The sequence below is a fragment of the Sarcophilus harrisii genome, chromosome 1 (genome assembly GCF_902635505.1).
Source record: "Sarcophilus harrisii chromosome 1, mSarHar1.11, whole genome shotgun sequence".
In the NCBI taxonomy this organism is placed as follows: Eukaryota; Metazoa; Chordata; class Mammalia; order Dasyuromorphia; family Dasyuridae; genus Sarcophilus; species Sarcophilus harrisii.
Window position 1 is genome coordinate 569408220 of NC_045426.1, and position 288358 is coordinate 569696577.

At 34.0% G+C, this 288358-nt stretch overlaps 4 protein-coding genes and 1 pseudogene across 10 annotated transcripts; 3 read left to right on the plus strand and 2 right to left on the minus strand.

Annotated features, from left to right (window-relative positions):
* The first annotated feature begins 51642 nt into the window (after window positions 1-51642).
* OSGIN2 (oxidative stress induced growth inhibitor family member 2) lies at window positions 51643-82607 on the plus strand. 3 transcript variants are annotated; one of them, XM_031946958.1, is made up of 6 exons: window positions 51643-52038; window positions 59966-60120; window positions 63333-63469; window positions 63749-63940; window positions 66450-66541; window positions 80505-82607. In XM_031946958.1, exons 1-6 carry the CDS (start codon window positions 51995-51997, stop codon window positions 81532-81534), a joined length of 1650 nt encoding a protein of 549 aa, XP_031802818.1. In that variant the 5' UTR covers window positions 51643-51994; the 3' UTR covers window positions 81535-82607. The 3 variants fall into 3 exon arrangements, with proteins under 3 accessions (XP_031802818.1, XP_031802816.1, XP_031802817.1); XM_031946956.1 differs by lacking the exon at window positions 51643-52038 and adding an exon at window positions 56700-57400; XM_031946957.1 differs by lacking the exon at window positions 51643-52038 and adding an exon at window positions 60876-60997 and having other exon boundaries at window positions 60036-60120.
* A 7845-nt stretch (window positions 82608-90452) lies between these two features.
* On the minus strand, window positions 90453-130702 carry NBN (nibrin). Of its 3 annotated transcripts, XR_004231044.1 has the most exons (17): window positions 130630-130702; window positions 124355-124488; window positions 123056-123204; window positions 121887-122046; window positions 120250-120353; window positions 116696-116813; window positions 115072-115265; window positions 114211-114296; window positions 112602-112716; window positions 110954-111232; window positions 108104-108542; window positions 103447-103512; window positions 97674-97826; window positions 96362-96475; window positions 95352-95442; window positions 92885-92934; window positions 91287-91320 (listed from the first exon to the last, which is right to left on the minus strand). XR_004231044.1 is itself a non-coding variant. In XM_012550029.3 (16 exons), exons 1-16 carry the CDS (start codon window positions 130664-130666, stop codon window positions 91290-91292), a joined length of 2229 nt encoding a protein of 742 aa, XP_012405483.1. In that variant the 5' UTR covers window positions 130667-130702; the 3' UTR covers window positions 90453-91289. The 3 variants fall into 3 exon arrangements, 2 of the variants coding, with proteins under 2 accessions (XP_012405483.1, XP_023359622.1); XM_012550029.3 differs by lacking the exon at window positions 95352-95442 and having other exon boundaries at window positions 90453-91320; XM_023503854.2 differs by lacking the exons at window positions 91287-91320; window positions 92885-92934; window positions 95352-95442; ... (1 more) ...; window positions 97674-97826; window positions 103447-103512 and adding an exon at window positions 105956-107369.
* A 5310-nt stretch (window positions 130703-136012) lies between these two features.
* On the plus strand, window positions 136013-196536 carry DECR1 (2,4-dienoyl-CoA reductase 1). Of its 3 annotated transcripts, none has more exons than XM_031946959.1 (11): window positions 136013-136649; window positions 155276-155478; window positions 156072-156131; window positions 156669-156726; window positions 157095-157181; window positions 169275-169422; window positions 186501-186600; window positions 187874-187946; window positions 195205-195351; window positions 196175-196237; window positions 196339-196536. In XM_031946959.1, exons 1-11 carry the CDS (start codon window positions 136581-136583, stop codon window positions 196396-196398), a joined length of 1068 nt encoding a protein of 355 aa, XP_031802819.1. In that variant the 5' UTR covers window positions 136013-136580; the 3' UTR covers window positions 196399-196536. The 3 variants fall into 3 exon arrangements, with proteins under 3 accessions (XP_031802819.1, XP_003770357.1, XP_031802820.1); XM_031946960.1 differs by lacking the exon at window positions 136013-136649 and adding an exon at window positions 136702-137268; XM_003770309.4 differs by lacking the exon at window positions 156072-156131 and having other exon boundaries at window positions 136015-136649.
* On the plus strand, window positions 157188-161282 carry LOC116420659 (annotated as a pseudogene).
* A 6616-nt stretch (window positions 196537-203152) lies between the features above and the next one.
* Window positions 203153-242284, minus strand: CALB1 (calbindin 1). Its single transcript, XM_003770310.3, has 11 exons — window positions 241927-242284; window positions 241273-241349; window positions 236605-236679; window positions 219097-219180; window positions 218676-218732; window positions 211124-211201; window positions 206472-206527; window positions 206326-206365; window positions 206159-206212; window positions 205708-205779; window positions 203153-205189 (listed from the first exon to the last, which is right to left on the minus strand). Exons 1-11 carry the CDS (start codon window positions 242003-242005, stop codon window positions 205076-205078), a joined length of 786 nt encoding a protein of 261 aa, XP_003770358.1. The 5' UTR covers window positions 242006-242284; the 3' UTR covers window positions 203153-205075.
* Between the last annotated feature and the right edge of the window lie 46074 nt (window positions 242285-288358).

Below are 288358 nucleotides of genomic sequence, written 5' to 3' on the forward strand. Positions count from 1 at the left end.
CAAGAAGAAATAGACAGCAAAACTATAATAGTGGGAGATCTCAAATTTGCACTCTCAGAATTAGACAAATCAAACCACAAAATAAATAAGAAAGAAGTCAAAGAGGTAAATAGAATACTAGAAAAGTTAGATATGATAGATCTCTGGAGAAAACAAAATGGAGACAGAAAGGAGTACACTTTCTTTTTAGAAGTTCATGGAACCTATACAAAAATAGACCATATATTAGGACATAAAAACCTCAAACCCAAATGCGGTAAGGCAGAAATAGTAAATGCATCCTTTTCAGACTATGATGCAATAAAAATTACATTCAACAAAAGGCCAGGGGAAAATAGACCAAAAAATAATTGGAAACTAAATAATCTCATACTAAAGAATGATTGGGTGAAACAGCAAATCATAGACAAAATTAATAACTTCACCCAAGAAAATGACAATAATGAGACATCATGCCAAAATGTGTGGGATGCAGCCAAGCAGTAATAAGGGGAAATTTCATATTTCTAGAGGCCTACTTGCATAAAATAGAGAAAGAGAAAGTCAATGAATTGGGCTTGCAACTAAAAATGCTAGAAAAGGAACAAATTAAAAATCCCCAGTCAAACGCTAAACTTGAAATTCTAAAAATAAAAGGAGAGATCAATAAAATTGAAAGTAAAAAAACTATTGAATTAATTAATAAAACTAAGAGTTGGTTCTATGAAAAAAACCAACAAAATAGACAAACCCTTAGTAAATCTGATTTAAAAAAAAAGGAAAATCAAATTGTTAGTCTTAAAAATGAAAAGGGAGATCTCACCACTAACAAAGAGGAAATTAGAGCAATAATAAGGAATTACTTTGCCTAACTTTATGCCAATAACTTGGACAACTTAAATGAAATGGAAGAATACCTTCAAAAATATAGCTTGCCCAGATTAACAGAGGAAGAAGTAAATATCCTAAACAGTCCCATCTTAGAAAAAGAAATAGAACAAGCTATTAACCAACTCCCTAAGAAAAAATTCCCAGGACCAGATGGATTTGCATGTGAATTCTACCAAACATTTAAGGAACAATTAACTCCAATGCTATATAAACTATTTGAAAAAATAGGAATTGAAGGAGTCCTACCAAACTCCTTCTACAGCACAGACATGGTACTGATACCTAAACCAGGTAGGCTGAAAACAGAGAAAGAAAATTATAGACCAATCTCCCAAATGAATATTGATGCTAAAATCTTAAATAAACTATTAGCAAAAAGATTACAGAAAATCATCCCCAGAATAATACACTATGACCAAGTAGGATTTATACCAGGAATACAGAGCTGGTTCAATATTAGGAAAACTATTAGCATAATCGACTATATCAATAACCAAACTAACAAAAAACATATGATCATCTCAACAGACGCAGAAAAAGCATTTGATACAATCCAACATCTATTCCTAATAAAAACACTCGAGAGTATAGGAATAAATAGACTTTTTCTTAAAATAGTCAGGAGCATATATTTAAAACCATCAGTAAGCATCATATGCAATGGGGAAAAACTGGAACCTTTCCCAGTAAGATCTGGAGTGAAGCAAGGTTGCCCATTATCACCATTATTATTCAATATTGTATTAGAAACACTAGCCTCGGCAATAAGAGTCAAGAAAGAGATTAAAGGAATTAGAGTAGGCAATGAGGAAACCAAACTATCACTCTTTGCAGATGATATGATGGTATACTTAGAGAACCCTAGAGATTCTACTAAGAAGCTATTAGAAATAATTCATAATTTTAGCGAAGTTGCAGGATATAAAATAAATCCCCATAATTCCTCAGCATTTTTATTCATCACCAACAAAATCCAACAGCAAGAAAAACAAAGAGAAATTCCATTCAAAATAACTGTCGAAAACATAAAATATTTGGGAATCCATCTACCAAAGGAAAGTCAGGAATTATATGAGCTAAATTACAAAAAACTTTCCACACAAATAAAGTCAGACTTAAATAATTGGAAAAATATTAAGTGCTCTTGGACAGGCCGAGTGAATATAATAAAGATGACAATACTCCCTAAACTAATCTATTTATTTAGTGCTATACCAATCAGACTTCCAAGAAAAATATTTTAATGATCTAGAAAAAATAACAACAAAATTTATATGGAATAATAAAAGGTTGAGAATCTCAAGGGAATTAATGAAAAAAAAAATCAAATGAAGGTGGCCTAGCTGTACCTGATCTAAAACTATATTATAAAGCAGCAGTTACCAAAACCATTTGGTATTGACTAAGAAATAGATTAGTTGATTAGTGGAACAGGTTAGGTTCACAAGACAGAATAATCAACTATAGCAATCTAGTGTTTGACAAACCCAAAGATCCTAACTTTTGGGATAAGAATTCATTATTTGACAAAAACTACTGATAACTGGAAATTAGTATGGCAGAAATTAGGCATGGACCCCCACTTAACAATCGTGATACCAAGATAAGATCAAAATAGTCCATGATTTAGGCATAAAGAACGAGATTATAAATAAATTAGAGGAACATAGGATAGTTTATCTCTCAGACCTATGGAGGAGGAAGAAATTTGTGACCAAAGATGAACTAGAGACCATTATTGATCACAAAATAGAAAATTTTTATTACTTCAAATTAAAAAGCCTTTGTACAAATAAAACTAATGCAAACAAGATTAGAAGGGAAACAACAAACTGGAAAACATCTTCACAGTTAAAGGTTCTGATAAAGTCCATTTCCAAAATATATAGAGAATTGACTTAATTTATAAGAAATCAAGCCATTCTCCAATTGATAAATGGTCAAAGGATATGAACAGACAATTTTCAGATGATGAAATTGAAACTATTACCACTCATATGAAAGAATGTTCCAAATCACTATTGATCAGAGAAATGCAAATTAAGACAACTCTGAGATACCACTACACACCTGTCAGATTGGCTAAGATGACAGGAAAAAATACTGATGAATGTTGGAGGAGATGCAGGAAAACTGGGACACTGATACATTGTTGTTGGAGTTGTGAATGAATCCAACCATTCTGGAGAGCAATCTGGAATTATGCCCAAAAAACTATCAAATTGTGCATACCCTTTGACCCAGCAGTGCTACTACTGGGCTTATACCCCAAAGAGACACTAAAGAAGGGAAAGGGACCTGTATGCACCAAAATGTTTGTGGTAGCCCTATACAAACTGGAAAATGAATGGATGCCCATCAATTGGAGAATGGTTGGGTAAACTGTGGTATATAAATGTTATGGAATATTATTGTTCTGTAAGAAATGACCAGCAGGATGAATACAGAGAGGCTTGGAGAGACTTACACGAACTGATGCTAAGAACCAGAGAGATCATTAAATACCTCAACAACGATACTGTATGAAGATGTGTTCTGATGGAAGTGGATTTCTTTGACAAAGAGACTTAATTCAGTTTCAACTGATCAATGATGTACAGAAGCAGCTACACCCAAAGAAAGAACACTGGGAAATGAATGTAAACTGTTTGTATTTTTGTTTTTCTTCCCGGTTATTTTTCCTTCTTGAATCCACCTCCCTGTGCAACAAGAGAGCTGTTTGGTTCTGCACACATATATTCTATCTAGGATATACTGCGACATATTTAACATATATAGGACTGCTTGCCATCTAGGGGAGGAGGTGGAGGGAGAGAGGGGAAAAATCGGAACAGAAGTGAGTGCAATGGATAATGTTGTAAAAAATTACCCTGGCATGGGTTCTGTCAATAAAAAGTTATTGTAATAATAATAATAATAAAAAAAGACAAAGAAAAAAAAACTCTGGCAGCAAACAGCCTTTCTTAGTTTACAAAGAGAAGGAAAAGGATTGGAAGATATGGAAGCAATAAATGAAGGATATTGACAGTTATCTGATGAGAGGAGAATGTTAAATAAGGCCATGACTAGGAAAATTTTAGTGGTATTGCATTAAGGGAGGCGTTATGGTGTTCAAGCAATGTGTGATGTCTTTTTAAGAAAATTTGGGAATATGGAGCCAAAATGGCAGAATAAAGGCAGGGGCTCACCTGACCTCTTCCCTGGATTTGATACAATCCAACATCCATTCCTCAGATTCTTAAGAAACTGATTACTATGCTAGAGACTAAATTGCTTTGGATCAAATGTTTGCCTATTTCTTTGTTAAAGAATTAAAACTGTCCCCAGAAGTGATCTGGAACTTTCCCCATATGAGATGCTATTTGGTTTACTTTATTTGGAAGGAGAAAGAGAAATACTCTCTTTTGAAACAAAAATAAGTTTTAAAGGAATTAGATATTAGCATTAATTGCATCCCTTTCAGCCCTTAGGAAGCAATTATTGCTTACCCAGATACTATCTTTGGAGTTTGCACTTAGGAGACTGGATGCTTACTAAGTCCTGGAAGGAGCAGAGTGGGAAGGACCTTACCAGATGTGACTGATGACTGAGACTGCTCCAGACTTAGAAAGGATGGATTCATTACACTAGGGTTAAAGTACCTGTGGAGGAATCTAAAGAATGAATTGTTAAGGACAATTTATAACCTTTAAAACTGACTTTGTACCTGGGCAATTAATGTTTTGATGGGAGGGGAGAGTATTTGTGCTTGGATGAATTTTAACAATATTGGTGTTGTTTATATTTCCAGAAAAGTTTATAGAGACTCTTTGATTGGAGGATGTTGAATTAACATTTTTTAGGATGAAGAAATCATTAATATTAATTCTGATAGGGTTCTTTAATGTGAAATTAGGACAATATATTCTATATTTTATATAAGTTCCAATTAGTTATATTGAGTCATCTGAAAACTATTCCCATTGTTTAGGGGGATTCTGAGAACAGTGGTCTATGTCTTTGTCCCTTTGAACATGGTTAATACCTGAATAGGTTTAGCTATAGATTGCTTATTGAACATCTTAAAGTACAATGATTTGTGTAATGTTGAATTTAAACCCATCTACTTAGGTGTGAAGATAAGCTGTGAATTTTCTAAAATGAATCTCTTACTGTTATCAATATAAGATTATAGTCAATACTTATTTAGAATATGTGATCCTGGAGAGCTAAATTCACCTGAATCTTTGATTAATGAGACTTGCTATTTCAGATAAAATCTCTTAAGACTGTAACTGATATTATTTGGAGTTTTGAATTCAGGTGTGATTACTGATTTCAATTAGTATCCCACCCTCTGAAAGGAATATGCCACAAGTCATTCAAAGGAATATGATCCTGAATTGTTACAGGTTAATATCTGGACAAGAGTTGGGAGGACAACCTTGGCCTCTGTTAAGGTGGAATCCTTCTGACTCAGTTTCCCTACTGTGTCCCTTGGAATAAGAACCCACCTGATTATTTCTGAGTCTGGCTATAAAGTGGAATTGTTACTGCATGATTGATTGTCAACTGTGAAACTGAGCTAAGGATGTTTTATCCTGTCATGTATATGTTCTAAGGCTGAGGCTTGAAGGACCAGTTTTGATGCTATTATAATCACATCCCTGATTTTCCCCTTATAGCAAATTTCCATTAGCAGAGCAAGTGGTCAGTAGAAGCCATCAACATAATTCAAGTAAGGGTTTATATAATCCTGTGTTTGCATTCTGTGTTTTGCACTCCTTATCTGTTGGAAGTTGCCCTTTCTCATGAGATTGTAATAAATGCTTTTTGCTTTTTACTTAAGAGTCTCTGATTTTAATTTGGGTAAGGATCCACAGATTACTTTCTTAATAGTCTGAAATTTTATAGTTTACATTAAACACTCTTTATTCCTCATTCAAAGTTTCTGTTTATTCTGTTTTTCTTTCCTATTCTTCTGGTATTAAAATATTTTACTTATTTTCTAAACCAAAACATATATACACATATGTATGTGTATGTATATACATTTATATACATACACACATATAAAACTTCAGAAATAATTTATTTTTATTTGTACTAACTTTTTTGTATTTACAATTATTCATCCATGTTCTTTCTGGTTAGAAAAATGGGTAATCAAAAACATGGAAATATTAATTTTTAAAGACAGCAAGTTGGTTCAGTGGATAGAATACAGGTTCTGGAGCTGGAAAGATATAAGAATAAATCCAGATTCAAGCACTCATTATTGTGTTATCCTGGCAAATCAATAAACCTCTGACTGTCTCAATTTTCTTGGTTCTAAAAATAGTAATCATAGCACCTACATCACAGAGACATTGGGAAGACCTAATGAGGTCCTATTTGTAAAATGCTTAGTGCAGTGCCTGGGACTATGTAGGTGTTTAATAAATACTTGTTTTCTTCCCTTTTAGCCCTCAAATAAATATTAGTCTTCAGATGAGCACTATCCAGTTTGAATGTAGATTCTTTGAAAACTCTCACTTATTTTTCTCCTATCTCCAGAACATAGCACATACATACATACATAGTGTATGTTTAATAAATACATGTTGACTCATATTTTGAATGATTAATGAAATTTTCTTTTGTCAAAATACCAATGATGGTTAACTATTTTTGTCTAACTTCTAGGAACTATACAATATAAAGGAACATAACTTCCTTTTCATGAATTCCTTTTCCCACTGCTACAAATATTTGTAGTCCAAATTCCACTTAATTTGGAGATAAATACACAAAATTAGTCTCACATAACTTGAGGGTGGTCAAAAGCTTTGTCACAATTTTTCTAGTATTTAACCAGCTTGTTCTTATTTTCATAGGACACAGATGTGAAAATACAGCAGAGTATCAAATTTGTTCATAGGAACTTTTGGGAATTATATAATAAAACTTGTACTTTTTCATGTCAAAGCCTCCATTGGAAAGCTTTTTCAGAGATTTTTCTTAGTATAAGAAACTGAGGTACAGAGAAATAAATTTCATTATTCACTACTTTTCAATTTTATGTTGACAAATATAATAAGATAACTACATTTAGTACTCATTACCCTCATCAGGCAATGGGAAGATACTGATAAGGGCTTCAAATATAAGTTAAGTGATACAAGTAGATTGTTAGGTCTCTTACACCATTATTTAGAAGTATAATAGCACTATCCCAACACCAAGTAAGCAGAAATAGCTAGAATGACTTGTGGAATCATTTTAATTATGAGTTACTTGGTTGTAGTTGTGTGACCCCATTTTGGGTTTTCTTGGCAAAGATAATGGAGTAAATTGCCATTTCATGCTCATTTATTTGTTAAGTGATTTGCTCAGGGTCCTACAGCTGACAACTGTCTCAGGCCAGATTTGAACCCAGGAGGATAAGCCTTCCTGACTTCAAACCCAGCACTCTAATCTACTGCATCATTTAGCTGCCCCAGCCATTGTAGGAATCCATCAAGTGAATTTTCTGAAGCCAGACTTATGGATCACCCTCTGTTTATCATTACTTGGCCTAATCATGACTATCATACTCAGAGGTAGCTGGAGTGTGCTTAATCTACCTTGGTGGATTTGGTAAAGGATTTAGCTCATTTTGTCCTCTTTAATGTAAAACAGAGGAATGACAATACTTTTAATATTCTGTACTGAATGTTCAGTACTATTCATAAATAAAATAGGATACAACAGTTTCTGGAGCAATTTTATTTCTGTTGGTAGGTATTCAAGTGTTTTCAGTTATATCCAGTTCTTTGTTTTGGAGTTTTCTTGGCAAATATATTGTTTGCCATTTTCTTCTTCAGCTCATTTTACAGATGAGAAAACTGAGGTAAATAGGATTAAGTGAGTTTCCTAGGGTCGCACAGTTAGTAAATATATGAGGCCAGGTTTAAATTTTCAAAGGAGAGTCTTCCTGATTCCAGGCCTAATACTCTATCTGCCACACCATCTAGCTGTGCTTAGATATCAACTACCTTTTTGGATTTTGCCCCAAATATTTCATATCTGAAAATATCTATAACATAATCTCATTCACTAAAAGGATAAAGAGACATCTTCAGATTCCTCAATGAAATGTTGCCAGGAAAAAAATTCTAAATAATTCAAAACCAATTCAATATGGGTTTTATTCATAAATGTTCATGGCAAATAATTTCAGCTAGCATATATAACAATATTTTCATGGCATTTATAGTATAATAGCTAGCATTTATATTTATATAGTGTGCACCGGACACTGTGCTAAGTACTTTACAAATATCTCATTTGATTCTCACAACAACACTGAGAAGTAGGTGCTTTTATTATCACCATTATAAATAACTGAGGCAAACATGTTAAATGACTTGCCCAAGATAACAAAAGTTACCTTGTATCTAAGGCTGAATTTTAAATAAGAAAGGAAGGAGGATAGGGAAGGTATAAGAAAGGTCAGGTTGGTTGATTCTCACTGAATATCAGTTGATTCATTATGTTTAATATGTCAGAGGTAAATTTGTATATTATAAGTCTATTTTAAATTTCAAATTTGCATTATGTGACTCCATTTTCTTGACAATGGATGTTTTTTAATGATTATTTGTACAATGGAGAAATTGACACATTTCTTTACATATACTCATACATCCATTAGAGTCTCATAATACATTCTTTGCTTTAAGGTAAAATGAGTCACCTGAAGAAAGATAAATATAAAGTTTTATGGTTAGATACAGAAAAGCAGCTTCACAAGCACAAAATGAGGGATGTATGGTTAGACAGCAATTGTTCTATTTTTAAAAATCTGTTAAGTGTTAGTGGGCTACAAATTCCATATTAACCAGCAGTTTGACCTGGCAGCCAAAAAAATATGTGATCTTCGATTTCACTTAAAAAGACTTAGCTGACTGGAATAAAGTCCCATGGGATTCTGTCCTCATCAGATATCATCTAGAGTACTATGTTCAATTCCAAATAGAACAATTTAAGGAAATCATTGATAATTTTGAAAGGGTCCAGAAGAAGACAACTATAATTATCTCTCCTAGAAGTGATTAAAGAAACTGCAGATATTTAACCCAGAGAAAAGAAGGTGTGGGAGAGGAGGAAGGAGAGATGGGTCTGAGTGGATATAGCAGCCTTCAAATATTTAAGAGATAGTAATATGGAGGAGAGAATGGATTTGTTCTGTTTGATCCCAGAAGGATAAACTAGGATAAGATCAATGCGTGAAAATGGCAAAGAAAAAAATTTAACCTGAAAGTTGGACGAAAACCTTCCTAACAAGAGCTATCCACAAGTCAAATGGGCTGCCTTAAATGAGGGTGGCTTCTGCATCTTTGGAAGTCTTCAAGATGCTGATGGATGACTACAAGCCAGGTATGTTGTGGTAGGAATTCCTTTTGGACCAGATTGCTGCTGAGGTCCTTCCAACTTTCAAATTCTGTGACTCTGTGATCTGGGTACAGGCGGGGGGACACACAGACACCAACACAGAGTAAACACATGGTGCCTTGATCTACTGCCCTCCTTAGGAACTCAGGCTGTAAGTAAGGTCTTCTTATGAGGTTCTTTTGTTATTTCAGTATCTAGTATCCCTGTATTCAGAAATTAATTTTATCTATGGAAAAGATTTTACAGACTATTTACCCCAAAGAAAAGAATTGTAATAATGAGAGGGAAAAGGAGAGGGGCAAATGAGGAGAGAGGTAGAAGGAGAGAGGGAGAGAGGGGGAGAGGGGAAAAGGAGAAGAAGAAGGAGAGGGGGAGAGGGGGAAAGGGAGAAGGAGAGGGAGAGGGAGTTCCTAAACTGGTTTAGAAACATATGTATGCATATATATGTGTGTGTGTGTGTGTTTGTGTGTGTGTGTGTGTGTGTGTGTATGCATGCATGCTTTATGTGGGGAATACATAAGGTGAAGAACTTACAGGAATGTATGAATTCTTTTTCTGTATTTTATTATTTCTGTGTTTCCCCTATGACCTATATAATATGTGCAGGCTCAACCTACTTGAGCCTTGGCCAGCTAGAAACATATTTACTTAACTTGAGCTGATGACATTTATTGGTATTTGACATTTATCGATATTTAGTCTATTGACTGGACCACTGTCTGCTTGATTAAGCCTGAAGGCCTGACTTTCTGTTTCCTTGAAATCAGGAGATTTCAGGGAAATAGAAACCTTCCATTCCAATCTCCCCAAATAATAACAACCAATTAGATGCCTCCCCCTCCCCTTCTCAGCACTCTCTTACTTGTGATGTAATTTCTTGTATAAAAGCCATGTATCTTTACTACTTCTTTAGCCCTCCTACTGCCAGCTTTCTTTTTCTTATCTCGCGTTGGGACGGCTCATCGGCTCATCCTCCAGAGGTTTTCAATAAACAATTTTTCTGCCTTCTACTGAGTGATCTCTGAGTAGTCATTTTGGGTAAGGGTCTTCTACATCCCTCACAGTTGGGGGCTTGTCCGGGATGGGGTCTTTGGGGGAGACAGCTATGTGCACCCCCAACAGGGACAGGCGCCCATGGAATAGTTTTCTCCATGGTCTCTGGCTCTGGGTGAGCAGCCTCCCTCCCCTCTTAGACAACGACCCGAGGCAAGGGTACTCAGTGGGACACAGAATTGAAGATTAAAGGAAGTAGAGTCCTGATGGCCGGCATTTGCAGCCTGAAAAGAAACATATGTTCTTGAGGTAAAGCTCTTGGGAAGTCTAGGGGTTTATTGGCTGGGTTGAGGGAGACCCTGAGGGATTAGCCCTCTTAAATTTATTTTTGGTGTGGACTGCTGTTGACCCCAACGATAAAGGACTTTTCCTAAGGAAGCTCTTGGGTGACTGTGAGGATGTGAGGGTAACGTAGGGCCTCCACCAACACCTGGATTGGGTCCAGGGTGGTACAGAAGCAGTCCAAAAATTTGTATCAGGACGTTAGCTAGGGAATTCAAGACTGGAATGAACTTCCAAGATATAAAAGGGAAGAAAACTGGGAAGATGTATATCCCAGGATTATTTGGGTATATCAGACTTAAATCTGTATGTAAAAGGTGAAAATGGAGTTTTGTAATGTCTATGTGTATGTCTGCTTTGCATTGCCTTTGTTCTGTGTTAAAAGTTAGAAAGCTTGTACAAGATAAGAATTCAGCGTCTGTGTAACAGGCTTAGAAAAATATCAGACTGAATTATTGGGAATTGGAATTCACTCAGAGTAGTAATTCTTCCAGAGTGGCTCAGAATGTATTGGTCTTAGAATTTGGGAACTAGTTTTGGGCTTCTCAAGAAAAGAAAATCTTTTTTTGTCTTTCTCTTCCTCTGTCTCTGGCAGTGGCTTTGCAGGATGGGGGAAAGAAGGGGAAAAAAAAAAAAAAAAAAACATAGATTGAAAGTTTGGAAAGTTTTGAGAAAATAGAAGAACAGTGGCTATCACTCCTGTAAACAAGGAGCGTGTTATCAGGACTCAGCCAGAAAAAAGAATTCTTAAGGTAATGCAAGGATTGGTGCTTAACTCTTTGCTGGTTACTAAAGAAAAGACGTTTGAATAAAATATCTAGGTAGATTTTAGGAAATTTCACAAACTAAAGTACTGATTAATTTTAAAATAACTTTAAATTGGTGTGTGTGTTAAGATTGGAAAATTTAAGATTGGAAATAAGAAACTGCAGATATTGAAAGGGAGGAATAAAAATAGAGTAAGAGAGGTAAATAGTTGAACACAGGGGCGTTCTGATCTGTTGGACCTGTGGGAAAACTAGGCATACTTCTAAAAAGAAAATTTTCCAGAAAAAGAAAGAAAACAACATTATTAGTAAGTTTTCCTTCATGGAATTAGAGAAGACTAAATTAAGTAATTGTTTGTCTGCAAAATTTGATTAAGAGTTTTGGGAATTTACTATATTTTAAAGAGGTACTATAATTTGAAATTGAAATAAAATTAAAATTGGGGGAAATAATTTTACTGTTATCTTGCACATGTTAGATTTATTAAGAGGATAAAAATCTTAAGAATTTTTTGAATCTTGTGGCCTTTACAACTAAAGAGAAAAACTTTTTTATTATTATTATTATTATTTGGTTAGACTTCAAATTGAAATATAGGTTATTAAACAAAATGCCAGTGGCTTACCTTGCGGGGGGGCGGGGGGGGAGGGAGGAGAGGTCGTGTTTGTATCTCCCTACTTAAATGGTATGTTGCTTTTTAAAAGTATTGGGTAATTTGTAAACTATATTATGAGTTTTATGAAATTTGGTTCAAAATTAATTGTGAATCTTGAAGTTTAAAGTTTAAAAAAAAAGTGATTTAAAGATAAGGGAAAAGAGATTGATTTACAAAAGCAGTTAATAGTTTAAATAGAGCATTTAGTCAGAAGTATTTCAGAGAAAGTTTGAGCAAGTAGGCATTGGGAAGAGAGACACAGAGAGATGGGACAGGAGAATGAAGGTGATTTAAGAAGGATTGATTAGTAGAAGCAAATGATTTCAAGAAGAAATCAGTGGGAAAAAGAAGGAACTGGCTGAAAAGGGTAGTCACAGAGAGACAGCTATGAGATGGGATGTGTTTTTGAGGGGGGAGAGCTGCAGAGCGGCAGTGGAAAGCAGCAGCCTCTTGGTTCCTTTGGCTGAAGAAAACAAACGATTATTTAAAAGGGCAAGCTACTCTTACAAGATGTTAATTGATTGAATATTTGTTTCTTTAGATAAATAATGGTTATGAATATTAAAGAATATGATCAGAAATGTGATCTATAGTTTGAAAGGGTTATTTCAAAAAGCTTAATTGATGTTTTTAAGAACTTTTCAGATTCTTTTTATGTGAAAATAGAAAGTTTTAATTAACTGTATTGATGCCAATTATCTGAAAGGGACTCCAAGGATAATAGTTTTTGCCTTCTACCTTTTGAAAATGTTTTTGTTGTGAACAATATGTAATTTGGGATTTTTCTGTGTATTGGGTATTTTAAAAGCAAAATGATTGGTATAATATTCAATTTATTCAAGATGCAACATCTACTTGGGTATATAAGAATTGTGTGAATTTTCTGGGATAAATTTCTTACTGTTACTGATATAAGGTCATGGTAAATAACTGCTTGGGATTTATCTGAAACTTTGGAGATGAAATTCTTTGGGCTTATAATTAATGCTATTTGGAAGTTTTAAAGCTCTACTCTCTGATGTGCTGAAGATTGAGTTTTAACTGCTTATATTATGTTATAGTTATGGTCTTGCATTTTTTCCTCCTGTGACTGATTTCTATGATCAGAACAATAGTTAATAAGAACTGTTAATGCAATTCAAATATGTCATACCTTGTTGTTTCCAATTTGGTTATATGTAATCATTATATCCTAAATACTTAGGCAAATAAATATTTAGCCTGGTCATTTGTCTGTTACTGGATATTTGTGTTTTATTTTTAAAATGTTTTTTTTAAATGATAAGAGGACAATTAACAATGGTCTGTGAAACCTAACTGCTATTTATTGGGACTATAGCCGTCTGCTTGTCCCATGAAGCAAACTTGTTCCTTCACATAGGTAATGCTGGCCAGTCTATACTGGCCTCTCCACATGTTGTTGAAGTTCCAGACTGTTCTAACCTTGTTAGATTTGGTTTTTTGTTGTTCTAGATTTTGGTCAAATTATAGATTATTGAACCTCTTCTGAGACATGGATCGGCTCATCTGAAGCTTAGATTGACACCATACCCATCCCCCTGCTTGGACTGAGAGCCAGTTCTTCGCCCATTTATCAGCCCGAAGTAGCTAAGATGGAGACCATCACCCATGCTCCTGATGTAATTTAAACTGATATGGGGGACTTGGGAATGGTTGATGAATGACTGTTAAACCCTGACTTGGTCATCTATGCCTATATGGTTGGAAATTGTTAAAATTGGTAACTGTTGCTGTTAAGGAAGTTATAATATGTTTATAATATCTATGTTCACTTCAGAATATATAATTGTTTGAGGGATTTGATTTGATTTTTTTTTTTTTTTTTTTTTTTTTTAGGAAACTCTTCCTGTACTAGTCTGTTATGTATAGGAACTTTAATTCACTTTTAGGATTTATATGTGGATGATTATTTGACTATTTACTTTTTTTTTTGGATGATTCCTTTCCATGAGGAAAAAAAGAGAGGAAGAGATAGGGAACTAGGGAAACTGGTGGATTTTTCTCAAAATACCTAAAAGAGTGGAAACCCTTAGTTTTTTTTGTTTTTGTTTTTTTTTTTGTTCACTTTGCCTTAGATACTTCTGCCCCACTCCCTATACCACCAGTTCAGATTGAATTGGAAGTCCTTAAGCAGTCCTTTTTGTTTTTACTATGTTTTTAGCTTTGAAACCCCTTATTCTGTGGAATTGCCCTGGCAGACTCAGCTTTTGGGACTATTTTGTTTTGTTTTGTTTTTTTTAAGGAAATCTCCAAGATAAAGACACCTGTCTTGGGACTGGAGGTCTCCAACCCTGTAACCCCAGTTTCTTAATTGATATCTCAGCATTTTTAATAACATTACAATTTTGAGATCAAGCCTCTAAAGTTTGGGGTTTACCTGCCTTCATGGTCTAACTGTGCATGCTCTGATAGCTCTGCTCAGAAATCTGTATTCTAGTAGCAGCCTTGTCTGTCCCTCTGGGTGGGGAAAGGTGGAGCTACTCCAAGCCTCACCCTTCTCCCCTGGAGTGAGATGCCCCTCTGAATGGGCAGCATGACTGTCTTGAGCCTTGCTACTCCCTATATAAGCAGAAGCTGAGTTAAGTGCACAAATGACTGCAGACCACCTAACTCACAGTGAACTGTCCATCTCAAACTGGATTCTCTGGCTGAGATGAGGGCCTTTGTACTGCTGATAACTCTGGGGTTGTCAGGAAGAGACTTGCCCTTGCCATAAGTCCTTGCATTTTCTAGTTTCATTTTGATTTATTTGCCTCACATTGGATTAGTCAAAATTATGGTGCTGAGACCTCCCAGGTATCTAGGGGAGTCAATTCAATAATTCAAATATTCAGAAGGAGAGTGTAATGTTGTGCCTCAGTTTCCCTCGATTCTCATCTTTGTTTATTTATCTTTGTATTTTTATGTTTGCCAAATGCCAATCTGTTCTGTGATAACTGTTTCTAAGATAATTGGTGGAAGCAATTTTTATGGTATGAACTTATTGCAATCAGTGGTATTATCCTGTTGCCACTATGTCTACCCTGTATAATTACATTAATAACCAGAATAGTTCAATGGTCCCTATCAAAATATGGCATATAAAAGATGCTATTAAAATGATGATTCTTCAGAGAAAAGACTGGAATGTATTAGAGAGGGACGATCTTGATTGTGAACTTGATAAACAATGTATAGATATATGAACTGATTTTGAACAGTGTGTAAGTTCTTCATAGAAATATGATAAAATCATTTACATATTAGAAGGGGGAGTTGTGGGGAATAGATAAGGTGAAGAACTTACAGGAATGTATGAATTCTTTTTCTGTATTTTATTATTTCTGTGTTTCCCCTCTGACCTGTATAATATGTGCAGGCTCAAACCTACTTGAGCCTTGGCCAGCTAGAAACATATTTACTTAACTTGAGCTGAGGACATTTATTGGTATTTGACATTTATCGATATTTAGTCTATTGGCTGGACCACTGTCTGCTTGATTAAGCCTGAAGGCCTGACTTTCTGTTTCCTTCCATTCCAATCTCCCCAAATAGCAACAACCAATTAGATGCCTCCCCCTTCCCTTCTCAGTGCTCTCTTACTTGTGATGTAATTTCTTGTATAAAAGCTATGTATCTTTACTACTTCTTTAGCCCTCCTACCACCAGCTTTCTCTTTCTTATGAGAAGGCTCATCCTCCAGAGGTTTTCAATAAACAACTTTTCTGCTTTCTACTGAGTGATCTCTGAATAGTCATTTTGGGTAAAGGTCTTCTACATCCCTCACATTTAGGAACTATTAAAAACTGTTCCTTATCTGAGGTAGAGCTGATAACTAGTACCGACAGCAGGTAGCCTTGAGTGATTTGAATAATTTTATTTAAATGCTTTAGGTCAACAAATAGGAAAACAATAGAACTGGGTGGTGGAACCCCATAAGTGAGATATGTTGCCTCAAGCAGAGAATATTCCTGATGTCATAGTTTCTGAAGACAATGAATGAGGATTCCTTCAAGACTTTGTGCCAAAGATTTTCTTCTTATGTTTGTGGGATGAGAAATAAGAACTTGAAAGGCTAAGTTTAAAGGATGTCACTTTGGGCTGTAGGAGATGTGTGGTTGCTTAAATCATTCTCTCTCCTGAGAAGATCTACAAACTCTGTTGGGACAGGAGGGGGTCACTTAATCTCACCAAGGCCAGAGCCAGGTTAACCATAGAGAGTAAGTAACCATTGAAGGATGGCTTTCAGAAGACATTTTATGAGAAGATACTTCAAGAAGATTCCTGGGAAAGGAGTCGCTAGCTGAGCTACAGAGAACCACAGTTGGATCATTAGTCATGGGAACAATGACTTACCACAATTTACCACTTACCAATTACCCAGAGTCCTAGACTGTCTAGTTAGGAGATTTTTTTCAGGGATTTTGGAAGGTAAAATTATAAGAAATAAATGTGGTACTGTCCAAATTTTAACTGATACTGTGCTTTAAAAAAAAAAAGTGTGTATACACAGGCAAATATACATATATAATATGTTAAATAGATTTACACTGAGAATCTGAGCTGCTAAGTATATGATATGTAATGGCTAGGATAGATATTGTATACAGAATGAATGAGAAAATCAAATACTCTATCCTAGTCTATCTACATTTTGTGTTTTGATCTGGACACTGAAGTTTAGTAGGGATCAATGGATAGGAAAGATTGCGTTCAAAAGAGGGCAAACAAAATGCTGATGAAACCATGCCATACAAGGGCCAATTGTATGATATGGACATGTTTATTAATTTGGAGAAGGATTGGGGAGACTATCTTCAAATATTTGAATGGATGTCATTAAGAAAAAAAATTAGGCCTATTTTTCTTGACTACAAAGGGTAGAACTAAGACCAACTAGTGGAAGTTACATGAAGGACAATTTAAGTTTAATAAAGGGAAAACTTCCCTAACTAAAACTATACAGAAATGGAACAGGCTGACCCATGAGATTGTGAGCTCATCCATCACAGAAATCATAAATGCTTGATTTTAACTGAATCTGTTAGCTATGGGAGAGGTTTGGGGTTTGACTCTATGACTTCTCAGATTCCTTTGAACCCAGATACTCTATAATTACACTATCCAAAATTCTTCAGTGTAATATAAGAACCAGCATTAATTTTTTTCTAAATCATAAATCCAGGTTTTTAAAAAGCTCTCAAATAATCCAATAGCAAGGTATCAAAGTAGCTAATAGTGACAACTCTTGACTTTTTAGATACTTCTTTAATATAGATTCTGAGGAGAGGAATAGAAAAGTTTTTTTTTTTTTTTTTAATATAAACTTCCAAGCTATCATGTGTTCTTAACTGGGGTGTATGGTGGGGTCGGGGAATGAAATTAGTTTAAAAGATAATTTTATTTCAATATGATTAATTTCCTTCTTAATCCTATGTGTTTTATTTTATTTTATGCATTTAAAAACATTATTATTGAGTGTAACAAGAAACTGAGTTCATCTCAGATAATTTCAGACCCAATTTCAAAGTTGGTTCTGGAAAGAAGAACAAAAGAATTGCTCTTCTAGTAGAAATATCTGATCTCCTGAACCTTTACTTTTTTTTTTTTTTTTAAATTATTATAGCTTTTTATTTACGAGTTATATGCATGGGTAATTTTACAGCATTGACAATTGCCAAACATTTTGTTCCTATTTTTCCCCTCCTTCCTCTCATCCCCTCCCCCAGATGGCAGGTTGACCAATATATGTTAAATATGTTAAAGTATAAATGAAATACAATATAAGTATACATTCCTGGACTTTTACTTAACTGTTTAGAGAAGAATCTAACAATTTAAGGGCCTGGAGATATTCTAAGAAGTCTATAAATTGGCTAATCTCTATTTGCTGAGGAAGCCTGAGGTAAACTAAATCTCCTTGGTTTTTCTAGTTTAATGAACTACTTAACTCTAAACAAATCTCCTCTTTGTGGGGGATTATATGGTTTCTTATAAAATCATTAACTAAGGTAGACTGAATTTATAACATATTCAGTTTATCTGGGGAATTTGGGAAAATGAAATAGGGTAAACAGTTATAAGCAGTTGCAAAACTGACCACCATAAAACATACCTGCAAATAGTTGTAAACCTTGTGAAACTGACCATCATAAAATTCAGGTCAAAATTTTACAAATTCATGTTACTTCCAAGCATTTTTCTTGTGGTGACAACTATGTAACTCATTTCATTCTCGGTGGAAATAAATGAACCTCTTTCTACTGGCTGAACCCCAGTTTAGAGAAGTTCCCTTCTTGCAAGATTCTAGAATAAACATTTCTATTCTTTACTTGAGATATCTCTGAGTATTTGTAAATTGGATTTGCCTTACCACACATTCTGATAAGGAGTCTCTGGACTTCCAATAAAAGAGATCCTTGACATACACAAAAAGATTAAGAACCCCTCCTCTGAGCACAGTTTATGTACCCTGTCAATAAGTTTTTTTTTTTTTTTTAAACTGAGACAACTGTAATGCAAATTTTGGTAAATGACTAGCTACCTTGAGGATGGATTAAAATTTGTGGTGTGCTGATATATGTTTAATAATAGGCAGGATGCTATAGGCAAGACCCACTTTTAAGTTTTATCTGCATTATTAAGTTTTTTTCCCATCACTTTCTTAAGTTTAGATAAACAATGATGGACAGAAATTCAAGCCCTAGAATTTGTCAAATTCTAGGAGTAAATACTTATATTTAAAGTTTAACAACTGACTTTCCCAGTACAAGCTGAATCTATCACATACTTGTAAAATGGTTTATCAATAGAGCCCAAAACAGCGGAGGAGGGTATAGAAGTACCCAAGGTTTGAGTAGTATGGGGCCTCCATTGCCCCATTGATTCATGCAATAATGTACTGGATGTTGGCTTACACCACCAACCTAAGGGGCCTGAATGTAAGTGGGGTATTTAGACAAAGGATCTACGGTAGCATCTGTTTGATAGCCTATGAGTAAAGGGATCAGTTGTCATATACCAACTGCAAAGGGGGAATTTCTAAAAATTAACTAGGAAGGCCTACACAGGAGGAAGAAGGTGGAATGGCCTTTGTGCCTTATGGGTAAGTAAGCTTACTGAAGAATTTCAACAGTCAGCTTTAACTAAAACTATTTAGGTATGATTTAAACTTTAAGGGTACCAGAGCTATATAACCAGACAGTCCTAGGAGAGTAGGATCATGGTCTCCTCCAGGTATTCAGCAATGTGAAAAAAAATTATTTTTTATTTACATGCCTACCATTCCATTATAAGTCACACTTAAAATCAAAGACTTGTAGAACTGGAAGGTACCTTAAGGATAAGCTTTTCAATTCATTTTCTATATTAGTCAGCTGAATAACACTGTGATCATAAAAATTGAAAATTCTTTAATTATATCAGACTTGTTATAGTTTCAACTCATAAAACATTTCACAGATTATACATTGTTTGCATGTTGAATTGAATATCATAAACATGAAGAAATCACTAGGTTGTTTCTTTATTTATATCCCTATTCCCTGGCCCAGCAGGAATTTAGTAATGTTTATTGATTGATTGTTCTTTCTGGTAGAAGCATTGCCTGAGTGGAACTGAAAAATGTTTCTGTTTTAAAGATTAGCATATATTCATATGTTGATAGACTTAGGATCTAAGATTCACAGTTAAGAAGGATCTAAGATATCATCTAGACCTGGGATTCTTAATTTCTTGTGTTATGGAACCCTCTGGCAATCTGGTGATTCTTATTCACCCCTTCTCAAAATAACATTTTAAATGAATAAAATTTAAATTTAAATGATAACAAATGTAACCTGCAATATATAGGACTGCAAATGAAAACAAAAAGATGTTATTTTTATCCCATCCAAATTTATGCACTCCCTGAAATCTATCTATGGATTCTAGATAAAGAATCCTTGATACAGAGACGCTCCTTGATTTTACAGATGAGGGACTGCTACTGCATTTTTTCCCCCTGTATTTTAGCTAATTTATTGCTTTTTTACAAAATATAACAATTCACAAAACTCAAGCAACTTGAAATTTTGAAATGTTTACCTACATTTTTGTTATTCAGTTGTTTCAATCATGTCCAACTCTTTGTGATTCCATTGAGGTTTTCTTGGAATGGTTTGGTTTTCTTTTCTAGTTCATTTTACAGATGAGAAAACTGAGGCAAATAGAGTTAAGTGATTTACATGGGGTTACATAGCAAAAAAATGTCTGAGGCTGGATTTGAACTCAGGTCTTCCTGACTCTAGGCCTGACACTCTATCCACTGACCCACCTAGCCTGCCTCTTCTACCCACATAAAACCTTATAATTCAATCCATATGCTTTCTGTCTAATTCATTACCAGATGATTAAGTTCACTCTTTTTCGCAAAGAATTTTCCAAACACAATAATGGAGATAATATATGATTCTATTGTATCATCAAGTAACAATAATAATGTAAGTCTTCTTTCTTAAATGAAAGATATTCCATGTATTCCAATGTATTGTTGTAAAAAATGTTAATTACATCTTTACAAATTCAGAACTTTCTCTATATTATACAATAGCCTCTTGCTATTTATTAATCATTCCAAAAGTTTGCCTCATAACTAAAGACAGAAGGATGTCCTAAAAAAGAGTACTAGATTTGAACATAAGAGACATGGTTCATGTGTATCAATTTGATAGTTTTTTTTTTTTTTTAATCTTGTCTGATTTTCAGAATTTCAAATTTGGTGTTAACTTTTTGGGATTTGATTTGTTGCTTTTCCAGCTTTTTAGATTGCACATCCAATTCATTGATTTGGTTTTTTTTTCCCTCTCTTTTGTTAATGAAAGCATTCAGAGATATAAAATGTTCCCTAAAGAATTCTTTTACTGCATCCCACAAATTTTGGTATATTGTTTGATTGTTGTCATTTTCCTTGATGAAATTTTCTATTTTTCTGTGATTTATTCTTTGAGATATCAATTCTTTAAGATTGTTAGTTTTCAGTTAATTGTTAATCCTTTATTTAATAGAAGTTTATAAAATTTATTTTTTTGCTGTTATATTAAGTAAATATTCAGAATTTTGACTTTTCTGCATTTGGCTTCTTTTTGTGGTTTAGTCAATTTTCATAAAGATATCTTGCACAACTTAGAAATATGTAAACTCCTTTTCTGTTCCTATTCAATAATTGCTATAGATGTCATCTTTAATTTTTCTTAAGTACTACTCAGGTCCTTAAATTATTTGTTTTATCTCTTCATTAGATTTGTCTAAATCTGAGAAGAGTACATTAGGTCCTCCCTTATTTATTGGTTATTTTCTTCTGATTGAAATTTCTAATTGAAAATTTCAATTTAATTTTGTTTATTTAGATGCTACATCAATTCTCTACACATGTCTGCATATGTGTATATATACATATATAACTGATAATTATTCATTATCTATAGTGCTATTACAAAACAATAGTTTCACTAGCTCTTTAACTTGCATATTTTTATTGTAGCAGTGTATGAAATCATGATTGCTATAACTTTTTTTTTTTTTAGTTTTATATAACTAAAAGCATAATACAGCTAGGTGGCACAATGGATAAATTGCTGGACCTGGAGTCAGGACAGACGTTACTTAAAATACAGCCTGAGACACATAGTAGCACTGTGACCCTAAGTTAGCCACTTATAATCTTTATGCCTCAGTTTTCTCATCTATAAAATGAATAAATAATAATAGTACTTACCTACCAGAGTTGTTGTGATAAAGTAAAATATTTGTAAATCACTTGCAAATCTTAAATTATTATATAAATGCTAAGTATTATTATAAACTATCACTTTTATTATAGCTTGACCTGTAGTCAATTCCTTGAACCAACCCAAATTTTGGTGTGTCTTGTGTGTGTAGTATAGGATTAGATACTTAGTTTCTGTAAGCTTCAGTTTCTTTATCTGGAAAATAAGAGAGTTGGGCGAGAAGACTTCTGCGGTCCTTTTCAGCTCTAAATCTATGATTCTATCTCTTTAAGTGTTTTTTTCTTCATTAGTAAAGTGAGACAAGTAATAGTTCAAGTGTAGTAGGTATCCAATACTGTGATGCCAAATTCAATATTCTTTCTAATAATAATAGCTAACATTTATGTAGTGCTTTAAGATTTGTAAAAGTAGTTTATAAATATTGTTTTATTTTATATCACAATAACTCTAGGAGGTATGTATTATCTTCATTTTACAGATGAGGAATCTGAGGCAGAAGTTAGAAGACTTGGCTGGGATCACTAGTAAACTGGCATTTGAAGATGGATTTGAAGTCAGGCCTTCCTAACTTTAGATCTAGCTTGCTTTCTATTGTGCAACCTAACAGCCTCAGTCTCCCTCTAAGTGCTTAAAAGTATTTGTTGAATAAAGTTGAATACTTCTATTTCTTCTCCCAATCTCACTACCTCCCCCCAATTTCTACAACATGTGCAAAATGTGCCATATATAGACTGAAAAGTGAAGTGTATTTGTCCTATATCTTTTATCTGCTAGTAACAAGTACTTTCAGGTCAGGCAAATGCCAGAACAAAAACTGTAGGCAAAGATGTATTTTGTAATGTGATATAATAAAGAGTAATAATCTTAGGCTGATATGACTTGGAATATGAAGAATTCTGGCTATTGAACCTGACTTCCTTTTGGATAGCTATTGTTTTTAAAGATCATGTTGCAGAAAGGACCTAGGATAATCAGAATTCACTGTATTATGTATTGATAAAGTAAAGAATGGACCTTAAAGGTTTTGCCTGTGGTCACACAGAATCACAGCTGACAAGTACTGAAGGAAAGCATGGAGTCCAAGTCTACTTACTGATTCAAAGTACAGTGGATTTTAATGACCACACTACACTGTTTCCTTCATAAGAACTTCTGTAGGTGAATAAAATATGGTTGTTTGTAAAGGGCTGAAACTCTTAAAAGGTGTGCTTGAATCAGACAACTGAGCACTTAAGGCTAATTACCTATTGGACAATAACTCTAGTAGTATATGCTTGGAAAAATGACCCTTCTCACTATTCTATGCTGGCTCAATCTTTTGGTGTATACAAATAATCGTAGGAGGGATTAGGGGATGGAGTGAGACAAGCCAGAGTCACTTAGTAGCAGGACCAGGAGAGGGGAGATTGATGGAGAGCTTGTGGCAGTTTTGATCATTCCCTTCACTTCTCCCCCTAATGACCAAGGACTTTTGCTTATCCTGACTCTGGCTGATCCTGAGATCTCCAGGGAGCTAGCCTGGACTTTACAGTTGTTAAATAGCATCTTAAATATTGTCAGTTTAATACAAGCAATACCACTGGGAAATCTTCATTCCCCTGTTGCCCCCCCACCTTTTTTTTTTTTTTTACAACATTTTAGTAGGTAAGGAAGAAAACATTTGGTAATTAACTTGAAGTTTTATATAAAATTACTGAAGTCAAAGAATTCTAAAACTAGGTTTATTGATCACTAAGTTCTTATTACATATACTAGACTCCACTCCTTCACTGCATCAATATTGATAACTAGGCTTCCAACTGAGTGTGTTTCATTTTATATATAGTCTTATATGTGAAGAGGTGATTTCTAATTGGTGCAGAGAATGTAAAAGTGGCTATGTACATATAGAAGGAGTAAAGTTAGTTTTAGGGATGTTTAGGAAAAAAATATGAATAGGTTAAAAAAATTCTTTGAGAGAGAGAGACAAAGAGACACACAGAGACACAGAGAGACAGAAAGTCAGAGAGGGAGACAAAGACAGAGACAGAGAAAGAAAGACAGAGAGAGAGAGAGAAAATTTCTTTGGGAAAGATAGGTCCAATTTTCTTGGTCTGAGCTGAAATCTTCTTTTGCTTTCAAATAAAGAGCTTCACTCATCTATTTTCCGGTACATCCTGGTCTATGGAATTTTTCCAACGTCAACTTGCTATTTTCTATTTGAACATTAGGTGGTACAGTGGATAGAATACCCCAGACTTGAATTATAGAAGATTCCTTTTATTGAGTTTAAATCTGGTTCCAGATACTTACTAGCTGTGTGACCTTAGGGAAGTTACTTAATTTTGCCTCAGCTTCCTCGTCTGTAAAATGAACTAGAGAAAGAAATGGTAGTAAATCATTATAAGTATCTTTGCCAAGAAAACCATCAGAAAGGGCAGCTAGATGGCACAGTGGATAGAGCACCACCCCTGAAGTCAGGAGGACCCGAGTTCAAATCTGGTCTCAGACACTTAATACTTCTTAGCTGTGTGACCCTGGGCAAGTCACTTAATCTCAATTGCCTCGGAGGAAAAAAAAAAAGAAAACCATCAGATAGGGGGACTACATCATTGAAACAATTGAATCACAACAAAAATGTGATGTTTGCTTAGATAAATTAATATACTTCCTATTCTCTAAATGTAACCACTATCTTTTGTGTAACCAGTGTTTAGTAGAAAGGAATTAAGCAGGTGACTACAAGTTAAAGGGCTACACTACTCTTAAATAACCAAGGAAACAGCCTTTTAAAAATTCTATTATGCCCTTAGACCAGCAAAAAGATTATGACTTGCTAAAGATCTAAGTGATGGTTGACATTTTTAAGCAATACAACATTTTAAATTTTTAAAATGTCAGCATTCTTTGGATTATGAAGTTCCAGAAAAGCCTCTACTTCTGTTTCATTGTCTACACTAAAGTCTTTGCCTGTGGATTACAACAAAAACTGTAGACAAAATGTGACGTCCTCTAAGAGATGGGAACACTAGATCATCTTATTTGTCGCCTAAGGAACCTATATGTGAGCCAAGAAACAACAGTTATGGTTTGAGATTGGAAAAGAAGTATGACAAGGCTGTATATTGTCACCTTTATTTGATGTAAATGCACAGAATATCATGTAAAATGACAGCGTGGAGAATCAAGAGATGGAATTAAGCTTATTGGGAGAAATATCAGCAATCTTAGATATGCAAATGATACCATTTTGAAGGCAGAAAGTGAAGAGGAATTAAGAAGCCTCTTAATGACTTAAAATGTAACATCAAAAAACTAAGATCTTGGTAATTTGGTTCATCACTTCATGATAAATGGTAGAAGAAATGAAAGCAGTGTCAGATTTTATATTCCTGGGCTCAAAGCATATGGCACAGCAATCATAAAACTAAAAGACATTTGTTCCTTGGAAGGAAAGGTATGGTAAATCTAAACAGCATACTAAAAAGCAGAGACATCACCTTGCCCATAAAAGTCATATAGTGAAAATTATGTATTTTTTCCAGTAGCAACATAAGCTATCAAAGCTAAACTATAGGGAAAGCTGAATGCTGCAGAAGTGATACTTTCTAGTTGTAGTGCTAGAGCAGACTCTTGAGAGTTCCTTGAACAACAAGAAGATCAAATTAATCAATATTTAAAGAAATTAAGACAGGGTATTCATTGGAACATCAAATACTTAAGCTGAAGTTTAAATACATTGGCCACATAATGAGAAGATAGGAATCAATGAAAAAGACCTTAATGTTGGAAAAGATAAAAGCAAAAGAAAAGGGGTTAACAGAGAATAAAATGGATAGAAAGTGTCACAAAAACAATAAATATGAACACGAACAGATTTTTGAGAGATAGAGGAGAATAGAAAGGCCTGATGTGCTTTGCTATGACATTCAATAAAATATTAGTTCCTAGACATAGCATGTATAAGAACCCTGTTAGCCTAAAAGCTTATTAAAATTAGGGGTATCTAGTCAACAAGTTAACTTTTAATTTACATTTCATCACTGAAAACACTAATGAGTCCTTTTGACCTTAGGTAACATACTTCAGTACTGTTGTTTGTGGACTGGTTATCGCCTAGGGGAAAAAAAAAGACCTTGGAAATAGACCTTGGAAAATAGATGAGATGCAATAGAAATTGTTTCATCCAAACTCATATCTTGTTTGGCCCACAAACAAGAAAGATGAGAACATGTTATTGTATTTCAAGATTGATTCAAAATATTCCTGCCCTCAGTCTTTCACTGTTCTATGTTGTGTCCTTTCTTTATCCTATTAGGATGATTTTATGCTTCATCTACTAAACCTGAACAAGAAAACTACTTGGATTAAAGGCAATATCTTTTGTTTTTATTTTCCTTGTATTCATATGGATAGAGAAACTTTTTTTTTTTTTGGTCATTTTTAAAAGGGAAAAGTTAATGAGAAAAATGCATCTTATAGTTGCAAGTCAAGAAGCATTTATCAAGTACCTTCTATGTATCAGGCACTGTGCCAAGCACTGAGAATACCCCGCCCAACCAAAAAAAAAGAAGATAAAAAAGTCCAGTTCCTGCTCTCAAACATTTGATAGTCTAATGGGGGAGACGACATGGCCAACAACTATGTATAAACAAGATATAGACAAGATAAAGAAGAGATAAGCTTAGAAGGAAAACACTAATTTTAAGGGGGTTTGGTAAAGGTTTCTTGATAATGTTGGTATTTTAACTAGGATGTGAAGGCAACGGGGGAAGTAAAAAGATGTTGAGATGATGAAAGAAAGCATTCCAGGCATGGGGGATAATCGTCAAAATGTCTAGAATTTGAGCTAATATCACTGGATTACAGAGGAAATGGACAAAAGTTAAGCATAAGGAGACTGGAAAGACTGGAAGAGGCCAGGTTATGAAGGACTTTAAAAGCTAAACAAAAAATTTTATATTTGATCCTAAAAATAATAGGGAATCACCAGAACTTAGGGTGGGATTGGAGGTGACATGATCAGAGTTGTACTTTAAGAAAATCAGTTTGACATTTGACTGGAAGACTTAAGGTAGGGCTGTTGCAATAGTCCTGATATGAAGTGATATGGGGGCCAGCACCAGGGTGGTAGCAGTATTAGCAACTCATATTATTTGATATAATACAATGAAATAATATGATATTAATATTTTCCTATAATTGATACAAATATAATAAAAAGCATTATGTAAAGTGGCAATACATATTAGGAAAGTCAATACAAAAATTAAGAACAGTCAATAAGTCTTTTCAGATGATCAAGGTCAATATGTTCTTACTCAATATACTTTCCATTTATTTGTTTAAATATCTCCATTACTACATCCAGAAAGTAACATTTTTTTATATTACCAAAGCAGTTCCACTGGTTCTAAAAAATTAAATTGTTAGCTCATGCACTCTTACAAACTAATAGATAAGACAGTGTATAAACTGAAGCGAAACAGTTACTTTTAAGAGAAAGAAGAAAATATTTTTTGAACTCTAGATTTGGTAAATTGAGTAGCAATGAAAAATTAAAATGAATTTTTATGGCGTGTCAAGGTAGTACAATGAATAGAGTCCTAGAACTGCAGTCAGAAAGACTTGAGTTCAAATCCAGCCTCAGACATTTAGTGGGTATATGACCTTAGGCAAGTTACTTTAACTCTGTCTGCCTTAGTTTCCTCATCTGTAAAGTGAGCTGGAGAAGGAAGAAGCAAGCCACTCTAGTGCCAAGAAAACCCCAAAAAGGAATCACAAAGAGTCAAACAAGACTAAAACATTAAATAACAATTAGTTTTTAATAGCAAAATTTTTTTGTCATATCCATCCTTTTATTCACATTATGAGTCAGAAAGTTGTGGAGAATAATTAGATGACAAATTCATTTTTAAAATTATTAAGCACTTATATGCAGCGTACTATTCTAGGAGTTGGGGCAGATACAAAAATAAGACTTTGCACTCATGGAAGTTACATTTTTTTTTATTAGGAGGTTAAATACACAAATAATGAAAATATGCACTATCATATAAGTACACTAGAAAGTTACAAATCCAAGTTTTTTATTAAGTCCAAAGAGGGAGGCTCTTAGTAAAAGGAAGAATCAGGAAAGATTTCACAGATGTCTTTTCTTAGTAGTCCTCATCCTTCTTGACAGGTACACTGCATTTGATACTACTGGCCATTTTCTCTTCCAAGATATTCTCTCCTGACTGGGCAATCATGACTACTTTTTCTGAGTTCTCTTCCTACCTGTCTAATCACTCCTTTTCAATCTACTTGTCTGGCTCATCATCAATACCAGAGCTTCAAATTATGGGTGTTCTCTAAGGTTTTGTTTTATGTTCCCTTCTCTAAACTATCTGTCAGCTATGTCTTGAACATATTCATTCCTCACTTCTGCCTCATAGAATCCCTTTGTTCCTCTAAGACACAGCTCAAGCATCACTTTGTACATTAAAGCCAACCTTATATCCTGCCATTCAGGGGAGGGGGGGGGGGGGAAGAGGTGAAAAATTGGAACAAGAGGTTTGGCAATTGTTAATGCTGTAAAGTTACCCATGCATATATCCTGTAAATAAAAGGCTATTAAATAAAACAAAACAAAACAAAACAAAACAAAACAAAAAAGCCAACCTTATTTCCCCAACTTTGGTGCCATTCATCCTAAATTATATTGTACCAAACTAGCATATCTATAGCTATATCTATATGTGTGTTTATTTGTACTTATTCTCTATCTTGTATAAATTTATAATAGGTACTTTTTTCTTTACCATTACAATATAACCTACTTGTAAATAGGGTATATTTTATTCTTTGCATTTGTACATCTAATTCCTAGTACAGTACCAAACACATAAATGCTTGTTCATTGATTGAGAGGAAAATTCAACTTGAATTTGATTTTAAAGATAGGAATTCTTAGATCATAGATTTAGAGTTTTAAGGGACCTAAGAAGACATCAAGTGTAATACCTTCATTATACATATGAAAAAACAAAGGCAGAGATACTAAGTGATTTGCCCAGGATGACACACCTAGTAAATGCCTAAGGTGGAATTTAAACCCAGGTCTTCCTGACTCCAACTCAAGAACTCTATTCTACAGTATCCATTCATACATTCAGAAAGCACTTATGAAAAACCTACTTTTGCCAGGCACTATGCTAAGCTCTGGGGTTACAAAGACAAAAATGAAATATTAACAGAGGAGGAGCATTCTAAGCACAAGAAACAGCATAAATAAAGGCACTGGAAAGAAGAACACTGGGCATATTTAGTAAACAGGATGTATTTTAATTGCAGCATAGAGTACATGATGGCAGAAATGGGGAAAGGGTTAGTAATATAAGGCTGAAATGCGAAGAAAGCACCAGACTGGGGAAGGAATTCTTAGAATGTTTAAGTTTTAATCATTACCCATTAGAAAGTCAATGAAGAATTTTGTCACTGAATAGGAGTGACATGATAAGATCTCCAGCAAAAATGAGAAAATTCATCTGGAACAAGGAAAAAATAGTAGGGCAAGAAATATTAGGAGACCATTAGAGGAGTTCACGTTCTTCAACAGTACTATTAATAACTGACCAACTGCCATTGAGAGGTAAGCTGAATAACTCCAGGAGAAGTGATCCCTCTACCCCCAGATAACCACTACAGCTTCCTGCCTAGCCCCAAAGTCATGATGCCAGGTAGCAACCCCATAAATATGTAACCTAGAAACTACTTCTAAAGCTCCTGCCTTCTCAATCACCATAGCTATTGAAGACCCAGAAAAGAAGGTTCTTGACATCAAAGTCCTTGGCACTATCAAATGGATTGTATCTGTGGAAATGACAAGAAAGAAGATGCATTACTCTTTGCCATTATACCCTAAGGCCCTTTAAATCTGACTAGCAGGTAGAATCTCTGATAAATGTCTTACCCATTAGATTGAGTTCCTTGTGAGTTGGACTATCTATATCTGCTTTTCTATTTGAATCCACAGCACTTAGCACAATCTTTTGCACCTTGTAAGCACTTAATAGTGAGCTCCCTTTAGTACTGATTGTTTTTCAGCAGACTGATTGGATTTGTTGTAGAAGGGAGCTTTCCCCCCTCCTTTCCCCCCCCCCCCCCCCCCCCCCCCCCCCCCCCCCCCCCCCCCCCCCCCCCCCAGGCAACTGGGATTAGTGACTTGCCCAGGGTTACACAGCTAGGATGTGTTAAGTGTCTGAGACCAGGTTTGAACTCAGGACCTCCTGACTTCAAGACTGGTGCTCTATTCACTGCATCCCTGTAAGCACTTAATAAATGCTTTATCATCTATCCATTTATTGAAATTGTCTCATCCACTCATTAAAATTATCTAGACAGATGGTACTATCTAGAAAATCAAGAAATTTTATTTTCTAAGAGGGGGAGTCAATGGTGGCAAAAGCTGCCAAAGAAGCCGTACAGAATAGGAACTGAAAAAAAAGTCTCTTTAGCAATTAGGTCTTTCCTGACCTTTAAGAGAACTATTTCATTAGACTAGTGGGAATAGAATTCAGATTATAAGAGGTTCAAAAAAGAGTGGTAGTAAAGTAGAGACACTAGTCAAAGACAAACTTTTCAAGAGGTTTAGCTTGGAAGGAAGGGGATGGAATATTTAGTTTGGATATATTAAAAAGGTAAAGGGAAAGTTTCTTATTTTCTTTTTAGAACTGGGGAGACCTGAACACATTTGTAGGAATATAAGTAAAGAACCTAGAGGAAAGAATGTGATTGAAACTGCACACTGTACTCTTAGTTCCCAGCTCATGGGTTGTAAAGGAACAACTCAATTTATCTAAACCTGGATTTTTTGGACACTGGATATCACACAGGAGTATAGACAGTATCCCTATTTTTCAATTCCACCAATATGATATAATGTCAAGTTCGATCCTAATAAGGCTGAGATGCAGTGGTATGAAGTTGGCATCCCCTCGTGTTGGCCCCCAAAAATTAGACCCTTAGATAATCACCAACCCAAAAATCACCTGTCTCTTTAGATTGGTAAATATCTTTCCATGACAACTAGTGAGTAGAAAGCTCTAAGGCACAATGAAACATACAAATAGATACACACTGAGGTTGTATCCTCTGCTTCAGACTTATTCCCAAACTCTGAAAGACTCTCCCTAGGACAGAAAGAAACCTAAAATTATCAAGCAGAGTGGAAATGCAAGTCCTGATGAGTTCACTTATCAACATTCCTAGAGATCAAGTGAAAATCCCTGTCAAGAGACCCTGCTTGGACCCATTAAAGTTTGGAATAATTTAGTTTGTGGTAAGCAAATCTGACAGCAGGCATCCTTATGATGTCATTGCTGACATCAATAGCAGTGTTGTTGAATACCCAGCAAATTCAGAGTCACAAAGGAGACTATTGTAATAAATGAACACTTGACAACAACAACAACAATGAGCCCCGTGATAAGGATTAGTACTATAGCAGTGACGCCTTTAAGAGCCAGGAAGAATCAAAACAAGACCAACGGCAGAGGGACTAACCATAGTGAGGAGCAGGGATATTTCTTTGGGAAATGGAATGGAAAAGGAAAATGTGGTGACAGAAAAATGGCAGTAGTGGGGCTAAAATAACTCTTATTCACTATCAATTTCTTCAGTGAAGTGGGAAGGAGGAAAGGGGGAAAGGAGGAAGGAGGAAGCTGGGTATAATTGGAGGTGAGAGGAAAGAAGGGAATTATGAAAAAGTATCCTTGAGAGATGAGATTAAACATTGATAAGTAAAGAATATCAAATTGTTGAATAGAAGCAAGAACCTACATTTAGGAGACAAGATATGGAGGTAAAGAAGACTAAGAAGTGATCAGACATATAGTGGAAAATTAGCATAGAATATCGAAGGTGAGAGAATGATCAGTAGTGTCAATGAACCTGATAGGTCAAGTAGGATGAGGAATGCAGGGGAAAAAATAGCAATTAAAAGATCATTGGAAACTCTGAATAAGAAGTTTTGTTTGAGGGATAAAGGCAGATGGCAAAAAGTAACCAAGTAAATGAGAGGAGAAGAAATGGAGGCAATAAATGTAGATAGAATATAGAATGAGGGAGGTACAAATGATGAGGTAGGAGAATTGGGGTGGGAGATCCCCTCTGGGAGCAAGCAGGTCCTATGCAAAAGAATTTGCAAACGTAAAATCTGTGTAGCAAAAAGGGATTTATTGGCACTGAGAAGTCAGCTTTCTAGGAAGACAGACTTCTTAGTGGGAAAGGAATATAGCAAAGATGGGTTACATGAGAAGATATCTTCAACAGTGGGCAAGGTTCTGTTTAGGACATCTACAAATTGGGATTCAGAGTTGTCTTTTATTAGCCATCAGAGGCTTGGGGCTTCAATTCAAAATGAATGAGATTCACTCAATGTTGACAATGTCCCAGGCCTAGATCTCCAATTGAAAAGAGATTCTTGAGAATTTGAGCTTCTGGGAGCAATTCCAGACTAATCTTCCACTCAATAGAGGGTGCGACCAAATCCCTGGCCCTGATCTAACAACTGAATGAGATCACCCAACTGGGCTCCCTGAAGGACAGGTCTCCCCCAAAGGAGAATCCGAGATCCAGGAACCTCCCCTGAGAAGGGAGACAGCCCCAAGACTCACCCCAAAGAATATTTCTCCCCAAAACACCTCAGTCCACATCAGCTTTTACTAAGTTTGGCTAATAAGGGAAGGAGAGAGATCTATAGATTAACATTATGAAAGGATGAAAGGGTCTAGGGAAGGTTTTTTGAAAGATTAAAGAAAAAACATGTGTGAAGTCACTAAAGAAATACAACAACATATCCTACTAAATACTTTTTTCCCTGGGTTTTTGAAATACAATTTCTCCTGGTGGTTCTTCCTGTATAATCATTCCTCAACCTCCTTTGCTGGAAATTTTTTATGTTCCTCTCTGCATAAGCCATCATAATTAACTGTATCTCTCTAAAGACGACTCCTAGATCTATCTATTCAGCCTTCCTCCAGTCCTGTCTCTTTCCAGTTCCAAAGGCATCTCAAAATTCAACAAGGAAGGTAAAAGCAAGATCCCTTATTTCAAAGAACTGCTATTATAAAAAGAAAGATAAAATGGGAAAAAAAAAAAACTTACCATACGAGACATTCAATATACAAGAGGAAAGTATTCTCAGAAGGAAGACACAAGCAAGGAGGGAAAAGGGTAGAATTAGAAAGACTTTCTGCAGAAGGCAAGATTTGGTCTGAGTCTTCAAGAAAGTCTAGGAGGCAGAGATGAGAGAACATAGCATTTTTGACCAATAAAAAAGCTTGAAATTAGAAGATGGAAACTAGAACAGCAGGATAGCCTGTGTCACTATTTTTAGAGTACTTGAAAACAATTGTCTCATATCTCTTTCTCTCTCCAATCCATCCTCCACATAAATATCATGTTAATATTCTGAAAGCTTTTGTGTGTCCCTATCACTCTTCTGTTCAGCAAACTTCAATGGTTCCCTCTAGGATTTAATATAAATCCTCTCTTAATTCCAGCCAAACTCCCCTAATTTAGTTATTTCTCAGACATAACTATCCACCCCCTATTTTGGTGCCTGTCTCCCTCCCTATATCTGAAATGTAATCTTTCTTTACCATCATAAAGTCCTTAACTTCTTTCAAGGATAAGACAGTTTGAATGCTGCCTCCTACAAAAAGGCTTAACCTTAAATCCTCATAGTTGCCATTACACTCCCCAGTTCATATCTGGCCATATGCCCCTGGAAATTACTTTGTATTTACTCTGAATATACTTTGAACTAATTTTTCTGTTTCCATGTACAAAAGTACCCAAGTGGCATAGTAGATAGAGTACTGGGTCAGGAAGATCTGAAATCAAATCCAGTCTCAATCATTTATTAGCTTTGTGACCCTGACAAGGCTAAATTTCTCAACTTTAATCTATTTCAGTTTCCTTAACTTTAAAGTAAGGATAATAATAGTATCTACCATAGATGATTGTTGTGAAGATGAAATCACTTAATATTTATAAAGCCCTTAGTAGGTACTTTAAAAAATTTTAAATAGCATTTTATTTTTTCCCAAATATCTGCAAAGATAGTTTTTCAACATTCACCTTTGCAAAACTTTCTGTTCCAAATTTTTCTCCTCTCTTTCCCCCTCCCACCCCCCTCAAGACAGCAAACAATTCGATATAGGTTAAATATATATGCAAATTTTCTAAACATATTTCCATATTCATCATGCTGTGCAAGAAAAAAACAGAACAAAAGAGGGAAAACAAGAAAAAAGCCAGCAAACAACAAAAAGATAAAAATATTGTGTTTTGATACACATTCAATCTCTATATTTCTCTCTTTGGATGCAGATGGCATGTTCCATCACACAAGTCTGTTGAAATTGCCTTTGAATCACCTCATTGTTGAAAAAAAGAAAAGTCCATCACAGATGAGCATTATATAATAATCTTTTTACTGTGTACGATGTTCTCTTGGTTCTGCTCATTTCACTCAGCATCAGTTCATGGATGTCTTTCCACACTTTTCTGAAATCAGTCTGCTCAGTATTTCTTTTATAGAACAATAATATTCCATTACATTGATGTACTTAACTTATTCAGTCATCCCCCAACTGATAGGCATCCACTTAATTTCCAGTTTCTTGCCACTACAAAAAGGACTGCTACAAATATTTTTGTAAATGTGGGTCCTTTTACCTTTTTATGATCTCTTTGGGAGCTTTTTTTTCTTCACATTTCTAGCACCTGGTTGTTGTCCTTTGTTTTCAAAGAGAACCAAAAAGATATCATTATGTTAGAGTTGAGTTACAACATATCCAATCAACATGAGCTTAGAATGTTCTGTCACAGGTTGGGCACAAATAGTCCATATCAAGATTCGGGATAGCTTCTCTAATTTTGTACATTTTGTGCTTCCTTTGAGCTAATTCAATTCTGCTTTGCTTATAGAACATAGCATTTTATTTGATAAAGGCATGCCATAGTGGGAGATTCTGTGACTGTTTCATGTCATACAATCAATTCTAAAGGTCTAGGTTTATGTCTATCACAAAGCATATCTTTCTAATAAATGTTTATTGAGAAAATGCTTATTTTTGTTACTGCATACATACATACATGTTATATCCTATGCCTTCCCCCTGCTTCACCACAATATAGAATATTAGATCATTGAGAAAGAGATTATTTTGCTTGTTTTATCTTTGTTTGCCCAGAGCTTTATATGGGTTTTATATAGGGTTGGTACTCTATATTTATACAATTTGATATATCGCATGAATTTATGAAGTAAATTATATTGGGGACCTACCACTTGAAACTCTATTTTCTACAAGAAAATGTCTTTTAATTTCTAATTAGCTGACTGACAAATGAACATTTGAAACACCTTCACAAACTGGTGTCAGACTGTGTAAACAGAGGAATGTGTCATTGTGAGTTCTTCCAGATAACATAGGCTACTCTCTATGCAGTTATCCTCTAAAGTTAGCATGACTGCCATATAATTGTAAACATTTGTTTGAACTTTATATGAATAACTGATTTCCCTTTTATAAAAGAGAATTTCGTTAATGATTACAAAACTAAAATTGAGAATTTCCTTAGCAATGACCTCTTTATTTCAATTCTTCATTTGTTTATTTATGGCTACCTAATTGCAGATTTTGTTGAAAGCAGTTACAATGAGTCACTAAGCTTGACTCAACTCAGGGTGGAAAGTAATTCCCAGAAGGTATTCTTCTCTGTCCTATCCCTATTGGCCAAAAAAAAATTTCTGTTTATTTCAGAGTTGATTCTGACTTAAATGTAATAATATTAACATTTGTGAGCTTTAGAAAGAAAAGAACATTTCTAAATTTATCATTTACATTCTGTTGTGTATTAGGTTTGTTTTTGTTTTTATAATATTGGCACTTGCTTGGAACAATATTAAGCAGTATAAGAACAGATGTTCTCAAAATTTTTCATACTACAAACTTCATATATCCTAACTCCTGTCTCCCCCTCTTTTAAGCTGACTTGATTCATAGACATAAGCAGCTCCCAGGCAGGAAACTCCTACTACTGCAGATCTGCATTTGCTTTGCAATATAAGCTTTGCTTATAGTTTCAGAGATTTGTCTGGGCACTGAGAGACTAAGTGATACACACAGGGTTACATCCAGAGTCAGGAAGACCTGTATTCAAATCCAGCTTCAAACACTTTCCTGGCTGGGTGACCCCAGGAAAATCATTTAAACTCTGTTTCCCTCCGTTTCATTATTTACAAAATGAAGATCATAACGTACCTATTTCTTAGGGTTGTTGTAAAGATCAAATGAGATAGTAATTGTAAAGTCCTTAGCACAGTGTGTGGTACATAGTAAATGCTATGTAAGTATTGCAACTATTATTATTGAGTCAGGACTTGAACCTAGTTCCTCTTAATTTCCATGGTTTTCTCTATATTCATGCTACCATTCCTCCTCCTATTCTTAATATTTACTGTCTTCTAAATGTTTCATTTTCATACAAGGGAAAGCAGACATTTATTCATTTTTTAATAGTCATTTTTTGATGTGTTTTAAAGACAAAGCACTCAAGTTAGGTATTTCAGGTGGTATTTCAGGTGATACAAAAATAAAGACATTATTTCTACCCTCAAAAAGTTTATGAGGCAGAATATGGTACACACAAATGAATAGTATTATAGTGATGTAATATATATATGTGTGTGTGTATACATATATATACATGTGTGGATATAAAACATATATGAAGTGCTTTGTTGTGGTTCTTATGAAAAAGGAGAGAAAGGAAAGACAATTTCTGACTGGGAGTAAGGTAAAACTTCATGAAACTTCATGCAAGAGGTAGCCTTTGATTTGGTCTTAAAATATGGACAAAGACTTAAAAGGTATTAGTAGGCAAATTAAGGCAACTCTGAGATACCACTACACACCTGTCAGATTGGCTAGAATGACAGGGAAAGATAATGCGGAATGTTGGAGAGGATGTGGGAAAACAGGGACACTGATACATTGTTGGTGGAATTGTGAATACATCCAGCCCTGAAGAGCAATTTGGAACTGTGCTCCAAAAGTTATCAAACTGTGCGTACCCTTTGATCCAGCAGTGTTACTAATGAGCTTATATCCCAAAGAGATTTTAAAGAAGGGAAAGGCACCTGTATGTGCAAGAATGTTTGTGGCAGCCCTCTTTGTAGTGGCCAGAAACTGGAAACTGAGAGGATGCCCATCAATTGGAGAATGGCTGAATAAATTGTGGTATATGAATATTATGGAATAATATTATTCTGTAAGAAATGACCAGCAGGATGATTTCAGAAAGGCCTGGAGAGACTTACATGAACTGATGCTGAGTGAAATGAACAGGACCAGAAGATCATTATATACTTCAACAACAATACTATATGATGATCACTTCTGATGGACATAGCTCTCTTCAACAATGAGATGAACCAAATCAGTTCTAATAGAGCAGTAATGAACTGAACCAGCTACACCCAGCAAAAGAACTCTGGGAGATGATCATGAACCACTACATAGAATTCCCAATCCCTCTATTTTTCTCTGCCTGCATTTTTGATTTCCTTCACAGGCTAATTGTACACTATTTCAAAGTCCGACTCTTTTTATACAGTAAAATAACTGTTTGGACATGTATACATATATTGTATTTCACTTATACTTTAACATATTTAACATATATTGGTCAACCTGCCATCTGGGGGAAGGGGTGGGGAGAAGGAGGGAAAAAATTGGAACAAAAAGATTTGCAACTGTCAATGCTGAAAAATTACCTATGCATATATCTTGTAAATTAAAAGCTATAATAATAAAAAACCATTGAAAAGAAATAAAAAAGGTATTAGTAGGACAGAAAACATTTTAAGGAATAAGAAATAGCATAAGTTAGGAGTGTGGAAGAGAATGGTGTTAGATAAGACTGGGAAAATTTCTTTCTCCTTCTACTCATGAAGCTAAGATTATGAACTTCAGGCAAAGAAGAGATGATTTCAACTGAAATGGAGAAGTTTAGAAGGGAAGATTTAGGGCAGAAAATAATGAGTTTAAATTTATATATGTTGAGTTTAAGTTGTCTATGGAACATTAGGCAATTGGTGACAATAAAGTTCAGCAAAAGAATTCTTTATTATGGAGAGTATCATCTAGAAAAAATTCCCTTTTGTTCAATTCCTTCATTTTTTGAAGAATAAGTAAGTCAAGAAGTTATTAGATACTCTGCTTTTGACAGAGTTCCAAGAGATGTTTAAATAACTGTGTTTTCTCATATTTCTATATCATGTCTCTATGTCATATTTATGATTTGTTTCCCAAATTCACCTAGTTCTTTCTGTCCAACTGGTTTATGGTATATGTCAAGCAACAAAGTCACTTTTCTTTTTTCCCCTCCACTGGTCTTTACGTAAGTGCTCTTCATCATGCTCTATTCCTCGCTCCTGAATTTTCTCATTTAAGTACACTTTCTTAATATGTAATAACTCTTTAATATACAATAACTCCTTTTAATGACCACTTCTTAGGAATAAAGCATACCCATTGAGAATCATATTCTTTGAGTGATACATATGAGACCTTGAAATGGGACTTTGCTTGATGTCTCAATTTGAGGAATTCAAGGCCAGGTGGTTTTTTTTTTGTTTTGTTTTGTTTTTTTGTATTTTTTACTATTGGCTACTTACTTGGGTTTTATCTAATTTGAACTAGGTGTTTCAACTGCTATTTTCCTTCCTTCACAGTAGCTATTCTTCATGCTGTCTATGTTAAGGGATTTATATAGGTAATCTCTCTCCCACAATCCTTTGTAGTTTAACTACAAAAAACAAAAATCCTTTTATTTAAATTTTCAAGACTCCAAATACATGCATTCTTATAAGCCTTTGTTAGGTGTACTTTTAAAAGTATTTATAAGTATCACAAAATGATAATGTAATTGATCTGGAAGGGAAAAGGTAAACTATCTCAAGGGAAATGAGGAAATTGATCTGGAAGGAAAAAAAGGTCAAGAATTTAAGAAAAATAATGGGAAGAAAGAGGTTTTCTAGTACAAATCTTAAACAATACTACAAAACAGTAATCATCAAAAAGATTTGTTACTTCTCAAAAATTAAAGAACTTGATCAGTGGAACAGATGAGGTATATAGTATGTAGGACTGAACGAATTTAGGAGCTTAGTGTTCAATAAACCTAAAGATCCTACTTACAAGGGTGCACTATATGATAAAAACTTATGGAAAAACTGGATAACAGTATGACAGAAAAAGGCTTAGATCAACATTTCACACCATCACATACCAGGAAAAGCTCCAAAGTAGATACATCACCTAGAGAAAAAGGTACAACATAAAGATCAAGAAATTTATTTTTTAGATCTATGTATAGAGAAACAATTCATGACCAAACAAGTGATAGGATCACAAAAGATAAAATGGTCAATTTTAATTACATAAAAAAATTTAAAGGTTTTCACAAACAAACTTAGCAAAGATTAGAAGGGATGTAGTTAAACGGGAAAAATCTTTGCAACAAGGTTTGCTGGTAAAGGTCTCTTTCCAAATTACATAAGAAATGATGCAAATTTATTAGAAAAAAATTATTCCTCAATTGATAGTCAGAGAATGTGAAGTAGTTCTCAATGGACTACTATCAGACTATGTATATAGCCATATAAAAAAGTTGCAACTAATAATTAGGGAAATTTATTAATAGAGAAATGCAAATTAAAGTAAATCTGAGGTTCTATTATATATCCATCAGATTAGAAAAGTTTACAAAAGAGGATAAATTATGGGAAATATGTGCCTGTGGGAAAACAGGCATAGTAATGTATTATTTGTGGAACTATAAACTGGTCTAACCATTTTGTAGAGTAATTTAGAACTACATCCTCAAATCATTAAACCATGTATACCTTTTGAACCACCACTAAGCCTACACCCTAAAGAGTTCCAAGAAACAGGAAAAGGTCCTATGTGTACAAAAACATCTATAATATCTCTTTTTGTAGTAACCAAGAACTAGAACTTAATGAGATTCTGATCATATTCATCAGGCATTCATAGCTGAACAAATTGTGGTACATGAATACAATAGAATGCTATTGTTCCATAAGAAATGACTAAGTAGATAACTTCTCCTTTGGAAAGATTTTTTTATTCTTTCTCTGTGGGGAGATTTATATGAACTGATGCCAAGCAAAGTGAGTAGAACAAGGAGAAAAATTCCTATTATAATAGCATTGCATATTATATATTGTATATTTATTGTATATTAATATATTTCTATTTAAATATATATTTATAACAGCATTATAAAAATGAACATCTCAAGAACTCCCTAAATAAAGTGATCAGTGATTACAGAGGACCAATGATGAAAAAATGCTACCTATCTCCTGACAAAGATATCATGGACTAAATATGATAAATGGTACACACATTTTTGGCCAATAAGAGAATTTGTTTAGCTTGACTAGGTATATTTTATCTAAAAGTTTGATTTTTCCTTATCCTTAGTGGAACACAAAAAATAGAAGTAGGAGGGGGAAATGCTTGATAATTGAAAAAAAGACCATACCCACCAAGACAAAGACAGACAGAAAGAGAAAAGGACGGAGGGAAGGAAAAAAGAAGAAAGAGACAGAAAGAGAAAGAGAGAGACAGAGACAGAGAGAGACAGAGAGAGAGAGAGAGAGAGAGAGAGAGAGAGAGAGAGAGAGAGAAAGAGAGAGAGAGAGAGACAGAATGAGAATTTGAATTTGATAGGGTCATAGACCTGTGATTTCATTAATATAGAGAATTCCCAAATAAGGAAATCCCCTCTACCAATGCAAATTGTCAACTTCTCTAAAACTTGGTTTTTTGAGGCTCTTATATTTCAGAAAATTAAACAAGAAAATTTATTATAATTATTTTAAAATTAATTATGAGTAATAGAAAGAAAACAACATAGCCCCAACAAAGGAGAACTTCAAAAGTCAATTGACTCAGGCTACAGAATTAATTGAGAGAAAGACTTGAGCTATAAAGATATTTAGAACTCATACAATAGTTCCAGAGGTACAGCATTATGGGAAATCTATTTGTGTTTCTAAGTTCAGTTTAGTACTAGAAATAAAAGCATAAGAAGTTTGTGTCCTTTTCTGAAAGGAAGGTTACTAAAGAAAGTTAGTACAATTGGAGGAGCAGTCAGTTGAAAACTATTCGCAAAAGTGCTGCCAAAAATAATTTTGAAAATAATTTCAAAAATATTTTGATAGATAGGTGGATAGGTAGGTAAATAGTAGGTAAATAGATAAAATCATAACCATTATGAAATAAAAGTCCCTTGACCCTTTCAAACAGTGATATTCTAATGCCATAAGAAATTCTGCAAAATATTGTCTCAGTTGTTTTTTTTTTTTTAAACTGAATACCAGATGTTAGAAGTTCTATAAAAACCTGGAAATGCTTCTCTTTTGTTAAGTTCAATTTAAAATTAAAATTGGAATATCAAAGCTCCTGAAGGGTATTCTGTTTATTCATAAATATCAGTCATGTTTGAATTATTTCTTACAAGTTTCTATCTCAGTCTTGGTGATTATAGCATTATTTCTACATTTTCTAATGGATCTAGCAACCATATCTGGAAACTCCATGTCCATAACAACATAATGACACTGCTATGATCAACAGTTCCTGTTAATACTATAGGTACACAAAAGGATTTAGATGCCAAACATCAAAATGTAATTGAGGGTTCATTTAATAAGTTTTCTTATCATAATGTTTTTGAGGAAATTGCAGTTATTTCATGACTCGAAACTTCTCTCCAAAACAAAGACCCATCTTCTTTAATATTGATATTCTTCCAGGAATATTATTTAGCTTCAAATCATGAAATACAGTAGACTCCAAAGAACTGAAATCAAGAGTAACTCAAAGGCCAATGGAGGCACATATAATATTGTAAAAAAGTTATAACATATTACAAAAAAAAAAAGGATGGGGAAGGTGATCAGAACTCAATATGGACTAGCAGTGACTTTCTGGTTCCTACAGGTCTTCAAGCAAAGGTTGGCGGGCCACTTGCCAGGACTGTTGTAGAGGGAATCTCTATTCAGGTACAAAAATAAATGATAATCTGTCTAAAAAACAATGGGAGTTTTTTGAGATCCTTTAGTTATATATTTTTTTCTGTCATCTGTAAAGTACTTTATGAAGCATTGCAAAACCTGAAGAGTAGAGTGTATGAAGTGGCTAAGCAGTTAGGGTTATGTTGGACAGGAACCACAGTTTCTGGCTTGTGAAGACTGGAGTAAAAGAGAGAGGGAAAAAGGAGACTAGCAACTCTTCTGAAATTTATAGTCTCAGAAAGTTGATCAGGATATTGAAAGGCTAGATCCTTACAATTAGTATATGTCATAGGCGGGTCTTAACATAGACTTTCCTGATACAATACTATGATAACCCCATTAAAAACTGATGTGTGCTATTTATTAAAATGTCTAACCTTTATAATATTTTAATTTAATATTCAGAGACTCCAGACACTAGAAATGAAAAGCAAACTCATCATCTTTACTCAAAAGTCTCCTAACTTGTTCTTCTTCTTGACTTCCTTCTTATCCTAATATTACCATCTATTTCCAAGTTGTTATGAGCCAGAACGTGAAACAAGGTGTTAAGTCAATAGAATTGATAGAAACAATGATTATGTTCACACCTTTGAGAGGTCACACATTAGTTCACAAGTTTGGGAGATTCACAAAGTTACACCTCCCATAATCCCACTCTTGGAGGAGGAGTCATCCTTTAAGTTTACACCTTTAAAAGAGCATAAAAAGAGCTTCAGTCAGTCAGTCAGTCAGTCAGTTCAGAAGATTGCCAGGAGTCGGAGTTGAGCTAGAGGAAGAAGCTGGCAGAGGCAAAAGACTAGTAATGAGAGCTCTTGGAACCAAAGAAAGCTAACTGGGCTATTTTGGATGAGACAATAAAAGATTTGAACTTTTATCAACTGGCTGTTTTTGGCGTAATTATTACTTTGAACTGAAACTAAGGCTGCCTCCAGAAACCTCCCTAAGAAACCTGCTCCCAGAGGACCATCATCTATTATAAAAAAGAAGAGAACATTACACCAAGTCATTTACATTTCAAAAACATTTTTGAACTCTTCCTATCCCCATATCTAATAATTAGTAGCTCTGTTCTTATTCTGTCAATTCCTCCAAAAAATATCTTTTTCCTTTGCCCCTTCCCTTTTTCATTTCCTTAGATCCTCATAAAATATCCTTCTAACCAGTCTTCCCATTTCCAGTATTTATTTGCTCATTTTTAGCATTCATTTAAAGTTGTTTTGATTTCTTAATTTTCTCCCTCCTTCCCATCTTTCCTTCATTCATTGAGAAGTAATATGGATATCAGTTATACATGTAAAATCACACAAAATTTATTTCCATATTAGCCATGTTGCCAAAAAAAAAAAAAAAGCAAGAAAAAGAAAGTGGAAAAAGTTCACTGTGCACTGAGAATTCATCAATTTTTTTCTCTGGATTACATTTTTAATCATGCATCCTATGTCTTGGGTCATTTTATTAATCAAAGCAGCTAAGTCTTCCACAGTTGGTCATCATTACAAAATTGCTGATATTTTGAACAATGTTCTTCTAGTTCTACTAACTTCATTTTACTAAGTTCATATAAGCCTTCCTGGGTTTTTATGAAACCAACCCATTGTCATTTCTTATAGCACAAAAATATTCCATCACAATCATATATTGCAATTCTTCTGTCATTCTTCAACTAATGGACATCCTCTCAATTTCCAAATTCTTTGCCACTATTTAAAAAAAGAATTGTTATAAATGTTTTTATACATATAGGTCTTTACCCCTTTTATTTGATTTCTCTGGGATACAGGTCTACTACCCACCTCCTGTTTTTCCCTTTTCTCTTCTATCCTATACACCACTGTTAGATGATTCTTCTAAATGCATGGATCTGACAATGTAACATTTCTGCTCAAAAAACTTCAATGGATCACCAATGCCTGGTGAATAAATGTTAAACTTACATTCTAGACTTTCTACATCCTGACTCCATCCTCCTGTTGTAGTCTGTTCAACATTTCAACCAAATGCTATGCTTGAAGATTATTGAGCAGAATTCTTTTTGCTTTATGCCTTTACCATATTCTGGAATTCAGATCTAGCCTCAGACACTTATTATGTCATCCTGGGCAAATTACTATTGCCTCAATTTCTTTATTTTTTAAATAAGCTGAAGAAGGAAATGGTAAACCAATACAGCATCTTTACCAAGAAAACTCTAAAAGGGATCATGAAGGAAGTCAGATAAGACTGAAATTATCAAACAATAACAACAACAATTTTATCTTAGTTCCTTGAGTACTAAAGTAGAGAAGTACTTTACTTTATTATATAACCCTGAAGGAGAGGAACTTTGTATTATCCTCCTTCTTATCTCTCCACAATTTGAGAGTTTTAGGTACACAAATGTGTAAATGATAGATGATTCTTTTTACAACAAATCTAAGATGTAGAAAGCCCTAGAAAATTGCCAAAAGTAATAAAGGTTAAGTGACTTGCTCAGAGTCACAGAGTATGGGATTTGAACTGTTTGTTTTTGAATCAGAAATCCAGCACTCTATTCATTGTTGTTTAAATTTATTGTTGTTTAGTCAGTTTTGAATCTTTGTGTCTGTCATTTGAAGTTTTCTTGGCAAAGATATTGGAGTGATTTTCCATTTCCTTCTCTAGCTTATTTTACAAATGAGGAAACTGATACAAAGAGGAATAAGTGACATAAGTCACATGGCTAATATGTTAGGCTGGAGTTGAACTAATGAAGATGAGTTTTCCTGATTCAAAGCCCATTGCTTTATCCATTATGTCATCTAACTGTCCCTGCTTAAATGTTCATCCTAAATATTTAAGGTGATGTTTAAATTTCATTGATTTTCATGCTGTTATGTAAACATTTTATTTTTCCAAATCTGTAGATGAAATGGTGTGTTGGTATGAAATCAATTTTAAATTTTATTAAAATTTTGAGGAAAATATTTACTAAATGACTAAATGGTATATTGGATTTGAGTCTATTAGTTTATCTACTGCCTGCCTGAGTAATTCATGAAAGGTTTCTGTAACAATGTAATATGAGTGAATTTTAACTCCATATCACACAAAATAATTAAAAAACAATGCTACCTAATAGGATTATGAAATAAAGGTTCTTTTTAAGTTCACTGCAAACAATTTTGGAAATGAAATAAAATTCCTAATTATAAAGTTATATGCTGGTAGTATAAGCATCAAAATGCTATAAAATATTCTTAGTGAAATCTTAACACGAAAAGAGCTTGACCTAGACATTCAAACTGGAAAAAAGCAAACTTACAAACCTCAGTGAAATGGATGAAAAACACATAATGCTCAAACTATGACATTGCTGATTGGTAGTCCATCATTTGTGTCTTTGGAATTTGCTACAAATAGGTAAAAGGAATATCTGAAGATTGACTGATTGAATTGGATAATATTTAAGAAATTGTTATATATCAGACTTTCACTGACTCCAGATTGATTGCTGCTGCAAATAGCCATTTCTTTACTCCTTACATTCTGGCAACAAAGATAAATGGCTATAAAACATGGACGACAACAATCCTGGAAGAATTAAAATTAGAAATAAGTCAAAGGAACCATTCATAGTGGTGCATAAGTAGGCTCTACCATAATGCCAACGATTTTTTGCAAAAACAACTGGCAAAAAAAGATTTCTAATGAGGATATATGTAGCTGGAAAAGGAAGTGCATTGATTCAGTAAAAATGAGACAGATGATTAGCGGGTAATATCAATATGCTAAAAAGTGCTCAAAAAGGAGCAAATAGAATGATGAAGAACCTGAAGATTATGCCATGTGAGAATCACTTAGAGAAGATAGGGATGATTGACTTAGAAAAAAGACTATGTAGGGAACATGATAGCTTTCTTTGAGTACACAAAGGGCTGCCAAGTGGGAGACACATTGGATTTATTCTTCCTGAGCCCAAAGATCTGAACTGGTATGAAAGAAGTTACACAAAAAGTTACACATATTTGTGCTCAAGGTAAGGAAAAACTTCCTTAATGATTAGAATTAACTAGAAACAGAATGCAGGCAACTGGGTGTCTTAGTGGATAGAGATCTGGGCCTGGACCTCAGAAGCTGAGTTCAAATCCAACCTTAGATGCTTTTTAGCTGTGTGACCCTGAACTAGTCACTTAATTGCTATTTGTCTTAATCCCCTGGAGAAGGAAACAGCAAACCACTGCTGTAGTTCTGCCAAGAAGACCTTGTGGACAGCATTGATGAGGTATGGTCTACTGTGTCACCAACAGTTGAATATGATTGAATGACTGAATAACAAAGAAGTAGAATGGGCTGGCTCAAGACATAAGTTTTCTCTAGATAAATTTTCTGGATAGTATTTTTAACATTCAGTAAAAAAATTGAATTAAAAAATCCTTTTTTGCTTCCTCCCTTTGCCTTTCCTAAAACTGTAAGCAATTTGATATAGGTTATTTATATATATATATATATATATATATATATATATATAATCATGTAAAGATATTTCCATATTTGTCATGTTGTGAGAGAAGAAACAAACCAACATGAAAAAAAGTTGAAAAATAAAAATAATATACTTCCATTTGCATTCAGATTACATCAGTTCTTTCCCTGGATTTGGTTAGCATCTTCCATCATGAGTTCTGTGGAATTGTCTTGTATCTTTGTATTACTGAAGAAAGCTAAGTTATTCATAGTTGTTCATCATAGAATGTTGTTACTATGTATAATGTTCTCCTGGTTCTGCTCACTTCATTCAGCATCAGTTCATGAAAGTCTTTCCAAGTTTTTTAAAAATCTGCCTGCTCATCATTTCTTATAGCACAATAGTATTCCATTATGTTCATATATTATAACCTGTTCAGTTATTCATCAACTGATGAACATCTCCTAATTTTCAATTAATTTCCAATTCTTTGCCACCACAAAAAGAGTTGCCATAAATATTTTTGAGTATTTAAATTGTTTTCCTTTTTTATGATCTCTTTGCCATACAGTCCTAGTAGTCTAACTAGATGATAACTAACTAGCTGAGTATGTTGGATAGGGAATTTTTATTCCTTGTTTACATTGGATTATATGGCTCATGAGATTCAGTGATTTATAGGTGGGAAGGACACTAAGTTAAGCCCTTTTATTTTACATACATACATATTTGCATATTTTACATAGGGGAGTTGAGTTAGGAGACCCATGACAAATTAAATCTCTTCCAGCCCAGTTGATGTAATCACAGAAAGTAATGATCAAAGTAACAAAAATGCAAAAGTGTTAATGTGTTAAAAGAAGTACAAATAGTGTTTCTCCCTTTATGGAATATGAACACGTTTTCCCTGAAGGAATAAGCAAGACTCTTACCATTGACATTTTTCCTGATAATCTTTAATCCCTAAACTCTGGAAATAGAGTTGAGTCAAAAAGCAGCTTCAAAGAATGTGATCTCTAGCAATTTCGAGAAGGCCTAGCTCTTGAGAATTTCTAGAAGACACTTTGGGTTGGGGGAGAGGGGAGAGGTAGGGTAGAAGAGAGGGGGGAAAATGGTTTTCTATCTTTCTCTCCCTTTCACTGACTATGATGCCTTGCGCTGGAGATGTTTTGTTCTCATTAGGAGACAATGTAATCATCACAGAGTAGAACCAAAGAGAGTTAGGATATTTATAGAAAAAGAAAGGAAAAGGAATGTTTTATAACTATTCTACTTACTATGACATTTTAGAATATATCTTTGTTTTGAATCATTTGTGACTATTGTCAGAAAGGCAGAGGCTAGTGATAATGTAAAGTATTAAGGCTGAGGAGATCTTGCAGGATGATGAGGTTTTCCCCAAAATAAGCTTCTTGGAACATGGTAGAGAAATCAAAGAAGTCCCATAGCAGTGCAGCCATTAATTTAATCCTCAGAATAATGTTATTCATACAAAATGTGGAATATGTTTATAATACAAAAGAATTATAAAAGAAAATACAGATATTAATTTTTAAAAATTCTTAGAATCCAGATTAAGAACCCTTGTTTTACAAGTTTACTTTTCTTCTTTTATATATTTGGATACTATACTTCTCCATGTTAGATAAAATTTATATTTATAAAAGTATATAATTCCCCATTGTCTACTTAGAAATGAATTAATACTGACTGATATTTATACAGTTCTTTAAAGTTTGCAAATCTTTATAGGCCCTATCTCCTCACAATGATGCTATAAGATATGTAATAAAGGGATTATTATCTTCATTTCACAGATTAAAAAACTGAGAGATTAAATGATTTCCCTTTAGTCAAATATCCAAATAAAGATGAAAGACTAATCTATTCCTTACTTGACATTCAATACCTTTTTCATTTTATCATGTTTCTTTATGAACATTGCTTAGGGATACACATTTATTTACTTTGCTTAACTCAAATGGATAAGAAAAGCACATAATTAGAATTCTATTAATTGAAAGAAATTATTTTTGGCATAATAAATAGTATTTTGTTTTGATTTGTTTTGAAATCCAACTTTATAATTATAACTGAGGAAATAGATTAGAATGCCTAAATTAAGGAAATTGAAGTTGGGAAATTCTACATGTAAATTTTTCTGTTCCTCTAATTAAAATCTGTATTTGATAAACAATTAAATTTAATTATATTTATTATGTTTACACAAAGGAACTGTACTTAATATAAATATACTGTTAGGATGAATAAATTTTATATAAGAAATTTAATGCAGTAATTATACTTTTGTATCAGGGTTGGGCAGAGTGTCATTATGACTGATGCAAGCAAACACCTCTCAAGGCAGAAATGACAACGCTCTTGCCAACTCTATTAACTCTGCCATTTTTGTACATGCATATATGTACACACAGAGTGAACAAAACAGGTTATTTTCACTATTGTATCCCTTGATAAATAATGTTTTTAATGGCATTCACTGTTGCATTCCAGTGTGGCCAGAGAATAAGCTTAAATCATGTAGTATTAAGTTTATATAAACAAAAATGGGGACCCCAATTATAAATGTGACATAAACACTAAAAGAAACATTTTGTTCCTTCAGAGAACTCTCACTGTGAGCTTGTTACGTCAGAGGGTCATATGATTTTGAACAGAAATAATACATTAATAGAGGGTTTTGTTTGCAAAGGAATTTATTTATTTACATTATCTCAATAGATTACAACAATTACCTGGGGAATTAAATACTATTTAGCAATTATTATTACCCCTATTTTAAAGATGAGGAAATGAACAGAGGCAAAAAGACTTTTCCAGAATTCCTGAGGTAGTATTTAAATCCAAACTTGAACCCAGGTCTACCCTATTCAAAGTCCAACACTAATACAGTAGAAGTCATTTTAGTTCTCCCAGTGGCTCCCCAGGGCCCTCTCTTAAGTTGACTTGGATCATTGAGACATTTTTTCCCCTTCTGAATCTGTGATTCCATCTACCCAATTCTTTGGGTAGAAACTCAGAAATCCAGTAGCTGTTACTTATCTGTAATATTTCATTTTAAAGATTTGCCTGAGGGGTTAAATAGTTTGCTAAATAGGATTTGAACTGAAGTATCCCAATCTCCAGTCTACTCCTTACTGACTTAAAACTTAAATCTTCTGCCCTTCCTAAGGGTATCTGGGTTAACACAAAGGAAAAACCCTAATGAATTAATTTTCAATCAGGGAAATCAAGGTTCTCCTGGGGAAAATATTTAGCAAAGGGGATGCCCTTTGTGAACTAGACTTCCTTTCCACAGGATTAATCAAGTGAGATTTTAATTCACATCTGAGTGAATTCAAAAGTCTGTTATATGACTCTAGAAGTACTTCCTTGTTTGAGGGAAAAGAGGTATCATTTGAATTTTTTTTTAAATGATACTTAAATATATTAGAACTAGCGCTGGAAGAAAATTTAGAAATCATTTAATCTAATTCCTTCATTTTACAATTGAAAATTCAGTGAAGAGAAGCGGTTACTTGCCTAGTCATATAGCAATTGGCAAGAGCTAACCAGTTCTGGTTCCAAAAACTCCAAGTTCATAGCGCTTTCCATTGCACAATGACACTTGAAAACCACAAAAATAAAAGTACACACAAAATTCCCACAAATAAAGTTATCCTACATTTCTAGATTTTTAAAATACACAATCTTGTGAAGTGGCCTTAAGATTCCTGAATTTGGTTCCTTAAAGGTAACTAAATGTGAATACCAAACATGTGACCGAGATGAGGCGAGATCTTTCAAGACAGTTGTGAAAATCGAGTAAGCTTCATCTATTTCAGAGTGTGAGGAGGCCTGAAGGACTTTGAAGATTGAGTCAAGGGCATACCTAAGTCCCCTTCCTGCTATCCTCCCATGACATCAGTGTCTCCTTATTTCAGTCAAATATGTACTTATTGGTCAAGTTCAATTTCTTGGGTAGTTCCCCAGTTTAGAATGTAAGCGCCTCAGCCAATAAGGATGAGGGTCAGTGGTGGGAGGAGTATTTGTGTTAGGGCAAATAAATAAATGAATGAATGAATGAATTAAAAAAAAAAAAAAAAAGTGTTGACCCTGCCCCTGATGGTGCTTCCTCCCCATTCCTGGAAGGGTGGGAGGCCCTTCTGGCGAGAATATATATTAAACTTTGCTTTGCTTCTGGAGATCTCTCCAGCTTTTTTTTTTTTTTTGTTAAATGGTGACCCCTCCCCATTTCTGAACCACACACACGCTTCTGGAGCAAATGAAAACAAACATAAGCTGTCAAGATTCGTGAGGGGCCTAAAAGTGAAAACAATTTGGCGTATTTAAAAATTATATTGTAAACTTCCTGTTATTATCTTCTAACCGTAAAACAGAAATCTGGCACTTAATGGTTTGTTTGAAGTCACAGAATTGGAAATCTGGAAGGGATGAGGCTGTTGATATTAAGCCTAACCCTTTCACTTCACAGGGAGACAAATGAAAGGGGGAAGAAGTTAGCGTGTACTCAGACAAGGTCGGGGGCAAAGGCCAGAGTAAAACTCGCATCTCATTCAGTCTTGGGCTCTGCAAGACCCCACTTGGCTCATCTTTAGGCCGAAAAGATTTCGGGGCCCATTCTGGGCGGGAAGCGTAAAGCGAGAGTTTTAAACGCCAGTGTCTGAGATTATTTACAAAGTGCCTTTTGGATGCTGTGTGGGGTCAGCATCGGCGTCACAAATCGAAACAAGTGGGCCGGCAGCAGGACGGTGCCGGGTGGGGCTCGTTGAATTACTTATTTAGTAACTTCAGCTCGCAGCGTATACCGGCGAGGCGAGCTCCTCTTGCTCCCTTCGAAGCTCCATCACTAGCTGGCTAGGTCCCTAAAGAACCAGAGCCTCAAAGGGAGATTCCAACGGGATGATGTCGAAGGAGTGCATCCCAGGAGCAAGGCGCTTTTCCCCAGCACCTCTCACTCAATCCAGGGGAAAAGTAACGCCTTTCATTTATTTCGCTTCTGGTTACCTCGACCCGCCCCTCGCGGCCCCCAGCGGCGCAGCGTGACCCAGCCGCAAGGGCGTGCGCCCAGCCCTCGTCGCCCTCAGCACGAGCCCACACGTCGCGGTTCGCGCCTCCTCGCGACCCCGGGCACCGTCCCCGGGAGGTGCGGAGGGCGGAAGTCGCCTCCCGCTGAGCCCCTCCGCCCGTCGCGGCCTCCTTCTTCCGTCAGTCCCCGCCCCCACCAGCCGGTCTCTTCTCCGCCAATCCCCATCTAGTGCCGCCAACACCGCACCTGCGAGGAGGAGCCCCGGCGGCCCAGCCGTCTTGTCGGCGTCCCCCTCCCGCCCCGCGCAACCCCGGCGCCCCGAGATCATCCCCGCCCCCGCCGTCCCCTCACCCGCTGCTGCCGCCTCAGTCTCGGATGCCCTGTCCCTAACCGGCGGCGGGAGCGGAAGCGCCTGCTCCGGCTGCGGGGAGACGGCGCCGCGGCGGCTCGAGTCCGCCGGCCGGCACGAGGGGCGCCCCTGCCGCGGCGCCGAGGCGGAGAGCCGAGGCTGCGAGGGAGCGGGCAGCGGCGAAGACCGGGCCGGCGGGGGAGCGGCGGCGTGTCCCCGCTCCAGAGCCGCTCGATGCCGGTGTGGTGCTGCCGGTGCTCCCTGGCCGGTCATTTCAGGTGAGCGTGGGGGGGTGAGGCGGGGATGTGAGAGAAGCGGAAGAGCAGCCCCAGAGAGCCGGCAGCCAGGGTCCCCATCCCGGGGCCGCAGGACGAGGCGCTTCCCCCTCCGGTGCGGCGCTTTGGGCGGGGACTCCGGGGCAGTCGCTGCGTGGGGCCAGAGATGGGTCGCAGAACGGGAAGGCCGCGTAGGGGGGTCGTCCTGCCCTGGGAGTTTCAGGATAAAGTTTTAAAGGCGAGGGCAGAGGGGGCGGAGGCAGGGCCCTTTCCAGGCCCTCTTCTCCCTTTGAATGATTTCAGATGTTCCGAAGGCAACTTGGCCATCTGTGAAAGGGCCCGGGGTTAGCTTCGAACCGCGCTATCAAGCCCCCTAATTAAAAATATGACTAGTTAACTTGGAACACTTAACTCTGCTCCCCGGAAGCTTCTTTCATCTTAGACATTCCTTTTGGAAGGAGATTTTAGAGTTGATAGATTTTATTCTTCTAGAAGATTTTTATTTTCAAACAAGCGATTTTTTATTCTAAAAAAATTTCTTTTTGATATCTCTGCTTACTTTGCAACTTGAAATTTAAACCCATTCAAAATTTAGTGAACAGTTACTTTTAGGAAGAAAAAGGACACCTTTAATTCTGATAGTAAATTTGATAGTAAACTTGAAAAGAATTCAGCTAGTTAGCACGAAAAAAATGTGACTTTAGAAGAGCAATAATTTTAACTTTGTGAAGGCAAAGTTTATATTTAAACTAAGAATCTATCTTCAGGTGAATTTTATAGCTCTCCATATTTTCCAATATTCAACTTCATATATATTTTGTGCCTTTTTCATACCCACAACCTGTAATGGAGGTAGGATAAGTATTATTATTCCCATTGCCCAGAGATTTAGAAAAGGTGATCAGAGCCTCTCACCCATCTTATTTTACAAATGAGGAAACAAGCCTAGAGCTGTTAAATGACTTGGCTAATCACATGGGCGTTAGTAGGTAATAGTCACTCCACCAACTCCCTCTTCCTATACTTGAAACTTGAGACCCAGAAAAGTTAACTTGAGACCCAGAAAAGTTAACGGACTTGGTCATAGTCATATCACATAGGCATTAAGTAGTAGGGTTGTTAGTAAGCTCAGGCAGAGTGGAGATTCAAACCCAGGTCCTTGCACAGTAAATGCACTACACCACTAACTAGCCTTGGTTTAAAGATACTAACCCAGGTCCATTGGCTGTAGATATTTGCTTTCCTACCGCTGCCTTCCATATAAGTAAGATATAAACACCATTTGTGTCAAATAAAAATAGTGTTTTATTTTCAGAAACTCAACAAATCTATCTACAGATAAAACTCCAGGCTATTATTGAGAGAATAGTAGTATATTTGAGGACATAGTCTGTGCCAGGGAGGCCTAGAAAGCAACTTCTAAGTCATATCAAAAATTTTGAAACTTAACTTTGAAACTTCCTGAACACCCGGACAGCTTTCAGATAAAACTTGCTTTTCTTCAGGCATTACATTTCTGCATACCTCATAATTTGAGCTTACACCCATTTAATTCCATTTTTCAGGATAGATAGTCTTTTCAAAGAAATTAGAAATATTTGAAAATTAAACTGTCAGGAAATTCCTTGACTTTTTACTGCAGTTTTGTTAGAGAAAACAGAAATAAACATGGAACTACCCCCCCCCCCCAAAAAAAAAAAGGACAAAAAAAAAACCAAATTATTTTTATCGCTAGACCAAGTGGGAAGGAAAGGGGAGTGAACATAAACTAAACCCTTTTCTCCCTATAATTTGGGGGAAAAGCACTGCTTTTGTGAAATCAGTTCTAGTTTAGAAACCTGGGTAAAAAATTTCAGAGATTTTTGGGGATTGTTTTAAGAATTAAAAGGATTCATTTCTCTTAAAAGTTTGGATGAGGGGGGCAGCTAGGTGGCGCAGTAGATAGAGCACCAGTCCTGAAGTTAGGAGGACCTGAGTTCAAATTTGATCTCAGACACTTAGCTCTTTCTCTAGCTGTGTTACTATGAGCAAGTCACTTAACCCCAATTGCCTCAGCAAAAAAAATAAAAACTTTAGATGTGCATGGCACTTTGGAAGAGGAATACTATTTTATATATTGATTTTTCAAAGGAGAAAAACTCTTATCCTGAAAATGAGAAATTTTTATTTTTCATTTTACTGAAAGGGTCTCTTTTTCGTGTAGTGATATATATATATGTACTTCTGAAGTCTGAGGATTGCCTCACATAATAATACAGGCAACAAAATATAACTGTGATTACTTTTTCAAAAGCTAGTACATCTATATTTGCTATCAAAGTTGACTTTTTAACAAAGACGTGCTCTTTTTTCTGTCAATATTCTTAGGGTATGATACATGATTGTAAATTAGCAAATTCCCAAAATTGAATGAAAGAGAAGAATTGATTTAATATTGGTAAGTCAAATGTAGCCCTTTATCTTAAATGGAGAAAGCATAGTTAACCCAGATACAAAATGGAAAGTAATCTTCTATTTTTTTAAAATTAACATTTTTGATGTCTTTTGCTTTTACATCACATTCATTTCTAGATAATATACTTTTTTTCTTCTACTCATGAGAGACATTCTTTGATACAAAGATTAAGAGAAAAGGGAGGAAAAGACCGTACAGTAAAATCAGCCAACATCTATGGGTTAGATTGGAAGAGGCATTTTCCTATATACCCAGTTTTCAACCTCTGTAGTGAAAGCATTAAAAATATTTTTTAATATCTTCTCCAGTTTCAAGTTTGGTCTTTATAGGTCATTGTAACCAGCTTTAGGTTTCTTTCCTCTTACTGTTCTTTCTTGTTATTTACATTGTTGCCATTATACACATTGTTTTCCTGCTTCTGCTTTTTCCTATCTTGTTTACTATTATAATAGGATATTTAGGAACATTTTTATGTTGAAAAATTAACTCGTTTGTTAATTTATAAAGAATAATCAAACAGTACTGTTTTATTCGTTTTATTTTGTTCTTTTCTTGTCAAATTTATAGATCTCTGTATATTTAGCAAGCATCCCACTTAAATTGAACAGAATCCTGGTGTTTTATAATATGTTACTACAAAACTGATTAACAGTCAACAATACTTCTGATTTCAGAATATTTCAACTCTCCTTGAAATTCAGAATTAGATGTCCTTCATGATGTTCTGTAACCAAGTTTAATTTGTAGTTAGGTAAGGCAAAATTTTTATTTAAAAATGGAAAGTAAAAACTTGGAGCTGCTCTCAGTACTTCAATATATTTGACTTTGAATAAAAGGAAAAGTATTTTGAAGAATTTTTATTTACACTGATGAGCCACGAGGGAGAAACATTTTTGCTGGTAACTAGACTATGCTTTGGAACTTGTTAGAATGCTAGCATGATCAAGCAGATTATAACCTTAGGCTTAAAAGCATAAGTTGTGTTCTCAGCCTTTATGTTTACAGGGACAGAATTCTCATGAAAAAGGTAATACTTGTATTAGAACTTTATTCTTGTATTCTGTTAGAAACTCAAATCTAAGAATGGCTTCAACTAGAAAACAATCTTATGAACTCTTCTGTTACTCACCATTTTCAAAGATATGATATATTTGAATATCTGTCATGTTGGGGTTCTGCAGTGCACTTAGAAGATGAATATCTTAAATATTTCATGGCTTATACCTTTAGATTTTTCCAATGTTGGAGCATTCCAAGAGTTTTGAATGTTGTTGGTCTTTAAACAGAATTAATTATTTTTAAAAGATGTCACTCATTTATATTAACTCTAATTATTTTCCTGTTAATATTTTTAGTTTTTTGATACTATGCAAAATATCCATGAATTCATCCAACAATTTATTAAATATCTTAAATTTTGTCTTTTACCCCCCCCTCCCCACTAGTGATAGTTATGTGTAAACAAGAAAAAAAAATTTTTCCTGTTGTACTTCCACATCTGGCAGAAAATAAGGGCCATTTAAAATATTTTTTTTTTAAAATTATTTAGGGGCAGCTAGATGGCTCGGTGGATAGAGCACCAGCCCTAAAGTCAGGAGGACCTGAGTTCAAATCTGCCCTCAGACACTTAACTGTGTGACCCTGGGCAAGTCACTTAACTCCATTTGCCTCAGCAAAATAAAATAAAATAACATTATTTAACATTTTACTTCCTCCCCTAATTATGTATAAAAGCAAATTTCAATATCCATTTTTTTTTTTTATTTTGAGTTCCAAATTCCCTCCTCCTATGTTAAGCAGAGAGAGAGTTTGATATAGTTTATGTGTGCAGAAGGACCGTGTAAAAAAGTAAATTGATCAACTTTGTAAAGGTATATATTAATAAATGTTTTAATATTGCTTTTACGTAAATTTAGAGACAGCTAGATGGCAAGTGATAAAGGACCAGGCCTGGAGTTTAGAAGACCTTAGCTTCTAAACTAAGAAGTTTAGTGGTTTAGCTTATTATGAAAAATTAGCTATTTGATCCTAAGTGTAAGATATTTTACCTTTGCCGCAATTTCCTCAACTGTAGATGGAGGTCATGATTAGTACTTATCTTGTAGCATTGTGAAAAACAAATGAAATAATAATTGTAAAGTACTTAGCATAGAGTTCCTGACACATAGTAGGCACTTTATAAATGCTTGTTCCCTTTTCTTTCCCTAAATGTATTTCTTTTTGCAAGTGATTTTTAAAATAAATCATGGAATAGAGATACAAAATGGTATAGATAATAAATAAGCATTATGCTAACAAGGCAGTAACATTTACTTCCTCTCTACAAAGCAGAAATAACAAAAGTAGCAATTGATTATATAAAGCTATTATCCAAAAATATTAGCAGTACAAAGAAATATTCTGTCCTTTAGAATACTGCTTACTATAGTTGAACATTTAACTAATTGTTAATAAAAAAAAAAAATTAGAAGGAAGTGTTGTTATAGCTATATGACTTGGTTAGAACTGACCTTGGAGTCAGAATGACCTGGTTTTAAGTCCTGGCTTTGGCACATACTGGTTATTTGACCATGGGCAAAAAATCACTTTTAACCTCTCATTGTTCTAGCAACTCTCTTAGATGTCACTCCTCAAACTTCTTGTTCTCTATATTTTTAAAAGTTATTGTAGCTTATATCTATTGATAGTTAGCATAAGAAATCAAAATGTCTTTGTATCTTAAGGAAAATATTTTTGATCTTACAAATATTCTGAAAGATTCTTTAAGAATACCAGGTCCCCTGACCACACTTTGAGCACCATTATGTCTCCAAGACTTTTCAGTTACAGATATGCTGTAGCTCTACATTGGTAGAGGTCATTTCTACACTGGTTTCTTTCCAATGAGGAAGTCTCAAGTTAAGATTCAAGGTGTGTATGTGTGTGTGTTGGGGGGGGGGGGGAGATATTGTTATTGAAAGAACAGTAGTCCTAAGAAGGACTTAGAGTGAGAGGTTTCTAGTTTTGACTCTTCAGCTTAGCTCTGGGAAAGTCACTTAAATCAGCAAACATTTATTAATTGTCTAAGTACCCTGTCAAATGCTAAGTATATAAGGATGGAAAAGAAAATATAATCTCTGACCCTCAAGAAGCTTAAATCCAATAGGAAGAATAACACACATAAATAACAAATAAGGTAGTAGAATTCAACAAAGAAATCTAGTGCTGTAATAAAATTTGAGGAGGGATTCCACATTTCACTTGTGGAAAATTAGAGGAGACTTCACGAAATGAGCCAGAATCTGAATGTAGGCTTGAAGGAAGAGAGATTTCTGTATATAGAGGCAAGGTGGGGAGGAGATAAATTGGGAAATAGCCAATTCAAGTGAGCAAAGAAGAGCAGTGTGGAAGAAATCTGGATGTGGAGGGCCTGACATATCAGTCTAAGGCATTTGTCTTTTATCCCATAAACAGTAGGAAAGCTTTCTTGCAGGAGAATGACATGGCCACATCTACTCTTTAGTTAAAGGATGGATTAGAGAAAGTGAGGACTGAAAGGAACTGGTCATATGTTATTGTAATAGGTCAAGTTACAAGGAAGAGGGTAGTAAAGAACAGGGATGGAACAAAAGAGATACTTTACATAAAGATTGATAGGACTTTAAATGAACAGAAGTGATGACTAAGGAGAGGAAAAGTTAAAATGATTCCAGAGGTTTTGAGCCTTGGGAATGTACAATATATATACATTGATAAAATCGTCAGAAAAATAGAACATTTAAAGAGGGTCAGATTTTGGTGGATAGATTTTCCATGGATTCCACTTTTGATATGTAAGCTTAGGTGCAAGTGGGAATGTTCAACAGATAATTAGAGGAGATAGATTTGGATATTTAAAGATATAGAAGTCATCTCTGTACAGGTGATACATTGAAACCATAGCAATGGGTAATATATACTGGAAAGAGTCTCTGCATTTTAAGAAATCATAAAGGAAACTACATGGAGTTAATGGGCCCAGTTTTTTCAGGAAAAAAAAATCATGATATCACCTCTCTGATGTTTTAGTCCTTTTGAAAACAAAGAAGAGTTTAGTCCTCGTGAGAATGAAGAACAAATAACAATTGGAAAGAGACTACAAATAGAGAAGAGGCCCAGGAGAGTCTTGGGAGATTACCTAACTGTTTTGAAATTTAACTTCCTTATTTTTTTCTTTCCTAAAACACTCCCTTTCTGAACTTCCCCATTTCTGTTGAGGACACCATCATTTTTCCAGTTACCCAGCTTTAGAACCTTCAGTGCCATTTTTGACATCTCCTTGTCTCCTTCATTCTATATAACCAGTCATTTTGGCACATGTTGATTCTACTTCTGTAGCATCTCTCATTTTTGCCCTAATCTCTTTACTCACACAGTCACCACATTAAGTTCATCAAATCTTGCCTGGTAGTCTCCTACTTTGCTTCTGCTTCATTTCTTCTAAATCCAAGGTCTGACTGGGTAATCTTTCATAGAGGCCCCTACTCTTTCACACATTCTGCAGTCAATCCAAACAAGCCTTCTTACTATTCTCACACATGATACTCCATTTTCTTTATTTGTGTCTTTGTTTAGGTTATCTCCTCACTACCTTCTTTTAGAACCTCAAATTCCCCCCAAAACTCAACTCTTCTCCATGAGGCCTTTCCTATCTCCTCTCAGCTACTAGTGCCTTCCTCCTCAAACATTACTTTGTATATAATTCTTTGTGTACATGTTGTCTTCCCACTGTACTGTGTAAGCTTCTTGATGTCACAGACTGGTTTCTGTCTTTGTAACCTTGGTGCTTAATACATAATGAATGGTTAATAAATTCTTTTGGTTGATCTTAAGATTCCTTTACTTCCATTTTACATATGAATCTAGGTTTTAAATTTCAGGAGACCCTGTTCTAGATGATGATCCCTGGGTACAGTGACATTTGCTAGAACCAAAATACAAGATGTTAGATTAGCTCTTGAGTTGTGTGTTCAGCAGGGATCGGTTGCCTACATTAGTATATTAGCAGGGAGTACAACGAGTATTTTAAACTCAACCAGGTTTTATGCATACCTGTATAAAGTTAGCAAATTATCTTATTGCATAATTTTTAAGTTGTATGTTTCTAAATTATTTTAAAATATGATGCAGATATATTTGCATTTCAGAAATAATCAAAAATGTCTTGCCTCTGAGACATATTTATAAACCCAATGAAAGTTACTTTACTGCTCAGTGCTCTAGACAGCTCTCTAAGAGTATAAATTGTAGAGAAAGTGCTGACCTGTGTTGTTAGAAGTTTGCTCAGTAGAGAGTCCATGTATTGTTAAAATCATAGGACAACCTCCTATCCTAGTTAATTTAACAGTGATAGAATAAATGATAGAAAAACCTGAGGGGTTTTTCAGAGTATAAGTAACTGCATGAAGATTGTATTAATTGTAATTTTTGTTCTTTTTTTTTTTTTTCTTCTTAAAGAAACTATAGCGATCCTGAAACTGAAGGGCAGATTTTGAATTCCTTAGTACAATATTTTGGTGACAGTTTCAGCAGAAAAGTTAAAGCGATGCCATTAGTTGAAGAAATTTCTTTACCTGAAGACTCATCACTGACTTTGCCTGTGGTGATAGTAGGTAAGTTATTTCAGTTTTCTTGTTTTAAAGCCACTGGCTTTTGGTAAAACCCCTATCTGTTTAAAGGTAGCTCAAACTCCTGTTGACTAGAGAGTATTATATGAAATTTTAAACTGGAAACTTAAGTTTCTTAGTCTAAAATACAGTTCCCTTAATGTATTTAATATTTGTGAAATCACAATTAAGTTGGTGAGAAATTATGATTGACTTTTATAATGTTTTAGTTAAAGAATCATGTATAAAAGAAAGTATTAGTATCATGATATAAAAAGAAGTACTCTTCTTAAAAAAACTTCTTGCCAGATATAAACTAGTAAATTTGAGGAGTGATTGTATAACTGTTGGAATACCGATAGTTAATGTAACCTCAAAGCTATCCGGACCTGCACCCTCAATTAAGCAAAAGAGCCATGTAAATATTATATATGCCAACCTTACTTAATGATATTAAACATAGCAATTAACAAGTATTTATTAAGCACCTACTGTGTGCCAAGTACTGGGAATACAAGTAACAGTGAATGAAACCTTTCTTCTCTACCTTATGCTTATAGTTTTAATCTACTATTTTCAGTTTTCACTGAGTACATTTTCTGTATGATAGTCTTTCCTTAAATGCATGGATTTAATAACTTGGCTGTCAGTTTGAGATTTAATCCTCTCTTTTTGTGGCACAAATCTAGTGAAACTGGATATAGAATTAGACAGGGACAGGAAGGTTTGGTGAGGTGAATAAACTGTCTTTTGGTCTCAAGGTCAAACAGCTTAAGGACCTTTGCATTCCCTGGGCTGGCAGAGGATATTATAAAGAAGAAGGGAATATCTGCCTGCTCTTTAGAGCTGGATGTGGGTGATTATTAAAGAAGAAGAAAAGAAAGTGAGTTTATAAACCTACTCTGGCAGTCTCTGCCAACTGTAGTAGTCATGGAGTTAGCAGTGGTAGAACCTAAGTCAAAAAATTTCCTTCTGATTTCTACTTCTACACAGGCAGGTGTCCTAACTTTTGATTACAGAGGTGGGTGAAATGCAAAGCTATTACTCATTATGTAGTTCAATAGAAATTCAGCAGGAAGTATCCTTTTTTTCTTTTTTATCACTTAAGAACTCTTCTGTGCCAGCCAAAATGTGGGGGACATTTTTACATTGCCTCTAAGCTGAAGGCTGTGGCTTTTTCTAATATCATTCCATTATAGAAATTGGAGATCTTAAAAAGATACTCTTTGCATGTGAAGACCATTTGCCAGTTTAAGAGCTGTAATCCAATACCACTATGATAATTTGAGTATGATTTTAGATTCTGGGATGTATGGTAGGCTTTCCAGTAATTATACATTGCAGTTCTGTGCTTTGATTTACTGTTATCCCATATTACATTCTTTGAGATTGAAGTTTTAGAGTAACACATTTAGACTTGATGTAAAAACAAATACCCCAAAGTCTAACAATAAGTACTATCCCAGAAAGGAATGGATTATCTTGGGAAGAATATGTTCCCTCAAAAGTTTGGTCGGAGGCACTCTAGCCCTAGATTAGATGACTATTTCTGATGATGTAATTGAAGTAATTATTTTTTATGTACAGGTGAGTACATATAGTTTCTGAGATCCTTTCCAAATGAAGTGGTGATTCTGTGATTCTTCTAAAATTTCAATACTAATATAGATAAAATTTGGTTTAATATCAGTCAGTCAATTATTAAGTGCCTATGTTCCAGGTAGTATATATCTATTAATATAGATTTAAGTGCTTTGATGCATCATATTGCCTTCACTCACTATTTTTATATTTCAGGGTCATAATGTATTATTCCCCCCCCCCCCAGCGTGTAACACGGTACCTACTATATATAGCAGATGTTTCTTTCTCGCTTTCTTTTTATTTTGGTAGCTACATTAGAATATAGTACAGTATATAGTATGGTCAGTCAAAATCCTGCCTTTATCCTGTTGTTTCATGCCTTCAGATTATACTAATTTATGTAGTGCTATAATATTTTCCATGGTCTGTGAATATGAGAAAGGCAGTATGGTATAGTAGAAAGAACATTAGATTAGAAACAGAATGATTTCAAATTTTGTCTCTGCTGCTTTTATAATCTGTATGACTTTGGGTAAGTCACTAATTCTTTATGAGCCTAGAAAATGAGATGGTAGAATTAAATGACTTTTTAGGTCTCTGACAACTCCAGAGCCCATTAATCATAGGTGTATTTAATATTCCATGCATTTTGAATCATATAGTTTGAAGTATGTTCTCAGCTATCTAAATACAGATTAGTTCATTTTGCTGTAAATGAAAGGACTTTTTTTAAAAAAGAAAGATGAATACTCTGTGAGTCTGAACTTGCTGAATTTGGTGTAGTTTATTCTTTCAGAGATAGTTTGACAACCTATGCTTAGGAGTATTTGGAAATTGGGGTTAAAAGACTACTTCACCATTTTGCTTTTTACTAGCAATACCAAGAGACTCTTCAGTGTAATAAATATGATTAATATATTAAATTTCCAGCAATAAATACCTCTCCAGCTGAAAACTTTATAAAGGAAGGACAGAACAAGTTAATGGAACTGTTTTGACTTTTCTCTCTTAGATGGGGTAATGGAAAGAATAAGAGTTTAGTAAGTGCCTCCTTAAACTGAGCCAATAATTTTTTCAACTATCTCATGTGATCCTTCTCATTTTATAGTCAAGGAAACTGAGGCAGACACAGATAGAAATTTGAGGTTGGATTTGAAATCTAGTCTTCCTCACTCAAAGCTCTATGCACTATCTACTGCACCACTCCTCTGACCTTGGTACTCTTCAAGTTGTCATTAATGATATTAAGGTGTTTCAAGTACAGTTTGAGTATTTGTGTATCCTGGAAGGCTATTTAAGATTTGTTCTATATTTAGATTGAAAGTTGGTTTGAGAAGAAATATTTTATTTTTTAAACTTGTTTATACTGTCATAATATCTTGAGGCAATTTGACTGAATAATCTGTGCTTTTTATATCGAGATGGGTCACATCCTATTTCTGAACAAAAAATTATGTCTTCATATTCTGAATGTATTTTCCAAGTTGCAGCTAAATTTCATTTCATAAAATTGGTATTCAATGACTGTTAACTAACAAAATATTTTGGAACAACTCTTTGAAGGGCTAGGATTTGACCTCTAATAGAGACTTCCATTGCTAATGTACAATATGATGAACTATTGCTTTTTATAGGAAATGGACCCTCAGGCATTTGCCTTTCTTACATGTTGTCAGGATACAGACCATATTTATCTTCAGAAGCTGTACATCCAAATCCAATTTTGCATAGTAAATTAGAAGAAGCAAGGCATCTTTCCATTATTGATCAGGTATGGTTTCCTAAGCATAAATAATTTTTCATTAAAATGTGCAAGTGACATGATTCACATTCTAGTTTTGGATTATTTTATTAGTATATTATTTCTAAGTTGAAGATCCATTGTACAGAAGGGCATCACAATTAATAAATTTTTTATATTAACTTTATGTATTAAATGCTAAGTATTTCCTATACATTGTCTTGAATTCTCAAAAGGAAATGAACAGTGACTCTTTCAGTTCAACTCTGCTATCTTTCTTTTTTTAAAAAAAAAAAAAAACTCATTTAGGATTTAGAGTACTTGTCTGAAGGTCTTGAAGGCCGATCCTCCAATCCAGTTGCAATACTACTTGACACACTTCTTCATCCAGATGCTGACTTTGGTTATGATTATCCATCAGTTTTGCATTGGAAATTAGAACAGCATCATTATATTCCTCACTTGGTTTTTGGTAAAGGACCACCTGGTGGGGCTTGGCATGTAAGTAATATTTTACTTTATATATAATCTCTTAAATGTCTTAAAGGAATATCTAGTTTTTTGCATGTGATCCTGCTGTGGATATACCTGCTTGACTTTTAAAACTGAAACACAAAATCTCAAAAATTGGAAATCTCAGTGGCCATCTTCTTTCAACCTTTCTGAATTGGAATCTCTTCTATAGTATCCTACAGTATCCTTCTACAGAATACAGTATATTCAGTCTGGCCCATTATGTGAGAATTAAATGAATAATATTTCAGAAATTTGTTTCATAGTAAAAGATTTAAATTTTTCATTTTGGATTTTGTCACAACTCAGATAAATATATATTTATCAAATAAGATCAAAGTTGGGATAATTTCTTGCTCTGTTTTTGCAAGTAAGAAGAATCCAGTTTAAAATCTGTAACTGAGTACCTGTGAAGTATGGTAGTTCTCAGAAAAAGATAGCATATATAAACATAGCTAAATGTTACAAGTTTAAAAGATTAGTGGGAGAGGGAAGCCAGTATAACAATGAAAGTTGGGAATTACAGAGTATATTAAGTGAAGGTTTACTTTTAGTACATTTAGGAATGCTTTCTTCCTTCCAGAGCTTTTATTGTTTTAATTGAATTGAATCTGTTTATTGATAAATCTTTATTTATAGAACTAATAGTAATGATTGAAAATAATAATCATTGGCATTTTATTTGTAAAGCACTATTCCAGAGCTTTTCTAGGTCTAAAATAATTAACAAATTTTTGATTGTTAAGTTAAAAAAAATTTTTTTTGGAATGTGAATTATTTTCATTACTTTAGCCGTTTGAATATTAATCTATTTTATATATGATTTTAGTAATAGCTTTTTTTTTTGGTATATATCAGTGTTTCTGAGATGCTTTTACTTTAACCTGGCTTCAGGTTCTATTTTTGACACACACTAGCTTTATAACAATGGACAAGTCACTTAACAAGTCAAGGGAATAGGCATTTATTAACCCTCTACTTAATAACTTTTACTGTACTAATTATGGAGATTCAAAGAAAGGTAAACATCTCATTCTCAAGGATCTCACAGTCTGGCAAGGGAAAGACAATACATGCAAAAAACTGTACAAACAAGATGTACAGAATATTTTGAAGATAATCTTGAGACATGCTTCTTGGAGAAGGTGGCATTTTAGATGGAATCTGAAGGAATTCTTGAGATAGAAATGAAGAATGAGAGAATTCCAGGTTTTGGGGATATTGAAAATGTATGTATGCTTAGTTTCTGTTTTTTAAGTAGTATTTCTTATGTATCACAATAGGTCTGTTTCTAAAACAATTCTTTTATAAATGGAAAATCTTCTCAAGTAATCAGTATGCCTTGGTATGGGTTTTATAAATTCCGACTTTTATATAATGGGCTTTCTTAAAGGGAATAACATGTGTTATATATAGTATAATATTTATTGAAAACTTTTTTAGAGCTTGTACTTTTCATTATCATACTGATATTACTCTGGCCCAGAAATTTTTTAAGTTTTACTGTGTTTATGTAGTCTTATTTTTTCTGTTGAGAACCTAAAACTCTGTAGGCAATAATTGATCAGATCTTATATTTTATGTACAGATTAATTTCCCACTTTCATATTGAGGTTAAAGTATGGCTATGCCTTAATTGTATTGAACAAACTTATGGATCATTGGTAGAATTTATTTTGTTTCACAAACTTTGACTTTCAAGCAACTACATTATACACTAGACTAGGAATTAAAACATTGCATAAAGCCTGACTCCAAGCTATGAAAGACTATTCATTCTGTGAAAATCAATGCTTAAAAAATTATAGCAGCTCCAAATCTGGCAAATCCAGTACTCCAGCCTCTTGGTTCTGGCTTCAGTTCTAGTAGGCCTAGAAGAGTACACCAAAACAGCAAATGTGACTACTACTTTGATAGACCCTCCCTCCACTATTTTTCAGTCATGAATTTCATCAGTTGTGCTCCCACTTTTGAGCCATTTTGAGGACCATGGTGGAGTGATTTGAAAGGCATGAAGTTGCAGTTCTTGATTACCAAAGGGAAGTAATGGCCATAAAGACAGCACAGAAATTGTGGCATGATAACCTTGTTTTATTAAAATTTTCAGATAACTTGAAACCAAGATTGATTTATGTTACAAGGTATTAGACAGTTATTAAAACTTATTCTATTTAAAAGAAAAAATAATTTTTCTTATTTCCCAAAAATGAGTATAAGAATTATGTATTGATCAGGAACAACTTATAATTGAGACCAAAACATTATCTGGAATATTAACAATAACATAATTTTTTAAAATGTGTGATTTAGGGACATATGTGGGTCATATCATATGGGGCTATGCATATAAAATTTTACTAGGCAAACTGGGAATTTTTCATACATATTGGAATACTTTTGAGTCTAAACTAGTCAGTTCAAGGTGTTTTAATCAGTCTGAAGAAAGGCAAGGTAGTTGTTCAAATACGTAATGTCTCACTTTTTTTTTTCCAAATAGCATATGGAAGGTTCCATGTTGACAATCAGCTTTGGAAACTGGATGGAGTTGCCTGGACTGAAGTTTAAGGATTGGGTGGCTACCAAGCGAAGGTAAGCTTCATTTGAAGTTGCTCAATACTTTGTGTCATCTTATAGGTAGAAGTGACTTTTGAGATCATATTGTCTAGCCATATCATTTGATGCATGAAGAAACAGACTCAAAGCTATTGGATGACATGCCCAAAGTCACACAACCGTGCCTTTGTCAGAAGTTTTTCTGTGGGAGACACTTTCTCACCTGTCCCAACTTCTGCCTGTCCTTCAGGGATACTGTTCCCTTTGAGGAGCCTTACATGATCCTCTAGGAACTCTTCTAAGTTCTAAACCAACATGACACTTTATATGTACTCTGAGAGAAAGTACTTTAATTGTGTACTGAAACACTTGAGGTAATCTCTTTTATAGGCCCTTCTTCAGTCATGCAAATCATAAACTATCCCATGCTATTCTTTGTCCATATCTTCCTGTAAATCTTAAGGAGAGGATTATGGGAGAAAGGAGGCAGAGCTTGATCTAGATTTTTTGCTGTTGCATAAGTAGCAGTGCAATATATGCTTGCCCATTTATCATCTCATTCTCATTACGTGACTAATCCCTTTTTTTTTTCAGGTATTATAAGAATAGTTAGTATTTATATAGTGTTTGAAGGTTTGCAAAGTACTTTACAATATTATCTAATTTTGAGCTTCACAGCAATTCTGAGATGTAGATGCTTCTCTTTCAATTTTATAATCCAGAGAATTGAGGCAGAGTTTAGTGATTTGCCAGGGTCACACAGCTAGTAAATATCTGAGATTGGATTTGAACTCAGGTCTTCCTTACTCTAATCATAGGACTCTATCCACTGTGCCACCAGCTGCCTCTTGATAGCTTTTATTATGCTTCTTAAATATAGTTTATCACTAGTAATATACTCAAGTCTGCTGATGCCCATCATCTCTCCACTGTTCTTAGAATGATCAACATTTTTGATTGATTGAAGAATTTGGTACTCGACATATATTCTTGGAAATATTGCTGAAAAGGCAGAATTTTACTTCAGGGCCAAACTTGGGTTTTTTGAAAGTATGACAGTTTTTTCATATGTAATTTCTCCTGTTCTTTTCCTCCTTAACTAATATGGTCTGTTTGTTGTTTATCTACAGTATCTGACATGATATATAAGCTAATGGATAACCCTCTGGGCTGTCCATCTATCTGCATATCATAATATAGATAAATAAATAATATAAATAAATAAAGGTACTGTATAAAGTCTTTCCTTGGTGGACAAGTCAACTTACTGAGTAATTTTTAAAAAAATTCTTATTTAGGAAGCTATGTAAATGCTCCAAGACTTAAAACAGTCATTATTATTTGCAACTAAAAAGTTATCTTTATAGAATTAATTCATATAGGCTGATTTATATTACATGACATTATGAAAACTTGAATAGCGAAACAAAATGATACAGGGGATTATGTGGGGTTTTTTATTGATCACTGATAATATCTTTCCTACCAGTTTTCTCTGCATCTGCGTAAATTCTCCTAAAAACCTTATTTTTTCCATCTCTCTGGCTAGACTCATCCTTTCCCCAATAGCTACCTTCACCTTTCTATTCACTTGGATTACTATATGTGTGTATCTGACTGTAAGAATATGGGTGTCTCTCTGGCTAAGAAGGAAGTGTATAAATACTTTATGACTGAGAAGTGTAGAACAGGAATGTGATCTGAGGAAAGAATGAAATGTAATTGGCTAAATGAGAATGCTGGCAGAATTCTTAGGACAAATGATAGTGAGCCTTTAGCTGAGTTAAATACTTAGGCAAGAAAGATAAGAGAAGATGCTGAAAAGCTGAAATTTTAACTTAAAATAGTGAAAGGTTAGAATCCATACTTGGGAGGGTGCAGAAAAAAACAAAATATGATCAGAGAAGAAATATAGGAAACCATTAGGGACAGTATTTAGTAGTGAATGCTTGGGTGCATATAAATTCCTAATGCCTAGAAATTTGTAATTTGAGATTGCAAATGCAGAAACAATAGCAATAGTAGTCCATGAAGCAGAAGGTTGATCAACTAATATTTAAGTTTACAAAAATGCTGTTTCTAGTGCTATCATCACATTAGCAGCTTGAGACCAAGTAAAATAATTTATACTTTTGTCTAGTTTGGAAAAAAATGTGTGTCCTTAATAGGTACAAGCACTGTAGTAGATGCAAATGTGAATAATATTTAATCCTCATCTTTATGAGGTTTATTTCACCTTGAGTCTAAGTATTTTGTTTTAATGAGTTATGAAAATATAGGGTAATTTGTGACATTATAAGCTTTAAAAATATTGTTCTTTAGAAAATCCAGAAATTTGTTATGCAAGTAGCTTTAAGTCAGTGAAACTGTACAGTATGTTGATTCTCTTAGTTGCCTGAGGTATAAGAATAAAAGAGCTTAGAGTTGAATTTTAGAAGTTTTCATCCTCATATTTATGGATCTAGGATAATTTAAGAAAATTATTATTTTCTAGATAGCAAGTAGATTTATAACTTAGTTTTTTGAATTTTAAAATCTAATACTAGATTTCTAAACCTAAATCAGATGACATTTTAGATGTAAATAGATCCCTATTTAAAATATACATTAGGCTAACGTCATAAAAGTATATTAATATAATGTCATAAAGAGTCATTTTAAAATATTTCCATTGCTATTTGCTCCAGTGGGTTTTAACATGGCTAAGAAATGAAAGAAGTTAAGTGATATGTGTTTGAATTCTATATTAGATATTTAACAGGCAAGACACATTTTTGAGCTTTAGTTGTTTTTTTTTTTTAAATCTGTAAAATGGGAGAGTGTGTGTGTGTATATATATGTATAAAGAGAGTTTTATTTTACAAGGTAGTTGTAAGGATCTGGCTGAACATTAAATGAAAAGTGCTTCACACAAATCTTTAAAAGATCACGAAAATGTTAGGTTATTACTACAAATTAGAGATATTTATGTTTCCAAGTAGAAAATAAAATATTTCTTTTACTTTGAATGTTTGTGGTAAATAAAAGAGAATACTTTTTGTTTCAAAGAGGAGCATATTGTAAGGTGCTTTTGCTTAAAATTTATCTGAATGAAATTTCAGGGGAAAAAATGTTAGATTTTATAGCAATGAGACATTGATGAATTGGAGGTGGAGCCAAGATGGCAGAGTAGCCAGGAAGTTGCCTGAGCTCTCCCCAGTTTCTCTCAGAAACCACATTCAGTCAAGCTTTTAAATGGATTTGACAGAAGCCATAAAAAGAGAAGTGAAACAATTTTCTAGCATATGTTAAGTTAGAAGAACTTCAGGAAAGATCTATTTTATTTGGGTAATACAGGAGCACAACCCCAGCTTAGTATAAAGCTGTCTTTCTGAAAAGAAAGTGGGAAAGCCGGTGGGAAGCTCTTACCCACAACACAGAAGCTCAAGAGGCTTTGAGAGAGGTTGAATTGGCTTTAAGTTGAAAGAGTTACTCAGAAACCCTTGGAAATAGCAGTTTTTGCTATAAAAGAGGCACCCACAGCAGTATCCTTGGTCTTAGTGGAGAAATGATGAAGGCAGGAGAGCCACCAGAGGCTGGTCAAAGATGGAATGTCTCATTTCCAGTTCTTGTCAGCCCTTATATACCATATTACAATTACATCATTACAGCATACTGAATATATGTGAATTAGAGCACCATTACATCACCATGCTAAGTACTAAGTATATATGTGAACTAAAGAACCATCATCTCATTAGTTCCACTGAGTTAATACCTTATTTCAAGTATACTTCTCCTGAGTTCAGGCCCTCTACAGGTAAATCTTTTAGCATAACAGGCCAGCTGTGAGTCCTCCAGCCCCAGCAGTAAGGCATACTGCCAATATTGAAACCCAGCGCACAACAAGTGCAACTAGACCAGGCTATTCCAGTGTAGTGAGCAAACAGACAGCAACTGAAGTAACACCATGGAAAGCTAATGATCAGGTTCCTGACCCCACAGCAAAAGAAGCTTGGGATAGTGCTCCCTGTGCCCTAGGAGCAGAGCTCAACTTGTAAAAGTGAGCAAAAAACAACAACAAAAAAAGAGCTCCAACCATAGAAAACTACTCTGGCAACAGGAAAGCTCAAAACACAAATTCAAAAGAGTATAACACTGTCAAATGCCTACATGTGAGACTTCAAAGAGGAATGTGAATTAGTTTCAAGCCAAAAAGTTCTCTTGGAAGAGTTCAAAAAGAATTTTTAAAAAGTAAGAGTTAGAAGAAAAACTGGGAAAAGAAATGAGTTATACATAATTATGAAAAAGAGTCAACAGCTAGGAAAAGGAAACACACACATTGGCTGAAGAAAACTATATGACTATTTTATCCTATGGTTCATTGAAAGAATCTATCAATCACTTCCCGAAATTTCCAAAATGAAAATTCCAAGGAATGTTGTAGATAAATTCTAGAATTAGCAGGTCAAAGAGAAAATACTGCAAGCAGCTAAAAAGGAACACAGGATTACATAGGACTTAGCAGCTTCTGCATTAAATGATCAGCGGGCTTGGAATATGCTATTTTAGAAGACGAAGGTGCTTAGGTTTACAAACAAGAATCAACTACCCAAGAAATTTAGCATAAACGAAGAAGAGATGAACATTCAATGAAATAAGAGATTCTCAAACTTAAATGATGGAAAGACCATATCTGAACAGAAAATTTGATCTTCAGATATAAGACTCAAGAGAACAGAAGAAAAAATAAAAACATGTTTTGCAATAAAATTAAATTATTTTACATCCCTACAAGGGAAGAAGATCCCTATAACTCTTGAGAATTGTTCTTGAGAATTGAGAGGGGATTGTAAGAAGAAAAGGTCAAAATAAAAGGAGAAAGACTGATAGAAGGGAGGCCAGATTGAGGGAGGTTGGGGTCAGAAGTAAAATAATTGGTAAGGAGAGACAGGGTAAAAGGAGAAAGGAAAGTGTAAATAATGAGGAAAAATAGGATGGATGGAAATGCACAGTAATCATAATTGTAAATGTGAATGAGACAAACTTCCATAAAACAGAAGCAGATAGCAGAGTGGATTAAAAAACAGAATCCTACAATATGTTGTTTACAAGAAACACATTTGAAGCAGAGAAATACACACAGAGAAAGGTAAACAACTACAACAAAATACATTATGCTTCAGCTGAAGTAAAAAAAAAAAAAAAGCAGAAGTAGCAATCCTGATCTCAGTCAAAGCATAAGTAAAAATTGATCTAATTAAGAGATAAGAAAGGAAATTACATCTTACTATAAGGTACCATTGACATTGAAGTAATAGCAATAGTAAATATATGCATCAAGGCATTCTAACAGAATTCTTAGACAAGTGAGTTAATAGAAGAATTAGATAGCATTAAACTAATGGGGGGGGACCTCAACCTTTCCCTCTCAGAATTAGATAAATAACCAGAAAATAAACAAGAAAGAAGTTTAAGAGGTAAATAGAATTTTAGAAGAGATATGAGAAGACTTCTGGAGAAAATTGAATGGAGATAGAAAGAAATACACTTTCTCACTGTTACATGGTTCTTATACAAAATACTGATCATATATTAAGATATAAAATCTTACAACTAAATGCAGAAAGGCATACATATATGAAAAATATTTCTGCTCCCCCCAAATCAGAAGAATGGCATTACTTTATATATATTTGCAAATCTCTTTAATATCTGGTTTAGTAGATCTCATTCATATCTTTTGCATTCAATCTGTTGTATGTTGTTTTGGTTAAAAGAAAATTAGGCTTCAGATATATGGTGGAAAAAGCAAATTACATTATCTTAATATTGTTATGAAAACAGTTTTGACTTTATGGACCCCTTGAAAGGATCTTGGGAACTTCCAGGGATCTGCAGAAAACAGTTGAGAACCATATTTATACTATCTAATCTAAACTGTCCCTCAATAAGCAATCCCCTCTTTAACAGACCCAACAAAAAGCTATCCAGCCTTCATGTAAAGACTTCAAGTGAAGAAAACAATTCATCATCCTCCCTTATTCTGCCTTTAGCAAGCGCTTATAGTTTTTACTTACTAATTATTAAATTTCAAGACTAAATTTCTTTCTTTAAATCCTTGGCTCTCCCTTTGGATCATAGTGGAACAAATTTCATTCTCTTTTCATATGAATACATTTGAATACAATCAAGTTCTTCCTAAATATGGACTGCCTTTAGTTGAATTTTCAATAACTTGATCTTGAGGCTCTTGATCATTTCCATTCATCTTACTCAGGATGCTTTCCAGCTTATCAGTGTTTTTATAAATGTGCCCGAAATTCCATTCTCTAGGTGTGGTCTGACAAATGAAATTCTCATTTCCATAAACAAGAGACCTCCGGAAGCCTCTCTTCTCAAAGGCATAAGTCCTAGACAGGGGGGCTGTCATATTAGAATGTTGATTCCTATGAAACTCTTAGTCCATCAAAACCCAAGACTTTTTTCAGACTAATTTCCAAAGGACAAAACATATTAAAGTAGAAAAAATATTGATTGTGGAGTCATAGGAATTGAGTTCAGATCCTATTGCAGATCCTTACTGCCTGTGACCTCAAATATAAAAGTAAAGGGAGCTTGACTTGCTTGCCTCTGAGAGATCCCTTCCAGATCTAGATAATCTTAAACCTTTTCATTTCTCACTCTTTCCTTCTGCTTACTCTGATTGAGACCTGTCCTGTCCCATTAACAATAGCATTCTTTAGATTCTGCTTCTACTGAGTAAATGAGTGCCCTTGCTGGGCAGAAGAATTCTTTTGGTCTTCAAAAATCACAATTAGAAGGGTTGAAAAAGGAAATTCATGTATATTCTATAGTTTGATTGATAGTATGACCATAGCATATACTGTACAGAAAAACTGTAGGGTTTTGAGGTTCATATACAACATCCAGTCTAGAGCTTTTGTTTCTTGATCCCTCCAGGATACTTTTCTTTCTTTTTCAGTGAATTCAAAGCCTATCTCCCAGTCTTTTTGATTTAATGCTTACTCTCATCCTAGAGGATTTTTACATATACATCCATCTTCTCTCAAACCCACTTTCTTCCCATGCCTTAAATATACTTAGCTCACATGATCTACTTCTCCACTCTTAAACACAGAGATGATCATACCCTTGATGTCGCCATCATCATTGTTTCACTTTTATGTTCATGAATTCCAAAATTCCTTTATCTGTTCATATTCTTCTGTCTTTCCATTTATCCCTCTGCCTTATAATTCTTAACCCGTTATGACTTCCAAATTCTTCCCCAACTTTGCCATTATAGCCTTGTACACACTTAACTTTATAATTCTCTCTTCACTATATCTCTCCTCACTTTCTCAAAGCAAACTTATATCTGTATTTAGTGTCTTAATTCTTTTTATTCATTTCTTCTGTATCCCCTCCAAAGTTACCTGTGATCCCTCAGTGACCAAAGTTTATGACTTCTTCCAAATCCTCATAATTTTTGACCTCACTGTAACATTTGATACTGTTGACCACACCCTCGTCCTAGGTATTCTCTCCTGGGCTCTTCTTATCTATTGACCATATGTTCTCAATCTCTCTTTGCATATTTAGCATCCACTAATTGTAGTTATATACTAACACTTGGGCCTGTGACTTCTCTTTTGTCTCCATATTCTTTCAGTATTATCATCAGGTCTTCTCCACTCTCACAGCCATCACTCTAGCTTTTGTCTAGCTTCTTTAACTGTGTTGTGACCCATATGGGGCCATGTAACTGAATGTGGGAGGTCACAAAATTATGATTTATTAATTGGAAAATGTTTGATTTGTATACCTATTTTATATATTTATAATCCCAGGATTGTATTAAAATATCTCGGGTGAAAAGGTTTTGTGAGTGGAAAAAAGTTTAAGAAGCCCTGCACTAGACCATGCCTTCTTCATCTCTTGCCTGGTTTACTTCAGTAGCTTGCTGTTTGGTTTCCCTAGCTTCATTCCATCTTTTATATAGCTACCAGAACAATTTTTTCTAAAGTGAAGATCTGTTCATGAGATACACATATACCTCCATCCAGCTCAGTAAAATCCAGTGATTTTTTTATTGACACTAGGATCAAATATAAATTTTTCCATTTGACATTTAAATCTCTTCACAGCTGGTCCCTTCCGACCTTCCTAATTTCGTCTACATTTCTTTCTTCCTTGAGCCCTGTGATCTAGTCAAGACAGTCAAACTCCCTTTGTACTGGAATGTCTCTCTTCCCCTTCCCTTTGCTTCTTAGAATCCTTGGTCTTCTGTTGAAGCACCTGTTGAAGCACCCCTTGAAGCCTTCCTTTGATTTCCTCTAATTCTTAGTGAACTTCTTTTAAAAACTACCTTGTATTCATTTGTATGGGTTAAATATATATATGTATTATTATGGATATACGTATGCATATGTATGTATGGATATTTATGCTGTTTCCTCCAGTAGGATATAATTTCCTTGAGGACCAGGACTGTTTTACTTTAAACCTTGTATCCCCAGTGCTTTAAATTGGCATCTAAAACCCAATAAATGTTTATTGATCTAGATAAATGATAAAAATGTTCAATTGTATAGAGCCAAGAGCAGATCCTTAGGATAATTCGCTGTAACCCTTCCTGTAAATCAACATTGAGACTGCTTTGAGAGATTGACTTATTTTTGGATCCAATCATTCAAATACTTTTTTTTAATATTTATATTTTATTTTTTCCACTTATACATAAAATAATTTTTTACATTTATTTTTAAAACTTGAGTTCCATATTCTTTCCCTTTCTCTCCACTCACAATACATGTGAAGTTATGCAAAATATTTTTTTTTTTTTTGTTGATTTTTAAAATTATTATTATAGCTTTTTATATACAAAATACATGCATGGGTAATTTTTCAACATTGACCCTTGAAAAAACTTTTGTTTCAACTTTTCCCCTCCTTCCCTCCACCCCCTTCCCTAGATGCCAGGTAGTCCCATACATATTAAATATGTTAAATCATATGTTAAATTGTTAAATACAATATATGTATACATATTTATGCAGTTATCTTGTTGCACAAGAAAGATCGGATTTAGGAAGAAGATAAAAATAACCTGAGAGGAAAAAAAAATGCAAGCAAACAACAGAAAGAGTGGAAATGTTATATTGTGGTCTATACTCATTTCCCAGTGTTCTTTCTCTGGGTATAGCTGGTTCTGTTCATTACAGATCAGTTGGAACCGATTTGGATCCTCTCATTGTTGAAGAGAACCACGTCCATCAGAATTGATCATCATGAAGTATTGTTGTTGAAGTGTATAATGATCTCCTAGTTCTGCTCATTTCACTTAGCATCAGTTCATGTAAGTCTCTCCAAGCCTCTCTGTATTATCTTGATGGTCATTTCTTATAGAACAGTAATATTCCATAACATTCCTATACCACAATTTATTCAACCATTCTCCAATTGTTGGACATCCCTTCAATTTCCAGTTCCTAGCTACTACGAAAAGGGCTGCCACAAACATTTTTGCCCATGTGGGTCCTTTTCCCTTCTTTAATATCTCTTGGGGATATAAGTTTAGTAGTAACACTGCTGGATCAAAGGATATGCACAGTTTGATAACTTTTATGCAAAATGTTTTCATAAGAATTATAGAGAAAAACATAGAGAAACATTAACCTAGAGAAAACATAGATTCTCCTCCTCCCCCCCCCCCCCCCCCGAAAAAAAACCTTCAAGGAAAATTTTTAAAAATAGTATGCTTCAGTTTATATTTACACATAATCAGTTCTTTCTCTGGGTATGGATAACATTTTTCATCATAAGTCTTTCAGAATAGTCATCCCATGACATTGCTATTTCACTTTGCTTGAGTTCATGAAGGACTTCCCGGGTTTTTCTGAGAATATTCTGTTCATCATTTCTCACAGAAAATAACATTCCATTATAATCATATATCAAAATTGATGAGCATCCCCTCGATTTCCAATTCTTTACCCTGAGAAGAGAGCTCTTATCAATATTTTTGTATATATAGGTCCTTTTCCTTTTATTTTTAAAAATCTCTTTAGGCATTTATGCCTTGTAGTGATATTGTTAGGTCAAAGGATACACATGATTTTATAGCCTTTTGGGTATATAGTTCATATCTTTTAATCATTTATCCATTGGGGAATGGCTTTTTTTCCTTACAAATTTGACTCAGTTCCCATTATATTTGAGAAATGAGGCTTTCAATAGGGAAACTTGATTCAAAATTCTTTTCCCAGTTAGAATCGCTAATTATATTTTCCCATTTATTCTATTCTCTGTCTCTCCTTTTACACTGACTTTCCTCAAAAGCATTTTGCTACTGGCCACCTCCTACCCCAATATGCTTCGTTATCTTCTGTAATGTTTGGGCTAGCTTTCTGGAGGTCCTGCAGATGGGCTTTGATCTTTTGGTGGAGAAGTGCTGAAGGGCAGGAGAGGCACCAGGAGGATGGTCAAAAATGGATGTCTCATTTCCAGTTCTCCCAGCCCTTATATACCATACTGCAATTACATCATTACAGCGTACTAATTATGTGTGAACTAGAGAACCATTACATTACTATGCTAAGTACTAAGTATATGTATACCAAAGAATTATCATCTTATCAATTCCACTGAGTTAACACTTTGTTATAAGTATCCTTGTTTCAAGTATACTTCTCCAGAGTTTCGTGGCCCTCTACAGTCTTCCCCTTTTCCTATCCTTCTTTCTTGCAGGGTAAGATAGATTTTTTTTTCTTTCTTTTTTTGATCACTGAGGCAGTTGGGATTAAGTGACTTGCCTAGGGTCACACAGCTAGGAATTGTTAAGTGTATGAGGCCATATTTGAACTCAGGTCTTCCTGACTTCAGGGCTGCTGCTGTAACCACTGCGCCACCTAGTTGCTTTGTAAGAGATTTCTAAACACATATTGAGTATAAATGTTATTTCCTCTTTGAGCCAATTCTTATGGGAGTTAGCTCACTCTCTTCTCCCTTCCTCCCTTCTACTGTAAAAGCTTTATCTTGCCTCTTTTATGGCAGATGGTTTATACCATTCTTCCTCTTCCTTTCCTATTCTCCCCTTACATTCCTGTCACCCCTTAATTTTATTGTTTTTAGATACTATCCATTAATGATTATATTCAACTCCTATCTGTGCCTTTCATCTATATATACTTCTAATTGCCATAATAATGAGAAAGTTATTATGAGTTACAAGTATCATCCTCCCATGTAGGAATGTAAATAGATAAACCTTAAGTCCCTTATGATATATTCCTTTCCTGATTATCTCCTTATGCTTCTTCCTGAATCCTGTATTTGAAAATCAGGTTTTCTATTCAGCTCTGATCTTTTCATCATGAATGCTTGAAAATCCTCAATTTCATTGAATGTCTACCTTTTACCCTGAAAGATTATGCTCAGTTTTGGGTGACTCTTGGTTGTAATCTTAATTCCATTGTTCTCTGGAGTATTATATTCCAAGCCCTCCAGTCCTTTAATGTAATGTGTTATTCTGTCTGTGGCTCTACTATACTTGAATGGTTTCTTTTTGGATACTTGTGATATTTTCTTCTTGACATGGGAGTTCTGGAATTTGGTTTAATATTTCTAGGAGTTTTAGGATCTCTTTCAGGAGGTGATTGGTGGATCCTTTGAATTTCTATTTTACCCTTTGGCTCTAGACCTATCAGGACAGTTTTCTTTGATAATTTCTTGAAATAATCATTTCCAGTGGAGCAGTAATGAACTGAACCAGCTACGCCCAGAGAAAGAACTCTGGGAGATGACTAAAAACCATTACATTGAATTCCCAATCCCTATATTTATGCCCACCTGCATTTTTGATTTCCTTCACAAGCTAATTGTACAATATTTCAGAGTCTGATTCTTTTTGTACAGCAAAATAACGTTTTGGTCATGTATACTTATTGTGTATCTAATTTATATTTTAATATATTTAACATCTACTGGTCATCCTGCCATCTAGGGGAGGGGGTGGGGGGTAAGAGGTGAAAAATTGGAACAAGAGGTTTGGCAATTATTAATGCTGTAAAGTTACCCATGCATATAACCTGTAAATAAAAGGCTATTAAAAAAAAAAAAAAAGATAATTTCCTGAAAGATTTTGTCTAGGCTCTTTTTTTGATCATGATTTTCAAGTAGAAAATTATTTTCCTCAGCTTTTGTACCTCCTTGTCAACTTTGATTTTTAAGGCATTCTTTTCTTCATTAGCTTTTTTGTGTTTCCTTTTGTACTACTCTCATTTCTCTTCCCACTTTTTTTTCTCTTCTCTCTTTTTTGGTTTTCAAAATCCTTTTGAGTTTGTCAATGGCTTGAGACTAATTCTTTAAAAATACTTGAAGACTTTGGATATAGAAGCTTTGATTTATCTTCTGTTTTGATCTTCCTTTTTAACTATAGCAAATTTCTATGGTCAGATTATCTGCTGTCTGCTCATTTTCCCAGTCTATTACTTGGCTTTTAATTCTTTGTTAAGTAGGGTTCTGTTTCCATGGTGGAGGGTTTGCTTTCCAAGCTGTTTTCATAGATCCTTCTAGGGACCTGGCACTCTTTTCTGCCCTGGAACTATGAGGATTGTCCCTGTTCTACTGTGACTATAACTTCTAGTGTGCTAAAGTAACAGAGTGCTTCCTAATGTTAGAGATTTCCTGTTAGCTAAGGCCTTCAGAGGTGCCACTACTACTGCTGCCCACACTCACTCCAGGTTTTCTAGTTTCTTAAGGCCTTTCTCATCCTACTGATAAACTTTTTCTGCTGACCTTTCAAGTTGTCTTTGGTATCTCTGGGCTTGAGAAGTCTAGAAACCAACAATACGGCTGCTGATTTAGAGATCCAAGACTCATTCTTGCTTCGCTGGCACCAGGGCCAGGTTTGGGGCCAGGGATAGGCCTACACTGGCATGACCTGCAATGGGACTGCACTGACTGCCACCTGGATGCCACAGACCTCTCCTGTTGACTTTCTAACGTCTTAAAACTGGAAAATGTTCCACTCCTGTCGTTTTGTGTTGGGTGAGAGTTCAGCAAGTCTTTGCCTTTACTCTGCCATCTTGACTGTGCCTCCCATTCAAAACTATATAGCTCATATCTCACAAGGATGGCTTGAAAGAGTCTTTCTTGAAATCTGGATAAGTTTTAAGCTCTTGCTCTGTCAGTCTAGTAAGGTTTTTGTTTTTTGAAGTGAATTTTGTCTAAGATGACTTGTTCTTCATGCAAGCATTTTGGTTATTTATCTTTTTTTTTCCTAGATGTTCATTAAGTATTTCCTTAATACAATGTTCCAGAATTATGTCACATCCCACTGGGATACATTTAGTTCTTAGACATCACCTTTCAGGAGAGTCAGTGAAATTGTTCTAGTGGGGAGAGGGGGAGTGCCCAGAGTAGCTAAAAGTCTGGAAGTCATGTCGTACAGCCAGTAGATGCTAATAGTTTTCACATATGTGCATAATTGTTGTAATCAGGTTGTGAAAGGGCTTTAAATGGCCTACACAGAAGTTTGTATTTGACATTAATTTAACAGATGATTTTATATTATATGATATGTCCTATATTATATATATATTATATTCTCATGGGAATGATGTGAATATTCTCTTAATTTATTTTAGGGGATTTAATGCTTCAGGGAGCTAAGAGTTAGAAAGGGCTTCTGAAATAAATCATTGTAAGATTGTGTGGTTCCATTATTTTTGAGGAGTCAGCAGTCATTAAAAAAATGGTTTGGGGTTTTTGTTTTCAGGTTGCCTTTTTTTTTTTTAAGCCAAAATACTAGTAATTATAGTTGTTTGAAGGACTTTTCCTGAAGTAATTTTTTTTAACATACTATAATGCTACAATAATATATGAAAAGTATTAGCTAAATTCAAGAATAATTGAAAATTACACCATATGGAAGCAGCATGTTTAGGCCCTATTAAATATAAAGAAGTTGTTTATAGTAATAAAAGGATTCATTCTCTCTCCCCCTTTCTTACAGGAACATAAAGAGTGATCGAGTTACACCAGAGGAGATAGCTTGCTACTACAAGCACTATGTGAAAGTTATGGGTCTTCAGAAGAATTTCCGAGAAAATACCTATATAACCTCTATATCAAGACTTTACAGAGGTCAGGATGATGATCAGGACAGTGATGATATTTCAACACAACAATTACAAATGGAGAAGTCAACATTTATCAAGAGAAACTGGGAGATAAGAGGCTATCAAAGAATAGGTGATGGCTCACATGTTCCTTTTTGTCTCTTTGCTGAGAATGTAGCTTTAGCAACTGGAACTTTGGATTCTCCTACTTATTTGCAAGTTGAAGGGGAAGATTTTCCCTTTGTATTCCATTCAATGCCAGAATTTGGAGCTGCCATTAGCAAAGGAAAGTTACATGGCAAAGTGGACCCAGTTTTAATTGTAGGTTCTGGACTTACTGCAGCTGATGCTGTGCTATGTGCTTACAACAATAATATTCCTGTAATCCATGTGTTTCGGAAACGGGTTACTGATCCAAGTTTAATTTTCAAACAACTTCCCAAAAAGCTTTATCCTGAATACCATAAAGTCTACCATATGATGTGTACTCAGTCATATTCTATTGACTCTAATCTTTTATCAGCTTATACCAGTTTTCCTGAGCACCATGTGCTTTCATTTAAGACGGACATGAAATGTGTTCTTCAGAGTGTCTCTGGATTGAAGAAAATCTTCAAATTATCTGCAGCAGTGGTATTAATAGGTTCCCATCCTAATCTATCCTTTTTGAAGGAACAAGGGTATGACTTGGGCCATAATTCAAACCAGCCAATTACATGTAAAGGTAATCCTGTGGAAATTGATCCATACACATATGAGTGTACTAAAGAAACTAACCTTTTTGCTTTGGGGCCTTTGGTTGGAGACAATTTTGTACGGTTTTTAAAAGGTGGAGCACTGGGTGTTGTTCGCTGCCTAGTTACTAGACAGAAGAGGAAACAACATTTAATTGTTGAAAGAGGAGGTGGGGATGGTGTAGCATAAAGCTTTTATGTTTACAAGTAATGATTTATAAGTAATTCATATGGACAGCTTGCCATCAGCATTTTTATAGTGATCTGCAGTCCCAATTTGTTGGGGTTATATTACTTGACAAGGAGGTATACAACTGTACTCATTTTTGAAATGTTGTAAGAACTTGTTTTCTTTATTTAAAAGTACCTTACACCACCAGGTAATTTTCAGATGAATAGAAACCACTTGTCAGTTTGTCTGGCCAGCTTGAGGCCTTCATTTTAACTGAAGCACTGTAATGTCATTTCAACAAGACTTGGTTTCGATTAATTTTTTTTTTCTGTTGCTTATGTTTAATTTTCAAAATGTTACTGCTTTGAAGCTATAAAATTAGATGATTAACCCAGGAAGTTGACTTTATATAATTTCAAGTCTCAAGGAGAATGTTATATGGGAAAAACACTTCCTAAAAAAGGTTTTATTTATTTTGTCACATCATCATTTTGTAAATCAGTTTGTCACTTAAGATTAAGATGGTCTTTAAACAAATAATGTTTAATTCTTACGACGACTTAATCTTAGATTCTAATAATAATCTGACAGTTGATTAATGTTGGAATATTTGAAAATTTGGCCATTTCAAAACAAATCAAAGTATTTTGTGGAGGTTTGTTCTCTACCAGACTTCTATAAAGCTTTCCAGTAATACTTTGATCGAAGTACAACAATAAATTGCTTATAAAAGTGCTCTTATTACCGTGTGAATAGTTAATAATTTTAATAGCTCACATTTATATAATATACTTTTTTAAGCAAAGTTTACAAAGTGCTACAAATCCATTATTTATTTCATTTGAACCGTACAATACTGTGAAATAGGTAATAGTACATAAAATATTACACGTTGAGTACACAAACTTTGAAGTTGTAACGTGGTCACATAGTGTCAATAGTTTATAGCCCTTCAGCTTTGGTTTCCCTGACTTGTAGTCCAGTGTACACCCCACTACACAGTGCTGTCTTTCAGTAACTGAGTTGTGCTGAGAGAGGGAACTTGGGACAAAAATGCTTTCTACAAGCCTGTGTAATAAAGCTGTTTTTAATAACCTTGTTATAAATCATTTTTGGCTTTTGGTCTGCTAGACATATTTAAGAAATTATAATTGCTAGATGGAGAGATGTAAGAGCTTTCCCATTTCTAAGGTAACTTAATATCAAATATCCAGTACCTACCTTCTTTCTCCACTTGAGAGATCTTCAAATATGTCAAATTCTTAAAATCATTTAAATTTGTTAACTGGCCTAATATTTTCAATGATTGGTAATAATTAGAAATGCCATGGAAAACAATTAAAATTTTGGAGTTGGGAAAGGATCTCAAAGACTAGGTTTTTCCCAGAAAAAATCTCCTTTCCCTTCTCTTCAGTGATAATCCAGTCATGTTACTTTAAAAACTTCAGGCAGTATTGTCCTTCTATTAGCAACCTAAAAAACTTTGGGACAGCTTTACTTGTTAAGAAATTTTTTTCTTGTTAATTTAATTCCAAATAAATGTGTTAAGTACTTGCTACATACTAGTCACTGTGCTAAGTAGTAGGAATACAAAAAGTACAGCTCCTGCCCCAATCTAATGTTAACAAATCATATATAATCTGTTTTCTTCTTTGTTCCTAACGCTGCCAGCTGGGGACCAAAAAAAATTTTTTTTTGTTTTTTACAAGATCTACGACTTCATCTGGCTAAGGAGCTCCTGATATATTAACATCTTATTTGTAATCTAGAGTTGGCTGCAGTGCCTGAACCACTGAGAGTTATAACTTGCCCAGGATACTGGTCTTGACCACCATCCATATGATAGTATGTCATATATTCAATGACTATTATAATGTCCCTTTCATATTTCCTCCAGACCAAATATTTTAGATTCTTTTAATTGCTTATTCTGTGACATGTTGAGTTCTCTCATCATTTTGGCTTGATCTAGATTCATTTCCATTTGTCAGTTCCCTTCCCAATATGTAACACTTTAAATAGAATGGATTGATATTCCAGATGTGCTATGGCTTAGCACCATTCTTCTTTGCATAATTATTACATAATTATTAGACAGCTTGATCCTCAAGTCATTTTCATAAGAACTTTCTAGTCACCCATTTGATTCAGTGACCCAAAGATTAATGCCGTATTTACTTTTAATAAATTCAGTTTAAAGATTTCATTAAACTTCCAGCCTCTCAGGATCCTTTTGGATTATAACATTTGTTGTCTAATCCTTTCACCCTGATTCCTACATTGTCATCTGGTCTCTCCCTCTTAATCAGATAGTCATCAGGATCCTCTGCTGAAAGAGGTATACTAAGTGTATAACATTTCTCACATTCCCTGTGTAGTACTCCTTTAAAAAATGAATTTATTCAACATTACCTGCTTTTAATGAATCCATATAGTAGGCAACATTTTGGCATAGTGGATGAAAACTGGCAGCTGGCTTTGAACCGTTGAGCAGATGCCTTATACTTTTTAAAGAATGTGCTGGGAAACTTAAACTAAGAAGCAGAAAGAGTTTTTTGTTGTTTTTTTTTTTTTTTTTTAAGTAGAGGAAGTTCCTCAATTGTTATTTAAAATAAAATCACAGATTTTTTTAAAAAGAAAAGTGAAGCTTGCTTGTTCTTAGCAATGGCCGATTTGTTTCCTAACTGTTCAGAAACCATTTTTTTTGTTTTTCAGTTATAGCCAACTTTTTATGATCCTAGTTGGGGTTTTCTTGGCAAACACATTGGAGGGTTTACCATTTTCTTCTGCAGCTCGTTTTACAGATAAGGAAACTGAGGCAAATAGCTTAAGTGACTTGCCCAGTATCATCATATAACTAACAAGTATCTTAAGTTGGATTTGAACTCAGAAAGAGGATTCTAATTGACCAGATCCATCACTATTGCATCAGTTGGTTGCCCTCTTTTTTGTTCTATACACTAGAATTCACCCAGAATTGAAGTCAAACACATTAGCAAATTGGAAATGGTGTCATACTTAAATAGAAACAGATCCCTGCAGCTGCATGTTGACATAGAAAAACATGCTCTGATAATCTGGCAAATAGGCTTACAGCCCTTTTACATCTATTTTAGTCTCTTAACTACTTGAAACTTATGATAAACTTTCTAGTCATCCCCTCCCCCAAATTGGTCATCTGCATCATTGCCATATTAATAACACCAAGGCTCTGATCTGACCATTACTGTTGTTCAGGGAGCTTCAATAACTCCCTATTGCTTCTTAAGATAAAACACAAATTTCTCTGGCATTTAAAACTCTTCACACACTAGGTCTGAGTTACCTTTTTGGACTGAGAGCATAGCATTCTATTTTACTTATTCTAAACTTCCTCCAAACTTTACTGTATATTATAATCTTGACATCTCTTTCTACTTTTACAAGATAATGTTACTGGGGAGACATGCTGTGGCTAAGTAAATCTTTTGTCAATAGTTGGGATGAACTTGAGTGTCTCATTTTGTTCCAATATTAGACAAACTACAAGGGGATTGGTCTGCATCAAATTCAGCCTATTAAAGAAATTATTTCAAATCATACTTTCTCTCCTTAAACTTCCCTCAAATTAATTCTTTCCATAGAGCACTTTGCCTCCTACTTTAATGGGAGAGTAAGAGGGGGAGGGAATAAGGGACAAGATAAGCATTTAAATATTCTGTTTTTGTTTATCCTGCCTTCTATAAGAAGATCATGATAGCTGGGAGGTGATGTTGTGACAAACAAGTGAGTTGGATTTAAGTGAAGATGGGCTGTGCAAAGTTACCAGCTTCCTTTCTCCTTCAGAGGCAAGACCAGTAGCAAGATACAGAACTAGAGATGGCTATGGATACTGTGGGAAACCTTGGTCTTATTTTTAAGCTATGGTCTTTAACAAAGTGATTAATGCTAGCTAAGAAATAATGAGGCAAAAAATGGCCTCTCTTACCAAGTCCCTCCCCCCCCCCCAAAAAAAAAATCCAATCTGAGAGGGGGGAAATCCTTAGGGTTCCTGCCTGAAACAAAAACAATTGCTATTTACATTCACTGAGAGTTGGGTCCAAATTATTGACCAATGGGGATTTGCCTGGGATCTATAATTGGTCAATCAATGAGTGATTTGGGTTTAAGGCATGATCCTTAAGAAAGGGATTTAGCTGGTACACACCAAGGGATCTTGGAAGGTTTCAGTGACCTAAATTAATGAATAAATTTATATTCCTTTGGGCAGAGCTTTTTCTTAGTATTGGATACCATGGTTCTGGCTGTAGCCTAAAATAGTATTAGCTTTTTGTCTGCTGAATCATACCACTGATTCATATTGCATGTTATATACTAGATCGCCAAGATTTTGTTTTGAAGTATTTCCATGCTTCTCTAATTTTATCCTTGAAGCTTTTTTAAAAAATTGAAATCAAAGATCTTACAGTTTTCCTATTCAATTTACTCTTACTAGTTTTAGTCCAACATTCTGCTCTTGAAAGAACTTTTGGGGGCTGGACTGTGTCACTTAACCTATTAGCTATTTCTTTAGCTTTCAGTCACCTGAAAATTGGACAAGAAAGCCACCTCTGCCTTTACCTACATCACCCATAAAAAAGCAGTCACCAGCATAGAATCAAGAACATAGGACCTTCCACGTTTACAGGAAACTAAAAACTACTTTTGGTTTTGGTGATTCAATTAGTACTGAAATCATCTGATTGTACTACTCTGGTAGGGACAATTCCTTAAAATATATTTATTGATGTAAAATAAATCTTACATGAAATCGAACTTTAATCAGCGAAAATGTGGAACTGGAATTCTAGAAACTGTAGGTAAGAATATCAATTTTGGAACCATTTTAAGAGAGCTGCTGATGTGTTGAACTTATAGCAAGAGTCTCTCTGAAATTGTTCTCCCAATAGAATATAATATTGGACTTTGGGGAAGTTTCTTCTGTAAATTTGATGTATAATAATTGACTTACATGACACTTTAAAGTTTCCAGAACATTTCCTTTATGGTATTTTAAAGGATCCTTACAACAAATCTGTGAAGTAGGTCCCATTTTACAGATGGGGATTCTGAAATGCAAAGAATTTTAGTGATTTGTCCATGTTTACACAGCTGACACAAGATTTGCCTAGTACTCTATCCAGTAGACCACACTGAAACTCCATCCTCCAAGTATTGGCAAACTCATTATATTAGTTCTTATCACCCTACAAATAGGTTACTGTATCAAAACTAAAATAAAACCTTGCAATTCCTTCAGGTAATCATCTTGCTAACATAGAAAAAAAACTTTCCATTCACTTTTTAAGCCCTTTGCAAGTTGGCTTTCCCTCCTGTCAATTAACCTAAACCATGCTCTTCACAAATACTTTAATTTCTTTAACACATCTAATGGTCATTCTTTCATGGTACTTTCTGACACAACATCCTGGAACACATCCTCATTCTTAATATCCTAGGTTCCCATGCTTCTGTAACCATTCCACTTGGATGATTTTTCAATCTACTCTTTTTCTGGCTCTTCATTTTCAGCTTTTAATTACCAGTGTTCTATCCTAAACATCTTAATATTCTCTTTTACACATATGTTCTTTTGACTTTTATACCTATATAAATCACTCCTAAATTTACTATCTTCACTTCCTTCTTCCATGAACTCTAATCCTATATACTTAATGACAGTCTACTTTATGTCTAAAATGAAACTCATCTTTTCTGTTTTTCACCCTAACTTCTTTCAATGAGATCAACATCTTAGGATAAAAACTTTGGTGTCATCTTGTATATATCACCCAATTAGATGTGAATTCCTATCACTTCTACCTTAACACTTCTCTCTCACATCAGGTCTCTCCTATCTACTACACTACAATCACCAGAGTTCATATCCTATGCAGGAAAGCGGAACAGCAGATGGCATGCCAGGCTTTGGGTCAGGAAAACTCATCTCGAGTCCAAATCTGGCTTCAGATATTAGTAGTGTAATCCTGCAGAAGTCACTTAACCCTGTTTGCCACAATTTCTTCTGTAAAAGGAGCTGCAGATGAAATGGCAAACCACTTCAGTATCTTTGCCAAGAAAAACCTAAATGGAGCAAAAATGACAACCACTAAACTGTTTTTGCCTTGTCTATACACATTCTTCACACTTATTGCCTATATAATTGTTTCATCACCACCGTGATGTGTCACTTCTGTATTTAGAACCCTTCAGTGGATTCCAAAACTGCTCTCACCTAATTTTAGTCTTTTCTAACAGTACTCCCCACTCACATTTTCTACATTGGGACCCATTTTAATGCCTGTTATTCTGACTATGCTCATGAAGTTACCCATATATGGAACAGACTTCTTACCTGTTATATCTTTATTATATTGACATTACTTTAAGGTTCAAACAATGAATCTTCTCCACAAAGCATTCACTCACTTTCTATTTCAGATTTTTTTTTTCAAATTTCTTATAGCACTTTCTTCAAACCTGTTATCATACCTTCTTGCAGACCTGTCTTTACTTTCCCTCATTCCCATGAATTTATATGCTCCTTAAAAACAAAGCTGTCACAGTTGTAATATTGTCTATATTTTACTTCCAAATTACATTTTAATCTTGTTCCTGTGTTCGACACATCTGCTTAAGAGGACCTTTGTTGTATTTGTATAGTAGAATGCCCAGAACCTAATATTTTGTTGAATATAGACAGTGTTGTATTTACAATCTGACAATTAATTTTTGACTCCCAACTCTGCCACTAACTAGCAATGAAACTAAATAATTCACTTAAATTGAGGTTTATCTTCATCTATAAATTAGATATCCTACAGTTTACACTAGCTTATTTTGTAAGTAGCAAAATATTAAATGTCTGTAAGCTATTACACATGCAAACAGATCTGTGATCTGATGTATTACTTTGAACAGTGCAGACCCATCCATACCTACTCGTGATATAAAGATAATTTGTTATGATCCAAACAGTATTTAACTGGATTATTTCTTAAGGATGCTAATATCAAAGTCAGCCTAGTGAGACACAACTAGCTCTCAATTTCTCAAAAGATACAAAACTTTCAGTTATATGGGAAGCTGACTGAAAACAAGGGAAGTTTGATACAAAAAGGAAAAAATCTGTCTTTCCTACAATTAATCCCCCCTCCTCCACTTCCCCAGTGAAAAATATAAAACAAAAGGTTTTGTAATATAAGATGGGATTTTTTTATTACATTTGCAAGGATATGTGAAAAAACATGTTTTATAAAAGTTATTAATAATGAATTGCATGTTATAATAGCTTTTCTTTTCCCCAGCAGGATCCAATTTAAGCAATTACAGTGTATGCTTTTTAACACTGTTCAGACAAATGTAAATTAGTCACAAAATCATGTAACAAGCCCCCCATGGTGAACACAAGAGATAAAAGTTGAGGTTTCATAAGAAAAGTTAAGGACAAATAACTTACCCTTATTAATAGAGTAAATAAATTAGAATAAATTTACTTATGTCCTTCCATGTTAGAATTTTTCTTTGGCTAATTTACTATAGGCCAAAGTTTGGTGTATTTTTTCAATCCCCACTTAGATCAGCCAAAACTTAAGCTTCAAATAAATGATTGTACCATTACAGGTAGTTAAGATTATAAAATACAGGTTTATATTTGTGAATGTTGAGTTTTGGGAAATGACTTCAAAGTTCAACTAAGTAAATTCTGGTTACTAGTATAAGACAACTTAAAAAGGGACATTCTAAAAGCCCACTCAAATCCTTTTACTTTCTGCATTCATATGCAGAATCTGATTTTCCTAACAGTCATAAATAAATGACTCTGTATACAACTGATAATCAGCTTTAAAAAAAATTAAAATTAAACCAATTTATTTGTGTACAGCTATTTTATCTCTAAAACTGTGATGCACAATGGTCATTAATGAAGACGTTAGAGTATCAAGACTGCAATTAGCATCAATTCTATTTGAATGTAATACCTGTTGTTAATAATCTCCATCCTCCCTGCATCCTCTTTTCCTTAAGTCAATTGGAGCTGAGACATTTTAAATTTATTTTTATATATGTATATAATTAATAATAAATTTATTAATTTAAAAATATATTTTTTAAAAAAGTCTCATTCTTCTCTTTTTTAGTATAACTTTCAGTCTTTTCTAGGGCTCATTATAGAAAAGGCAGTGGGTCCCTTAACTATAAGTTGATGCTGAAAATTGAAAAAAAAAAATTTGTAACTCAAAATCTTGTAAAAATGAATGCTAAAAATTTCCTTGACATGTAACTGGGGAAAAAAAATAGAATAGTATTTATTAAAAAAAAAAAAAAAAAAAAAAAAAAAAAAACTTCAACAAAAGCTAGTATTGTTTTATTTAAGGGTAACTTCTTGAATTTAAATGATCTATTAGAGAAACTATAAAGTATCAAAAATTGCTTCTCTGAGGACAAATTTAAAGTTTATGAATGAAAAATAATGCACTTAACCAGAATTGATTTGCTCATATGATCAGCTCATATGTAATTTGATAAAGGTAAAGATCCTCAAAGTTTATAAACTGGTACTACCTAACTAGCAAATAATTGCAAAGGAATGATGTAAAGGATGTTATCAAAGTATGAGTTTAAAAATGAGCCATTCCCCTATGGAGAATAGGATATCTAATAGAATATATACATGCTCTGCTAATATTCTTGCCATGTCAAAAGAACCTTAGGAAGATCTCTAGCACACTGGATAAAAAATTCACTGTAGTGAATTTATCGAAAGTCATGGATAAGAGCTACAGAAGATGAAGAGGCATAAATCATATCACTGGAAGAAAAACTCACAGTAATAAGATCAAATATCCAGTCAAACATTAGAGAATTATTTGTAGAGGAAACCAAATTCTAAATACCCCTATAAACATGAAATGATCATTATAGTAGGGTCATATTTAGACTTTAATAAGTCAATTCACAAGCAGACTCTCTAAACACATACACACCACATTCTTTTTCGTTTCCTTCAGGGGATTTTATAAGGCAGTGGTAAGTGATTAGAGACAATAAAAACAAAGATTCACAACAAATAAGTCTTAAGTATCTGGGAAAGCTAACTAGATAGAAGTGGTATAATAAAAGCTTAAATGTGGAAAGTACATGACTAAATCATTAACTAGGGGTTAACTGAATTAAAGTTTAAAAAAAATTAGTAAAGAACAATGGACTTGAAGTTAGGATCCCTGAATTGTGTAACTAATTCTGTCAGTTTCTTCATTTTTAAAATTAAGAGACCTGATTACAAAATATATGTATTCCTTTGTTCTAAAATTTAATTCTATCATCAATAAGCCTCTTATTCAATTTAAATGAAACACATAATATACCACTAATATGAATTTTATCTTTCTCAGTTTTGGCATGCAAGAAATTTAATAAGATAGGCAAAGTAGGAGAGCTTACATCTTGAAGACAGGAATCTGTGAAAAGCTTACCTTTCTAAGGTTGGCCCCCATAGCTGATCAAAGAGATCACCATAATTGATGAATTTATATCTGTAACCTTTGTGGGGGGTGGGGTGGGGAAGTTCCTGGAAGATTTGAAACTAAAACTATTTCACATGAATAAAAAAACTGCATTTTTTTGTATTTTATTTAATGATGAAGGTAAATTATAAAACTTCTATTGTAATCTCTTCTGTATATTACACGATAACCTTATAACCATTCAAGTAAATGCTTGCCATATAATTGCTTCATTATTTAACTCTTCAGTTATCTTCTCTTTTTTACATTAGGATTGTATCTGTAAAAAAAGAAAGTCAAAATAACCTAAAAATCCATTTCTATTACTATGAAATATACAAGTGATGGAAGTTTTTCAATAGGTAAGCAAGGAAGGAGTTCTAATTTTGCTTTTGTCATGGAGGGAGAGAGAGGGAGAGAGAAAGAGAAGGAGAGGGAGGAATAGGGAGGGAAAGAGAAAAAGAGAAAGGGGGAGGAATGGGGAGAGAGAAAGAGAGAGAGCGAGAGAGAGAGAGAGAGAGAAGGAGAAGGGGAGAGGGAGAAGAGGAAGAAGAGGGGAGAGAAAGGCCAGTCTAAGTTAGTCCCCTTTCTGAGAGTTCTCAATATAAAATAAATCCCAGGACCAGTCCCTATTCCTATGCCTTGCCTACTAACTAAACATAGTCATCTATCTGTCCACTTTTCTGTGTTTCCACTGCTTGTAAATTGTAACAATCACTATTAAACCCTTCTCCCCACCATCAGATATCCCTTTATACATTCCTTTAGGTAAAAAAAAAAAAAAACCCAAATCCACAAAATCTCCACAGATAATTTACATGGAAATGAATTAAAATCAGAAGTATGTTTTCTTTTTTCAAGTTTTACATACTTTTTAAATAAAAGTATTTTTTCCTATATTTTTTATACTCTCCCTGCATAGTCTTCTATCATTGTCTACTTTAAATATGTACTATGCCCATTGAAATGTGTTGAATAGGAATTAAATCACAGTCAACCTTAAATCCCTCCCCACCAAAAGCTAATTCTAATATAGCTTTTTCTTTTCATGCATGAGCAACTTAAGACTAAACAAAGGATCTGGCATTTAACTTGCCTTAAGTCAGAACTCATTCATTAATGGTTTTGCTTAGGCATGAAAATGTCACAACTCATCAGCCAAATTACATTACTAGTAGACTAAATGTGTTAGCTTGTGACATTTATTTTATTTTTTGGGGCTCTACATTACACAAAGATTTAAAGTATGTTGTGGCAGAGATAATTTATATATCTCAAGTTGAGATATATCAAAGATGTGACATATACCAAGCTCCAAAATCTAAAAGATGCTTGCTTTTATTTTAAACTTGGGCTAAGCAGAAAAAGAGAAGAATGGATAAATTTATCCAGAATTTCAGAAAGGGAAAACAGACCAGAATGGTGAATTCTTGAAACTGTGCACAAAAATATCTTCTTAAAAAAAAGCTTGTGTATAAGATATTGGGTATATATTTTAGAAAATATATGTGAATATATTTTATAAATGTATAATGTAAAAATATGCATAAACATATGTATATATGTCAAATGTATGTGTATATATTTTAGAAAACCTTGTAAAATAATACTCCCTCTGCATATTCTTTTACAATTCTATTTTAATGATAGTTAAGAGAAAATTTGTGTATGTATATGTGTCTACATACACATACATACACACACATATTTGTAAACTATTATTACTTTTGTGATCTGCACACAACACTTTACTTAAAGGTAACTAATTGGGAGCTCATATGCATTAAGTATTTGCTTTAAAATAATATATAAGAAAGCACTAGAAATCTGAAATAAAATTTTACCTAAAGAGATCATCAGCAAGTGATTCTTCTTTTGCATGTTTGTTCTGTACCTATCAAAAAAATAAAAAATAAAAAATTTTGCCCTTTGTTGAATATTCAGTTTATTAATTCTTATCAATATTCCTTCCTGTTTATCATATCTTTCCACCATTTCCTAATGTACATTCAAAAGAACATTAATAAATTATTTCATAATGTACTGAACACAAACATCATCAGAAATGTTTTCTTTTTATATACTACAACAGAACTCATGTAATGGCAATTCTCTAGTAACTGCTTTTTATTTTAGGGGGAAGACAAACGCTAGTGCTTTGGCTACCATAAAATATTCAAAACTGAAATCAATCATTATCTAAGTAACAAGAATTATTACATTTGATTGTGTAGAGAATAAAATGGCCCTAAATTCATTAAAGCTGTGAACCAGTCAAGTAGCTAAAAAGTCTAGAGTGTAAAAAGATCAATGGAAGGAGGTGAGAAGTGGGGAACAGATAAACCATAATAGGATATACAACAGCAAGAATAGCTAGGGATAACGACACAAACTGAGAAAGGTGGTAAGATATTAAGATAATTACACTATATTCAAAGTTAAAGAAAAAATGGCAGAAGGATGCTAGGTATATTAGGTATGTCAAGTCTATAGTTCTAGCATCCAAAATATCTACAATGAAAAACAAAAAAAATTATAATACAGTTGTATAACATTTGAGAAATTTGTATTTATATACATGTAATGGAAAAAGACAAGGATCTGATGTTCAAATGCAAGAATACAATAGTAGTTCATCAATATATATGGCATTAAGATTCAGAAAGGATAACTGGCTTAAATAGTTGGCTAGTTTTGATTTTAAAAACTTCTACACAAGAACTAAACAGATATATTAGAGCACCTATATTTATTTTAAAATAATGTATTTCAATGATGATTGTTGGAGGGGATGTGGGAAAACTGGCACACTGATCATTGTTGGTGGAGTTGTGAACGAATCCAACCATTCTGGAGAGCAATCTGGAATTATGCCCAAAAAGTTATCAAACTGTGCATACCCTTTGATCCAGCAGTGTTTCTACTGGGCTTATACCCCAAGGAGATACTAAAGAAGGGAAAGGGACCAGTTTGTGCCAAAATGTTTATGGCAGCCCTTTTTGTAGTGGCTAGAAGCTGGAAACTGAGTGGATGCCCATCAATCGGAGAATGGTTGGGTAAATTGTGGTATATGAATGTTATGGAATATTATTGTTCTGTAAGAAATGACCAGCAGGATGAATACAGAGAGGCTTGGAGAGACTTACATGAACTGATGCTAAGTGAAATGAGCAGAACCAAGAGATCATTATATACGTCAACAATGATACTGTATGAAGATGTAATCTGATGGAAGTGGATTTCTTTGACAAAGAGACCTAATTCAGTTTCAATTGATCAATGATGGACAGAAGCAGCTACACCCAAAGAAAAAACACTGGGAAATGAATGTAAACTGTTTGCATTTTTGTTTTTCTTTCCGGGTTATTTTTACCTTCTGAATCCAATTCTCCTCGTGCAACAAGAGAACTGTTTGGTTCTTCACACATATATTGTATCTAGGATATACTACGACATATTAAACATATATAGGATTGCTTGCCATCTGGGGAGGAGGTGGAGGGTGGGAGGGAAAAACTGGAACAGAAATGAGTGCAAGGGATAATGTTGTAAAAAAAAAAATTTCCCTGGCATGGGTTCTGTCAATAAAAAGTTACTATAATAAAAAATAATAATAATAATAAATAAATAACATAATGTATTTCAGTGAAATGGTCAGAGGTACAAAGAGGTACAAAGAGTTATGGATCATAAAAGAATCTTTGATGTCAGCTCATTTGTCAAAATATAAATGTGATCTTATTTTAATAGGAATAAATTCTATTCTCTTATACTTCCTGAAACACTGGGGCCAGAAATAGTACATATACTTCTTTCTCCACAGTGCCACTTCCAGATCTTCCAATTTTGCCATCATTCATCTCTCTATCCCCTAACGGAAATAATATGGTTATATATTTTCTAAAGAATGGAATCTTTTCCTTATAAATTGAAGAATGGCAAATGAGTGGTGAAAAGACAATTGCTTAATCACAAAGCTGTAAATCACTTTTATGTATTTTTAGGAAATATAATCACAAAACATTTATTTTGTCAATAACTGTCAAGTTTTATTCTAAATAGGCAGGAATAAAATGCCCCTCAATTTAAGAAGAATAAAAACTGTTTACACTGTAGATAAAAAATATAACATTGCTCCTGCTCTGTTTCAAAGGTGTGTCACATTAACTTGCTTGACTCAATGGGGTTGGAAGTTTCATAGTTTTATTTAAACAATTAAACTATAACTTCCTCTAAATATAAATAAAGCTTAGACTTTATGCTACAAGGTAACTTTTCAATCATAAAAACTAAATAACTGAAGCAAATTACCTGGAATTTAAGTATACAAAACAGCTCTCAGTACAATCATCACAGGAAATGCCACTCCAAAATTGGGAAATAATGACCCAGAAAAATAGAGCTTGTAACATAGGAATAAAACATATCAAAATACCACTTCAGAAGACATAAGAAAGATAAATAACAGCAAGGAGAATAGAGGAAGAAAGATGGTTGTTAAGGATGCCAAGGAAAGTCAGAACTTGGTGGATCAGACTGCTGAGAGGATATAGGGTACTGTGCCTTATATGTTTGGTCTAACAGTTCTTAGACTATATCACACTACATCAAAATCTGTAAATTAACAGAATGACTCGGTAACTCACGAATAGGATGCTACTGACTTGCTTTTATATCATCTTCCTTATATGTAATAAATACTGATGAAAAGTTGCTATGAAAATCAGCTTACGTGCTAGGATAAGCGTGTTTGGTATCTCTATACTTCAGGCAATATTAGCTTTTATTTACTTGTTTTGCTGTAGTTTTCTTAACTTAAATGGCTTACAGCTGTAAATATTGTCTAAATAAAATGACAGATCATAGTTTTGACATTTTTTTTAATCTGGTGAGCATTAATAAGTACTTTTAAAGGTCTCCCAATCTCACCCAGCCTGGAACTGTGGGGGCTATTGATAGGGCTTGATTCTACCAATGATCACCATGGGAGGTGTTTCTTACCTACAATGGTCTGTGTCCCTGAGGCAACCTAGTGGCCTCTTACTTCTCAGGGCTCACTATATTGATGCCAACCAAACCCCTTGATTGGCACAGCCCACTGTAACTCAGGAGAGATCTGACAGCTCAAGAGTTAGGATTATAAATATGTGCCACCACTCCAGCATATGCATTAATTTTATTGAATTAAAATTTACGTCATTTTCCTGAAAATAATATAGATCACTTAATTTTAGTTTTTTTTTTTTTTAAATCTCAAAGAATACCTCAGGAACAAAATGAAAATAAATATATATATATATATAACATGATTTACTACTGACCTCTATTTCTTGTCTTAACCATTCTTCTAATTCTGCATTCTTTTTAGCATGATGAGCTATTAGGTCAGATCCTCCAATGATACATGGAAGTTTTCCTGCCCCAGGGTAAGCTACCTATTAGGTAGAAAAGGTTAAAAATATCACAATATTTTCATAATAATAATAATAACATGCATTATCAAAGTGAGATTGATATTTTCAAAAGAACTAGATATTAACTTTACAAAGAGCCATGTACATGAAGTTATTTCAGTTATTTTGAAAAACTGTAGATTAAGATTCTTTACCCAGACAGAACCATTTGAAATCAATGGCAAAATACTAATTCTCCAGTAGTCAAAAAAGTTTTTGAGTATTTTATAACACTCTGATATCTGTATGAATTTTTTTTATTAGTGTTTTCAAAGAGCTTCTAATTTTTACAACTACTGACTATCACTGTGGGACTTCTGTAAAGTAATTCAGAACATATAGTTTCTGATAAGCTTAGGGAGAAACAATTTTTTCTTGTGCATCTACTATTGTAAAAATTTACATCATCTGTTCATTTTTATTAAATTAGTATTACTAGATGTTTTTAATCTGTGATATATGATATGTGGTACAACTAAATATGTGATTTTCAACTAAAATTTTTTTCAATGTTTTAACTTGTTGAAATTTGATCTGCAATTACTCTTTAAAGGTACCTTCAGAGATTACATGATGGAACATGAAGCATTCAAGAATAAAAAGTACAATATATTCACTTGAAAATGAAATTTCAAGTGCTGATTCTACTCTAAAGTCTAAAACATCTCAGCTTTGATTCTCAAAATGTTCGTATTCCCTGAAATGAGTACTAGGAGAATAATATTTCATAAAGTTATAAGTAACTCCAAAACATTAAGTGACTTTTAGTATTTTACATACTAGAACAGATGCTATTATAGGCAAAATAGAAATACAATTCAAGCATACAACTGAGAGCATAACTAAGCAATAACACATAAATCCGTAATGCTTATAAAACATCTATCTATTCTATACCCAACAGCTCTATCTCCACCCCACCCCCCCCAAAAAAAAAAAAAAAAACCCTACCCAAACACTGAGTTTATGGATTGGCTGACTGGAAGAAGAAAAGCTATAATCAATCATAAGTAACAATTCTGAAACACTCAAATTAGCAGTAGATATACAGAACAAGTTAGACATTAAATTACAATGCAGATCAATGTAAAAGCATAACATTGCTTTTATTCATTAGCAATGGCTTACTAAGGCATTTCAAACAGTGCCCTCTCGTGATAAAATTAAACTAAGTACCTACCTTTTTAAATTTTTTAAAGTTGTTTGGCTCTCCATAATCATTTCTTATAATGGATGTATTTCTGGATCTAGAATGACTAACCACCAGTGATCTAAATTCAGTCAATAAAAGCTTCTTGGGAAGTATCTCACAACCATCTTGAAGTTTATCATTCTTAAGTGGGATTTTAAAAAAAGACACATAAAGAAAGAATTTATGTAATTACTTTTAAAGTTTCTTATAGACATGAAAACATAAACTTAGGGGTTTTTAATAAATATGTTGAGAAACATCTAAATATATAACTATGAATCAAAATCAGCAGAATTCAATTTTTCATTAGATTTAAGAACCAATTTGATTTATTCATGCCTTTATACTTATTTGGCATTACTTTAGAGATGGATGGATGAGGACAGAAAATGACACTCAGATAAGGAGCTTGAAGGTTTTTAACTTTGACAAAATTCTTCTTATTTTTCCCTTTTGTGAGTATGTTCTTTCCTTATTATAACACAGACCTATTAGTAATACCCATAGTTACTAAGAAATTGATCATTTAAACATCTACTATTCAGGTTAAGTTCTGATAAATAACACACAACGGATAAATAAAACAAATTCCTTAACTTCAATAGCTTAAAAAACAACATTAATTTGAATTATTAGTTTAACTAATCACTACTAAATATCTACTTGAATAACTGGAAAATTAGTGACTAAGGATTATGCCTCTAGAAGACAGAAAAAACTTTCAGTGACTATCTCAGAGAGTGATTGCTCTCTTCTATCAACATAGATCTACAGTCTAATAATATCCAAGATGTATTAGGGGCAAAAGTTGTACTCAGATCTTCCTGGCTTTAAAGTTGGCTTTCTACACACCATACTATCATAGAGCACACAATGTTTATCTTTCTGCCATAGCTAAATAACTGCTATCTAAATTCAAAGTGTAGATTTGTCTCCCTGGTAGAAGGAGAGGATTAAAGATGCTTGGAAAATTCAAATTATTTAGAAAGATTTTAACATTCCTTAAATGTGGAAGAAAAACTTCAAAATAAAAGCAACGAAAAATTGTATAACTTAATCAAAAGTAATGAAAAAGTGGAAAAGGAAGAGGAAACTCTCTGGACCAGAGATTGTATTGTTAGGCAAATAATTAAAGGAAGCAAATCATAAAAAAAGTAGGATTTATACCAGAAATGCAGGGTTGGTTCAATATTAGGAAAATATTAGCGTAATTGACTATATCAATAACCAACCAAACAAAAATCATATGAGTATCTCAATAGATGCAAAGAAAACATTTGACAAAATCCAACACCCTACCTGTTAAAAACACTAGAGTATAGGAATAAATGGAGTTTTCCTTAAAATTATAAATGGCATCTATTTAAAACCATCAGCAAAGCATCATATGTAATAGGGAAAACTACAACCATTCCCAATAAGATCAGGAGAGAAAAAAAAGTTGCCCACTGTCATCATTACAATTCAATATTGTATGAGAAATGTTAGCTTTGGCAGTAAGAGAAGAAAAAGAAATTAAAAGAATTAGAGTAGGTAATGAGGAAATCAAAGATGATATGATGATATACTAAGAGAACCCTAGAGAATCAAATAAAAACTACTAGAAACAATTTACAACTTCAGCAAAGTTGCAGGATACAAAATAAATCCATATAAATCATCAGCATTTTTATATATTACCACCAAAGTCCAGCAGCAAGAGACACAAAAAAGAAATTCAATTTAAAATAAATGTAGATAATATAAAATATTTGGGAGTCTATTTGCCAAGACAAAGTCAGAATTATATGGACACAATTACAAAACACTTTCCACACAAATAAAATCAGATCTAATCATATCAAGTGCTCATGGACAGGCCAAGCAAATATAATAAAAATGATAATACTACATTCAGTGCCATCCCAATCAAACTCCCAAGAAATTACAGAACCAGAAAAAAAAATAATAAAGTTCATCTGGAAGAACAAAAAAGTAAAAGATTTCAAGGGAATTAATGAAAAAGAAATGCAAATGAAGGTGGCCTAGCTGTACCAGATCTAAAACTATATTATAAAGCAGCAATCATCAAAACCCTTTGGTACTGGCTAAGAAATACAGTATTCAATCAGTGGAATAGGTTAGGTTCACAGGACAAAATAGTCAATAACTATAGTAACCTAGTGTTTGACAAACCCAAAGACCCCCAGCCTTGGGGATAAGAATTCACTATTTGACAAAAACTTTTGGGAAAATTGGAAATTAGTATGGCAGAAACTAGGCACTGACCCACACCTAATGACCCTAATAAAAGATAAGGTCAAAAGGGGCTCGTGATTTAGACATAGTGATATAAGTAAATTACAAGAACAAAGGATAGTCTCTCAGATCTGTGGAGAAGGAAAGAATCTGTGGCCAAAGAAGGACTGGAGTACATTACTGAATACAAAATGGGTAATTTTCATTATATTAAGTTAAAAAGATTTTATATAAACCAATGCAGATAAGATTAGAATGGAAGCAATAAAGTGGGAAAAATTTTACATTCAAGAGTTCTGATAAAGGTCTCATTTCTAAAATATATAGAGAATTGACTCAAATTTATAAGAATTCAAGCCATTCTCCAGTTGATAAATGGTGAAGAATATGAACACTTTTCAGATGAAGAAACTGAAACCATTTCTAGTCATATGAAAAGATGCTCTAAATCACTATTGATCAGCAAATGCAAATTAAGACAATTCTGAAGTACCACTCCACACCTCTCAGACTGGTTAAGATGATAGGAAAAGAAAATGATGAATGTCGTTGGTGGAGCTGTGAACTGATTGAACCATTCTGGAGAACAATTTGCAACTACTCCCAAAGGGTTATCAAACTGTGCATAATCTTTGATTCAGCAATGTTTTTAATGGACCCATTTTAATGGACCCTTTATGATCCCAAAAAGATCATAAAGGAGGGAAAGGGACCCACATGTACAAAAATGTTTGTGGCAGAAACTAGAAACTGAATTGATACCCATCAGTTGGAGAATGGAAGAATAAATTATGGTATATGAATGTTACGAAATATTATCATTCTATAAGAAATGATCAGCAGGATGATTTCAGAGAAGCCTGGAGAAACTTACATAAACTGATGCTAAGTAAAATGAGCAGAATCAGGAGATCATTATACATGGCAACGGCAAGATCATACGATGATCAATTCTGATGGACGTGGCTCTCTTCAACAATGAGATGATTCAGGATAGTTTCAATGGTCTTGTGATGAAGAGAGCCATCTGCACCCAAGAGAGAGGACTGTGGCAACTGAGTGTGGATCACAACTAGTATTTTCACTCTTTTGTTGTTATTTATTTGAATTTTGTTTTCTTTCTCATTTTTTTCCCTTTTTGATCTGATTTTTCTTGTGCAGCATGAATTTGTGGAAATATATACAAAAGAACTGCACATGTTTAACATATTTTGGATTACTTGCCATCTAGGAGAGGAGGTGGGGATAAAGGAAAGAAAACATTTAGATTATGAGGTTTTGCAAAAGTGAATGTTGAGAATTATCCATGAATATATTTTGAAAATAAAAAGCCTTAATTAAAAAAAAAAATTGTTTATTTTCCATGGGTAGAAAAAGATATTTTATCAGCGATAAATAGTCTTATACATGGGCTCAAATTTTAAATGTAAACTATCAATAAATATGTGAAAAAAAATGGATCAAACAAAAAAATGAGACAGAATTAAAACAATTCTGAGGTATAACCTTTGGCAAAGATGATAGAACACAGAAATAATGTTGATATAGCTACAGTTAGAGAGTAATAGTTATCAGAACTATGAATTGATCCAAACCTTCTGGAAGCAACATGAAACTATGCAAGAAAAAAAATCATTAAATTGTCCATTCCCTCTAACTAGAGATCTAGCTCAATGCTGAGCAAGTACTCCAAAATGGTCCCAGAAATTTATTAAAAATATTTGTAAGCAGCATTTTTGTGGTAGCAAAAAACTGGAAAAAAGTAGGTGTCAATTTATTGGGGAATGGTTAAACAAATTGCGGTGGTCCGTGCATAAATAATTACTGACATTTATAAAGTACTTTAACGTTTGCAAAATGATTTATGTATATTATTTCATTTCTTTCTTAACAACTAGCCCTGAGAAAGATTAAGTAATAAGTATCTAGTTATAAAATTAGTATTAGAAGGAGAATTTGAATCCAGATCTCCAGGTCCAGTATTACTGTTATACTGTCTAGATACAGGGGTCCTCAAACTTTTTAAATAGGGGGCCAGTTCACTGTCCCTCAGATTGTTGAAGGGCCGGACTATAGTAAAAACAAAAACTTTGTTTTGTGGGCTTTTAAATAAAGAAACTTCATAGCCCTGGGTGAGAGGGATAAACGTCCTCAACTGCTGCATCTGGCCTGTGGGCTGTAGTTTGAGGACCCCTGGACTCTAGAACACTGCACCCTGAGAAACAATGGTTGTGAGAAATCTTGAGAAACATGAGAAGACTTGATCTGAGGCAAAGAGAAGCAAGCAGGGCAAGAGAAAAATGATTGCAATAATCTAAAAGAAACAATGTTAAAAGGAAGCCCACTTCAGATTAAGGGTAACAAATAGTCTCGGTTCCATGAAAACAGGATGAAATATAGCTTTTTTTCATGGTAGGTAAGTGGGAAGCTGCAGGTGCAAAATATTACATACACTGTCAGACTTAAGGGTTTTATTTTGCTATTTTTTTTTCATGAAACAATTTATCAGGAAATGATTGTGGCATAAAAATCAAAATATAGAAATAATTTTTTAAAAATCAACTTCATAAATATAAGACAGAGAAAGTGGCTGGGAAGAAGTTCATATACAATTTAGATCTGGAGCATTTTAGGGAATGTATATTAAAAGAGGAAGAGTATACAGAACTAGGGTGATCACAGTCCTACTTGTCTCTGCATTTGTTAGACCACATCTACTATGGTAAAACGGAAAATCTTAATTAGATGGTTTCTATCGTGGCTCACAATTCTGCAAGTCTGTGAACACTAGGCAGAGGAGGCTGAATTTTACTTGAAAGATATATGTCTGAATACACTAGTGACATGTGCACATTTCTGCCTCCTTTCCTCCCCTCCCCCCAGGGAGTGGTATGAAAACATTTACAATTTAATTCACTCTGACTAGTAGTTAAAAGATCTTAAACCATTTCTGGCTCTCATTCTAGGGAGTTTTGGGCTAAGCAGCACAATTACTCTGGCATAAAAGTGATTATCGTAAGTTACAGTAGGAAGTGATTTATTAGCATCACCCAGAGCCTCAATGTTGAACTATGCAAATACATGAAGTGATATTATGAATAGATTAATGGATAATAACCTATAATTTTATACACTATACATCTGAAATGGAAAAATCTATAAAATATGCTTAAGGGAGCAAAAACTAGGAACTTGAACATAGAGAAAAATTTAATTCTGAATGATCAAAATCTATTATGGGAATGGTTAATCAAAAAGTCAGCTGCAACTCAACCCCAAAACCATAAAAAAACTATGAAAAATTTTTGGAAGTTTTATATATCTGATTGAATGAGCACTACAATACTGTTAAGTTATTTGTTTCATAAAATATTCAAAAGCTATCATATGCATAACTATAAAATTATGACTTGGAAGATTTAAGAAACCGTCTTTTTGTTGTTATTCTTGGCACCAGAAGTTATCAAATATTAATTTTATTTTATAAAATTAACTGAAATTATTGGATATTTCTTTTAGTTACCTGTTCTTTTACAGAAGACAGTGTTTCTTGCTTTATTTCCCATTTTTCCCCCAGATTATTTTCTTGCTGTTAAAACAAAAGCAGATTTGCATATTATTTTACACAAAACATTTTATCTTTTTGCACTTAATACATGGAAAAGTAGCTCTAATCCATATACTTTCTTAAACAATTCTGACTAACAAAGTGGAACACTGCCTTAGTTATCCTTTTAAACTACAGCCTCCTTCTAATACTAGCCTTAATGCCCAGACCACTTCACCTATTCTATCCAAAAAAATGATAAATTTTCTTCTGATCCTTTGATTCAATTTGACAAGCATAAGCATCTATTACATGCCAACTACTGTACTAAGTGATGGAAATACAGAAACAAAAAATAGTCCCTGCTCTCAAGGAACTTATAGGAACATTAAATTCCCTTATAAATGGTCCATAAAAACTGAATTAATGGTGACATTACAATAAAAATTCCAATGAATTTATATACTTAAAATGGAATTCAGAAGTAATCCTGAATAGAGAAAAAGGAGCATGAGTAAATAGTTTTTATTTTTGGTATCTGCTTCAAGCACAGAAGATTCAGTATAGGTAGTAGAAAAGCTGATGGAGTTGCCCACACCCACAAAGAATGAAAAATGAGAAAAGGTAAAAATAGAAAGGAAAGCCAACTATAAGGATTCAGTATCACTGGGGCATGTCACAAGGAGTGTAGCACTGATTGCAAAGGGAAATGGAGAGTATTTACTTCATTTAATAAGACATGAAGAGAAACAGGCTGCTCAAGCATTAATTAGAGGATCATTGTCACTTAACAGCAGCCATTTGGAGACTGAAAAGTACCATTTAGCTGGTTTTAACATGAAAAAATATAAGCAGAATAAACTAATTTTTTAGTTCCCAAAATACATGAAGATACAGCTTCATCTATTCTAGGTACTGCCTTTCCAAAAAAGTGTATTTTAGGGACCATAGCATGAAAAGCAGGAAATCATTTTCATTAAGTTAAAACTGCAATTTAATTTTTTTAAGGAGAAATTTTATTTGCTCATAGACATAAGAAGTTTGTGAAACTGAGTGTGATTCCATTGGTTGTATAAAACTGACTAGGGTTTTGAATTCACAAATTCAAATGATAAGAATTTCAAATTAATTAAAAATTACAATTAACCCTTTAAAGTTTAAAAACTGATTTTATCTCATTTTATCTTCCAAATGACTCTGTGATATTGTAGTACAAAAATTATATTCTATAAAATAGTGATAAAGAGATGTAGAGAGGTTATGTAATGTGTCCAAGGACACAAAATTTCAAACCTAAGAATCCTAACTCTAATTAACTTTTTAGCATTATATCAGATTCCCATCTTGGGACAAAAATGACAATGAATCTTTTTTGATTTTAATATTTGCCATCTTAAGACAAATCAATTCAATTTAATATATAATAAACACTCTCCTATAGTAATGTCACTAATTCATAATCAAAGTGAACATTCTCTCCAAAGGCATACTAGTTTTGCTTTCAGTTACACTGCTTAAGAGATTATGAGTGCTGAAATATAAAAGTAAAGTTAGAAAAAAAAAGTTAAAAATCACAGAAATCATAATTTAAGAGTTTTTTAAAAGACAATTTTAAATCGCTAAGATTTATAACTGGTGTCCTCATTTGTTCCATGAAACATCTTAGAATAGTTTATATGCTGCTTTCTCAGCCTTGTTCCTGTTCTCTGCATGCTCACTGATCATTTACTTTTTTACCAACTCCTTGTAATTTGCCTCCCAATCTATCAAAAATGTTCTTTCCTAACTACTATAGCTGATACCACCTCAATGTTACCAACTCCTGTCCTTTATGTTAGTCTTTTCTTGCAGGAAGTATCATCTCATTTACTCCTTCATTTAAAAGGCACTGAGCTCCTACAGTGTACAAAGCATTGGTTAAATCTCAGGGACAATAAAGACAAAAATGAAACAGTCCTGCCCTTCAAGAAGCTTATATTCTCAGGCAGGTAGGGAAGGGAGTTGCAATTGGAGTAGCAATAATATTTATAAAGATAAGTGAAAACTAAATAACTTGAGGAGGAAGAAAGCCCACGATTGCCTACTTTATGTTTCTTTCTTCTCAGTTTTCCAGCCTTCTGGAAATAATATGTATTAGTGTTCCCCAAATCTATGTTTAAGGCTCTCTTTTCTACTCTCCTATATGGAACCAAACCACTCCTAAAGTTCCACAAGTTGTTTGTTATGCTTTAATCCTTTTATCCCTTTTTATCCCTTTAATCTTAGGATTGATAAATGTAAGGCAAAGTTTTTGTTAAGTTATACAGATTACTGGATGGTTTTTCAACTATTTAAGATTCAAGTACCTGTTGCCAGCAGAATAGTGGTTTCTTATTAGATGTTTTAAGATAAGGAAAAGTCAGGGAAAAATTAAAGGAAGAAAAATAAAATATCATGAGAGAGGAAAATAGGAGAGTAATACAAAAAAAAATTAGAGAAAGCAGAATGTGAACATAGAAAGAATAGAAGAAAAATTTAAACCTATTCCAAAAGGCCTAGTTCTGAAAAGCAAAAGGAAGGGAAATAAAGTATCACAGGTGAGGAAGGTAAGAGAGAAGTTAAAAAAAAAGTTAAGAGAAAGCAGAATAAGAACATAGAATGAATAAAGAAACAAATTCAAACCTGTTATAAAAGGCCTAGTTCTGATAACATAGTATTTTCCATATTATGGCCCACTCCCAAGACATTGATGACAACTGATTAACCAGTTTCACCCTTAGAAAATATCAAATTCAAAAATGGACCTGACATTCTTAATCCCTTGTAATGCAAGGCAAACAGAATTTGTTTCTTTTTTCATTGGTGGGATACAGAAGATTCTCACATCCTATGCATAGGTAACTCCAACTGGAAAAACCTCAGTAAAGAAGATCAGCAGCTTCTGTAATTTTCAGCATTTCCCAGGGCACTTGAAGGTTAAATGACTTAACAAAGGTTACAAAACTCAGATCTCTTTGACTAAAAGGGCAGTACTTAATCCATTGTACCCTTTCATATCTCAAGTACACAGAAACATAGTTTTGTTTTGTTCACTTACGGGGAATTATTACCAAAGTTTCAAAGAGAAGACAAAAGTCACAGAATCTCAGAGCAGGGAAAGCTCTTAGAATCTTCTGGTGCAACTAGTCATTGACAGAATACCTCATTAGGTATTCTTAGGTATTGGTTATATAGACTTCATTTAAAAGTCTCCACAAAGAGTCAACTGTATTCCAAGGCAGTCCACACTCTATTTCTATAAAGCTCTATTTATTGGAGAGAGAGAGGAATGGGAAATTGGATTAGACGACTTGCCCAGGGTCACATAGTTTGTAATTGCCTGAGCTGGAATTGAATTCTGGTGCTCCTCACTCCAGGACCAATACTCTATCCACTGTGCCACCTAGCTGCCTCTCTGAAGTTTTATTAAGGAATATTCTACTAACGTAGAGATAAAATCTTCCTCTTATCAATTTTAAATCACTGACTTCCATTCTTTGTTCTGGGACCATACAAAAAACAATTTAATTAAAATAACTGGTTCCCATTACCCTTCTTCTATAAAACTGTAGAAATCAAAATTTCCGTTATCAAAAGTGCTACATGTTAAAATAATGTGCTGCTTTTTTTTTTACAAGGATACCCTTTGCAGCATTTTACAAGCAGTAGTTCAAGACTCCAAAATAATTATTTTTAGCTGATTAGTCATTCTGATTCATCCACTTTAAGTTAACTCCTGTGGTTCTACTATCATGAGTCAATTTGGCAGAATAGAAGAAATACTGTCTTTCAGGTCCAAGATGGATTAGATGGTTACTGAGATCCATTTTAACCCTGAGATTCTGCCTTCTCTTTGAAGAAGCTGGCTTCAGTAATAATTCCTAAAGAGAACAGAACAAAACAAATCATTTTCATTATTCATATATTCTTAAAGGAGAGGGCATGGAACAGCAGGGAGAGATTGGGCCTTGGAGTAAGTAAGAGCCCCATATATAATAAACAGTCTTGAGCTTTGCTAAAAAGAATACTAGTTACTCCTATGAAGAACAGAATTATTCATCTTAGCTTTGCCAGTATTAACTAAGATAAAAAGCCAGATTTCTGCATGTGACAGACTCATTCCCATCTTAAGCATGCCATGGTCTCTTGGAAGCCTTGAAAATCCATTCCTTAATATGGAATTTGAACAAAGACCATTTGCTATTTTAACTAAATGAAATTGTGGGGAGCTTCTGAGAAACCAATGAAACCACGTCTTTTTCTTTAAAGGTAACATAATACAACTTGCTGTTTAATCTATCTTTACTTTGTTTATTCCTTGGTTAATGGCTGGTTAAGATGAACAATGGGGTACAATGGAAATAGCCCTAGATTTAACCTTATAAAACCTGGGTTTCAATTCCAGTTTTGGCACTTTATTAGCTATATGGCCCCAGCTGGGCAAGTTACTTTTCCTATGGACTTTCAGCTTTTCTTAGACTATAAAATAAATGGATTGGAATCCACTAGTCCTAGAAAAGAGGTAGTGGGCAAAATTTTTTAAATAAACACAAAATTTCATCAAATTCTTTTTTCCTAAGAAATTTAAGATAAATATCAAACAAATATTACTTACAGCTACTTTGCAACTGTTTTGAATTGATTCATTATTATCAGAACTATTTTTTTTAATATCCATTCTCAATTTTTTTGCTAAACTGAATCCAGTCATTGGCTCTTGAACTTCAATTTCAATCTCTTGTTCTTGTTCAGTCCCTTGACATGAATGTTCTAAAATCTTTTTTTCCACAATTAAATCATCCATTTCTTTTCTCTTTCTCAGATTGGGCTTAAGTTCATCAACAAGACTGTTTACATTAGGTTTTAGATGAACATTTCTATATGCTTCATCTGTTTTTCTGTCCAAAGTACATGGTCCTTTCTGAGATTGGTGCTGTTCTTGGTTTCTCCACACTGAGGAAGTAGTAGGTTCTGTTTGGTCTAAAAGAGAACAAGATAGCTCTATCCTTGCAGATTTGGAAATAGATTCCTCTTGCTCTTCTTCTTTCCTTTCCCTGAGATAAAAAGAAAAACAAAATAAAATCTTGCATCTGCCACATCTCAACCTACTTTTAATAGTTAAGAACATTTTAAACAATAGCAAAGTAGATTTTTATATTTAAGGTAAAAACTGCACAGGTAATTCAGTTACTCAGATATATAATACTATAGATCTTTCATATAATATTATTGGTTCCTGCATAGGATTCTGTAGAAACTCAGCATCAAAGTCACTTTCTTTTTCCTATCAAGAAGATGAAAAGGTCAAATCAGTAGAGGAAAGAGACAGAAGCAAATACCTTCAATGTAGTAAGACATAGTGAGAAGAATAGCCAAAGGGCTTAAAAACAAGACAGATCTAGAATGGAAAAAAAAGATTGTGAAATAGCAGATAAAAATTGGCATTTTTATGTTAAAGAATTAAAGTTTTCCAAATGTGTTATATTTTTTTTTTTCTAATGTGACCCTCACAACCCTAAGGTAGTTATTAGAAGCATCACAGTCCTTATTTTATGGATATTGGAGTACCAGATATGAAGTGATTTGCTCATCATGTCACAGACAGTTAAGTTGTAAGGCAAAATGTAAATTTGTGTCTGTCTATTAATCTAGTACTTTATTCACAATGCCAATTGGCTTCTTTTAGGTAAAGTATACACTGTATGTAATCCATAGCCATTTCCTTTTAAGTAGTATCATTGCACATGAGGAACCTTTGAGGACATTTTGTCTGACTTCCTCCTCAAAGAAGAAACTCCTTCTACCAGACCTCTGAAAGAATCTTCCAAATCCAGAAAACATTTTCCTTTCATTTTGCTTTGACCATCATGGAAAGGAACTGCAAAATAATGGATCCAGGAGTTAGAATAACTTTTGCTAATGATGAGGTAGCTGCATACCCTGCTAACGGGATGGCTGAGATAAAGTGAAGATAAGTAACAGTAACTGAAACAGTGGATGAATTGAGAGAACAATGGGAAAGAATTATCAACAGATGGATTTGATTTCAAGGAAGATTTAAGACTATGAAACAGGTGTGGTAGAAACTGAAGGAAGAAGTGTATCCTGGAGTTTAATAGATGAATGAATCAGGATCTAGGTTGTATGACAATTTGAAGGTATGGATTTAAAAAGAAGTCCTTGATTAACCATAGCAGAGAAAGAATTTAGAGGCAATACTGGAAAACAAAGAATATGTCAACTCCCCCCTTCCCTTCTAAAAGGAAAAAATAGTCTTATTTAAAGCCCAACCCTTGTGAAGCTATCATGGAAGGGAGAAATCATTGTGATTGAGGGAATCTACTTTTCTAATGTGTGCTGGCAACAATTGTTGAGTAACTCTGCATCAATAGCAGGGAAGCACAAGAACCCTGAGCACAGCAGCATCCCTCCCCACCAAAGACCACGGGTCCTGCTTCCAGCCCAACTCTCACATACATAATCTGAAGAAGCAACACTGTGAATAGAGGCCAGCTTTTCTTACCAACTGCCAACTGTCACCCACAGGGCAGACACTATGAAGAAGAGATAGGAGGCAATGTATGCCGGATATGTCAAACCAATAAAAACCACCACTACTTTGACTACCATTTATCTAAAGACCCCATTAGAAAAAACTCCCATTGCCATCATCCTGGGAAACAATTCATTTGCAGATATAGCCTGCCAACTATAATTACTGAAGACTCAGAAAAACACTTGCCCATGAAGTCTTCAGCATTGTAAAATGGCTCAACATAAGAAACTGGACTTTAAAGAGACATTATCATTTGCTTCTCTGCAACCCCCAAGGGCTAATAGATCTTTTCACCTGACTTAAAACTAAAACCTTCCATATGTGTTGTCTCTCCTATTGGAATGTGAATTTCTTGAGAGCGTAGTTAATCTTATTCTTCTATTTGAATTCCCTAGTCCTTTGCATACAGTGTTTTACTCACAGTAAGCATTTTTAAAATTCAATCAAGAGAGACCACTATTGGAAAAGTATTTAAAGGTACAGAGACTTCAATTCCAATGCTCTATGCACTCTATTCTAATCACCAATTCTTTATTCATTTGGGTTTAACAGTGAATAGAAGGAAAGATAGTAGCTAAAAGCAAAAGGCAATCAAAATGGTAGGGAGAGACTAAAGTTACCGGAGAATGAGTACAAATTAAGTAAAAATGACTTAGAGAAAAGGTAAGAGTAAATGACTTCAAGGGTACAAATGGAAAGGTTAGCTCAGAATAGAAACACCTCTTCCTTTGAGGTGGAAGAAAATAGAATGTCTTTTATTTTTTCAGGCAAGTAGTTGGTAAAGACAACTTAAATCTTAAATGGTGAGCAAGCACAATACATTAACTATAACAGATCAACATATATTTATTCCAAATAATGACTAAAAGATCATGTTGAGCCTCATAAGCAGAATTATTGGAAATATACCTTTTCTTTGTAACTGATTGGAAATAGTTTTTAATGGAGTTAGTTTGTTGTTGTTGTTGTTGAGAAGCTTGTTCTTTCCTTGTACACGAAATCTGAGTTGGGGAAAGTTGATTCTTTGAAGTTTTTACTATAGTATGATTAAGTGGATTTGTCCCCAAATTAACACTGCAATTCATGTTAGGAGTTTCTTTTATAGTGAATATTTCTTGTGAAGACACTTTGGATCTTTGTTCCATTTGGGGAGTTTCATTCTCTTTTGGACTTTCAGTTAAATCCATGCTGAAAAAAAGACACCCTAGATTAGGATGAGTTTAACAGGAATAACTCAATACAAAGAAAACTAGCTTTAAACAGAATTGTGTACGTCATTTCTCTTCAGAAATTGTTAAAAACTTTGAGCAGGTAATGATCCAATAATACAAAATAATTTTTCGATTTCAAAGGACACTATCAATTCAACATCACAAAAAGGTATTACTCTTGTTCATCAATGCTCTTTGATAACATACATTGTGTCTAACAGGAAATTTAAAAAATAAATTTCTTTGGTATTTTTTACATATACTTTTGTTGTATGGTTGTACTCTGTGGGACTAAAAACATAACAGATGCTTAATAAATATATATATCATAATAAATACTTTCCTTCAGAAATATGTGGCACTAGGATTTGCCAGATATACACTGGCTAATAGGAATCAATTTTAAGGTATAAATAGTATAAAATATTAATCCATGTGACAAAATTTCAAATAGGCAAGTTTAGAATGGGAACAGGAGAGGGAAGTCTGATGCAAACATGTGACCTTTGTTTGGGAACTCATGGTGAGAAAAACTCTCTCTTCCAATATAATTAAGTAATTACGCTGCAACTTGTCTTTCAGGTGCAGGTAGCACTGAAAAATTAATGATTTGCCCTGAATCATGCAGACAGGGTATGTCAGAGGCAAGCCCTGAATCCAGTTTTTCCTGACTCTAAGGCTGTTTTTCAATCCATTATTTCATACTGCTTCTCTATTTCAGGTTTTTCAAAGTTCAAACAGTACCTAAAACACTATTCCATCCCAATACTAAAGCTGCCAAATCAGTATCTGTCAAAATATCAAATCAACGGATGAAAGAAAAAAATTAAAACAAAATTTAATGGAAATAAAAATCAACTAACGAGAATTAAAATTTGCCCATCCACTGTTTCAGAGTTAGTCATAAATTCCCTCTTTCTGAATACTTTAAAATAAAATGCATTAGTATCTACTAAAGAAAATATTAATTGCAAAAATAAAAGTACAGTTATAAACCTGGCATTAATATATTCAACACTATATACAGATATATCAAGAAACATTCTACAAGTTATTCATAAAAAAACAATTTTATCACTTTATAGCTTTAATGAAATACACATATTTTCAAATAATAAGAAATAATTTTCTCTTCATCAGTTTCTCTAGCTGTTGTGTGTCTTCCTAGAGTTTATTTTCTGAAAGACAAAGTTACTAGGTTAAAAGAGATTAGAATATTTACATAGTAGTATTAGCAACTTAGTTATTCTGGGTGGTTAGAAGATTCTTGCACATGACATTAATTTGTTAATAAAATAGCAACTTAGAGAAGGGGGGAGAGGAAATCTAGTACAAAGAAAATTTACCAAGTATCTGCATTTTCTAATTCTGTGTCAGGTATATATATTGTGGCACCTGGAATCAAGGTTTCATTTACCATTTTGTTCTGAGAAAGACTTGGTCTTGGAGTTGGAGTCAATCCTATAAATTACATGTGAAAAGAAACAGAATAATGAATACCTCTACCTCATTTCCTCATAACTTCACAGTTCCTTTATTGTAACAAACTGACAGACAACACACTCATGGAGTTAACACCAGGGCTACAGACAAATGCATAAGCTAATGACACTGGTTTTGCTTCTTACTTGTTGGTAATAAGAATGGATTTATTTTAACCAAATAGGAGAAAACAAATCAATACTTAGTTCATTCCAGTAATAATCTGTTTAACATGGTTAACTAATTTCTTGGTGGATTATATCCTAAAACTTGGTGAAAACAGGTCAGATTGCCCAGAGTGACAGTAAGTTTTGGGAAGAACTCAAAAACAGAAGAAATAAGCAAAGGCATTATAGAGAAGGGATTGTTTAATAATTTAAATCTATATAAAGCTAATCTGAGATTATACTTATAATGTATATCCTGGTATTCTTTCATAAATGTAGTGAAGTTCATTTGCATTTCAATAAATAGTATTTGCTGGGCTGCAATGAACAAATAGGAGAAAAAAGCAAAAGAAAAAAAAGGGGGAAACTAATAGGATATTGGGGCAGGGGAGAGTTGTAACCCAGACTTTGATAAGAATTTGCTTTAAGTAGAGCAACAAAAAGTTAATGAAAGAGTCTCCCCTTTTGTAATATACCATTTACAAGTAGATAAATTATCAATTAGCAAGTTTCATATACTCATTAAAAACAGGTCAAAATATCTGCTTTGCAAAATATTCTAGTAAAAGCACTGTTAACCTGTTCAAATTACTAACATGAACCTAAGTAATAAAACAATATTTAAAAATATAGTCTACAATGAACTTGTTCAATTATTTAGGCTGGTATATCCCCCTTCATTTAGTCCAATTTTATGAGATTTTTCTGGTATATCTCAATTCTAATCTTAAAAATGTGGGTGCAATTCAACTTTCAAACCTGCCCTGAGAGGTAGTATCTAATACAAGGTAGGTGACAGCAGTGATATATTGTTTATGGTCAGACTACATTTGAAACACTGCATTCTGGGCATGATATTCTAGTAATGACACTGAAAAGGTGAAGCACATTCCAAAAGGATGAAATCATATCACATAAGAATAAACTGAAAGAAAAGAAGACATTTGAGAGAGAGCTTTCATCAAATATTTGAAGGCTGTTATACAGAGAAAGACTTATTCTAGTTAGGACCTAAGGGCAATACTAATAAGTGCAAGATGCAGACAATAAAATGCTTATTGTCCAAAACTAGAATCGATTGCCTTGTAAGTACTACAATGATTACTGTACAAACAGTTACCAAATGAGTTTGTAAAAAAGCTAACAATATAGTTCTATGCTATCTTAAAAAACAAAACCAGGAAAACAAAAAATGCAGGAAGACTAAATTATCTTAGCTTGTCAAGTAGAGGAATAATGTATCAAACTCAAAAGAATTTACTTCACAAACAAGATTTTTAAAAAATTTAAATAATGATTCAATTACCTGTACCAGGATTACAGTAAGTCTCTGTGGACATGAAAATAACTGCTAATCCAATTTCTGCTTCAGGGATGGCTCTAAGATGCTGGCTATTAAAGATAAGAATAATAATAGTAATGATATTTTATAAGTATCAGTGATTTTAATTAAGGTGTATGACTATGGAAGTGGATTGATCTCCCTAAACTTTCAATTGCCTCATTTGACAAAATAGGAGGTTACACCTGTACTACCTCAGGTAGTTCTGAGGAAAAAGCTTTCTAAAACTTAAAGAGAATTACCTAGGAGGGATTTATCATGGGTGATCTTCTTTCCATTCTGATAGGATCTCCCACAATTTCCAACACTAACCACTTAGTGTCTACAGCTTACTTTTCCTCACAGTGATGATAAACACTATTTGAAGATATCAACTTCATTCATCATGCTTCTCATTTCTGTCTATACTGATTATAAGTTAAGAATTTTTTTCCCAATGAATAATGACAACTGAGAAACAAATTTACAATATATTGATAAGGAAATTCAGGTAAAATTTTGCCTCCAATTTGGGGCTTTTAATAGAATAACTTTCCTCGATTGTTATATATTCTACCCTAAAACTTAAAAAGTTTTAAGTTCCTCTAAAATTCATCTACTTTATGGATTCATGCCAGAGTTTATAAAGAACATTACAATACAAAAGAAAAAATGCTTGTGATATTAAAATATGCCAATGTTTGCAGATTAACTGCTTAAATTGCTAGTTCTGAGGCCCTTCATTGTATCTCATGTTTCTTTCTAAATTTCTATTGAGAAATGAAGCAAATGTGCAATGATCTTGTATATGTCTATTGTTCTATTATCAAAGAGCATTTTTTATACCTTTGAAGCATATCCATAACTGAATGAATCCATTTTTTCACAGAATCAGGAATTAAAACCTGTGAATTTGTTAATCCTACATCAACAATACATGTTCCAGGAGTTAGAAAAGAAGTAGCTGCTTCTTTATCTTCCTCTGTTGACAATTTAGCTTCTCCACCTCCAAGAAGAATTGCTGGACTCAATTTCTTATGCTGAAATTTATATTTTTTGAGGAAAAAAAAAAGTTAATTTTAGTTCATTCCTGTTCAATATTTTTACATTACTTACACCAAAATGTCTATTTTTGGCATTAAAATAATGACAATCTAATAGGAAATCTTTATTCTGCTCATATTCCATAGAAATATGGCCAATATTCATCTGATAACCACTGTTCAATTGATATGACTATCACTTAGGTTATATTTACCTCTAAATTTAATTAAAGGTACTTTCTGTTGCATTTGTATTTTACTTTAGGATATATATATTACACTTATAGTTCTCATCAAGAACAATAAGACCAACATGACTTAAAGGTTTGAAGGCTGGCCTTAAATGCTCAGGAGACCTGAAAGTGTTTTCTTTGATTCGTTTTAGCTGTTCTAACCTTAGGCAAGTCACTTAACCTCTCAATGTTTAAGGCAAATTTTAGCGTTGCCTTAAAAAAATAAATTTGCAGTGGTGAAGAGAGCTTCTACCACACGTTTAGACTAAAAAAACCCCCCAAAAAAATACCACCAACAAAAAGGCTTTTAGGAAATTAGAATTTCTCTTAGGGCCCCAAACTATAATTATAATTCTTGCAGAATTCTGAAAAACCATCTGGCAACCCTTAATGATAATCTTAAAAAAAAAAAAAAAAAAAAAAAAATTAGAGAAGCTTAATTAAGAGTTAAGTAGTATTTTGTACTGGTATAGAATTTCATAATACTATTAAACATATTAATATCCATTACCCAATCTGACCTCACAATAACCTTTCAAAGTTGGTACAACAAATAATTACTTATTAAAATAAATATTTTGGCTACCTACCCCCCCCCCCTTCATTAGCTACACAGTCTGCCAAATACTACTTTCAATTTTATTTTACAGATTAGTAACTAAAATGATGAGAACTCAAATTTCCTGACATCTAATTGTTATTTTTTTCTATACCATAAAGCTCCCATTATCAATACTTTTCTTTTATAGAGTCTGTTTAAAAACAGGTATTAATAAACATGACTTTTTGTATAAAGGCTCAAAATGGAGCAGCACTAATAATTATCAAAAATTTGATTTAGTGATTAGGCCAAAAACAATTCTTATCAAGTCTTATAAAATGTCAAATTCATGCATAACATGCATAAAAATTATTAATACCAATATATGGAAATGAACCTTATTATTTTGTTTTTATCCCCCCAATAAGCTAACAGATATAGGCAACATAGCATTATACAACCCCTGGGACAGAAATACCAGGGTTCAAGTCCTGTTTCTCCCATATCATAAGCCTGGGCAAGTCACTTAACCTATTAATGTCTCAGATGATTCCAAGTTGCCGAACAACTCCCCAACTATCTGAGTAAAGGAAGTTTCCTATGCCACTAAAATCAAAGGCCAGACCTCTTGCTCAAAAGTTCATTGGTATTACCTGTTTGGCATTTAAAAATATAAAAGTTTTCCCACTGAATATTTGTTTTCTTTCCTTACGTGCTGATAGATCAAGATTTTCATTATTAATAGCAGGTTCATCAATGGGAGGATAAAAACTGTAAGAACAAGAAAACTGTATTAAAATAATATATTGTTATTATATTAAATTAATTAAATTAGTATATTAAATAATAGACTGTTACTGCTAAATAATTATGACTATCTAAACAATAAGATGGCTTTACTTCTAACAGGGCCATGATCACCAAGAACATGGTGTAAAAAAATATCATAATAACTTACATATGTGTGATAGATGCTAGATATAGATTTTGCATATCATGTGATAGATGTTACATGTAAGTAAAAGTACTTCCTCCAAAGAGATATAAGTTTGAACTAAAAGAAAAATGATCAGAGAATATTAAGGAAAAATAGTAAACCAATATAGCTGGAAACACATAAATGAGCTGCCTTTTTACCAATTTGTTTGTTTGTTTATGCTGTTCCCTGGAATTCTTCTTGCCTCTGCTATCTTTCTTTGTATTCTTTTCCCCCATTCTATCATCATTTCTGCAAACTTCCACCTTCCCAATAACTTGTTCTTTTTTTCCCAGAATAGGAAAAGTAGCAAAATCAGTATTTTAAAAACCACATAAATCTCTTCTCCTATTTCTTTGAGTTCAGAGAATGTCTTAATGGCTTTTCTAAGTTGAGATGTAAAGAGTTTGTTTGTTCTTAATGCTGTTACAGTATTTTTAATCATGTCCTGATTATATGCAACCTAAGTTAGTGAAGTTTAAGTTAAAAAACTGCCCAAGAAGCTTATTCTCTATAATAAACAAAACACTTATGTTAAAAATATACATTCATTTATTCATTCAATAAGTACTTGTAAGTATAAAGGAGCAATACATTGTTTCATATGTTTGAAGGGGAGGGAATATAAGAATAAGAAAAGCAAGGGCCCTGCCATCAAGCTCATACCTTTTTAAAGAAGTATAAACACTAAGCAAATTATTTGGAGTACGTGAAAGTATTTAATGTTTAACATTGACTCAGTATATAATGATCAAATTCTATTAATGCTTGGTAGTTGCTTAGCAACTACCATTACTGAATCAGTCATGAATCCTGTTGTTTGCCTTTCAAACTATCAAAATGGAATTTTTTATTAGCTTGTCTAGTTACCTCACCTCCTCATTTATCTCCAGGCTGCACTATTCTGGGACTTCTCAGATCACTTCTCTATCTGCAGCTCTGCTTAATTCCAAATCCAGGGAAAATTATGCTCTAGGAATCAAATAGGACCCCCACCCCTCATATCCCTATCAGCAGCCTTTTGTGTTTCATTCCCTCCCCCCCCCCCCCCCCCCCCCCCCCCCCCCTTTTTCTTCTCTCCCCCCCCCCCCCCCCCCCCCCCACACACACACACACCTTAGATTGTAAGCTACTAGAAGGCAAGGTCTTTTTTCTTTTACATATTTTATATCTTCAGCTCTAAGCACAGTGCCTGGTATCTAGTAGGTACTTAATAAATGTTTAATGAATTGAACTGAATTTTTCACTGTCTGAGGAAGCTCATGACTAGAAAAAACTTCATCTCGTAAGATCACTAACTTTAGAATTCGACTTCATCACTAACTTCTTATCCCTCAGTTTGGAGGGTAGAGCCATGAACTCCAAAATCTCTATTTAAGGATGAAACCCAGGCCAGAAAAATCTCATTTATCATCTGGCTGGAACTATTCTACCATTCTTCCCTTGGTCCCCCTTCTCTTAACCCCCATTTTTTTTTTCATCTTTCTTCTGGGTGTTATCTTGCCTATTAGACTATAACCTCTTTAAGGGGAGCAGGAACTCTCTTTGTTTTTTTGTATTTGTATCCCCAACATTTAGCACGGTGCCTAATCATAGTGGGCACTTAATTTACTGATTCACTGATTGGGGGAGAGGGGGGGAGGAGGGGAAGAATATGTATAATACATATTAAAGCTTTAATGGAGTATCTCAACTCCCTCATTTTACAGATGAGGAAATTGTGGCTCAGAGTGGTTAAATGACTTCCTGAAGAATATAAAAACAGTAATATCATCTGGATTCAAATCCAAGTGCTCTGATCCCAACCCCAGAACCTATTCTACTATACTAAACTACCTATCAAAAAAATGTTCATCTCCCTATCAGAGAATCAAATCCTTTTTTCTATTTGATAATCAGTAAATTATTTACTATGTAAATTTATTACAGTAAATTATTTACTATGAGTCGGGCACTGTGCTGAATGCTTAAAAAAAAAAAAAAAGGAAAAAAAAAAGTCTTTGCCCTCAAAAATGGAAAGACAATAAGCAAACAAATACATTCAAACTATCTACACAAAGGATAAACAGGAAATAAACAAGCAAAGGAAGATTCTAGAATTAAGAGGGGTTAGAAAGATTTCCTGTAGAATAGATTTTAGTTGAGAGTTAAGGAGCAGGTTGGAATAATCGCCATTTTATACTAAAAAGCAGCACACTGGAGATAAAATTTTCTATATAATAAATGTGGCTATTTCATCTGATAGACTGAAATTTAATTTGCAGACAAATTTTTAAAGACATCTATATGTATGTATATTACATTTACATGTGTACATACACACATACATGCACCACACAAGTATCAAAAGCACACATACATGCACAGATTTATTTATATAGGCTACACCTTGCCTCCTGGGATTTAGGTGGGAGAACAACAAAAAAAATTACAATTATAGTTTGTAAGCCTGCCTAGGCCAGAAACAAATTATGAAGTGCTACAAATTGCTTTGTAAAATACAAATATACAATTAAACTAAGTTGATCATATGTTAGTTCAAGAAAATAATTCCTAGTTCTCAAGCAATCTGCTACTAAATAAGATCTTGAGATTCCCAGAATAGAACTTATAGTATTTCAAAGTTGTTTTTCCTCTAAGGTAATTGGAATTGAATCAGTCAAAAACATTTAAACATATAGCCAAATAAGACTAGAATCCAAGTCCAAATTGGACTCCGTTCTACTGTCTACTGTTTCACTACCTCACTATACAAATCCCATGCAAATTCTGTTAAAAGTGTAGGGTTTTGAAAAAGCCCATGTAACTGTCTCAGGTAATACTTTTGTAATTAACATATCTCCTTATGCATCCCTTAACTTATTTTTTCCAACTTACCAAGTATTTACTATTTATTTTATGGAAATGTTTTAAAACCACAAGAAAAACAAGACAAGAAACTCCTGTATATTGTGGTAAACCTGGTTCTGCTATATGGCAGAGTACAGGTTTCAGAGTTAAAGAGCCTGGGCTCAAATCTTAATTGTCAATTAGTATCTTGTATAACTTTATTCATGCTACAGAACTTCTTTGAACCTATTGAACTAGATGATTTTTAAAGTCCCTACTTGCTCCAAATTCTAGGAAGGTATAAATATATCAATTTTTATATCTTCATTCATTAAGAATTAAATCTGAGATTATATTTTAGGCCAACCTTTCTTTGAATGTGATGATGAAAATATACTTTACCTTTCAAGTTTTGGAGGCTGTTTCTTTGTCTGAATGGCTTTAAGAAATTCAGTAAAATAATCTGGTTTTACAATGGGACAACCACAAATCAGTGCACATATTGTCTAAAATGAAACAAATAAATTTATTAGCTATAATCACACACACAAAAATAATGGTGGCTAGTGAGCATTAATGCCCCCCAAATTTGTATATAACAAAGATAAGATTTATCTGAGGAAAAAGATCTTCAATTTCATGTTCCTCAATAGCAACAATAGAGAAGAGGCTATTCCCAAGATAACCATATAGCCTACTTTTCTTCATTAATGAGAGTAGTAAAAATCAATGAAATGTCTCATTTTAGGATATAATTTTTTATTAGAATATTTTTAATAAATATACTAACTCTTAATTTATTATCTGTAAAGGCTTCAAGATATCACGATAAAGAAGGGCTCTATCTTAGATAATGCATATGTAACTTTCTTTAGATAATTTTAGAAAGCATCAAATATGAAAAAAGGCTTAACTGTATGGTTCCTTTAGATTATTTAGGGGGGAAAAGGAGAAAATCAACTTAACTGGAATCAATTTCTGCTGTTTATTTCCAGTATTCATACTGTGGAAAATTCCATGTATAATTTGATGCAAAGATATGGTGCAGTGGAAAGAGAATTAGAATTGATGTCTAAAAACGTTCAACTCCCAGCACTGTGATACTACTTATCTATGTGACCTTGGCCAAGTCAATTACCCTCTGAGTTTCAATTTTTAAAGTATTAACTGTGTCACCCTGGACAAATTAGTCAATCCTGACTGCCTTACAAAAAAAGCAGCAAAACAAAATAAAATAATGGGATTGGTCTCAGTACCAACTTCTCAAACTGTCAAGACCTCATATGGGGTCTCGTAACTGAATGAGAGGGTCACGAAATTATGTTTTACTATCAGTAAATATTTGATTTGAATACCTACTTTATGTAACTATATGCCTAAGATCATGTAAAAATTTCTTGAGCAAAAAAAAAGTGATGAGTGGAAAAAGTTTAAGAAGCTCCAATGTCTACTGATATCTAGGTAACCTAGGATGATCCTTCCAGCTTGCTAAATCTATGATACTGCAATTCTAAGATCAGAGTTACAGACACAGCAGTCTGTCTTTCAAAAAACCTATACACAAGACCCCCACTCTTCCAAACAACCTTATCTGTCTCCAAATAAAATTTCTAAGAGGTAAAAGAATATATAGTGAGTGATATTCCCAGAGATTTGTTTCTACCTAAAAACATAAGCATGTGGGTATCATCTGGCAATTATGAAGGTCATTGCTTCACTCATGGTTTTTCTTCCTTTGATGTCTCCTTGTTTCTGAAAAGGTGCATTTTATTTATACTATATCCTAGTCAAGATACTAGTACAATTCTTATAGATCAATGTAATTTTAATTCTTCTTTATAATCTAGAGCTTGATAAAATTTTCATTTAAAAAAAAAAGCGATACCCTAAAACAGTACTTTATTTGGACAAACTTTCAAACTCCAAAGTCACATCAGAAAACTTCATGATGACTTTGACTTTGCACAGCAAAGAAAAATGTTGGAAACTAGAAGTTTAAGCTTTACTGAATTTTTAACACTAAAGTATATTCAACTTACTTTAATAGTAACTTTAACTGACATCATGACAAGGTGAGTACATTCTTCCCTCCAGTTGTTTACAACAAGTCCTCCAAGTTGTAAAACAGTTTGATTTAAAAGAGTTTTTCCAGACACATCTAGACAAGAGGGACATACAACCAATGGTTCATATTCCACTCTGTAGGGAGTAAAAAGTTACACAAGTTTTATTATGGACTTAATAAGGATATAGTAGACCAATTGGAAAATTTGGTTATTTGTTTAATAAAGACTAAACAAGATCTATTTCTAATCAACCAGGAAACATTAATTCAAAGAAAAGCTCTTTCCCTCTCATTTAATTCAAATGCATTAATTACAGTTCAAAGAGAGTCAAGTTATTTTAAATCTCACCATATATAAAACCAAAAACCACTACAATGAACAGTCTAAATGCCACTTTTATTTTTACGAGTGTAATCAATGATGAACAATGATTCCAGAGGATCAGTAAGGAAGCATGCTCCCTATGTCTTAACATAGATGTGTAGGACTAAGGGTATAAAAGGAGATTATGGGGGGGAGGATACAATGGTCATGATCAGTGTGGGAATTTATGGGGGGAGAGGGGAAGAAGGAAAAAGATAGGAAGGAGATAAAATAGAGTTTTGTTCATTGGGGAGGGAAATTCATTAAATTTAACCAAAAAAGAAAAAACCCAAAACATAAAACAATATAGGAAGTGATACTTCAACAGCTTAAAAAATATACTTCAATATCAATGCTACTTCAAGTAGGAAACAAACAACTTATCCTCCAATTTTTCATTCTTGAATATACCATACTACCTTTAAAATTTGAGAGCAATGATCCCTTCTATGAGACATTTTGAAAAGTGCTCATCTTTTTTTTTCTATTGGTGCAATACAAACACAATCCTTATGATTTGCTTGTTGTAGCTCTCTAACTGTTAGCATTGTCTTTGAGTTAGAGATGGATTCAGAGATCCCTTCAAAATGAGATTCTATGATTTTGATTCATATTGCATTGTATAATTCTGCTCTGTTTTGACAAACTGTATGCACGTTCCTACAGGCTCTGGGGATCAAAAACAAAATAAACAGCAACTCAGGTTTAAAAGAAAACAACAAAACTTGGTTACAGGGAGAAAATTTGTCCACTTAAATATGCATCCAAAAAAGACTCACTTAAATTTGCTTTCAAAAACTCCAAAGGTAATTCTGTCTCCTGTCTTTAAAAGCAGTGGAATGCCATTCTGCATTTTTTCTTCATTAATAAACGTGCCATATTTAGAATTATCTTTTATTGTCAAGATAGGGATTTCAGAAGCTTGACTCTGTAAATGAACACATGCATTAATGTTTCTTGCCCCTAAGAAAATGTGTTTTAAAATGTTACTAATTTTTTTTTAACGTATGAAGTTATAAATACATGTCTGTAATAGCAATAGCTAACATTATGAAAACAAAGATTAATTTTCATGGAAAAGGGATATCAAATAAACTTTGTTGAGAAAGATGCTAAGATGATAGCCAACCTCATAACAAACCAGATAGTGCAATCATCATTACTAATTCCTCTTGGGAAATACTGTCTTTAGTCAGCAATTTATTTTTTCTTTAGAGCACTTTTATAACTCTCTCCCACCCAACCATCAATTCTCAGACTACCTCCTATCCATCAGCTTTGGCTCTTCTTTAATCAGGAGAATTTTCAGCATTCCTTCCTAGTCTCAGATCTTAGTACTTTGTAATTCTGGTATATTATCTTTTCTACCTTTCCAAGTTTTTCTATACTTTCTATACCCACTCTCCAATCCTTATCAATCACCATTTCCCCAAACACATTTGCTTTACTTTACAAGTAGCTCTAATTTGTCCATGTTCTATTATCCCCTCACCTCACTCCCACCATTTAAGTGTTGGACTCTCTTTTCTCTCAGGACAATAATTATCTCTAAATCTATGTTCCTATGTTTATATTTTCCCACAATACTGTGCTCTACTTCATGTAGTTCTAAGCTATCACAGAACTGGATTTATTTTTTTTTTTAATACAAAGAAACCAAAATAGTATAAATCTTGAATCTTAAGGATAATTCTGTAATTGTCCATTGACTCAGCATTTTAATTCCTATGAAGGAAGGTACACAAAGTGACTGATGTCATGATGGAACATAAAAAAAAAAAAAAATTCTTAAATTGCTTTGACAGACATTACATTTTTGCAAAATTACAATAATTCCAGTATATATACACATGTTGTTTATTTGTATAATTTCTGAACGCTTAATAAAGATATGGAGTAGAATATAATTAGTCACTTCTGACAAGGCATAATTACTTATTTCTATCATTAAGAAAGGAGACCACTTTGTCTTAAAAAAGCCCCACAAAATCTTTTCTTCCAATTTCAAAACAGTCTTATGTAGTCACAAACAAATGGCTCAACTAACAAAAACTATGATAATAAAGGAAGAAGCATACCAGGTTTGTCACAGAATGTCTCACAGTCAACAAAGCATGATTTCTACTGATTGACTGATCATCTTCAATTAGAATTCCACAATTTTTTCTTCCAACGATATAATCAACATCAACTAAAAGTCGATAAGGGTCTCCTAAGGAAATCATAAAGCATATTGATTTAATGACAAAGATTTGTACCTCTAATGCAATGATTTTAAAGAAACAACTTTATTTTTGCTTACTAAAACTGCTAAAATTCTCTGATTTGAGTAATCAGTTTTTTTAAGGTATTGGGATTTTTGGTCAGGACCTGTAGGGAACTTCAGAGAAGGAGAATCTGATTAGGTGATTAAGAGGTTAAGAAGTTAATAATCAAAAAATCATTGAGAGGTTAAGAAATTAATAATAAAAAAAGTTAATGATCAATTAAAAATTACTAAGAATATATACTGCTAAGTAGTATTTCTTTATCAAATACTCCAATCAATCTGTGATCTTATCAATATGGATGTTTCTTCCAAAGATGAGGATCATAATCCATGCACACCTGATGTGGTGACAATTTTGTCCATAAATTCAACATTTTGACATGAAGAGTACATCCCTGGAATACTAAGACTGTCCAATTGTCATCCTTTGCCACTTTGAGTCATTTTCTTTGATCAATAAAAATATATATTCTAAAAGAATTCATCATACCAAAAAAAGCTAGTTTATAAAATTTAAATATAGGAAAGAAAGAAGTTATTTACACTAAAAAACTTTTTTCCACTTCTCTCATTACAAAGTTCTCTTAAATAGCTTTCTCAGAAATTAAAGCCATCTTTAGTTATATGAAAAAATGCTCTAATTCATTACTAATTAAAGAAATGTAAAAACAACCCTGAGGTTCCACCTCATACCTCTCAGATTGGCTAAGATGAAAAAAAATAATGATAAATGTTGAAGGGATATAGGAAAATTGGGACACTAATACAGTTGGTGGAATTGTGAAACAATTTAACTATTCTGGAAAGCAATTTGGAACTCTGCCCAAAGGGCTATAAAACTGTGCATACCCTTTGATCCAGCAATGTCAGTACTGGGTCAACATCCCAAAGAAATTATAAAAGAGGGAAAAGGACCTAAATGTGCAAAATTGTAGCAGCTGTTTCTGTGATAGCAAAGAATTAGAAAATGAGTAGATACTCATCAAATGGGGAATGGCTATATAAGTTATGGCATATGAAAATAATGGAATATAACTCCTCTATAAAAAAATGATAAACAGGTTGATTTTTAGAAAGGCTTGGTAAGACGTACATAAACTAATGCTGAAAAAGACAAGCAGAACTAGGAAAACATACACAGCAACAAGACTGTTTGATGATCAGCTATGACAGACTTGGTTCTTCTCTCAGTGATTCAAGGCAATACAAATAAACTTTAGAAGGAAACCATCTTCATCCAGAAAGACAACTATAGAGACTGGATGAATGTAAATCAACACATGCTATATTCACTTTTTTTCTTGTTTTTTTTTTCTTATGATTTTTTTCTTTTTTTGTTCTCATTTTTCTCTTCCAACATGATTCATAAAGAAATGTTTTTTTAAAATGTAGATATATAACCATTAAAAAAGAATGTAATTAGGAAAAATAAAAATAAAAAAAAAATCCAGCTTTGTTGAGTTTAAATGATTCAACTTATAAACCAGTTTCTAAATTTGGCATAAAATATTCTTTCAAATGTTGGCAGATTTTAGCTACTGTCAATCAAGTATACAGTTAATACAAGTAATTTTTTTTAAAAGAAAAACACAGACTAAATTAACATCTCAAAATGAATATTAAAATGTTAATATTATTGACTGGTAACATTTGGTTTATAAAATAGTAACCTGGTGCTGGAAGATTCAGCATGAACCCTTTATTTTGTGTAGATTAGGGAAAAAAAACTAAACCATTTGCTAACTGTGCTTAACTAATTAACTTAATCTGACTGCCATTAACATTTTCCTGTAAATACAATAAAATGAATAATAATAAACTTTTATATAATGCTATAAGTTTTGCAAAACATTTTATTGTTGTTCAGTTATTTTTCAGTCCTGTCTGTCTCTTCATATCTTCAATTGGGATTTTCTTGGTAAAGATACTTGAGTAATTTGTCATTTCTTACTCCAGCTCATTTTACAAATAAGGGTTAATAAATGATTTGCCTAGGACAACACAAAAGGTAAGTGTCTGAAGCCAAATTTGCACTCAGTGCAGACTTATTTAGCTTTTTTCTGATTCTAAGCCTGGCACTCTACTCTATACTACTTAAAGTACTATATATATATGTGTGTGAATGCACATTTATAGGGGATACATATACATGTACATAATAAGTTGTATTTAATACTCAGCAATTAAATGATGTATGTTTTAGTATTACCTACATTTTAAAGAGGAGAAAACTGAGAATCCCAGAGGTCAAGTGACTTACTAGCCTAAAGTAAATGTCTGAAGGAAGATTAGAACTCAAGTGGTCCCCTAAGCACCTTGGTCTTCAAACATTACCTCATGTTACCTTATGTTTTTAACTTTCCAAAGCACTTTTACATCTGTTATTGAATTATATGAAATTCTCAGTTATAAATACTTGACATTGACAAGCCCCAAGAACCATAACATACCAAAACCCTTAAATTAAGGAACTGAAAAATAGTAGCTTAGTTGTCATCATTCCTATTTCTCTTCTTTCTATATTACCAGAAACCTTTCCTGCCTTCCTATTTCCAAGTTAAATCTGGAGCAATGTGAGAGAGAATCATTTAGTATAAGAATGTGTATGTGTAAAAGGAGAATTATGAGATCTTGTATGACTTGGAAGCATTTATGAAAATGGTCTCCCTCACAATTAGATCATCTGTCACATCAGATTAATTCTCCTAAAACATTGATTTCCTCATGTCAGTTCAAATTCTTCTGTATTCAAGGACCTGTACCTGTCAGAACCTGGTACTTTATTTTTCCAACCTTTCCATTCACCCATCGAAATCCTATATAGATTGTTCATTATAACATGGAGATGAGAGTATGATGTCACAAGACCAAACTTTGGCATCCCTCTTACAAAGTTGCAAATGTTTCAAGTTTCTTCCCAATGATAGTATGCAACATTTAGATACCTTAAGTCCAAATATCAGTCTATTTGGTTTGAAGAAACATTACCAGGCTGGTCACAGGGAGATTTTTTTTTTTAGCCAAAGAAACTCATTAACACCATCTCATATCTAATATAGAGATGTACTCATTTCCCAGTATTTTCCAATGCTCTGCTTGGTTTTTACTACACTATCATCATATCCCCATATCAGGTAATGGAAACTGTTTTCACTTCCTTACATGTAATCTTTTCCCTAGTTAGTACCTCCAAGAGGTGAGGGACTCTTTCTTTTTCTTATTTGCACCTACAGTGCTTAGCACAATCAATGTGTCATTTATATAATGCTTCATACAGGAGCTTAATTAATACTTATGACAGAAAGCAAGTGGAAGGAATATGCTTATCAAAAAAAAAAATCAAAGACCCTTCTTAAAGTACTTCCTAAGTACTTCTAAGGAGGGTGTGCAACCTATAGTGTTAGGTACTTGTACCTCATGACTCTCTAAAACTTTATTCATTCTTCAAGGTCCAACTCAAGTCACAGTTCCTTCAACAAGTCTTTAATGACAACTTTATCATTTAACTGCTGCTTAAACTTCCCATCCAAAAAAAACTAATGCTTATGCCTTCTGCCTGTCCTGGTATTTCTCTTCCTGAGAATAGATGGTTTCAGTATTGGATGTTGAAGACTCAGGCTGTAGCTTTTCCTTTACTATATCCAGTCTTCCAGTATATCTTAATCTTTTCTTTATATAAATTCAAATGCACAACAACCAAGACCTTCTATTGCCTTAAGTATTTAATGGCATATCCAACATTTTTATGCAACTATATTCAAAGCTCCAAATATTTACTGGGTCAGGGAGATAAAAAGATAAGACAAAGTCTTAGGTCTTAATGAACTCAGTTAAGTGATTATCACAGCACCATAACCTAAGGTTAGATCTAACCTTCAAGTTAGAAAGACTAGGCTTCAAGCTTCTATGAACACAGGCAATTAAAAAATCAATGGGGAGATGTTGTACTTTGTGGGGTGAGAGCTTCTCACAATAACTAAAATCACAAATGTGGTGGACACAAATTAAAAGCTATTCTCATAAAGCTGTTTAAACAAAGACATGAAATAACTGCCCTCATCCCCAAATTGGCAATGGATGGAATACCTGCTAAAGTTTTCTCATAGATGATCTTCTGTTGCCACCTTGTGGTCAATTGTGGAAATGGTTATATTATTGTAATACACAGAAGATTACTTTTTAAAGACATATTTGGAATGTGCTGGTATTCAGTATCAAGCCAGTCCTTAATATAGGCAGAAAACAAGTTAAAGCAAATAAGGCATCAAACAACTGACAACAAACAAGTTGCACCAGAAGAGCTAAAAGGACTAAGGAGCTAGTCAAGGAAATTTATCCTTGACATTGCCACTGAAGAAAAACTAGTGTAAAAAATGAACAGGGAAGAGCTCTTGAATCAATCATTTCACTATTTAAACTTTCATTTTCGCTATTTAAACACCACTATCTTCATTAATATAGTTCTGAAGTAAGGATGAAGTACTGAACTAATTAAAATTCAGATTAAAACACAATGGGATAGGGAATCAAAGGTACTAAGTTCTAATCTCAAATGCTACAAATTTGAGGTATGACCTAAATTTAAGTAAAATTACCCACAGCTACTGTTTTCTCAAGTGTGAAACTAAAGGGATAAGACTAAGTCCTAAATACCCAATATGAGTCTTAACCTACTTGATAGTGAAATGCAAACTATTTGAAATCTTTAACAAAATCAATTTGTGCTTTAACTAGTATACATGAACTATAGAATCTAGTAAACTGAAAGTTCTGGCTATGTGGCCAAACCCTAAATGAGGAAAGTACAATTATCTTTTACCATACTGATTAGAATAAAGCTGTAATAAGACCTGGAGTCAGAATGAGATATGCCCTCACAACAGCTTAGTTAAATGCAAAGATTATCACCGATTTGATGGAAATTAATAAAAAATTAGCATTAGGCCTAATAAAATATACAATGTTGTATGAATAAAGATTATTCTTTCTTTTTAAGGTGGAAGCTACTTTGTTACTTTTAAACAATTTATCAATAGAAGATAGGCTGACAGAAGAATAACAGAAGGAACAACAGAATTTGCTAAGCAGGTATCCATAAAAGAATAGAAAGTCTTGAAGAACAATCCCAGGATGAAAAGGTAAGAATGCACTGTGATCCGCACCGGTGGAAGACCAACAGTGATGAGATCACAAATAATCCGTCCCAGGATCAGAATATATAGACCTGAGTGCTCTTCATTACACTGCCGTCATAGAGTACAAAATCACTCTTGGAGGAGATAGAAAAATAGATTTAAAGCTGGGAAGACCCTTAGAGACCACTGAGTCCAATGCACTCATTTTAGAAGGAGGTGGAGCTAGGGAGGCTTAGTGACCTGCTCAGTCACACTGACTGTAGATGTTCCAACTCAGCGCTTCCTGAATTTCAAGTCCAGCTCTCTCCATTCATTGCACCGTATAGTTAGTTGCCTAAGCAAGTAAGATATGATACGCTTATATAGTTTCTCTCCCCGCTGAAACATTTCTTACAAGACCGGAAGTAAAAGGACTTATTCTCAGTTTTCCCATTTGTAAAATAGGATTACCAATAACACCTGCCTCCTAGGGTTGTTGTCAAGATCAAAAGATCTGATAATTGTAACGTGTTTTGCAAACCATAAAGCTCCGCGGAAAACCTATCTAATTCATCATTGTTCTCGCTAGGAAAAAGTTGTCCCCGGTAAAGCCACCAGCCCACTCACCAAGCCAATCGGGGATTTCCCTAGAGGGGACCACGCCCCCCTCCCGCAAGTGCTTTCAGGAGCACTAAGGAAGGTTACGGACAAGTCACCACGCCCACTCGCCCAGGGGCTGAGCTTCCGGCCATCTGGCCAATCGGGTAAGTCGGCAGGACAGGCTCTGAAGAGAGCGACTAACATTTTTTGGAGGAAATTTTTTCCTAAGGACTGGGGAGGCGTTTGGATCATGTTAGAGTCGCAGCCGCTCCCCTAACTTCCAGCTTCCCCGGTTTTCCCCTTGGGCTGGTGGGGGCAGAACTGTGGGCCTACGTGTGGACTACGGCGCCATTGCTCCCGCCGTCCTTACCTCGAGCCGGGCTCGCGGCGGAGAGCAGCGTCCACATGAGCCCGGTCGCTCCCCCCCCCCTCCGGGAGCTCCCGGAGAGACACTTCACGCGCGGGAACTGCGAGGACGACGAGCGAGTGACGTTGCTCCCGGCCGCTGACGTGTGCGCGTTGCTCTGGCGTGCGCGCTCCCGAGAACGAGGCCCCCTATGGGCGCGGAGAGGGAAGGAAAACGAGCTGCGGAGGGCGGGAGCCTGGAGAGAAGGGAAGAAAGGCGAGGGAGGGAAAGGAAAGGTTGAGGATTGCTCTGCCACCTCGTGGTTGGAGAAAGGAAAATAGCCTATCCTGCGAGAGCTATTTTTTTTTTATAGGATTTAGAACCAGAGGAGACTTTAAAAGGCGAATTACCAATATCTCTTCAATTTACGCATTAGAGTCTTGGTGCCCAGCGAGGGAGAGTGACTTTTCAAAGATCACACAGTAACAGGGCATTGGTAAATCGTATACAGAAATCGATTCCGTGCTCCACTAGTTACTTCTTCACTAACGAGCACTTCAGCGCAGTGCCTGACGCGGAGGATGCTCCCGGCTCCTAAATGTGTTTTGGATTGAGCTGAAGCTACAACTAAGATCTGGTGAAGTGCCATTTAGTTCAGCGATTGAATTAAAGCTTACTATCTTCTGAAGAGGAGTCTGATGATGAATTAATGGCAAATACAAATTCGGATGAAAATTGGGAGAAGAATGAAGAAAGGAAAGAAAGTGAGAAGTGTGAAGTTGAAGATGATGATGGTGATGAACAAGAAATAGATTAGGACACAGAAAATGGTGAGGAGAAAGGCCTGGCTCTTGAAAAAGAAATAAATGGAGATTCTGATTTGGACCTAGAAAACGAACGTGAAGAAGAAAGGGAAAATAGGCCATAGAACTCTAAACTTTGGCTCGCATTGTTGAATGCTGCCATGTTCTCCTGGAGAGGGCACAGTCTCTGTGGCATTCAAAATTCAAAATGGTAGTCTCATCATGCTAGCTCCCATTGTCCTTCCCACCTCAAACTTAACTGTAAATAAGAATGCTCTACAGTAAATATTAGCAAATACGAGATAATAGAAAAATCTCTACGAGTTTATATTTTATCTCAACAAAAATTTCTCTACTTTTTCTTGTAGACGGAGAAAGAAGTCAGAAATGTACCTCTAAGTAGGATGGAAGACAGAAGTGATGGTTCAAAATAAAACAAAATCTTTTACAAAAACATTGCTATTCTGGGTACTATATATTTTCAGCTTTAAAAAGAATTCATTTTCATTAATTTACGTTGCATTATGATGTTTTTTAATTTATAAAATCAGGGGACTTTGGAGTATGTGTTTTCTGAGGACAATCCCTGCTGTTGATGTCTAGTCCTATGATAAATGACTCCAAAAAAGAGTCAATGTTGCTACCTCTGCTTTTTATATTGGGATAAATCCTGGAGGAGTGATATGTGTGACCAACAACAGTACAAGATACTATGGCAGAGTTGAGATGAAAAGTGAAATTGTGTCTATCTATTGCTTAGCAACTGTGGAGCCCTCTGCTGCTCTTAAGCTCAGAGAAGAGAGAGAGAGAGAGGAAGGAGAGAAGAAAGAAAGAAAGGAAAGTGAACTCAAAAACTGTTAATATAATTGATATCAGTAACAAAAACAACAAAAATCATATGATTATAAGCAATAGATGCAGAAGCTTCTGAGAAAACATAACACCCCTTTCCATTCATAATGCTACCAAGTATAGGGATAAATATAGACTTTCTTAAAATGCTGAGTGCCCCAGCTGACTAAAATCAAGAGCCAACATCTCTAGTGGAGATAAACTTACAAAAAAGACTAATAAAATCAGGAATGAAGTAAGGATGTTCATTATCACCATTATTATTCAATAGTGTATTAGAAATACTAGCTATAGCAATAAGGCAAAGAAATTGAAGGAGTAAAAATAGGTAAGTAGGTAAACATAATTCTTTGCAGATGATATGATGGTACATTTAGAGAACCCTAATTTTTCAGCTTCAGGGTTTCCCTCCCTCTTTATGGTTTTTTTTCTCCCTTAGAATATAGATTTTTTTAAAAAACAGACACCATTTTGTTTTCTCAGTACTTAGGTCTTGGCATATGGTAAATATTTAATGAATGTTTTATCTTTCTATTTTTCCCCATCTTCTTCCAATACCTGCCCATACATAGATACTATTACACTCAGATATTTTCACTAAGATGAATTTTGCCTCAATAATGAAGAGGCCAGGTATTAAAATAGTCCTGCAAAAATGTTGGGAATTCCTAACTGGAAGCTCACATCAATTTGGTTGAATTCCTACATTTGTCCCCTCTCAGCTATACTTCTGGGTCTCTGAACTTAGCAACCTTGCCCCAACTGGTACTTTCCCTCATCTTTCCATCTTTTCAGTTCTATTAATGTGTTTGTTCCTCTATTAGAATAAAGTTCCATTAGTGCAGGAACTGTCTTTTTGCTTACATTTGTATTTTCAGTGCTTAGCACAGTGCCTGGCAATAGCAAATGCTTAATAAAGGTTTGTTGCCTTCTTAGCCTGTCTTAAAAAAAACCCAGCTCTCTAAAAATCAAAAAATTGGGAGCTTTAGAGAGCTTAGGAGTCACCATATTGCTTTCTAGGCTTAAAATGAGTTAATTGTTAAATAATGTCAATTAATCAAAACCTGGAGGTACAACCACAAAAAAGAAAGTTACTGCCTTAAGAAGTTTATAATCTTTTGGGGGAAGAAAACACACAAAAGGAAGCTAAAAAGAAGGGTAAGAGAAGGCAGCCAATAGGAATGTTTATGTTTTTTGTGTCCAAAAACAAATAAATGCAACTTGGTGGGAAAGGAAGGAATAAACACTGGGAAAGATAAATGCTTAGTTTTGTTTTTAAAAAGCAATGTGTTAGAATGCCATGGTTACTTCAAGCTCTGGAAAGGACGCTTAAACCCTTTCTTTTTGTGGTTCTAAGGAAATTTAGGTCATGATCCAATTTCTCATGAGAGCTTTGATTGTTTCTGGGAGGTAGAAGCCATCTTTTCATTTGTTTGATTCTATCAGGCTGACAAAAGTGGCTTTATATGAGATGGGATAAACAAGGAAGGCCCCACCCGTATATATGTATAATGAACATCAGAAGAAGATCTATTGGAAAAACTAAAAAGTATGTGATATTTCTTCAGATACACATGATTATAAATATTGGATTAATTTAGCAAGCTACAGCAGTATTGTAATTACTTAAAACCAAACGGAGTTATTTATATTTAAAGTGAAATTCCATTTCAAATAAATTATATCACTTTTGAATTTAGACCCCAGATCTTTCACATTAATAGTTTTACGACTGACTCTGAGCTTTAAGATCTTCATCTAAAAAAACAAAGGGATTGAATTAAAATGACCTCTAAGCTTTTTAAAACTTTAAATCTTTGATCCTAATTGTACTAGCTCTACAACATGGTATGATATTTGGAATCTTTTTATTACCATATCTAGTTTAATGATCATTGTAGGGTTTTTTTTTAGTGTTTAAAAATATTTAATGTTATAACTCAAGACAAGTTTTCTTATGAGTGATTTGTATGTACTATATTTTGCAGCCACTAAAAGAAATCTGAAGAAACTTTATTCCCTAGAACCTGTTGATGAAGAACTAATCATGCCAGAATCACTACCTTCAGAAATATTGGGGAAATAGGAATAAATAACCTCTGCTAAAGTTGTCATCCAAATCTTCATGGAAAGTAATCCTGGGTTCTGAGGCTGTAATCCCAGCGCAGAATCAGGAAGATTTCCATAACCAAATTAGAAAAATTTTGTAAACAGGCTAGGTATTAAGCTGAATGTGTCTGCCTTAAGGGAGCTTCATTTAATGGAAAGAATAACAAACAAGTTTAAAGCTAGGAAGAATTGTTTGAAGTCTACCTCTGACCAATCCTAGCTCTTTAATCCTGGACAATTCACTTAAATCAAATTTCAAGGGTTCCAGACTATTCCCTATAATTTTTAAATTTCAGGAAAGTTGAAAACCTGTCATAGTATCAGTAGAATCCCAGATTTAGTTTTAATCCTCTTTTTGATGCATCATTTTGACTTTACTGCTGCACATAATTATAATTTTATTTGTATATACATCATTGAGAGACAAGTAGCTTGGATGGTTAAATAAAAAGTGTTCATCAATCAAACAACAAACATTAAGTGCCTACAATGTGCTAGGCATTTTGTTGAATGAATATACAAACTATATTGGACAAATGAGAAATAATTAAGAGGGGAAAGGCACCAGAATTAAGAAGGTTTGGGAAAGGTTTCCTGTAGAAGATGGGATTTTGATTGCGTTTTAAAGGCAATCCAGGAAAAGCAGCAGGGAGATGAGCAGGGAAAGCATTCCAGAAGAAGGAACAATTCCAAGATTCCAAGAGCAGAGAGATTGTAGTGTCTTATTCCAGGAACAGAGAGGCCAGTATCATTGGAACATAAACAGGGAGTAAGGTGTAACAAGACTAGAAAAGTAGAGGGATTATGAAGGGCTTTGAATGCCAAACTGAGAATTCTGGTTTTGATTCTGGAGGCAACTGGGAGCTACTGAAGTCATTACTTGTGCTTTGTTCTTTAGAAGAAAAAGCAAAGCCAGAATTAAAAGCAACAAAGCCCGAATTCATTGGAAACCAGTCGTTCATTTCAGTGATGGTGGACTTGGGTATTCTATGAAAAGTCGTCGAAATATTCCACAAATCCAGAGCTTCCTACAATAGCATAGCTGAAGTTCCATTTTTGACAGGATATCCTTCCTGATCTCTTCAGTTATTCCTACTTCCCTATCTCCCTGTGAAGACCGTGTATTTTTAAATCAGCAGGAGTCAGGAATTCAGGTTAGGGGAAAATCATCAGTCTTTATTCTCAGTGAAGAAAGATCAGAGGTGGAAGGGAATCAGCGATAGCAACGTCAAGAAGCTAGCTAGACCAGCAGCCACACGACCAGCAGCTAGGAGTATGGAACCCAGCCCAATCTCTCCCAGCTTCTCTTCCTCTCTCTCTGCCTCCACCCACCAAAATCCTCATTTCCTATACAACACATCAGGACTTGCACGGAGAGTGGGCGGGGACCATTCTTTCTCCAATCATGTATATTAATAGAGTATAGCCCAATTACTATTTAGCCTCATGTACTTGGGACCTCAGTGCCTCAGCCCATTGCACCTCCCTCCTGATTTTTTGTGCACAAGTTTGCTCCCCAATCCCAGCGGAAGCACCTTGACAACAGACATCATTTAGTTTGTGTCCTTCATAAATATTTATTATATTGAAAGACTACAGGAGACCTGTCAGGTTTCCTTCAATACTAGTGTCTTGTGATGGGATGCAGTGGGGAAAATTCTAGGTAAGGAGTCAGAGCAAGCCCCTTCATGGTGCTGAGAACTGTGACGCAACAATCTCCAGGAAAGTTGCCTTCCTTCTCTTAAAATTCAAAGGTTTAACTGACTGGTTGCAGTAAGGGCTCTTCCAGCACTAAATCTACAACACTGCTTCATCGGCACAGTGCACTAACGTTGTTTGTGAGAGGCACCAGAAGACAAAAACAACTCCGAGCTCTTTTGTTCTTTAGCTATCAGCATCACACGTGCAAGCGCAAACAGATGAATCTTTGTAACAGCGGAGGGAGTCCCGGACGCAGAGACGTGCTCCTTTAATGGGGGAACCATAAAGGGAGAGCTCAGAGTTAGGGAGGGAAAGAGAAACGCGTAAAAAGGGAGCAGGGGCCAAAAGCTCCGGGACAACGTGGGCCCAAGGAACTGGGGCAAAGTTGAGAAGGCCCCAGGCGGGGCAACCTGCGCCAGCACGGCTCCGCCTCCCCGCTTTTAACCGGCCTCCGCGTCTCCCCCAGCCCGCTCGCTTCTAGTCCGCGGCCAAGTTCGGAAACGCGAAGACATGGCGGGGCGCACCGGGCGCTCTCTGGCGCCTTGGGCCCTGCGGGCTTTCGGCTCTCCTCCGCAGCGGGTAAGGTCGGCCTCCTTCCTCCGGGCCGCCAGGAGCGGACCGAGCTGGCGGGGCAGCTTCCAGCGAGTCCCACGGGGCGCGGGGGCGGGTCTCGCCTGCCCGACTGGCGAGCCCCGCTGGGGGCGGGGGAGAAAGGAAGTCGTCCTCATCCTGGACTGGAACATTGTTAGTCCCTGCCTCGCCCCTTATCCCCCGATTTCGGCGACCTGCGCCTATGAGCCGAAAAGGGGGAGGCTTTCGTATTGAGCCGTGTGGGCCTCCTGCTCCGCGAGCCGCGGGGCTCCGGTTTAATATTAGAACAGCCCCGAGAGCGCCTGCTCCCCTCTCCCGAGGGGGGCGATGAGGGACGCGCCCTTCCCCCGTTCTTTCCCAACTCTACCCCCAATACGCGCTGCTACCTCGTCCTGCCCCCCGCCCCCTTCCGCTTCTGAGGTCCCTGAGAGCTTGGGAAAAGCTGGAGGAAACAGAAAGCGCTGCTTGGCCAAGGCCAAAACTAACTCTCCTCCTTGAGGTTTCTTCATCCGGGGCTTACTCTACGCGAAACACGTAGGGGCGTAGTTACTCGGTTCTGTCGGCGATTCAAGCTTACGTAGTACTTCATTAAGAACGGCCTTGTGAGGTAAATTGTGCAGTTCTCAGGTGTGACTTGCATGTCGTCGTACACAGGGACAGAGACAGAAAAGAGAGCGGGGGGAGAAGTTTTTCTCAGTTTTATAGGATTTGGAAACAGTTTGACCAAAGAGGTCAATGACTTTTCTAAAGTCTTTATCTACTTATGGTACTATATATGTATATGTCCCTCAATATCCCATAATTTTATCATGGCCAACAGAGACCTTCTCTAAGTGCACTTGTTCCAATATATATATGTATATGTCCCTCAATATCCCATAATTTTATCATGCCCAACAGAGACCTTCTCTAAGTGCACTTGCTCCAATATATATATGTATATGTCCCTCAATATCCCATAATTTTATCATGCCCAACAGAGACCTTCTCTGTGTGCACTTGCTCCAATATATATATATATATATGTCCCTCAATATCCCATAATTTTATCATGCCCAACAGAGAACTTCTCTATGTGCACTTGCTCCAATATATATATGTATATGTCCCTCAATATCCCATAATTTTATCATGCCCAACAGAGATCTTCTCTATGTGCACTTGCTCCAATATATATATGTATATGTCCCTCAATATCCCATAATTTTATCATGCCCAACAGAGATCTTCTCTATGTGCACTTGCTCCAATATATATATGTATATGTCCCTCAATATCCCATAATTTTATCATGCCCAACAGAGATCTTCTCTATGTGCACTTGCTCCAATATATATATGTATATGTCCCTCAATATCCCATAATTTTATCATGCCCAACAGAGATCTTCTCTATGTGCACTTGCTCCAATATATATATGTATATGTCCCTCAATATCCCATAATTTTATCATGCCCAACAGAGATCTTCTCTATGTGCACTTGCTCCAATATATATATGTATATGTCCCTCAATATCCCATAATTTTATCATGCCCAACAGAGATCTTCTCTATGTGCACTTGCTCCAATATATATATGTATATGTCCCTCAATATCCCATAATTTTATCATGCCCAACAGAGATCTTCTCTATGTGCACTTGCTCCAATATATATATGTATATGTCCCTCAATATCCCATAATTTTATCATGCCCAACAGAGACCTTCTCTATGTGCACTTGCTCCAATATATATATGTATATGTCCCTCAATATCCCATAATTTTATCATGCCCAACAGAGAACTTCTCTATGTGCACTTGCTCCAATATATATTGATATGTTCCTCAATTCCCATAATTTTCATGCCCCAGAGACCTTCTCTGTGCTTCCAATATATATATGTATATGTTCCTCAATATCCCATAATTTTATCATGCCCAACAGAGACCTTCTCTGTGTGCACTTGCTCCAATATATATATGTATATGTCCCTCAATATCCCATAATTTTATCATGCCCAACAGAGACCTTCTCTATGTGCACTTGCTCCAATATATATATGTATATGTCCCTCAATATCCCATAATTTTATCATGCCCAACAGAGACCTTCTCTATGTGCACTTGCTCCAATATATATATGTATATGTCCCTCAATATCCCATAATTTTATCATGCCCAACAGAGAACTTCTCTATGTGCACTTGCTCCAATATATATATGTATATGTCCCTCAATATCCCATAATTTTATCATGCCCAACAGAGACCTTCTCTGTGTGCACTTGCTCCAATATATATATGTATATGTCCCTCAATATCCCATAATTTTATCATGCCCAACAGAGACCTTCTCTATGTGCACTTGCTCCAATATATATATGTATATGTCCCTCAATATCCCATAATTTTATCATGCCCAACAGAGACCTTCTCTATGTGCACTTGCTCCAATATATATATGTATATGTCCCTCAATATCCCATAATTTTATCATGCCCAACAGAGACCTTCTCTGTGTGCACTCCAATATATATATGTATATGTCCCTCAATATCCCATAATTTTATCATGCCCAACAGAGACCTTCTCTGTGTGCACTTGCTCCAATATATATATGTATATGTCCCTCAATATCCCATAATTTTATCATGCCCAACAGAGACCTTCTCTGTGTGCACTTGCTCCAATATATATATGTATATGTCCCTCAATATCCCATAATTTTATCATGCCCAACAGAGATCTTCTCTATGTGCACTTGCTCCAATATATATATGTATATGTCCCTCAATATCCCATAATTTTATCATGCCCAACAGAGACCTTCTCTAATACTTGCTCCAATATATATATATATGTCCCTCAATATCCCATAATTTTATCATGCCCAACAGAGACCTTCTCTATGTGCACTTGCTCCAATATATATATGTATATGTCCCTCAATATCCCATAATTTTATCATGCCCAACAGAGACCTTCTCTGTGTGCACTTGCTCCAATATATATATGTATATGTCCCTCAATATCCCATAATTTTATCATGCCCAACAGAGATCTTCTCTATGTGCACTTGCTACAGTATATATATGTATATGTCCCTCAATATCCCATAATTTTATCATGCCCAACAGAGATCTTCTCTATGTGCACTTGCTCCAATATATATATGTATATGTCCCTCAATATCCCATAATTTTATCATGCCCAACAGAGATCTTCTCTATGTGCACTTGCTACAATATATATATGTATATGTCCCTCAATATCCCATAATTTTATCATGCCCAACAGAGATCTTCTCTATGTGCACTTGCTCCAATATATATATGTATATGTCCCTCAATATCCCATAATTTTATCATGCCCAACAGAGACCTTCTCTATGTGCACTTGCTCCAATATATATATATGTATATGTCCCTCAATATCCCATAATTTTATCATGCCCAACAGAGATCTTCTCTATGTGCACTTGCTCCAATATATATATGTATATGTCCCTCAATATCCCATAATTTTATCATGCCCAACAGAGACCTTCTCTGTGTGCACTTGCTCCAATATATATATGTATATGTCCCTCAATATCCCATAATTTTATCATGCCCAACAGAGACCTTCTCTATGTGCACTTGCTCCAATATATATATGTATATGTCCCTCAATATCCCATAATTTTATCATGCCCAACAGAGACCTTCTCTATGTGCACTTGCTCCAATATATATATGTATATGTCCCTCAATATCCCATAATTTTATCATGCCCAACAGAGACCTTCTCTGTGTGCACTTGCTCCAATATATATATGTATATGTCCCTCAATATCCCATAATTTTATCATGCCCAACAGAGACCTTCTCTATGTGCACTTGCTCCAATATATATATGTATATGTCCCTCAATATCCCATAATTTTATCATGCCCAACAGAGACCTTCTCTGTGTGCACTTGCTCCAATATATATATGTATATGTCCCTCAATATCCCATAATTTTATCATGCCCAACAGAGACCTTCTCTATGTGCACTTGCTCCAATATATATATGTATATGTCCCTCAATATCCCATAATTTTATCATGCCCAACAGAGACCTTCTCTATGTGCACTTGCTCCAATATATATATGTATATGTCCCTCAATATCCCATAATTTTATCATGCCCAACAGAGACCTTCTCTATGTGCACTTGCTCCAATATATATATATATATGTCCCTCAATATCCCATAATTTTATCATGCCCAACAGAGACCTTCTCTATGTGCACTTGCTCCAATATATATATGTATATGTCCCTCAATATCCCATAATTTTATCATGCCCAACAGAGACCTTCTCTATGTGCACTTGCTCCAATATATATATATGTATATGTCCCTCAATATCCCATAATTTTATCATGCCCAACAGAGATCTTCTCTATGTGCACTTGCTCCAATATATATATGTATATGTCCCTCAATATCCCATAATTTTATCATGCCCAACAGAGATCTTCTCTAAGTGCACTTGCTCCAATATATATATATATATATATATGTCCCTCAATATCCCATAATTTTATCATGCCCAACAGAGACCTTCTCTATGTGCACTTGCTCCAGTATATATATGCATATGTCCCTCTATATCCCATAATTTTATGATGCCCAACAGAGACCTTCTCTGTGTGCACTTGCTCCAATCCAGATGTTTCTGTCTTTATTCTGTACCATTCCTACTTGTTCCAGAAGCACATCTGGGATTCTGATGATAGAATGTATTTGAGGATTGAAATAAATTATAACAAATAATCTTTGTAGAATTTTTCCATTTTTCTCATATTTGTACTCCCCACCCAGTTCAGTGACACTGTCCTCCTTGCTGCTGTTTCAGGAACTAATGTTTCTAATGGAAACATAATACAGAGAGCTAAAATTTTCCAGGTTCTAAGAATAGTGTTTTTTGACTCTACTCAAGTCACTATAGTGGTAGGAAGTGAAGTACATGTTCTGTAGCGGGAGAGGGAGGTAGTTTCTAAAGTTAGTGTTATAAACTAAAAATCCCTGACTGATTAAAAATCACCCCTTTTCTGTAGTATTTTATCAAGGTAAACTGTCTTTTGCAAATTAGAACCATATAGATAAGGATAATTGGCAAGTAGGATCCCTAACTTTGAGATAGGGATCGGCTCTATTGACTCAGTCTATTGACTGGCCAAAGCTCAGAGGTTTGCTGTTGTAGCCTTTTCCCTAGTGGGAGAGGACTGAGATGTCAGGGGTGGGAGGGCAGGAAGATTTGTTTCCCATTCTGTCTTCCTCAGTGCCTGAGGTTATTGATTGGAATGGAGTGGAGGAGGACAGGTGGAGGGATGAGCGTTGGAAAAATTGCACTGTAGATTTAGTTCAATAAATTTTTTTATTTAATAATTTTTTATTTTATTTATTTATTTTATTAAGTTTTTTCTACGTGTCAGGCATAGTCATAACGTGGCTGATGTAGACACCAGATGATGGTGCACACCAAAAGTTGGGATTCCATCATGAAGAATTCATAATGGTCATTCTCTTTGGCAGAAGACAGGTTTGTTTAGAAGAGGTTATAGACACTTGGCATGGTAAATATGAAATAGAGGTGAGAGAACATAGAAAGGGGTTTTAATAATTAATGATGGAAAGGGAGAAAGGAAACATCCCATAAGGTTGGGGCATGCTCTTAGCTAGCAAGGCTAATCCTAAAAGGGACTTAACACCCTAAAAGAGTTAGTTAGCTATAAGGAGGAGAAGTGGGGTTGGGAAGCAGAGTGGAGTTAGGAAAGATGCCACGAGGTATGGGGGAAGGGAAAAGATACCACAAGGCATAATGCTGGGGTGGGCTGACCCAAACAATGTAGCAGCCATGGGATGTAGGTTTTATAGAGAAATTTTACTTCAGGAACATGACTGAGATTTCTTACAGGGCATGGCAAGGTGAGATTACTCAAAACCCCTAAAGAGGATGAGTTTGACATAACTTGGGTTTCTGACTAGACCTGCCCAGAGAGTGGGATCACAGAGCTAAACAGATCTCTATCAGAGGCTTCTCTCTGCCTGCCCCAGTATCAGTTTTATCAATTCTTTTGTTTTTCTCTACCCAACATACCCCCTCCTCAGGACCTCATAAATTAGGCAGGGGTTTTTAACCTGAGGTTTGTGAACTTGTCCATTTTAGAATATCGCTTGTGAAAGCCTGCTTATTCTTACTAATATCCTCATCAAAAATGCCTTCTTCAGTTTTAGTGCAGACGACTCATAAATATTTTACATAAATGAGAAAGTAGGTAAATAGCTCAGTAATTGTTGATTGTCTCTTGATCCCTTTTCCCCAGTATTTATAAGGTGCAAGATTTTTTCCCCATATCTTTGTTGTCTTTACCTACTTATGGTACTATATATATATATATTTATATATATCCCTCTATCCCGTAATTTTATCATGCCCAACAGAGATCTTCTCTATGTGCACTTGCTCCAATCCAGATGTTTCTGTCTTTTTTCTGTACCATTCCTGTACTAGAAGCACAGCTGGGATTCTGATGATAGAATCCATTTGAGGATTGAAATAAATTATAACAAATAATCTTTGTAGAACTTTTCCATTTTTCTCATATTTGTACTCCCCACCCAGTTCAGTGACACTGTCCGCCTTGCTGCTGTTCCAGGAACTAAAAACTGCATCTCATAGCTCTGGGGATGTTCTCTACTTGTCTCCCATGTCTGGAATATTCTTCTTCTTTACCCCGGCCTATTGCTTTCCCTGACTTTCTTTTAAGACCCAATTCTAGAATCTTCCCTCTTAATTGTTTCCTGTTTATCCTGTATCCTGTTTATACTTTTATTTGTGTGCATTTGTTTGCTTTTGGTCTCTCTCATTAGATTTATAAGCTCCTTGAGGGCCAGTATCCCCAACCCTTATCACAGTGTCTAGCACATTGCAGGCACTTAATGAATGTAGACTGACAGAACAAAAGGTGTCAAATAAATAAGTAAAATGCATACAAAAGCACTTTTTAAACTTTTCAGTGTTACATCAATATGTTATCATTGCTAACAATTTTCTCTTATTCCCCTCCTACTCTCCCCCCCTCCACAATCCATCAAAAAATATATCACACAAATAGAAATTCAGGGCTATTGGTGTAATAGAATAGGATTTTCCATTTTTGCTAAGTAATGACAGTCGCCAGCCTACACACAAACTCACTGATTCATCATCTTAATGTCATAGTTCTGGACAAGCAGGTTGCAGTCTTTAAGCAAAATTGCCATTTCTATAGAAGTAGTTTATTGCAGTTTGCTCTGCTTATCATGCCTAGGCAAAAATGGGAGAGAGGAATAAATTTGTCAGCAGAAAACTAGAAGTAATAGTACCCTTATGCTTTTGCATTACATATTGGCAAATTCATGTCTTAAATTTTATCGAGTTCTCAGCTTAGTTTTCAGGGTATTCAGAAAGATTATATTTTGCTTGGGGGAAAATAAATGTACTACTTTATGGGAAAACATAGTGATAGGTTCCCAACCTGAGGAAAAATTGGTTTGCTACAGAGAGAATTTCTTATTTTTTGTCTATAAAAGAGTTTTAAGGCCTAATAGTTAATGCATTAAAGTATTACAATTGTACTTCTGCCTTCTTCACTAAAGTAACTATAATAATTAATGTTTATATAGTTTTTTTTCTCACAACAGCCCTATTAGGTTGTTCAAGTATTATTGGCCTTATTTTAAAGGTTAGTAAAGGCTTATCCAGAGGCATAATTGCCATACTGGGCAATTAAAAGTAGTAGCAGAACAAAATAGATAATTTTGATTATATTAAGTTAAAAAATTTTTGTACAACCAAAACCAATGCAGACAAGATTAGAAGGGAAGCAATAAACTGGGAAATTTTTTTTTTTTTTTTACATTTAAGGATTCTGATAAAAGCCTTATTTCTAAAATATATAGAGAACTGACTCAAATTGATAAGAATTCAAGCCATTCTCCAATTGATAAATGGTCAAAGGATATGAACAGACAATTTTCAGATGAAGAAATTGAAACCATTTCTATTCACATGAGAAGGTGCTCTAAATCACTATTAATCAGAGAAATACAACTTAGGAGAACTCTGAGGTATCATTACACACCTCTCAGATTGGCTAAAATGATGATGAATGTTGGAGGGGATGTGGGAAAACTGGGACACTGATATATTGTTGGTGGAACTGTGACCGGATCCAGCCATTCTGGAGAGCAATTTGGAACTATGCTCAAAAAGTTATCAAACTGTGCATACCCTTTAACCCAGCAGTGTTACTACTGGGCTTATATCCCAAAGAGATCTTAAAGGGAAAGGGCCCCGGGACATGTGCAAAAATGTGGCAGCCCTTTTTGTGGTGGCTAGAAAATGAAAACTGAATGGATGCCCATCTACTGGAGAATGGTTGAACAAGTTATGGTATATGAATATTATGGAATATTATTGTTGTATAAGAAACAACCAACAGGATGCTTTTAGAGAGGCCTGGAGAGACATACATGAACTGATCCTAAGTGAAATGAGCAGGACCAGGAGATCCTTGTACAAAACAATGAGATCATATGATGATCAATTCTGATGGATGTGACTCTTTTCAACATTGAGATGATTCAGGCCAGTTCCAATGGTTTTGTGATGGAGAGAGCCATCTGCATCCAGAGAGAAGACTGTGGGAACTGAATGTGGATCACAACATAGTATTTTCACTTTTTGTTGTTTGCTTACTTTTTTTTTTCTTTCTCATTTTTTTTCCTTTTTGATTCGATTTTCCTTGTGCAGCAAGATAAATTGTACAAATATGTATACATATATTGGATTTAACATTTTAACATTTTAGTTTCTCCTTTCCCTGACTTTATCACTTTCTTAATAGGATCAGGCTACATTTATTCATATATTGTATTACTTGCCATCTTGGGGGGGGGGGGAAGAGGAGGAAATTTGGAACACAAGGTTTTGCAAGGGTTAGTGTTGAAAAAATTATGCATATGTTTTGAAAATAAAAAGCTTTAATAATACTTTTAAAAAGTGGTAGCAGAATACACCAGAGGTGGTAGTCATAGCCACAGCAATTAGAAGGTGATCCAGCAGCAAACAAGAAATAAGTGAATCCGGAGCAATACAGCATCTGAAGAAATACCTAGCAGCTAATTGATTACCCTAATCCATCTGTGCTAGTGATGAGATGCTAGTGATGACGTGCAAATGATGAGGTTAGTGGTAGCTGTGATGAGGTACAAGAATTGGGATGGGAGATCCCCTCTGGTCAGAGGCACAGGCCCTATGAGAAAAGAATTCGCAAATCAGAAATCTGTGTGGCAAAAAGGGATTTATTTGCACTGAGAAGTCAGCCTTGCTAGGAAGACAGACTTCTTAGTGGGCAAAAGGTCCTGTTAGGAAGATAGCAAAGCTTAATTCTGAGAAGAGAATATCTGCACGGTGGGCAAAAGTCCTGGCAGGGCAGCTTGCCAAGAAGAGAGCTTCTTTGGCAAGCATAATCCTGTTCAGGACTTCTGCAAAGATTCAGGGTTCAGAGTTGTCTTTTATTAGCAGTCTGAGGCTTCGGTTTCCATTCAGAATTGAATGAGATTGCACTCAAAGTTGTCTCAGAGTCTAGATCTCCAATTCAAAAGAGATTGATTACTTATTTTGGGAGTTTGAGCTACTCAATAGGACTATCAGGTGAAGATCTCCAATTGAATAAGATCACTTAACTGGGTTTTGTTTGGAAAAGGCATGCTTTTCCCAGGGGAGAATTTGAGACCCCAATCACCCTTCTTTTACAGATTAAAGGGGGACATAGTTTCAAGGACCCCTCACACAATTTACATCACTAGTGCTCAGCCAGGAACCAGGGCAAGTCCTGCCATCCTCCCCTTGGCATTTTACAGAGCTTATTGGGGATTTTCACAAGAATCTCCCAGTTAGTAACATTAGACCCAGAATTTGAATTCATATTTTCCAATTCAAATTGTTATTTAATCATTCCAGTTGTTTGAAGTGTAATGCTGGAGAAACTGAGGCAAGATAGAGATTAGAGAATTATAATAATTTAATTTATTGGAGAGTAAATCAATTGACTGGATCGGATTCTTGTCTCCAAGTATCCAGTATCGAATGTGGGGTATAGAGATTCTTTATGGGGTGACAGAAACAATGAGCACCTGAGATGGGAAAGTTATCTGATATTCTAATAGGATAAAGTATCTTGTAAAAGTCCAGGCTAGCTCCCTGGAGGCCTCAGGATCAGCCAGAGTCAGGATAAGTAAAAGTCCTTGGTCTTTAAGGAGAGAAATGAAGGAGACAGACAAACTGCCTGGAGTTTTGCCAAGGATCTCTCCTCAATTCTAGAGTCCAGAATCTCTACCTTTTTCCTCCTCTTCCTGCTGCCAAGTGAAATCTGGCCTCTATCACCCCACCCTCTAATCCTTGCCTACTATTATCTTTACACCTAACATTGAGCCAGCATCAGTGGTGAGAAGTGCCATCCAAACATATGCTAATGGAGTCTTTGTCTTATTTCGGAATAGGTAATTAGCCTTAAGTGCTCTGTTGTCTGATTCAAGTACACCTGTTCAGAGTTTCAGCCTTTACAGTATCTGATACTCTAATAGATTGGGATGGCGAGCTGGCATCTGATATTCTAAAATATAAGATCTTTTATCCTTATCAATTATTCTGATGATCAGGAGGGAAGGGTGGTATCATAGCCTGAGGTTTGGGGCAGAATAACTGAGGTAGGTGATTCAAGAAGGCTATGGCATTATAGAAGCTCCCAAGGAGAAAGACTGAGAGTTGGGCCAGTCAAGCACCCCTTTTGTGTCATAATCAGTTCCAGCTCAATATCTCCAAATCACTGATTCTTCTTGTTTCGAGAACAATCAAAAGATTTTATACCATCACACAGTACCAACTCCACACTCATCATGACTTTTCAAAGTTGGGAATATTTGCATATGCTTTAAGAACTGCCTCTCATAGGCCATGTTACAGTAGATACTTGTATGAAATTATACATGTCAAGCAAATTTGAAATCTTATAATGTCACAGAAGTATTTGTGATTAAAACTCTTTCATAGTGTCTCTACCTTGGGATGGAGGTGGGATGTGAAGTTGAGAAGTGTCAGCTTATATACTATTTCTCTCCCCAAACTCCTTTGAAAAAAACTTTTTTTTTCTGTTTCTAGCCTTAGAGGCCAAGAATTGTTTTGTATAAAAAGCAGGTGCCTTTATTTCATTTCAACATTGCTAGGCAATGGATTTTTCTGTGCTTTTATTCATCGTATTTTTGTTTCTTCTTTCCCTAACTTTATCACTTTCTTAATAAGATCAAGCTGCATCTATTCTACACACTCTAATTGCTTTGCAAGTGTGTGTGTGTGTGTGTATACTAAGTTTATGATTGCATTGTTATTAAGATACCCACATTGCATTCACTGAATGCATAGACTCTGGCTTGTTAATGAAAACTAACTAAGTACAGATTGGATTTGGAGTTAAAAGACTGAATTTCATCATGTAATTTACTTGACAGTATTCTTGATCTTAGACAAATCAGTTCATATTTTTGTGCCTCAGTTTCTTCTTATGTGAAATGAGTGAATAAGAATATATAATCTTTAAGATCCCTTTTAACTATTAACTCTGTGATTCTGTTGACTTTGTCCCCTTCTCCACTCTTCTCCCCTCACTCTTCCCTCCCCACCATGGAAAAAAATCTTGGAGCTCATACAAATCAGGTCTTGTCAGGCTGACCCTCAAAAATTAATTTTCTTTATTTAGTTCATTGTTCCCAGCTAGAATTATGCTTGGAAATGCCCTAGTTATAATATTTTTATGTCTACATTTCACCAAATGTGGGAAACAGAGTTGCAGTTCCAAACATGCAAATCAAGATAGCCCGTGGAAAGGATAGCTTTTATTTCAACATAGAAAGTCCATGAACAGTTATAGTTACACCCAAAGTATTCAGACAATCTTTTGGCTTCCCTAGAAAGGGAAATGAGCTTGAACATTTGACAATTTAGAGAATTCTATATACTCATTCTGTAATGCCGGAGAAACTGAGGCAAGATAGAGATTAGAGAATACTTAATATTTTATTTGAAAGGGAGATATTTACTGGGACCAAATGGATCCATGGTTTGGTCCCAGAGCTGAATGAAACTTATCGTCTCCAAGAATCCAGCAAACAACGAGAGTTCTCAATAACATATATATATATACACATGGCTCAGACTCGGGGTGTGGGGGGAGGGGGGTGTAGACTGAGGCAGGAGCGGAGTCAGGGTGCTTGAGAGCACAACAGGACTCTGACAGGGTTGGGGAGGCACCGGAAAGAGGGATGACATAATGGGAAGAGGCCCCACAAATGGGGAAAGACCCCTGATAAAACAGTATCTGATATTCTGATAGATTGGGATGGGGAGCCGGCATTCTGATATTCTAAAATATAAGATCTTTTATCCTTATCAAATATTTTGATGATTAAGAGGGAGGGGTGGTTTTGCAGGATTGAGCAGAAGAATTAGAAACTGAGGCAGAACAATTGAGGGAAACTGAGGCAGGACAATTTAGAGAAACTGAGTCAGGACAAGAAAAGAGAACTGTGGCACAACACTCTCAGCTAAGTATGTTTGGGCAAGCCCAAACTTTCTAGTCAGTCAACAAACATAAGTTAAGAACTTGCTACATATCAAGCCTTTAGCTGAGGATTGGGAAACAAAGGAAAGACTAGAATATAAAAGGAGTTTCACATTTTAATGGAATCAATACCATTAAATAACTTTGCATATACAGATAGGTCCCTATTAGTAAAAATATTGAATACTGTAAGTGGTATTATTATTCAGATTCTTATTGCATATTTTACATTGATCTGAAAAATTACCATATTTTTACATAGTTATAACTTCTCAGTGTAGTCCCACTTGACTTGATTCATTATTTGTACTACTCAGGACCTAGTAGAACAAGGTATATGCGAAGTAGTTGAAAAGTAGGCACTAAAGTAGGCAAGAACTGGAAAAAACCTGTAAACAAAGGCTCATTTATGTCATATAATTTCATCAAGTTTATTGAGAATTTGTCAGATTGATCCTCCTACCATAGAATCATAATTTCAAAAAAGTTTTGCTTTTTTCCTTTTTTTCTTCCTGTCTTAAATGACTAGTGAATAGCACTAATAGAAAATTATGACTCCTTGTAAGGGAACTAAATATGTAAATGACTCTAAATGCTATGATGAAAAGTGAACACAAGTACTCAGTCTCTAACTTTAGCACCCCCATTTTTTTTAGTATGCAGATGTATCTACCCAGCAAACCATTTTATGATGAGAACTATACCCCTAAATATGATTCACATAATCCCTCCTCCCTTTCCCTTTCATCCTCCATGCAAGACAAACCATTTTTCCTCTGCTAGGGATACCATTCCATCCTTTTTCCTCTACCAGATTGATCCCACTGTTATCTCCACGCTCTCATTTATCTTGAATCTCTTTATTTACTATCAGTTTCCTTACTGCCTACTGTGAGGGATGTAGAAGACCCTTATCCAAAATGACTACTTAGAGATCATTCAGTAAAAAGCAGAAAAGTTGTTTATTGAAAACCTCCGGAGGATGAGCCATCCCATCACCAGATAAGAAAGAAAAAGCTCGTGGTAAGAGAGCTAAAGAAATGATAAAGATACATAACTTTTATACAAGAAATTATATCACAAGTAAGAGAGCATTGAGAAGGGGAGGGGGAGGCATCTAATTGGTTGTTGCTATTTGGAGAGATTGGGATGGAAGATTTCTGTTACAAAGGATTACATCATAAATTGGGGAGCATTGAGAAATAGGTGCCCTCTCCCCTAATTGAATGTTAAACATTGGTGCCAAAAGCAGATTAGAACAGAATGTTTTATTTCCTGATTCTGAGAGGAATCATCAATCACACCCTCAAACTTCAGATTACTGAGCTGACATCATTTAAACTACTAGTCTAAATATTGATAACATTGAACAAGGATACATGTCATCATTTCTGGTTAAGTAAATATATCTAAAGTTTTAAGTAAATATTAGCTTGCATTCACTGTACTTATGTAAGTCACAGAGACATAGAAATAATAAAAAAAATACAGAAAAAGAATTTAAACATTCCTGTAAGTTCTTCACCTTATCTCTCCATTCCCCACACTGCAAACGTGTTTGTCTGCCTCCATCCTTAAGAAATCTACATGATTCCTAAAAACTATTTATCTTTTTCTTTTCATGCCTAAATTCATTAAGAAGGCTATATACATTGGGTACCTCCACTTCCTTTCCTTCCTGTCTCTTTAATTGTCTACAGTTTGCCTTCTGACCTTGTCATTCAGTCAAAATGCTCTTTCCAGAATTTTTTTGAGTTAGGCTTCTAGCATAAGTGAGTTCCTTTTGGGAGGACATTGAGTTCTCCTACTGACCTTTGAGTTCTATTATTGGGGCCTGACAGTAAGTAAAAATTCTTGGCTAGGGACCTAGTTTATGTCTAAGGAAAGGTCTCTGCAAAACTAGAGGCATTGGGGAAAATCAAATCTTTTAATGAATTCAAATGTTGTGAGTAATGTTGTTGGAAACAAAATCTAAACCCCAAGTTAGGGCTCAATAAATGAACAATCTCAGGATGAATGAAACAATTTAAACTTTTAATACATTCCTGTAGGAGTGAATGTGAAAACTCACAATGAGATTATACACTTTACAGAAATCAGAACATAGCCTTTTTATCCCTGATCCCAGCAGTGATATACCTCCCCCATCTCCCCATAGGCTGGGGAGGTGATGTTAACATTCTTTCTCATCCTTCTACAACATACACCCTCCTTTCTGCTACAACCATTGCATGACCATTAAAATGGGCCTTACTCCTCCTGGAGAGGAGAAGTTGATATTTATGAAGCAATTAAGCATACACAGTCTAGCAAAACTATGGCCTTGGTCCTATTGCTTTTTTTTTTTTTTAATTACACAACTAATTCTCCCCAGTTTTACCTAGTTTCACCTGGTTTTAGGAGCTCCCCTGCTTCCCGGCTTTGGACTACTTCTGATTCCAGACTTTCACTTTTCCTCTGCTATGGGAACATAACTTTTTATTGTTTTCACAATATGTATTGTCAGTTGAGAGCAGTTCAAAGGAAAAAATTTTTTGACAAGTGGTAGAGAAGGGGGAGCAGATTAAAAAAAAGGAAGAAGAAATTTAAAATACAACTCAGACTTCAAACTAATAAAATAAAACTCATGTAAGGGCAGCACTGCATTGAGAGGCACAGAAGCATGTATCTAGCTGAGAAGGCTTGTTCCTATGGGAATATTATGCTCCTGGGAAGGGAAAGTGTACTTCAAATTATCCTTCTGAGAGTGGGATGCTTAAGCCCTGATTTTAGTGGCCATCTGGAGCTGTTTGATTTGCATATCAAAGTTGGGAGGGAGAGGGAGATTTAAGGTAAACAGGTACCTGAGGAAAGGCTCACTGGTGGTTGGAAAGATTTTATTTTTGGATACATGGTGATATTCACTTTAGAAATATTGCTGTCATTATTTTTCTATGCCTAAGTTTTATAAAATTACGGGGAAACTGAGGCCACCACCAGTCTTTATAATATTAATGATTTCTTAATGATCAAATCTAATGACTTTTTTTTTAAATTTAATTATAGCTTTTTATTTACAAGTTATATACATGGGTAATTTCTCAACATTGACAGTTGCAAATCCTTTTGTTCCAACTCTTTCCCTCCTTCCCCCCACCCCTTCCCCCAGATGGCAAGTTGACCAATACATGTTAAATATGTTAGAATATAAGTTAAATACAATATATGTACACATGTCCAAACAGTTATTTTGCTGTACAAAAAGAATCGGACTCTAAAATATTGTACAATTAGCCTGTGAAGGAAATAAAAAATGCAGGTGGGCAAAAATATAGGGATTGGGAATTCTATGTGGTGGTTCATAGTCATCTCCCAGAATTCTTTCACTGGGTGTAGCTGGTTCAGTTCATTACTGCTCTTTTGGAACTGATTTGGTTCATCTCATTGCTGACGATGGCCATGTCCATCAGAATTAGTCATTATATAGTATTGTTGTTGAAGTATATAATGATCTCCTGGTCCTGCTCATTTTACTCAGCATCAGTTCATGTAAGTCTCTCCAGAGCTTTCTGAAATCCTCCTGCTGGTCATTTCTAACAGAACAATAATATTCCATAATATTCATATACCACAATTTATTCAGCCATTCTCCAATTGATGGGCATCCACTCAGTTTCCAGTTTCTAGCCACTACAAAAAGGGCTGCCACAAACATTTTTCTTGCACAGACAGGTCCCTTTCTCTTTTTTAAGATCTCTTTGGGATATAAGCCCAGTAGTAACACTGCTGAATCAAAGGGTATGCACAGTTTGATAACTTTTTGGGCATAGTTCCAAATTGCTCTCCAGGATGGCTGGATGTATTCACAGTTCCACCAACAATGTATGAGTATCCCAGTTTTCCCACATCCTCTCCAACATTCGGCATTATCTTTCCCTGTCATTCTAGCCAATCTAACAGGTGTACAATGGTATCTCAGAGTTGTCTTAATTTGCATTTCTCTGATTAATAATGACTTGGAGCATCTTTTCATATGGCTAGAAATAGTTTCAATTTCTTCGTCTGAGAATTGTCTGTTCATATCCTTTGACCATTTATCAATTGGAGAATGGCTCGATTTCTTATAAATTAGAGTCAATTCTCTATATATTTTGGAAATGAGGCCTTTATCAGAATCTTTGACTGTAAAAATGTTTCCCCAATTTATTGCCTGCCTTCTAATCTTGTAATGACCTTTTTTAAAAAATTAAAATTTTATTTTCAAACTATACACATGGATAATTTCCCACATTCCCGCCAACATTCACTAATGACCTTTTTTTTTTTTTTTTTTTTTTTTTTTTTTTTTAAATCAGTCCCCATTCCCTGCTGCCTTTGGTACTTTTTTTTTTTTTTCTTGAAGCTCTCTTCTCTTTGGGTTTTATCACTTTCTTCAAGTTCTCCTCCTATCCCTATTCCTAGTAAGGATACCATCAGTGTCTTCAGTGACCTGGAACCCTTTTTTCAGATTGATGGTGTGGTCGGCATCCACAGTGAATGCAGAAGAGAAGCTAGAGGGCTACTGTACCAGATGTCTCCTGAGATTTGAGAGAAATGTAAATTTTAAAAATCTGATTAAGATTTAAAAAAGGAAGCTTTGGTGTGCTCTGAAATACAACTCTTACTAATTACAGCCTCCTGAAAATTATAAGGATCTTATGTTATCACACATACCATAAGATTTGCCAATACGATTCCTTTTTCTGATTAAGGCTTTCTGGATTTTTTTTTAATTTTGAACATAGTAGAGACTGCCACATATTATGAATTTATTTGCCAGAGGATCAAATAGGGTTAGACAAATTGAAAATTTATCATCTATATTGATATTACCTACTTTTGATTATTTCACTGTAATGAAGAAGTTAAGAAAAGGGGTACTAAAAGGTGTGGTAAGCAGATCCCTGGGCCTGGAATCAGGAACTTCTCTTCCAAGTTCAAACCTTATCTAAGACACTTACCAGCAGTGTGACCCTGGACAAGTCATTTAATCCTGTTTGCCTCAGTTTCCTCTTTTGTAAAATGGACTGGAGAAAGAAATGGCAGACCACTCCAGTACCTTTGTCAAAAGCAACCACAAAAGCCCACAAATGGATTACAAAGAGTCACACAATTGAACAACAAAGGAAGAAAAGAGTGAGTTGTTAAGTCACATAATTTTAGAGCTGGAAATTTATATATATATATATATATATATATACACATACACACACACATACATATGTACATATATATGTGTGTGTGTGTGTGTGTGTATAAATATATTCCATATATATACGGAATTATAGAATCACAGAATATGGAACTGGAAAGTACATTAGAGATTATATAGTCTACCTTGTTTTTTTACCCAGAGGAATACTCTGTAGTCCAGAGAGGTATAATGGAGGGAATGCTAGACTTAGAGTAAGGAAGAGGAGTTCAAATCCTTCTCTAGGCACTTACTATGTGTGTGATCCTAGACAAGTCCCTTAACACTCTCTGTGTCACAATAAAAGTACTTATGAGGATCATGTGAGATAATCCATGTAAAGCATTCTACAGCCTTTCAAATGCTATTTAAATTCTAGCTATTATTTTTTATCAAGCTATGGTACACATTTAGATTGTCTGATTCCCAAGTTATTCAAACCAGTTTTAGCACCAAATTCTTATAAGGGAAATTAATATTTCTATTCTATAATTTTATTGAATCATACAATGATAGAAATAAGTACTATTTTACATAGTTACTAAAAAAAACAAAAGATATTTAGCATGAAATTTGTGTTTATCATAAAACTTTGCTAGCTAAGTTAGCTTTAATTTTAAAGGTAAGTAGTTTATACTTTTGTGCATTTCCACAGTTCCCTGAATATAGACATCATTTGTCATTCAATTATTCTTGTATCCATCTTTGTTGTTTTTTTTTTCTCTTTAAGTTTTTCAGTTGTGGAACAAAAGGATTATACAAAAGCAAAGATGCAGAACGATCTAAATTCTTTAAGCCTCTGAAAAAAGTGATGTTACCACCTAATAGTTTTAAAGGAAAAGTAGTTTTCATCACAGGTGGAGGTACTGGTATTGGAAAAGGATTGACCACTGTTTTCTCCAGTCTGGGTGCAACCTGCGTGATAGCGAGTCGGTAAATAATTTATGTAAAAACGTCCTTAATGAAAATTTGCTTTCTCTTATTATTGTAATATCAATACATTGTTAATGGATGAGAAGTTAAATAATGTTTTAAATCTTGCCTGATTACACTGAAATTTGGAATATCATTAGATTATTTGTACAAAATCACTTTGAAGGAAAATTCTGAGATATTTGAGATGGAGAAGATGATGTGTATGGAATTTGGAACATGTAATAGGTCAACCTTTGTGTGGTTTAGTGTTGGCAAAGAACTTTCCCCAACAACAATCCAGCACACATCCTATTTAACTGAGGTTGGAAAAAAAAATTAGTTCAGATGAAGTAACAAAGTTGCGTTAATCAGCTATCCTCCTTTCAGTGCTGGTAATTAATTCTCCTCAAGGAGATAATTAATCTTTTACCCAGGGTTATGTAGATTATACATACTATTTTCAGTGAGATTGAAAACTATTGTAGTAATATTTGTCTTGATAAATGGCTGGGATGGCAATAATAATAATGAAGAGTAAATACATAACAGAACATGTATATTTATTACTGATATGTCATGAATAAAATAACAATCATAATGCAATTTTTTAGTGTCTTAAAGTTTGAGGAAGGTTTCAGTGCACAGAATGATGTGGGAGCTCAGCTTTTTAGGTAGGTTAAATCATCTTTGAGTAAAAAAAAAAAATCATATGTAAATTCTTATGCTAATCTTGAGGGCATTAAGACTTAGAAGCTGTACTTACAGCCTTAAGGTTGTGAATTATTTAGTTTCGTTTGCTTTATGTCTATAAACTTTGGTCCCCAAACTGCTACTATGATTTATAATTGTTTCCTATTAGATTTCATCTTGAGAATGAGATAGGTACAAATAAATCAAGTAATTTATTATATATACAACTATGAGATGACAATATTATTTGGTTAAAAATGGAAATATTCAACCCATTAGTACTTATAGACCAAGGAAAGCACAAAAGGTCTTTAAACTTTAAATTTGACATTTTTAATGAATCAGTCAAATTAAGCTGTTTCAGCATAGTTATATTGTTTTCTTTATTCTCTCCCTTACCCTAAAAGTCTGTATTTTTAGAAAAGAAATATGAAGAATTTTGCCCAAATGAAAAGAAAGCTTTGAAATATATAAAAATTTTTAGGGCTCACACAGAATATCATTTAATTTGTTTGTAGGAAAATTGATGTTTTGAAAGCTGCTGCAGAAGAAATATCTTCTCAAACAGGAAATAAGGTATTTTTCAGCTTTGTTTTTATATAAAATTGTATAGTAGAAATTTATTTTAAATGATATTGTTTGGTTTTTGGTCTAGTTCTATGATCTATTCAATGTAGAGAACACTCTATATACTGCAAATGAACAGCAATTCTGAAAGTTATAATTTTTAGAAGGTTTCTTGGGGACAATCTTATAAGGTGACCAAGATGTGACTTGCCAAAAGACACATAGACATTGTATCAAAAACAGATCTTGAACCATTGGCCTTCTGTTCACTATACTACTCTTTTTTCCCCCCTTACTAGTTTAGGATGATGTCATGTTATCAACATATAAAAAGTGAGAAGCTTTCCAATTTTTTCTTTTCTTTTGTGATTTTTCAGGTTCATGCAATCCAGTGTGATGTGAGGGATCCTGGGATGGTTAAAAATGCTGTCTCTGAATTAATCAAAGTAGCAGGTCATCCAGATGTAAGTACAAGAGTAGCAGTGTACTAAGACTTTTAGTGCATTAGATGGTGAGGATATCCACAAAATGATATTGTAATACAAACCTTACTTTCTGAAGCTCTGAAAAACTTTCTTTGCAGGAGCCAACTATGAAATAAGGAGTGATAAAGTGAGAGGCTATCTTGCCCTTTTTCATGGAGGCCTGAAACCATCCCTGTAATTAATCATCTATTTGAGTTCAACATTTACTGATTGTTTGTCATATTTATTTTTTAGACTTAACCATAACTTCTCTGACATAGGGTACTCTCAAAGAAGCAAATCACTTTTCTGAATCAAATTGGTACCTGCTTTGCAGTTTATAATTTTAGAAGTTTGGCTGGGGCAGTGAAAAAATTAAGAAAATTATTTAGCACAGCCACTGTGTCAAAGGTGATTCTGAACCCAGGTCTTTCTGACTTTGAGGCTCATTATCCACTGTGACATCCTGTCTATCTGTAATCATAGTTGGCATTTATGTACCACATTAGCATATCAAAGGTTTTTTCCATTAATTTTCACTTCTCATGCTTAGAGTAGCCCTAAAGTGAGATGCTTTTGTTTAACCTATTTTACAAAAGAGGAAAGTGAACTCAGACTTAGTGAACTATCTATAGTCACATACCTAATAAGCATCTAAAGCAAGATTCAGATAATAATAATAACTTTTATATAAAGTTTATTATGTGCCAGGCACTGAGATTAAGGTTATCTCATCTGATCCTTACAATAAACTTGGAAAGTAGGCACTCTTATCCCTATTTTTATAGATGAGGAAACTGAGGCAATCAGGTTAAGTGACTTGCCCAGTTACACAGTTAGCAAGTTTCTGAGATTGGATTTGAGCCCCTCTTTATGACTCTAACACTGTCACTCTATTCACTTGTGCCATATAGCTGCCCTTCTCAACTGTACATCCAGAGCTTTATTCATTAAATTTTATGCTCTCATAAAATTATGTGCAGGCCAGTGGCAATGGGAAGATGGACTATTATCTTTTGTATTGATGTCCACAATGAAGGGAATATTGACACTTCTATTTTCTGTTTTCTGAAACTAACTGCAGAGGTAATTCTACATGTAATTTGATACCCAGGCTATTCCTGAACTTCTTCATCTATGTAATTTTATCAAAAAAGATATTTTGGCAGAACATGTAAAAAAATTTTATCACAAAAACTTTTCCTAATCACTAGAGCATAATGATAAGCCTATATGAAAAAAACCATGGCATCATGGCTAACTCAATACAGGCATACAGAAAAGTTTTTCAGAATCTAAAGACAAAGATCCCTTTTGGTGGAATGAATCGATCCCCATTTGGGTAACCAGTGAGCTTGAGGAAAATGGAACAAGTGCTGCAGTTTTGTGGCCTGGTACTAATGTGGCTATCCACAATACAACTCCTTCCTATTTTATGAACTATAATCATTTAATAACATTTGAAGAGATAAAGGCAATGTTACCAAATGGTGGAACACCTGAGATTCTTAGATTATCTTTGCAAAATTCTATTGGAAAGAACTAGATGCATGTGGACACAATTTTGGAGCTGAAGATAAAGAGAAAAATGAATGCTATGTTGAAAGAAATAGATAACTTTGTCCATAAACTCAAGACATTCTGATTGTGGGAAAGCCTTGATGTGCTCATTATAAGTGATCATGGAATGACCCAGTGTTCTAAGGATAAATTGATAAAATTGGATGCCTGCAATGATCACTCAAACTAGAGTATAATAGAAATGACCCTAGTTGCTGCAATACTGACTAAATAAAATTAAACCTATGTTTTTAAAAAGCTAGGACATCACAGTCCTTCCATGAAAGTCTATTTTAAAAATGATATTCCAGGAAGGTTTCATTACCAACATAATGGACAAATTCAGCCAGTTCTTTTTGTTGATGATGCTTAATGAATTAATTAAATGTAAACGTGGTTGTGATAATGCTTTATCAAGCGGGTATCTACTTCTGGCTACCCATGGCTTTGCCTTCCACAAAAAAACATAAGCACAATACAATTAACATTTGTAGCTGTTTATCCTATCCCGAGCTTAAATCCACATCCAAACAATAGGACCTTTAGTAACATTAAATGTTTATTAGTGCTTTAGTATAAATCTTCCAAAAGCTATTGGAATAGTGACTGATGACCTTCTGGTGTTAATTACTTTGATCTGCCTCATAATTATCATGAAAAACAGACTATTGTTTGTTTTCCCATCTTCAACTACAAGAAGATGATGATCCTTCAATTGAATAGTTTGTGTAGCATTTTGACTTTATGTTTTGCAGTATTCATTTGAGTTAGTCATCAAATAGAGAATTATGCTGGATGATACTTCAGCAAAAGGTACACTTTGAAAGAATTACAAAGAAGTTAGACCAAACATGTTAGCAATTGTTTTTCTACATATTTTGGTATGTTAACAAATATGACCTACTCTGACTATAGATACATTCACTAGACAAGCCAAAAAGTGATCTCGTTTCCATAACAAAGAAAAGGCAGAATTATTTGTGCCACTTTTTAATTTTTGCAACTATGATACCTCCAAATATCAAAAACTTAGCAAATATCTAAGTCTTTAGTAAATTCTTACATTTATAAGTTAAACAAAATTCTTAATTCAGTTCCTTCATATGTATCAGAGAGAAAAGAGTTTCTATCTTTTTGTATTAACCTTTAATAAGACCATTCCCCTCAAGTAGTATATATATATATATATATATATGGTAAATTACTCTTTGACATAAAGTTAGGAAGTAGGAAAGCAAAGATCCAATTTAAGAAGTAATGATTCTTAGGAAAGGTAACAATCTGAGTTGAATTTTTTTATTGTATTAGATGTTGGAGATGCAAAGATGGAAATCAATAATTATAGAATGATAGATCTATAGCCAGAAGGGTATCCAAGGCCATCCAGTCCAGTTCCCTTAATTTTCATATGAGGAAACTGGGGTCCAAAGTGCTTAAATGACTTGTCTAAGCTTATAGCTTTAGCAGTTACACTCAAATCCAGGCTCTCTGACTCTTGCTGAAGGTGCTTATCTTACGAAAGATCTCCATGTTTCTCTTCCTTAGTATAGTCCTTTAAATTTGGGGCATTTCCAACAGTAAGGGGCCATGATATCATGGAAATCTCTGTATTAGGTGGCACAAGTTTTGTTACATAATTAATCATATTTAATGTTTGACTTTCATAGTTAAAGGAGCTGCAGTTCTATAAATGTGGGTTCTCCTAAACATAATAGACATCTGAGTAGACTTTGGAGAGTTGCAGTAGCCTAAAACAATTCCAAACCTGGTAATGAACCTCTCTGAGCTTAGTTCCTTGTGTCCTCAGACAGCAGTCACAGACAACATTTTTGGTCCATACTTAGGGCCTTCCCCCAGATTGGTTATATCCCTTAGAAGCACTTTTAGTGACAAATAGTGATGGAGAAATGTCTGCTAACACATCACCTGGAGGCAGTAGGTTGTACAACAATATGGTCAGGTAGAAGGCTAGACTCCTGCTTAATATTTTCATTAATTTGATTAAATAAAGATTTTTTTAATAAAAATCTCTAGTTGGCTGTATCCTGAAACCAGAGACAAAATTTTACTCCATGTGGTGAATGCCTGAGCATTAAACCTTCAAAGCTATGATCACTTAAATTCCATAGGTATCACATAATTTCCTAAGTAGAAGGGACAGGCAGTTAGATGGCTCACTGAATAAAGTGCTGGATTTGGATTTAGGAAGACTTGAATTCACATCTAACCTGAGATACTTACACTACGTGATCTTGCTCAAGTCATTTAAACCTTATATTCCTCAGTTTCCTATTCTGCAAAATAGGGATAATAATAGTGCCTGTTATTCAGAATTGTTAAGGATAAAATAAGATATTTGTAAATTGCTTCATCAACGCTAAAGTGTGTGATATTCTATAGATTATTAATATTAATACTCTTACTACTTCAGAAGCCATCTAGTCCATCCTAATGGTGATACTCCATCAACATCTCAAATTCATTATACTTAAAATTAAGAATTCTTTCCAGTTATTTAATATTTTATTTTTCCAAAATTACATGTAAAAACAATTTTTAACATTAATTTTTAAAATTTTGAGTTCTATATTCTTTCCCTTCCTTCTTTACCTCCATTGAGAAGGCAAGCAATTCCGTATAGGTTCTGTATGTGTAATCATGCAAAACATTTTCATTATATTCATGTTGTAAAAGAAAACAGACCAAAAAAAAAAAAAAAAGAAAGTAAAAATAGCATGCTCCAGTCTGTATTCAGATGCCATCAGTTTTTTCTCTGGGGATGGATAGCATTTTTCATTATAAGACTTTCAGAGTTGTTTTGGATTAATGGATTGCTGAGAATAGCTACATCATCCACAGCTAAAAATCTTATGATATCGCTGAATGAGCACTTATCACTTTGCATCACCTCATGGAAATCTTTCCAGGTTTTTCTCATCATTTCTTATGGCACAATAATATTCCATCATAATCATATACCACAATTTGTTCAGCCATTCCACAATTGATGGACACCCTCCCAATTTTCAGTTCTTTGCCCACAGAAAAGAGCTGTAATAAATATTTTTGTAAATATAGGTCTTATTCTTTTTTGTTTTTGTTCTCTTTTGAGGTACATTGCTAAGTCACAGAGTATGCATGGGTTTCATATTCGTTTGGGCATAGTTCCAAATTGCTTTACAGAATGAGTGGTTCAGTTCACAATTCTACCAACAGTTCATTAATATCTCATTTCTCTCACTTCCCCTCCACCACATGGAATACAGTTTTATCTCCGGTTTCAAGATATGGTGCACAAGAGATTTTTATCAAAAATCTTTCTTTAATGAAATTAATGAAAACATTAGGCAGCGGACCTAGTCTTCTACCTGTCCAAATTGTAGTATAACTTATTGCCTCTGGATGCTGTGTTAGTAAACATTTCTCAATTATTAATTGTCATGAAAATGCTTTCAGGGTGGTACAACCAATCTGGGAAGGCCCTATGTATGGACAAGAGTTTGTCAATGACTGCTGCCCTAGGACACATGCAATTAAGCTCAGAGAAGTTCATTACAAATTTTACTACATAATGATGGAATTGATTTTGGCTACTGCAACTCTCAGATATTCTATCCGATTGTCTAAGAGTTCTACTCTTCATAGAGGGAAGGGATATCTACACCTATGTGTGTCATTTCCTTTTTCTGTCCATTTAGCCAATCTAATAGGTATGAGATAGGATCTTAGAATTGTTTTAATTTTTATTTCTCTAATCAATAGGGAGTTAGATCATTTTTTTCTTATGGTTGTAGGTAGCTTTTTATCTAAAAATTGTTGGTATCTTTTGAGAAATGGCTTTTATTTTTATAAATTTGAATTAGTTTTCTAAATGTTTGAGAAAGGAGGCCTTTGTCAGAGAAACTTGCTTCAAATTTTTTTTCACAATTGCTTTTGCTAACTATATTTCCTTCCCTGTTTATTCTGTTCTTATTCTCCTTTTACCCTGTCCCTACTAAATTAGTGTTTTATTTTGACTACCCCACCCTCCAGTCTGCTCTCCTTTCTATCATTCTACTCTGCATCTTCTCTTATCTCTTTCTCTTCCTACTTACCTCTTTTATGTGAAGTAATTTACCTCATTCTATAACCAATTGAGAGTGTATGTCCTACACTATTATTTACTTTCACTTAGCCAATTCTGATAAGAGTAACCAATCATTCACTTTCTCTTAACTCCTCCTTCTGCTCCACTATAGAAACTTGTACATGTCTCTTTTATGAGATAATTTACCCCATTCTATCTCTCTTTCCCTTTCTCTCATTACATTCTTCTCTCATCCCTTAATTTTATTTTTTAGCTATTATCCTCTAATATCCAACTCATTTGTTCCCTCTGTCAATACATGAGAAAGTTCTTATGAGTTACATGAGTTTCCATATAGGAATGTAAGCAGCTTAAGTTTATTAAGTTCCTTATGATTTCTCTTTCCTGTTTATCCTTTCATGCTTCTCTTGGATCTTGTATTTTAAAGTCAAATTTTTCTATTCATTAAAAATCCCTGTAAGTCCTCTATTTCATTAATTATCCATTTTTCTCCTGAAGGATTATGTACTCAGTCTTGTTTGGTAAATAATTCTTGGTCATAATCTACTCCTTTGCCTTCCAGGATTTCTTTTAATGTAGACGCTTCTAAGTTCTGATTATGGATTTCACAATATTAGAATCGTTGCTTTTTGGCTGCTTGCACTATTGTTCTCTTTGATTTGGGAGATCTGGAATTTTAACTCTAATATTCTTGGAAGTTTTCATTTTGGAATCTCTTTTAGGAGATGATCAGTAGATTATTTCAATTTCCATTTTACCCTCTGATTCTAGAGTATAAGGACAATTTTCCTTGACAATTTGAAAGATGATATGTAGACTCTTTTTTTGATCATGACTTTTAGATAATTCAAGAATTTTAAAATTATCTGTCCTGGACTACTTTCCAGGACATATTTCACTTTATTTTCTATTTTTTTGTTCTTTTGGGTTATGTTTTATTTTTTCTTGATTTCTCATAAATTTGCTTAATCATAATTTTTAAGGAATTTTTTTTCTTCACTAAGCTTTTGAACCTCCTTTCTCATTTGTTCAGTTCTACTTTTGACTTTTTTTTTCCTTCAGTGAGTTTTTATCCCTCTCTTTCCATTTGGCCAATTTCTGCTTTTAAAGGTATTCTTCTCCTCATTGGCTTTTTTTGTCACTGCTTTACCATTTGGCTCAGGTTGTTTTTTAAGGTGTTATTTTATTCAGTACTTTTTTGTGTCTCTTTTACCAAACTGTTAGCTTGTTTTTCATGATTTTCCTGCATTACTCTCATTTATCTTCCTATTTTTCCTCTACCTCTTTTACTTGATTTTAAAAATCCATTTTGAGCTCTTTCATGGCTTAAGATTAATCTATATTTTTTTTGGAAACTTTGGATGTCAGAGCTTTGATTTTGTTATCTTCTTCTGAGGATGTGTTTTGACCTTCCTTATCACCATAGTATTGTTCTATGGTCAGAATCTTTTTTCTGTTTGTTCATTTTCCCTATCTTTTAATTGACTTTTAACTTTGTTAAAGTGGGACTCTGCTTCCAAGGTGTAGGATACAGTATCCCAGGCTTCAGGGATTTTTTATATCTGTTTTTGAAGATACTTCTAGAATTTTCAGTTCTTCCCAGATATGATCTAAGGAGAGATGTTTACTATTTTCCTGACTTGTTCTATGGTCTGTGAGTACCTCAAATACTCTTTTCTGCTCTGGAACTGTGACAAGGATTCTTACTATCTATGGCCACAAGCTCCGGTGTGCTAATTCTCCTCTTTGCCTTAGGACTGCCACCCAGGCCTGGAACCCAGATCCAAGTATGGGCAGAATAGAGTCCTGCTTTAGTGCTAGCAAAGAGGCCTTTAGTAATCTCCTCCTGACAAATGGTTAACTTTTGCCTCTGTGAGCTGAGAGCCCCAAAAGCAGCTGCTACAGCTTCTGATGTAATGGCTCCCAGGAATGGCTCTTGGTTTGCTGAAGCTGCACTGGCCTGCACTCCACTCCCTTCCACTCCACTCCACTCTTAGCCTGGTGCAAAGACCTTTCCTATAAAATTTCTAAATTGTCTTGAGCTGGAAAATTGTTTCTTTCCATCTTTTTGTGGGTTCTGACTCCCTAGAATTTGTTTACTGTCATTATTTAAAGATATTTAAAGAGCTTTGGGGAAGAGCTCAAGTAAGTCCCTGCTTTTTTGCTACCATCTTGGCTCCTCCTAAAATCAGTTCTTTCCCTTACACTTACCTATTTAAACGTACCTTGAGGCTTCTCTGTTACTCTTAAGCATACATAGTGCAATTATCTCAATCATCCATATTTATACTCATCTCTTTTTGTTTTCATTCTTAGCTTCTCACTTTGTCATCCCTTATATCCAATTATTTGCTATATCTTATGAAGTCTAACCTTATAGCATCACTTATATCTATCTTCTCTTTTCCACTCATCTAGCCACCATTCAAGTTCAGATCCTGGACTATCTTTGTGGGTTTCCTCCTTGATATTCTATTCATTCTCTACATATCTGCCAAAATAATCTACTTTACAATATGGGTGTATCCATCAGTCAGTCTCTGAGACCAGCTATGTTTCAAGGTAGGGGAAATATAATTAGTCCTAGTCCAGAAGCTTACTAATTCAACATTGTCATCCCTGCAGTCAAGCCTTATATTCAGTACAGTAACTGGGTCATCATCTGATCCCCTCATGCCTGAATTCGCACTTTAGTTCTCAGCAGGGTAATCTAGTTTTCATAGGACTGAGTTTCTTATTTCTCTTCTCACCTCTAATCCTTTTAAGTTCTTTCCCTGAATGACAGAACCCATGGCTGAGACTTCACCACTTGATATTGGACCTCCCTTGTACTTTTTATTGTCTATTTGTACTTTCTGCTCATCACTGATGCCATTCTAATGAGGACTGCCTGGCATTCAGACCCGGGCTATTTTGGGTTTAACTTATTCCACTGTGCCCCTTGGGCCCTAGTTATGACAATCTATTTCTTCATTTTTCCAGTTGAAAAAAATAAAAACCAAAACATGCAACCTTCCTTTTTTGTCTAATTTTAAGTATCAACTTACTGTTAAATAGCAACTAAGGTACAGTTTGTTGTATTTTTCTAATGAAGACCTTGATTTGGAATTTGGAAATCTAACAAAAATGCCTCATGAACTAAGTTTTATAAAATTTATAAAATATTCTTACATTATAACATTATGACTATATTTTATTTATTCAAATAAGTTGCTGAATTTAAGTATCACATCCTTTTTTTGTTATCCCACACATCCAAGGATTTGCTACAGCCTTATCAAGTCTGCCCTTATAGCATCTCTTTTAACCATTCTCTTCTCCACTCATCTAGCCACTATTCAAGTTCAGGTCTCCTCCAGGTTTTCCCTGGATTATTTTGGTGATCTCCGTGCCTTCCAGACTATCCCATCTTCAATTTGTTCTCTATGTAATCTGCCCAAATAATTTCCCCAAGCTAGAAGTTTTATCATATCACTTCCATTGCTCAAAAAACATTAGTGATACCCTCTTGCCTTTAAGGTAAAATACTGTCGTGAGTACAGTTCAACAAAAGTAGATGTAAACTGAGGCAAGTTTTCTCTAAGCAATGGAACATTTAAAAAATTATTTTAAGTTTAAAAATTATTTTCAACATTTAATTTTATAAGATTTTGATTTTCATTTTTTTTCCCTCTTTCCCTTCACCCCTCCCTACAGTGGTAATCAATCTGATATGGGTTGTATATGTAATATAATATTAGTAAGATACACCTGTGAATAAAATGGGTCTGTGGATGCCCAAAAATTTTAAATTGAGTCACAGCTCCCTTTTATAAACTTAAAAATAAAGAATAAAACAAGGACAAGGATATATAACAATTGGTTAATGGGTTGGCATCATTCTTGGGGTGAGGACTTGGTTGATAACATAATTGAGGTGTGGGAAACAATATGATTGTTTGGAAGTTGAGAATAAGGCATTAGCAACAACAACTTCTGTTCTGTTATTGAGAAGTATTCCTTGTTTGAGTCTACCTGTCAGGTTAAAGATAGTAGGCCAGACTTTTTTGGATAATAAACTAGAAATCCTTGAAGAATACTTTGGCAATGTAAAGATACTACACAAGACTCCCTAGTATGTACCCAAATTCCCCAAGGATGATGGATTTCCTTGATATATATCAGTGATGAGCAGGAAAAATAGATTTCTAAACTTACTACTTCATCTAAATTTCTGAACTAATTGAAGACAAAGAACCATAACAGTTATAGGACAAGATCAGTTAATCAGTTAAGTAGGATCAGTAAAAATCTATGTAAAATCAATTAAATTTTCTCAATACAAACTCTTCAACCTAAAGCCCTATAATAAAACCTAGCTCCATTGTGCCTTTCTATATTTGTTTCATATTACTTCCCATCATATAATCGAAAGTTTAATCAATCTGTACTATTATTACTCAAATTAGACACTTTATTTCCTACAAGCAAATGTCTGCTATTTCATCTCTAAATCTTTGTCTTACTTCAAGATTCAGTTTAGGGGACACCTGCTCTTTGAAATCCTCCCTAATTTACTTAGATGTTACTGTTTTGTCCTTCCTCAATGACTTTTTATTTATTTATGTGTATGTGTATTGTGTGTGTGTGTATTTATATGGGCATTTTGATAGTATATAAGCTTCTTGAGATCAAGATTTCATTTTGTCTCTATTTTTGGCATTTAGAATTGTTTTATTAATGTTTTATAAGTTTTTATTGAATTGTGAGTTCTCTGAAAAGCAACTGTATTTGATTCTCATGCAGAGAGATTTTATGTGTAACCCTAAGTCTAATATTTTTCATTTGAATTGGATAATCAACTTAGTTATAATTATTTATTTTTGATACTAGCTCTTTCTTTCTTTCTTGTGCTGAAAACTGAATGTTATACATAGCCCATTCTTATACCTGACTGGCATGGGAGCTTTGACCTACTCAGTTTTTGAACTGGGCTGAACTCCTGGGGAGCCATAGTGGTCCAGGGGAAAGTTGTGTTCTTTATGTAGTAGTGAACTAAGGGAAAATTTCTGGGCCTTCTTTCCAAGTAGTTTTCTTTCCCAGGAAGCTAGTTAGTGCTAGCTTTCTTTGTAGGCAGTACTAAGTTAGTTGCATTAGTCAGACAATGCCAAGTGGTCATGGGATCTGGGCCCTTGTTTGTTAGGGACTCACCAGATTTATGTGGAAATTCAATTGATGTAGCCTAATGAAGCAAATGACTCCTGAGCTTAAGTGATCCGCCAGCCTCAGCATCCCTTGTATTAGGAATAATAGGTATCATTCCCAGTCCATTTTAATTTAATTTACTTAACATTTCACAGCTAATTAGGTGCTAAGAACTAGGTTAGATAAATGGGTAGTATAGTCAAAATGATTAAGCAGACTTGAAGAATAGACAAGATCAGTAAATGTGTTATTGCTATTGTTAATACTAATATTAATAGTATTATCTCATAACCTACATTTTATGAATAATGTTAAATAAGCTATCTAGAGAAGATTGAAATTATGAATAAGTACTTTTATATATATTTTTATTTTATTTATTTATTGGGGTTAAGTGACTTGCCCAGGGTCACACTGCTAAGATGTGTTAAGTGTCTGAGGCCAGATTTGAATTCAGGTCCTCCTGACTTCAGGGCTGGTGCTCTATCCACTGTGCCATCTAGTTGTCCCATTATGTGTATTTTTACATTTACAATTTCATTTGTAAATTAGACAGCTTCATTACCTTTTGTTTAATACGATCATGAAACAAGAATAGCAGATATTAGCCATCTTAGATAATTCACGGTCTTTATGAGGCCAAGGAAGGTCCTTGGTTTAGCTCATGAAAAGGAGGAGAACTTCCCTCTTCTCTACCTTCCTTATTCTCTGCACTACCCTCACACCCTATTTCTTATAAATGTACCTTGATTTGTCAGAGGTAAAGGGTTATAAACTGAGACCTATAGACATTGTGGATAGAATGTTTCACTAGGTTAGGAGAATAGCGTTTATCAGCTGAGATCATCAAGATAAATAAAACAGAATAGACTATAAAATGCAGTCTCAGGAAGTAATTTTCCAAGGTCCTTTCATGGAAATTCAAGAGATTCATGAGACATCTCTTGAGGGTCCTTGAAGTAAATTTTAAACATGCTTAATCCATGTTTGTTCCATTACTTCCAGTCTCCACTCTAATACTGAATCAGGGATTATGATTCAGAGCCTTTGAGGAAATAAAAAGTGTTTCATAATTTAAAAATTTTTTTTAAAGATCTGTAGCAAAGAACGTAGCTACATTGTTTCTTATCAGACAGTAAACTTTAAGTTGATTGAATCATCTAGAAAATTACATGAAAAGCTAAAGTACTTGAAAGAAAATATTTTTATCTGCTCTCTCCCAAATGTTTGTAACTTTTTTTTTTGTATTTTTGATTTGTTAGGTTGTAATAAACAATGCAGCAGGGAACTTTATCTCTCTTTCTGAACGTCTCTCTCCTAATGCGTGGAAAACCATAACTGATATAGTTCTGAATGGTACTGCCTTTGTCACCCTGGAAATTGGAAAGGAGCTGATTAAAGCAGGGAAAGGTATTTTTAATCACTACTAAACATTTTTACTATTCTAATAGAATGAGTAACATAATTCTTAAGATGTGCATATACTCTGTTTACGCAAATGAATTTGCTGTCTCATTAGTCCTGTCATTCAGGAATGTGAGTCCCAACCCAATCATTCTTGCCCAATTTAAATGACTCTTGTCTGTGTTCCCCAAAAAATTTTCTACAAGGGTTCCACCAAAGATTTGGGAGGCCTTCTTCATTTTTTCCCAACATCATGAGTGTACCATCGTAACACTTTGGTTGTTTGTCTATCATTCCTTTGTTCTACCAAGTGATCAAGACTATCTTTTCTTCTTGTCATATAACAATCTTTCCTCTATGATTTGTATTTTTAAATTTTTTTTAAAGCTTTATAGTTCTTGAGAGTTTCTTTTTTAAGTGTTTCTTTTTTTTTTTCTTTTCTTTCTTTCTTTTTTTTTTTTTGCTGAAGCAGTTGGGGTTAAGTGACTTGCCTAAGGTCACACAGCTAGGAAATGTCTGGGGCCAGATTTGAATTTGAGTGGATTACTTCAACAAAAGGGTATAGTCTTAAAAAATGTTCAAGAAAATATTTAGATATATTCATGATACAAAGATATGAAAGGTTATTAGGTGATTTTGTTATTATTGATGTTGGTGGGGAGGACATTCCTTACCTTTTAAGATCAAGATTATGAATATTAATTCCCTTTTCCTTCATATTCTCTCTTTCTCTTTTCTTCTCTCTCTCCCCTCCCTTTTTGTCTCCCCTTTTTTTCTTTACTCCTTTGCTCCCTCCTTCTCTCCTGCTTCTTTCCCTTCCTTTTTCTCTCCATTTGTATTCTTCTTCCCTCTCTCACTTTCTTAAATATTCCTCCTTTGCCTTACCGCCCTCACTTTCTTCATTGTTTTATTTCAGCCTCTCGTCTCCCTTCTTCTTCCTCCCTCCCTTCTTTCTCTGTTTCTTTTCTTTCTTTTCTCCTCCTCGCCTTGCTTCCTTTCCTCCCTTCCTCCCTCTCTCTATCCCTTCATTCTTTCCTTCCTTCATTGGCAAAAAGCCAAATAATCTTGATATTCATGTATAATCAAAGTCTCATTTCTTTTTGGACACAGGATCTTATATTTTATAAAAACATTCATTCATTGTCCTGATTTATAGTCTAACTGTATTTGTGCTTCAATGTTTTATTTCATCCTTCAGTTATCATGGTGAAATTTACACTGGTTTTGCATTCTTATAGTCTCCTTGTGCCTATCTCTTCTTACAAATCATATTCAGCTATATTCTTTAAAAATAGCTCTTTGCATCACCATCAAAGATATAATATTGAGCTGAATTATTGGGTTGTCATCTTTTTATTTTTGTCTTATTCTGGATCTTCAGATTATTTGACATTTAAATGAAAACATGTCATTGACCTATCGGTGTCTTTAAAATTAAGCTTTATAGTTTAATGTTTTAATAAAAAAAGACTCAGTTTCCTTTTTTGTCTCATATCACTAATATTAAGAATACTAGAAAGTATGACCTCTTGCTTGATTGTAAAGGTTTTCTGTTAGAATTTGGTAGCTGTTAATTTGGTGCATTGTCAAACTAGCTTGAATTGTTCTTCTCATTTTCTGCTACTAATTTATTTCTCAAAGATGAACTCTGTCTATATGTCATTTCATTTTATGAACAATTTCATTATTTTATTTGAGCATATTATACAATTTACTTTTTTCAGTTTATTTTATTTTTCCCAATTACATGTAAAAACAAATTTTAGCATTTGTTTAAAAAATGTTTGAATTCTAAATTCTTTCCCTTCCTCCACAACTTCAAAAAGCAAACAATACAATAATAGATTATATACATGTAGTCATACAAAACATATTTCCTTATTTGTCATTTTGTTAAAGAAAACACAGACCAAATAAAAAACTCAAGGAAAAAAGTATGCTTTGATCTGCATTCAGATTCTGGAGATTTGGAGACAGATAGCATTTTTCATCTTAAGTCAGAATTGTCCTGGATCATGATATTACTGACAATAGCTAAGTCATGTCAATTGATCATCATACAGTATTGTTGTTTCTCTGTACAATGTTCTGTTTCTGCTTATATTATAATGCATCATTTCATGTAAGCCTTTCTAGGATTTTTACAGTGCACCCTGCTTGTTATTTCTTATAACACAATAGTATTCCATCACAATCATATTTTTTCAGCCATTCCCCCAATTGATGGATAGCCTTTCAGTTTCTAATTCTTTGCCACCATAAAAAGTGTTGGAATCCTTACAAAATGTTGTCATTAGAGTTGATAGAGACAATAATTATCTAATTTAGCATGGTTCAGTATGATTGATCTGATCTTACAAGGAGATGTTATGGGCCAGAACTTGAAATAAGGTACTAAGTGGAACAATGCTTGTGTTCACACCTTTAGAGAGCTCATATAAGCAAGAAGCTCTTAGGGCCACAGAGCACTCTGGGAGGAAGCCCATAAGCCCACTCTTGGAGGCAAAGTCAGATTCATTCAACTTTCACCTTGGTGCTGGCTGGAGACATTCAGAGTTGAGCTCGAGGCAAAAGACTAGCAATGAGAGCTCTCGGAACCAAGGAAAGCTGAGGCCTCTAAGAAAGCTACTCAGGCACAAGGAAGAAGAAAATAAACGTTTGGATTTTATCAGCTGTCTGCATTTGGAGTGATTATTACTTTGAACTGAAACTAAGGCTGCCTCCAGAAAACCTCCCCAAGAAACCTGTTCTCGGAGAGAACCTTCATATATTATAAAAAAGAAGAGAACACCACATTTTGGCATCCAAACGTGGGGCAAAATCCTGATTCCAGTGGAGAAACCTCTGATCCTGATCCAGTGGAAAAGTCTCCTCAACCCAGAAATTAGGGTGAGTACAACAAAAAAATTTTGTTAAAAGAGTTAAAGTAGAATTTCAGCTAAGATGGGACAGATGTTTAGAAAACAGCCTTCTGTTTCTGTTCAAGGAAAATATTTAGAGAGCATTGTCAAGGTTATGGAAAGCCAAGGTTTGATTATAATTTTGGAGCAGATCACTGAACTTTTAGAAACTGTAAGTAAAGCACATATGTCCTTGGTTCTGTACAGAAAAAGAATTGGATCTAGAGGAGTGGAAGTTAGTAAGAGAGGATCTTTGTCAATTCTATAATAAAAATGGACCTGACTCAATTTCCAAAGACATACTTAATACATATAATTTAATACAACTGGCTTTAGGTGTTAAAATAAGGAAAAAGAAGAAAGAGCAGGAGGGGGAGGTGCCAACTAAACTAGATGAAAAGGAGGAAGAATCAGATAAGAATGGAGTTAAGTACAATTTGGAGTGTGATACTTAACAGCAGGAGAAATTAAATCATTCCTCATCTCATGACCCTCCCCTCTCAATTAACTCTTCATGAGTGGAGGGAAAAGGAAGAGGGGGAGAGGCAGTAATGCAATCAGAACCACCTATTAAGGAGCCTGTGACAAGATTAGAAAAAGCATTGATTAAGGCAAAAAATGAAGGAGAAGATATATCTGATTTTATAAATGTATATCCTGTGATTGAAGAGCTTAACTCTTCAGGTCAAAAAGGGAGAAGATACACTTCTTTTAATTTGGAAAAAATTTAAGATTTGAAAAAGGGATGCACTCTTTATGGGGCTACATCCTCTTATGTTAAAATGTTACTAGATAATTTGTCTTATGAAATCTTGACCCCGAATGATTGGAAATCTGTAGCTAGAATATGTTTAGAACCTGGACAAAATTTGTGGTGGCTTTCAGAGTTTCAGAAATTATGTAGGATGCAAGCCCAATGCAACAGGCAAACAGGAGCTAATGTACAAATAGCTTTTGACCAACTAGCTGGTGAAGGTCAGTATGGAAAGAATTCGGAACAGATTTATTATCCCATACCAGTATATGAGCAAATTTCTAAGGCTGCAATAAAAGCTTGGGTTTTCCTCCCAGGACAAAAAGATCGAGGGGAAGCCTTCACAAAAATAGAGCAAGGTCCCAATGAACCTTTTGCAGATTTTATGGGACGTTTGCAAACAGCTGTAACAAGAACCATTGGAGATAATGCAGCTATAGAAATAATGACCAGACATCTGGCTAAGGAAAATGCCAATGAGGTTTGCGAAAGGATTATATGGGGATTAGACAAAGATGCTCCTTTAGAGGAGATCATAAGACGCTGTGCCACAGTGGGCACAAATGCTTGTTATGCCCAAACTATGATGAATATGGTAAGATAGGATCCTTCTTGGCAAAGGAATTCTAGAGAAACTCATTGATGTTTTCAGTGTGGAAAAGTTCGACATTTGAGAGCCCAATGTAGATACAGAGCCCAATGTAGATATAGTGAGAGGACAAGGTGAGAGAATAAAACCCCAAACCCCATGTCCAAAATGCAAAGGAGGCTTTCACTGGGCCTCTGAATGTAAATTGACGCAGGGAAATGAGAGGTAGAGCCCACCTCCAAGGTATCAGTCAAAAGACAGATGAGGCAGGATGGCAGCTGAGGTTATACCCAGAGACTCTTTAGAAGTTCAGGACTCTGATATGATCAATCAGCCTAAAAGTAATAACATGGCACAAAGAGATTACATGATCAATTAGCAGAAAAGCAATGAGATAGCATCAAGGGATTACAGTTGGAGAGAATACAGGCTTTTTAACCCAACAGGACAGTGTCCAGTGCAAACAGCTCCAATATAATTGCCAGATGATGATGAGAAATCCCCAAAGTGGTAAATAGAAGGGAATTAGATAGGTTAACTGCCTAGGAGAGAGGGTTTGCTTGTATTTTTACAGACAGAGAAGGAAACAGGTGGAGAAGGAATCAGATGGGTGCCAACGAGCTGTATTCGCCTTGTCCATCAGAGAGAAACAGAAAAAGAGAAAAACCTCAAAACAAAGGAGAAGATTTAAGAAACATCTGATACTGAAAGAACATAGCTGACAATGAGACTGTTAAAAGAACTTTAAATCTTCAGCTTTCAGTTCTTGAAAACCAGCAGGAATCATTGGATTCCTTGAGATGAAAAATTGTTGATGAGACTATTGCAGGATTTCAAAAGCTTACAGGAAATATTGGATTCCTGTACTAATGGACAATGGATTTCTTTTGGACTATTTCTAGGACTTATGGACTTGTACAAATTCTCACGTTGATTCATGTTACTTGTTACATTACTACTAGCCTGTGTTATATTGCTATGTGCTTATGTAATTATGTGTAATGCCTCCAATATTGATGGATTTATGTATACCTGTTTCAAGTGAGCCCCTTCAGAAACCCGCTAATCTGATTTGATTTCCCATTTCCTTTGGTGTTTTCATCTCCCTTCCTGAGATGTTAGGGAGGGCATGACCACCTTCTTTTTATGGTGTTTTCACTTCTTTTTTGAGCAGTCAGGGAAGGCGTGATCATCTTTTTTGGGGGTTCTCACCTCCTTGAGAAGTCAAGAAGGTCATGACCACCTATGTTCTAAATCAAAAGAAAGGGGGAGATGTTGGAATCCTTACAAAGTGTTAACTCATTAGAGTTGATAGAGTCAGTACCAGAGTTAAATCTAGAATCGATCTGTTTTAGTGCTTCTTCCCTCTTTCCTAAAGCACTACTTATATTACTGTATAAAGGGAAAAAAATATAAGTACTAATTATACTTATATTTCTTTCCCTTTATACAGCAATTGGTTTCAAAGACAAAAACTCTTATTATTGAAAAAATCAGTATGTTTTCAGTATAATGCTGAAGCATAAATGCCTTGCAATCTATATAGAATTTTGCATCATTGAAGCCTATTTATTCTGAAAAAGCATATTTGTTTGCAGAGAAGTTGTTAATATCAAGTTAGCAATGAATCTTTCTTTGAAAATTTTACCATAACATTTAAATATACCAATCAGAATAAAAAATGTAACATAGTTCCAGTTTGTGTATGTTGTTATCATTCTGTATCACCTCATATGTCTTCACATATTTTTCTTTTTCTTTTTAAATTCTAATTTCTAACAACCAAGATAAACTGTCAAGTAGCTGAAAATAAAGCAAATAAGAGAAACAAGAACTAAAACTAAACAAAATGATAACAAAAAGCGATTATTGTTATAATTGTATATTTACTAATTATTAAAAGAAACACAACGCTGTATCAACTTATATGAAAATTTCATTTAGTCTAAAGCTTGGGATTGATAAATAGATTGAGGCATGTTCTTACAAGGATAAGGATTATCTATTTTTAATGGATGCTTTTTGTTTTCACAATGCAACTCCTTTGAATATCTTCTCTCCTCTCCATCCCATACCATCAAATCATTTCCTGTACTATATATATTAACACAGAGAAAAAAAATGGCTCAGAAAACAAAGTAACTAACTATTAGCCCCTTCATCTGCTATGGTTGACAGTATATGCAAAATTTCATAATTGTAGTTTCTCATCTCTGCAGGAGAGGAAGGAAAGTATTTTTCCTTAACTCTTTTCCAAGTCAAACTTGATTTTTATTATTACATAGTGTTCTGGTTCATCATTTTTTGTTCTTTCCATTTACATTGTTATACATAGGTTTCCATGGTTCTACTTACTATGGTTAGAATTAATGAAAAGGAATGATAAAGCATGCATTAAGACCTTATTGTGTGTAAAGTACTGAGGATAACACAGAAAATTAAGATGATCTTTCCTCTCAAAGGGTTTTGGTGGAAAACCCTTTCCATTGCTTTCCATTTATTTTTTAGTCTCTTGGGTTCTGAAGGATTTTGTAGTTTTATACATGCTCCATAGCTTAAGGAAACAAGCCTATTACTGATTGATTGAGGCATGTTTTTACAAGGCTAAAGTATCAGGGAATACAATTTTATCACATAATATTTTTAAAGATCATTTATTATTATTGTAAAAGTACAATTTTATTTAATTTTCAGGTTTGAATTCTCTCCTTCTCATCTCTCTTCACAACTGCCCCCTTTGAAAAAAAACGAAAAAAAAAACCCTGAATCAAATACATAAGATCAAGCAAAACAAATTCCTTTATTGACCACATCCAAAAAAGAAAAACATACACATAAACATCAAATTGCTCAGTGTCAATCATTTTTCTATGTGGAAGTAGATAATGCATTTCATCATGGTCTTCTGGAACTTGGTTGGCTATTGTATTGATCAGAGTTCCTGAATCTGTCAAAGTTGGTTATGTTTACAATATTGTTACTGTATAAATCATTCTCCTGGTTCTGTTCAATTCATTTTCATCGGTATATATATGTCTTCTCAGGTTTCTCTGATAACATCTCTTTCATCAGTTCTTATAGCACAATAGTATCCTATTACATTCATTGAACAGAACTTGCTCAGACACCTAAAAGGTGGACCATATTTTAGGTCTGAGGCTGTGTTTGTATCTGCCTTTTGGCTTTTTGGCTTTTATTCCCCATATTTCTTTATAATATTCATATTTATCATTTCTTTTGAAACTACTTCCATGTTTAACCATTTCTCAGCTACTGGAAAACTAGGTTTTCATAAATTTTTTTGCTACTAAGAAAATGATGCTATGAATATTGCTTATCGACATAAGCCTTTTGTTTTTGTTGATCACATCTTCAAGTTCAATTCCTATTAGCAGTACACTATGTCTGTGTTAGTTAGACACTAGAACCTTATCAAAGATATTTGATAAAAGTATATATATTTTTCTTAACTAGCTTAACAATGTGCAAAATGACTATATGTTTCATTGAGTTTATTTTTCATGGGGCGACCTAAAATAATTTTTTCACCATTCATTTATTCCTCAATTCATTTTTATAGTTTTCAATTGTATAACAGAAAGTAGAAGCTAGGTGGCTCAGTAGATAGAGCACAGGCCTTGTATGAGGAAGAGTCATCTTTCTGAATTCATCTACTTAGACACTTACTAGCTGTGTGACTCTGAGCTAGTGATTTAACCATTTGCCTCAGTTTTTTTTTTTTTTTTTTTAATAAAATGCATTGGAGAAGAAAATGGCAAACTTCTTCAGTGTCTTTGCTAAGAAAACCCCAAATGGGGACATGAAGAATCAGACACATTTGAGCAACAATAATAACAAGTAGGTGTTAGGGAGAAAAAAAGCTAGATTTGGAATCAGAGGATTGGGTTTTGAGACATGACTCTTCTATTCAAAGTAGTCTAATTACTATACTTCCTTGGCCCCTAGTTTATTCACTTATAAAATGAGGAGCTTGGAGTAGATTGCTTCTAGGGTCCCTATGAGCTCTAAACCTATGGTCTTATTGCCTATTCGTTCTTATACTACAAGAGTCCGCAATTAAAATTAGTTTAGATTTCTGAGGTCGTTATTACCATGGTTTCATCTTATTCATTGAGAACAAAAAAGTAATGGTTGGGGAGTAGAGTGGCTGGTATCAAGACGCCAAAGGCTAATGCAGAGGCCAAGAGCAGACATCTGAGTCAGGATGCCAGACAAGTTGAGTAAAATTACCAAAATAAATAGTTCAGAACACAGCCAGAGTCAGAATAAAGAGATACCAAGTGACCCAGCTTAAATCGGTAAAGCTGATTTATGCTCTGGAGCACTAAACCAGAATTAAGCAATTGACCAGCCTCAGACTCTCCAGTAACAGAGATTCCATATATGTAATACCCAGCCTGGTCATGTTTCAATTTTGAACATATCTTCCTAGGGCCTCTTGCACCACAAAAGTTTCCCCGCATTGGGCTTTGTTTTGCTTTGCAAAACGAAGCCTTGTACTGTGAATTCTTTTGAGTGTGAGTTGGACTAGATTACCACTTACTCATTCTAGCTTTGAAATTATCACACTGTCACAGTGACATAACTTTGACTCTTTTTTTTCAGCCATTGAAACCCTTTTGGATCTTAGTTTTGTCATTTCTCCAAGCTTTTTATTATCTGCAAATTAGATAAGCAGTATACCTTCCATGCCTTCACCCAAGCTTTACTGGACAAATCTCTTAAACTTTCTCTACTTTTGTTCCTTCATCTACAAAGTAGGAGTGATAATGTTAATCCTTTTACTTACCACATAAGGTTGCCACAAATAAAAATCTGTGATGGATGTGAAAGTACTTGGCAAAGCCAAAAAATTACTTTAAAAATACAGTTTTATTATTAATATTATCATTATGCATCCACGTAGGCATTTAATTGCCTAGATAATCTGGAGGATTGACTTACTGTCTACAATGACAAGAACATATTTGAAGGCTTTATATTGGGGAACAGGAGAGAAGAGCTCAAAGAATTGAGAGCTAGGGGAAAGGAAAGAAACAAAAAAAAATCAGTGAAATAGAAAAAATTTAGAGACATTATTCCTTAAATGTAGAAAAAAGAAATTTAAAATATTCCATAATAAGAATTGTCAGTGAAAGGAACATTAACAGATCCCTGAGGAGTGAAAAGTACATTGGATTTGGGCTTGAAGAACAAATGCTTTTGAGGGTGATCTTGAGGACATCACCTAAGTTTTGGGTACCTCTGTTTACTTATCTACAAAATTAATATGTTAGACTTAATGCCCCATCAGTATGAAAGAAGGATTTGGGAAGGAGAGAAAGACTACAATCCACTCACTGATCTCATTGAGGAAGGAAGATGAGTAGACTTGAAATTCAGTAGAAAAAAGACTTGTTTGGTGGTGAATATGGATTAAGTGAACCTCAAAAAAGGAGAGGTTATTGAGTCATGGTAGTAGAGGGGGAACCTGGAGGTGGTAATGGGGAGCAAGGAATATTCCCCTAACTCCCCATTGAGGTGGGGGAATGAACGAATGTATAATCAGTGTTAAAATGAGTGGCCTTTGAGGCAGTGTCATCAAAAGGGAGCCAAAAGATGAAAGAATGAGAAAGGAAAAGATTTATATTTTGTCTGCAATTGCTTATGGTCTTAAGATATACATTCTTCTCAACTATGTGTGAAATCATATAAACACTTTGATGACTTTAGACATGATCTTTTGTGCTTTTTGGAAATTGTGCAAAGTATAAAACATGAAAAAAAGAAGCGATACAATAATAAAAATAAAATTAAAACACAGGGAAAAAGTAGAGATAGTGATGGGTGTTGGACTCAGTAATCATTCTTATGAAGGTACTTGGATCTTCACTTGCCTTAGCTATAGTAGATTTAATCAAGGGAGGCAGACTTTAATGGTGATTATATTCTTTCCAGCAACTACTAGTAGTCTTTTTAAGCTCTTGCATTACATCTAGATATAATTAGATAGAAGAGACATGACCATAGTATCTTGGATCTCTATGAAGGAAAGAAACAAGCATTAAGCACTTACTATGTGCCAGGCATTGTGCTAAGTCCTTTATAAATTCCATCTTATTCCTTCCAACAACCTTGGGAGTAGGTGTTATTATTATCCTCATTTTACAATTGAGGAAACTGAGGCAGACAGAAGTTAAGTCACTTGCCCAGGATCACACAGATAGTAAGTGTCTGAGGCCAGAACTTTCTGAATCTAAGCCCAGTGTTCTATCCAATGAGCAACCTGTGTGTCTAGGGACAGAAGTCTATATTTTTTGGAGTATATGTAGCATCTAACATAACATAGGATCTTTATGATATAATGTTCACAAAAACAGTGCATAGGAATCCTCTGATGATGATTTAGACATTATAGTGCTTTATTTGTAGAGTACATATTAGTAAGTCAGAGAAGGCATTGTAATATAATGTAAAGAACATTGAAATTAAGGTCTTAAATTAACAATATTAGAGCTAGAAATATCCTTAAAAAGTCATATGGTTCCATTTTTATCTTACAGATGAGGAAATTGAGACCCAGAGATGAAATGATTGTCTAAGGTTATACAGGGATTGAGTGAATGAGATAGGACTAAAGTCACCGCTTTTTTATTTTAATACTTTTCTGCTCCATAGCTGCATGCATTATCTAAATTTGCAAGTTGTTTAACCCTTGTAAGCCACATATTCCTCCTTGTAAAAGAGGGCTAATAGAATTTTAGACTCCTCACCCCATTGGATTCCTTCAGGCAATGTAAACCTTAAAGGTTTGGGACACCTCTACAGGATTGTTGTGAGGATAAAATGAGATAATAATGTAAAGTGCTTAGCACAGTGCCTGGCACTTTAGTAAGTGTTCTATAAATGTTATTAGCTATTGTTATTTTAAGCTATTACAGCTTGAATAAACTTTTTAAAAAAGTTTTATAAAACAGGACTGAGACTTTTGGGACACCCTATATAAACAAAAGCAAAATATATTTTACTAACCCAGTCTGAGGGGAGTGAATAAAAGTATGAAATTTATATTCCTCGGCATCTATAGAGCACTTTTTTTTTGCTTTTATATTATAACATTAGTTTGCATTTTAAATGATTATATTATTAAAGTATGCTTGGCTCAGATTGATTAAATTTGAATTTGTCTATATTAGGCTCATATCCTTGATTTAACTTGATTACCCATTAAGACCAGCCTCTATAGGGATTCCAGTAAAATTCCTGAAGCTATAGATATAGTACTTGAATTTGTGAATTCAAACTTGGCCTTAGATACTTAACTAGATTTATGACCTTATATTAAGTCATTTATATTAAGCTAAATTAAGCTATATTTAAGCTAAATGGCTTGTGTATCCCTTGTGTGATCCCTTTTATATGCAACTTGCTTTTCTATTTAAGTATGTTAAATTTAACTTATAGTTTTCTTTCTCTTGCTTGTCTGTGCCTCTTTTAGCTTTTTTTTGTTTTCTCACTTCCATTTTTTTTTAAAAAGATAACTCCATCATCCTATTTTCTTTCTTTCTCCTACCCTATCCCTATTCTCCTCTACATTCTCCCACTTCCTCCCTGCTTTGAAAAAGAAAAAAGAAAAATTAAACTCTCATAACAGATATTTATAGTCAATCAAAACAAATCCCTAAACTGGTTGTGTCTGAAGATGTTTACTTTATTCTATATCTTGAGGCAATTATTTGTTGGACAAGAGATGGATAGTGTGCTTTATTATCAGTCCTTAGCAATTATAGTTGGTCATTGCCTTGCTCAGTTCTCAAATATTTTTTTTTTGAAAGAGACATTGAAAAGAGACATAAATTGAAAAGAGACATAAATATAAGATAATCTTATTTATATTTATTCTGAATTTGACAAAAATTAAATAAAATGAGCATTTCCATATATATGTATGTATATGTATATATGTGTGTGTATATATATATATATATATCTATATAGTAGAACATAAGATTGTGCATGACATTGCAGATCCCTTTTATATGCAACTTGCTTTTCTATTTAAGTATGTTAAATTTAACTTATAGTTTTCTTTCTCTTGCTTGTCTGTGCCTCTTTTAGCTTTTTTTTGTTTTCTCACTTCCATTTTTTTTTAAAAAGATAACTCCATCATCCTATTTTCTTTCTTTCTCCTACCCTATCCCTATTCTCCTCTACATTCTCCCACTTCCTCCCTGCTTTGAAAAAGAAAAAAGAAAAATTAAACTCTCATAACAGATATTTATAGTCAATCAAAACAAATCCCTAAACTGGTTGTGTCTGAAGATGTTTACTTTATTCTATATCTTGAGGCAATTATTTGTTGGACAAGAGATGGATAGTGTGCTTTATTATCAGTCCTTAGCAATTATAGTTGGTCATTGCCTTGCTCAGTTCTCAAATATTTTTTTTTTTTATAACTTGTCAATCAATGTATAAATTGTTCTGTTGGTTCTACTCAGTTTTTTCTGAATCAGTTCATAGAAATTTTCTCAGGATTCTCCAAATCTATTTCTTTAATAATAATAATAATATTCCATTGCATTTATAAATCATGGTTTCTGTATCTATTCCTCAGTAGACAGGTATCCTTTTGATTTCCAATTCTTTGTTACTACAAAAAGAGCTGTTATAAATATTTTTTGTACATGAGTCATTTTCCTCTTGTTTTGATATCTTTGAACATATGATCCTAGTTAGGGATGCTACTGTTCAGAAAGTATGCACAGTTTGGGACTCTTGGGGGGAAATGGAGTGACAATAGAGTGACAAAATTCAGGTATAAACCAGTATTTCACACAAAATTTTAAATTGCTTTCCAGAACAGGTTGACTAGGTCATAGACACAGCAAAATTCTCCTTGTTGTATCTGTTTTCTTGCAGTCCTTCCAACAATTATAATTCACCTTTAAAAAAAATTGACTTTGCTAATCTGTTTAGCGTGAGATAGAACCTCTGGGTTATCTTAATTTTCATTTCTCTAATTATTAATGATTTGGAGACTTTTTATGTTATTGTTGATAGTTTGAATTTCTTTTTTTTAATGGTTCTTATTTTTAAAATTTTGAATCTGTTCTATAACATATCTTGAATAGAAGACCTTTATCAGAGACACTTGCTGTAAATCCTCCCCCCTACCTTGGCTAGTTTTTAACTACACTGGTTTTGTTTATGCAAAACCTTTTTAATTTATATAATCATAATTGTTCATTTTATCTTCTGTGAACTTCTTTAACTCTTGTTTGTTTGTTCATGAACTCTTCCCCTTATCCATAAATATAAAAAGTAATTTCTTCCTTGTTTTTCCAATTTGTTTTTGATGTCACCCTTTAAGTCAAATATTCATTTGAAGCTTTTCTTAGCATATTATGTGAGATGTCAGTTTATACTTAATTTCTTTCAAAATGTTATTAAATCTTCCCTGAATTAAAAAAAAATAACACTGATTCTTAGTAGCTGGGATCTTTGGTTTTATTTAATATTTAACTGTATCATTTGCTTCTGAAACTTGAGTTTCCTAATCTATTCCATGTCAACTTCATTATTTGATAGAATTATTTTGTTGTTTCAGTTGATTTATGATTTATTTAAATTTCCATGTTCTTGTTTTTTCTTGTCCTGTTTACTTAAATATCTTATATTTTCAAATATATTCATCCATAGAATTTATTCTTGTTGGCAAAATAATTTCAAATAATTTTTTTGTGTTTCTTCATTTTTTGTGTGCATTGCTCTTTTTATTTTTAATGCTAATAATTTGGTTCTCTTTTTAAAAAATCAGTTAATGCTTGATATTTAATTTTAAGAAATGTTACTTATGATTGTATTTTGTATATAAATTCAGTATTTTTATTTTTAATTTTGTTCATCACTTTCAGAAATTTTCAGAGTTTCTATGCTGATATTTTGTTATTGTTTTTCAGATAGTTTTAAAAATTTCATGCCTAATTTATTGATTTGTTTTTTTCCCTCTATTTGTCTGATGAAAGTACTTACAGATACAAACTTTCTCCTAAGGACTACTTTGACAGTATCCTTAAAGTTTTGGTATGTTGTCACACTATTATTGTTTTTTTTGATCAAATTCTATGTTAATTCTTATGTTTGCCTTAATTTTCTCATTCAGAAAATGGGGATAATAAGTTCACCTATCTTCTAGGGTTGTGAAAATCAAATGAGATAATAATTGTAAAGTTCTATTGTAGGTGTTATGTAAATGGTAGCTATTATTATTTTGTGGCTTATTCTTTACTCCCATCAGTTCTTTAGGAATTTTAATGCTTTATTCAAAATGTCTGTGATTGAATATAATTTTCCATGTAAAGATATTATATTAATATTATTTATGTTAATATTCTGTTTTTATTTTTTTGTGAGATTTTTATGCCCTAAAACATGCTCAGTAGTCAATTTTTGTAGTTTCATGTACTTCTGAGATACACACACACACACATACACACATGTGTGTATATATGGATGATATATGCAAGTATGTTATACACACATACATACACATACACAAGTCACCAGACGTCTATCATATCTAACTTTCTAAAATTTCATTTGGAAAAAATTTATTTTTTTTCTTCTTTATTTTTTGTTAGATTTGTTTATGTCTAAGAGGGGATACATTAAATCTTAAAGTATTAAGAGTTTTACTATTTCTTCCCTATAAATTAAAAAAAATTTTCTTCAGGTAATTAGATTCAATGGCATTTGATGTGTGTATATATGAAGAATTTGTTTAATTCATTATTTGTGATTCCATTAAGCATTGTGTAGTTTACTTATTTCTTTTAATAAAACTTAATTTTACTATTGCCTCATCTTATATCATAATAGCTACTACTTTCTTTTTTGTGCTCACCTAAATGAAAGGTTTTTCTCTAGCTCATTATTTTAACTATATTAATCTTTTTATTTTATGTCTTATAAACAACTTAAGTATTAGCTTTTGTTTTCTGATCCATTCTGCTATTATCTTCCATTTTATGGATGAGTTTGTCCCATTTACACTCACGTTATGATTGTTATTAATTGTGTATTTACCTTTGTATGATTATGCTAAGACTATACTTTCTTAGCTCTCAGTCTCTTTATTAAGATACAAGTGATGAAAGAGGAGACATGCTCAGGACCACTGATCTATATTAATATTATTTCCTCTTCTGTATCCCCTCTTATCTTTCTCTCACCCACATCAGTTTCTTACTCGTTCTTTCTTTTTTAACACCTCTTCATAATCCATATTCCAAGGTTGGAGTTTTTTTGTTTATGATCAGTCCTTTCTTGAATTTATCCTTATTCTCATTTTCTACATAGTCTTTCCTAGTTCTTTTGTTTCCCTTTTCAGCTGATTCTACAACAAATATCTTTATGTATGTGTGTGTGTTCTGCCTTCACCCCTTATTATGTATGTTGATTATGGGAGGTAGCAGGGCCTATCTCCTTTTCTTCCCTGATTTATTATTTTTACCCTTCCTTTTATTTCTTAAGATCACCAAAATACAATTCAATTTCCCAGATCTTCTGTTTTATTTAACTCCTTTTTTTGGATCCTTGATGACATTTGGTCCTGGTAGGACATTTATTTTTTCTCCCTTTATTCCTTTATTTCACCCTTGTGATAATTTCTTCCAATTGCTCAAATATAGTTACCTTTTTTTATATTTTTTGTTTTCATTTTTGTATTTCTAGTCAACTCTGGTCTTTTCATTTGAAATGATTAGAAATCCTCTTATTTCATTAAAGGTCCATTCCCTTCCATTAGGATCAGATTTAATTTTGCCAGTTAAAATTGATTTCAGATGTTTAACTTTTGCTTTTTAGAATATTATCTTACAAGCTTTAGCTGCCAAACCTCATGTGATAATGATTGCAGCTCTTTGGTCCTTGAACTCTTTCTTTCTGATAGCTTATATTAATTTTTTCTTTGTTTTGGAAGCTCTGGATTTTGTCTTTTAACTTGTTTAGGTGTTTATTTTAAAGTTTCTTTCAAGAATTGGTAAATTCTTTCTACATTCACTTTGCTGCCCCTCTAATTTCTGCCCCCTGAGTTTTGTCTTCTACAGCCCACCTTCTTAAACTGTGGGTTGCAACCTCATATAGAGTCTTGTAACTGAATGTGAGGGTTGTCAAGTTATGAATTATTATCAGTAAATTTTTTTATTTGTATACCTATATGTTATGTAAAAATTTCTTGGGTGAAAAGGGGTTGCAAAGTGGCAAAAATTTTAAGAAGCCCTCTTCTGCAGGAAGCCTTTCCTAATTCCTATTACTTCTAGCATTTTCCTCTTGTGGATTATTTATCTCGTATATCATTTGTTTTTGCATAATTTTTTTTCATGTCTTTCCCATTAGATTGTGAGGTGTTTTTTTTTTTTAGGATAAGAACTGTCTTTTGTCTTCTTTTAGCCCCAGCACTTAGCACAGTGCCAGATATATAGAAGGTGCTGAATAAATGCTTATTGACTGAGTGGTTCTGTTAGATCAAGGCAATTTTTATTGATGATTTCTTGAGATGTGATTTCTAGGCTTTTTTTTTTTAGGTCATTATTTTTGCCTCAGTTTCACAACTACAGGCCCTAACCCTATTCCCATATTGAAAGGTTTCTGTCTCTGGCTATCTTGGACTGGAAGATACCTAATATTATTGCTTCTTGGCTTTTCCATGGTTTGTTGCTCTTTCTCAGTCTTTGCTGAAAGTTGTGAAAAAGAGCTAGGTTCTTCTCATTCTACCATATTTTCTGGTCTCATTAGAAATAGCTTTATTAATAATCAGCTTTATTGTCTTATACATTTTCAGGGGCTGCATTCCTGGCTATCACAACTATCTATGCTAAGAGTGGATCAGCATTTGTAGTGCCAAGTGCTTCTGCCAAAGCAGGTGTGGAAATAATGAGCCTGTAAGTAATAATCATTTTTATCCTGCAACTTAAGTTGATTGATGCAATTTAGTAGCACCTGCTGTACTATAGCCTTTTTAAAAACTCCTTTTACTTGCATTTTGATCATCTTATAGATGCAAGACACCTCTATATATACACTAAACAGCAGCCCTAAGAAAAGGTACACTAGCAACTGAGGCAGCTAGGTGGCACAGTAGAGTACAAGGCCTGAAGTCAGAGAAGTTCATCTTTCTGAATTCAAATCTAGCCTCAGACTCTTAGTAGCTGTGTGACTGTAGGCAAGTTACATAATCCTATCTGCCTTAGTTCTCTCATCTGTCAAATGAGCTGAGAAGAAAATGGTAAGCACTCTGGTATCTTTGCCAAGAAAACCTAAATGGGGTCACAAAAACAAAACAAAACAAAACAAAAAAAAAAAGAGTCAGACACAACTAAAAAAATGACTGAAATTCGAAGTGTTAGTTTTTTAGTGTTACGCATATCGTGATCACTTTGTTAAATTGATGAAAATTAGTCTGCAAAGTACTAACTTCCATTGTCTTGGTGGCAGTAGGCATTGTGCATCCTTGGAAAACAGATTTGCTAGGTGTGGTGTTGTGTGCCTGTGTTTCCTGATGTTGAGAAGGTTTCTTGTGCTTGGGAGTTCTGAGTTTCAGTAAAACAAATTTGGCATTTACTTGGTGATCCCTCAGGAGAGAAGAAGGTGTAAATTGGCAGGTCAATTAGAGAGCATTTGAAAGTTCCTGTGCTGATTAGAGTGGGGTTGGGCCTGTGAGTAGTCCCCGTATTTCTAGCCTGGGCAAGATAGGAAGACTTAATCTATGCATATCTTTTCATTTTACATTTATTTTTAAAATTTTCAGTTCCAAATTCTCTTTCTCTTATCCCTCTCACACCAGTTGAGAAATCAGTACCTTTTCCCCCCTAAAGATAGGTTTATTTAAGAAAAGAAGTTTCAGATAAAATGAGAGGTAAAATGGGTACCAGAAGTGGCAAATATGAAATAGAGTTGGGAGAGCAGTACCAAGGAAAGGCATTTGGAAGAATCCATTAAAGGAATGTGTCATGAGGCCCAAACATACTAGATCCATACAGGAGTTTAGCAGACTAATCAGATTTAGGTATAGTAAGAAGAAAGATGCTATTAAAGAGAAGGCACTATGAGGAGGGAGAGAGAATAACTTCATAGTAGGCTTAGACCAGAGAAGATCAGTGCCTTTTTTAAGGAAAATTTGTTTATTGATTTCCTATTCTCTGTGATAATTTCTAGGTCTCTTGCAGCTGAATGGAGTAGATATGGCATGCGATTCAATGTGATACAACCGGGACCTATCAGAACTAAAGTAAGTCTTAGTTAATTTGACATCATGATGCATATGGAATATAAGAATATTGAGTACCTGCCCTTTTATTTAAGATATATAGAAATGACTATTGGGCAATTGATTGCCTTGTAATATATATAAATATATTAATATTGAAATGGCTACATTCAGTTATCTAGAGTTTTAAAGTAAGAACAAATGAAAAGAAAGGTAAAGAGTCAACAAAATTTATATTACATGCATATATATTTATTCATGTATTTTGGTAGTAATTTCAAAGTAAAGCTGACATAATTATTAGTATTTAGGAAAGAGTGTGGTTTAGTGGAAAAAGCGCTGAATTTAGAGTCAGGAGAGTGTAGGTTTCAGTTCTACCTGTGCTCTTTGTAACCTAGCAAGTCAATTAATCTTTCTGTGCTTGAGACTATCTATAAAATGTGAGGTTTTGGACTAAATGCTCTCTCTTTTAAATATGTGTTTATTTTTAACATTTATTTAAAAAATTGTTGACTTCCAATTTCTCTCTTTCCCTGTTGTCTTCCCTTGTGCACTGAGAGGCAAGCAATACATCCATTATGCTTAGTTTTTTTTATGATTCCTTTCAGATTTGAATCATGGACCCTGAGAACATTAGGTGCTTCATAGAATCTAACTGGCAGAAGATGTGTCTTCTACTGCAAATGATATCAGCCCACAGCTAAAATTTAATACTTTTAATAATACAGCTGATGAGAATTTTTTCTGGCCTTTGTTTGAAGCCCTTTAGTGAGGGAGAATCTTGTTCCTTCTATCAGTCTTGCCCACTCTTATTTTTTTAAATAATAGGTTTTTATTTTTCAAAATGTATGCAAAGATAGTTTTCAGCGTTCACCTCTACAAAACTTGTGTTCAAATTTTTCTTCGTCACTCTGCCCCCTCCCTAGAGAGCAAGTAATCCAATATATGTTAAACATAAGCAATTCTTCAAAATGTATTTCCACATTTATCATGGTGCACAAGAAAAATCAGATCAAAAGGGAAAAAATGAGAAGGAAAAATCAAGCAAGCAAATAACAACAAAAGGTGAAAATATATGCTGTCATCCACATTCAGAATCATAGCCCTCTTTGTGGATGTTGATGGCTCTCCATCACAAGTCTATCAAAACTTGCTTATAATCACCTTGCTGTTGAAAAGAGCCATATCCATCAGAATTGATCGTCACATAATATTCTATTCATTTCACTGAGCATCAGTTCACTTAACATCAAGTCTCTCCAGACCTATCTGAAATCATCCTGCTGATCGTTTTTTATAGAACAATAATATTCCATTGCATTTATTTGCCCACTCTTTTGTAGCTCTAATTCTCAAGTTGAAATGTCTGTAGCTTCTTCCTATTGCTCTTGATTAATCATCTTATCCTAAGTCTTCATTTCTCCAGGCTAACCATGTACAGTTTTTACCCTTGGTTCTCACTTTCAGTTGTTTCAGTTCATTAGATTATGCATTCTTGAGGACAAGGACTTTTTTTTTTTTTGGCCTTTCTTGGTATCCACAGTACTTAGCAAGGTGCCAGACACATAGTGGGCACTTAATAATAAATATTTACTGTTGACTGATTGACTTCAGCTAGTCTTAGCATATTTGTCGGTGATTATGATATGGTCTCTAGCCCACATACTTTGTAATTCAGTGACACTGACCTTGCTTATTTTTTTAGCAAGACACACCCATCTCCTGAATCCAAGGGTTTTTACTTATAGTGTTCTGTGCCAGTAATTTCTCTTCTTGCTCCCTCTATTTTCCTGGCTTCCCTGCCTTGCTTCAAGTCTCATCGAAGGTCCCACCTTCTGCATGAAGCCTTTCCCAGCGCTCTACAGTCTTCCCTGGTGTAATTAATCTACATTAATCTACAAGAGATGTGTTCAGTCTCTTCCATTAGACTGGGAGCTCCTTGAGTGAACAGACTGTTTTGTCCTATTTTGTTTTGTTTTTACCTTTCATTGTATCCCCAACTGTTAGCACAATGCCTGCCACATAGAAGGTGCTCAAGAATGTCTGATGACTTACTAGAGGAAAGACTGAAAGGGGAGAGAACTTGAGGCAGGGAGACCAACCAGCAGCTATTGAAGAAGTCCAGGCATGCAGTAAAAAAGAGCTCGCACCTCAGTGCCAAATGAGAGGAGGGGTGGTGCAAGAAAGATGTTCCAAAGCTAGAAATGAAAGGACTTAGCAACTGGTTGATATTGGAGAGTGAGTGATGATGGAATAAAGGGTGATATCTAGGTTGTGAGCTTGGATGACTCAAAACACTGCCCTTGTTCTTTCTTTGATTCTGATCTTGTACTTGACAAAAATAAAAAAGCTCATTTTGTTTATGTTAGTATTCTTTGCTCCCTTCAGCTCATTTGAGATTTTGGTTATCTTATTTTTATTTTGGACTGTGCTGCATATTTGTATTTAACCTGTCAACCAATAGATATGTAGTATGTGAATCACCATGTGAAGTGTTAGAGATACAGGGAAAAGAAATTGTAATGCCAGGACACAATGTGCTAACATTTATGTACATACAAAGCATGTTTATACAAAGTATAAAGTGGATTTATATGGGAGATTATCCCTCAGTTACTTTGTTTCTATCTTCTAAACATGTATTTAAAACTTTTTTTTAAGTTGATGCCTTTTTTCATATCAAGTCTAGTCAAGCCAACAAGCGTTTATTAAATTCCTACCAAATGTCACTTAAATGAGCTAAGTAAACCTGGAGGAAAGTAAAACCAGTGTCAGCTCTCAGAGATTTCAAAATCTAATGAGGGCAAGGAAGAAGATAATGTACAAACAGTTATATACATTTAGGCTCAATTGGAGATGAAACAAAGGGAAAACATTAGCATTAAGGTGGACTCAAATAAAGGCTCATTTACATTTATCCCTACTAATCTCATTTTATTAGATCTGTTCTGTGATCAAACCTGATGAGATGTCTTGGAACTCTAATTCTGTTACCCAACCTACTGATTGTCTCTCTCTGTTTTATGACTTTTGCAAGTTTGATAATCCTATTATCTGTGTCTTCGTCTAAGGAACTGATTTAATCTTTTTCAATAACACTAAGCCCACTGCTTTTTCATAGAAGATGAGATATTAACAGATACTTGAAAGAAGCTAGAGGAGCTAAGAGACAGAGATGAAGGAGACAATTTCAGGCATAGAGTACTGCCAGTAAAAATGATCAGTTGAAAGATAAGAATGTTTTGTGTGAGAAACAGCAAGGAAACAAATGTCTGATCCCAAAGTATATAGGGATGAGGTACATCACAAACATTTATTGTTATGATCATCTTTACCTTAATCATGAGCTTTTCCTTCTGACAAAAATTAAGCAAAACCAGAACAACAGTCATATCTGACAGCATATGCTACATTCTATCTACATAATGCCGCCTCCTAACATTTCTCCAACAAAAGGAGAATGGAGGAACATTTCTTCTTCATATCTTTTCCAAAAGCAAGATTCATCAATATAGTCATGTGGAATTCAGCTTCTCTACATCTCTTTTTAAAATCTGAGTTTGCTGATGAGTTTTCTGTGCATTCACATCAGTCTTTTTCCTCCTTATTGGAATAATTTATGTTTCTGTATTTGTAATTTTTTTTTTAAGAGATTCTTGTCATACCTCTTGGGCTTCCTTTACTTTCAAAATAATGGGCCCCTGAATTTTACATAGCTTTACTCTGAACACTTTGATATCTGTTCTCCCAAAATCTAGGGATGTCAGACTATCCACAGATTAATTCTTTCTTCTCTGTCACAAAATCTATGAAGAAGTGGTTACTTGTCTTCCGAGGTTCCTGGTAGTACACTATTGCTCCTTGTTGGTCAAAATTAGCTTTATAATAGCCATTCCCCTTATTAAGTACTTCCGATTTTTGAGGGATGAAGTGATCATTAAACCAAATTACAAATTAAATAGCTATTCTGATCTTTCCAAAGAAAGAACAGCAAGAGACGGCTATGTGATTATAATCTTCTCATTACTACAATATTCTTTTTCCATCTTAAATCTGTGATCTGTTTCACACAGTCCTCAATGAAGATCATCTTCAGTTTCAATGATATATACTTGTACTGAAACAATGCTATTTCTCTTTTTATTTCAGTTGATTCTTATCTAAATGACCTCTGTCATGTTTTTCTCCCCATGAATGAATGTGTATTTTTTTTTTATCTATAACGTTGCTACTCCCTCCTTTAATCAAAACCAGGAGTTTTTAACCTGGGATCTGTTAACTTCAAAAAAAAAACCTTGATACTCATGTTTCAAAATGATTGGTTTCCTTTGTAATCTTATGCATTTTATTTTGTTTTACGAATTTAAAAATATCATCATGTTTAGGTTTCACTCTGTTGCCATCAAGTTCCGTAATACAAAAAATAATTGAGAAGCTCTGTTCTTAATTTCTTACTTCTTGTTGTTTTACTCTTCATATGTTATCTTCTAGTCAGAAGCCCTATTTTTCATTTAGGCTTAATGATATTGACAAAAGTCAAATTTGTCTCCTTGCATTGGAATTTTATCAGTAACTTAGATGAAGGCATAGATGGTATGTTTGTCAAATTTTCAGAAGACAAAAAAGAGAGATAGTCAATAGACTGGGTAATTAGAGTCCCAAAGCATAATGTACTAAAATATCTTACTAAGTTAGAATTGTAATTTAATAAAATGCTGTAATAAAATGAGATTAAATAAGAATATACTTAAAATAATTCATGGGTGTTTAAGAAAAATGATTGTACCAGTACAGAATGATGAAGAAATGTCAAGAAAGCAACTCAGTAAAAAAAAAGAAACTAAAAGAAAAAACTTGGAGACTTTAGCTGAGTGGGCAAATTCAGTATGAGTCAATATTCTTTTGATTCTCAAAAAATTGAATACAAACTTAGACTCTTTCAGCAGAAGAGTAACATCTAGAGTCGATAAAAGTGCTATCTATTGTTAGATTATATTGAAGATCTTGTGTACAAGTCACCTTTCAAAAGAGACATTGGTAAACTGGATTGCATCCACATGGGGATGAAGGATGTTGAGGGGACTTGAAACCATCTCACTTATGGACTATCACTTTTTATTATCCATACTTTGTGCCATTAGTTTTACTATTCTTGTGTTTTTTATATATTAAAGCATTCAGGTTGTTCAGTGAATTGAATACTGAGCGTGTATTTAGGAAAAGCTGAGTTCAAATCTGGTTTCATATATTTATTAGTTGTATGATCCTGGACAAATCACTTAATCTCTGTTTACTTCAGTTTCCTCAGCAGCAACTGTCTTGTAATTGTATTTGATCATTACACATGGCACATGTGTAGGTTGCTATGGAAGTGTTAACTATCATCTTCATCATTATTATTCATTGCAAAGTGCTTAACAGTGCCTGACACATAGTAGCTGATATAAAAATGTTCACTATTATTATTCATTGTAAAGCACCATGCATAGTGCCTTGTATATGTATGGTAGGTGCTATAGAAATGCTTATTCCCTTCTCCTTCTTATTCCCTTGTGTTTTATTAGGTTTTGGTCATTTTTTTTTCTGCTATTTTTTCCACCTGTGCTGTATCTCTTTCTCAAATTTGTGTGAACAATGTTCTGTCTTTCCCTTCCTTGTCAATTCAAAAACCTCCAGATTAGATCTACTGTTTTCCAGGCAAGGTGTTTTTACTGAATGTTGTTAAATGCACCCCACACTTAACTAGGAACATATTTAATTCCCCATCTTTTTAGCTAATTATGTTCATTGACTAAGAATCTGATGGACTATATTTAGTCTGATTGATTTCCTAACTACATAGGAGGAAATGGCATTAAACAATCTATTAAATACCTAATTATATTCAGAATAGTGTTTAGATCTGTGCACTTACTAGGTATATGAATTTGGGCAAATCTCTTAACTTCAGTTAAGGTTAAATTTAAGGTTAAGTTTTTTCTTAGTTTCTTCATCTGTAAAATGGGATGATTGGACCATTTAATTTCTAAGGTCTCTTTAAGTTCTTACAACTGTAGTTCTAAACATGGGAGTTCTAGAGGCAGCTTAAATGACCTCTTGAGAGAGAATTGTTTAATTTTCTGTTTGAGCGTATATACTTGGAAATTGGCAAATTGTACAGCTGATTTATAGCATCGTTGGTAATCTAGACTTAAGAAGGTAATGGATAAAGTGTCGGTAATAGAGATTAAACTTAAAATTATATACTTCATACTTTTTTTTTTTGTTTTTCCAGATAGGTAGTTGTTAAATATTTACCAGTATACCCATGTTCCTAAATGTCTTAAACTTACTGAGCCTCAAATTTCCTAATCTTTGAGTTGGGAAGAATAATACATGTACTATCTTCCTCATAGGGTAATTTGTAAATTTTAAAGTACTAAATAACATAATTATTATTACTGCTCTTATTATCATATCCCAAAATGATTATTTATTTAAGAAGAACTCTTAACACACATGTGTTTCTTGATATTTTCTATTTTTTTTCATTGCATCATTATTATTATTATCATTGACCATTACCTACACATTAGGGATCCAGTATACTAAAGATCTATTGCCTTTTATTGATTGAGATGAAAGTATTTTTCATCTTGGCCAATTCCCCCACATAACTTAAATCAGAAATTGTTCTTTAAGTGTATGTTTTATTTTTTCCCCCATTTCCCAGGATCTAGGTGATATTTTTTTTCTTTTATGGTTGGCTCATTTCTGCTCTTATACTTTAAAGGAAAAGAAGAAAAGAAATTTTCTTGCAAATCTTCCACATTTGAATTGAATCGCCTTTTCTCTTTCTTTCTTTCTTCTTCCTCTTCTCTCTCTCTCTCTCTTTCTCTCTCTCTCTCTCTCGCTATGTAATGCTGTTATGTATGTCTGTGGATCAATTTATAGTTTTCAGAATACTTCATGTACCTGCTCTCATTTGAGTCTTACAACAAATCTATAAGGTTCTTTAGACAAGTACTTTTAATAAGTGGGAAAACAGAAGGCATATATGCTTTCTAGTCAAAGACTAATAAAAGAATTACCCTTTGATTCTTTCTCTAGAGCTTCAAGGAATGAATAATCTATTCTTGTAACTTTCTTTAGTCTTTATTGATCCATTTATTTACTTGCTATTCATTCGTTTATTTGTGTTTGTATGTATGTATGTAATGCTCTCTCTCTGTCTCTTATGTTTTTATTTTTAATTGACCAATTTCGTCCCCACCTAACTTAATTTTTCTTAATTCCTAAGGGTGCTTTTAGCCGCCTTGACCCAACTGGAGAATTTGAACAGGAAATGATTGAGAGACTTCCCTGTGGCAGACTAGGGACTGTAGAAGAAATTTCAAATCTTGCTGCTTTCCTGTGCAGTGATTATGCCTCTTGGATTAATGGATCTGTAAGCTTGATTTTTCTTAATTTTTTATTATTTTAAAAAATAGCTGAGATTTGATCCTGAATATGCCAAGTGTGAGATTTTTACCTACACACATGTACATACATATACATATATGTATGAACACACACATCTTTATATAAATATAAACATCTTTATATATACATATATATGGATATGGATATACACATATAAACTTAAGAATTCACCTTATTTAAAATATTTAAATGTTTTGATATATTCTCTTTTTAGTTTGTATAATTCATAGTTAGATATTTATGAAAACATCTTAATGTATTAAATTAAGTGTTGTATAAATGTAGGCAATTGTGATTCCTACTAGTGATATGTGAAGTGTTATGTGGAAAGTTAACTAGGATGATGATAATAATGATAGTGATAGTAATGGTGATGTCTGTGATCTGGACTTTCTGAGTATTTTACTCTATCATCACAGATCACATTCCCTCTTTACCTTTGTAGACCATCTTTATGAGTTGCTGTGGGAGCCTTCAAGTGCCTGGGGTTACCTCTATTTCTCAGGTTAGGTTGTAGAGTAAAACATTGGTAGAATATCATTCATATTGTCATTATTATTATCATCATTATTGATGAGATAATATTGATAAAGTACTTTGCAAATTTTAAAGTATTAGTTGTTATTAACATTTTTATTGTTACTTTGACTACTATGATCACTACCACTCAAAAGAAACAATTTTTTAAAATTTAGGCTTTGAATGAGTAGACTCATTTGGGTTTTCTAAACAGAAAAAATTAGGAAATGCCAAGTTTCTTCTCACTTTATTCCATTATATTTTTCTAGATCATTAGATTTGATGGAGGAGAATATGTATTTTTGTCAGGAGAATTCAACAGCTTAATGAAGGTAATGTTATTTCCCAGATCCTGATATTCATATATGCTGTTACTAAATCTTAGTAAATCTTTATTGGATCACATATATTTGTATTTTTCTTTTTATGCTAGGTAACCACACAACAGTGGGACATGTTAGAACAACTAATCAGGAAAACAACAGATTCCTAAACGTACCCTCATCTTAATCCTTTGGTAGCAGAAAACATTGGAGCAAAATAAACAGTAATTTTAGTTACATTTTCTTTAATCATTTTATGTAACGCATCCAATAAAAAAATCTTGTCATGAAAGATTGGTGTTTAAATGTCAAGTTTAATTCCAGTCTGTGTTCTTTGAATAATATGTCCCTGTTATCCTAAGACTGAAATGGTTTTATATGTGATTATGGGAAGCCAAACATCATAGCTTCAGCTTTCTAGGTAATTTAGGTAGAACGCACAATCCTACTTTTGTGGAAATTATCCACGAAATTGAAGTAGTGCTTGGGGGGGGGGGGGCTGAAATTACTCATATTTACTGTCTTAAGATACAGGTGAGTTGCAATCTGTGGCAATGGAGGAAGTTCCTAAACTGATGGAATCCCTATATTTAATATGTGGCCTATTTCCATTGGCCATTTCTATATGAATATTTTCCATTTTCATGTTGCTGTACATAGATTTTCTGTTGGTTCAGATCTTCCATCCTTAAATTTTGTATGCATTAGAGTGCATACTAAAATTCCATCTTTAGATAGGTTTATAAATTTATGAATAGATATTTGTGTGCTTTAGGAACAATTAGTTTTTGTTTGAACCTCTTAGTCCATTTTTATTTTGTCATTTCTCTGAATGTTTATGCACACTTTGCCTCAGTTTTCTCATCTACATACAAACTGTTTCTCTACCTACAGATAGGATGTCTTTAGCTACAAACTATGTCACTTTGTTATAGCCTTTTATTTACAGGTTATATGCATGGGTAATTTTACAGCATTAACAATTGCCAAACCTCTTGTTCCAATTTTTTACCTCTTACCCCCCCACCCCCTCCCCTAGATGGCAGGATGACCAGTAGATGTTAAATATATTAAAATATAAATTAGATACACAATAAATATACATGACCAAAACGTTATTTTGCTGTACAAAAAGAATCAGACTCTGAAATATTGTACAATTAGCTTGTGTCACTTTGTTTTAAACTTTGTTTTGTAACCTCCATAATTGAACATCAAATCCTCTTTTCTTTCTGTTTTGCTTAGTCTCTCAGATTTTTTCATCATCATATATTAGAAAAATATTGGATTAGAAAACAAAGTTTGGAAAAATGGCAGCTCAAAATCAGAATCAAAGACACTCCATGGGTTATTCTGCCTGGAATGAAATTTGGAGCATATTTTTCTTTTCACTTAATAGTATTTTATTTTTTCCAATTACATGTAAAGATAGTTTTCAACATTCACTTTTATAAGATTTTGAGTTCCACATTTTCCCTCTCTCTTCTCACCTCCCTTTTCCTTAGGATAGCAAGCAATTTGATATAGGTTATATATGTACGATCATTTTAAACATATTTACTTATTAGTTATGTTGTGAAAGAACAAAAGGGGAAAACCATGAGAAAGAGAAAACAACAAAAAAGTGAAAATAGTTTGATCTGCATTCAGTCTCCATGGTTCCTTCCCTGGAAGTGGATGGCATTTCCCATCTCAAATCTATTGGAATTGTTGTGAATCACTGTGTTATTGAAAAGAGCTAAGTTGCTCATAGTCATCACACAATATTGCTGTTACTGTGTACAATATTCTCTCGGGTCTGCTTTCTTCACTCAGGATCAATGCATGTAAGTATTTTCAGGCTTTTCTGAAATTAGCCTTGTTTATCGTTTCTTATAGACCAAGAATATTCCATTGCATCCAAATATGATAACTTATTCAGCCATTCTCTAACTGATGGGCATCCACTCAGTTTCCAGTTTCTTGTCACTACAAAAAGGTCTGCTACAAACATTTTTACACATGTGGGTCCTTTTCCCCTTTTTATGATCTCTTTGGGATACAGAATCAGTAGAGACACTGTTGGATCAAAGGGTATGCGCAGTTTGATAGATATTCGGGCATAGTTTCAAATTGCTCTAGGAGTATTTTCTTCACTCTATGACAAGCAATTCTGGTTAGGTTGATATGAAAACTTTGCCCTCATTATTTATTATTTATAGCTTTTATTTACATTGGGAAAGTCCTAAATGAAAGGCATCCTAGAAAAGCATCTAGGACTGGTCTTAGACTCAAAAGGCCTGGGAAGATCTGGGTTCAAGTCCCTGTTCTAACACATATTAGTTTTATGATATTGGGAAAGTCACTCAACATCATATTGGTCTGCATTAGTAGAAGGAGTTTTCTCACTAGGACTCCCAATACCAACAAAAACCACAGGTCTAATTTTTTTTTTTAAAGAAGGTATTATATAGGTCTTCTAAACATGTGGTTTTAGCTAATTTAAAACAATAAAATATGATTCTTTGAAAAGTAGGAATTACAATTAATAATGCTAGCACTACTATGCCACTGGAATTTTTGTAGCTCATAGTTTCATTATAAAGATGATGTAACAGATTCAGAGAAGTTCAATGACATCCAAGATTTCCTAATTAATTAGTGGTAGACTGGTATTAGAGCCCAAATCTCTTCTCCATTTATATGTGAGTTGTTGCAAAATTTCCTAATTTCTTGGTGTAAGCCAATGAGAATTTAACTAGGTCCCTGTGATCAATACATGTAAATTAGGCATTGGGGAAGATTATAAGTTGGGGAGAGGTGAGAGATGTTGACAAAATATTGACAGTATTAAAGTATTTTTAATATCATTTTCTAATGATATCATTATTGAGCATTATTATTGTGGGTCATAAAATGAGGTTTGAAAGTACTTTTATTATAGTGAACTCTGTAATGTTAATTATCACAGACGTGATGCATGTATATGCCATTTATATTCATAGCATATTCACATCAGGCAATTAGGTGGTTTAGTGGATGGAATAATCAACTTGAAGTTAGGAAAAGTCTTCTTTCTAAGTTCAAATATGGCCTTAGACACCTACAAACTATGTGACTCCGAGTAAGACACTCAAACCAGTTTTCTCTTCTGTAAAATAAACTGGAAAAAGAAATGGCAAACTATTCTAGCATCTGTGTTCAAGAAATTCCAAATAGGGTCATGGAGAGTTGGACACTATTAAAACAACTGAAAGATAGTATTTATATTGATCCATAGATATTATGATATATATACACATACACTCAAGTATGTATAAACACATATTGTTATATATATATAGACACATACATATACATAAGCATGTATATCTATATACATACACAGACATATATTCTCTCTATTTGTACTTGATAGTATTTGAAAGTGATAACTATGTATTTACAAATATCTTGGTCTATAATATTTTTACTTTTTCATTGTTCTACTATAATGTTATCTTATGGTTTCCTGAACCATAAGCATTATAGTGCTAGTGAGCAAACTTTTCATCTTAACTGAGTTTTTACCTTGAATTTGTGGGTCACTAGGAAAGGTAACAATAGGCCATGAATATGATAAGAAGGATATCAATTATTGCTATATAAATCACTTTTCCATTTGCACTAGCTCCATTTGCAAGGCTTTTATTCAAAATAATCTTCATTAACAAGAGAAATACAACACACAATTAGAATGAGATCCAAATGCTTCCTAGAATGGAGCTCTGTTTTTAATCTGTATCTTAAATTTCATCATTATATTCGGTGCCCAGATAAGAAATTTCCATTTTACTAATGCAGATTGACACATGGTTTTTAACTTGGTTTAGAGCGGGAGTTCTTGACCTGGAGTTAAAGAAGAATTTTGGGAGGATCATGGACTTGCATGGGGAAAAAAAGTTACATTTGTCATTGAATATAATTGATTTCCTTTACAGTCTGTTGCATTTTATTTTAATTTACTTAAATTAATTAGAAATAATTATTCTGAGGAAGGGTTTGTAGGCTTCACCAGACTCTGCCATTGGGGTTATAACATAAAGTTCATTAGCTTGTTTATGGTCACATGGCCAGGAGATGTTAGGATGGGGAGAGCCTGAACTTGTGTCATCTTGAGTTTGGTGGTCAGTTAGTTCACTGGAATGCTGCCATTGTCACTTTTATGTATAGTACTCATTGTATTCTAACAACGCTTTCTCATTCCTTACTATGCTAGTTTTCTTTCCTAATCCTGAAATTCCATTTATATTTACATGTGAAGAGTGCCTTTTCCTGTCTTTTTTTTTTTTTTGCAAAACACTACTCAGAAAAATTAATCTCATGTGGTTGACCCAGTGTGCTTTCTGGATGTCACCGTCATTGAGTACTCTTGGATTCTTTATAAACAGGTTGAATATATGCATATGACTCAACTGTGTGATTAATTGAATAAATTTTGATTTATTCAATTAATTTGAATAAATTTTGATTTATTCAATTAATTCCAGAAACCAGTTTTATCTTGATTTATAATGTTAACTTGGTGATTCAGTAAACAGAGCACCAGAGCTGGAATCTGGGAAACCCGAGTTCAAATTTGACCTCAGACACTTACTAGCTGTGAGACCCTGAACAAGTCAGTTTGCCTCAGTTTCCTTATCTGCAGAATAAGCTAGGGAAAAAAGGGTAAACTAATCCAGTTTCTTTGCCAAGAAAATCTCAAATAGGGTCATGAAGAATCTGAAAAAATCACTGAACTTAAGTCCTATCAATTAAATTAACTTTAGGAATTCCACAAGTAGAAATAGATTAGATAGAAAATGATTCCATTCAAAAGGGATGAGAAACTTGCATTCTTATTATTCATGGTCCTCATAAAACCATGAAAATGATGAATTTTCTTGTAGATTCCAAAGTCCATCTGATTCTTTCAGAGAAATTTTTTTAAAAAAACCCATTAAAACATTGCTACTTTTATTTTTACTCTTCAAATGCAAATAGCCCATGAATTTATCTTGAATTTTAAAGTTATATCATATTATCAGAGTTTAATGTTTGGGGGTTTAACTGGAAAAAATTCCATTTCTAGATGCCTTATTACCTTGTTCTTCCTGTTTTTATTAGATGAAAGGATATCATTTAGGTATTCCTTGTTAGACAGTAGTAAACAATAGACCTTGGCAAGGCAATACATCCATTATCTCATTTGTGGACATGATTTGGTTACTATTACATCTTCCTAATATGTACAGGAAATAAATGTGAAGAACATCTACATTTTACCATGTTTTTTAAAAAATATATACTAGTAGTTGTTTAAACTAATAATTGTTTTTTTTTTAAAGGAAAGATAAGTAGAAAAATAAGATTACTAGGACATTACTTATAACTAATTTCATTTCATTTCAGGCTACAATAAATGAATTGTATGTGTGTTTATATGTGTGTATGTATGCGTGCACATACATTTATACACGTGTATAGCAATCTTTTATATCGAATATATACTTAAATTTTTATTTTCCCTGCTAACAGTGGGGACAGAGATTTGAATTTAATATAAAATAGTAGCAGAGATTTAAAAATATATATAAATTTGGGGGCAGCTAGTTGGTGTAGTGGATAGAACACCAGCCCTGAAGTCAGGAAGACTGAGTCCAAATCTGGACTCAGACACTTATCACTTCTAGCTGTGTTACCCTGGGCAAGTCACTTAACCCCAACTGCCTCAGCAAAAAACAAAACAAAAACATTTTTTTTTTTGTATTTTTGGAATACAAGTCAGAGATAACAAAGGCAGTGAGATAGACATGGAGACATGAGCATGTATATTTAGATCTTAATCCCCTTTGTGTCTGTCCTAAATTCTAAAGCCTTAGCTTTGGTGCTGTTAGTAGTTTGGATCCAAATTTGCAGTGGAGGGGAGAAGGCTGTGGCTAATCTGTAAAGTTTATTAATTCATTAATAGAAAAATGATTGTCATATTAACTGGCTGATGTTGACATCACACTTGGCTATGTTGGACCATTTGGAATACTGAATTACTTAAAATTTACAATATAGTTGTTATAGTAATAGTTATAGTAATCTATGATACAGATGTTCTTAATCTGGGGCCCATTAACCCCACGGATCCAACCTCCCCCACCCCAGATCTATACATAGATATCATAGAGGATTTGTGAACTTAGATGGGGAACTACATCCTTATTTTCACTAAAGTTTAACTGGAACACAATTAAAAATTTTAAAAAAATATTCTGAAGAGTCTATTGTTTAAGAATTCTGCTATAATGGATAAATACCATAGATTTATTTCAGTAGAATTGTAAGGGACCTCAAAAGCCATCTAGAAAAGTTTCATTCTTATTTTACAGATGATAAATGTTACTGTAAATAGTTGTTTTCATATTGTATTCTCTATTAGAGTATGAGCTCCATAAAGCCAGGGACTGTTTTGCCTTTCTGTCCCCAATCTTTAGCACAATACCTGATGCTTAATAATTGTTTGTTGATTTGCCTGTAATTACAGAATTGTTAAATTGCAAAGATGGATTTTAATCTGGGTTCATTGCTCTTTCCACTTTACCATATTGCCCAGCTAGTATCCCCATAGAACCTTTTCTTAACAGTTATAATACCTGAGGCTTTTAACAAGAATGTTTTGATTGAAGACTGAAATAAAAACAGTCCATTTGTAGTACTTTGGAGAAGATACTACTTTAATATATCATTTTGAAATGACATTTCCAGTTTAGATTGTTGAAATTTCTTTCTTGTAAATCTTTGTAGTATCCATTCACTCTATGAATACATAGTAGAGATTTTAGTTCATTTAAATCCTTTGGGCTACAGTAGTAAAACATTAGTCTGGATTGGTCACAGAAAGTCAGACACTTTATAGAAGGAACAAAAACTACAAGGTGAAGACATTTCCCCCCTTTATTTGCTCTTAATAATTAAACTCAGCCTAAATTCTGTGTGTTCACATACACACTAAGAACAAAGCTTATCTACAATTCATTTACACAATTTGATATATGATATCTCTTGGTAGATCTCTTTACCTTTCGCCGAGTAATAGCACAACCATTTTTGTTTCATTTAGATAAAGGATAAAAAATAATCAGTTGAAATGTATGGAATCTATAGCCATCACTGACTATTTTCTCTGCATATACCCCTTTATGTTTACTCCACAAATAGCTCTCTTTAGCCTTTCATTAGATCTGTCTCATGATTAGAAAATCAAAAGGCAGATGCTGTTAAGGTCCAACAGTGACTACCAGAGATTGGTCCAGCTAGTGTTATGTGATATTGTAAACCAGTTATGGGTAAAAGAATATGTTAGTAAAGTTTATCTTGTTAATAAGGTAATTGAAAGGAAATAGATCTTCCCCTCAGATAACAGTATTTTTAACTCGCTTTTAAGCACAATATACAAATAGAACTCAGACTATTTTGAATACTGATTTCACAAGATGGGATATAGAGCCCATGGCATAAACTAGAATATTGACAAGTTAACATTTAGCCATCTTTTTTTATAACATGAATCTTTAGTTAAAATTCAATTACTTAGTAAAATAATTGCTAGAGCTAGGAAATATTTTCAGAAGCAACAGAGACATTTGTTGAAGACGATACCACTTTTAGATGAAGAAAATACAGGAAGTATGGAAAACTAGACACCAGGGTACTTAGTATATTAACTTTAATTAGAAGTTACACAGATTATGATGTAAAAACAGCAATTTACTAGAATAATTATAATCTGCAACATGTGAAAATAGTTTAGAAAATGAATTAAATTCATCTTTGATGGCAGGCTTGGTGAGAAATACATTTAGAGAATAAGACAGATCAATGTTTCTACCCAAGTGCCAACTTTTTTCACCTCATCACCAAATCAATTGGGATAAAGAGTTTGATGAAACTTTATATGGTTGGGTAATTTGAGAATAATGTAATTAGAGTATACATTCCTATAGATTGTAAACTCATTGAGGCAAAGACCACTTTTTCACTTCATATTTATATCACTAGTACCTAACTGCCTGGTACAAGCTTCCCCAATATACTATAAGAAACTTGAGGGCATCTTCTATCTTTTTTTGTATTCCCAGCACTTGGCACAGTGCCTGGCATATGGTAGATACTTAGTAAATATTTATTGATTCGTTGGTTTTTATTAATTTTAATTAGGGCTAATTGAATTGAATAAATGCAGTGCTGTCAGGGATTCCATTCCACAGAACAGATGTATTGATTAAACCCTTTTTCTCACTGTGGTTGTGTAGAGGTATAAGTCATTAAATAATTAGTTTTCCTAGATATCTATGTTTCAATGAATAAGTTAACTCTAAGAGTATTCTCCTCCCTATGACTGTAGATATGGTTTATAAATGCTTTGGGTGTTAGACCTGTGATTCTTCCTAAAATTTGGCTGCCTGGTCCATTGCATGCAGTGCTTCTAATTGGGGAGAAACATGAATTGAAATGGCAAAGGATAATTTTTACAGAATAGGCCTAAGCAGCTTTTTTTTTTTCTTTTTGAAATCTTGTCCAGCTATATCAGAAGCAAGAGCAATTTTAGGTGGTTTTATTGAATTTACAGACTGACACAGACAGAGACATTCTTCTTATCGATTGATCATAGAGTTACAAAAACTGTACATTACAAACAGTATAGAAACAAACTGAAAAGAATGTGCCACACGTCCTGAATAATCATCTATATGCAGGTAAATTTACAGATATAAAAGAAAGTACAGCCTACTCCCTTATAGTGCACAGTTATTGTATAGATACAATGTATCACTAGTGAGTGGATATAATCTTGGGTCTTTAATTATCACCAGCACAGAGGATAAGAGCCAAATCTGTTCGGTACAGCTTGCCACCATCCGACAAAGCCATGATGCTTTTTTTGTATGCTGAAATGTTGTTAATGTCCAGCTCCTGTTCAGGGAAGACATACTTCTTTAATCCCAAAGCCCATGAAGTTAATAAAAAGTGAAGACAATCTTTTTATTTATTTTTTATGTCAATCTGTTTAAAGGGAAGTTACACTCCATCCTTAGGTAAACAGAACAAGAATTATTTCTCTAAACTTTTTCATCTCAATTCTCTTTTATATTTTGAAAAATATTGAGACCTCTGTTACTGAGCTTTTGTTTTCTGGGTTATATCTATAATGATCATATCAGATGGAAATAGTTTTGACTTTGTAGACCCTCTGAAAGTGAGGGACAAAGACAGGTAAGGTTCTTGGAAGACACTGAATTAAGCTATTAATGAACTCCTATGTTGTTTCAGAGAAATAGCTCAATATATCTACAACAACTTCTTTTTATGTGTTAAATATATTTCTAGTAATGATGCTTATCTAACAATTGTACCTTAGTGCTTTATTTTGACTGATTGGAATTGAACAAGTCTATTATTTTAATATCCACGATAATAATTGGATAAATTACCTGCTTATTCTTTTCACAAAGATCTTTCAATAAAGCATCTAATTCATGTTCGTCTATGTATCCATTGCCATCCTGAAAAAGGAGAAAATCAAAAATAGTCAACCTTAGATAACTCACAATAATATGAGCCAAGATTTACCAAGACAATTTAAATCTATAAACCTATGAGGTCAGTATGGTTGGTAGAATAGTTACAAAACTGATGTGGATATTAAGTGATTTCCTGTGTCTCAATGTTAAAATGAAAGAGCTAGCAGTAGAACTCAGTATTGATAAAGGGGAAGGAAAGTAATTAGAAAAAAAATGAAGAACCAGAATAAGAAACCCTTGAATTACAAAGAACAGGCTACATATATTTTTTTAATCTTTATACCTTTTAATCTGTGAATCAGTTTCTTAACATATTTTTAAAATGTTCTCAACAGAGAAATAGACATTGAAGACAAGTTACCTGATCATATAACTCAAAAGCTTTATTGAACTCTTTCCCACACATTTTGATTCCCTAGAGAACATGGAAAATATTAGATTGAGGATTACATTAAGAGGTCAGATTATTACAATACTGCTGTATATGTTAACATCTTTAATTTGAAAAAACTACAGATTTTTCTTTACCTGAAATTTAAGCAGGAAATTTTCTTGTACTGGTAGCAACCTTTGGATTAAAAAATTGTAGCATTAGGTATTTGTTTTTATTTTTGTTTTTTCTCTTTTTAAGTGATATTGATATGAAACTGCATTAGCAGAGTTCTTAAACTTACCTGGCCATTTCAGTTAATTCTAGCTTTCCATCATTGTTTGAGTCAAACATTTTCAGCTGAAAGACAATGTTATGATTATAGTTATTAAAGCACATTTGTTGCATTGAGGGAAAAAAAATTCAAAGTAACATAAAAGACGAGTTGCAGGCCTTTATTGGCTACAAAATTCTAGAAATTAACATTTCTGAAATCTTCCAGTACAAACATTTTATACATTGGCATGGATGTGAAGCTAGCTAAAAGAGACTAAGCAAATAAATAGTACAGTATCATATAGAGAGAGTATCCTGATTTAAGGGTAGACGAGATCTGGATTTCAGTCTCAGCTTGACCACTTTTTAAAAAATCTATTTGACCTTGAATAAGTCATCTTTTTTTCTGAGCCTCATTTTCCTGTAAAGTGAGATTGGTTTAGGTCAGAGATTTAACCTTTGGCAGTCTGGCAGAGCTTATGGATCCCTTCTCAGAATGTTCATTACTTACCTGCATAATTGAAAGAAATGTTACATTTCATTTAGAGACTAATGAAAAGAATTCCTCTTTTTTTGTTTGTTTTATTTTGTTTTGTTTTTGAAAATACAAATTAATCCCCTTCCTTTCTCCCTCCCCTAGGTTTCTAAAGTGCCTTACATATCTAAATCCAAGATTTACTATTTTAGTATTCTTGCTATTCTGATGTGTAGAATTTTTTTGTGGGAGGGGGATAGGAAGGCAAAGAGAAATGAGAGAAGAGTTAGATGTTTTTTTCCCCAGGGCTTTCCCAAATAATGCTAGTAAATATTGATTTACCCTCTCATGAAGAGGAGTGAAAATAGCAGTAAAAGGAACAACATGAATTATGAATATGTATAAATATATTTATAGGTTGGAACATTATGCAAAAGGTATTGCTGTATTTGCTTTGAAGGGAAGGGAAATATTAAGGCTTAAACTTGGACAATCAACTCTGTCACCACATTTTAGGGAGAAAAGAAAGGTCAAAGTGTAATTAAACTGGGATATTTATAAGTGTAACTGAGCCAGTAGCAGAGATCCTTGAGTGGTGTCATACTTCTGTAGCAGGGGATTTTTAACCATTTTGATTTTGTTGCTGTTTGTTTGGTTTTTTTGTATTATGGCTCCCTTTGGAGATCCAGTGAACCTATTGATCCTTTCTCAGAATAATGTTTTTAATTGAATAAAATACATAGAAGATACTCATAAAGATTTTATATAACATGAGAGAGTTGGCAAGTTGATCAGTAATTGATTTATTTTTAGCGGCATTTTTTTGTATTAAAGTTGAGATTTTTTTGCATGGTTTTTGTATCTTCCATTTCTTTAAATATCTAATATATCAGTGTTTTATAAGCCTCACAATTATCTTATCTCAAGTATGGATCATATGCACATGATACAATCTGGATGTTTTTTCTGTCTGTGGAGTTTTCTTCCCCCTGTTTCTATCTTCCTAGCACAGAACTCCAATGAGAAACTTTTTTTAAAGAAAAACTTCGATCCTATTCACAGTTATTAAATGTATACTACTTGCAGTATTCTATACTTGATGCCTGGGATGCAAATATGATATCATACATGCATGGTCTCTGTCTATAAGGAGTATATAATTTAGTAGAAGGGAAAGATTAGACAAATTATAATATGCTACACATACAGGAAAGGTTCAAACAACTTGCCTTGGAGATGTAAGGAAGGGAAAAGTTTTTGCTGGGGGGAATTTGGGGAGGTTTCTTGGACGAGATTGTTCCTGAACTTGCCCTTGAAGGAAGAGATATCAACAGGTAAAGATGTGAAAGAAGACCATTCTGGTCATGGAAAGTTTCACCAAAGCCACAGAAATAAGAAAAGATAAGTCCTCTAATCTAATTTGGTTAGAATGTATCAATGTGAAGGGAAGTGAGATATGAACAGAGCATAAAATGTAGGCCAGCCTCCAGAATGAATGTCAGACTAACTACCTTTTTTTTTTTTTTTAACTTCTATTTTTTACAGTTCCCTGAAAAATTTCTAATAACGGTCACAGTCTCCTACATTAGGCAAGTAGATCAGAATTTACTGTCCATAGGGAAATATTTCCCAAAATATGCATTTGTTTTAATTAGTTCTTGATTAATTTTGCTTACTGAATCTGAACTGGTTTATGACACTAAATAAGATATGCCAGGCCATTACAACAGGGAAAAAAATCCCATTTGAATGATTCTTTCTTTTTTTTTTTTTTAAAGGCCAGCCTCAGACTCTTTCTGGAAAGGAGTCCTTACTGTAAATAGACTACTTAAAACTGGAACAAAATAGGAAATTAATAATCTTAGGTATTTGATGTTAGCTGAGTTACCCATAAAGTAAATTTATCCATCATGACACCAAAAAAAGATAATTTTCCATATTTGAAGTTGAGTGGGTCATAATGAAGGTAGAAAAAGATTTATTCTCCCCCACACCCTGCTTTGGGTTCAGTGAAACTCTCTTCTATTAAGAAATACATTTTTCTTTTAAATGCATGAACCTACTTTATGAATAATTTCATGATGAACAATATAAGAGAAGCTCCCAAAAAAGTGCAAATAATTACTCACCCAAACTAATTACATGTGTTAAAATATGCACTATTCAAAATTATAATTATGTCAAATATGGTAAAGGTTCCAGTCCAGTGAAATTATGCTGGGTAAATTAGAATAAGTTTACTCTGAAGGAATCATTATTAGAACTAATTGAGACCTAGTTATATTTTCCTTGGTGTTAGAGAATTCAAAACAGGACTTTACTTACAGCAAATATAAGTGGAATCCCCTTTAAAAGACAACTGTTAGGGACCTATAAAGAGCAACAGGAGTAACAACTACCTAAAAGGCTAACCATTGTAGTAGAGAGCTGAGTTATAGTGAAGAATATATAGTGTAATGAATTATATTTGTTTCTTGCCTCTGCCACTAAGTGCCATTTAAACTTGGGTAAATCCTTTAACCTTTCTTGACCTCAGCTTCCTCATATGTAAAATAAGGTGCACCACCTATATCACAGAAGCAGTGTGATGAATAATATATAGAAAGTACTTTGTGAATCATAAAGTATCTTTCTTATAAATGGCAGCTAATATATACTTTTTTATGTCTTTGGGGAAATATATTGAGATTTATGTAGTTAAGAGCCATATTTTAGGGGTAGCCAGGCAGCAGAATGGATAGAATACTGTATCTGGAGTTAGGAAGACCTGAATTCAAATCTAGCCTCAAACATTTCTTAGCTACATGACTATAGGCAAGTTATTTAATCTCTGCCTCCATTTCCTCAACTCTAAAATGGGAATAATAATAGCACCTATCACCCAAAGTCATTGTGAGGATCAAATGTAATAATAGTTATAAAGCATAGTGCCTGGCACATAATAGGTACTATGTTATTATTAGCTATTATTAGAGGCCTAATAATATTATTACTTGCTGCTATTATTATTAGTGGTCTAACAATATGATGTAACTCAGTTACCAACTTTAAATTTTAAATATTTATACAAGAGCTCTTTGATAAATCATAACTTTGGGACAGCATTTGGAAAAGTAGCTATTGTGAAGAGGATGAAAATTTAAATCAATAAATATTTATTAGGTACCTACTATATGCAAGTTCCTAGAAATAAAAAAAAAAAAAAGAACAACCTCTACACGCTACTAGAGATGGGATAGAGAGAAAGAAGGAAGATGTGTATTGTGATATCTAACCATACTTCTGTCGATTTTATAAGTAAGCACATTCAAAGTATATAGAGAACTCAAAGCTTGTGAATTGTTAGAATGAATTGAATGATCTTCTGTACCAAATGCCTACTAGTAAATTGCATTTTTCAGATGTCCAAAAACAGTGTCTTGTTTAATAGATGAGTTGATAGATCTTCCCTTAGCTACTTATTTGGATCAGTTTATCTTTGGATCTTTTCACCCAGAATTGAAAAGCAGCCATTTCTAGGTAATCCTTCGGAATCACTGCATAACCACACAAGGCTAATAGTATAGAACAAGGGAAAAGGAAAGATGGAGAGCATATCCAGTCTTACTTAATTTTTACAAAAGAGGGTATCTAGAATGCCTTTTCTGACTCTAAAATTCTAGTATTCCTAAGCTAAAATCCGAGTAGTTTGTAAATAATTACAAAATTTGGCTGAAATAGTTAAAGTGATTTAAAAATAACAATTGATCTTTTTAGTTTTCAGAAAAAGAAAGTTCTTTTAGAATAGGAGTTTTATACCTTTTTTGCGGGGGGGGGAGTTATGGACCCCTCTGGCTATCTAATAAAGCCTATATCTGAATAATGTTTTTAAACACATAGGATAAAATATATGCCAATTACATTGAAGTGAAAATGAATTTTTTTTCCATAGAAGTTCATGGCCACCCTGAAATATTTAGTGATCTACATATCCCAGGATAAGAACTCCTGTTTTAGCACCAACACTGTTCTTCTCTGGTTTTCTTGGAATCAAATGAGACAGAAGAATTGAATATCCAGGCTACTATTTATGAAGTACAATTACATCCTGATATGTGCATTGCTGACTGCTTTGACTGTGACTGTTAATTCACTCAAAACAAATAATGCAAACATTAATGACATTTCATATCTTTGCAATGTAATGTTTTGGAAGCCCATCTTACCATCAAGTCTGTATATTCAGCTAATTTTGTGTCATCAAAGGTCTTGTTTGCTTTCTCTAGCAAGTCCTTTAGAAAATTCTGTTAAGAAAAAAGAGACAAGGTAAAGCAGGCCAGTAACAAATATATTACATGTCTATATTTCAGAAAATTGAAGCTGCTGTAGGATGGAAGTAGAAGGACAGGTGAAGAAGTAGAGGAAGATGGAGGCATTTCATAGTTTGAAACCAACTCATTAAAGTTTTTTTTTTTTAAATTTCAGTATAGACTTTCCTACTTGAATGAAGTTCAAGACTTGCTTTATCTATAGCATGAGCATTATTATGGAATAATGGAAAGAATATTGGTTTTGAGCTTAGAGGATTTATATTCAAATTCCAATTTGGTTCTTCCTGTGTGACTTTGGAAAAATCACTCTCTCTCTCATGGCTTCAATTTCCTTATCTATAAAATGGAAAAATACCCTCTTAGATCCCTTCTATTCTATCTATCTATCTAACTATAATATGTATCTATAGGTTATATCTATAATATATATATATAATTCTATGAAATCTAGAACAAGTATTCTTGCACTTTTCCTATTTTCTCTAAATAATTATTTGAATGAAATTAGTATTTTATTTTGAAGTCTGAGGAGAGAAATCTTTTGAACTTGTCTAATAATTGTAGTGCTACATGGTGAGAGCTCTATAAATATTTGTGTTTCTCTTCTGAATGAGACACAAAGATAACTCAGTGTCAGAGCTGAGTACCCTTTTTTCCCTGAGGGAACAATTTTTAATATTTATAGGGAACAGCAGATATAAACAAATATCCCCAGAATTGCCTGTTTAGCTAATCCTACAAAGGCCCTCACCTTGAACATCAGCTTGTACTCACCATGTCACTTACTACCAGCATAATTGCAAATTTCACAAGAGGTAAAGTCAGGTTAGAATGACACAAGCCCCCCCTTGGCAATAGGATAGAGCAGAATGTTCAACAGAATTCATTACACATGAGGCAGCTTTTTGCCTGAAGGATATATGAATCACAATCAAATAGATATTAATGTGGGAAAGATGAAAGAACATGATTATTAAATTGGCAGTTGGAGCGAGGGAGTATCTATTTTTTTGAAAGTGGGATATAGAAGCTTTATAGCCATAGTCATGACAAGGCAAATGTTTAAAAGATATAATAAGCTTCCATTCCTCTTAATGATGAAAAAAATCTATCTTATCTTTATTTTCTTAAAAATTAATGAATCAAATACAAGTTTAAGTGAACTGAGCATTTATTGCACATGCAAATAATTGTTCCAGTTGTCATATGCATTTATGAAATTATTTATTGTCTTCGTTAATATGTACACAATTAATTGCCTTCATAAACGCACTATTGTTGGTTATCTTGATTTTATTCTATCAGGGCCGAAAGCCACTTCACCTAGTTTCAGAAGTTCATTCTTATTTTAAAATTAGACTTCAGAAACTGACTAAGGCATGAAAAACTCAAAGGTGTCTGCTGGAAATAAATGTGTATTTTACTCATTGGAGCTTTGGTGCAAGATTAATTGGGTTAAGGAGACTCATCAGAGTTAATATAGTTGTCCCAAGAATAGCTTAGGAGAAAACGTGGGACTCTGAAATATCTTATAAAAGATAGATAAAGATAAAACCCTGGCAATTGAGGAACTTAAAATGAACTTTCTAAATCTCTCTCTCTCTCTCTCTCTCTCTCTCTCTCTCTCTCTCTCTCTCTCTCTCTCTCTCTCTCTCTCTCTCTCTCTCTCTCTCTCTCTCTCTCTCTCTCTCTTTCCTCTCCCTCTTTCCCTCCCTCCTTCCTTTTTTCCTTTCTTCCCTCTTTCTCTCCCTCCCTTCCTCCACCCTTCTTTCCTTCCCTTTCTTCTTTCCTCCTTTCTCTCTCTCTCTTTATCTCTCTCTGATATGAATTTCATAGATTCTTTGATATCAAAGAGCTCTCAATATTCATGCAGTCTAACTCATACCACTCAAAAAGAAACTTAACATATTCACTAAGTAGTCACTTAGTCTTTGCTTATAGACTATCACTTTAGAAAAATTCATCATCTCCTTCTGCAGCCTATTCAGTTTTTGTATAGCTCATAACTCAGGAAGAACTGAATTTGAACCTCTTTTCTAATATTTACTTGCTATGTGACCCTCTCTGAACCCCAGTTTCCTTATCTATGAAAAGAGCTTAACTAGATTATCTATAAGTTCCCTTCCTTTTGAAAATCTATAATACTATAAGCCCTTGTTAACTACAGTCCAGGGGTCCTAAAATTTTTTAAATAGGGGCCAGTTCACTGTTCCTCAGACTGTTGGAGGGCAGGACTATAGTAAAAACAAAAACTTTGTTTTGTGGCCTTTTAAATAAAGAAACTTCATAGCCCTGGGTGAGGGGGATAATCATTCTCAGCTGCTGCATCTGGCCCGCGGGCCGTAGTTTGAGGACCCCTGGACTATACTGACCTCTGTGTTGGATGCTAAGAATACAAAAGCCAAAACAAAAATAGTCCTAACCTCCAATGAGAACAGAGAGATGGAGAATATGTACACAATTAATTTCATGTAAAGTATACCCTAAAATATATGTCTTGGGGAAATGGTGGTGGGAAGAAAGACCCTAATTACAAGGACATCAGAAAAAGTTTCTTGAAGAAGGTGGCATAAGTTAAGCTTTGAAGGAAGCTAGTGATTCTAAGAGGAAGAGGTGAGGAAGAACTGTGTCCTGGGCATGAGATGTCTGTACAAAGACAGAGAGGTGAAAGGAGAATCCTATTTCTAAAGTTCCTTTCAACTTAAAACCTACAAATCTATATGGGGCAGAAAGCCTAAAATCTATTTATCTTGAATCATTTCACATGAATAATTACTACATTTCTTCGTAAGAAAAGTTCACTATATTATCACAACTTTTCAGATACAAAGAAATCCCTTTTTGATTCTGATTCCTTTTTTTAAAAATTTGAGTTTATTCCATTCAGAATAACTGTCGACAGCATAAAATATTTGGGAATCTATCTATCAAAGGAAAGTCAGGAATTATATGAGCTAAATTACAAAAACTTTCCACACAAATAAAGTCAGACTTAAACAATTGGAAAAATATCAAGTGCTCCTGGATAGGTCGAGCGAATATATTAAAGATGACAATACTCCCTAAACTAATCTATTTATTTAGTGCTATACCAATCAGACTCCCAAGAAAATATTTTAATGATCTAGAAAAAATAACAACAAAATTCATATGGAATAATAAAAGGTCAAGAATCTCAAAAGAATTAATGAAAAAAAAATCAAATGAAAGGTGGCCTAGCTGTACCTGATCTAAAACTATACTATAAAGCAGCAGTCACCAAAACCATTTGGTATTGGCTAAGAAATAGATTAGTTGATCAGTGGAACAGGTTAGGTTCACAAGACAGAATAGTCAACTATAGCAATTTAGTGTTTGACAAACCCAAAGATCCTCACTTTTGGGATAAGAACTCATTATATGACAAAAACTGTTGGGATAACTGGAAATTAGTATGGCAGAAATTAGGCATGGACCCACACTTAACACCGTATACCAAGATAAGATCAAAATGGGTCCGTGATTTAGACATAAAGAACGAGATTATAAACAAATTGGAGGAACATAGGATAGTTTATCTCTCAGACTTGTGGAAGAGGAAGAAATTTGTGACTAAAGACGAACTAGAGACCATTATTGATCACAAAATAGAAAATTTTGATTACATCAAATTAAAAAGCTTCTGTACAAACAAAACTAATGTAAACAAGATTAGAAGGGAAGCAACAAACTGGGAAAACATCTTCACAGTTAAAGGTTCTGATAAAGGCCTCATTTCCAAAATATATAGAGAGTTGACTCTAATTTATAAGAAACCAAGCCATTCTCCAACTGATAAATGGTCAAAGGATATGAACAGACAATTTTCAGATGATGAAATTGAAATCATTACCACTCATATGAAAGAGTGTTCCAAATCATTATTAATCAGAGAAATGCAAATTAAGACAACTCTGAGATACCACTACACACCTGTCAGATTGGCTAAGATGACAGGAAAAAATAATGATGAGTGTTGGAGGGGATGCAGGAAAACTGGGACACTGATACATTGTTGGTGGAGCTGTGAACAAATCTAACCATTCTGGAGAGCAATCTGGAATTATGCCCAAAAAGTTATCAAACTGTGCATACCCTTTGATCCAGCAGTGTTTCTACTGGGCTTATACCCCAAGGAGATACTAAAGAAGGGAAAGGGACCAGTATGTGCCAAAATGTTTATGGCAGCCCTGTTTGTAGTGGCTAGAAGCTGGAAACTGAGTGGATGGCCATCAATCAGAGAATGGTTGGGTAAATTGTGGTATATGAATGTTATGGAATATTATTATTCTGTAAGAAATGACCAGCAAGATGAATACAGAGAAGCTTGGAGAGAATTACATGAACTGATGCTAAGTGAAATGAGCAGAACCAAGAGATCATTATATACGTCAACAACGATACTGTATGAAGATGTAATCTGATGGACGTGTATTTCTTTGACAAAGAGACCTAATTCAGTTTCAATTGATCAATGATGGACAGAAGCAGCTACACCCAAAGAAAAAAACACTGGGAAATGAATGTAAACTGTTTGCATTTTTGTTTTTCTTCCTGGGTTATTTCTACCTTCTGAATCCAATTCTCCCTGTGCAACAAGAAAACTGTTTGGATCTGCACACATACGTTGTATCTAGGATATACTAGGACATATTCAACATATATAGGACTGCTTGCCATCTAGGGGAGAGGGTGGAGGGTGGGAGGGAAAAATCGGAACAGAAGTGAGTGCAAGGGATAATGTAAAAAAAATTACCCTGGCATGGATTCTGTCAATAAAAAGTTACTATAATAAAAAAAAATTGATTTTAATGTTATTTTTTCTCCCACCTCTCTCTACAAACCCCTTTGAAAAGAAAAGAAATACAAAATCCTTGTAACAAATATAGTCAAGTCAAGTCCCTCATTGGCAACTTTCAGAAATATCCTTGTTCTGCATCTTGAATTCATGATCTCTGTTTCAGGAGGTGGGTCAAATAGTTCATCATCAATCCTCTAGAATCATGGTTTGTCATTATGTTAAGTTCTTATGATTTTAAAATTCCTAAACCACAGTGAACATAGAAAAAAACAACATTGGATGATCACACATTTTCCATTCATAATAGAAATGGGCCATCATTAGTGATTCTTTTTTTTTTTAACAACATAGGTAACATTTTATTTGAAAACTAAGTCAGTATGTGATCCTAGTTATCCTTAGGTATAGATTCAATTGAGTTGTTTTTCAGTCTTGTCCTACCCCATTTAGGGTTTTCTTGGCAAAAATTGTCATTAATGATTCTGGAAATTTTTTTTAGTTGTTCATAGTCTGAAGATAAAGAAAACATGGTCGTCTAGACTAAAGACTCTTGATATCCATATAACTAGAAGAATAATCCTTTCAATTATTAATAAATATTTGCATTTTGTATAACTATGATTTATGTTAATAAATTTATTCAAGGGTACAAATTTCCTAAAGTTTGATACAAATTTTAGAGATTTCTTTTCTGAGGGAGGGAAAAGTATTTCCAGAAAAAATGTTAAGTGTGTAATAATATAAGTTCTAGAATAAGTTCTACAGCATAAAATATTAATAAATGTGACCTAGTATTTAGATTTAGATGTATTGCTAGTACTTGTGCAAAACATTCAATTCTTATATTTCTTTAAGTTAGTATAAGAAGCAACACCTTAAAAGAAGTTTTTATCATCCCAGTAAAGGGAAAGGGAGATTTTAGCAAAATATTTTCATTTCTCTTTTCTTTTTTTCCTTTTTGTTTTATTTCCATTTTCTAGCACTTATTGCAGATGTGAAAATAAAGGTTAAAATAAGGGTGCATCAAGGTGCAAGAGGAAGAAATGACACAGGGGATGCTGGGAGAGTCAGGCTGGTAGTTCTAGAACTCTACTCTCCTTAGGAATAGGTTAAAGAGAAAAATTATCTATCATCCATCCATCCATCTATCTATCTACCAACTATCTATCTATCTATTTAATCATCCCTCTCTCCCCCCTCTCTGTGTAAAACTTTTCTAAATTCAAAAAGAAATAAAAGGGTAAAGAGATTAAGAAGGAGGAGAGAATAAGAGGAATTTTCAGAAGGAATCCTGCTCACATCATCAGATCTGGGTTAAAGAGAGAACAACATATGTATATATATTTAGAAGGGAATAAAAATATTCTAATTTAAAAAGAAATAAGAGGGAGAAGGACTAGACTAAGGGGAGGTATAGAAAGGTATTTAGATTTACAGGAATGGGATAAAGAGGGGACAATATATCTATTTTGAAGGCTATAAAAGTCTTCTAAATTCAGATAGAAACAAGAGAGGAAGGGGAAAGACTAGAGTGGGGGGATAAAGGAGAGATCCTTGTTGGGGGGATAGATTAAGTAATAGGAGGGCAAGGTAGCAGGTAGAGTAAAGCAAAGGATTCAGGAGGGATATAAAATAAAAGATATAAACATAATAAAGATCAGGAGTAGAGTTTATTACATAAATAAAACAGGGGTAGTAATCATTGATCTCAAAAATAAAGCTAAAATAGATTTAATCAAAAGAGAAAAATTAGAGAAACTAGATTAGATATCAACCATATGGATCAATATTATTGTAGACTATTTAAAGTAACCAGACAATATAAGGTTGGCATATTGTTATGGTGTAAGAAATGATGATTTGGTGGATTTAAAAAATATGGAAAAACTTGAATTTATGAAAAAATTTATCCATCTTCAGAGAAACAATGAACAAATAAGTATAGTATGGTCTTACATCAATATATTTATATAAATGTATATGTGTATAATTATAGTTATCTATGTATATTTATATGTATATATGTATATAAGAATGTGTATTATATATACATATACATGTATATATAAATGTATCTTGCTTAATTATAGCCTTCTTGACTGGGAGTGAGGGAAGGGGGAAAAGAATAAAGAGAACTAAAGAAAACCTACAAAGAAGCAAAGATTGACAGCTTTGAACACAATGTATAGTATTTATTAAATAAGCTTCTTGAAATGGAAATTTATTGTTTCATACTTTGAATCCTCTCTTATGTTCTACTATGCACATGGAAGTGGTTATTTTTTCTATATTGTATTTAAGTTTTAAATAAATATTAACAAATAAGGGTTCTTCACCATTTTTGTGTCCTTGGCCTCTTTGTCAGAATGCTGAAGCCTTTGAACACCTTCTCAGAGTAATGTTTTTAAATGCATAAGGTAAAGTGCATAGGATTACAAAGGGAACCAATTATAAAATTTTTAAAAATAAATTCCCAGACCTCAAGTTAGGAATCCTAAAATACACTGTTGGTTGGCCAACAGCAGTTCTTATAAGGATTAACCCCGCTCCCCCCCCACCCCAATTAAGTCCTTAGCTTTTCAGAATTATGTTAGAAAGGAAAACTTGTTTACATTTTCATTCACTCACCTTCAGTTCCTCAGTTTCTATGAAGCCACTATGATCAGTGTCATACTTTCTCCAAGTCTGAAAACAATGATATACAACCATTTGAGTAAAATAATTATAATCATAATGCTTGACATTTATATCATGCTTTACGATTTACAAAGTGGCTTCATTCATGTGCCATTTCCATTGTTCCTTAGAATAATCAACCATTGGGTCATTAAAATTAAGAACTGAAAGAAAACTTAGAGGTCCAACTCCTCTAATTTACAGAGATTCAGAGAGGTTAAGTGGCATCCCCAAGGTCACACAATTAGAAAATATAGTAAATAGCAGAAATTGCTTGTACTTAGCACCCTGCCATATAATAGGTGCTAAAATGTTTGCTGATTCTTGATCTTGGCAGTTTCTCCTAAAACAGCTTTTCTAGCCTCGCAGTTACCTGCATGAATTCCTCACATGACTTCAGCTGCTGACATCTAAAGAGAAGCAGGAAGTTCTCTTCCGTTGGTAATACGTGAGCTAACTGTAAAAGATTAAAAAAAAAAGTTATGGTTGTTTTGAGCAACTTAAGAGTAAGATTCTTGTTTGAGTTGCTAGGATGACTTGCACTTATATGGCACTGCAAGATGTGTAAAAGCATGTTTTCATTGCAACTTATGAAGTAGATGATGCAAACATTATTCCTATTTTATAGATGAGGAAATTTTCTTGGGATACATATAGATAAAATAGTTCAGAGTCAGTATCACAACCAAGGTCCTCTTTTTAAATTAAATATTATTTCCAATAGACCTGGCACGTTTCTTTCCACAATTAGTCTTCCTAGCTCGAAATAACACAAGATAAAAAATTTATTAATAGCTATTTCTTTTTTGGTGTCTTACTCTAGGAATTATTGATATTGTTTGGAATATTTGCCCATGTGACTAGAAATTTATTCCCAATCTTTTTTTTAATGGTTTAAAAGTAGTCTTTGCACAAATTGTTTTTCTCCCTAGCCATACATACTATATGTTTTCTCCTCATTCTTTTAAATTATGATAGGAGGAGGAGTGGGAAAAGAGAGACAGAAAGAGACAAAGCTAAATAGAAAACTGGAATAGATAAGCTTTCTACCTTGATATATTTTGCTAATAATTGTAGGCTAAACAAAAGAATAGATACCATCAGAGATATTCTATATCTTTTATGCCAGAACGATTATGTTGCTAACATCATCCTTTTTTCCCCTATTTCTCCCAACATAATCTAAGCCATGCACTTTTTTTTTCTGACAAGTCAAGAGACAGAATAAGACAATGAAATAATTTTCTTTCTCATGGAAAGATGTGAGCCCAAATCACACACCTAAAGTTGATGAATATGTTCTTCAAGAAGAAAATTAAAAGTCATTGAATATAACAAGTAAAAATGGCACCACAGGGCAAAAAGACATCAATTATATTTTAATAGACCAGAAATGACCATTTACTTAATTTCATAGTCATTTCCAAATCACTCACATGTATACCATTAAACTATTGACTTGCTAGGACAAAGTAAAAAATGTCACATTGGAAAAATGGATTAAAATTAAAGAGGAAGGTATGAGTGAAGTAACTTCAACTTAACCTATTTAAGCAAGTTGTTAAAAACAAAAATAGTAAATGGATAAAAGAACAGAATTGGAACATACTTGGTTTCTTTGTGATGACATGGCAATATTGGTTCATAATAAAGACTCTTCTAAAGTCATAGATACAGCAATAGCAGATTATAAGCAGTATCACCTTGTGAAACAGTAAAATCAATAGAGGGAAAAACAAGTTTACAGAAAAGATGTTGAGAAATTTGATCTCTGATCAATTAAACTAGATTATCCTGAAAAAGCTGAAACTAGAAGGAGGCAATGAGTGTATCCAAAATGGGAAAATATATAAGATTTCTTTAATTAACTCTTTTCTTCATTCTCCATGATAGTGGTGGGCTCTAGCATCACAATCCCTAACATGTTGCCTGAGGAAGGAGAATTGGTCCTAAAGATAATAAAAATGGTAAAAGTAGCTAAAAGCAATCAATAAGATGTAGTGAGTAGAGCTAGGTCAAGCTGGAAGGAGTAGTGACCTAATTTTGAAGGCACTGAAATATTAATTCTCAAGTTATTTGGAAGAAGAACAAATACTAAATTTATGGGGAAAATAATAGAGTTTATGAGGGGGGAAGGAGACCAAGAAAATATCAACAACTATTCATCCATATAACCATTTTATTTAGGATAATCAACACACACACATTGGAAATATTCTTGATGAGATATGGAAAGGAAAGAGGCAGGCTTTTTCAGATAGTAGTCTACAATTTAAAACAACTTATAGTTATATAGCTGAATGAAAGGTGTAGGGAACACAGAATCTCACTGTGCTTATGATTTGTTAGTTTTGAAAAGAAATTTGCTTTGATAGAGTAAAATGCTGCCTTAAATACTCTCCAGCAAGATGTCTCATGAAGATATAAAACTCATAAAGAAACATTTTTAAAACTATCCTGATTATTAATATTAAATGAGTACCAAAACAGAGAGATGTATGCTTGCCACAATTATGAAAAATATGTCACTCAGTTAAGCATTTAAATGCAATATGTACCAGAAGGGGTACAAAGAAAGGCAAAAAACATGGTTTTTACCTCAAGAAATTAACATTCAGATGGGGAAAACAAAATGTGAACAACTATGTACATAAAGATATATACAGAGTAGCAGATAGTAAACAGCTCTGAAGAAAAGGACTTATATATATCAGAATCCAAATAGGAGTGATTCCTAATAAAGTAAATTATTCTTCAGACCTATTTAAAGAGCATCAGCAACAATTCAGCATCTACTAGAAACTTTCCTCGTATTTGGAGTCTGTGTGAAACATGAAATTTCATAAAGCCTCTTAAATAAGATGAACAATTACTCAAAGGAGTTTATCACATATACACACATTCATTCACACACATACATACATACATGTACATATACACCACGAACATGCACAAACACATGTATATATATACATGCATGTATGTGAGAAATACTCATGTATATGCATGCATGCATATATGACAACATAGAGCAATTGTTCATCTGTGCAAATACATGCACAATTATATATATAATTATGTATATATACTTAAGAAGCCAAGTGAATGAAAAATGAATATTATTTTTATTCATCATCAGATCAATAGATAACCCATAGTTCTGGTTCATTATATATCTTGGCCAGACAATGTAGACAGAAAATTAGTTGGTCCAGAAATGAACAGAAGAAAAGTAGGTTGGATTGTCTTTGGGAATTTGTGCAGTGCTTTTAATAATCCTGAGCTTCTTGAAACAAAGGCTTATCTTTTTGACATCATAATTCTGGTAACATTGTATAAATGCTAGTCTTTTAGTAGTTTTACCCAAAATGTCTAATTAACAAGACTTTCCCCTGTCTCCAGTACCTCCTTGACCATATTAAAGGTGACACAATTTTATCACCCCAGTGTTTGAAAAATTAAGGTTGAATGTCATCCAAAGAGCGATGGAGAGATGCATAGTGGGTATGAGTAGGTTATAATGTATTATGAATGAATAGTGATATAGGTAAAGCAGTATAATAAAATATTTTATTAGAGACCCATATAATGTAAAGGCAGGTTGATGATGTAATGAAAATGAGGGATAATTAATAGACATTCCATTCCATTTATATCAATACTATTTGAGGAGATCTTGAGAAAAGTATCTAGAATCGTGAATGGAACTCTCTATGAAGGATTTGGATGAGTACAGATAAAAAAGTTGTGCAGGTTGGGAAAGCATCGATACATTGTGATTTTTATTGTGGAAAGAAGTATCTGCATGGATGAAATTACCATCTTACTGAAGCATGGGAAAATGTGAACATGATACACTGAATATATTCTTGGCCCAGTTTCTCATTGTTATAGTAAGAGTTCATTAAATTAGGAAAAAGAAAATCTCACTCTGAAAAACAAAATGGGTTGGGGGTGGAGAGACAGAGAGGGGAGGAGAAAAAATATGCTGATATAATAAAAACACAGAGATGAGTTAAGTTACTAGAAAGAGTTGTAAAAGTCTGTTCAGACTAGCATTCCTGCTCAAAAGTCTTTCATAACTCCCTGTTAACTCTTCATTAAAGTTCTAAGTCCTTTGCTTGTCATAAGCCATATACAAACTAATGTTAGCCTAACTTGTCAGATTTTAGTCTCCTCTTCACATACTCTGTATCAGTTCACCTGAAATGAACAATTCTCCTCCCTGTAATCTGCAAACTTGTTCTTTTATGATTTTGCTTCATTTGTTTCTTTGGTCTGAAATGTTCTGTTATCTTTTACCATTGAATCCCTATCCTTTAAAGTCTGACCCAAATCCCCCTCCTAAAGGAAGGATTATCATGAAATAAGCAATATTTCCTCTCAGATTTCTTATAATACTTTGTTTTATAATTCTCAAGTGCACATTAGATAGCAAGTACAAATTAAATCCTTGATGACTAAATGACAAGTATTGGATATTATGAATTATCTGCATTTTTTCTTTGATTAAACTCTTAAATTCCTTGAGATCCAATGGCAGTTAGATTGAATTCAACAAGTATATACTAAGCACCTACTATTTGCATGATTCTTTTGGGCACCATAATAATATGAAGGAAAAATGAAAAATGACTCTTGCTCTTAAGGAGTTTACTTTCTACTTGGGGTGATAGAACATAAATACATATAAATATGTATATTTATGTCCAGAGTAGTCTGGAGAAAGGAAATTGACTAAGTACTAAGGGGGTCAGGAAGGCTTCCTGGAGAACATAACACTTGAATTAATTCTTGAATGAAGCTAAGAACTCTAAGAGGTGGAGCTGATGAAAATAGGCATTCCAATTAAGGAAGAAAGATTCTAAGGGCAACAGATGGAATGCTGTATATGAAGAACAACTAATAAGAGTAAATTTGTCTAGAATAGAGCAAATTAGGGGAATAATATAAAATAAATCAGGAAGATAGGCTGGAGCCACATTATGAAGGTTAAATGAAGGTTGAGGTATTTGCATTTTGCTATAGAGTTAAAAAGGGAGGACTACAACAAGACCTTTATTTTAGGAAAGATAATTATATAATTATAAAATAAATATAATTATGGCAACTGTGTAGACTGGGATCCTATTTAGAACACTGTTCTAATAGCCTGAAAGAGAGGGAATGAGGATGTGAAGTAATGTGATTGCCAAATGACAAATCTAGTATTGATCTTGAAGGAAAAATGAGGACTTCCTTTCCAAAGGGAAGATGGGAGAAACAGCAAAGTCAGGTAAGAGAGTGCAAGTACTTATCTAAGTACCTAAGAATTCAAGACTGTTTTGTTTTTTGGCATGCTTTTCATATCAATTAGGATGTAATTATGTGCCAAATTGACAAAAACAACTAAAAGGAATGAAATTTGATACTGGAATATAAGATAAATGGAGATATTCATTCACTTCTAGTGGAATTGCAGACTTATAGAATCTTTTAGGAGATTAAGATGGCAGTAGGAAGTAAAAGTTATCAAAAAATAGTTATACTCTTTGGCTAACAGTTTCTTTGTTGGAAATTTACCCTGGAAACAAAGAACAGCCATAAAAAAGCTACCATGTTCAAATATTTTCACAGCTGCTTTAAATATAATGACAAAAGATTGTGATAACCTAACTATCCAATAAAGAAATGGGTAAATACAGCATGATGCATAAATATAATGGAGTACTATAATACAGTGAAGAATGATAAGTGTGAGGAATACAAAGAAATATGGAATGGCCTTTATAAAAAGATGTGAAGCAAAAAAAAAACTCACTAAGGAATGAAGTCTTCACTTATTATAATTATATATATGGAAATGAATAAGAATGAATTGACAAAGAATTCTGATGAGATTTTAATGAGTGACTTAAATTATAATGCTACTTTGTTACTATAAAATAAATTAAATGTATCTATGAACAAAGTTAAGTTCAACATTGAAGATCAGTGTTAAATTTTAATATAAATGTAATTATTTTAAAAATTAAACCTGAGTCCATTAAACTGACACAATCATTTTCCTAAAACGTAGGTCTGACCAAGTGACATCTTTTCCCTTTTGTCTGTATTATCACTTTAATAAATAATGGAATGGACAAAAATAAAGATATCACTAAATCTTAAATACAGAAAAAGTAAGATATATTCCAAAAAAGCAAGTGGAATTTTGTGTGCACACATGTGTATGTGAGATATGTATGTTTTTTTATGATAGTGTTGGGTTGATTAGGAGAATGAATGAATAATAGGAACCTTGATGAGAAGGATGTGGGTCAATGAATGTTTGAGAGTTCTTTTAAGACAGGGAGATGTTACATATTTTGAAGTCCACACAAAACAACTATAGAAGTCATTTTCTAATTAAGAATTATGCAGTTGATTATTTTAATATTTGCATAGTCATAAATTTATTATATTCTTGTTGAATTACTCAAATATCAACTTGGAAAAATTTAGTTTAAACTTGTCTCCGATATTTTCAGAAGTAATTCCAAAAATGTGCCTGCTAGACATAATATTCAAATTATGGAATTCTGGGAATGATGTTGAGGAGTTTGCCATTCATATTTTACAAACAACTTCTGACTCTTATGTGAGGTAAGCCCAGAATTGGAAGTTCTTTAAATAAAAGACGATTTCACATTTATTTGGCATTATGTAATTTTTAAAGTACAAGTACATATATATGTGTATGTATATATATATATATATATATATATATATATATATATGAACTTTCCTGTTATTATAGAATAATTTTACATGTATATGAATTTCTCTCTAATGACTGGGGGAGATAGGAAAAAATTTACATGATAATGTTATTGTATATTTGAAAGGAAGAATAAATTGTGCATAGTAGATTTACAGTTTCACGTATAATCATCTTTTTTATTGTATTATGTTATAGAAATACTTAGTTTTTCCCCATAAATTAAAAATAATATAAAACACTTTTATGCCCGTAGCATCCTTATTTCATTGATACACATCTCAATCTAGTGACTATTAATTACTATGAGTTAATAGTGATAAGTTAATGCAGAAACACATTTTTTGATAATTACAGACTTATAGATCCAGAACTTGACTCAAGTATCTTTCATATTAATTTTCTCCAACTATACTGCAAAGAAATTTGGATGTATTGAATTATTGATTTTAAAGGCAGAGTAAAATAGTATCAACAAAACCAAATTAGATTTTTGTTCATTAAATAAAACTACTCTAATTTTACATAAAACAAATCATTTCAGTTTCAGAGTAGCAAAATAGAGTGCTAGACAAGGAGTTGGGAAGACTTGTGACATTTATTAGCTAAATGACATTGAGCAAGTCTGATTCTCTAGGATATATTTATTAAGCTATAATTGTCATCTGATTTCAAGTGGGAGATTGAGTTCCCACATCACTGAGATCACAGATCCCTGACCTATTTAGCTTACAGATTGTCTAGGACATATCTATTAAGATATAGTTGTCATCTGGATTCAAGGAGTATACTGAATACCCACGCTGCTGAGATTATAGATTTTTGACCTGTTAGCTTATTCCATTTCCATACTATAATTTGATCTGCCAATGAAAAGAGGCTATCACTGATTCTCAACTTTAAAGAAACCAGATTTTTGATAATCCAATATATTACCTAAGGAATAAGCCTGTTCAATCTAGTGTCTAATTGGGCACATTCTCTTCCCACTATACTGACCTGCTTGTTATTTTCAGTATGTGATATTATATTTCAAATGCCTTTCAAATGTCATCCCCCATCTCTGGAATATTCTTCCTCCTCACCTCTGTCTCTTATAATTGCTTCCTCCATTCAAGGATCAGCTCAAGTGCCACCTTTTACCTGAGGTCCATCCTGATCCCCTCACTTGGTATTTATTTTGTATGTGTTTTGTGTTTAGTTTATTTTTCTTGTTCCATTTCTTTGTAGAGTGCAAACTCTTTAATAGGCTATTTTTGTTTTTATCTTTATATTCTCAATGCTTGGCACATGATAGGTGCTTAATAAATGTTTAATTTGTCGACTTGACAGATGGTTATATACTCTCTGCTTAAGCACTTCTAGGAACAGATAAATCATGGTTTTCACCAGGCTTTCCATTTCATTTTTAGACAGAGCTGTTAGAAAATCATCCCTTATATGAATCTCAGGCCTGCTTTCCTATATTTTGTCATAGGTTGTGCAGTAATTGTATCTTTAAGAGCTGCAGAGAATGCCAAGTCTCTCTTCCAGATGATAGCTCTTCCAACATTTGAAGGTAGCTATTATGTCCAACAAAGTATTCCTTTTTACATGTGTCCAATACTCTTTTTATAGTTCCCCAAACACTTTCTCTTATGTTATATAGGAATGTGGATCAAGAGAGTCACGGACTCCTTTTTCCTAACTCTTTAGTGCAATATTCTCCAAACTTTTTTGATCACATGCCTTTAACAATATTTTTGTGCATGCATCTCATATATATAAACATACATAAAAACATGTGTGTATATGTATGTACAAATATGTGTACCTGTAAACACATATACATAATCCAATGCCTACATATGTATATATTTATGCACTTAAACATACACATCTGATTATGTGCATATATAAAGTATATATGCTATTTATAAAAAGAATGAGTTTGGGGACAAAAGTAATGAGTTCTATTTTGGACATGCTAAATTTATTTGTCTAAGGGACAATCTAGTTGAAATGTCAAATAGGCAGCTTGTAAAGTTGGACTAGGGGTCAAGATAAAGATTAAAAATGTACATGTAGAACTGGGAATTATTTGTGCAGAGATAATAATTAAATTCATGAAAACTGATTAAACCATCAAGGGAGAAAGTGTAATGAAAAAGGCCATGAAAACCTGTGGGAAACCCATAGTTACATGGCCTGATGTTGATGATGATAAAGCAAAGAAAACTGAGAAAGGGTGATCCCACAGATAGAAGGAGAACTAAGTGTGGCATGACAATTCAGAGAGAAGAGATTATTTAGATAGTAGTATCAAATGCTACAAAGAGAACAAGAAGGATGAAGATGGAGCAAAGAAAATCAATTTTGGCAATTAGTAGTTTTAAAGAAAATAGCTTCAGTTAAATGAGGATCAAAGGCAAAAGGAAAACCTGTAATATTGGAAATATGATTGTGCTCTCTGCAGAAACAGAAATTTAGAAGGGTCAACTTTAGGGAAAAGATTATATATTGTGATATTATAATACAATATATTTCTGGCTTCTTATCCTATGCCACTCACTCTTTCCCACCAAAACCTCCAAATATTTATGGGGAACATATATGTAAATATACATATATATGTGTATATGTATATATGTGCATGCATGCGTGCACATATGTGCGAAAGCTTTTTGGGATGACTTACTCACCGGTCATTTCCTTAAGCAAAGATCCTGATACTAAATTAATCTGGTGGCCTTGGAATATGGAAGCTGTGTAGGGTGGGTCAAGAAAATTTGCTTGAACAGCTATTACAGGTGCCAAGTTAGATTAGAATATGACTACCTTAAGGAACCTTTGCCGAATGTAGCCACAGAAGACCAGCAAGATTAGAAGAAGGCAAAATATATGAGTATTATGTTGAAGACAGACCTATCATTTGATAAAAGGGGAGTGCGTTGAATGCAATCTGCTCTTTGGTTAATAGCATGCTACTAGAGATTGAGCCATAAAGTGTCCACTTTGGAGATCATTGTTCAAAACAAGAAGATGACTGGAAAAAATTATGGCAGCAAAATTAGTGGGATTAGGAATAAGAAGCTTGACTGAGAAAAGGAAATTTGAATCTATTATCTCTCATAAGAATATGATATCCAAGATAATGAGCCAAATAATAGAAAAAAGAACATAACCCATTTATTAATAGATAAATGTTGAAAGAACATGAACAAAGGGCAGTTAGGTGTTGCAGTGGATAGAGTACCAGCCCTGAAGTCAGGAGAACCTGAGTTCAAATCTTGTCTCAGACACTTCACATTGTCTAGCTGTGTGACCCTGGGCAAGTCACTTAACCACAATTGCCTCAACAACAACAACAAAGAATATAACCAAAAAAGTAATTGCTTACTATTAACAACCATAAGAAAGACTGCTCCAAATTACTAACAATAAGAGAAATGAAAATCCAAATAGCTCTGAGGTTTCATATTATACCCAGCAAACTGACAGAAGATGAGAATCTTTGATATTGGAGGAGGTATGGGAGTATAGATGGTGGAACCCACATAAATTGATCCAACCATTTTGGAAAGCAGTTTGAAATTATGTTTAGACTCTAATGCAGAGAGCCCAATGCTAGGCACATACTTCAAGATGGTCAGCATAAAAAGAAATATTCCACATATACCACAATATTTGGAGCAAAAATCTGTGCTATTCAAGAACTGGAAATTATCCATCAATTAAGGAATAACTAAACAAGTTGAACATGAATATAATTAATATTACTAAGCTATAAAAAACAATGTAAATAATACAAACCAGGAAAGCAATATACATAATGATTCCAACAATGTGAAAGGAAAGAACAACCAAAAAGTTGAAATGAATAGTCATATTTGGTCCCCAAAAGATATAAGGAAACTTTTTTTTCCTCTTCTTTGAAGAGATAGGGGACTATAGGTTTGGGACATTCCGGCTACTTTTAATATGTTGGTTAATTTTGCTGAAATTTTTTCCCTTCCTTTTTATTCTTTGGTATAAGGGATGGCTCTTATAGGGTGAAAGAATGGGCAAAAGAAAATGTGTTGATGTAATTATGTTAATAAACCCATGGATGAGAAGTACTTTGGCTCAACTGGATCAAAAGAATTATGATATTCTGTCAGTTCTTGCTGGAGATAGTAAATGTGATATTGGACAAATGTGTTTCTTTATACGTGCCATTTATTCAATAACAACAATGAGTTGTAGAATAACAATAATAATTATGACATTTGTGAAACACTCTAAAATTTGTAAAGCATTGTTGAAACATTATCACATATAAATTCCATGACAACCCTGTAAGGCAGCTATGATATATTTTATTTATGTCCATTTTGAAGATGAGGACACCAAAAGTCAGCCAGATTAAGTGACTTGCTTGATCACATACAATTAATTATATATCAGAATCAGGATTTGAATTCAGATCTTAACTGCAAGTTTGTCATATTAGCTATTAACCACACTCCTTCAGTTCATTAAATCAAATTGCTAAATCTTTTTTTCTTTCGGTTTCATTGAAATATGTATATTAAATGTAATGCCATGTAATTTTTTTTTTTTGAGGCAATTGGGGTTAAATGACTCGAGTCCTCCTGACTTCAGGACTGGTGCTTTATACATACACATGTAATCATTAAAATCAAATCTTTAAAAAAATAGAAAAGTCACATTTACTAAATGTCATATTGATTGAACCAGATGACATTTAAGGCCTTTTTAATATTTGACAATCTATGATTTAAAAAAAATTTACTAACATGATCCAAGAAAATCAATTTTAAGTGCATTCAACAAGAGTGATAATAGCTATCATTTATATAATTTATACAATACTTGAAGGTTTATAAAGAGCTTGAGATATGTTATCTCATAAATTATTACTGTGATTATTTTAATAAACATCTTATCTCTTATCTATTTTCACATATAAAAGCACACTTGAATTAATAGACTTTTATGATTATATTAATATGATTATCTCCATTTAAGAAACTGAGACCAGCCAGTCCCTTCTTCCTTCCGGCCTTCAACTCACTCATCTTTGAAGTACAGAAGTGACTTCATCTCCCCTGGGGGTGGAATTGTTAAAAACTTTTTTGAATTCCCTAAGAAAAGGTCCCTGAGCACATAATGGACTTCTTTATTTGTGTATTCCTGTAAAAAAGTTGGTTCTCCTATTCTTAATTCCTATTCATTCCTAATTCTTATGAGAGTGGAATAGCCAGGTGGTTCTCTCTTCAGTTTAAATCATGTCTAGGGGCCTTAACTTTAGAGCTTCCAAAAAGAGAGAATAGAATTTCACAACTGCTCTTGAGTTATGGGAACTTTAGTTGAAAGGGTCTTCATTTAACAGATGAAGAGACTGAGGTCTTTAGACATTAAATGATATATTCAGGTTTGCATAGCAAAGCATCTGTGCCCAGTTTCTCCAAATTGAGAGCTCTTTCCATTATACTATAGATTGCCCATTCTACTTTTTTTGGGAATTTCTTGTTATTCGTGATTTCTCAGATGATTGCATTTGGACTTCTGATCTCATCACTCAACTGCAACTACTCTTTCCAATATTACCAATGATGTATTAGTTGCTAGATCTGATGGGCTAATCTTTTATGACTGTGGTTTTTCTTCTTCCACTTTTTCTCTTATTACATTACTCTCTTCTTATTCTCTTCCTATTTTTTGGATCAGTTTTCAGTCTCTTTTGTTTGGTAAATGTCTTTGTTTCCATCCCTATAGACTTTGTCTTGGACTCTCTTCTTTCCATAAATTCTTTCTGAATAATCTTAATAGTTGCTATTGATTCAACTATCAGTTCTATACAGTGTTCTGAACTCCTACATCTCAAAATACCCATTGGAGAGCTCTACTTGGGTGTTAAATAGGCATCTTGAACTCAAATTTTTCAGAATAAAACATGACCTATTTCCTTAGTGGAGGGAAATTTTCTGGGGCCTCCATTTTGAGCAGAGGGAACAAAAAATTAAGTTACATGATAACTTTATTATATATTTTAAAGGAAAAGCAAGTTGGACATAAGAGAATTGCATTTTTGCAATCATCTTTTAAAAAATTCTACTATGTTATGAAAGTACTTGTGTTATAAATTAAAAATAAAAATAATTGAAAAAAAGATGGTAGGCCATTTGTAAATGGAGTTAGGTACTAGATTCCTGGACAAGTCCAAGATAGGATATGTTAAACTAGATTGCCTATATCCAAATTATACACAACACAAACATACACATCTATCTCAATCTCAATCTTGATACCTATATCTACATGTTTGTGTCCTGGGCCTATCTCTGTGAAGCCTTTTCTTCCTGAGTTCAAATCTAGCCTCAGACAGTTACTACTTGTGAGACCCTGAGCAAATCACTTAATCCTGCTTGCCATAGTTTCCTCATCGTAAGATGAGATGAAGAAGGAAATGCCAAACCACTAGTTTCTTTGCTAAGAAAACTCCCAAATGAAGTCATGAAAAGTTGGACCTAACTGAAACTAATCAATAACAACAAGATGCATCTGTATCAAGAGGAAAACATAAACCTTTTGTCAAGAAGCAATACTAGATTCCCACATACTGCCTAAAAGCCCAAGTTAAAAGCTTGCACACTTGACACTCTCTTAGGAAAGATCTCTGTGCTTTAATACGAGTGCCACAGAGGAAATTTCTATTACTTTGCTGCTAAATCATTCAGTCCTCATTTCTAATTATTTTAATCGTCCTTCTCTGCAGAAGAACTATTAGTCAGAATATATTTAGAACATTTTTGACTGTCTTGGTATTTGTTAAATTATCACAGAGATTTGATGTGCACGTTTTGCATTCATTTTCTGAACTTCGATATTTCCTAGCTGCCTTTGAGAGGATCTATGCAATATTCTTGTAGTTAACTTTTAAAGAAGTATTTAAGCTTGGGCTATTGTTTCCCTTCTAGTTATGTTTCTAGGCAATATATTTGCTGTCTCCCGTTCCTGAAGTGTATTCTCCTTCTTTCCCTCTGCCCCTTAGATTTCCTGGAGTTCTACAAATGCTGACTTTTACATGAGACCTTTCTGATCCCCTCAGCTGTTAGTGTCTCTCTCCTGAAATGATTTTGTATTTATTATTCACATACTTTGTGTGTGTGTGTGTGTGTGTGTGTGTGTGTGTGTGTTGTATCCACTAATAGACTGTAATCTCCTTAAAGGAAGGGACTTTTGTCTTTTTATCTCTCTACATGGCACAGAGACTGACACATAGTAGGTTTTTAATAAATGCTTGTTAATTTATATAAATATGTCAGTTATAGATGTAAAGAAGAAAAGGATCTCAGAACCCAAGTAGTCTAATAATCTTGGTAAGGAAACTAAGGCCCATGGCCATGGATACTTGTCCAAGGTTGTATTATGGAGTAGTTGCTAGGTGGCACCATAGTGCACAGAATGCCCAGTCTGGAGTCAGGAAAAACTCATTTTGCTGAGTTCAAATGTAGCCTCAGATATTTACTAATTGAATGATCGTGGTCGAGTCACTTAACCCTATTTGTCTCAGTTTTCTCATCTACAAAATAAGTTGGAAAAGGAAATAGCAAATCACTACAATATCTTTGCCAAGAAAACACAACTGGGGTCACAAAGAATTGGACACAATTGAAAAATGAAATCTAAAGGTTGTATAGATAGTAAGACTCAGAGGTAGGATTCAAAAGGACTAGAAAGCCAGTGCTTCCTTTCTTTTGATAGGAACTTTGCCACTTTTGAATGACAATATTCAATTCCAGTCTGAAAGACTCAGTCCTCATTTCTAATGCAAACAGGAGGATGATTGCTCAGTTTACTTTGAATTCTGGAAGGGCTCTTAAATACCAGTTCTCAATGAGCATTAAATAGCATCAGATTTAGCTTCCACATCTCTACAGAAACATCAAAGTAATGCTATACTGAACATAATTAGATGGCTTATCACGATTTTGGGGGAAACATGGGGTTCATCTTAAGAGCAAGCATCTGTTTCCCCTTGCTTCAGAGAGTGGGAGTTTGGGAGAAGGACTCTCATTTTTTAAATATGTGAATCTTTCCCCACCTTTTCTCTCTCTCTCTCTCTCTCTCTCTCTCTCTCTCTCTCTCTCTCTCTTCTCTCTTTCTCTCTCTCATCTGTCTCTTTCTCATTCTTCTTCCATTTCTTTGTAACAAATATGTAGTTTATATATATATTATATACTGTACACATTTATATCCTTCCTAGCTTGACTTTTGCATTATATTTCAGATTGAATAAGGCAAAGACTCACCTCTAAACTTTCAAGCTTCTTACTAAACCTTTTCTACAGTACTCGAAGTAATCCTCATTTTATCACTCTATTAACTTTTTTTTCTTCATATCTACATCTGATCTCTGCCCAAACTTGCAATTCTTCCTTTTTTTTTTTACATCTCTAGTTCTTCTCTTCCTCTCTAATCACTGTAACTCTATTCATGACAGTTCTTTACCACCTCTTCTCTAGACAACTGCAATTATTCTAATTGTTCTTTCTGACTTTAGTCTTATGACCATCAATCTATTCTCACACTACTACTAGACTAGTTCTCAAAAAATTATACTTCTGCAGGTTGTAGTGGGAAAAATACTACCAAGAATCAGGAAACTTAAACTCTATGATTCTACAATTTGATCCCAGCCCTTTTACTTAAAACTTTAAATGACCTAATTTCTACAGGGTAAAAGTTAAATTCTCCATTTTGACATTTAAGACCCTCTAAAATCTTACTTCACCTTTTCTTTTCAATCTTATTATTTATTACAACTTCCAATAGTTGTCTTCTGTTAGTTATGCAGACTTCTCTATTCTTCCAACATGGAGTCAGGAAGACCTGAATTCAAATTTGGCCTCAGGCACTATCTATTTGACTCTGGGCAAGCCACTTAATCTTTGCCTCATTTTCTTCAACTATAAGGTGAGAAGAATAACATCTACTCTGCAGGATTGTTGAGAAGATAAAATGAGAAAAATATTTGCAAAGTATTTAGCATTGAGACTGGCATAGCTAGTAAGTATCTGAGGGCAGATTTGAACTCAAGTCCTCCTGACTAGAGGGTCCGTACTCCATCCACTGTATCACCTAACTGCCAACATTTACACATGTGTTATCTCCTTTGATCCTCTCTGTAACTCTGTGAGATAGATTCTATTATCATCCTCATTTTGCAGATAAGAAAACTGAGACTGAAAAAATTAGATGAGTTATTTAGTGTCATATAGTCAGTAAGTATCTGGGGCAAGACTTTTGACTCCAAGTTCAGCACTCAACCCCCTTATCACCTGCTTTCTATTTCTTTCCTATGAACAGGTAAATTTTCTCTTTGCTCAAATGGCTCCACTTTCTAGTTACTGCACCTTCTTTGATGCAATGCTTGACATACCTGCCAAGTGATTCTTGCCACACAATCAATATAAACCCTAAACCATTCTGTGAATAAGCTAAACGTCAGGGAATATGACCAATGTATCAGATTAAACATTTGAAATTTTGCTTTCATGCAGGCCTATTTACCTTATAATTTTACATGCACAAATACACAGACACATACTAGTCAGATATGTGATAATATAGAAAAACATATATATATATATATATATATATCCATACAAATATAATCTAGGGGAGCCAAGAAAATGATTTTTACATATTCTACTCAACTGAGTGCCACTGACTAAGTTAAATGATAGAAATAATAGCTCAGAACCATGGAATTCTTCAGGATGGAATATATTAAGTGTAACATGACAGGCTTTCTTCCTCTTTTAGAATTATAAAGCATGTCAAACTCTGAAATAGCCACATCTATAGTTTTCCTAATTTCAAGATTTCCAGCTAATTTTGAATGATTCAATTTTACCATCTCATTTATGTTCATTTTAAAGTAATTTTCTTATCTGAGATCATTTCATTTCCAGATTAGTTGGCCTCGATGTCAATGTAAGTCCCATTACTATTAATTTATCTATTCATCTAGTAATGAGTTACATGTAGGCAAAAAGAGAAGCATATGCCCTGGGGGAAAATTTAATTACATTGATAATAATAGTATTCTGTACCTACATTCTATTTATGGTGATTTCCTTTTTTTTTTTTTTAAGTGCATTTCATATATGAGTGATCTCTTTAAAGTTATTTCAATTTACCGAGTCAAAGGTGTGCCCTTATTAAGTATTCTTTGGAGTCAGAATATTTCACAGTCTAATAAGTATGTGAACTTAAAGTTTAAAAATAAGAAAAATGGAATTATGCTTGTAATTCACTGGAACCTTTTAAAGTCTGTCCCTTGGACGAGAAATCATGCCCTGGATTTCTTGAAGAATCATGAAAGAAAGAAGGAAAATAGGATAAAAATCTGGCAAAGAAAAGAGAAAATAAAGGCCCGCTACCTAAATCCAAGAAGGCAAAGGAGATTTCAAAGTATTGTTCTCATTTACTGTCAAAAGAAAGTCACACTTGATAAGAAAATTCCTTGTCAGAAAGTAAGATTTGCGTCTCACAATGTTAATTTTTTAGAGATTCTGAAAAAAACTGTTACTATCTGATATTAAAAAAATCAGATAGTTGACAAAAGGTACCTCTTTTTTTTTCCTGGAGTTGAGTCAGCTGCTTGAATTCTAGAAGCAATGGTATAACCCTCCATAATAACAATGTCACAATGTCTAAGAAGGTTTTCTCTTTACAACAGGGAAAGATCTGTCATATTTGATGCTAGGAGAAAGAAATGAAACCTATACATGACTCCTCATTGTGGATGAAAGATTAAATAAAGCAGCATGGTTTAATGGGAAGATCACTGGGGTGTCAAGAGATGGGTCATAGTGTAAAATCTACAAACTGGTTATTTGAAATTGGACAATAATCTAAACCGATCTGAGTCACTCATTCTTCATTTGTAAAGTGAAAGAGTTGAATCAGAGAAACTGTATAGTTACTTTTCAATTCTATTCCAGGTCTTTTTTTTTCCAGTAGAAGATAATTTACTCAGTGTGGGTTATTGGAGTGGGGGAGAATTACCACACAGTCTTAGCTACCTAATGAAACACATTTGTTATAACTATTTTTCAGAGAAATGCACAGATAAAGAAATTTGCTTACCTCTACCATTCCTATTTTTCCATCATCATTTTGCCCATACTGATCCACAAAAGTTTTCATTTCAGGTGACAAATCCTACAAATGGTCAAAAAGATAAGTTATTCAGTAGAAATTTGTAACTACTTTATTCTTTAATGCTTATGATACGGCACAAAATAAATAAAATTGATAGTATTTAGCATTTGCTTTATTAAATATGCTCTTGGAAGTGGAAGACTTGGTTGATATAGAATTGTTACAAATTTCAAAGGTAATACGGGAAGGCAGTGTATTGTGTTTGTCAGAGGACTGGCCATGAAGTTAAGAATACTTAGGTTCGAGTTCTGACACATCCTAGCTATTATCAAGAGTAATTCAAAAGTATAATTAGGTAAATTCATTTAACTTTAAGGTTGGAGGCAACATTCTCAAATGTTAAGTTAAAGATGAGTTAGCAATCTGCACCAGAATAAATAGTTTCCCATGCTGAAAAAATTACAAATCCAAATAAACAAACAAAAAAAGTTATAGTTATGATGACCAGTTTCAAATATATTTTTCATATTCTTTACCATTCTTAGTTTTGAGAATTTAGAAATATTGAATCCAACACTAGGTGACATTTTACATAGCACTTTAAGTTTTACAAAGTGTTTTTGATATATCTCCATTTGATCTTCACAACAACCCTACTACAGATATAGTTATACAGACATGGAACCTGAATTGAGTTACTTGTTCATGTTATACATCTTACACAGCTAATAATTGCCAGAGATGAGAATTGGACTCCTGTCTGTACTGGTTTCAAGTCCAACATTCTTTCCACCAAACACTACCTATTCTAAGATATTCAGCCCATTTAAATGGAAAGTATAAACTGGTAATGTGCTTAAAGACAGTGTATCTCAGAAACCATTAGACTGGAATGAGAAGTAGTACTTGTTAAATCCTGGATAGATTTCTTTCTCTCTTAGGGCCTCAACCTTTATTAATTTAGAGTAAACCATAAAATTAAGGGTTTAGACAAGATAATGTTTAAGATCTCTTCTAGATTTAATCTTTATGATTTTTATATAACTGATGCTTCCATGAATACTTCTACCTTTAACTCCACTATGTAATCTTGTCATTTTATCAGATATGAATGTGTTAACATAGTTAGATCATTAATTTTTTTAAACTTGAAAGAAATTACAAATTGGAAGGTAAAATTCCTTTGAAAACCCCTATTTGAAAGAAAGTCAGGAATGTTTGTAACAAGGAAGAAGGCAAATTATTTATTTTTATATGAGAGCAATATGTGCTTGAACCAAAAATACTTAACCGTTACGCCCATCTAAGAGAGACCACAGCTGAGATCTGGGGTGACTTTTTTTTAACTTGCTGATAACATTTAGCTCTCAGAGCTTTGCCTAGAAGCATCAGTATAAAGAAGTGTTTTCTAATATTCATGTATTTTCAACTTAACTCTCTACAAAATTCCCTATTTTACATATATTAAAAATATGACCATAGAGAGTTCTGCCATTTCTTCTATATATGATCTTTGGTAAATTATCTGAATCTCAGTTTCCTTATCTGTAAAATAAGGTGAGTTTGAGTAGCTGATCTCTAAATCTCTTGCAACTCTAAATTTAAATCTATAATCCTATCAGTTGGTTTAAGAATAATAAAGCTAATTGGTTTGGTCATGCTTTGGTTTGGTCTTTCCATCTGTACATTAAGTTGTGTTAGCTTGCCAGAACTTAGATTACACACAGGCTTCTTATGTTCTGAATATAGGCTAGAAGCCAAGAAGCTGACTTTGTCAACATAGTTCTATAACATGGCCCACTTCTGTGGCTAACTAGGGCCAAATAAACCTTATTTCACTAACTGAAGCCCATTTTAAATAGGCCACCATGTTCTAATATTTTACTCTTTGGCCTTGGGAAAATCAATTAGGCCTCAGCTTCCTGATAAATGAGATGAATGTGCATGACTTGCCTTTTACCCAAATTGATAGAGAAACCAATAAGTTAATATAATTTTTAAAGTTATATATTGAGGCTAATTATTATTATTGGGTTGGTAGTATCACAAAGTCAATTTTGATTCAGTGTATATCTCTTTCAGTAAAACTGAGGTAACAAAGCAATTTGAAACTGAACCATTATTTCAGCTTTATAGACTACCATTAAAAAACAATTTGCAATTATTTAAATTTACATGAAAGAAAAAATGTCAAAAAATTAAATGAAAGAACTCACAGAGTGGGAATACTGACAATATAAAACTCTTAATTTTTGATAGAATCTAATTTGCAAATTTAATTTCCCCAGAGCAGTAGATGTTAAATTAGCATTTGGGAAAACAGAATTAGGGACCAATGATTTTTAGCAACAGATTTGTAATTAAGAATATGAACTCATTGGACAAGGATTACAGCCAAATAAATGTTTTACAGAGTGTACAGTACAAGACAATAATACAGGGAAATTATAACTAAATCAAAATTTTGTTAAAATTGGTTACCTAAGTGCCAATTTTGGCATGACGTACTAAATTTCAAATATTCACTTAGCTCTTATATTAAACTTTAGATCATATTTAATATAAGTAAAACATCTAAGAGTTCATAAGTATGATGAAAAGCCTATTTTCAGACTCACTGACCTTTTAAGTCCTAAAGCAGAATTGATATAGGATTCTAGTTTTGGGATTGAGTTTTCCAGTCTTTCCATCCCAGAAAAGGACATGAAATTTTAAAAAGCAGAATTTAACAAGGAAAGATATGTCAAATAGTCCTCTAATAAATGTGTTTCCAGAAATATTATTTATATCTGAAATCTCCAATAATGTATAATCACAACCCAGAAAAAAAGTTTAGGGTTCAATATATCAGGAAATTTGAGATGATCAATCCCTTGATAATACTGAAATTTATTATTGTGGGTTTGGTTACTTTGGTAGAATAATCCAGAAACATAGTCATGACAAAGAGGGAAAAATAAGCACTAACCACTTGCAAAATATAACATAATATACAGGAACAACCTATAAAAAGATATAAATGGTATAGTGGGAGGAAAGCAAGAATTTTTTTATAGTACTTGGTGAGTATTTTAATTTTCAGGAGGCAAAATGAGCTTTAAAGCATTAAGTTTGTTTCTAGAAAATCTGGTTTCTTTGTAAAAACTGCAGATTTATTTATATTCATATTTAAAGACATCAGCTTTTTGAATAATTCACTTAAATGTTCTCATTCTTAGATGTTATGGGAAAACCGAATTTAATAAGTTAATTTTAAGTATATATTTAAAACAATTTTTATTACTGTAGAGATAAATGCCACTGAATTGCAGTGGAAGCATTTTGATGGATTTATTCACATGAAAAACTTATCAGTTTTCCTCTCTCCTTTTTTTTTTTTTTTGGAAAGATGACAAAGATGTAAAAGAGAAAAAATGTTTTGAGTAACATTATATCTGGATAACATAGTCCTTATAGCATTATTTGGTTTTGAATACAATTGGCCAATGACTTCCACAATCATCATTTTATGGTGAAGACCTCTAAAGGACTGATGTAAAGTAATATATATCACATGTAGATTTTTATGTCATAAGTTTGCAATTAGAAAGTAGGGATTGGAGATTAAAAAGCCACATTGAATTTGGAAAGAGTCATTCATACATAAAAATAAATGAATTATTCCAAAAAGCTTTTCCTACTGAAATACAGTCTTATATAAATCCCAATATATTAAATGAAATTATAACCTATTTTTTTCTTTACATAACTATCTCATAAGAGCATTTCTTTACATGGGAGGGCTCATTTTAGTTGGATTCTGGTTGTATCCCCCTCCCTCCTTTAAGTGTTGTCTAGGTAACAAAAATAATTCCTCATTTGGTTAATAACTATTTTTAAGTATTTACATCCAATGGTGATTTTCTATGTACTATTATGGATACCAATAGTCATAATACTACATTCTGATTCTTATAACCATCTCATTTCTCACAGCTTTAACTTTTTTATTATTCTATTATAAAGAGATATTGAGAGCTTTTCAACTAATTTTTTTTTCACTGTTAGAGTGCATTTAGCTCAGTTTTTGCTTCTGGAAATGGTGGAGCAACATGTCCTTCCCCCATCCCCTTGGCCCGAATTCCTCACCCATTTCTCCTTTCAACACAAGAACAGCACATATTGCTACACAGGAAACCTGCAGATCTATTTCCTGACCACCAAGGGGCAGAAACAGATTTCTGCCCCCTTCACTTTCCACTAAGAAAGCAGAGTTAAAGATTAGCTTAACCAGCTTATTCCCTGTTACAGGTACTGATGTGTAAAAGGATCAGACTGGCAACTCTTCCTATTGAGATTTTTGTATCACAAGTTCAAACTATATGATTTTAAAGCAGCCACATTTGAGCTAGTAGTTTTTTACGTTCTGTGAAGTGAAAAAAAGTATTTGGCAAACTGTTTTAAAATAGTGAAGAAACCTTTAAATGTAAAATTAATTGAAAAATTGAGTTACTGCCACTTGATCTTTCACGAGAACTTGCAGATGCATTTTTGCCCCCAGTGGCGAAAGTATTTATTTATTTTTAAAAGATTTGTCATATACTTTTAAATAAACGAAGGAAAAAACTCCTACACAACAAAAATAACACCCAGACCTTAAAGAACCGAACCTACCAATCCAGCCTTCTTCCGCGCCTGCTGCAGCTCCTGGATCAAGTTCTGCAGCTCCTTACCTTCCAGGTAACCACTTCCTGCAAACAACAAAGACATTTTGCTGGTACTCTGGAGTTTTTCCTTCAACTCTCGGGTTAATTTTATGTGTGAATGCGCGCGGGTGAGGTGGGGTGTGCGGGCGTGTGCTGGTCAGAAAAAAACATTTTCAGTCTCTATATAAGCAACAGAGACATCAGGGCACAATTATAGCTCTTAAAGATAGTTAAAGATAAGCAGAATATTTCTCAGGCTTAAGGTAGAAGATATTTAAACTTTAATCCACATAAGGGGGTAAAATGCATTGAGTCCCAGAGAGCAATCATAGAGCTCGCAGAGAGCATAGCAACCCCCAGATCAAGTCTCCTTCCAGGTCAGCTTCTTTCCTACTCTCATTCCCCAAGCAAAAAGCTTGTGACGATAAAAGTTTTGTACTCACTTTAAAAACAAAAACAACCACATCCATTTAACCCTCAGGCAAAAACAGTACAAACTTTTGGTCTGTTTGTACAGTCCTTAGGGGTGGTGGTGAAGTTAGGAAGAAAAAAAAGACAATTGCAAATAGGGCGTGAGGGAGTAACTTGAGATAGTAAAAAGTCAACAGAAAAAGATAGTCACCATCAACGTCGAAATGCAGCCAGATCTCGAAAAACTGTGAAGCTGTGATCAGGGATGCTTGCAGGTGGGACTCTGCCATTGTATCTGTGATCTCTGTGTGTGCCAGTGTGTATGTGTATATATGTGTGTGTGGTTAATGAGTATGTATGAGAGATGGATTGCGTGTGAGTGTCTCTGTGTGTTTCTCTCTGTGTGTGTGTGTGTGTCTGTGTGTTTCTGTGTGTGTGTATGTGTGTGTGTGGGTGGGTGGGTGAAAGAGCAAGTAGCTGTAAGAGAAGTGGAGCCTGGAACTCCCGGGCGCTGTCCACGGTGCTGCTCAAAGTCGTTCTGTAGGTGATCCAGATTCTCTCCAGCACTCTCAGCTCACAGCTCTCTGAATTTATCAGGACAGCCTCAAGCCCAGCCACGCCTCCTCTTGCTTTCCATCCATCCCTCTCCCCTCGTGTCCCCGCCTCTTAGTCCCTCCTGTCTCTCCCCTCCCCTACAGTTTGCTTCCTTTTCTTCACATTGAAGCAAAACTGCGTGCTTGGTGTGGCAGGAATCATCAGGTGACAAGAGACCCTGTATGAAGATTGGGATCAGAGAACTTGAGTTTTCTTCTTGAGTTTTCTCTGCCAGAAAATCACGGCTAAAATTCATTGATGCATACAAACTAAAAATACCTGATAAAAGTACTCATTTTTTAAAAATTTAAAATAAAAAGGAAGTTGATTAGGAGCTTTGTTGTGATGGTGGTGATTATTTGATCTAGACCGTGATTTAAATAGTGTAGACTAGAGAACTCCCTAGTACTTGTCCCAGGGTCTGGCACATAGTAGGTACTTAACAAATATTTATTGACTGATTGGAAACTCCATCTTGAATTTTTTGTCTTACAAAAATGTTTATGTCACTGAGAGATTAAATGACTAACCCATAACCACACAGTTAGTATGTAGAAAATGCAGACTTGAATCTAAGGCTTCCTTATTCTAAGACTAGTATGCTCTGATATAAAAATAATGATAAGAATGAGAATTTCATTTTAAAAAACCTCATCCACATTTCAACTGGAAAAGATGAAGTGGTCAAAAGAAGTAACTAAATCATGACTATGCATTATTAAGAGTGACTCATATTTCACTAGAACTTTAAAAAATGTATGTAATCCTCTCATAAAATACTGTGAGATAGGTAATGCAACTATTATTGCATTCTCATTTGACAAATGAGAGAATAGAATCAAAATAGGTAAATGGCATTCAGGGTAACATAACTAGTAAGAATGAAGATTACAAACCCAATTCCACCGATTCCAAGTCTAGAACTATTTTTCCACTACGTCATACTATCTCTCTTTGTATTTATCTTCACATTACAAAGGAAGTTGTGATTTGGAAATCAGATAATTTGAAAGATTGTTGATGACTTTTTCTTTTTGCCTGAACTACTGATCTTCTCTTTGTGATAAATCACTGGACTCTAGGTCAAGAAGACTTGAGTTCAAGAATTGCTCCAGATACTTGTGTGGCTCTGGGCAAATAATTTAATCTTTTTCAGATTCACTTCTTCATCTGTCAAATGAGGTTATTAATATCTGCAGCCCTTACTTCATAGAGTTGTTGTGAGGATAAAATGGGATAATGGACATAAACTTTACAAATCATAAAAACCATGCCAATGTCAGTTATTATTATTAGTAGTACTGTTGGCAGAGCTTCCTATAATTTCTTATAGGGTTTGTATAAGGCATGCTTTCCTAATTAGAGGATAATTCCTCAGATACTCTTTAAGATCTTTCACAATCTAATGTCAATTCAAATTGTTGAATGAAAAAAAAATTTAAAGTATTATCTGTGTGCCAGATATTGTGCTAAGTTTCCATGCCTTCAAGGAACTATCAAGAAAGCACATAAAATAAAACTGGTAAGGAGATTGGATATGCTTTGGAAGTAGCAGGTTGCTTAGTTTTGGAACCAAGGGTCTAAGGGCTAAGCTTAGGTTGAAGTAGGAAGGGAAGGAGGATGGCCAGTATGCAGACAACATGGTTTGGGAATAATTAAGAAGTGTCATGATGACTTCTCCAGCATTACCTCATATTATACCCCTACTTCCTGATAAACTATTCCAGTGTATGTCAACCTTTCTACTCTTTTATTATACTATTGTTTATACTTACAATACTTCTCTTTCCTAGTCTTCATCTACTGAAATTCTGCTCATCTTTCAATAATAAATTTTTTTATTTTAAATATAAAACCATGCTTTCCCTGACATCTCCAAACTCCTATGTTTTGTCTTGATCAATGTAATGTCTGGGCTAGCTTTCTGGAGGATCTCTGGATGGACCTTGATCTTTAGGTGGAAAAGTGATGAAGGCAGGACAACTACCATGAGGCTGGTCAAAGATGGAGTCCAGAGTCTGGAATATGGAGTCTTGAGTCTTCTCTGTGTCTGTGGCTGAGAGAGTCTTCTGTATCTGAGACTGTCTTAAAAACCTCAAACAATTACATCACTACAACACATTAAACAACCATTACATCACCATATCACATTAAGTGTATATTTAGAGAACCATTATCTCACAATAAGTAAATGCTTAACTATAAGCACCCTGCTGTCCTAGATTAGAGTTCTCTACATCTCCTCCTTTCTCTTTTGTTTTAGAACACAGGTGGTCACACCTTTTCTGACTTCTCTGGAAGGGAGGTGAAAACACCAAAAAGGAGGTGATCATGCCCTCCCTGACTTCTCATGAAGGGAGATGAAAACACCAAAGGGAAATGGGGAGTCAAACCGGATATTGTTAGCAGGTTTCCTCTGGGCTGAAATTGAAACAGGTATACATAAATCCATCATCATGGGAGGTATTACACAAGCACATAGTAATATAACTCAGACTAGTAGTGATGTAACAAACAACATGAATCAACATAATGAGATAACAAACAATATGAATATACATGTTCATAAATCCTAGAAGGAGGGTATATAAATAACAATCACACATACACCTCCTTCAGCAGTCAAGAGATAGTCCAAAACCAATCTATTGTTCATTACTTTACATGTCAGGGAATCCAATGATTCCTGCAGATTTTAAAGTCCTACAACAGTCTCATCATGTCTCAGGGAATCCAATGATTGCACCTGGTTTTGAAATCTTACAGCAGTCTCACCAACAATTTTTTTGTGTTCAATTGCCATACACATAGGGTTAACTGTGAGGCTCTTTCAGTAGCATATGTTGTCAGAGATGGAACTACCAGATGTTTCTTGTGTCCTTTCCTTCATTTCAAGGGTCTTCTCCATCTCTCTCCGATGGGAGAGAATATGGCTTGTTAGCACCCATCTGATTTCTTCTCCATCTGTAGAGATACAAGCAAACCCTCTCCCCCAAGCAATTAGCTTATCTGATTCTTTCCATTCATTACTTTCTGGATCTCTCTACACTACCTGGCAATTATCTAAAGATAGTGGAGCTGCCCACACTGGACACTGACCTTCTGGTGGGTTATAAAACCTTTCTGCTGGAGCTAGTGCATCTTGATCAAAAATAAAAAAAAATTAATAGTATAAAGAGCTAAATTTAAAAGTTTTCTAGGGTTGCCTGTGGCTCCCCCTTTCTTTTGTTTTTGGAGAAGTGTTTGATCTCTGTTTCTCCTCTCTACTATTGTCTGTCCTTGAAGATTAAAAGATAAAGCCTAACACTGGATGTATCCATTAGATATTGCCTATCAATTTCTGAAAGTCATTTAAGGTATTCAACTTCTCTGTTTTTAAATAAAGTTTTTGTATTGTAAACACATTAGGATATACTTCATATCCTAAATATTGCAAAAGAACGTGCCTTTGAATTTTTTTCTGAAGCTATATGCAATTTGTAGTTTCTTAGTGTTTATATGGTCTTTTGTAGACATCCTTCTAACATTTGCTCTTCGGGTGCATACCCCAAGAGATCATCCATGTAATGTAATAACATAACTTTTCAAAAAGCTTTTCTTATAGGAATAAGAGCAGCAGCAACATACATTTGACACATAGTAGATTATTTTTCATTCCCTGTGGCAAAACCATCCATTCATATCTTTTATAAGGCTCAGCTAAATTAATGGTGGGCACTGAAAAGGCAAATCTTTTCATATCCTCCTTATTTAGAGGGATAGAATAGAAACTCTCCTTAATGTCTATAACCCAAAGAGGCCATTCTCTAGGCAACTAAGTAGGACATGGAAGTTCAGACTGAAGAGTTCCCATACTTTCCATCTGTTCATTTACTTTTCTTAAATCAGTCAACATCCTCCATTTTCCCGATTTCTTTTTCTTTTCTTTTCTTTTTTTTTTTTTTTTTTTTTTACAACAAATACAGGGGAATTACAAGTACATAGAGAAGATTGTAAGTGTCCTCAGTCAAGTTGTTCTTGTACTATATCTAATAAGACCTGAATTTTTTCACTTCCTAAGGGCTACTGTTCCATTCACACTGATGTATCAGTTTTCCACTGAATGGAACAAGTAAAGCCTTGGCAGGCCTTCAACAACAGCCCTGCCTAAAAAGCCAAAATACTTAATTGTAATCCTATTATAGGATATCTCTTCCCCATAGATTGATGGGGATTTTTTCAACTACAAAAGGAATAAAAACTCCTGTTTCTCCTTCAAATATTATCACAGTACATTGTGTGTGTGTGTGTGTTTTTTTTTTTACTGAAATTACTATCATATATATTGATATATTAATCTTAATTACTAGATTGCAAATTCCTTGAAGGTGGGAACTATCTCCCATAGTGCCAAAAAAAATAGTATATTGAAGATAGTGAGTAAATGATTATTGCACTGATAGATACTTCGTTATTGAAGACAAAAGTGGAGTTATAGTTGAAAAACTCCATTAAGATAGTAATCCAAAGGAAAGTTTAGGAAACTTTGTTACCAATAGTTAGAAGAAAAATTTTCTTAAAGGCAAATGCTTAGAAAGCAAATTGCTTTTAAAAATTGTAAATGAAATATCCACTTCTATGATACTTGTTGCTAGTGATCTCTAGTAAAGTAGGAGTTCAAAAAAGTCATTAGAAAGGAGGAGGCCAGCTAGCTATTTCTCTCAATTAGATTTTGTGACCATCTCTGATTATAATGAGGCAAAGTATTTTGTTTTGTTTTTTATTAGAGCCCCTTTAATTCTGCAATATTAATGGCTTTCTAACTCTAGGCTCCTTTCCCTAATTCAAGACTACACATAGAATTGCCACAATAATATTCCTAACTCACCAATATGATTATGTCACTCCATTGTTTAAAGTCTTCAGGGTTTTCCAATATCTTCTAAAAATGTTCCATTCTTTGGCTTGAAATTCAATTTCTTTTATATCTCAATGATATATACACACATTATACATACATACATACATACATATATATAGAAATATATACTTATATCCATAGCTATCTATCTGTATATACATATGTATACATAAATATATAAATATATTATATCTTAAAGTTTCACCAAACTAAACTTTTCTATTCCTGTACATGTCCCATGCAGCTTCCTGCTTTTATTCCTGTTGCCTGTACTAATAATAAACCTTATCTTTCCTCATCATCACTTGTTAAATCTTAAATGCCACCTTGAAGAAGCTTTCCTGGCTTCCTCCAGTTTGTTGTGAAGTCTTCCTTCTTGGAACTATTCTCTCCTTTCTTTACATTTGATAACTCAGTGATAATTTGGTTACAATCTTTCCATACCTTGTAGAACTTTTGTATGCATCTTTCATGGTATTTGTGTGCTTGTTTATTTTCATACACTGGTGCTCATTTAAGACAGGGGGTATACATTATTCATTTGTTAATCCCTTATAGTACCAAACAAAATTCCTTGAAATTATAATGCATGATAATTATTTGTTGAATGAATGATTGAAAATAGGAAAACTAATTTGTATGAATGCAAAAACTTAACAAAAATCTTTGTTACTTATATAGGATGCACTCTAACTCCTATGAAGATTAATAATTTCTGATTTGGAAGGAATCCTTTCTAGCTTTCTTGACACTTGCATAGTTATAGTGATTGAGGTTAAGTTTAGACTGATATTTTAAAAGATTTGTTATGTAATTTCCATGGGTACTGCCTTACATGGTGCAGCTTAAAACCTTCTACAACTTCTCATCATGTGCTATTTTTGTCCATGTATTTAAACAAATTATCCACAAAGAAACCATAGAAAAGTTTGAAATTCTTTGGGAGCCTCCAAGTTGAGATCTTCATCTTGCAGGCAGTTGGAGATAGAGCTTAGAATTCAGGAAAAAGGTATAGGATTGATATGCAGTTAGTTGTGTAGAAATGATAATTGAATCCTTGAGACCTAATAGTTGATGAGTGTAAATAGAGAAGGGCATTTTTACAGAGAGCCAAAAAGAGAGTGCCCTGAGGTATATTCACATATTGGGGTACCACAGGGTTGACGCACATACAAAATGTCTGAGAATAATTGGTTTTCCAGGAAGAGAAGCCTTTCAATATCAAAAGTATCATGAAAACCAAGGAAGAGAAAGTATTCAGAAAGAGGAGGTGGTTTACAATGTAAAATGCTGCAATGAAATCAGAATGAGGAGATGGAAACATAATTAGATTTAGCAATATTGAGATCATTAGTGATCTTAGAACAGTTTCAGTCGTGTGTGTGTGTGTGTGTGTGTGTGTGTGTGTGTGTGTGTAAATGCAGTTAGAAGCCTGGTTTCAAAAGATTTGAAATGTGAGTGGTATAAAGTGGAACCAAGTAATGTAAGTAGTTTTTTTTTCTTTAGAAGTTTGGCTTTGAAAAGGAGGAGTAGGATGACAGTTTGAGGAGATTGTAGAATCAAGCGAAGTTTTTAAAAAATAATACAGGGATGTAAGTATGTTTGTAACAGTAAAGGAAGAACCAATGATAAGGAGTGACTTAAAATTAATGAGGAATAGAGGATGAGTGAAAGGGCAAATCCCTAAAGGTAATGGTGTAAAGCATACATACAAAGGTGATTGTTCTCAAGCAGATGGGAGGGATAAGACTGAAATGAAAAAGTATGAAGGAGTAGTGAGGTAACAACACAAGAAGGTAACTTTTGCTTAGAAAACCTTTTATTTTGAATCACAAGGCTCATATGTGAAGTAGTAAGTTTGCTAACCATAGGCCATTAAATTTTCATATCCTTCACAGTCAAAAACACGAATTGAATTGGGATTTGGGCCTGTGAATTCATTAGTAAAGAGAATTCCCAAGTGAGGAAACTCCTTTGACCAATGCAAATTGGCACCTTCTTTGTTGTTCTTAGATAGTTACCCAGAACCCTGAAAAGTTAAGTGAGAAGCTCAGGGTTACACATAATATATGTTAAAGGCAGGACTTGGACCCTGATCTTGGCTTATAGATAGACTAGCTCTCTACCATGTCTTACTGCCTTTCATGAGGCCTGTATGGTAGAGGCCCTTAGCCTGTCTGGCAGCCAGTTAGAGTAAGAATCAGAGGCAAAGACTAGAGGTTACATGGAAAAAGACCTTAGCCTGAGGTCTGGTTCATAAGGATAAAGTGATGATTGATTTACTTACTTTCCAAATTTCAGACTGGAAATATATACTTTGGGGACAAACCCAAAGTTAATTGCTGAAGGTGTCTAGTCCTATTCTAGGTCAAATGGCTGAGTAGATAGAGGCAAAGAAGGATGAAAGGATAGTCAAATAATAGCTAGAATAGGTAGTATTTATATAACCCTTTCAAGTCTGTAAAATGCTTTACATATATTTTTCATTTGATCCTTACAACAACCCTGTGAAATAGGGGTTATTGTAGCCCCTTTACAAGTGAGGAAACTTAGGCTGCCAGGAGTTAAATAATTGCCCAGTTAAGTGACTGAGGTAAGATTTGAATTCAGGTCCTTCTGACTTCAACTCCAGACGTCTATCCTCTATACCACCTAAATAACAACTGTGTTGTTTTTCTTTATGGAACAACACTTAGATTGTCCCTCTATTATCCCTGGCTTTCATTATACCATATAATGTTTCTATTTCTAGTCATATATATACTTGATCATACATTTTACTTAGCTCCTGGTCAAGTCATCTTTAGTAATATGCCCCATCTTCACTTCCATTCATCATGCATATTTCCCTTGCTCTTTGGATCATTGCAAATTAAAATTCTGCCTAGATCAGAGTATTCCATGATTTGTAGCTACATAGCATAAACAAGAGACTATCATTGTAAAAATATACAGGCTTTTATAGTAGCAGTAAGCTTAGGATAATCAAATATATTATATCATTCCCTAGATTCGGAAAATGTTGCAGAGATAACTCTTAAAATAATACTGATGTTAAGTCAAGTAATTTGGGAGTATTAATCCTACTTCAACCATCTGGGTTGCCTAATGGTTAGAAAGGTAGATTTGGTATCAGCAGGACACTGACTTTTGTTAGCTGTGTATCAATAAATACATCACTTAATCTTTCTGATTCTCATTTCCTCATCTGCAAAATGGTGATAATACCAGGGCTAACTAACCCACAGATTTGTTGTGAAGCTCTCAGAAGGCATATAAAGTGCTTTGTAAATTTTAGGTCTGTATAAATGTTAATTAACATAGTGTAAGGATCATAGATTTAGAGTAAGAAGGGACATAAGAGAAATATAGTCCAAAATGCCAATTTATTTATTTGTCAAAGAGTTAGGGGATCCTCAAAAGTTACAGCTTGTAGGTAGCCATCCCACCAGAATTCATATTAGAACCCTAAGAGTTAGTTATAGTAGTAGCTTCCTCTCTGGGAACTCAAAAATCAGCTAAGAACCCCATTAACTCTTACAATTATTTATATATGGTAGGGCAGGAAAAGGTAGTCTTTCCTTTTTAAATTCATTCCTCCAAGAAGCTGGTGGAGTGGAAGACGCTGGGATATCTTCCTAGACCAGATGGAAGGTCTCTTCTGAGATCAGATCTGCTTTAAGATAAGCTTTTTTGAATTATTCCAACCTTTCAGTTCTGAAATCTTGCCAAAGTTACTTCACCACTCCAAATCAGGGTCTCTTCAGTAAGATGCTTCAATTCTGTCTTATGGTAATAAATCAAAACCAACTTTCCACCAGCTAAGTCATAGTGAGGCAACATACTCTCTACATTCACCAAACAGTTCTAGGGATATGGGTTTTCCTCATGTTAGTTATAAGTAAATTAGATGTTGGAAGAGCAGGATATTTTACCCATCTTTATCCTGAGTATCTTTTTTATATGGGGCTAATTTTTCAGTATTCTCCCCCAATCGTTCTTGTTTCTGGCCTCTTTCAATTGGCACAATTGTCCATATCTGAAATATGGGAAGGACACCTCCTTGTATAACCTACAAAGGCTATTAATGTTTGGTTGTTTCTCACAGATGCAAAGGAGGTTTCATTTTGTCAATGAGTACATAGACCAAATAATTTTTGTGGTAGTTTTCTGACATCATTCAAAATTGATAATGAATACTTTTGTTTAATGGCAAAAAGACCAAGCCTTTAGTAGACCAAAAGAAAATTATCCAGTTCAGAAGGTAAGAATATAGTGCTAAGAAAACTAGTGTTGTGGGTTCTGTGTCTGTACAGGCTCATTAGCTTCTGGAAGAAAATAACTTTGTGATTACCAATGAAATTCCATATAACAATCAGCCATTTCACAAATAGATGACTTTGGTCATCAGAAAGTATAAGCAGAAAATTCTGAAGTCATTAACTTTACTGGGGAAAAAACAACTCTACTCACCTAATAATCTTATCTTGATAAATCTAGGAAAAAATATGTTTTATCTAAGATGAATGCCAAAAAAGAATGAGAGGCAATGATTATGAATAAAGTATAGGTCTAAAGATGAAAGAGATTTTAATAGTTTTCTTGTCTAATCTCCTATATTTTATAGCAAATTGAAGTTAAATGATTTATCAAAGGTTGTACGGGTAATCAGTCTCATATGTTGGATTTGAATACAGGTCCTCTGAATGTACTCAGTGATCTTTCCACTGTACTATAGGCTAATATTGTCTAGTTTACTGCTATTCTGGGAGAAATGTGGGAAACACATCTATGAAGAAAATAAGGACCTTTGGGTTATATTAATTACTGAAGAGAAAATATGCATTCCTATAATTTCCAATAGCTTTTTGATGAAATGATCTATTATAGCTAATCATAGTAATAATAATAATAATAATGACAATAATGATGGGTGTCATAGAATTCTATCCAGAAAATCCTGTGGGGCTGGCATCCTGCTTTCATTTTCATATGCGGTAACAATCTTAGGAAGGTTGAAAGATTTGCCAGGCAAAAAACAAAAAAACTATTAAGGCAAGTCCTAGATGCAGGTCTAGCATTTTTATCTACTAACACTCCTACTTTTGTTGAATAAAAAAAAATTAGGTACTTTAGAATTGTTGAAATATGATATTTGATTAAAATGATTTTCTTTAAAGCAATATTGGTTTCTGCTCTCTAGTTAATTGCTTCAGAGTGACATTTCAAATAATTTCTCTACTAATAAGCTGGTTCTGAGAACACATCTTATTTTATGAGTCCAGTAAAAATGCGAATATTTTGAACATACTATGAAGACATATCCATTTGCATATGTGATGGCTTTAGGAAAAAACATATCTTTCTTAACCTATTAAATAGTACTTTATTGAGAAGAGGGTCTGAAGGGATCATGAAAAAAGCGCTGGTCTCAACTTTAATGATCTAACTCAATATTCTAGATTTCCATTAAGCATGTAATTCTGACCAAGACACTTTTATTTTTTGTACCTGTTTCCTTACCCATTAAATGGGGATACAAATATTTTTATGTTTTTCTTTACAGAATTGTCCCCAAAAAGCAATATACAAACATTAAAATTTTGTAGCAGTCCTATATACTGTGTTCTAACCATAAGGCAAGTATTCAGATACAAAAAGAGCAGATAGAGATAGCAGGAGAATAAGAATGAATGAGAATAAATTTTCCGTAAGATTGGCATTTCTAAAATTAGCACTAGAATCCTAACATTTGTATGACTTATAACATTAAGGTGAATAGGTTCATGCTCCAATGTCATAAAACAGAAGACATTTATATGCAAAAAACCCAGTGGGGTAACTAAACCTCATTTCTTATTTTCTTGTAACTCAATTACCAAATTTCCATGTCTATTTAAGTTACCATGTTTCCACTTGCTATGCTAAGTGAAAAGCTGGAGGGAAACTTCCTAGGTTCAGTGAACATCCACCTTTCATTCAGAAAAAAAAAGCTCTGAGAGAAGTTTTTAAATGTTATTACTTCTAGAGAAAATAATGGCCCAGTCTAGCTTCAATGCATTGGTCCTTCACCAAGGGTGGGGCGCTTAAGCAAGTGCACAGATTCTGCCATGGGAAGACCATTTAGTGCCATTCAGTTGTGAAGATTATAGTGCTGATCCATAATCATTAAGGGCTTTTTATTTGAATTGTTTTTCCATTTGTTGGGAGGGGTGCACACAGATTTATCCATACTGCATCTTAAGCACTAGTCAGATCCATGTGAAGCATTATGTTCATTTTCATATGCCATGTTTTTAGAGGGGGAATGAACAAGGATCCACAAATAGGAGCCGAATGCAATGAACTTTGGACTTAAAATCAGAAGATCTACATTCAAGGCCTGCATATTACACTTACTGTTGGTCAAGTTCCCTGATGTCTCTGAGATTCCATTTTCTTCTCTGAAATGTTCAGTACTGTTTTCAAAGAAATTTGTGATCTTGAATTGGGCATTCCTTCAAATGATGCAGATCATAACTCATTCATTTCTGTTCATCCCCTGCCATTTTGTCTATGCCTCCCATAAACTTACCATCTGATATGATGGAAACTTTTCTTGCTTTATCTTGACATTGCCAGAGTACCAAGGAAAATTTCTCCTTTTTCTCTGTCATTCTTTAATTTTGCTACATGACCAAGCATGATCATTTCTTCCTGCTATAATTCTTTTATTTTTATTTTCAATACTATTTTATTTTCCCAAATTCCTGTAAAGATCGTTTCAGCATTTATTATTAGATGACTTTGTGTTCCAAATTTTTCTTCCCCCTTCCTTTATTTCCCTCCTCCCCAAGACAGCAAACAATCTGATATAGATGTATAATTCTTTTAAATGTACTTCTGTATTTGTCATGCAAATGTGCAAAAAAAAAATCAGAACAAAAGAGAAAAAACATGAAAAAGAAAACAAACAAATAGAAAAGGTGAAATTACTATGCTTTGATCTACATTCAGCTTCCATAGTTCTCTTTCTGGATGTGGATGGCATGTTTCATCCCAAGTTTAGTGGAATTGCCTTGAACCCAGCACTGTCTTGTTGAAAAGAACCAACGCAATCACATTATAAGATTTCTTGATGGCATTTTTTTCTTGCTCCTATTCCCCATAATCCTTCTGGGTTCTACATTGAAGCCAGCTCACACCCATCATTGCCTTTGGTGTGGTCCTCATGTTTATTTAGGTCTTCAGAGGTGACTATATCCCATATCTGGCAAAACTAATAAAATATTTATATTTTGTAATCCATGTAATGGGGATAATAATATGTACCCTGATTAGCTCAAAAGGTGGAATAGGTATATATATACATATATAATACAGTCAAATTCCTTCATTTTAAGATGAAACAGTATCAGGAAATTTAAGGGACTTACCAAGGCCACACAGGTAGTAGGAGAAAGGGGAAGGGAATATATGTTTATATAGTGCCTACTAGGTGCTAGACACTGTGCTGAGTTTTGCTAATTTTATCTACTTTTGCCCTTAGAACAACCTTGTGAGGTAGATGCTTTTATTATTTCCATTTTGCAGTTGAGAAAGCTGAGGTATACAGGGGTAAAATGACTTACCCAGAGTTATATAGCTAGTAATATCCAAGGATGGATTTGACTTGGGTCTTCCTTACTCCAGGTCCAGTGTTCTATCTACTGTGCCATGTAACTTCCAGTAAATATGAGAGATGAGATGTAACCAACATTTTCTTTTCTTTTCTTTTTTTTTTTTTTAATTCCAGAGCCAGTATTTTTTCTCCAATGGAACATGCTTTTCTCATATGTAAAAGCACTTTGAAAAGTTTTACTTGCTAAAGAAAGTTGTTATTATCTCGATGATAAATGACTAGAATGTTTGAGGAAATGTGCAAACTACCTAAATCTATTGTTGTTGTTTATTCATTATAATTATGTCTGACCCTTTGTGATTCATTTGGGGCAATGGTTTGCCATTTCCTCCTGAGGAAACTGAGGCAAACATGATTATGTGACTTGCTCAGCGTCATATAGCTAGTGTGAGGCCAGATTTGAACTCTGAGTCTTCTTGACTTCAAACCCTTGCTACCTACTTGCCCTAAAACATTTATTAAGCATTCACTGTGTGCCAGACATGATTTTAGGTTCTAGGAATACAACCCCCCCCCCCAAAATAATGCTTTCCTTCAAAGAAATTATTTTGGAGGGTGATGTGGCAGCAGGGGAAACTATATATACATGAACAAATACAAAATAAATAACAGGCAATTTGGGAGGAAAGAAGAGAAAGGCTCTAGGGTGGAGAAATCAGAACAGTCTCATGTTGAAAGTTGTGTGTGACCTATGCTTTGAAGAAAGCTGTTTTTTTAAGAAGTGTAGATTGGAAAGGAGTGCGCTACTGGCATGGGGCACAGTTAACACAAAGTTATGGAGAAAGGAGATAGAATGTCATATGTGAGGGACAGCAAGAAGGTCAATTTGATTAGATTGCAGATTTTATAAAGAGGAATAATATCTTCTAAGTCTTGAAAGGTCAGCTGGATGGCGTCAGATTGTGATATGCTTCAGATTTCAAAGACAGGTTTATATTTGCTCTTAGAGGAAATAGGGAACCACTTTTTGAATAGTGATTGACACAGACAGACTTGTGCTTGAAGAATATCATTTTGGGAACTGGAACCAATAGGTTGAAGTTGCAAAGTGGTAAATTTAAGCTTAATGCCAGGAAAAACTCTTTCATAATTTGAGCTGTACCAAAGTGAGATTGATTGCCAAGATAAGTTGTGGATTCCTCTCTGGAGATCTTCAAGTAAAAGATGGACAGTCACCTGTTCCCACCTAGTGGGAATTCCTTTCACATATGGGTTGTGCCACATGGCCTGGCCGTATGGACTCCTGACAATTTTCAAAGTCTGTGAGTAAGGGGGAAAGAATGTAATGAGAGTGAAGGGTCAGAAGTAGATAGCCTAATCCATTGATACTCATATGACATCAAAAAATCTAGAGGAAGATTCTCAGCACTTTGGATATTTTTCCCTAGTGAAGAATTTATTTGAGGACAGGGAAAAGAATTATAGAGAATGAAAGGTATACAGAGGCAATGGTCTGCACTGGTGGAGGGAGCACACATAATGCAGTCATAAATACATGGAAATTTTGATATTTTGAGGTATGTTCAGTAAACCCTGCTGGACTATGGTGATAATTTTGGAAAATATAATCCTTATCTTCAAGGGACTTGCAATAAAGTAAAGAGGGAATATAAGACATGCACATAAATAACTTTAACAGAAAAGAATATATATTAAGTATATAGAGCAGGTTAAATAGGGAAGGCTATAAAACTGGAGGACAGACTTTGTCTAAATGAAGAAATCAAGGAAGACTTTATGGACCCTACTCACTATTTCTCATCCATCATTATCTAATCTATTATCAAGGACTGATGTTTTCACTTTTGCAACATTTTCCGAGTACACTCCTGTCCTCTCCTAACACTGTCACCAGTTTGGGGCAGGTCCTATAACTTCATACCTGAATTATTGCAATAGCCTGTTGGAGGGGTTACCTGCCTCAGGTGTCTCCCCATTCATTGTGCAATCAACTGCCAAACTAATCTTCCTAAAGATCAGAATTAACCTAATCACAGCCTGCCCTTTCACCCCTATTCCCCACCCCATTCAAAAAACTTTAGTTGTTCCCTATCACCTTTAGGATCACATCCCAAATGCTCTATTTGATATTCAAGACTTTATAATCTAACCCCCTCCTGCCTTTCCCGTCTTCTAATATTTTACTCCTTTACTCTTTGAATCAGTGATACTGGCAGTCCTCAGAATCTGGGCATTTTCTGGCTATCCCCTCTACCTGGACGACTGTTTTCTCTGACTTCTTTTGAACCTGAACTAAAAATCTCATCTTTTCCAGGAAACTTTTTCTAACCTCTCTTAATTCCTGTCCCTTTCTTTCTTTTAATTATTTCCTAGTTATCCTGTATTTAACCTGTTTGTATTTATTTGTTTATTGTCTCCTCTGTTAGAATATGAACAGCTTGAGGAGAGAGATTATGTGTATTGATTGTGTGTGTGTCCTAAGAACTAGTACAGTACCTGACACATAATAAGTACTTAATAAATGTTTTTTGACTGATGAGGGATATTATATCTGAATTGGGTCTTACTTCTGGAGGTTAGGTTATGGTTTATGCCTTGCCCAGGCTTTTTCTCTTGGCAACATTAAGTGGCTGTTTTGGGAAGCATTCTCTTGCCTTTGTCTTTATTAACATTTTTTTAATATCTATGTTCTTTTCAGCTATAAATCTTACTCGTATTTCCCTCATGGCAATATCCTTTGAAAATTAAACAAAGGTATTGGAATCATAATAATAGTTTACATTTGTGTATTACTTTTTCCCCCTAAATCACCTTAAATACATTATCTTGTTTAAATCTTAAGATGATTTTGTAAGATAAGAACTAAAAGTACTATTATTTTTATTTTTTACATATGAGAAAACCAAGTTGAAGAGATTGAGACTTATCCATGTTTAGTGAGCACCAAACTGAATTTGAACCCTGGATTTTACCTGATTGAAGGGTCACACATCTCTTCACTATGTCAGTTATCTCATTTGAAAGTAGGAACATTTTTAATACATTTCTTATGCTGCATTCTGAATAAATGAGTGAATCAATCAATGATGGAATGAAAAAGCATTGCTGATATACTTCCAGATACTGTGCTAAATACCACTAAAACAAATGAAAAAAATAAGATAGTCCCAGCCTTTAAGTAATAATGCTTCTTAACTTGGAGTCCATGAAGTTGGTTTTTTAAAGAAAATATTTTGATAATTATTTATTAATATAATTGGATTCCTTTGTAATCTTATATATCTTATTTTATGTTAAAAATGTCATTCTGAGAAGAGATTCAAATGCTTCATCAATTACCAAAGGAATCCCTGTCCTAAAGGAAGAAGATTCATATAGGAAAGTAATGACCAGAGAAGGGTTTTTGGCTTAGGAAATCACTGAAAGTAAAACAATAGGCCAGTTAATTGACATGCTTTTTCTCGTATAAATTTGATTAAATTTCCTACAGTAAGAAGTGGAAAATGTGTGTGTGAAGGGGGGTAATGTAGATGGTGGAAGAGAAGTGTCTGTATTTAAGGCAAAAGGACAAAAAATGGTCAAGATGAAAAAGCTTGGGTCAATTTTTTTCTGATGTTTTTGATGAAGATATGGAGACCCAGGAATATTAAATAATTTGCTTATAGTCGCACAGGGAATAAGCAAATTAGAGATTTGAACTCAGGTCTTTTGCTTTCAGAGGCAGTGGTCTTTTAAATGAACCAAGGGAATTTAGGAATTGAAGGTAGGAAGAGGTAAGATCTCAGCAAAACACAATAAACTCAATTTTAAAAATTAAGCTTTGATCAAATTAAATCCTATGTGGACTGATAATATCCTCTGTAGCTCTTAGATATGGGTATGATTACATACAATGCTAAGTTTGAGGTGCCAGCATTTCCTCTCCTCTACTATTTTCTTTGGGCCCACATCTCTGATGTTTATGTCACCCACCTTCTCAGATTGCTTTTGGCATCTTATTTAACAGCAATCCCTGAAAACTCCTAGAAGTGAGGACTTGTATTTGTTTTGATTTGCTCATACAGCACTCAACTATGTCATATACATGTGGGAATTTAAGAATGAACTGACATCATCCAAAGGTATTTCAGAGCTAATCTTGTGAGACTTCAGGTCTCATAATGGCACTATTTCATTCAAAACTATGGTGTACCCTTAGTAATTCATCAAAGTGCCATAGATCTTCTTCAGAGATGATGCCCTGGGGAGTTTGAGAAGACAGATGGCAATAGCCAAAAGCTTTACTATTTATATTAGCAAGTGAAAGCATCTGCTTTTCTTGTCTTCATTGTATTATTATCTGGTAGGGGAAAAACTGGCCTGGACTCGAAAGGGAGTCCTTAGTTCCTTCTCTGTCTGCAAGGTAACCTTGAATAGCTTTCTGGACCTTGTCTTCTGTTTCCATCAGGGAAATACCAGTTGCTTGTAAGGTGTTTTTAAGAACAAAATATTAATAATATATAGATTATTATAATTGGTCTAGAAAAAAGCTTAGGTATTAAGCACTCATATCTATGAATTATATCTATTTTTCTCATTGGAACTTTTGTTCCCTCTAAAAATGCAAGAAAACAATTTGATCCATGGTGAGTATCTCTAATCCTCAGATGGCAGAGATTTGAGAAGGATTCCAATAATTGTCAGCTAACCTCTTTGTGCCTTAGTTTCTTCTTGTGTTAAATTAGAGGGTTGGACTGGATAACTTCTAGGATCGCTTTGAGCTCCAAATCTATGATCATCTGATCAATCTATGTTTAAGTCATTAAGTCCTAGAAAATTGCTCCAAACTCACAAAGGCTAAATGACTGGACTAGAGTCACACAGCTAGTAAAAGTCACAGGCAGGATTTGAACCTGGCTCTTCCTCACTCCAAATCCAATATTACCATTCACTGTATCATACTGATAGCTTGAATTTTGGTAGAGAAGGAAAATAATTGGGTTAACCAGTAAGTCAACGAGATCCCTGCATCAGTATTATAAACAGATTACAGGAGAAATTTGGAGTTGGAAGGAGCTTTAAAAGTGATGAAGTCCAGTTATCTCACTTTATGAATAAGAAACTGAGGCTCAGGGGGTGAAGTGTCTCTCTCAGGTTCAAACAAATAGTAAGTATCACATATGAAATTTAAATCTATGAATCTTGAATGCCAGTCCAGGAAAGAGAGAGAGAGAGAGAGAGAGAGAGAGAGAGAGAGAGAGAGAGAGATGGAGGGGAGACAGAGAGAGGGAGGGACGCAGGGGAGAGGCGGAGGAAAGGGAGATAAGGAAAGAAAGAGTATGTATAAGAGTTAAGAATCTTGAATCTAAGCATCCTGCTTCACATTCAACTGATTAAACTTCCTCCTCTCCAGCAGCTAAAAATCAGTTGGGAAAGAGTGTACAAAATTACATGGAAAACGCATATGAGTCTGAGAACAAGGAAAATTTAAAAAACACCAACAAATGCAGACTAAGATAGTATAAATTATTATACAGCATAAGCTGTATAAAGGAGAATGCAGAGGTTGTTAGCTTACAGAAACGACTGGATTTGAAGGGAATGGGTCAGTGGAAGTTTCAAAGGGAGTTGAATCTCAATTATGGATGTAAAGGAAGTGGATGGGCATTTCACATATCAGGGAATACAAAGTTTCTGGAGCAGGCACTTTGCAACTTCCAATCTACAGCTGCGGCTCTAAGTACAGCCAAAGGCAATGTCCCCATCCTCCCCTGAACGATTCCATTACTTTGATCCTGTATTTAATATCATGCCTTTGGGCAGCACAGCGACTGAATGTAGAACACTGGTTTCCTCTGTCTTACCCTACAGAGTCCTGTTTGCAAGGGGGAGAGTTTGTTCGAGTAAATAAAAAAACGGAGACAGAACAACCAGCCTTTCTTTTGTTGTCTTTTATTGGAACAGAAAAACAATCGGAGCTCATCAGTCATTTTTTATATGAAGATCACAGTCTCCGTAAGGGTGAAATATCAGGCAACAAAGCAGGCTGCCATGCCAACTAACACCTCCCTCCTACCCGGACCTAGAGGGAAGTCAGACAGCAGGACTAAAAGGCGTTTAGCAAAAGATATGCCTTTTCTTTCTATTCTTTTGGTTAGAATCTGTTCTCTCTCAATTTCTCTGTCTCTGTCTCTCTGTGTCTCTGTTTCTGTCTCTCTGTGCTCTCTGTCTTTGTCTTTTTGTCTTTCTTTCTCTGTGTCTCTATCTTTGTCTCTTTGTCTTTCTTTGTCTTTGTTTTTGTCTCTGACTCTGTCTCTGTCTCTGCCTCTTTGTGTCTGTGCATGTCTCTGTGTCTGTCTCTTTGTCTCTGTCTCTGTTTCTCTCTCTCTCTCTCTCTCTCTCTCTCTCTCTCTCTCTCTCTCTCTCTCTCTCTCTCTCTCTCTCTCTCTCTCTCTCAATTTGTTAAATCTTTTCTGCTATTTAACTTTAGTGATCCCAGGATATCTTTTTCTGTTAAGCCATATAACAGAATCATGAAGGCCCCTAAACAGAGGAGTAAAGAGAGGAAGGTTTTAGGTTCCTCCTATAAAATGATAAAATGAGGCAAGCTGGCATGGTAAATAGAGCCCTACTAGATTCTGGGAATATCTAGACTCAAATTCTAAATACATACTGACTGTGTAATTCTGGGAAATTTAGTGCTCTAGGCAATTCTCTAAGAAAATAATTTAAGTAAAGATATTTCCTGATCTAGGAGTTTCCTCTACCAAGGAAATCACAGATCCAGTCCCTTTCCCTATAATAAAGGAAGGCAGTTTTCACATTGAGAATGGGGGAAAAAAAGGAAGAAGGAAGAGTAAAGAAATGCTGTGTCTGATTTTAAATAAGTTTTCACAATAACCTTTTGGACTATTTTATTTTGAACTAAATCATTAAACAGTGTTTTGATTCTATGAGAGAAAACTTGAAAGCTGAACTTCCTATTTTTTGTCCATTGAAGTTAATGGAAACTTGATACCCTTAATGTTGGCATTGGTTGAGAGATTTTGCATTATGCCTTTGTTTCCTTTAGGAAAATTGTTTTTGGTTTGTTTATAAAGATCAAAAGATATAATTATTGCTAAAAAAAAATCCCGAAATCTTGAACATCTACACTCATGCCCAGGGAAGATAGATAAATGTTTTACTACCTGGATGAAAGCAATTAGAATATACTTAGAAATATTGAACCAGGGGCAGCTAATTGGTGCAGTGGATAGAGCACCAGTCCTGAAGTCAGGAGGATCTGAGTTCAAATGTGACCTCAGACACTTAACACTTACTAGTTGTATGACCCTGGACAAGTCACTTAATACCAATTGCCTCAGCAAAAAAGAAAAAAAAAAGAAAAGAAATATTGAACCAGATCCTATATTGAATGGTATCATGGATATGAAAATCAACTAGGACATTGATACTCATGTTAATGGTGACAAACTTTGTTTAGTAATTGATCTGAGAGAAAATATCAAAAAGAGAGCCATAGCTATAGATATGTATTTCGTGTGTGTGTTTATGTATATATATATATATAATGTGTATATACATATATATATATATATATATGCATCAAATATATAACAGATGCCTGACATTTTGTGGAAAAGGATAATAAATCATAAACTTAGAACTGGAAGAGAACCTTATAATTGTGTCTGTAAAGAAAATATCTACAAAATAAACCCTGCTTTCCCGCCAACTTCCATTAAAAAATAGCAATGCATTTCCATCATGGTAGTAGAGGAAATGAGTATAGAATGAACAGTGACTAGTTTTGATTAAGAGAGTATATGTGTGTCATAATATGTACTGTATTTTACTGGTAGAATTTATTAATCCTTTTGAAAAACATGTTTAGTTGTGAGATTAAGAGTCTTAATGATGGAGACTATCTAGTATAATCTTCTTATTTTGTTGATGATATATATGGGCCCAGAAAGCATACGTGATTTGCTCAAGGTCACACAGTTAACAATCTAAGCTAGAATTAGGGTCTCCTGATATTTTATTCTGTTCTCTTTCCTTTCTAGAACTTCTCTATGTTTCCATTAGGTACATAAATGTACTCCTTGCTCAATAACAATTTCAGTCATTAGTAATATAGAATAAAAATTGTCTTAATTCATTGTAACTATAACATTATAACTCAGTTGCACTATTATGTTTAATTCCTCTAGTTATGTGCTTCAAATACTTTAAACCATATTTGTTCAACTCTACCAATTCTCTCTCTATCTCTGTCTCTCTGCCTGGTAATTAGAGTTAGTGATTTGCCCAGGATCACACGTTGATGTCTGAGGTCAGATTTGATCTCAAGTCCTCTTGACTTTAGGGCCAGTGCTCTATCAACTGCACCATATAGCTAACCCTGCTTTATCAATTCTCTAAGTTTGTTGTGTTTATCAACTTTATGTAGACTTGTAGGACTCTTTTATATAGATATATTCTTGATCTACAGTATAAGGTTGCCTTTTTGTTCAGAGTTTATCCAATTAGCATTCTAGTACCAATATCATAAAACTGCTCTTAGTTTCCTTTTAAATTTTTAATCATTAAACAAGTCATTTTTTGAGTAACTAGACACAAGACATTGTACTAAAAACAAAACACCTGAACTAAACTCTTAGTCTTCAATGATACAATGGAATTACTTTGAAATAAGTAAAATAATTAAATTTATTGACATTGAATAAAGATTACAATTTTTTTGCATGGCAGTATGCATTATGTTTTCCTTTTGCAGCAATCACTTGTTTTAACATGATTTGTCATTGAATTAATAAAATTTTGACATGTTCTTTAATTCTTCATCATGAAATTTTATCATATCAAATTTTAAATGTTCCTTTGATAAACAGTTCCTTTCTCCCAAATTTAGTCTTGATTGTGGCCTATAGATTATCAATGGGGTTTCAGTAAAATGAGTTCCCAGGATATTGAAGCATATTTGTTTCCAACTCTTGAATACATTTTTAACATTTTTGATGATACACAGAATGATTCAAAGCCATTTTTCATTATTTCACTTCTATTTGGGAATTTCTGTATGTTTATCAATTTTCATCAGTCTCTCAATGAGTTCAAGACTCCTTAGACTCACTAGAAGTTAAAAAAAAATCCAAAATATTTAGATAGGTATTTTATAGTCTGATAAAGATGTTTAGCTGGATTTCTGACAATGGTTTTAGAATGCCTTAAATGAGAAACTAAATTATTTCAAATGGTCTTTTACTAATCATCAATATTCTACTTTATATTGTCTCGCCCATCAGAATTATTCTTTCATAGCAAGAGTTAACTGATTTCTTTTTATGGTCTTTTTATTGTTCTTCCAACTTCTGAGAAATCTATGTCAATCCATACATAAACCTTTCCAGCTGCCAGTAATGGCTTGTCAATTTGGAGCTTTATTTTTCACTGTTTACCACAATTTATTTTGCAGTTTCAAGTGATAATCTGAGTTTCATTTTGAGCTTGAATGATAATGCTTGATTTTTGTCCACCAATAGCTATTGAAGTATTTCTAAAAGGTATTGAAGTGTACTCTTTAAGAGCTACACTTTTGCATTTATTTCTTGAAGTCCTAACTATTCTTAAAATAGTTCTTAAAAACCATGGAATTTGAAATATAGCAATGAATGGTAACAAAATATATATGTTATGGTACAAAATCCAGCACTCAAGAAATAGACAACTAACAGGGAGTGAGGAAACTAGCTCATTTTGGTTCCATTTATGTATGATTAGACATTCTGAAATAGCCTAATGGTAGTAGAAGCAGGTGATTATTGATGTCACAAAATGAATCATATCAAAATGATTGTTTATGTCATGTAATTCACATGCTATTATAGTCCTTGGTTTTTTTGTATTAGCTATCCGACTTCTATGTTCTTTATGCCTTAGCCTCACATTTCCCATCTGATTTCTTATTAATTGACTTTAAAACATTTCAAAATCTTTTAAAAAAAGCTTTCTTTGATGAAATAAAGTAAGACCTTTATATCTACCCTTAATCATGACTACAACCAAGAACCTTCTTGCTATCATGCTCTCTTGCTTTATACTTCTAAGAATAAAGCGGGGCGGGGGGAGGGGGAGAAATCAAGGAAAAGAAGATATATGATATTTGTTTTATTTGAAAAATGTAATGCTTATATTAAAAGTCAAGAGACTAGTTTCAAATCCTTCCTCAGATATTTATTAGATGTGAGACTATAGACAAGCCATTCGGAACCCCAGTTTCCTCTTCTGTAAAATGAGGATCATAGCATTTGCTCTCTGAACCTCACAGTATTGCTCTGAGGAAAGATCTTTTCAAACTTTTAAGTACTAAGTGTGAATTACTATTTAGGTAACACCCAAGAATCTTGCAGACTACTGCTGTGCTTTGGGCATATTTTGTACTGTGCTCAGCATGCTGAAAGATAACAAGAAATGTTATTAATATTTAGTACAAATAGTTTTTTTTTTTTTCTGCAGACTGGATTGTATCCGGATTGCTTGAAAGTGGTCATGGCCTGAAAGAAAATGTAGAGTAAAATATCAGTGTTAATTTCCAACTAAGAAACTCTCAGTCTTTAAGAACACCTAGATCTCAGTTGCTGGACTCTTAAATTTTCTTGTTTACATAGTTTAATATAATTCCGCTAGGCACAGTCCATGAGTTATAGGTATCCAACAGTCCATAATTAGTCCTTTAGAAAATATTCATTAGAACAGTTTTGTGGAGCAAGAAGGATTCTTAATAGGTCGTATCAGCCCTGAAATGAACTCTGGGAAAAAGTTGGGTTAGATCATTTTAAATGCTTTTATTATAGAGAGAGGTCAGATGCACATGACTTAAGAAGCAGCAAAATTATATGACTGGTGTTGAAATGGAGTATAATACTGGTGGGGGGGAAAGAGTGACTAAAGTACATGATCTGAAAGGGTGAACTAGTTTCATCTTTCAACACCAATGAACTTGGACTAGTGTCAGACATGGGCTTAGCAAAATGATAATGAAACCAGACCTGTTTGGTTAGAATCCATCACTGCAAACTTGATGCTTAGCTTTGGAAACACCCATCAGAGATTTCTGCACTCAGTGATTATCTCTGACCTCCCTCCTTTCTCCTTCTCTTTTATCCATAGAGAGGGCTCCAGTACCAAGAACTAACTCAGCGTGTCAATTTCATTAATTTCAGGGGCTGTGACGTGTCAAGTGAACAAAAAACTTCCTTTTGCATTTATCACATTCTCCAAAATGAGGAAAATAATTGTGTGTTTTATATTGTTTTCTTTGTTTTTTTTCTTACCTTTTTTGAGAAATGACCCCTCAAAATTTTTATTTGAAAGAAAGGTAGGTTATTCAAGTCTAGTTTTCTTTTTTGACATGGCTGACCTTCACTCACTTGTATGAGGTATGTATCACTCAGGAAAAGATTAAGTACAGTCTGCTCTCAGAGACCAGTTAGCCAATCATAACTTGATCATATGAAGCAGACACTTGAGATCTAGTTGGAGGAAGGAATAGAAATAGGGTTTTCTGGGACCTGGAGTGAACTGGTTTTAGCTGTCTTTTCCATCCTTAGATATAATCTCAACTCTAACCAGTTAATATTAGTTTCTTGGTGAAACGAAGGTAGTTCACAAAATCATAGACAAAGTTAGAAAGGGCCTTGGAGGTCATTTAATCCCTCTCATTTTACAGATTAGGAAAATGAGTTCCAGAGAAGCTAATTACTTTCTTAAAGTGACACATGAAAATAAGCAACAGTGACAAGATTTAAGCAACCGAATCTTCTAACTCTAGGACCAGCACTTTTTCTGTTCCACCTTACTTATCCCCTACTGTCAGAAGGAAAACACTCAAGTTTCATCATATAATACAGTTTTTTGTCTAGATGCCAAGGTTGCTTTCTTGTGTGTAAATTACATAATTTAAAAATTTCTTAGTAGATAGGTGTAGTGGGAGCAATATCGCAACATTGCCACTCTCTATTGTCACATCCAAGCTAGGCTAGTTTTTAATCCTTAAAAACCATCCTTGGAATGTGTTTGATTCAGGAGACTAAAGATTCAAGCTATTGATTCCTGATCACCTGAGTACAAACAACCATCAGGAGTTTGGGATACTCTGTAATACTTGGCTGGCTGACCATGATGGGTAACTCAGCAGCAAGGGAGCTTCATTCAGCTGAATCAGCTTGTGTTGTCCTCTGCGCAGATTCTTTTTGAATACTCTTCTGCAATGCCCAAGTGAATCTCCTTTTATTAACTATTAAAGGATCTATGAGTGTCTCATTTTATTCCACTATTGAACACAATTATGAGAGAATTGGTCTGAATTAGCCCCCTAGCCCAGAATAATAGTCTTATCAACCTGAAAGAGGACTCTTTCATTTTTGCTGGTGCTTTTAAAGAGGCTGCTTAATAACTTGGTCATCTATGAATTGAATTAGATGTCTGAGATTCCTTCCAGCTCAGAGATTCTACAATTTATTTTTACTTCAACTAACAGCATGGACACCAGTTTGGATGAGATAAATCTAATTGTTAATTCATTTAGGGAACCCCTCCACAAAATCTGAATGTCTATGAAGAAATTTATTTCTTTCAGATGGCAACTAAGGCTAATTCCAAAAGCAGCCACCAACCCTCCTTCCACCTCCACCCTCTCCCCCTGTTTGCAATCTGTGCTCTACTAATTATCATCATTTTTTCTTTAATAAGGAATTCTGTGCAGTTTTGAAAACTTGTGCCTCCCCCATTTATCTGCATATCTGGAACTCAGAGTTCAGAATTCTTTTTTTTCCCCAAGCAAACACTAAAATTTGTGCAGGGTATGTAGCAACTATGTATATCTAAAGTATAATCAAATCTCTGATGAGTAATGATCAGGGAAACTCTCATGGTATTATTGGAAAGAATATACACAATTACAGGATCTTTATAGGAATAAAAATACTAATATATAACCATAGTGCCTCTTGGCAGATATAGCAGTGTCGTCATCTGCTAAGTGAGGAAAGTACGACCTATAAAATTCCATCCAACTTAAAAATTGTTATTCTAAAAGTAGCATTCAAAACATAGGGATAATATAAAGAATGAGAAATATAACAAAGTTCAAAAGAGAATTGAAACCTCAAGATTTAACATGGGCTTATTATATTTATTTATTAAGGCCCCCTAACTTCTGACTGCAAGGGCCTTATGGTCTTTGATGTAGTCATAATGAGAGAATATGAGAGGGCTAAGAAGGTATTGTCAAGGGTGGTACTATCTCTGATCTTTCACAATTGATTTATTAAAGCCAAAGCCTTCCTAATTTTTACTGCTTAAAACCTAGAATAGATCAAAGGAGAGCCCAACACACAAGAATTCCTAAGGATCATAGGGAAACATAGGGAAAGACATTCAGGAAAAACATACTTTTGAAATGGCATTGTTATGTCACAATAAGACCTCATTTTCTTGTCTATTTCTTTTCTTTAAATAATACCAGCTTTGAAACAATTGTATAATGGACCTACATTATAAATTCCTGCTCAGAAATTTTGCTTCTCCCTGCTTTTATCTATTGCCTGCTGGCAGTTTGATATAAAAGAGGGGTTATTATAGTTCTCAGGATTATTGACTGAAGTTTCTGTTTGCTTCCCTGACGTTCTTATTGTGTATCAATGACTTTTGAAAATGAGTTCTCTCATCCATGTTTTTAAAATCCAAAATACTGTTTAATTATTTTTTAATGAGGAACAGCAATGAGGGGGAAAAGTTTCAAAAATAAAAAAAATATGTTGAATTGAAAACATGGCATTCATGTGTTCCATTTTGGGTTCTATTTTTGGTTAGTGGGTCCTTGAAGAATGGGACCTTTATATTATTCAAAGCAAATAGAATAGTGTCTTAAACAGAGTAGGCACTTAGTGAGTATTTCTTGAATAAGTGAACAAATGAATAAATGAGAACGGTCAGATGCTTTCTTCAGTTCTCTTAAATAGTTCAACCTAAAAACTGCTTATCAGGATAAATGAAATAAATTGAGTTAAACACAATATTTGATTTTAATCATGCTTGCTTACATATCTTCTTATCTACAAAATGCAGTAATTTGCAGTAGATTGATAAAAAAGTAAAATCTTATTACCTCTCATTTTGGGTATATGGTATCAAGTGAAAATATTCAATCTGTTTCTAATAGGAAGGAGCCAAGCAGCTTGCCACAGCTGACAGGAAGTTAGAACATTGTAGGAGTGACTTTCTTCAAGGAAATCAAAGCATTTTTACCTATAGGGCTCATGCTACAAAAATTGTATGACTATTTGGTTTCTGAAGAGAATATAGCATTCCTTACTTTAGGAGACTCAGTAATTTCTTAGGCAAGGTATTTCACTAGAACCTTGGGATTAGGGCATGAGTCCCTATACTAACTCAAAGATAGAATAATTTGCTTATTTAGTTTACCCTTCACTTCTCTTATTTCCTTCTACATTTCATCTTCATTGGGACAGGATGGCATTGAAACCATTATAAAATACAACTGCATTTATTCTTTAAGATCACCACTACAGAAAATTAAAAATTCTCTCTCTGTCTTTTCTGTCTTTGGCTCTGTCTCTTTCTCTTTCTGTTTGTCTCTTTTTAAGAATATTTCATGTTCTTCTCACTGTCTCACTGAAATCCATCTTGATTCTATAACCCTTTCATTTTGTCATTAGAAGAAAGAAAATGGTCCAGACTACTTTGGGAGCGTAAAGTTAAATAGAAAGAATCAAATTTTAAGAATCTCACTGATAAGGTGGCTTTTATAACCATACTTAGGCCTTCTGGTGGATTGTAGGTAATCTTGGTGTCAGCTAGATGGAACAGTCAATAGAGGGCTAGCTCAGGAATTAGAAAGAAGTGAGTTCATATCTTATCTCAGATACTTACTAGCTGTGTAATTCTAGGCAGATAACTTAATCTGTTTCTGTTTCTTCTTCTGTAAAATGAGCATAAAGTAGTAATTTGTTTCCTTGCATTGTTAGGAGGATACAATGAGATAACCTTATATGAAGCACTTTATAAACCTTAAAATTATATAAATGCTAACTATTATTATTGTCTGGCTTTTCAAATTCACACATGGTAGATACCATATCTGTCTTTTGTATGGAGAAGCTAATCACCAGTAGATTGGTTACTCAGAAATTATTTCTTTGCCCATGGAGCCCCATGAAACAAAGAATTATAAAATAGCTCTCATTTTTTTTGTTTTCCTTTCTTCTCCATATACTTTTAAATCATATCATCATTTAAATTGTATACTTTTAATCATTTTGAATCACATGCTTTTAAAACCATAAACACCATAACTTAACTATTATGTTCTGAATGTGAGGTCCAATTATATTCTCATTAAAAGACACTAGAATAAAAAAAGAAAGTTTCAACTAAATGGAAGCTAAATGGTCGTAGCTTTTCCTTGGACAGGCAAAGAAAACAGTTCTTAGTATTGGTTTTACAATAATTCCAAAGGTAACACAAGACATTATTTCATGGGACATTTAATCATCTTGATACTCTGGTGATCATGTTAGGTTTTTTTCCCCTAAAAGATATCAATTAAGATAGTTGTAGCCAATAAACCAACATTTGTAGCAAATAATGAGGAGGTAGAGAAATTTCATGAAAGACTCAATGAGGCTGTCCACATTATTAAATCAACTTATATGTTAATATTTGATCACTTTAAGGCAAAGGCAGGGAAAGATGATGGAAAAATATGCTAAGAAACATGGTTTAGTAGTCAGAAATGAAAGAAGCCTTACAGACTATACAGAAGCTTTACTCATATATATCACGAATATTTTCTTTAAGACAAGAGTCAAAAGGTACTTGAAATGGCAAGCACCAAATAATATCACCAAAAAATGAAACTGATATTGTAGTAAAGAGGGAAAATAAATGCAAAGAATATTTCTGGTCCTTTTTTATTACAAGCTTCATATACCCTCATTGGCTTGACTTCACCCCCACTCTCTGGCAGAAGTGCTTATCTTATTTAAAAAAAAATCGTCCATTGCTAAAAATCATTTAAACTTCATTCAGTAGTAAAGAGCAAAGACAATTAACTTAAAATAGCAATGCATTACAAGATTAAGGAAATATGTCAGCAAAACTATCAGAGCTATCCTCATATTTGCGGTCTATGAAAGCCAACTCATCTCCTCCCAATTCCCCAGGGGCAAAAGATGAAATCCAATCTCTTCTCTACTTTCTTGCTGTGCTTTCTAGAAACTTCACAATCGCTGAATAGAGTGTATTGTATTTGACTCAGAACTAAGATTCAAGATGATCTCTAGAACTCCCTCAATAGGTTATTCATCTTCCACTAAGGGGCAAGGAGGGACCTTGGAAACCTCTGGTTCCTACTTCTTAATCTACTATAGTGCAAGATAGAAAGAGTAGGAGGATCTTTGATATTGGTAAGCTGACACCAGAGGAGTGCAGTTAGTAAGAGTGTCCTAATAATGTATAGTTTTTTCACCTTGATTCCTTCCTTAATCTTCTCTATCCAAATTAATTCTGGTGCTAGGTACTCCTGAATCTCTTATCTCTTAACACTTTGCCTACAAATAAAGAATAACAACTGCTTTGAGTCTGTCTTTCTTCTTGTTCTTGTTTTTCTTGTTCTTCTTGTTCTTCTTCCTTCTTTCTACTTCCTTCGTTCTTCTTTTTTTCTTTTTCTGTCTGTTAGTATCTCCCATTTACTTTAGCTCTACCAATGCTATATCCTGGGAAGAAAAAGGGCAGTGATGTTTTACATAACCGTCAGAGTGCTGACAAAATACTGGGACACCACTTATAATTATATTGCTATGGAAAAGAAATGTCTAGTTAATGATGTGGAAATCTTTTTTAAACTAGTTGTTCAAATACACCAAAAGCAGATAGTAAAAAGTATGGTAAAAATCAAAATCAATGCCAAATTATGAGGAAACAATATAAAAGACATATTATGTGTTTAAAAAAACTTCAAGCTGACCCATTTAAACAAATCATTGTTAATGTTATTCATATCTACCACCCAATTAAAATCTTTATAATTATTATCCAAAAACCCTCAGGTCATTCCCCTTCCTTTCTCAATGAGTTAGGCTTACAATTTTTCACTTCCCCAATGCCTGCCCTCATATTGGGGGATTTTCTCTCAAATTACCTGAACCATTCAGTTCTTCAATTTGTTTATCTCCTATGAATTACTCTTGTCCCACCTCAGCCATACATAAAGATGGTGATATACTTGATCTTGTCATGTACCCACATATACCTCCTCCATGTTCAAGAATTCTTAAATCTCCTTATCCAAACATAATCTAGTGGATTTTCACTTCTTCCTTTGTCTTCCATTATAAAACCCTCTTTCTTCTTAATCTGTGTTATGATCTTCAATCCTATGACCATTAAATTCTCAAGTCATCTGTCCTGTACTAACCACTCTCTCCTCTTCTTTCCATCTTGACTTCTTAATAAGCCATTTCAAGTCCACACTGTCTTTTTGTCTGTATCCCTAGTCCTTTTATTATATGGCCTATTATATACAGCCAAGCGGCAACTTTTTTTTTCTTGAGACAATTGGGGTTAAGTGACTTGCTTGAGATCACATAGATAAAAAGTGTTAAGTGTCTGAGGCCAGTTTTGAACTCAGGTCCTCCTGACTTCGGAGCTGGTTTTCTATCCACTACAACACCTAGCTGCTCCCAAGTGTCAACTTTGAATCACTCTTACCATTCATAGTCTTCCTGCCAATATATGTGCTGCTGAACAGAAATGGAGAAAAATCACACAATCACTTTGACTGGATTTATGTTACATGATCCCAGCTGGGTCCTTTCTGCTTTTGAGAATTTTTATTCTACTTTCCTTATCAACTCACTATACTAATTTTTACAATAGCTCTTCTAAACCCTCTCACCCCTCCTCTAACCAGCCATGCCTTTCCTTCATCCACTTCTCTCAGATAAGAACCTTGCCTGATATTTACAGAAAGAATTGAGGCCATTTGCCAAGAACTTTCTCTTCTCCCTTCTGCCTCATTTTCTATCACTCAAGTGCCTTCTATCCCACTTCTTATGATGAAGTGGCCTTACTCCTTTCCCCTGTACTTGTTCAGTAGATCCCCTTCAATCTCATCTCCTTCAACAGATTAGTCTCTCACACCCACTCTTTCACTCTATTTTCAGTCTCTCTCTCTCTCTCTCTCTCTCTCTCTCTCTCTCTCTCTCTCTCTCTCTCTCTCTCTCTCTCTGTCTCTATCTCTCCCTCTTTCTCTCTCTCTCCTGCTGCTCCTTCTCCTCTTCCTCCCAATTAATTTCTTACTGTCTACAAACAAGTCACTGTTTTCTCTATCCTAAAAAAAAAATCCACTTGATTCTTTCATGCCTGCTAACTATTGTCCTATATCTCTTCTGCCCTTTGTAGGTAAAATCCTAAAAAAAAATTATCTATAATATCTACCTCCAACTTTCTTTCCTCTTAATATTTTCTTAACTTACAACTTTACTTCTAACCTTATTCGACCAATATTGTTCTCTCCAAAGTTACTAATGATCTTTTAGCTGCTAAATTCAATGATCTTTTCTCAACCTCATTCTCCTCAGTCTTTCTGCAGTTTTGACATTATTGGTCCTTTTTTCTTCCTTCATACTCCTCTTCTCTCCAGATTTTCAGGATATCATTTTTCTCCTGCGCTTCCTACCTATCTAACTGCTCCTTCTCTGTCTCCTTTGCTGGATCACTTTACAGATCACCTTACACTCTTGAACTTCAGATATTGCTTAAGGTTCTGTTCTGTTCTCTTCTCCCTCTATAATAACTTCATTTGATGATTTCAGCAGCTCCCACAGATTTAATTATTATCCTTGTGCTGATGATTCTCAAATTCTTTTTTCACCACAATCTCTGGTAATCTTCATTTTTTTTTTTATCTCCAACTGCCTCTTTGACATCATAAAGTCTTCCAATATGTCCCTTCTTTCCTCTGACACTCCCACTACTCTGGTATGGGTTCTCATTACCTCATGCTTTGATTATTGCAATAATCTGCTGATGGTTTTGCTTGCTTCAAATCTCCACTCCAATTTATTTTCCATTTAGCCACTAAAGTTATTTTCTTAAAATCCAGGTCTGATCATGTCACACACACATATTCCTCCTCACTCCCCATAAACTCTAATTCTATTGCCTCTAGATGCAAACATGTTATTCTGTTTGTCATTCAGAGTCCTTCATAATCTAGGCTCATCTTGTTTTTCCAGTCTTTCCATACTTTATTCCCCAATACATACTCGTCAATTCAGCAACTACTCCATTCCATATACGATTATACGATAATAAATACGATAATAAATCAACTGCTATTTCAAGAAGCCCAAAATAGCCTAGAAATGACCATAGTCACCAAACCATTGAACTTTTTTTTTTTTTATCAATCAGAGATATACGACAGCCAAAGCCAATATTTATGTAAACTATAAACTTATTTGTAAAATCTTATGGAGGGAGGAGGATGGAAGATTGTGATCAATAATGAAAATGAGAAGCAATAGTAAGAAAAACTAATTGAAAGAAAACTTGGTGAGAGATATAATTAAGCAGATTATCCCAAAAGTACAGAGGATCAAAAAATAAGAGAGAAATGGAAAAGGGCTGCTAACATTTTAATTATTGTTTCTCTATTACTTAAGCAGAACTAATACATTCAGATACTCATATCACAATCCATGATATGTTTTTTTCTTCACTGAGGAAGTTATACTGCTTTAAAGAAAAAAATAGGAGAAATACAGCTGAACTAGGCTAATTTTTGCTGGAGATAAAAATTTGTAGGACTAAAAAATCATTTCTCATAACACATAGAGAAAGGCAATACAAGACAACTTAGAAACAAATCTTGGACCTTGTATTGTCAAAAAAGGCCTACCAATATTGATACAATAAAAAGGTAATGAATGAAGGGGGAAAGCTCTTTCAGATCTCAAAACAAATAAAATGATGGCTACAACAATCTAAATAAAAAGATTCATCTCCACAAAACAACTTGAAGTGAATGCTGCAAAATTATAAACAACAAGCTTTAAGAGGTTTTAGAAGATTCTTCTATCCCAGTTCTTTGCAGAGATGTGGGACATTGCATATTTTTAGTTTATTTATTTATTTATTTACTGTTTTTGTTTATTTTTTCTTTTCTTTCTTTAAACAATTCTGTTATACAGGCCAGCTTTCTGAGAGAGGAAAGAAGAGTTCAAGGGGGATTTTGGGCAATATAAAAGCTAAAGCTATCAATATCATTTTATTTTTTAAAAGTAAATGAGTTTTTTAGAAAGGACAAAAAGCAAGCTAGCTCAAAAGATGAAATATGAGATATCTCCTTCCCCTTCGTCTTTATAAAATTTGGGAATGTTCAAATATGGAATTTTGCATACACGTAAGATTTTTTGATATGTTAATTTCTTTGGGAAAAATTCTTTGTGATAAGAGGTGGGTCTTTTCAAGAAGAGAAAGAGGTTTAAAGAGAAAAATATAGGCCTCTAGCAAGAAAAGTCTCAATAAAGAATCTATGTCAAGAAAGAAAATGCTAAATAGAAGTATCAATATGCTGGCTGGATATGGAAGCTTACTTAGCTACCATTGACTTCATTCATCACCTTTGAGAATTTTAGTGATTTTGAGTGGGTGGTACTTTAGCCATAATTGAGATCCAAAAGACTTAAGATATTGTTAACCAAATGTTTTAACAACTTGAAAGTTATAAATTCAATCCTTTATCTTGTTTTTGCAGTATAATGCCAAATAAACTTTGGGATTTAATTTTCACAGAATCAACTACTATTTTTGTACTGCATTGATGGAAATGGCATATTGTTTTAGCTTTGAGTGAATGCAACCTATAGGTTTTAAGTACTGGTTATGAAAAAAAGATCACAACTCCATGATTAATATGTATATGGACCTACCAGAACAAGGAACCAATTATTATTGCCATTTACAAAATGAAAAGAATTGTTTAAATGACTTTCCTTTAGTTGCTCTTTTATTTACTATACAAAGCATAGTTTATTGTTTATAACTGCATGGTCTCCATCCCCTTATAGACAAACTTCATTTCAATACTTCTGTTCTTATAGAACTTTCTTAGGCCATGCTTAAAACAAATAGTAATATATTGCTTATACTTCTTGTGGAGACCCATGTTATTAACTTAATCATATTTACTGTGAGATTGGTTTAAGAGGTAATTATATAACTACACACTTTTCAACACATTAGTTGTCCAGCAGACTATAATAAGTCTTTTTGGGCTGTTGGGTTTGAGGGTAAAAACATGTGTTTGGAACATAATAAAAAAAACATTTTTCATAGCATCAGGCACATAATATTTGCTCACAAATACTCAGTAGTTGGTAATACTAAGTAGTTGGTACTTCATAGAAGTACAGTAGAGAAGAGAACTACAAGTATTTGGCAACTCCATGCCAATATGTGCAGACCTATGCTTAAAACAGCAGCAAAATCTTTATTTATATTTCTTATGTTAACGATCATTCAGCACCCAGTACTATCATTAACTTGAAGGGAAGAGAAGATAATGGAGGGAATTAGAATGAAGAAGATAATGGCAATATAGACAGTAAGAAGGAACTTTGTTGATCACAGAGTAACAGAGTTGGAATCAGGGGCCTTGACATCCATCTGATACCTAAAAAATAAATTATTTTTCAACACATTTGACCTTTTGCCTTTTGCTGAAGCCTTCAGAACCCATTCTACTTTAGGGTAGCTCTAATTAGTAATAATAATGACAACTAGCAATAATGTAGCTTTAAATAATAATATATAAAATATATAGTACATATAAATTATACATGTGTTGATAGGTAATAGGTAATATATATATACATATTTATACAGTATATACATTGTATGTGTAAAGCATTTAGCAAATTTAAAAGTTTTATATATATATAATATATTTATATACATATATACACACACTACATTATTGCCATAATCTAAAGACATATATCATAGATAAAAATATAATATATATTATATAAACATATCTATATTAATATATAAGATATAATTAATATAGATTTTCATATATTTTATCATCTGTAAAATAGGGGGAAAATAGCACCACAGGTTTATTTTAAGGATCAAGTGAAATAATATGTGTAAAACACTGTAAATTTTAAAGATATATATATAATATGCTATTATTTAAAGCTTATAAATGTTATGTATAGTAAAGATATACAGTTTAAATAGGTACATATATACTAAATATAAAGTATGCCATATAGTATAAAGTATATTATATAATATTTACTTTATGCTTTTATATATGTACTAAACATAATATATACATATAGCAAATATATATAGCTTTTAATATAGTATACATAGCAAGGCTATATAATATGTGGTATACCCATATACTATATGTGCAGTATATGTGGTATTCAGAACTACCCCTTCCAGGATGAAAGCTTGCTGATCTCTTTTTCAGCACTACTCATCTATTCTCAGTGTCCTTCTGATTCAAAGAGCCATGGGCATCCACTGCAGGCAGATTCTTTGTCAGTTGCCTTTACTTTTCTCCTGCCATTGAACTTTGATGACTCAGAAAAAAAAGTGAGAATGACAAGTTGGTGCAACTCTCTCTCACTTAAACTCAATGTACATAAAATCAAGACATCACCCATGATGCTACTGGTCCTTTTTAAAAATGAAGGACAAATACAATATTATATGAATGTAGTACTATGTGCAGTGTATGCAGTGTATATATATGTATGTATTCCTCTATAGATATACACTATGTATATATACTATAAATAGTTATATAAACACACACATGTATATATATATATATATATATATATATATTTTTTTTTTTTTTTTGCAAACTTGTCCTATTATTTCCCTCATTTTACACATGAGGAAACTGAGCCTAAGAGAAGTTAAATGAATTTTCCAGGATTACGGAGATAAGATATGAATTCAGATCTTCATGATTTCAAGTCCAGTGCTCTAATCATTATATCATCTAGCTGTCCCCTAAAATTAGGGAAAAAGTCTTCTGATATTATTCTAATTTTGTTTTTCTGCGTAGGATTTGGTAGTATGTGCGTGTAATCTTTGCAATGGGGGGAACCTGAAGGTGGAGATACTGAACTCAGAGGTTTTTAATTAATTCTATTTGTTTTAAAATTTTATCTAACTTTTCTCTCAGTTACATGTAAAAACAACTTTAACATTTTTCTTTAAAACCTTGAGTTACAAATTTTTTGAATTCCTCCCTCACCAGCTCCTCTCATTGAGAAAACAAACAATTATAAGTTATACCTGTGTAGTCATATAAAATATTTCCATGATAGTCATGTCGTAAAAGAAACATGGAGCAAAAAAGACCCTCCGATAGCAAATATTCTTTATTCTGTATTTAGACACCATCAATTCTTTCTCTAGGCTGGACAGCATTTTTTTTTTTTTTTGTCATAAATCCTTCAGAGTTCTCTTGGATCATTGACTTACTGAGAATAATTAAGTCATTTATAGCTGATCATTTTACAATATTACTGTTAGTTTGTACATTGTGCATTTTACTTTGCATGAGATCATGAAAATTTTTACAGGTGTTTCTGAGAGAATACTGCTCACCATTTCTTATGTCACTATAGTATTCCATAATAATCAAATAACCTCTAGGTCTTTCCCAATTCCCAGTTGAGACATCCCCTCAATTTCTAATTACTTGTCCCCTCAGAAAATAGTTGCTATAAATATTTTCTTACATGTAGGTCCTTTTCATTTTTATTTTTTGTTTTTAAATCTCTTTTTGAGATACAGACCTAGTACTGATATTGTTAGGTCAAAAGGTAAAGCTCTTTAGGCATAGTTGCAAATTTCTCTATAGAATGAGTTCAAAAACTTTACTCAATTCTCTTATCCAGATGATGTCAGATTACTAGTTTTATCTTTTCACTAAATTACATTTTTGTTCACTTGACAAAAAGCAAAATAATAAAAAAGAATTGTCTTCTTTGTAAAATTTATATAGCTTTTCTATGCTTGCAAATTACATTAAACATACACATACACATAAATACACATATATTATTTAGTTTTATCCATACAATAACCCTGTAAGGTCCTTGCTATTATTATTCAAGGCAACTTTTTATAGTTTTATAGAAAAGGCAACTGAGGCTAAAAGCATGAAAGTGACATTCTCAGAGACAAACAATAAGTTTTAATGGTGAAATATTAATTCCTGTAAAAAAACTGACTTGTAATCTAGTATCCTGTGTACTACACCAAGCACTGTTTTTTCAATCTTTGTATTCTCAGCAGTGTATAATAGTACATAGTAGATGATTGATATATTTTCTTGTGAAGTGAGTTGGGTTCCATATGAAAACTCTTCTGATTTTGATTAAATGCAAAAACTAAAACCCATCTATTCTATTTTAATTTGGTGATGTGGATGTTTATCTTTGACTTATTGTACCATCGAGAGGTCAGCCAGAAGCAGTAATAGTATCCAGAATGGCTTCTCTGGAAATTTCAAACCTTTGGTTTCTTTTTGATCAAGTCTCCATGAAACTAAGATCTAACAGGCCAGGTTTCACAGTCAATAGGCAGTAAAAAGTTGCAACAATTAACTTGATAGTTTAGGTAGGGTTGTCATCCTTCTCTATGTCTCTAGACCAATGGGTTAGAATTTCTTTCCAAATTTATTATCATTCACTACCCATTTAAAGTGTACTTATTGAGTGCTTATAAATTTGCTTCATATGGAATAAAGACTTACTCATTTAATTATTGACTATATACTTTGAAATTTCATAATTCTTTATTTAGGTGCTACTTCCAATCATATAGATCATAGATTTTTGATGCCTTGTCTGTCCTTATCCTTTTTCCATTTATTTTCATTAATGCCTCATCGATGATTTATACAATACATCCAAGGTCTTGCTCTTGTTCTTTTAATATTTCAGGATACTCACAAATTTTCTTTATGGAGGTGCAAAATTCACAGGTCTAGTATGTCACACAACCAGTTTCTTCTCTGGGTATGGATAGGATTTTTCATCTTAAATCCTTCAGAGTAGTTGTGGATCATTGTATTGCTGAGAATAGCAAAATCATTTACAGTTGGTCATCCCAGAACATGGCTATTAATTTGTATACAGTACATTTCACTTTGCTTGAATTTATGGAGGATTTTTTTTCTGAGAGAATCTTGCTTATCATTTCCCATAGAAGAATAATATTTCATGACAATCACATGGTCATTTTCTCAATTTCCATTTTTTTCCCTGAGAAGAGAGCTGCTACTAATATTTTTGTATATATAGGTCCTTTTCCTTTTTTTATTAAAGCTTTTTATTTTCAAAACATATGCATGGGTAAATTTTTCAACATTAACCCTTGGAAAACCTTGTGTTCCAAATTTTCCTCCCTTTCCCCAACCCCCTCCCCTAGATAGCAAGTAATCCAATATATAAAAAATTATTTAAAATATGTTAATCCAATATCTATACACATATTTATACAATTATTATGTTGCTCAAGAAAAATCAGGGAAAAAATGCAAGCAAACAATAACAAAAAGAATGAAAATGCTATGTTGTGATCCACACTCAGTTCTCATAGTCCTCTCTCTGGGTGCAGATGGCTCTCTTTATCACAAGATCATTGGAACAGGCATCAGTCATCTCACTGTTGAAAAGAGCCACATCCATCAGAATTGATCATTGTATACTCTTGTTGTGGCCATATACAATGATCTCCTGTTTCTGCTCATTTCACATAGTATCAGTTCATGTCTCTCCAGGCCTCTCTGTAATCATCTTGCTGATCATTTCTTATAGAACAATAATATTCCATAACATTCATATACCATAACTTATTCAGCCATTCTCCAACTGATGGGCATCCACTCAGTTTTCAGTATCTTGCCACTACAAAAAGGGTTGCCATGTGGCCTTTATGATCTCTTTAAGATACAAACCTAGTGGAGATACTTCTGGATCATAGGGTATGTACAGTTTTAAAGCTCTTTGGGCATAGTTCCAAATTGTTCTCCAAAATGGTTGAATCAGTTCACAACTCCACCAACAATATATCAATGTACCAGTTTTTCCACATCCCCTCCAACATTTGTCATTATTTTTTCCTGTCAGCTTAGCCAATCTGAGCGGTGTGTAATGGTACCTCAGAATTGTCTTAGTTTGCATTTCTCTGATCAATAGTGATTTGGAGCACCTTTTCATTTGACTAGAAATGGTTTTAATATCTTCATCTGAAAATTATCTGTTCATATCCTTTGATCATTTATCAATTGGAGAATGATTTGAATTCTTAGAAATGAGGCCTTTATCAGAACCATTGAATGTAAAATTTTTCCGTTTATTGTTAACCTTCTAATCTTGTCTGTATTGGCTTTATTTGTACAAAAATTTTTAACTTGATATAATCAAAATTATCTATTTTGTGTCCAATAATGTACTCCAGCTCTTCTTTGGCTACAAATTCTTTCCTTCTCTGCAGATCAGAGAGGTAAACTATCCCTTGCTCTTCTAATTTGGTATAATATCACTCTTTATGTCTAAATCATGACTTTATCTTGGTATGGGTTAAGTGTGGGTCAATGCAATAGTTTCTGCTATACTAGTTTCCAAATTTCCCAGCAATTTTTGTCAAGTAGTGAGTTCTTATTTCAAAAGCTGAGATCTTTGGATTCGTCAAACACTAGATTACTATGGTCATTGATTATTTTGTCCTGTGAACCTAACTTATTCCACTTATTGACTACTCTATTTCTTAGCCAATACCAAATGGTTTTGATGACCATTGATTTATAATATAGTTTTAGTTCTGGTACAGATGAGTCACCCTCATTTGCATTTTTTTTCATTAATAAAATTCTTGATCTGTTGTTCTTCCAGGTGAACTCTGTTATTATTTTTTCCAGATCTGTAAGATAATTTCTTGGGAGTTTGATTGGCATGGTACTGAATAAGTAGACTAATTTAGATAGTATAATTAGCCTACTCGTGAGCACTTGATATTTTTCCAATTGATTAAATTTGACTTTATTTGTGTGGAAAGTGTTTTGTAATTGTGTTCATATAGTTCTTGACTTTGCCGTGGCAGGTAGACTCCCAATATTTTATATTATCTACAATTATTTTAAATGAAATTTCTCTTATAGCTCTTGCTGCTGCTCTTTGTTGGTAATATATAAAAATGCTAATGGTTTCTGTGGATTTATTTTGTATCCTGCAACTTTGCTGAAGTTGTGAATTGTTTCTAATAGTTTTTAAATTGATTCTCTAGGATTCTAGAAGTATACTATCATATCATCTGCAAAGAGTGATAATTTAGTTTCCTCATTACTTACTCTAATTCCTTTAATCTCTTTTTCTTCTCTTATTGCCAAAGCTTACATTTCTAATCCAATATTGAATAGTAACAGTGATATTGGGAAATCTTGTTTCATCCCTGATCTTATTGGGAATGGTTCTAGTTTGTCCCCATTACACATGATGCTTGCTGATGGTTTTAAATAGATGCTATTGATCATTTTAAGGAAACCTCCATTTATTCCTATACTCTCCAGTGTTTTTTAATAGGCATAGATTTTGTGAAATGCCTTTTCTGCATTACTATTTATCTATTATTATCTAATATTATTTATTGAGATGATCATATGATTTTTGTTAGTTTGGTTATTGGCTTTTTCCTTTTTTAAAAAATCTCTTTTTATATTCATACCTAGTAGTGGCATTACATTAAAGAATATGCATGAATTTATAGCCCTTTTGGCATAGAACATATATTTTATAAATTAAGCTCTTATTTTTATACATTTTACTCAGTTCTTTCTATGTTTGAGAAATGAAGCCCTATCAGAGAAATTTGCTTCAAAATTCTTTTTACAATTACTATTGTTAACTGTATCCATCTCTACCCCCATTTATTCTAGTCTCTCTCTCCTTTCACCCTGTTCTCAAAAGTGCTTTAGTACTGATCACTATCTCAGCCAATATGCTCTCTTTTTATTACCCTGCCCCTTTCAGTATCCCATTCCTCTCCTATTTTTCTGCAAGGTAGGATAGATTTCTATATCCTTATTCAATGTATATTATTTCCTCTTTGAGCAAATTCTGATGAAAGTAATGTTCACTCCTCTCTACTCCCTTCTCCCTTTCCACTGTAAAACTTTTTATCCTTTCATATTCAACTCATACCTGTGTCCTCTGCCTATATATATATATATATATATATATATATATATTCCTTCAAACTACCATAATAATGAAAAAGTTCTAATGAGTTAAACTTTATTCACTCTCTTATGATATCACTTTCCTGATTAGCTCCTATGCTTCCCCCTGAGTCCTGTACTTGAAAATCAAATTTTCCATTCAGTTCTGGTCTTTTTATCATGAATGCTTGAAAACACTCTTATTCATTGAATGTCCACCTTTTCCCCTAAAGAAATATACTTAGTTTTGCTGGGTAGGCGATTCTTGGTTGTAATCCTAGCTCCATTGCTCTCTGGAATATCATATTCCAAACCCCCTGATCCTTTAATGTAGAAGCTGCTAACTCTTGTGTTATCCTAACTGTGGTTCCATGATAATTTAATTGTTTCTTTTTGGATACTTGGAATATTTTTTCCTTGACCTAGGAGTGCCAGAATTTGGCTATAATTCTGGGAGCTTTCATTTTGAATTCTCTTTCAGGAGGTGATCAGTGGATTCTTTCAATTTCTATTTTACGTTCTGGCTCTAGAATATCAGGGAAGTTTTCTTTGATAAGTTCTTGAAAGATGATGTCCAGAATCTTTTTTTGATCATGACTTTCAGTAGACCAATAATTTTAAAATTATCTCTCTGGAATCTATTTTCCAGGTCAGTTGTTTTTACAATGAGGCATTTCATTTTTGTCTATTTTTTCATTTTTTATTTTACTTTATTGTATCTTGACTTCTCATAAAACCATTAGTTTCCATTTACTCAACTCTAATTTTTAAGGAATTATTTTCCTCAGTGAGGCTCTGTACCTCCTTTTCCATTTAGTCAATTTTGGCTTTTAAGGTATTCTTCTCCTCATTAACTTTGTGTATTTTTTTTTTTTGCCCCACTCTCAATTCTTTTTCTAATTTTTATCTATCTCTCTTACTTCATTTTCAAAATCTTTTTTGAAATCTTCCAGAGCCTGAACCAAATTCTTTTTTTTTTTTTTTTTTTTTTTTAGGTTTTAAATATACGGGCTTTGACTTTGTTATCTTCTTCTGAATATGTGTTTTAATCTTCTCTGTCCCCATAATAATATTCTATGATTAGAAACTGTAATGGGCCAGAACTCTGAACTTGTAATAAGGATTCTTAAAAGGTTCTAATTTAGTGGAACTGATGAGACAATGGTTATCTAGTTTAGCATGGTGCTTAATAGTTCTTTAGTTCAGTATGATTCATTTAATCTTACAACAAATAATGGTTTCCTAGTGACATAATGATTGGTTTATACTCAAAACAGAGAATATAAAGCTGCAACAAACTCAGCTAGAGTCAGAGCCAGAGACAGACTCAGAAGGGCCGACACATTCTCGGAAGGGACCCAGAGACACATTCATTCCATTGTCCACCTTTGTGATGGCTGGAGGCTGAAGCACACAGCCTCTGTCTCAGAGAGATTCATGCTATCTTCATCAGCCTCATGGTGGCTGGTCTATTCTCCTGCTCCCCTCACTGAAACCAAAACTCCGGAAGGCCTCTAAGAAAGCTAGCCCAGGCCCCAGGCAAGGAAACTAGATTGTGAAAGAGATAATAAAGGATTTGAACTTTAACCCCTGGCTATTCTTGTGGTCATTATTGCACTGAAATGAAGGCTGCTCCAAGACCTCCAGAAAACCATCCAAGAACACTACAAGAAACTTTTTCTGTTGTCCGCTCATTTTCTTAGCCTGTTACTCAGCTTTTAAAACTCCTTGTTAAAGTAAGGCCCTGTTTACCAGATGGAGGGTGCATTGTCCCAAGCTTCAGGGATTTTGTGCAGCTGTTTTCAGAGGTCCTTCTAGAGACTTGACTAAAAGCACTTTTTTATGCCCTGGAATTGTTAAGAGTGTCTCCACCCCACTGTAGCTGAAAGTTCTACTGTAATAAGGCAACAGAGTTCTTTGCTGGTGCTGGGGACAGGGCCATGGCTGCATTGGCGTAGCCTACACCAGAACTAAATGCTGGACTCTAACCCTGGTGTCCCGACCCTTATCTGCTCACCTTCCAAGTTGCATTTTACTGGAAAATGTTCTACTTTTTTGGGTATTCTCTACTTTTGGGGTATTCTGATTCTCTAAAAATAGTTTAGAATCATTAAAGAAATTTGTTATGGTTTTGGGGAAAAGTTGGGCAAATTCTTGCTTTACTCCACCCTATGTTCTTAAGAGTGACGTTTACACCTATTCACATATGTACAATCACCATTGATAACATAGTGCTCTTCCATTGACCTTTGTGTTATTTTTTTTTTTTATTTTACTGAGATTTTCTTGCTCCATGATTTAACCTAATTTCCTTATCCTTATGGCACCTTGTTGATTTGTAGAATCTTTCCTGATTGTTGAACAAAGTTGACTCTGTGGTAACCTCTGTCACTAATTTTAAAATATGAGTACAGAGGTAGTACTCTTGCTCAACAATTTGCTAAATATTTTGTTAAATAAATAAATTGGGTAAAATATAAAACAAAAAGATAAGCCCACAATGTTTCTCCCAAATAAAGTATAAAGAAAGAAAGATTTCTAACTTATTGTTATATTTTTCAAAAAGATTTGTATTTGAAGTCAGAATATAACAATTGAATTAAGCCATGGGACACCAATGAAATATAAATATTTAAGAGACCAGCTTAATGCATCCTGGAAAAAAATAAAGTGGATAAAATATAAAGCTTATACCTAATGTCAGGACAACTAGATTGTAAAGTATATAGAATGCCAGAGTAAAGTCAGAAAGACTCATCTTTGTGAATTCAAATATAGTTTCAAACATTTATTAGCTGTGGGTTCCTGGAAAAATCAATTAATTCTGCTTGTCTCAGTTTCTTCATCTGTAAGATGAGCTGGAAAAGGTGGTAGGGTCATGAAGTCAGACAAAAGTGAAAAAAATGATTCAAGAATAACAAATCCCCTTAATGACATGTATGTTGGCATTCAATTGATTTGGTTAGATGTTATAGACGGGTAATGAACTACCATGAGGAGATCAGATCACACTGGATCATAGAACATTTTTATCTCAGAAGAAGAAAAGAAATGCAAATAACCCAAAGACCAATAGAAAGTCATATGATAGAATAGCTGTGGATGGGCATTAGTGTATGATTAAGTTATTTAACTGGATATAGTGACTTGAGATACATTTTAATATATTGATGGCCAAACTTTTGCCCTCTCTTGTAGTACTCAGTAGACAAGAATATGATTCCTTAAAAATTTACCTTGCATTAATTTTGTGTATAATCATTGTCCCACTTTGAAAGAAGGTGAGCTCTTTTAGGTCAGGAATACATTTTTATCTTTGTGACACTAGCCCTGCTTAATTAATGTTTGTTCATTTACTTATTGAAAACTAGAACCTAAATTTCATGAATCCTAGCATTGTACTTTTTTATTGACTATATAACAATAATAAATAATAATTTTTATTTTAGTGCTTACAAACATAAATTCAGTTCATTTCTCTTCCTTTTGTTCTACAGGCTGAATAACTTGACTTTTTTTCATAATCTTAATTCTTAAACCACTCTAGATATTTATACCACGACTTGTGGTTTTGTCATGATTTCACAGCCAAGTGATTCCTGTCCTATTGAATCAAATAATTTTTGGAGCGGCCTAGCTTTGAGTTTTTTTTAAAAAGATATTTGTGTGTCCAAATTTTTATGCATTCAAAGGGGAATATTTAGCTGTTTAATGGGATTCGGTAACTTAATGTATCCTGCCTTTTAATGGGATTCGGTAGCTTGATGTATCCTGAAGCATAACTACATGATATGTCATAGAAAGGCAGAATAGCATATTAGAAAGAGAATTGGATTTGGGGTTTGAAGACTTGGCTGCTTTAATTTCTGGCTCTGCTACTTATTTTGAATGGGAAACCACTTCTTTTAGTTTTCTTACTCATAATATAGGGATGTTTGTTTTATCCTCCTTGCAGAGCTATGAGAAAATAAAACTCTTTAGAACTGGTATCAAACAGTATTGGATATATGACAAATTAAAATCAGAAACTCCAAGGAAATGGAACAAGGAAAGATGGTACAGTTTTAAAACTGTTTGCTATTGCATGTGATGGGAAAAGGCTATCTGTCCATTCTTTTGTTGTGGTAGGAGGGTAGGGATGCAAATTGCTAGTTTTAGTTGATGTTTCATTACAGATTATGGCTGACAGAAACATAAACTAAAACAATATATACATATACATATATCTATATATATTTCACCTCACCTTTTTTGTTAGGATTCAACATTTTATTAGTATTGGAAAACTTTCAGTAGGAGATAATCCATTTGCAACTTAGAGTTTTAGAGAATTACCTGAAGCACAGAATTTAAACTACTTGTCAGTAGGGTTGTGTGTGTGTGTGTGTGTGTGTGTGTGTGTGTATGTGTGTGTATGTGTGTAGGGTTGAACACAGGTCTTCCTGAATTTAAAATTGGTTTTCTATCTGCCGTGACACATTTGACCTTGTAATTCTTTTAATATAATTAAGTGTTTCAATTTCATAAGCATGTATTAATTGTGAAGTAGATAAGTGTTAGGACGGATCCATTGTTTCACTCTTCCATTGAGTGCTGAACAGTAGTTTATAAACTTTGATGGATAACTAATGTGAAGAATTGATTTGCTTACTATTTTATGAGTTCTGGCTTTAAACAGCAAATCTGAGGCTGGCAATGTATAGAGAACTATGAATCATTTTTCACTAGAGATCTGTGAATCTGACTTGGTGTTCATTCTTAGTAACTGTATGGAGAAATTGAGATAAAAGTCTTCACCCTACAAGTCTTCAAGCTAATAGAAAGTAGGAAAGATATACACTGAACATGAATAGCTTAATTAGGCTGGTGACATAGTGATGATTGACTTAGTATCTATATAATCCTTAGTTAAGGAGTAGATCTTACACCACTTCATGTCATCCATTTTTCCAATTGCTTAACCATTTGGTATTCTTTACTGAAAAATATGTTAAAAAGGTTTTACATTTTAAAATTAATTATAGAAATATCTGAATCAAATGGAATTGAATTAATTATATCCATAGTTTAAGCAAAGATATAAGTTCATATATTAAAAACATTTTAAAAGCAACAGATAATATTATTAAACTATTAATATATCATAATAGAACATTTCAGTTCAACAGAAAAAGATGGCTCTTTTGCCTCTGATGAGT

Bases quoted from the DNA above. Each gene is read 5' to 3' on its own strand.
- NBN (XM_012550029.3), bottom strand. From the start codon at position 130,666: ATGTGGACGCTGCTCTCCGCCGCGAGCCCGGCTCGAG. The intron at 116,814-120,249 runs GTAAAGTATATT...TTGTTCTTACAG, and splicing joins CAGCCTCCAAAACTTGAAAG to TTTTTATCCTCCCATTGATG. The intron at 114,297-115,071 runs GTATAAAAAATG...TATCTTTAATAG, and splicing joins GTTATGGATATGCTTCAAAG to CCAGCATCTTAGAGCCATCC.
- OSGIN2 (XM_031946958.1), top strand. From the start codon at position 51,995: ATGCCGGTGTGGTGCTGCCGGTGCTCCCTGGCCGGTCATTTCAG. The intron at 52,039-59,965 runs GTGAGCGTGGGG...TTCTTCTTAAAG, and splicing joins TCCCTGGCCGGTCATTTCAG to AAACTATAGCGATCCTGAAA. The intron at 63,470-63,748 runs GTATGGTTTCCT...AAACTCATTTAG, and splicing joins ATCTTTCCATTATTGATCAG to GATTTAGAGTACTTGTCTGA.
- DECR1 (XM_031946959.1), top strand. From the start codon at position 136,581: ATGGCGGGGCGCACCGGGCGCTCTCTGGCGCCTTGGGCCCTGCGGGCT. The intron at 156,727-157,094 runs GTATTTTTCAGC...GTGATTTTTCAG, and splicing joins CTTCTCAAACAGGAAATAAG to GTTCATGCAATCCAGTGTGA. The intron at 187,947-195,204 runs GTAAGTCTTAGT...TTAATTCCTAAG, and splicing joins CGGGACCTATCAGAACTAAA to GGTGCTTTTAGCCGCCTTGA.
- CALB1 (XM_003770310.3), bottom strand. From the start codon at position 242,005: ATGGCAGAGTCCCACCTGCAAGCATCCCTGATCACAGCTTCACAGTTT. The intron at 236,680-241,272 runs GTAGGTTCGGTT...GACCATTTGTAG, and splicing joins CGCGGAAGAAGGCTGGATTG to GATTTGTCACCTGAAATGAA. The intron at 205,190-205,707 runs GTAATTTATCCA...TTCCCTGAACAG, and splicing joins TTTGTGAAAAGAATAAGCAG to GAGCTGGACATTAACAACAT.